This window comes from Mirounga leonina, unplaced genomic scaffold (assembly GCF_011800145.1).
Source record: "Mirounga leonina isolate KUSES-001 unplaced genomic scaffold, KU_Mleo_1.0 Mir_53, whole genome shotgun sequence".
NCBI lineage: Eukaryota > Metazoa > Chordata > Mammalia > Carnivora > Phocidae > Mirounga > Mirounga leonina.
The window spans coordinates 9766241-10025709 of record NW_023270807.1 but is presented as its reverse complement, the minus strand read 5'-3'; the positions used below and the strand labels follow the sequence as shown (position 1 = coordinate 10025709).

General features: G+C 49.6%; 8 protein-coding genes across 15 annotated transcripts in view; 3 read left to right on the top strand and 5 right to left on the bottom strand.

The window, feature by feature from the left end:
• The first annotated feature begins 40121 nt into the window (after positions 1 to 40121).
• ZNF318 (zinc finger protein 318) lies at positions 40122 to 84066 on the top strand. Of its 3 annotated transcripts, XM_034991799.1 has the most exons (10): positions 40192 to 40647; positions 43419 to 43570; positions 49237 to 49876; positions 50898 to 52340; positions 55234 to 55333; positions 57949 to 58253; positions 62124 to 62327; positions 62786 to 62885; positions 63855 to 63973; positions 64269 to 68694. In XM_034991799.1, exons 1-10 carry the CDS (start codon positions 40192 to 40194, stop codon positions 67599 to 67601), a joined length of 6852 nt encoding a protein of 2283 aa, XP_034847690.1. In that variant the 3' UTR covers positions 67602 to 68694. The 3 variants fall into 3 exon arrangements, 2 of the variants coding, with proteins under 2 accessions (XP_034847691.1, XP_034847690.1); XR_004676741.1 differs by lacking the exons at positions 62786 to 62885; positions 63855 to 63973; positions 64269 to 68694 and adding exons at positions 72882 to 73032; positions 82417 to 84066 and having other exon boundaries at positions 40122 to 40647; XM_034991800.1 differs by lacking the exons at positions 62786 to 62885; positions 63855 to 63973; positions 64269 to 68694 and adding an exon at positions 72882 to 74373 and having other exon boundaries at positions 40122 to 40647.
• A 3964-nt stretch (positions 84067 to 88030) lies between these two features.
• Positions 88031 to 92182, top strand: CRIP3 (cysteine rich protein 3). 3 transcript variants are annotated; one of them, XM_034991081.1, is made up of 8 exons: positions 88031 to 89050; positions 89307 to 89401; positions 89846 to 89903; positions 90000 to 90131; positions 90859 to 90930; positions 91055 to 91149; positions 91248 to 91305; positions 91480 to 92182. In XM_034991081.1, exons 1-8 carry the CDS (start codon positions 89008 to 89010, stop codon positions 91539 to 91541), a joined length of 615 nt encoding a protein of 204 aa, XP_034846972.1. In that variant the 5' UTR covers positions 88031 to 89007; the 3' UTR covers positions 91542 to 92182. The 3 variants fall into 3 exon arrangements, with proteins under 3 accessions (XP_034846972.1, XP_034846973.1, XP_034846974.1); XM_034991082.1 differs by lacking the exon at positions 90859 to 90930; XM_034991083.1 differs by lacking the exons at positions 88031 to 89050; positions 89307 to 89401; positions 89846 to 89903 and having other exon boundaries at positions 90059 to 90131; positions 90831 to 90930.
• Positions 92183 to 92340: 158 nt separating this feature from the next.
• On the bottom strand, positions 92341 to 99215 carry SLC22A7 (solute carrier family 22 member 7). 2 transcript variants are annotated; one of them, XM_034990464.1, is made up of 10 exons: positions 98389 to 99215; positions 97644 to 97771; positions 97354 to 97508; positions 97061 to 97229; positions 96142 to 96265; positions 95688 to 95797; positions 94967 to 95181; positions 94697 to 94805; positions 93273 to 93476; positions 92341 to 92861 (listed from the first exon to the last, which is right to left on the bottom strand). In XM_034990464.1, exons 1-10 carry the CDS (start codon positions 98779 to 98781, stop codon positions 92807 to 92809), a joined length of 1662 nt encoding a protein of 553 aa, XP_034846355.1. In that variant the 5' UTR covers positions 98782 to 99215; the 3' UTR covers positions 92341 to 92806. The 2 variants fall into 2 exon arrangements, with proteins under 2 accessions (XP_034846355.1, XP_034846356.1); XM_034990465.1 differs by having other exon boundaries at positions 97644 to 97747.
• An 11887-nt stretch (positions 99216 to 111102) lies between these two features.
• On the bottom strand, positions 111103 to 145769 carry TTBK1 (tau tubulin kinase 1). The gene is made up of 14 exons (XM_034990681.1): positions 145662 to 145769; positions 140632 to 140779; positions 140315 to 140388; positions 140002 to 140142; positions 138874 to 138978; positions 138393 to 138458; positions 137819 to 137911; positions 137608 to 137733; positions 136149 to 136303; positions 134973 to 135204; positions 134542 to 134720; positions 131357 to 131918; positions 112377 to 113971; positions 111103 to 111493 (listed from the first exon to the last, which is right to left on the bottom strand). The coding sequence occupies exons 1-14, from the start codon at positions 145767 to 145769 to the stop codon at positions 111103 to 111105; spliced, it is 3975 nt and encodes a 1324-aa protein (XP_034846572.1).
• Positions 145770 to 164573: 18804 nt separating this feature from the next.
• Positions 164574 to 168169, top strand: DNPH1 (2'-deoxynucleoside 5'-phosphate N-hydrolase 1). The gene is made up of 4 exons (XM_034991693.1): positions 164574 to 164796; positions 167405 to 167473; positions 167642 to 167752; positions 167919 to 168169. The coding sequence occupies exons 1-4, from the start codon at positions 164574 to 164576 to the stop codon at positions 168032 to 168034; spliced, it is 519 nt and encodes a 172-aa protein (XP_034847584.1). The 3' UTR covers positions 168035 to 168169.
• Positions 168170 to 168618: 449 nt separating this feature from the next.
• Positions 168619 to 206011, bottom strand: CUL9 (cullin 9). 3 transcript variants are annotated; one of them, XM_034991691.1, is made up of 41 exons: positions 205865 to 206011; positions 203402 to 204005; positions 202690 to 202844; positions 201846 to 202355; positions 201236 to 201371; positions 200895 to 201088; positions 200231 to 200636; positions 199637 to 199829; positions 196844 to 197051; positions 194833 to 195029; positions 194228 to 194445; positions 193297 to 193546; positions 193102 to 193207; positions 192336 to 192563; positions 191975 to 192065; positions 191683 to 191854; positions 189953 to 190058; positions 189572 to 189667; positions 189131 to 189306; positions 188498 to 188631; positions 187985 to 188164; positions 187714 to 187823; positions 187436 to 187618; positions 187145 to 187305; positions 186627 to 186855; positions 186343 to 186532; positions 179845 to 179990; positions 179566 to 179695; positions 179219 to 179418; positions 178506 to 178756; positions 176918 to 177263; positions 172415 to 172555; positions 172091 to 172255; positions 171712 to 171875; positions 171296 to 171389; positions 170768 to 170842; positions 170539 to 170649; positions 170272 to 170389; positions 169763 to 169896; positions 169052 to 169125; positions 168619 to 168951 (listed from the first exon to the last, which is right to left on the bottom strand). In XM_034991691.1, the coding sequence occupies exons 2-41, from the start codon at positions 203994 to 203996 to the stop codon at positions 168762 to 168764; spliced, it is 7563 nt and encodes a 2520-aa protein (XP_034847582.1). In that variant the 5' UTR covers positions 203997 to 204005; positions 205865 to 206011; the 3' UTR covers positions 168619 to 168761. The 3 variants fall into 3 exon arrangements, with proteins under 3 accessions (XP_034847582.1, XP_034847580.1, XP_034847581.1); XM_034991689.1 differs by lacking the exon at positions 205865 to 206011 and having other exon boundaries at positions 203402 to 204313; XM_034991690.1 differs by lacking the exon at positions 205865 to 206011 and having other exon boundaries at positions 193297 to 193543; positions 203402 to 204313.
• Positions 206012 to 206545: 534 nt separating this feature from the next.
• SRF (serum response factor) lies at positions 206546 to 216532 on the bottom strand. The gene is made up of 7 exons (XM_034990630.1): positions 215645 to 216532; positions 213814 to 214080; positions 211971 to 212232; positions 211283 to 211402; positions 209647 to 209838; positions 209190 to 209266; positions 206546 to 208947 (listed from the first exon to the last, which is right to left on the bottom strand). The coding sequence occupies exons 1-7, from the start codon at positions 216155 to 216157 to the stop codon at positions 208852 to 208854; spliced, it is 1527 nt and encodes a 508-aa protein (XP_034846521.1). The 5' UTR covers positions 216158 to 216532; the 3' UTR covers positions 206546 to 208851.
• A 5359-nt stretch (positions 216533 to 221891) lies between these two features.
• PTK7 (protein tyrosine kinase 7 (inactive)) overlaps positions 221892 to 259469 on the bottom strand; it is a 61002-nt gene continuing 23424 nt past the window's right edge. Inside the window, exons 2-20 of the mRNA XM_034990618.1 lie at positions 244453 to 244740; positions 243861 to 243963; positions 243308 to 243498; positions 243063 to 243213; positions 241956 to 242104; positions 241435 to 241701; positions 239594 to 239727; positions 239307 to 239442; positions 239054 to 239173; positions 237273 to 237422; positions 236998 to 237148; positions 236772 to 236899; positions 235336 to 235539; positions 234401 to 234556; positions 233553 to 233785; positions 232469 to 232549; positions 224618 to 224769; positions 223317 to 223495; positions 221892 to 222831 (exon numbers count right to left, since the gene is read on the bottom strand). Of these exons, the coding sequence (XP_034846509.1) occupies positions 222671 to 222831; positions 223317 to 223495; positions 224618 to 224769; positions 232469 to 232549; positions 233553 to 233785; positions 234401 to 234556; positions 235336 to 235539; positions 236772 to 236899; positions 236998 to 237148; positions 237273 to 237422; positions 239054 to 239173; positions 239307 to 239442; positions 239594 to 239727; positions 241435 to 241701; positions 241956 to 242104; positions 243063 to 243213; positions 243308 to 243498; positions 243861 to 243963; positions 244453 to 244740 (3134 nt within the window). The 3' untranslated portion in view covers positions 221892 to 222670. The remainder of the gene's footprint in view (positions 222832 to 223316; positions 223496 to 224617; positions 224770 to 232468; positions 232550 to 233552; positions 233786 to 234400; positions 234557 to 235335; positions 235540 to 236771; positions 236900 to 236997; positions 237149 to 237272; positions 237423 to 239053; positions 239174 to 239306; positions 239443 to 239593; positions 239728 to 241434; positions 241702 to 241955; positions 242105 to 243062; positions 243214 to 243307; positions 243499 to 243860; positions 243964 to 244452; positions 244741 to 259469) is intronic.

The following is a 259469-nucleotide window of genomic DNA, read 5'->3' as shown; positions in this document are numbered from 1 at the left end:
GACATCTTGGCTCTTTCCACAGTTTGGCTATTGTGGACATTGCTGCTATAAACATCGGGGTGCACGTACCCCTTCGGATCCCTACTTTTGTATCTTTGGGGTAAATACCCAGTAGTGCAATTGCTGGATCATATGGTAGCTCTATTTTCAACTTTTTGAGGAACCTCCATACAGTTTTCCAGAGTGGCTGCACCAGCTTGCATTCCCACCAACAGTGTAGGAGGGTTCTGGTGTCATGTTGTTTTGCCAAGTAGATGAACCAAATTACATTCCTATTAGGAGTGGTTAAGAATTTCATATATTTTCTGATACTGGGCATTATGAGACTTCTTAATTTTTTTTTTTTTAAAGATTTTAGGGGCACCTGGGTGGCTCAGTCGTTAAGCATCTGCCTTCGGCTCAGGTCATGATCCCAGGGTCCTGGGATCGAGCCCCGCATTGGGCACCCTGCTCCACGGGAAGCCTGCTTCTCTCTCTCCCACTCCCCCTGCTTGTGTTCCCTCTCTCGCTGTGTCTCTCTCTGTCAAATAAATAAATAAAATCTTAAAAAAAAAAAGATTTTATTTATTATTTGAGAGAGAATGAGAGACAGAGAGCACGAGAGGGAAGAGGGTCAGAGGGAGAAGCAGACCCCCCGCTGAGCAGGGAGCCCAATGCGGGACTCGATCCCGGGACTCCAGGATCATGACCTGAGTCGAAGGCAGTCGCTTAACCGACTGAGCCACCCAGCCGCCCCGAGACTTCTTAATTTTTAAGAAACTGGTGGCTATAGGTAGTATCTCATACAATCTTTTAAAAATCCTTTTTGTTTTCATTCATTCGGATATAATTTACATACACATATGTATGCACAGATCTCAAATAAGTTTGAATAGTTATGATGACAAATATATACTATCATCACCCTAATCAAATTCTAGAACATTTTCATCACCCCAGAAAGTTCCCTCCTACCGCTTTCTAATCAATTCCTGGCCCCCCATAGAGGCAACCAAAATTCTGGTTCGTATCACCATGGATTGATTTTGCTAGCTTCCGCACTTTATATGAATACAGCGTGGATTCTTTTGTGTCTGGCTTCTTTTCTTTAACATCCTTTTTTTTTTTTTTTTTAATGTTATGTTAGTCACCATACATTACATCATTAGTTTTTGATGTAGTGTTCCATGATTCATTGTTTGCATATAAAACCCAGTGCTCCGTTCAATACGTGCCCTCCTTAATACCCATCACCAGGCTAACCCATCCCCCCACCCCCCTCCCCTCTAAAACCCTCAGTTTGTTTCTCAGAGGTCATAATCTTTCATGGTTCATTTCTCCCTCTGATTTCCACCCCCTTCATTTTTCCCTTCTGACTATCTTCTTTTTTTTTTTTTTTAACATATAATGTATTATTTGTTTCAGAGGTACAGGTCTGTGATTCATCAGTCTTACACAATTCACAGTGCTCACCATAGCACATACCTTCCCCAATACCTATCACCTAGCCACCCCATCACTTCCACAACAATCCTCAGTTTTTTTCCTGAGATTAAGAATTTTTCATATCAGTGAGCTCATATGATACTTGTCTTTCTCTGACTGACTTATTTCGCTTAGCATAATACCCTCCAGTTCCATCCATATTGTTGCAAATGGCAAGATTTCATGTTTTTTTTTGATGGCTGCATAATATTCCATTGTGTGTGTGTGTGTGTGTGTGTGTACACACCACATCTTCTTTATCCATCTGTTGATGGACATCTTGGCTCTTTCCATAGTTTGGCTATTGTGGACATTGATGCTATAAACATTGGGGTGCACATACCCCTTTGGATCAGTACATTTGTATCTTTGGAGTAAATACCCAGTAGTGCAATTGCTGGGTCGTAGGGTAGCTCTATTTTCAACTTTTTGAGGAACCTCCATACTGTTTTCCAGAGTGGCTGCACCAGCTTGCATTCCCACCAACAGTGTAGGAGGGTTCCCCTTTCTCTGCATCCTTGCCAATACCTGTCGTTTCCTGACTTGTTAATTTTAGCCATTCTGACTGGCGTGAGATGGCATCTCATTGAGGTTTTGATTTGGATTTCCCTGATGCTGAGTGATGTTGAACACTTTTTCATGTGTCTGTTGGCCATTTGGATGTCTTCTTTGCAGAAATCTCTGTTCATGTCTTCTGCCCATTTCTTGATTGGATTATTTTTCTTTGGGTGTTGAGTTTGATAAGTTCTTTATAGATTTTGGATACTAGCCCTTTATCTGATATGTCATTTACAAATATCTTCTCCCATTCTATCAGTTGTCTTTTGGTTTTGTTGACTGTTTCCTTTGCTGTGCAAAAGCTTTTTATCTTGATGAAGTCCCAATAGTTCATTTTTGCCCTTGCTTCCCTTGCCTTTGGCGATTCAACATCCTATTTTTGAGATTAGTCCATGCTATTGTGTTTATCAGTAGTTTGTTCTTTTTATTTCTATGTAATATTTCACTGCAAAGATGTAATCCCAATTTGCTTATTCTTTCATCTGTTGATGGAAATTTAGCTTGTTTCCAGTTTTCCAGCAGGAGTTATTAATTTTAATAAAGTTCAATTTGTCTTTTCTTTTTTCTTTTATGGCTAGTGCCTTTTACATCACATCTAATCTTTAGACAAAGATTCCATCAATCTTTGTCTACCCCGAGACTGTGAAGACATCCTGTATTGTATTAGTTGGCTAGGGCTGTATGATCTTTTTTTCACTTACAATACTTCTGACATCAAATGTGAGTTTTTTTCCATACCAAGCATTTTCTGCTGACATCAACTGAGTGTCTTACAATTCAGTTAATTTTTTTTAAAGATTTTATTTATTTGTTAGAGAGAGAGAGAGTACAAGCAGGGGGAGCGGCAGGCAGAGGGAGAAGCAGGCTCCCTGCTGAGCAAGGAGCCGGACTTGGGACTCGATCCTAGGACCCTGGGATCATGACCTGAGCCAAAGGCAGATGCTTAACCGACTGAGCTACCCAGGTATCCCTCAATTCATTTTTGACACTAACTACCCAGAGTAAGTTTGGACTCCACAGGTTTAAGGGCTTAATCTCCCAAAACTGCCCTGCCTGCAAACACTCATCAAAAGTTCCAAGTTACCACCTGCACTTCTGACCAACTGGCTATAACTTGTGAGGGTTCTCACAACTCCCACCTCAGATTCAATAATTTGCTGGAATGGCTCACAGAACTGAAGAAAATCCTTTATTTACTGTTACTGGCTTATTATAAGTGGCACAACTCAGGGTTAGCCAAATGGAAGAGACACATAGGACAAGATGTGGGGTAAGGGACAAGGAGCTTCCTTTGGGCATGCTACCCTCCCAGCACTTTGATGTGGTCACCAATTTGGAAGCTCTCCCAATGCCATCATTTAGGGGTTCCATTATTTAAGCACGATTGATTAAATCATTGGCCATTGGGAATTAACTCAATCTCCAGCTCCTCTCCCCTTCCTGGAGGTGAGGAGTGGCTGATGGGACTGAAAGTTCCAACCCTCTAATGAAGCCCTGGTCTTTCGGCAACCAACCCCTCCCCCCACCCCAAGCCATTTACAGGTTCCCAGCCACTAGTCATCTCTTAGCGTATAAAGATACTCTTATCACTCAGATGATGACAAGGGTTTTAGAAATTCTGTACCAGGAACTGGGGACAAAGACCAAACATATTTCTTCCTTCCTTTTTTTGTACGATTCTGTAAGGAACCTACACGAGTTCCTTCCTTGGTGAGTCAGAAACTGCACCAGGTTGAGTTAATTTAGGGTTAGGATGAGTATTTAGATAGGGAAGCCTTGTAATGTGTAGTGGTGGCATAAGGTTGTGCATGTGCCTAAGGAAACATGCCTACACACACATTGTATGTTATGTAAATGAGGCTTGTGTTCCTCCTTGGGTGGAGATTTTAGTATTATAATGAGATAAGGGTAGTTGTCAATCATTCCATGGTCATTCCATGGTCTTTCCATGGTCCATCTGTGCAGGTGCGAGTCAGGGTTAAGTTCAAACTGGTCTGGGCCATCTGGGCTGGTTGGAGGTCTTGTCAAGGCAGTCATTATTTCTCCATGGGCAGTTTTGCTTTCCATTTCCTTGAGTTAAGAGATAAGCTGGAAAGAAGAGGTTAAAGAAAAAGTGGGACAAAGGTCGGTGAGTACAAGCAGGTGGGCAGTAAAGATAGGTCTTGGGGACTAGCTGGTGACAATGTCATTTAAATTTATTTTTGTTGGGCTCGTGAGTGGCTCAGTTGGTTAAGCATCTGTCTTCGGCTCAGGTCATGATCCCAAGGTCCTGGGATCGAGCCTTGCGTCAGCCTCCCTGCTCAGCGGAGATCCTGCTTCTCCCTCTCCCTCTGCAGCTCCCTCTGCCACTCCCCCTGCTTGTGCTCTCTCTCTCTCTGTCAAATAAATAAATAGTCTTTTTAAAAAAAGAAATCTATTCTTGTCAACAAGTTGTAAACAAAGGAAATACGGAGATAATACATAATAATTTTAGTACTTATTTTGATAAAATACATTTATGCTCTCAGGCGCCTGGGTGGCTCAGTTGGTTAAGCGACTGCCTTCAGCTCAGGTCATGATCCTGGAGTCCCAGGATCGAGTCCCGCATCGGGCTCCCTGCTCGGCAGGGAGTCTGCTTCTCCCTCTGACCCTTCTGACCCTCCTCCCTCTCATGCTCTCTGTCTCTCATTCTCTCTCTCTCAAATAAATAAATAAAAAATCTTAAAATACATTTATGCTCTCAAATATAAGTATAATTGTTCTATAAGTACATTGATTGCATTTATTTTTTTAATTGCAGCTTTATCAAGGTAGTTGAAAAAAAACTTGTAAGACATTTAAAATGTACATCATGGAAAAAAAATAAAAAATAAATAAAAAAATAAAATGTACATCATGGTGTTTTGATAAATGGATACATTGTGAAGGGAACCCCCATCTAGTTAATTAACACATCCATCACCTCACATATTTATCTTTTTTTTTTTTTGGTGATAACATTTAAGTTCTCTCAGCAAATTTCAATTATACAATATAGTGTAATCAAATGCAGTCACCATATTTTACATTAGACCCTCAGAACTTAACTTATTTTATAACTGGAAGTTTTTACCTTTTCACCAACCTCTCCCTACCTCCTGCTCCCATCCCCCACCCCCCACTTCTACCTCTGGCAAACACTTTTTTACTCTCTCTGAGTTCGATTTTCCCCCCCAACACCTAAGTGACACCATACAGTGTTTATTTTTCTCTGGTTTGTTTCACATAGCATAATGCCCTCAAGGTCTATCCATGTTGCTGCAAGTGGCAGGATTTCCTTCTTTCTCATGGCTGCATAATATTCCACGTATATATAATCACATCTTTATTCATCCATTGATGGACACTTAGCTTGTTTCTCTATCTTGGCTACTGTGAATAATGCTGCAGTGAACATGGGAATGCAGATATCTCTTTGATATCCTGTTTTCATTTCCTTTGGATTTATATCCAGAAGTGGGATTGCTGGATCATATGGTGGTTCTATTTTTAATTTTTGGAGGAAACTTCATGCTGTTTTCCATAGTGGTTGCAGCAATTTACATTCCCATCAATGGTGCACAAGGATTCCATTTTCTCCACATTCTCAACCACACTTATCTCTTTTTTTTTTTTAAGATTTTATTTATTTATTTGACAGAGAGAGAGAAAGCACAAGCAGGAGAAGCAGCAGGCAGGGGAGAAGGAGGCTCCCCACCGAGCAAGGAGCCCAATGCAGGAGTCAATCCCAGGACCCTGGCATAATGACCTGAGCTAAAGGTGTACACTTAACCGACTGAGCCACCCCAGGTGTCCCTCTTGGCTTTATTGATGATAGCCATTATAATAGGTGTGAGGTGGTATCTCATTGTGATTTTGATTTGCATTTCCCTGATGATTAGTGATGTTGAGCACCTTTTCATGTACCTGTTGGCCATTTGTATGTCTTCTTGGGAAAAATGTCTACTCAGTTTCTCTGCTCATTTTTAATTCAGATTTTTTTTTCTGCTATTAAGTTGTATGGGTCCTTTTATAATATGGATATTAATCTCTTATTGAAGCGGAGAGCTAGGTTCTTGTCTCATGGAGTTGAAGAGTGAATCTTGCAGACAAAGGAGAGTGAGCAAAGTGATAGAGTTTAATCTATCTCAGGGGTGAGAGGGATCCCGACAGGGTTGCCACTGAGGGCTTTTAGGGTTGCTCTCTTATTGAAGGCTAACCAGGGAACTTAAATCTTTTTTTTTTTTTTTTAAGATTTTATTTATTTATTTTGACAGAGAGAGAGAGACACAGTGAGAGAGGGAACACAAGCAGGGGGAGTGGGAGAGGGAGAAGCAGGCTTCCCACTGAGCAGGGAGCCCGATGTGGGGCTCGATCCCAGGACCCTGGGATCATGACCTGAGCCAAAGGCAGATGCTTAACGACTGAGCCACCCAGGCGCCCCAGAACTTAAATCTTTGTGACTTCTCTACTGGTAGCACCACTGATTAAGGACTAGTGATAACATCTTTAATGGCTTACTCCTTTTTAGGGTCTGGTTATTTTCTGTTGACCACAGGAGACTGTCATAAATAAGCCCCCCCGCTCCCCCCCCGACACCTAGGGCAGGGTGGTCTGGTGTGTTCCTTTTTCTCTGGTTTCCTTATACCTCCACATTTTTGGGATTTCTGTGAGCCTGATCACATAGCCCCCTATCTATTTCTCCCTACCTAGCCCTGCCTGTCCCTTACTCATTATCAGATAAATAATTTGTAATTATTTTCTCCCATTCTGTAGTTTGCCCTTTTCAATTTATTGTTTCCCTTGCTCTGTAGAAGCTCTTTAGTTTGATGTAGCCTCATTTGTTTATTTCAGCTTCTGATGCCTTTGATTTTGGTGTCAAATCCAAAAAATCGTTGCCAAGACCAATATCAACCAGCTTACCCCCTATGTCTTTTAAGAGTTTTATGATTTTAGGTCTTATGTTCATCTTTAATCCATTTTTTTAAAAGATTTTATTTATTTTTTAGAGAGCGAGCGAGAAACAGCATGAGAGGAGAGAGGGTCAGAGGGAGAAGCAGGCTCCCCGCTGAGCCGGGAGCCCGATGTGGGACTCGATCCCAGGATCCTGGGATCATGACCTGAGCCGAAGGCAGACGCTTAACCATCTGAGCCACCCAGGCGCCCATCTTTAATCCATTTTGAATGGATTTTTGTGTATGGTGAGAGATAGGGGTCTAGTTTCATTCTTTTGCATGTGACGATCCAGTTTTCCCAACACAATTTATTGAAAAGACTATCCTTTCCCCATTGTATGTTCCTGGCTCCTTTGTTGTAAATTAACTGACCATATATGCATGCATTTATTTGTGGGGTCTCTATTCTGTTCCATTGATCTAGGTGTCTATTTTTATGTCAGTGCCACACTGTTTTGATTACTAAGGCTTTGTAATATATTTTGTAATCTATATCTATATTTTTAAAGATTTATCCATTTATTTGAGAGAGAGAGAGTGGGGAGGGAGGGGCAGAGGGAGAGGGAGAGAGAAACTCAAGCAGACTCCTCACCAAGTGTGGAGCCCAACGTGGGGCCTGATTTCACGACCCCCAGATCATGACCTGAGCCAGCGAAACCAAGAGTGGGCCACTCAACCAACTGCACCACCCAGGTGCCCCTATTTTGTAATATATTTTGAAATCAAGAGGTGTGATGCCTCTAGCTTTGTTCTTCTTTCTCAAGATTGCTTTGGCTATTTGGGGTCTTTCATGGTTCCATACAAATTTTAGGATTTTTTGTTCTACTTCTGTGAAAAATGCCATTGGAATTTTGATAGGGATTGCATTGAATCTGTAGGTTGCTTTGGGTAGTATGGGCATTTTAACAATATCAGTTCTTCCAATCGATGAGCACAGAATATTTTCCCATTTATTTGTGTCTTCTTCAATTTCTATCATCAGTGACTTATAATTTTTAGTATACAGATCTTTCACCTCTTTGGTTAAATTTATTCATAAGTAATTTATTCTTTTTGATGCAAAAAGATATCCTAGTGGGGTCAAGTAGTATTTCATGGTTTGTTTTTTTTTAAAGATTTTTATTTATTTACTTGACAGAAAGAGACACAGCGAGAGAGGGAACAAAAGCAGGGGGAGTGAGAGACGGAGAAGGAGGCTTCCCTCTGAGCAGGGAGCCCGATGCGGGACTCGATCCCAGGACCCTGGGATCATGACCTGAGCTGAAGGCAGACGCTTAACGACTGAGCCACCCAGATGCCCCATATTTCATGGTTTTGATTTGCATTTCCTCAGTGACTAATGATGTTGAGTATCTTTTTGATGTAGTTTGAAGGTTGGGATTTGGAGCTGATGGCCAAAAAAGAATTCTTAAGTGCAAATAGGTGGTTTTATTAAAGCACGGGGACAAGACCCGTGGGCAGAAAGAGCTGCTGCCCTGGGGTTGTGAGGGGTGGCTGATTATATACTTGAGATTGGGGGGAGGTAAGGAAAAGGGAGGTTTCAAAAGGATTTTTGTATGTTAAAGAAGACTCACAGGATACCAGAGGCCTTGCCATTGTCAAGTTCAGGTTGTTTTTCCTTCTAGTAAGGCATTAACAGCAAGATAGTTGGGAGCTTCCTGGAGAGACATTACACTTTACCCACTTCAAGTGTCTGTCAATGGGCTACAGATTATAAGGACATTTCATTGTATCTACATTTCCTTCGGGAAGCTAGGCCATTGATAGAAATGCTTTGTCCTTGTAAATTGCTAAGACTTTTGTAAACTGAGGGAGACTTCTGTCCTGCAGGACTGTGATCTCTATCAGTTAACCATTTGTTTTTCCCTAGGGCAGCCAGGAGTGCCTGAGGAATGTCACACATACCACATGGGGGGAGGTGGGTGTAGGGTGTCAGCTTCTGCTTTGTTCTCAGCTAGCCTTCTGCTCGCTCATCAGAATCATGCAATATGGACTCTTGGGCCTGACTTCTTCCATTCGTCACAATGTTTTGGAGATCTATCCACATTCTCTTATATATGTCAGTGGCTCATTCCTTTTTGTTGCTGAGTAGTAATCCAGCGTCTAGATATATCACATTCAGGTAATTTTTGAGATAAGATTTCTGTATATTACAGGACAGAGAAAAAGGAGTCAATGAACAGGGGAAGAGGAGAGTCACTAACATGGAAGGTTAATATGGTAGATTTCTGCTGTATATTCCTTATTAAAGAAAATCTTTCCATCTGTTTCTTCAGTCAGTTAAATCAAGATTTAAAGGACTGTATTTTGCTTTTAATGCTAACTAATGAAATGTCAGAGCCTGGCCTTTAAAAGCAAGTCTCGGGGGGCCTGGGTAGCTCGGTCAGTTAAGTGTCTGCCTTCAGCTCGCGTCATGATCTCAGGGTCTTGGGGGGGCTCCCTGCTCAGTGGGGAGACTGCTTCTCCCTCTCTCTCTGCTTGCCACTTCCCTCTGCTTGTGCTCTCTCGCTTGTGCATGCTCTCTCAAATAAATAAATAAAATCTTTTTAAAAAATAAATAAAAGGAAGTCTCACAATTTTTTTTAAAGATTTTATTTATTTATTTGAGATAAAGAGCAAGAGCAGCGGGCAGAGGGAGAAGCAGGCCTCCTGCGGAGCAGGGAGCCCGATGTGGGGCTCAATCCCAGGACCCTGGGATCACGACCCGAGCTGAAGGCAGACACTTAACCGACTGAGCCACCCAGGCACCCCAAGACTGACATTTTTATAAACATTCTCAATTTAACTCCTTGTCAAATCAGATTCTTTGAACTACTTTGATAATGCAGAATGCTATTGCTTCCTCTGTTGCTGCAAGAAGAGGGGACATCTTCATTTCTTTCACAGACACTTTTGTTAAAAATTGTGAGACTTGGGGCACCTGGGTGGCTCAGTCAGTAAAGCATCTGCCTTCAGCTCAGGTCATGACCCCGGGGTCCTGAAACTGAGCCCCGCATCGGCCTCCCTGCTCATCAGGAAGCCTGCTTCTCCCTCTCCAGCTACCTCCTGCTTGTGTTCTCTCTCTCACTGTCAAATAAATAAATAAAATCTTTTTTAAAAAAAATGTCGGTCTTGTTTTCCATTTCCATTTGTGCCAATTGGAGACTTGGTGATGATAACTATTATCAACTTGCTATGTTCTCTCTTAATTTAAATATGTCCTTGGAAGTGTAATTTGAATAAAAGGGTCATAAAAGACTTTCGTCCTGGGAAAATCACTTACAAAATAAACCTATAGTTCTTACTAGTTTTCTTACTTGATCATATGTTTGATTTATTGCCCTAATAATATTGTGCTAATTGCTATTTTTATGTTCCTAAACACTGCAAATACTCTATAAATACTGTCTCCTCAAATCAGAAGAGGATGATTGGCATAATGCAAAACATAAAAACTCCTAACTGTGCTAGGTTTTTTTATTTTCACAAGGAGATTGAGTCTGGTCTCATGTAAATTAGTACCAAAGAATGAGAATAATTGTGAAAGAAGCGCCCTCCAGAGGCAGGAAAGCAATTAGAATCATTTACAGTTAAAATAGTACGTGGTTACAAAATTACACAATCACATGTGCTAAGAAAACATAGTTCATTTTCTGTAAGTGATCAAATCTTCACAACCCCAATACCACTAGTGGGTTGGTACCTTAAACTTGCCAATTAATAGAATCTCTGTGTCTTTCGGTTTCAACAGACTGTGGCAAAACAATTCCTTCAGGCAAATTCTACTTGAGATTGTCTCCTCCTCTTCTTCTTTCGGATATGTCTTCTGGAGTGTGCAATGGCTGTGTGACCTCCTGGTAAATGGGGAGAGAGAGTCTTAGATCTGCTCTCACAGGGTCTTTGGCACCCCTGGTTTCTGAAGTAGTTTTCCTTTTCTGCCTTTCTGATCGCCGGGGAGCCTTGTTGGCTACTGCCCTTGAAGTCCACATGCGATGAAGAGTTGGTCTAATCTCTTGGTTCAGTTATGACTCGGCGGTACGTACACCAATAACTGTCTCATACGGGCTCCTGTTGGCTCTAAGGATCTCTCTGAGTCTCACTCATGTCCTGGAACGATCCTGGTTCAAGCTGAAACACGATTCTTCTGAAACACTGTGGGGTCTCAGGATATTTCGGAGGCTGTTTCATGCCCTCTTTGCCTAGTTAGGGCACATTACCACATCTACATTTTTATGCATGGCAAGGGAGGGAGGTGAAGAGAGATGCAAGTCACCCACCTCTTAAATCTCTGAAAGTCCAAGTTCTTTGCCTTACCTTTCACTTCCCTTCTTCCCTGACTCAGGAATTTTTTTTTTTTTTAATAAAGATTTTGTTTATTTACTTGAGAGAGAGAGCATAGAGGGAGAGGGAGAAGTAGACTCCCGGATGAGCAGGAAGCCCGACGTGGGGCTCAATTCCAGGACCCCAGGATCAGGACCTGAGCCAAAGGCAGACACTCAACCAAATGAGCCACCCAGGTGCCCCTAAAATAGCAATTTTAAAATGCAAGAGTTGATTAAGACATCAAAAGATGCCATTAAGAAAGTAAGAAGGCAGAAAAAAAAAAAAAGTAAGAAGGCAAGCCACTGTATGGAAGAAACTATGTGTGATGCATATAGCTGACAAATGACCCAGCAGAATATATGAAGAATTCTTAAAAATTGATAAGTGTCAGATGCTATGAAAGCACACACACAAGTTGTATCTTTCCACAATGTCAGCTTTAGTCAATCATGAAGCAAAGTTAAATCACAACAGGGGCGCCTGGGTGGCTCAGTCGTTGGGCGTCTGCCTTCGGCTCAGGTCATGATCCCGGGGTCCTGGGATCGAGCCCTGCATTGGGCTCCCTGCTTGGCGGGGAGTCTGCTTCTCCCTCTCCCACTCCCCCTGCCTGTGTTCCCTCTCTTGCTGTGTCTCTCTCTGCCAAATAAATAAATAAAATCTTTTTTAAAAAGAAACTTTAAATCACAACTATAAAGCGGGTTCAGGATTCCAAACTCAATGACATTTCACCATGTGATTAAACTTGGCTTCCTACACAGCACACAGAGCAGGACAGAAGACAAACCAAACAACAAACAAGATAACAGAAGGGTGCAAGAAGTGAACGAACTAAACGCGAAGTCTGTCTGTGGGTGTGCAGTTGAGATAAGGCCTCGGTCTGGTCCAGTCAGCCCTTGGCCCTCACTGCTTCTGATGTTCAAGCAGGGAAGGATCTCGGTTCTGTTCGGAGATCAATCAGGCAGAGCCTTCCGTGGCAGCTGCCTTTTTTATTTTTATTTATTTTTATTTATTTATTTTAAGATTTTATTTATTTATTTGAGAGAGAGAGAGAGAACACGAGATTGGGGAGGATCAGAGGGAGAAGCAGACTCCCTGCCGAGCAGGGAGCCCGATGTGGGACTCGATCCCGGGACTCCAGGATCATGACCTGAGCCGAAGGCAGTCGCTTAACCAACTGAGCCACCCAGGCGCCCTAACCCTTATGGTACTCCTTTGTCTTTTTTTTTTTTTTTTTTTGGTACTCCTTTGTCTTATCATGTATTCTAGCTGGCCTTATCAGATAGACCTATTGATGTCTTAGTTATTTTGCCAACCAGAAGACAACATCTTGTAATATTAGAGTGCTATACTATAGAATGTTCCATGTGCTCTGCACCAGTGACCCACTATAATGGAGCTATTTTTCTCATACCCAGAATTCACAAGTGGTGCCTCTTAAAATTACACTTGCATCTGTGAGAAATCACCACAAATTTAGTGGCCCAAAGCAACACATTTATGGTCTTACAGTTCTGGAGGTCAGAAGTCTGAAATGGTTCTCACTGAGCTAAAATCAAATGACGTTATGGCTGTATGACTTGGAGGTTCTAGGGGCAAACCTGTTTCCTTGCCTTTTCTAACTTCTAGAGACTGCCCACAGTGCTAACTCTTCTAGGAAACTTAAGCTGTCTTCATGTCATGGTGACCTTGTAGCTTCCTGGCCAATCATGGCCCCCTTCCATTTTCTTTTATTTATTTATTTATTTATTTATTTATTTATTATTTTAATTCCAGTATAGTTAACATACAGTGTTATATTAGTTTTAGGTGTACAATATAGTGATTCAACAATTCCATACACCACACTGTGCTCATCACAGCAAGCACACTCCTTAATCCTCATCAACTATTTCCCCCATGCTCCCACCCACCTCCCCTCTGGTAACCATCAGTTTGTTCTCCAAAGTTAGGAGTCTGTTTCTTGGTTTGTCTCTCTCTCTCTCTTTTCTTTGCTCGTTTGTTTTGTTTCTTAAATTCCACATATAAGTGAAATCATATGGCATTTGTCTTTCTTTGATTTACTTCACTTGGCATTGTACTCTCTAGCTCCATCCATGTCATTGCAAATGGCAAAAGAGAAATAAAAGCAAAAATAAGCTATTGGGACTACATCAAAATAAAAAGCTTCTGCACAGTAAAGGAAACAACAAAACTAAAAGGCAACCTACTGAATGCAAGAAGATATTTGCAAATTATATGTCCAATAAAGGGTTAATACACAAACTATATAAAGAACTTCTACAACTCAACACCCCAGAAACAAATAATCCAATTAAAAAATGGGCAGAAGACATGAAGAGACATTTCTCCAAAGAAGACATACAGATGGCCAACAGACACATGAAAAGATGTTCAACATCATCCATCATCAGGGAAATGCAAATCAAAACCACAATGAGATATCATCTCACACCTGTCAGAATGGCTAAAATCAAAAAGACAAGAAACAACGAATGTTGGCAAGAATGTAGAGAAAAAGAACACTCTTGCACTGTTGGTGGGAAAGCAAACGGGTGCAGCCACTGTGGAAACTTTTTATGGAGTTTCCTCAAAAAGTTAAAAATAGAACTACCCTACAATCCAGCAATCACACTACTGGGTATTTACCCCCAAAATACAAAAACACTAATTCAAAGGGATACATGCACGCATATGTTTATAGCAGCATTATTTACAATAGCCAAATTATGGAAGTGACTCCCTTCCATTTTCAAAGCCGGTGATGACTGGTCAACTCTTTTTCAGGCTTCATCACTGAAATTGAAACTCCTGCCTCCCTCTTTCATTTATAAGGTAAATACTTGTGATTACATTGGGCGCCTGGATAATCTAGGACACTCTCCCCATCTCAAGGTCAACTGATTAACAGTCTTAATGCCATCTGCAGCCTTAATCCCTCATGCCATGCAACCTAACATATTCACAAGTTTTAGGGATTAAGATAAAGCCATCTTTGGGGACCATTATTCTGCCTACCACATCATCAACTCTGTGCTCTGCTAGTAGGAAAGGTTTGGTTTGACCAAGTTGGCACATTAGAGAGGGCCAGGTTGCCACTTCACCATTTTGGACTCCTCACTGCAGTGGGTCAACAGGGAAAAGGAAAGTTTCCAGCGTTGACTAGAATCATTAATCCTAATTTTCAAGGAGAAATAAGTTTGTGACTACATGATGGGGTCAAGAGGCATATGGATGGGACCCAGAGGGCCCCCAGCGATACACCAGTACACAGCCATGACCAGTACTAGAAGTTAATGAAAGACTCCTTCAACTTCTTATATAAGCAGGACCACCAAGGCCTTGGATCCCTCAGAAATGAGATTTGGGACACACCCTGGATGAAAATTAACCAGCTGAAGTTCTGCCTAAAGACATAGAGAACATGGACCAATTAGAGAGGGCAGAAGTCATAAATACCCACAGCCTTACACCATTTGTTGTGGAAATGAGAACTGTAGTCTCCACCCGTATTTCCTTCCTCTATTTTTACTAAATATATTCATCTATCTAAATAAATTTCTCTTTTCTTTGAATTCCTTTCCCACTTTAAAAAAAAGTTTATTTATTTATTTTCATAATTTCTGCACCCAACATGGGGCTCGAACTCATGACCCTGAAATCAAGAGTCACATTCTCTTCCAACTGAGCCAGCCAAGTGCCCCTATTTTCCCACTTCTTGAAAAACATAAATGCCATAATTGGTGATTGATAACTTTACAAGTTAGTTTAGAGAAATAGCAGATGAGCCTGGGCAGAACTAGGAGGGAAGTGGTCATCAGCCGACACTAGACTTGGAGCTGGATGCAGTGACTGTTGAAACCTGAGGTTGTCTTTTTGGGAGGAAAGAGTGAATGATTTCATTTGTTTAAAGAATATCTAGGGGCGCCTGGGTGGCTCAGTCAGTTAAGCATCCAACTTCAGCTCAGGTCATGATCTCAGAGTCCTGGGATTGAACCCTCAGTGGGGAGTCAGCTTGTCCCTCTGCCCCTTCCCCCCACTTGTGCTTGTATGCACACGCCCTCTCTCTCTCAAATAAAATAAAATCTTTTTTTAAAATTCTTTTTTAAGGATCTTATTTATTTATTTGTTGGAGAGCGAGAGCATGTGAGCACAAGCAGGGGAGCAGAGGGAGCGGGAGAAGCAGGCTCTCCACTGAGCGGGGAGCCTGACTTGGGGTTCCATCCCAGGACCCTGGGATGATGACCTGAGCCAAATGCAGACACTTAACTGACTGAGCCATCCAGGCGTCCCTAAAATAAAATCTTTCAAAAAAAGAGAGAGAATATCTAAAATATGTCAGATAGAATTACTTTTCGGAAGACTAAGTATAGGAGAAGAATGTATGTGGATGGGCGCCTGGGTGGCTCAGTTGGTTGAGCGACTGCCTTCGGCTCAGGTCATGATCCTGGAGTCCCTGGATCGAGTCCCGCATTGGGCTCCCTGCTCGGCAGGGAGTCTGCTTCTCCCTCTGACCCTAACCCCTCTCATGTGCTCTCTCTCATTCTCTGTCTTAAATAAATAAATAAAATCTTTAAAAAAAAAAAAAGAATGTATGTGGATAACAAGCAGCAGGAGGGATTTTTGGAGCCTTGGTCTGTATATTTCTCATCAATACTGTGAACTGCACAATTTACTTTCAATCATTTTATTTCCAGCTTAAGTTAGCCAAGAGTTGAGACTTCTTACTTATACCTAAAAACCCTGATTGACACAGCCTCCCAGACTGCTTTATCCCTCCCCCTCTCTCTTCACACCTATCAGTTTCTTCTTCCTAAAACACAGAAAGGATTAAGATCACCTTATTTCATCATGCAGAAACCTCGAGAGGCTTCTCCACTACTGACAGGGAAAATTCTAGACTCCTTAGTCTGAGATGCAAGGTTCTCACCAGGCTGATGCCAAGCTGGCTTTCCAAATGTGTCTTTGCCTGCTCCCTTCTAAAAATCCAGCATTCAAGTGAGATCGTCTCTTGGGTGCCCAACGAATCACCAAGAACATTGCAATGTAACCTTTTCTCAGGACAAAGGAGTATAGCCTTTGACCATCCCAGTCCTCAAAGAGGTCTCCATACATAGAACTCTTGTTTGTGACAATTGGACTTAATGATTCACCACCACGTATTTTTTATTGTATTTCAAGAGGATTTCAACTACCCCCATGGTGACATCAGTCTGTACTTTCTAATTGATTAAGTTCTTCTTTCCAGCTTATGTCTTAACTCAGGCAAAAGACCCTGCAGGCAAAGCAACCCCCCCCCCCCCCCCAAGCAATAAAGACTGCCCTGAGCCAGCGAGGCCCTGCGTCAGTGACTACAAGACAGCGATCCACCTGCCCTTTCCGGCCCACCTGCACGTACCCACTGACCTCTGTCCCACATTTTCCTTATATAAACCTGGAAATATTTTCGGCACTTTGGAGACAGTCTTTGAGATGCTAGTCCGTGGTCTCCCGGGTGGTGGCCTCACCAAAATACATTCCTTTCGTGATTCACCACCACTCATCTCTCCGCCTTTGGGATTTTGTTGGCAGCGAGTGGCCGAACCTGGTCTGTTTGGGACCCCCCGGAGCTGGGTGCTCTTACACCCCTGCACCCCGGCTACAATATCTTGAAGAACAAAAAAAAAAACAAACAAAAAGCAAAAAAATATCTCCAAAACCCTATGAGCTTTTCAAAGATAGGGACCATGTCTTACTCATCATTGTAGAACAAAACCTGTGTTCCTGGCAGCTATTATTATTAGAGTTTTAAACAATTCAAGAATATTTAATTTTTTTTCTTTTTGCAAGTAACAGCACCAATTTGAGCTGGTTTAAACTAAGAATGGAATCAATTAGATGGTGTGATGGTTAATTTGATGTGTCAACCTGGCTCAGCCATGGTGCCCAAATATTTAGACATACAATATTCTGGAGGTCTTTGTGCAAGTGTTTTTTGGATGAGATTTACATTTAAATTGGTGAATTTTGAGTAAAGCAGATTACTTCCATAATGTGGGTGGCCCTCATGCAATCAGTTGAAGGCCTTAGTAGAACAAAGTGATATCCCAAGCAAGAAGAAATTCTGCCAGCAGACAGCCTTCAGACTTGAGTGTGGCTCTTCCCCAGGTCTCCAGCTGCTGGCCTACCCTGCAGACTTTGGACTTGCCAAGCCGTCACAACTGCATGAGCCAATTCCTTAAAATAAATCTCTATATATATCCACATCCTGTTGGTTCTGTTTCTCTGGAGAATCCTGACTAATACAGAAGTTATTAGGTTATTGTGTGTAATATGAAATGTATTTGGCTTTTCCCCCGTTTCTAGCACAAAGTCCCTAAAACCCTTGGAATTTCCTGATAGGAGTGTCTTTGATTATTCATAAGGAGCCCCTAATGAGCACACTTGGGTTTATGATAATAAGGTGACTGAGGGTGGGACCTTAGATAGCCTTAAAATGGGGCTGGTCATCAGAAAGACCAAGTGATTAGAAAGTTGAAACTTCCAGCCCCACCTGCTGACCTCAGGGAAGGGGAAGGAGAAGAGCTGTAGATTAAATTCTATAAACTCGTTAAAGATTTTATTTATTTGGGCACCTGGGTGGCTCAGTCAGTTAAGCATGTGCCTTCTGTTCAGATCGTGATCCTGGGGCCCTGGGATCGAGTTCCGAATGGGGCTCCCTGCTCAGCGGAGAATCTCCTTCTCCCTCTGCCCCTACCCCCTGCTCATGATCTCTCTCTCTATCTCTCTCTCGGATAAATAAATAAAATCTTTTTTAAAAAGAGATTTTATTTATTTGACAGAGAGAGAGAGTAAGCGTGCGCACAAGCAGGGGAGACGGGTAGAGGGAGAAGCAGACTCCCTGCTGAGCAGGGAGTCCGATTGGAGACTCAATCCCAGGACCCTGGGATCATGACCTGAGCTGAAGGCAGATGCTTAACCAACTACAAACTGAGCCACGCAGGCACCCCTCTATAAACTCTTTAATTAGGAGATTTGATCAGCTTCCAGGTTGGTAAACATATCTACATGCTGGGAGGGTGGCACACCCCAGTTCCATGAAGACAGAACCTCTTGTGCTCAGGACCCTTCTGGACCTCACTCTTAAAGTACCCCTTCATCTGGCTGTTCATCTGTATCACCTGTAATATCCTTTATAATAAACTGGTAAATGTAAGGAAGTGTTCCCCTGAGCTTTGTGAGCCATTCTAATAAGTTATCGAATCTGAGGAGGGAGTTATAGGACCCCCTGGTTTATGGCCAATCAGAAGCCCAGGTGACAACCTGGACTTGTGAATGGCATCTGAGGTGAGGGCAGTCTTGTGGGATGGAGCCCTTAACCCATGGGATCTGACACCATCTGTAGGTGGACAGTGTCAGAATGGAGTTAAATTTGTAGGACATTCGGTTGGTGTCCATAAGAATTGGAGAATTGCTTAGTGGTGTTGGAAAAGAGTTATCCAGGATTAATTCCAGAGTTATCTCATGAAATCCAACTAAATTTTTATTTTTAAATTATTATTATTTTTATTTTAAGTAGGCTCCATGCCCAGTGTGGGGCTTGAACTCATGACCCTGAGATTGAGTCACATGCTCTACCAACTGAGCCTACTAGGTGCCCCTACTACTAAATTTTTAATAACTAGATCTTTAAAAGAAAAAGAGCCAGGATAACTTCTAGAATATAAGCATCTAGAGTTACTTAGACCATTGCCACTGATGTGACTCAGCTTGTAACAGCTCTGTTCATTGGTGTCTCTCACTGTTAAAACTCCCAGGAGAGATGAATCAGATACCTATCTATGTTTCAATCAACTCTGACCACAGAACACAAACATGGTTGGGAATGACATAACTCTTTGGGGGAGGCAGTTTCCAAAGAAGGATTAATCACTGTGAAGACCGCAACAAATTATGGTATACTATGTGAAGAATATTCTAATTTCATTTCTCAAGCTACTATTTCTTGGTCCCAACTTGACCATAAGCTCTTTGAGGACAAGAAAAGTGAGGTATAATTATTAATTCCTCAGAACTTACCCCACAACAACTAATAATCTAAAGGAGATCCAACCTATTATGTCTGCTTCTGAGATTCGTTTTAGTCATGGTTCTGATGAACCAGTGGCAAGGGCCTGATAAACTAGTCTAGCAACCATCCTTAGGAAAGAACTCATTCTAAGTGAGTAGAATGTCTGACAGATAAACTTTGACTAATGACAAAGTCTCTGTGATGATTAGTTTTATGTGTCACCTTGACTGGGCCATGAGATGCCCAGATATTTGGTCAAAAATTATTATGGCCTTGGGGCACCTGGGTGGCTCAGTCATTGGGCATCTGCCTTTGGCTCAAGTCGTGGTCCCGGGGTCCTGGGATTGAGCCCCACATCCGGCTCCCTGCTCCACGGGAAGCCTGCTTCTCCCTCTCCCACTCCCCCTGCTTGTGTTCCCTTTCTCGCTGTGTCTCTCTCTGTCAAATAAATAAATAAAATCTTAAAAAAAAAGTTATCATAGCCATATCTGTAAAGGTGTTTTTGGATGAGATAACATTTGAATCAATAGACTGAGTAAAACAGATTGCACTCCTTAATGTGAGTGGGCCTTATCTAATCAGTTGAAGGCCTGAATAGAACAAAAAGGCTGACCCTCCTGCAAGTAAGAGGAAAGTATTGCCTGACTCTTTGAGCTGGGACATCAGTTTTTTTTCCGCCTTCAGACTCAAATGAAACATTGGCCTGCTGGCTTTTGGACTAGAACTATACCATTGGCTATTCTAGATCTCCAGCTTGGGACTTCTGTGCCTCCATAACTATGTGAGCCAATTCCTTATAATCCATCTCTCTTTTCTCCCTCTCTCATTCTCTCTGTAGTCTCAGAGAGGCCACTCCCCTTGAGCTCTCTAGCAGAGTGCTAGACTTCCTACGTAGCACCTTAGGCTCCTCAAAGTAAAAGCTTTCCAAAAGGGAGGAAGTGGAAACAGCCAGTAACATTTAAAGGTCAGGAACAGAACTGGCCCCGTGTCATTTCCACCATACTCTATTGGTTAATGTGAGTCATAGACTAACCTGCATTCAGAGTTGGAAGGGACTACACAAGAGTATAATTATTAAGAGGTGTAGTTCGTTGGGGGCCATCTTTGCAAAGCTACCACAGATAGTTTAGCTGGGTATCAGGTCTAAGTTGAAACTAATTTTTCACTCAGTATTTTTGCTGCATTGTACCTACTGAGAAGCCAATACCACTCTGATCCCTAACCCTCTGTACATGGCCTTGTAGGATATTCTTTTTATTGTCAGTGTTCTGAAACTTCTGGTCATCTTTTGATGGTTTTTTTTCATTCATTGTATGTATTGGGAACTCAGAGGGCCTTCCAATTTGAAGACTCATCCTTCAGTTCTGGGAATTTTTATGTATCATTTTATTTCTTCGATAACTTCTTCCCCTCATTTATCTCCCATCTCTTTGGAATTCCTATTAGACAGATGTAAGATTCCCTGAACTGATCATCTAATCTTTTAAAGTCTTATTTTTCCCCAACGTCCCTCTCTTTGGCATTTGTTCTGGTTTCTGGGAGATTTCCTTGTCCTTAAATTCCACTCTTCAATTTAAATTGTTATTTTCCCCATTATAGTTTTTTTTTTTTGAAAGATTTATTTTATTTCTTTTTTAGAGAGACAGAGAGACAAAGAGAGCACACATGAGTGGGGAGAGGGGCAGAGGGAGAGAATCTTCAAACAGAGTCCCTGCTGAGCATGGAGCCCGGTGTGGGGATCAATCTCATTCACAATCCTGAAATTATGACCTGAGCAAAACCAAGAGTCAGAAGCTCAACCAACTGAACCACCCAGGTGCCCCGTTGCTCATTATAGTTTTAATTTCCAAACACCCTTTCTGATTTCATTTTTATAGCCTATTTCTCTTGTTTCATGGTCACAATACCATCTCATGTCTTTTTGAGGATATTATTACTTTTATTTTTTATTTTTTAAAGATTTTATTTATTTATTTGAGAGAGAGAGAGAAACAGAGCACAAGCAGGTGGAGGGGCAGAGAGAGAAGGAAGAAGCAGATCTCTGCTAAGCAGGGAGCCCAACATGGGGCTCGATCCTTGGACCCTGGGATCATGACCTGAGCCCAAGGCAGATGTTTAATGGATTGAGCCACCCAGGTGCCCCGAGGACATTATTATTTTTAGTTTTAATTTTCTTTTGGCTCTCTTTCTTTGTTCCTCTGAGTTTCTTTTTCCTTTCTTTTTTTCTTTTTTAATATTTATTTATTTAAGTAATCTCAACACCCAATGTGAGACTCAAACTCACGACCCCTGAGATCAAGAGTCTCACACTCTTCGGATTGAACCAGCTAGGTGCCCTCCCCATTTTAAAAATTTCTGATGTTCAGGTTACAGGTGGTTCTCAGTTGGTGATCCTTGGCTGTTACTTGTATTTAAGAGAGAGGCACTAAGAAGCTGAGTAGCTCTAGGTGCATGCTTTGGGTTTGTGGGCAAGTGGGCTTCATTGCAGAGTTCCCCGAATGTTGGTGTCTATAGACCATTTCTCTGGGGGTGATTCAGTTTCTTCAAGGGAGAGTCTTTCAGTCTCCTGGCTAGGAATATAGGCTTGCCTGCCTGCATTCTAGAAGCAGGTTAAAAAAAATGATTGGGGGCGCCTGGGTGGCTCAGTTGGTTAAGCGACTGCCTTCGGCTCAGGTCATGATCCTGGAGTCCCGGGATCGAGTCCCCCATCGGGCTCCCTGCTCAGCAGGGAATCTGCTTCTCCCTCTGACCCTCCCCCGTCTCATGTGCTCTCTCTCTCTCATTCTCTCTCTCAAATAAATAAATAAAATCTTTAAAAAAAAAAAAAACGATTGGAAGGTTTGCCAGACTGTTGTCCTGTTTTTCAGTATGATATCTCATCACCATGCTCTGCTGTGGAGACTGCTCTAGAAATAACCTCCCATCTGTTGGGGAAGGAATGGGGCAGTCATCTGGCTACATGGGCTAGAAGAAGAGGTCGAGGGGTCCAACTACTCCTTACACTAACTTAAAACCCAATTCTACTGTTTCAACACCACCTCCAGTCCCACCGTCAGAAGTACCTGGGATCTCTAAGCTCATCAGAATTCTGTGTATGAATCATCTGGTCTCTTTTTGGCTACCTCCCTGCATGCCTGTTTCTGCTTTGCTGAGTCAGTTAACCATTGCCATTTACTTTCTGTTTTCCTAAGTTTTGTCAGCATCTCTTGTCTGTTCTCATCATTCCCCTTATTTCCTTTGTCCTTGAATATTTGCCTTTTTAGTTCCTTGATTGTCTTTTTTTCTTTTTAAATTGAAGTAACATTCACATAACAAAAAAATTAACCACTTTATTTTATTTTTATTTATTTTTTAAAGACTTTATTCATTTAGATAGAGACAGAGCATGAGTGGGGTGGAGGGGCAGAGGGAGAGGTAGAAGCAGACTCCCCACTGAGCAGGGAGCCCAACACAGGGCTCGATCCCAGGATCCCAAGATCATGACCTGAGCCGAAAGCAGACGCTTAACCAACTGAGCCACCCAGGCGCCCCCAAATTAACCATTTTAAAGTGAACAATCTAGTGGCATTTAGGGCCTTCCTGTCTCCAAGTAAGGTCACATTCAGAGGTACTAGGGGTTAGGACTGCAACATCTTTTTCTGGGGGACACAGTTCAACCCATAAAGGGGATGTGATATTAGGTAGGAACTAGTAACATCTGCCACACTTACTTGGAAAAACAATCATTGGGTTTGGAACACCTGGGTGGCTTAGTTGGTTAAGCGTCCGACTCTTGGTTTCTGCTCAGGTCATGATCTCAGGGTCCTGGAATCGAGCCCCGTGTCTGGTTCCATGCTCAGCAGGGAGTCTACTTGAAGATTCTCTGTCTCTGCCCCTCTCCCTACTCACGTTCTCTCTCTCTCTCTAAAATAAAATAAATACATCTTAAGAAAAAGGAAAAAAAGAATCACCGGGCTTGTCGTGTGCATCAGGGTAAGGAGGTTGTCCAGGCAAGGGTAGCCTGGGATTGGCGTTAGAGCCCCTGAGGGAAAGGAGAGCTTCTATTAATGTGGTGGCCCTATGTGGGCTGTCACAGGAGGGCATTCACATTGAGGGCCTGACAGCATCAGCCTGGCACAGGGTGTCAGAGTCCAAGTAGAGTGAGAAGGGTATCTGTACAGGGGAAGGGATGGTGATGGAAGTGGGAGACTGGTTACCTCCAGAGAGGCTGATCAATAAGTAAAGTTATTAAGGATCCAAGTTTCTCAGTGTTGCAGAAGAGAGTAACAAATATAAAAAGGGAGGAAATCAGATTGAACCCTGTGGAGTTATACTGTAATTAGAGATATCTTTGTGAACTCACATTATTCAAGAAGGAGATAGATAGACAGATAGATAGATAGATAGATAGATAGATAGATAGATAGATAGATAGATAGATATAGATAGAAAGATAAGATAGGTAGATATGTAAATGTATGTATGTATAGACACATGTATATATGTGTGTATATACATACATACATTTTCTAGTTCTTGAAGATTGCACTGGGAAGGCCAGGAAGTGATGACACCCCAATCACAATGAACACACCTACGGCATAGCTCTTGGATTCTAAACATTATTTCTCCCTGAAGGCAGCCAGGACTTCTTGCAGGAGGGGCTGACTCCACCACTGGAAAGAAGGAAAGTACAAGCTAAGCTGAACATCTTGTTGTGCCCGAAAGGAAGTACTCAAAGAGGGCGCCTGGGTGGCTCAGTTGGTTAAGCGACTGCCTTCGGCTCGGGTCATGATCCTGGAGTCCTGGGATCGAGTCCTGCATCGGGCTCCCTGCTCGGCAGGGAGTCTGCTTCTCCCTCTGACCCTCCTCCCTCTCATGCTCTCTGTCTCTCATTCTCTCTCTCGCAAATAAATAAAATCTTTAAAAAAAAAAAAAAGGAAGTACTCAAAGAATAATGGAAATGTGTCAGAAGAACACAGAATGGGCTCTCACTGGCCAAACTGGAGACAATTTGAGGATCAAAATAAATAATTGTAGTAGCAGATTACTGCTCATTGAATATAATCGGAAACCACAAGTCTATAGTGGAAAAAAGAATGAGTGGATTATATGATGAACAGGACATTGATAGTTTCAAATGCTTCTCCGCAAAATACTTCCAAATTCCTAAAGAAAAAAGAAATTTCACAGTAGATGAGCCTGGCAGATAGCACCTTCATCAAGTTGATGAAAGTATAAGCTTTTCAGCACTGGGAAAGAACATCTGAAGCCTCACATCACCTAACAGGATGCAACGAGAGGAACATATCATCCCTTCTCTAGTATTCCTACCAAGGATGCATAACCTGAATCCAACCACAAGGAAATCCCAGCAAAGCCAAATTGAGGCACATAAAATAACTGGCCTATAATCTTTTAAAATGTCAAGTCATGAATATCGAGCAAAGAATGAACTGTTCCTGATGAATAAGACTAAAGAGATATAAAAATGAAATGCAGTGTATGATTATGATCTGGATCTTTTGGGGACAACCGGAGACTCTCAAACAGAGTCTGAGAATTAAGTGGTAGTTATAAATCAATGTTAATTTGTATTGTATTGGAGTTATGTAAGACAATGTCCTTATTTTAGGCAACATCTACTGAAGTACCCAGGAACAGTGGGGTAGCAATTTGCTCTCAAACCATTCAAGAACATAAAAAAGCTCTATAAATTGTATAACTTGCAACTTGTTTCCCAACCTTATGTCAGGAATGGATTACAAGTGTGTCAAGAAGTTATTCTTCTAAAAAAAAAAAAGAAGAAGAAGAAGTTATTCTTCTTGGTGTAGTCCTGGAGCAAGAATAGGTGGAGAGTTAGGTAGGTAGGTGACTGGAGTGGACAGAGCCAAAGACAATGAAAAATGTAAATATTGGGAAACACTAGATAAAGGGTTCCCTCTGCCTAGAAGGCTTTACTCTGCATTTCTTCTACCTCCTACTCACCTTCAGAACTCAACTCCAACATCACTTATTTGGGAAGCCCTCCTTAACCACTCTTGATCACGTTAGATCTCTTTACTATATGTTCTCAGACCATCCCGTGACTTTCCTTCATTGTATTTATCACAGTTGTAATTTTACGTTTATCTATGTCTCCTCAGCTGACCTTAAGTTGTATGAGAGCAGGGTCTTCATCTCTTCCTCCTCCTGCTCCTTTTTACAAACTTTTAAAATTGAAACCTAACATACAGAACAGTGCAAAATCTTAAATGTATAACTTGATGAATTGTAACAAAGTAAACACATCTTGGTCAAGAAATAGAACATTCCTAGGATTCCAGAAGACCCCCTCCTATAACCATCGAACTTCAAAGATCATAATTAATTTTGCCTGCTTTTTGAACCCAGTATAAACAGAATCAGTTTGTATTTTTTGTGCGTCTCGCTTCTTTGATGCAACATTGTATCTGTGAAATTCATATAGTTATTGCATACAGCTGTAGTCTATTTTTTGCATTGCTATATGGTATTTCGTTGTATGAATATACTTTCATTATACAGTGATATTTTGACTATTACAAATAATGCCATAAGAATGTCTTTGTGTAATTTTTTTTTTAAGATTTTATTTATTTATTTATTTGACAGAGAGAGAGACAGCGAGAGAGGGAACACAAGCCGGGGGAGTGGGAGAGGGAGAAGCAGGCTTCCCGCCGAGTAGAGAGCCCGATGTGGGGCTCGATCCCAGAACCCTGGGATCATGACCTGAGCTGAAGGCAGCCGCTTAACCGACTGAGCCACCCAGGCACCTCTTTGTGTCATTTTTATTGTGGGAAAACACACAGAATATTTAACCTTTTAGCCATTTTTAAGTGTAGGATTCAGAGGCATTAAGTATACTCACATTGTTGTGCAACTATCACCACCATCCATTTCCAGAACTTTTTCTGTACATGTCTTTTTGATGAACATATGTGCATATTTTTGACGGGCATATATCTTAGAAATGCTGGGTCATAGAGTATGTTCAACTTTAGTAATTACTGCTGAACAGTTTTCCAAAGTGGTTGTACCAATTTACATGGCCACCAGCCCTGTATAAGAGTTCTCATGGGTCTATGCCCTTGTTTACACTTGGTATTATTAATCTTTTAATGATTCTTTTTTTTCCCTTTCTCCTTCAGAGAGAGAGAGTGTGTGTGTGCATGTGAGCAGGGGTGGGGAGAGTGGGGCGTGGGGAGGAGGGGCAGAGGGAGAGGGAGAAAGAGAACCCCAAGCAGGCTCCACACCCAGTGTGGAGCCCAACTCCGGGCTCCATCTCACAAACCTGAGATCATGACCCGAGCCAAAATCAAGTCAGAAGCTCAACCCAGGCACCCTGGTCTTTTAATTATTCTGGTAAGTGTTTAGTATAGTGTACCTTTTTTCCATTTCTGTGATAGCTAAGATGGTTTAGCATACTTTTTTTTTTTTTTTAAGAGAGGGAGAGAGTGGGAGGAGCAGAGGGAGAATCTTAAGCAGGCTCCATGCCCAGTGCAGAGCCAGACATGGGCCTTGATCCCACAACCCTGAGATCATGACCTGAACCCAAATCAAGAGTCAAGCACTTAACTGACTAAGCCACCCAGGTGCCCCACACCTTTTCACATATTTAATAGCCACTGGATAGCTGCTTTTGTTAAATGACTGTTCAAGTCCTTTGCCCATTTTTAATTGGATTGCCTATATTTTTCTTACTGATGTACAAGTTTTTTGTATATTCTAGTACAAGCACTCTGTTGGTTAAATATTTTGCAAATATGATCCCTCATTCCATGACTTATGTTTTCACTCTCCTTAATGGTGTCTTCTGATCGACCAAAGTTTCTAATCTTAAAGATATATTTATTTATTTATTTATTTATTTATTTATTTATTTATTTATTTATTTATTTTAGAGAGTGGGGGAGGGGCAGGGGGAGACAGAGAGACAATCCTGAAGCAGACTCGCCACTGAGCGAGGAGCCCAGTGTGGGTCGCAATCCCAGAACCCCGAGATCATGACCTGAGCCAAAATCAAGAGTCAGCTGCTTAACCAACTGGGCCATCCAGGCACCTCCAAAGTTTCTAAAAGTTTCTTTTAATAGTCTTATTTACCAGTTGTTTCATTTACAGTTAGTGCTTTTTGTGTCCTATTTAACAAATCTTTCTTTACTTATTGAAAGTCATGAAGATTTTCTCTTATGTTAGCTTCTAGAAATTTAATTGTTTTATCTTTTTTTTTAAGATTTTATTTATTTATTTGACAGAAAGAGAGATAGCTAGAGCAGGAACACAAGCAGGGGGAGTGGGAGAGGGAGAAGCAGGCTTCTCACGGAGCAGGGAGCCCGATGCGGAGCTCGATCCCAGGACGCTGGGACCGTGACCCGAGCCGGAGGCAGGCGCCCAACGACTGAGCCACCCAGGCGCCCCTAATTGTTTTATCTTTTACAATCTAAAATTTATATGTAGATGATCAACCTGGAATTAATTTTTGTGTATGGTATTACATAAAGGTCAAGATTCATTTTTTTCCCTGTAGTTATATGCCCAGTAGACCCAGCACCATTTATTGAAAATATCTTCTGTTCCCCAGTGCACTGCAGTGCCACTTTTGTCCTAAATCAAGCATGGATTTGTTCCTGGACTCTGAATTGTACTCGTTGGTCTATTTGTCTCATTGTGCCACTATCACACAATTTTAATTTATAGCTTTCTAATAAGTCTTTCTTCCTTCCTTCCTTTCTTTCTTTCTGTCTTTCTTTTAGTAATTCTCTATTTCCAATGTGGGACTCGAACTCACAACCCCACACGCTCTAGTAACTGAGCCAGTCTGGTGCCCCTGTAGTTTCTGATAAGACTTAATATCTGGTAGCATTCTTCTTGCAGAGTGCTTTGCTATTCTTAGACTATTAGCATTTCCACATACATTTTTTTAAAGTTTTTTTTTTAAGAGTTTATTTATTTGAGAGAGAGAGCATGAGGGGGGGAGGGTCAGAGGGAGAAGCAGACCGTCCCCCCCAGCCCCCCCCCCACGCCCCCAGAGCAGGGAGCCTGATTTAGGACTCAATCCTGGGACTCCAGGATCATGACCTGAGTGGAAAGCAGTCGCTTAACTAACTGAGCCACCCAGCCGCCTCTCCATACACATTTTAGAATCAAGTTGTTGATTTCTATCAAAAAACATATTAGGATTACATTGACTCTATAGATCAATTTGGGGAGAATTGACATTTTTACAATATTGAGTCTTCCAGTCCATGAGTATGGTATATCCTTCCAGTTATTTAGATCTTCTTTAATTACTTTTATTAATGTCTTATAGTTTTCTATATAGAGATTTTATACTTCATTTATTAGATTTATTCTGAAGTATTTGGCATTTTTTGATGTTATTGTAAATGGGCCTGTTTTTCAAACTTTCTTTTCTTTTCATAGGTATATAGAAATACAGTTGATTTTTGTGTATTGACCTTGCTTTCAATGACTTTGATAAATCCAACTATGTATTAAAATAATTTATTTGTATATTCTTTTCTTTTGGATTTTTTTTTTTTTTTTGGTCCGTGAGCTTTTGCTCACCATTTTATTCCCTCAAGCTAGCACAGTGACTATAAATTGGTATTTCCCAATCCTTATTTTTTAAAAAAGATTTTATTTATTTATTTATTTATCTGAGAGAGAGACAGCATGAGTTCAGGGAAGGGGCAGAAGGAGAGGGAATGGGAGAAGCAGACTCTTTGCTGAGCAGGGAGCCTGACGGGGGCTTGATCCCAGGACCCTGAGATCATGACCTGAGCCGAAGGCAGATGCTCAACTGACTGAGCCACCCAGGCACCCCTTTCAATCCTTATGTATTTAAAGTGCACCTTCATGATTTTTCTTATAAAAATACTACCAATACTACAGTTTCCTTAACATTATTAAAAGTCTACTTTAGGGGTGCCTGGGTGGCTCAGTTGTTAAGCATCTGCCTTTGGCTCAGGTCATAGTCCTAGGGTCCTCGGATCTAGCCCCGCATCGGGCTCTCTGCTCCGTGGGAAGCCTGCTTCTCCCTCTCCCACTTCCCTGGTTGTGTTCCCTCTCTCGATGTGTCTCTCTCTGTCAGATAAATAAATAAAATCTAAATAAATAAATAAATAAATAAATAAATAAATAAATAAATAAATAAAATAAAAGTCAACTTTAGGGGCACCTGGCTGGCTCAGTTGGAAGAGCATGCAACTCTTGATCTTGGGGTTGTGTGTTTGAGGCCCAGGTTGGGTGTAGAGATTACTTAATAAAATCTTGGGGCACCTGGGTGGCTCAGTCGGTTAAGTGTCTGCCTTCAGCTCAGGTCATGATCCTGGGGTCCTGGGATTTAGCCCCATGTTGGGCTCCTGCTTCTCCCTCTCCCTCTGCCCCCACTCCGCACTCTCTCTCTTGTTATCTCTATCTCTCTCTCTCTCTCAAGTAAATAAATAAATATCTTTTAAAAAATGACTTGCATATCAAATTTATATATCTTTACACCCAACATGGGTCTCAAGTTCACAACCCCAAGATCGAGAGTTGCATGCTCTACCGACTGAGCCAGACAGGTTCCCCTGTTAATGTTAGTTTTTAAATTATTTTTTAAGGGGCGCCTGGGTGGCTCAGTCATTAAGCCTCTGCTTTCGGCTCAGGTCATGATCCCAGGGTCCTGGGATCGAGCCCCATATTGGGCTCCCTGCTCAGCGGGAAGCCTGCTTCTCCCTCTCCCACTCCCCCAGCTTGTGTTCCCTCTCTCTCTGTCAAATAAATAAATAAAATCTTTTTTAAAAAATAAAATAAATAGGGGCGCCTGGGTGGCTCAGTCGGTTGAGCGACTGCCTTAGGCTCAGGTCATGATCCTGGAGTCCCGGGATCGAGTCCCGCATCGGGCTCCCCGCTCAGCGGGGAGTCTGCTTCTCCCTCTGACCCTCCTCCCTCTCGTGCTCTCTGTCTCTCATTCTCTCTCTCACAAATAAATAAAAATAAAAAAATAAATAAAATCTTTAAAATAAAATAAAATTAAATAACAAATTATTTTATAAGCAGGGATGCCTGAGTGGCTCAGTTGGTTAAACGTCTGCCTTTAGCTCAGGTCATGATCCCGGGGTCCTGGGATCGAATCCCAAATCGGGCTCCCTGCTCAGCGGGGAGCCTGCTTCTCCCTCTGTCTGCCACTCCTGCTGCTTGTGTTCTCTCTCTCTCTTTCTCTGGCAAATAAATAAATAATATCTTTAAAAAATTATTTTATAAGCAGTGTTTTCTATTGGTCACACAGACCAACCCTGCTACCATATAGGAAGGGACTATACAAGGGTGTGAATACCAAGAGACAGAGATCATAGGGGCCATTTGGGGGGTTTGCTACCACATCTTAGGAACATAAATTGCTTGCTAGCACACAAATAATACTACCTGGACTTCAAATTTCATAGGCTACCTTTTATATTGTAAAAATTTAACACTTTTATATTGTAAAAATTTTTGTACTGTACCTAAATGTGCATAAAACATAAATGTGCAGTTTACTAAGTTTACTAAAAGCTGTTATCTGTGGACAATCACCCAAGTAAAGATATGGAACAACGCCAACACCCAGAAACCCCTCCTCATTCTCCTGAATCACAGCACCCTCCCTACCATACTTATGATGACCACCATGCTGATTTTTATGGTTTTCAGGTTGCTTTTCTTTTTAATGAGCCACCTAAGAATGCACTCCTATTCACTATAGTTTTGTTTTGCCGGTTTAAAAATGTTTTATAAATGGAATCATGCAGTATGTAGTAGTTTTGTAACTATTTTCTTTGGCTCAGTGTTATGTTCTTAAGATTTATTTATGTTATTGAATTAAGTACTTTGTTAATTTTCAACTCTGTATAGTATGCCATTCTATAAACATACCAAAATGTATCCATTTTACTGTTGAAGAATATGTGGACTGTTTGTCTATTACCAATAAAGCTTCTGTGAGCATTCTTTTTTTAAAAAAGATTAATTTATTTATTTGAGAGAGAGAGAGTGAGAGAACATGCAAACCGGGAGCAGGGGCAGAGGGAAAGGGAGAGAGAAAATCCCAAGCAGATTCCCCACTGAGCACAGAGCCCGATCCCACACCCCTGAGATCATGACCTGAGCCGAAATCTAGAGTCGGACGCTCAACTGACTGAACCACCCAGGCAACCCTTATGTGAGCATTCTTATATACATCTCCTGGTACAGTAATTCTAAGACCTGCACGTACATTTCTTAGGATATATACTTAGGAATAGAATTGTATAGTCATTTTCAACTTCAGTAGATAATGCCAAACTGTTTTCCATAGTGGCTGTGCCAACTTACACTCCCAACTGCAGTGAATGTGAATGTCCCTTGTTCCATATCCTCACCAACATCTGGAATTTTAGCCCTGTTAGTAAGTGTAAAGTGGTATTTCATCATGGTTTTACTTTGCATTCTCATGATTATTTGTGAGGTTTTGCATGTTTACTAGCCATTTGGATTTCCACTTTTGATCAGTTACTCAAGTATTTTGTCCATAATTTGATCAAAGTGTCTGTCTTTTTCTTGTACTACAACTGTTGTTTATATATTGTGGCTATGAGTCCCTTTTCTTTGCAGCATATACCTTTTCTGAATCCATTCTCTTAATGGTGTCTTTTGATAAGCAGGAGTTCTTAATTGTAATGAAGTCAAATATATTGATCTTTTCCTTGTCAGTTGTTTTAGCCTGGTTCCCCAGAAACCAGAGCGTCATTGTATTATTAGGGAGTCCAGGGAACAGGTGTGAGGGACAAGGAGAGTGATGCAGGAAAGAAAGGAGAACCAACAAGAGGATGGTTTTATCAGCTTCGGCCGCTAAATCAAAGTGATTGCTGGATCTGGGGACTGTGTCCTCAATAAACAAATTGCTTCTCAAGACCATCCTGGGAGAGGTGAGGTAATGGAAGAAGTGGAAGAAAATTATTCATTGGCTTTTGCCTTTCACTGATCAAAATTCCACCCCACCTGGCATTATGTCCTTCACACTTACAGGTTGCATGTATGAGGATACGCCTTAAAAATCAGACAAGTGAAACCCTTTACTGTCATTTTATTTTTTATTTTTTTATTTTTTTAAAATATTTTATTTATTTATTTGACAGAGAGAGACACAGCGAGAGAGGGAACACAAGCAGGGGGAGTGGGAGAGGGAGAAGCAGGCTTCCCGCTGAGCAGGAAGCCCGATGTGGGGCTTGATCCCAGGACCCTGGCATCATGACCTGAGCGGAAGGCGGACGCTTAATGACTGAGCCACCCAGGCACCCCCTTTACTGTCATTTTAGAGGAGTTTAGGGACTTAATAGTGATAATGCATGGATTGAATCCACCATGTTTAACATAAAATCATATTTTCTAATTGGTTATTGCTAGTATATAGAAACTAGTGATATCAAAGTCCTGCCATCCCATTCACTGAGCAGCAAGTGCCTAGGCTCAGTTCTCAACTAAGGACTGTCAACATTTTTGTCCTCACACCGACTTGGCACACAGCTTCTGATAAAATTATAAACCCAAGCTGAAGATTGGCAATAGTTGTGTTCAGCTTGCATGTAAGGGTGGGACTGTCCTTTGTTTCAAGCTGAAAACCTGTCCCAGATCGTCCACCTCCTGGGACGCACTTATATCTCCATACACAGGAGTGGAATCTCTAACTGCTACCCTTACTTTTAGACTTATTTCAAAGCCTAGGGGGTCTGTGAGATTTGAGCATATTCATAGGGGAGCTTTATCTGGCTTTAAAGCCTAGGTCTCTTTTCCCTTTTCAAAGGTTTAAAAATTATTTATTTATTTATTTGAGAGAGAGAGTGGGGGGAGGGGCAAAGAGAGAGGGAGAGAGAGAATCTTAAGCAGACTCCACACTGAGCACAGAGCCCCATGTGGGGCTCGATCTCACAACCTTGAGATCATGACCTGATCTCTTGGAAACCAAGAGTTGGACACTTAACTGACTGAGCCAACCAGGTGCCCCTTCCCTTTTCAAATTTTATCTGTCATTGCTATTTGTCCCCGTGTGTGTGTGTGTGTGTGTGTGTAAACCCATCTCACTATTTTCATCAGAAGTAAAGCTAGAGGGGGCACCTGGGTGGCTCAGTTGGTTAAGCACCTGACTCTTGGTCTGGCTCAATTCTTGATCTCAGGGTCATGAGTTCAAGCCCCACTTTGGGCTCCATGCTGGGCATGGAGCCTACTTAAAAACAAAAAACCAAAAAAACCCAGACATCTAGTAAGAGTTTCTTGAATTGATGACAGACAACAGTTGTGACAGGATGTTAATCAGATTCTTCCTGTTGTCTTTGGAGTTTCAGCAAAGGCCTCAAAAGCAAAAAGCAACACAATAGATCCCAGGTACCCCTGCCCCCACCACCACCTCAAAGGGAGATGAGAAGAGACTGTGACCAAGTCTGCCAGCTTTACTAATGTTCTACAGTTTGTATAAGAGAAAGAGGATTGGGCGCCTGGGTGGCTCAGTCAGTTAAGCGACTGCCTTCGGCTCAGGTCATGATCCCGGGATCCTGGGATCGAGTCCCGCATCGGGCTCCCTGCTCTGCGGGGAGCCTGCTTCTCCCTCTCCCACTCCCCCTGCTTGTGTTCCCTCTCTCGCTGTGTCTCTCTCTGTCAAATAAATAAATAAAAAATCTTAAAAAAAAAAAGAGAGAAAGAGGATTGTGTTGGAGAGTTACCTATGGGTTCTGAGTTTTCTCTTCTGCCACTCTGGGGAGGGAGAGGGGCTGTCCCCTTTGCCTAAAGCCAGGTGAATTGGAGGCTCCATTAGCACCTCTCAGAACGTTTGGCTTATATCTCCTGGTGTGGGGTATGGCAGTCCATAGGGAGTGATATCCTAACTCTCACCTGATGAAGTCCAAAAGCAAGATGCGGGCTGACTGGCTTCCCTGGGATGGCAAGTAAGGTATGTGGCATGGAGAATGAGCGGCCCTGCCCTTGCCAGCAGGGCAAGATGCATAAGTTGTCCTGTGGGCCAAGTGCACTTAGAAGGAAACCAACCTGGAATCATTTTAAAAGGATCCTGTCAGACTGGCTAAGGTCAACAACACAAGAAACAACAGGTGTTGGTGAGGATGTGGAGAAAGGGGAATCCTCTTGTACTGTTGGTGGGAATGTGAACTGGTGCAGCCACTCTGGAAAACAGTATGGAGTTTCCTCAGAAAGTAAAAAATAGAACTACCCTATGACCCAGCAATTGCACTACTAAGTATTTACCCTAAAGAATACAAAAACACTAATTCAAAGGGACACATGCACCCCAATGTTTATAGCAGCATTGTGTGTAATAGCCAAATTATGGAAACAGTCCAAATGTCCATCGACTGATGAAGGGATAAAGAAGATGTAGTGTGTGTGTGTGTGTGTGTGTGTATACACATATACATATTACTCAGCCATAAAAGAATGAAATCTTGCCATTCGCAACGAGGTGGATGGAGTTAGACAGCATTATGCTAAGCGAAATAAGTCAGAGAAAGACAAATACCATATGATCTCATTCATATGTGGAATTTAAGAAACAAAACAAACAAGCATAGGGAAAAAAAAGAGTGAGAGAAGCAAACCAAGAAACAGACTCTTGACAGACTATATAACAAACTGACGGTTACCAGAGGGGAGGTGGGTGATGTGATGGGGAAAATAGGTGATGGGGATTAAGGAGGGCACGTGTTGTGCTGAGCACCAGGTGTTGTATGTAAATGTTGAAGCACTAAATTGTACACCTGAAACTAATATTACACTGTATGTTACCTAACTGGAATTTAAACAAAAACTTAAAATCGATCAATCAATCAATGAATCCTTCCCGTGATATGTGCCAGGAGAGGAAAGAGACGCAGGAGAGAGTGAGTTTTATGTGGATGAAGCTCTACAGAGCCAGGGGCTGGGGGGAGAAAAGTAATAGGCAGTCAACCAGAGAAGAGGCATTACCTAGGTCCCAGCAGGAGAGTCAGAAAAAAGCCTACGAAGGTGACATAGGAGAGAAAGAGCCAACATTTGTGAATCCTCCATGCCCACAGGGAACGAAATTTGGAAGATGACAGTATCCTGCACCATCCAGGAAAGACTGCCCTTTCCCCCTAATCCCTTCTTTTCCTGCACCAAATGCTGGGGGAGGGCAGTTCAGAAATAGCAGCTGGCCAGCGAGAGAGGACAAATATACACTGAGGAGTAAAGGCAGGGATGTGGAGAAGCCTGGCACACCTCCCTTCAGCACAGTAAGTATCACGTCTGTAGCCGCCAAGAGCTGGGGAAGGGGAGAACCGTTAGCTTGAATGAGGTTTAGAGCTGTACTTGTTACCCTGGACAAGATATTTTCACTACTGCAGTTAAGACTACTCTTGTGACTGAAAAATACTTAACAAGTGAAGGGATCTGCAAGAGGTTTCATGCAGGGCATGGGAAAAACTATGCGGAAGGAAGATATGAAGGGGAAGCAGAAGTGTTTTCCAATTTTATCCCATGGAGGCCAAATCCCTTGATAAAAATAGTTATTCAGTATTAGAGAAGGATTAAAGAGGAGAGATTTTTTTTGTTAAGATTTTATTTATTTGACAGAGAGAGAGAGCACAAGCAAGGGAAGTGGCAGGCAGAGGGAGAGGGAGAAAGGGAGAAGCCCACAGAGTAGGGAGCCCAACCCTGGGATCATGACCCGAGCCGAAGGCAGACACTTAACCACCTGAGCCAACCAGGCACCCCGAGTATGCAACTCTTGATCTCGGGGTTGTGAGTCTGAGCCCCACATTGGATATAGAGATTACTAAAAAGATAAATAAACGTTTAAAAATTTTATTTATTTTATTTTATTATTATTTTTTAAACATTTTATTTATTTATTTGACAGAGAGAGAGACAGCGAGAGAGAGAACACAAGCAGGGGGTAGTGGGAGAGAGAGAAGTAGGCTTCCCGCCGAGCAGGGAGCCCGATGTGGGCCTCGATCCCAGGACCCTGGGATCATGACCTGAGCCGAAGGCAGACGCTTAACAACTGAGCCACCCAGGTGCCCCAACGTTTAAAAATTAAAAAATATATATATTGACTCCAAGTATCTGTAAACACCTATTAACATTTTCTTCAGCATGGGTAACCAAAATTCATATATAGGCTAATAAAGGCAGGGCATAGCCTTCTGGCAGATTTTTTATTTTTATTTTATTTTTAAAGATTTTATTTTTAAGTAATCTCTACACCCAACGTGGGACTTGAACTCATGAAGTGTGATCAAGGGTTGCACGCTCTACCTGAGTCAGCCAGGTGCCACATATTTTAAATTATTTTTTCATCAAAGTAATTTAATGGGTTTTTAAATTTTATATAAGTTATATAAATAACCCAAAAGTCAGAAAATACAAATGAGAAGAAAACAAAACCACCAAAAAACACCTTCATAATAGTCACATTCAGGAGGTTATACTGTGGTAGCAAATTATCCTTCAAAATCTCAGTGTTTTACACAACAAAGCTTTATTTCATGCTCATGGTATATGTTCAACTCAGGGTAGGGTGTGGTATTCTGCTCTACACAGTCACTCAGGGACCCAGGCTGACAGGCTGTACCATCTGGAACATGTGGCTTTTCAGTTGCCACAGCAAGGGAGGAGAGAGCATGGAAATCTTACAACTATTCTTTCCTGATTGGGCCCGGAAGTGCTTCCATTCACAGTCTATAGTGGTTAGAAATAGTAACATGGCCCCCTTTCTGAAAGAAGGAAGAGAGTATCCTTCCTTGTGCCCCAAATGAAAGGAAACACAGATATCAATGCACCCTGCTAAGGTCTGCCAGATTCCCAGATCTCCTGATGTCACAAAGCCAGAGATGACTAAAATCATCTTCTCTGGACTATCTTATTTTATTTTATTTTTTAAGATTTATTTATTTATTTGAGAGAGAGAGAGAGAGAGAGAGAGAGAGAGCAGGGGGAGGGGCCGAGGGAGAGGGAGAAAGAGTCTTAGGCAGACTCTGGGGCTCTGAGCAGAGAGCCCCAGGCTGGGCTGGATTTCACCATCCTGAGCTAAAACCCAAAAGTCAGACGCTCAACCAACTGCGCCACGCAGGCGCCCCTGGACTATTTTATATGGCAGCTCAACTTACATACACTGTCACCCTTCAGTTGTTACCTAACCAGGTTCAGTTTGCCCCATGCGCAGCAAGCCAATCACTGAGACTTGCAGATAGGTGGCAGAGAAAGGAATTTATTTGCAAGGCAGCCAAATGTGGAGATGGGAGAACAAGTCTCAAAGCTCCCTTCTTGTGAGAAGGGGTCTTGAACATTTATGCGATTTTAGGGAGAGCATGGGTGAATGGGATTGGAAGCTAGAAAGAGTGACTAAAGGTCAAGGAATTGTTGATCTATGCAGGCGCAGTCCATTGTCATGCTTTTTCCTATGTCGCCTGTTCAAAGATGGTGTATTGACATGAGCAGGGGGTGGAGATTTCAGTCTCCTCCATGTCAAAAGGTCACCTGTGGACATTTGCGCAAGCCCAGTAAGAAGGTCTTGACCCATCTGAACTGGGTAGCAGTGGGCCTCTTAGTTTCTGGAAAACAACTAAAACAAGTATCATGTGACTTGTACCTCCGGGAGCTTTCATCTATAGAAGCTGTTATCCATCCTTATGATGTGCTCCATGGGCTGCCTCTGCTTGGAAGCAGACAATTAGAAAGTTTATTGTTTAAAAAAATGGACTCTAGGTTATATTTTGAGCAGGAGTTTTCCCCATTTTCACTCTGACAGGGCTTTTATGCTATTTAGCTGGTGTAATCAAATCTCTGAGTGGAGGTCTCTGTTGCATAGGACACATTATGAAATGTTTTAAACTGTACAGAAACCTTACATATAACTCATATGTTCTGGTTAAGAGCCATCACTTTCTCAGTGATCGATATTTCCATCGATACTGGTATTTTGTTTTCTTTTCACAAAGAAATCCCATTAACAAAATCTCTTCACTGTTAAATTACACAACTAAAAGAAAACAGAAGTGGACTGAGATGTGGATGATGAGCATTTGGCAAGTTTCATTCATTCCCTCACTGTTACTTCCCACTATACAGGTAATACCAATTCATGTTTGAACAAAATTGACTATCCATCCATGAAAAGTAGTTTTAGATGTTAACTTAATAGATTGATTATATAAGGATTCACACATAAAATTCCAGATAAACTAACTTTGGAAAACAGAATCATTCCAGTGTTAAAAAAATATATGGAATATACTAATAACCTTGACATGATGAAAACCTTAAGCCGTGAAACCCAAAAGTCAGGAATCAAAAATTCAAATGCCTGGGGTGCCTGAGTGGTTCAGTTGGTTAAGTGTCTGCCTTCTGCTCAGGTCATGATCCCAGGGTCCTGGGATCAAGTCCTGCCTTGGGCTCCTTGCTCAGCAGGGAGCCTGCCTCTCTCTCTGCCTGCTGCTCCCCCTGCTTGTGCTCTCTCTCTCTGGCAAATAAATAAATAAAATATTTTTTAAAAAAATTAAAGAAAGAAATATTTTTTAAAAAAGAAATAAAGTATTTTAAAAAAGAATTTATTCTTACTGAGCTATGTTATAAGCAAATGCCATTATACAAACACGTGAAATTAGATATATTTTAAATTTAATATGGAAACAAATTAGAAAATGGGAATTTTATGGTTTAAAATTTTTTGTTCTGCCTTTGCTTTGGAATCAGAAACCTGATTTTCATACCAATTTCAGATTTTGTGTTTCTAGTTGATAGATGAAAACCGTCAAGGCATTGTTTCGTCTGGAAGAGTTTGGTTAGGGTCAACTTTTTTTTTCATGTTTTGACCACTGTTTTTCATCTTTCACGTGTTAACATTTTCTTGACTTTTGCATTTAGTTTGCAGGCTGAAACTGGGGACTACTGCAGCGAAGCGTCCCGGAAAATTCTGGTCATAGAATGGGGGTTCTGAATCGCTCACAGGAACTCTCCAGGCCTCCTGTCATGATACGGACCCTTTGGCAGTGAGTGACTTTCCCCATGACCAGAAGTATTCTGGTTGAGAGAGCAAACAGATTACTCTGATGTCTGCTTTGGGTTTGACTCTTCGTCCCCCAACCCATCCCCATTCTGCATTATCCCATCCCCAATTTCTATTGCCAGAGTTCAGGCAAAATGGAAAGTAAAACGATGGCTGTAGCTTCTGTGGGGCCCGGGGACTTGGTGGTCATTCTTGCCATACCTTCGCCATACCTAATGTTTTGGGGCTGTTTGTATTCCCATAACTTATAACCATTTATTGTCCCTACGTAAATGAACAAGTTTAGGGGACAGGGGCAGGGCTAAGATGCCCCCGCCACGTCCCCAGGCTTCGAGCATCCCCAAAAAGGCCAGTTCAGCTCCCGCTAATCCCTGCTCTTCCGCCAGGGCCTACCCGCGCGGAGCGCTCGGGGTCACGTGGCCGCCGGGGGCGGGGGAAGTGGGCGGCTCACCCGCCGCCATCTTGCCGGTTTGGGGCGGAGCGTGCGGGGCGCGGGTCGCGCGCTCCGCTGCCCCGCCCCTCGCCCTGCCTGGCTCCGGCTTCTGCGCTCCTCCCCACTTCTGGCTTCTGTGGCCGCTCCCTGAGTGGAGGAGCGGGGAGCCCCGGAGGGCGGGGGGGTGTGTCGGACGCGTGCTCGCGCGTCCAACCGCCAGCCGCGGCCGCGCGCTTGGCCGGGCCCCAGGGGCGGCGCGGGGCCGCGGGGAGGGGGCGGCTCCGGCTGCGGGGGCGGCGCGTGGCGGCCGTGGCGGCCGAGACTGCAGCTGCAGCGGCGCGCTGGGGCCCCGCGTCTAGGGCGCCGCCGGGTCGGAGCTGCAGCTGTGGCCGCTGCTGCCAGAGCCATGTACCGCAGCGGCGCCCGCTCCTCCGTCTCTTCGCACCGGCCTAAAGAGAGCGGCGGGGGCGGCCCGCGAACCGGCCGCAGCTCCGGCTCCTCCTCAGGCCCGGCTCGCCGCACCTCGCCGCCGCCCTCCGGCTCCTCCTCGTCGCGGAACCCCGCTCGCCGGCCCCGCTCGCCCTCAGGGCACCGCGGCCGCCGGGCCTCGCCGTCCTCGCCGCGGGGTCGCCGCGGCTCCCCGTCCCCGCCCCGCGGCCGCCGGGCCTCACCGTCCCCGCCGCGGGGTCGTCGCGTTTCCCCCTCCCCGCCGCGGGCCCGTCGTGGCTCCCCGTCGCCGCCGCGGGGCCGACGACTCTTCCCGCCGGGCCCGGCCGGTTTCCGAGGCAGCAGCCGAGGGGAGTCCCGCGCCGACTTCGCCCGGGACGGCCGCGGAGACCATCCAGGCGACAGCGGCAGCCGGGTAATCCCACCCCTCGACCGGGACTCCCTCTCTACCCTAGCCCCCTCACCCGGGCTTCCCGCTTCCAGAAACTCCCGCAGCACGGGCGCCCCGAGGCCTCCAGGCCAGAGTCCCAGGATCGAGGGCCCTCCACCCCCCACGGGCTCCCTCAGCGACGCCCGAATCTGGAGGTTCCCTGTCAGCCCCGGGATCCTCTTTTGCACAATAACGGACTCGGGACCCGTACGGGCGCCTGGTCGGGAGGCAGTGCACCATTTCAGGAATAGGCTGTTTCTCTCAGTCTAGGTGAGATGCGGAAAAGTTTGCCAGGGCGAGGGGAATGCCCTCCAAACCGTGTGCCTGGTACTTGTTCAGTAGTCGATGTTGCCTCAGAGTTCCGTGGTTTGGTATCCCCTTAGACCTGAGCTGCCCCTTGGATCTTAGAAAAGAAGCTGAAATGTCTTTGTGGCCAGTTAGGGTTGCCTAAACCCCATCAGCGTAGACACCTTGGGTGTAAACTGTTAGCAAATAGGAGCTGCTTCTCCGAAATGAGCTGTGCGTATCCACAGTCATTGTAATAACTGCCACCGCTTACTGAGTTATGTGGCAGGATTATGCCTGGCCCTTCACTTTACACATTCTCTTTGAACACTCACAACCTTTTGAGGAGAGGCAGTGAAAATTGTTCCTTATTGAATAGCTGAGGTATCCAGAGAGGTTTGAGCAACTTAATGTCACCTAGCTAAGAAGTGGTGTAGCTGTGATTCAGTCCATATCTACCTGGTTCCTGGCACGCGTGATTTTAACGGTTTTGTTTCCCTGCTAAAGGGACAGAACATGAAGTTAAGAAGTTTAGAGGTGCCTGGCTGGCTCAGTTGGTAGAGGGTGCGACTCTTGATCTCAGGGTTTTGAGTTCAAGCCCCAGGTTGGGTGGGGAGATTATTTAAAACGAAATCTTTCTTTCTTTCTGTGTTTCTGTGTGTCTGTCTGCCTGTCTGCCTGCCTGCCTTCCATCCTTTCTTCCTTCCTCCCTTCCATCCTCACTTCCCTCCATCCTTCCTTCCTTCCCTTTTTAGAAGTAGGCTCCATGCCCAATGTGGGGCTTGAACTCATGACCAAGATCAAGAGTCACATGCTCTACCAACTGAGCCATCCCGGTGCCCCCCCAAAATAAAATCTTTAAAAAAAAAAAAAAGTTTAGTTTAGATGTAATATTGACCTTTCACAGTAACCACCTCTGGCCTGGGGCTGGTGTTTTGGAATTGGTTTTTATTTTCAGTTCACCAATTTTTTTTCTTTAAACCCCATGACAAAGTTTCTGTTTTCTCAGGTGGGATGGGTGGGGTGGCTTTCTAAAAGTATTGGGAGTCAGAGTACTCTACGTACTCTGGTCATAGGTGAATTGACTTGTCACTATGTTGTAAGATTTTCATAGCTGAGCAGCTATAGCCTGAGGAAGCAAGCACTTCTACAGAGGAAGCAAAGAAAGTTGAATACTAGTTTCCATAACCTCCCTTTTCTCCAGTGCTCCAGGCTTTTCTGTCTCAGTAAATGACATCACCCATTGCTCAGCCAGAAACAGTGATCATCTCCCTTTTCCCAAGTCCAAGCTGTCAGTCACTTCATCCAACTTGTCAGCTCTACCTCCAGGCTACATCCCCCAAACTGTCCTCCTACCATCTCCCTAGTCTACGTCCTATTACTTCCTGTCTGTTAGGATCCTTTACACTCTTGTTACCACCCAGTTTATTCTGTACCCAGCAATCAAAATAATTTTTTTAAATCTTCATTTTATACATTTGAGAAGTATTTATTAAATATCTAGCATGTATTAGGCTCTGTTCTGGGCACTGGGGATACAACATGAACAGTCAAAAACCCCTGCCCTCGTAGAGCTTATATTCTGCGAGAGGGAGTCAGATAATAAGTAAGATAGAGAAGTAAATTATTTTGACATGTTAAATAGAATTAAGTACTAAGAACAAACAAAAACAGAGAAAGGAGTTAATACTTTTTAATAGGGTTAGCCAGGGATGGCCTGGGAAGGTGACTTTTAATAAAGACCTGAAGGAGATGAGAGTATGAGCAATGCAAGCATCTGGAGGAAGAATGTAGTCAGATCATATCACTGTTGTGCTGGAAATCTTCCTGTGGCTTCTTACTACACTAAGAATAAAATCCAAATTTCCTAACTGGCTTCTGCCTGTCTTCTGTCACTTTGCTGCAGTCACACTGGCTGCCTTTCTGTTACCCAAAACATGCTAAGCTCATTACAGAGCTTGTTCTTTTTGCCTGAAACATCCTTCCATCTGTTTGCAAGGCTGACCTCTCATCATTCAAGCGTCAGGTTAAATAGTATCACCTCAGAAAAGCCTTCTTTAACCATTCTATCTGAAGTAGCTCCTTTTCCTTAATCTCTTCCATGTTATCATGTTTTAATGATTTTATAGCACTTTCCGCTATCAGAAGTACTGAAAAAAAAAAAACATTTTTTATTGCTTGCTTGCTTCACTAGAAATGTATACATTCTGAGAACAGACTCAGTTTATTCTTCTCGTCCCATGCCCAGTACTAGGAAATGAAAGACTGAAAGGTCTCTGGTGGGGAGGGTTGGAAGTGTGGTCTTTCATCTAAGAAGATAGATGACTTTTTAAATGTGCTTTATTTTGGGGGTAGTAGCTTACCATAGCCATTTCTCTCTTTGTTGGGTGACAACTTTATAACTAAGGAGGAGTACATTTTTGGGCTGTCTCCACCCTATAGACTATTAACATTATCTTTTACTTTTGTAGAGGCGCTCTCCTGGTCTGCGTTCTGACTCTTCTTTGGAACAGAGCTTAAGGATCACTGTTGGTAATGACCATTTCTGTGTTGGCATACCAGAACGGCGGCGGCTTAGTGATCGACTGGGGTCACCAGTGGATAATCTGGAGGACGTGGACAGGTAGGCTTCATTTGAGGCAGGGCACACTATAATAGTGCTTGAAGGTAGAAAAGTTGCTCTTTTCTGAATAATGTATTTGAAAGAGTGGTGCCAGCACTGAAGTTATGCCCTCTGTCCAGTACAAGGTATAACATTGGAAAAGGCTTTCTGAGTGGGGAGAGTATATTGATATAGACTCTGTTGCTGAAAGAATTATGTAGAAGAAAAGACTTTAGAATGTCATCCTGGTCCACCTGGAAAGCTGAAGGGACATAAACAGAGTTCCCCAGATTAAAAACAGTTGAGATGATAAGGATTCTAAAATACTGGAACTAGGATCCTTTCTGCAAAGGAAAGTTCTGGACAAAATAGGAAATCTTGTTTTAGTGGTGTTATTTTTCAGCTTGGTCAGGTTGAAATAGAGGTTCAGAAAGGACTTAGATAAATTCATGTCTAATATATGTATCTATATTAAATATATAAGCATTAATAGAAAGTTAAAGCTCTTTAAAAATGTTTAATTTCAGTTACTACTTTACAATTGTTGGAGTGCTGAGGAAGGACAAATACGCTCCACAGAGTGTTAAATATAGGTCCCAGGTGTTAGGAACTTAACTATATATGGGAAGAAATCACATTAGGTGTGTCTCACCTCACCAAAGTAATTAAGAATGGGAGTACAGGGAAAGCACTCTTTCTGAGAGCTGGGATCCATGTCTGTTACGGTCTCTGCCCAGCATACTGGGAGTTTTAATAAATGATTAGCAGTAGCAACAAATCAGTGTGTTGCTCTTACAAACTGAGGCTGTCCATGCAGTGGTACACTGAGCATAGGCAGACAGGTGGGGGACAGCTGGACAGGAAGTCTGAAGACCAGTGCTACCCTTTGGTAATATTTACTTCAAAGCTGCAGTGGCAATTTGATGTGGCAAAGCAAGGCAGGACAGTTCTATGTCATACAACATAAGCTTCTGAAGATAGGCTTCAAGGTATGTGGCTATATCCCCTAATTGAGGCAAAAGCCCTTGCCCTTCTGGCTGCTTCTATTTTGGAAGATGGTTGAGTAGGTGGTGCATGGTGTGACTCTCTTCCTTCCTTGTTAAGGTTTTGCGGTAACTTAAGCATTTCCTCTTGTTATGTCTAGGCTTTCACCTCCCCTTTCCATAAGCTTCGTTATGCACATGTGCTTCAGAGAGCTAATTGTCTTTTTTTAAGTTGTAAAAATTAAAATTTTCCTTTTAGGGAGTTTGGGACAGTAGTTTTCTTTCCAGAATTAAGTGTTTCAGAGAGACAAGCTACCGGTGAGGCGCATGGCTGGTGCATTCAGTAGAGCATGCATCTCTTGATCTCAGGGTTATGAGTTTGAGCCCCATGTTGGATGTAGAGATTACTTAAGGAAGAAAAATAGAAGGAGGTACTAGTCCATTATATAGATTTTTGTTCCCTGTACTTTTACTCAATATGGTTTGTGTAGATAATTACTGTCTATTAAAATGTGGTCATAGAACCATTGGCGTTCTCAGGATGTCTCCTGATAGCGTGTCCAGTTTTCAGCTGTACCATTTCCAGGTCCAGGCCATTTTTGTCCTTTCTATGTAGGTTTTTACATTTTTTTCCTGGGCGCACCTGGCTGGCTCAGTCAGTAGGGCATTCAACTCTTATTCTTGAGGTTGTAAGTTTGAGCCCCATGTTGGGTATAGATACTACTTAAAAATAAAATCTTTAAAAATAAATAAATAAATGTTTTCCTGAGACCCTGGTGTTCTTTCTCTTCCCTTATTGAATATATTAAATTTTATATCCAGTTTGGATTACAGCCAAATTGCCAGAGTTGTCCAGGTTCTCACCTTGGCAGCTCTGTGTGTATTAATGTTAACTTATTCTGGAAAGGGAACATGAAGAGGTTGAATGAAGACAGCTTCTGAAGATTTGTGGATGTGAGGTCAATTTCCCCTATTAACAAAGTACTCTGCACATTGTATGTTTCATTCATGGAATTCTTAACTCTTCCTTGCCCTGACATAGGTTGAAAGAGCAAGATTTTTGCCCTCCAATTTGCCTTATTATATGTGCTGCCGAAGCAAGCACCCTCCGATTTGCCTTAGGGAAAAGACAGAAGCACACAGTTTTCTTCCAGCATTTTGGGGAAGCAGCAGAGGAAAAGATGGGATGTTTGGGCTCTGGAGGATCTTTTTTTCTTTTCTTTTCTTTTTTTTATCATATACTTTTTTTTTTTTTTAAGATTTTATTTATTCATTTGACAGAGAGAGACACAGCGAGAGAGGGAGCACAAGCAGGGGGAGTGGGAGAGGGAGAAGCAGGCTTCCCACGGAGCAGGGAGCCCGATGCGGGGCTCGATCCCAGGACCCTGAGATCATGACCTGAGCCGAAGGCAGACGCTTCACCAACTGAGCCACCCAGGCGCCCCTATCATATACATTTTTTAACAGCTTTATTGAGCCATAATTCATATACCATAAAATTCACCCATTTAAAGTATATAATAGGTCAGTGACTTTTAGTATATTCTCAGAGTTGTGAATCAATCCACTACTATGATCAATTTTAGAACAGTTTTATTACTTGTACTCTTAGCTATTTATTAGTTAACCCCACCACCTGCCATAGCTTATCACTAATCTACTTTCTGTCTCTAATAGATTTGCCTATTCTGGACATTCCGTATGTGACTAGCATCTTTCACTTAGCATGATGTTTTTCAGGACTCACTCATGATGTAGCATATAATAGTACTTCATTCCTTTTTACTGCCAGTAATATTTCATTGTATGTGTTTTGTTTATCCATTTATCAGTGATGAATGGATGGATAAATTTGGGTTGTTTCCACTATTTGGCTATTGTGAATAATGCTACTATGAACAATTGGTGTGTAAACTTTTATGTGGATATATATTACATATTTTTTAACTTATTTAATGCAATTCATAAATACAAAGTACAAAGAGGGAGCTCCCCTCTACTTACTTGCTAGATGAGATGCTGCCCAATTCATGAATAGCTTAATAAAGCTAATTAAATCTTAAAAAAAAAAGTAGAATAGTACAGAGAGCCCCCGTGTACTCGTCACCTACATCCAACAGTCAATTTTTTAAATAGATAGACCTTATTTTAGAGAAGAGTTGGATTTAACTAAAGCTTTCAGAGTGTGTTCCTGGACTGTTCTGAGCTACAGGGTATGGGGACCTTTTTAGGATTTACTTTTACTGCAGCCAGTTCTTTCTCTTATCTTTTGGGAGATCTGGGAAAGGAGGACATGAGTTTCTAATAAGCAACTTAATTTCTGGCTGTGTTTACATGATAGCTCATTGTTTTAACTGGTAATGTGCCTTTTTTCATTGTTTTTTTGTCTCCTTTTGCTGGAGATTACAAGTCTTGACTGAGACTCTCTTGGAGCCATTTCATTATTTCTGACTTCTTGATATTTAGGGCTGGATTAGATTTTGAGCTGGTATGTCATTTGGTGGTAATATGTAATAGTTTTAGTGTGGAACTGAACATGGAAGTTTGGATGAATTTGCCATTACCTGTGGAACCTGTGTTTTTTCCCCCCTACACTAATACAATCAGAGAGTTTTTTATGGTAGATGATGGAGCAATGGAGCAACTCATGGACATTCCTCCCTGGAAATAGGTATGTTCATGGCTGACAGACCTATAGAGTAAAATGTTTTACTCTAGTTATGTTTGATTTCAGAGATCATCTTTGCTTCAATCCCATTTTTTCCCTATTTTATACTATACTGAAACCTCAGAATTCCCCAGACTCTTGCAGAAGAGGTGAGTTATAGGAACCTGGATTCCCATGGGTGGCATTCTTTTAGCGGAGGTGATAAAGTTTATCTTTAATAAAAGTCTTTCATAAAGTTATTTATAGCTGTTACCCAGGTCTAAAACTTTGAACAAAGGCAGAACTGGTGAATAAGAATAGGCAACTCTTCGATGTTCTGCTAACTCAGTCCCAGAGAAAGCAACTAAAAAACAAACAAAATGAAAGAAAAGTGATTTCTTAGAAACTTTCAAAAAATAGAGGTAGGTACTAGAAACTGTAGCAAACACCAGTGTGAGTGGAATGTGAGTAACCTGTAAATTTTTCATTCAGATTATTTAAAAGTTGTATGCTCAAAGTTCTGTAGGATCTTTATTTCTATCTGTGATTAAATCAAAAATTTTCTTTTTGGGCAGTAGAAGCTCTGTGACCACGGTACCCAAAAAGATTAGGACTACTGTGTGTGGTATAGAGCCCTGAACTGAAAAAGGACAAGTGTCCCAGCCTATATTTTTATCTTCACGCCACAAAGGTCCAAGACCGTTTTATTTCTATGAAATGAAAATATATAGTGAGCCAAACCACCACATACTTTTTCCCACACCCAGGATTAGCAGATGCTTGTGGATATCCAAGCAAAGTAGAAGAAGGGAATTAAACAGGCTGTGGAAGGAATTTTGTGGTTTTTAATATGTGAACTAGCAAAACAAAGCATTGGAGAACCTTCTAAAACTTGTGAGAAAATACCAGTAAGGTAGCTCAGTAGTTTAAAAAAATTTCCCCCACAGTGAAACACTTCTTTTCCAAATGATATATAGAACTTTATCTCATAAACAGATAAAATTGGAGCTAGTACAGTTTTGGTGAGGTGGAAGGCCCAGAGCCATGCAGGCTCTGCTTTTTTTTCTTTTCTTTTTTTTAAGATTTTATTTATTTATTAGAGAGCATGAGCAAGGGGAGGGGAAGAGGCCAAGGGTGAGAAGCAGACTCCCCGCTGAGCGTGGATCCCAACATGGGGCTCCATCCCAAGACCCTGAGCTGAAGTCAGATGCTTAACTGACTGAGCCACCCAGGTGCTGCCAGGCTCTGCTTTCTTAGCATGTCTTTCTTTTAGGCAGCTCCTGAGCAGACTTCAGAATCTCTGTAGAACATAGCTTGAGGGCGCCTGGGTGGCTCTGTCGGTTAAGCATCTGCCTTCGGCTCAGGTCATGATCCCAGGGTCCTGGGATCAAGCCCCACGTCGGTCTCTCTCCTCAGCGGGAGCCTGCTTCTCTCTCTCCCTGATGTTCCCCCTGCTTGTCCTCTCTCTCTCTGTCAAATAAATAAAATCTTAAAAAAAAAAAAAAGAACAGCTTGAAAATCATTGATCTGGCCTGGTGTTTCTCAAATGTTAAAGTGCATACCTATCACCTGGAGATCCTGTTAAAATGCAGGTTCTGATTCAGGAGGCCTGGATAGAGGCTGAGAATCCACATTTCTAAAAAGTTCCTAGGTAATACAGATGCTGCTGATTCAGATCACACTTTTGGTAGCAAAGAGCTAGAATTTAAGCTAGTGTGGAGTTGTTCAATCCAGGGCCTTTTGTAGTCTGGTAGTGGTATTTTCACATCTCCCAAACCCTGGTGTGATATTCTGCATCTCCAAAGTCTAGTCAAAGAGATTAGCCTAAGAGCTCTGTCTAGAGAGACTAGTAATATCTCTCCTTGGTTAGAGGCTGAAGCTGCTTGTGCCCTGGAGAAAGGGAAAAGAAATGTTCCATAGGTTTGTTCTTGGACTTCATGATTGTGTTTTGTCTTAAGTATTTTGTAGCCCCTTGGCTGAATGTCAGGCTCTTAATCTTGTCTGGTCTTGCTGTTTCCAAGTCCATTGTATTCAGTGATGCTTGTCTCTTTCCTCAGGGATGACCTGACTGATGATTCTGTCTTCACTCGAAGTTCCCAATGCTCTCGAGGTCTTGAACGATATATTTCCCGGGAGGAGGGACCTCTTAGTCCGTTCTTAGGACAACTTGATGAGGACTACCGGACAAGAGAAACTTTCCTGCATCGTTCTGATTATAGTCCCCATATCAGTTGTCATGATGAGCTGTTGCGGGGAACAGAAAGGAATAGAGATAAACTCAAAGGTTCCTACTCCATACGACCCGAGGAAAGGAGTCGGGAGGCCAAACGGCCCCGTTACGATGACACAGAGAAGATACACAGCATGGGAGGTGATCACTCAGGTTTTACATCAGGGACCCGCAACTATCGACAGCGTAGACGAAGCCCAAGCCCTAGGTTTCTAGATCCTGAGTTTCGAGAGCTGGACCTTGCCAGGCGAAAACGAGAGGAAGAGGAGGAACGGAGTAGGAGCTTGAGTCAGGAGCTGGTTGGCGTTGATGGTGGTGACACTAGCTGTCCCATTCCTGGACTGTCGGGTGTCCTAACAGCATCGGAGCCAGGATATTCTTTACATCGGCCTGAGGAAGTATCTGTGATGCCCAAGAAGTCAATTCTGAAGAAACGGATTGAGGTGGACATGGAGCCTTCCATTCAGGTCTCTGCTTCATTTCTAGGATCTCTTGCTAGTCCCTCTAATATCTTGAAACTTGGTTACTTTTCTGGGGGTGTGTGTCCCTAACGGTATCTTTGTAATATATCCTGGACCAACCTTGTTATGCCTATGAGCTCTATCTTCCAGGATTCTCCAAAGGAAACTGTAGGCCTTACAGTGCAATCATACCTCGAAGCCCTTGAAGTAGAGGGCTTCTATTGTCATATATTAGGCTTTCTAAATAAACACTTTTGAGTATTTATTGTAAGTTTTTTCTCTAAATTGGGTAGCCCTGTAGGAATCTTTGAATGTGGATATCTTGGAAATTAAGCTTAAAGGGCAAAGAGAGGAGATGATCTGAATTTTTCTCATTTCTCTTTAGAGAGAAGACAAGATTCATGAGTGGTAGGTCACTAGACCAGAAATCAGGTGATTCTGATTCCGGTCCCACTGCCACCCCCTTGCTGTGCGATTTTTAGGCAAGTCACCTCACCATTCTGGGCCTTGTTATTTTTCCCTCATCTGTGAAAAGATGATCAGGCATGAGCACTAGTTTTTAGCTATTCTCTTAGGAGTCCAAGGTTTCTGAAGGAGTACCTAAGGGCACATAAAGAAGCAAAGGGAGGCTGATCAGTTAGGGTTTCACAGTTTCCTAATCCCACTTGAACCAAAGCAGCTCCACTTTTATGTCTTTTTTTCCTCCTTCGAGGGACCCATGGAAGAGCTAGAGCATCTCTAAAGTCCTTTTGAATTCATATTCCTTGGTAAGGACTACAACAAATGGGCAAAAGTGAGGATTCATGCCAGTCTGCCTTATTTCATGTTTCCCCTTGCTTCAGCAGAAGCATCTGGAGAGATGGAGACCCAAATCTTGACCCTGCCTAAGGATACTGTACCTCCCTTTCATTCATACTTATCATTCCCCTATTAATTCAAGAAGAACCAAGTATTTAAGTATTTATCTCAATTACTAGTTTTCTGAGATTCTGCATAGAGGCTAAATCACTTGTGCTTGTCTTTGCAGCTTGATAGTTTTTCCAGCAGCACCAGCTCCAGCCAGGATCACCCTGTCTACTCTGGTCACCCATCTCTTCCACTAAGTGGTGCTATTGCTGCTTTTGCCTCAGAGATTGAAAATAAGGGAACTATGGTAGAGACTACCCTGAAGGAACCTCAGGGCAGCCTCTACCAATGGGGTCCTCTCCCTGGGATGCCCAAAGACAACAGTCCTCTCAGAGAGAAGTTTGGAAGTTTTCTCTGCCACAAGGAGAAACTGAATATGAAGCCTGAGGGGCCTGAGCGACACACAGACTTCTTGCTCCCCCATGAGAGGGCTAGCCAGGATGGCAGTGGTTTTTCCCGCATTTTGAGCATGTTGGCAGACTCTACCAGTACACAGGAAAAAAGGCGCCGTAGTTTCCCTGACATTGAGGATGAGGAGAAATTTCTCTATGGGGATGAAGAAGAGGATTTAAAGGCAGAATCTCCACCAAAGCCCCTTGGGGGCTCTGCGAGTGAAGTCTTGAGACAGAAGGCAAGCTCCCTGCCCTCTTCAGCTCCAGCTGTAAAACTAGAATCAATAGAAGAGACCAATCCAGAATATGCCAAGATTCATGACTTGCTCAAGACCATAGGGCTGGATATCGGGGTAGCAGAGATTAGTAAACTGGCCGCCCGCACCCAGGAACGACTTCATGGCAAGAAACCATCACGTTCCTCTGCTGACCGCCGTTCATCAGTTGACCGGCACTTTTCAGCAGACCGCTGTTCCTCAGTTGACCACCATTTCTCAGCTGATCGGCACTCCTCAGATCCTCACAGACTGGAGAGCAGGGAGGCACACCATAGCAATACCCACTCCCCAGAGGTGTCCCATCCACATCCAGTCTCCCCTGTAGATCCTTACCTGCTCACAAAAAACAGCCCCCCATTCCTAAAGTCTGACCATTCAGTGGGTCATGTTGCAGGGTCAGAGGTAGTTGGCAGTGGTTTTCAGTCATCTGTGGCTGTCAGATGCATGTTACCGTCAGCCCCGTCTGCCCCAATTAGACTTCCACATCCTGCTTCATTATCTCAGTTTCATATGCCAAGGGCCTCTCAGTTTGCTGCAGCTCGGATACCTCCAAACTACCAGGGACCTGCCATTCCCTCTGCTTCCTTTGATGCCTACAGGCATTACATGGCATATGCAGCCTCAAGGTGGCCCATGTACCCCGCCTCTCAACCATCCAACCACTCTCTACCTGAACCACACAGGGTAATACCCGTTACCAAACAAGCTACTCGTAGCCGTCCCAATCTCCGTGTGATACCCACTGTGACTCCTGATGAGCCCAAACAGGAGGAGTCAGTGCTAAGCTCAATTCCTACTGCTCAAGTGCCTGTCCAGGTGTCCATCCCATCACTCATAAGATACAATCCGGAGAAGATCTCTGATGAGAAGAACCGTGCTTCCCAGAAGCAGAAGGTAAACACTAGCTTTGGGCATCCTGTGCCTGAGCCTTCCTATTTTAACATAAATTGGTATTTGTCTTTTAAAGGGAGTAAGGTCCTTTTACTTTTAAGTTTTTGGAGGCTGCTGTCCTCGCTCTAAGTAATGTATATACCCACTCTGTTTTTCCCATGTTTTCTCATTAGGACTAAACTAAATTCTGGCCCTAGGCCCCACTGTGAGTTCTTGACTTCTTTTTTCTTTTTAAAGTGTCTCTATCAGGGGGCGCCTGGGTGGCTCAGTCGTTAAGCGTCTGCCTTCGGCTCAGGTCATGATCCCAGGGTCCTGGGATCAAGCCCTGCATCGGGCTCCCTGCTCCATGGGAAGCCTGCTTCTCCCTCTCCCACTCCCCCTGCTTGTGCTCTCTCTCTCACTGTCTCTCTCTCTCTGTCAAAAAAATAGAATCTTTAAAAAAAATATAAAGTGTCTCTATCAGAATTACTGGGCTTAGAACACTATGGGTAGGAGTTGAGAGCCTTAAAGTTTTCAAATATGACCTCATCAGGGAATGAGGAACCAAAATGGCATTGGGTTAAGAAGAATCAGTAAACCTGTTTTCATCTTAGTGAGTTTGGGATCCTTTTCCTATAGTGATTATGAGGGTTAAAAGCTAATACCTGGTTGTTGCTTGGTAATTAAACCCAAGAAATAAGCTTTGCTTGTTCGGTTTCTTTTAGAGTCCCGGACTCTATAAAACAATACTTTTTTATGACACTTTAAAAAAAGTAGTTTTTATACTACAAAGTTCATTGTGTTCTCTGGTATAGGAAGGGAGCAGTGGCTGGGGTAAAGATGTAATGATTCTAGATGTTTTAAAACAACAGGTAAAAAATAGGGATGAGGAATACAGAATAGCAGAAATTCAGATGGAAAAATTAATGCGTTCTCTTAATTTTAAAGGTCCTTAGTAACTATAACTCACTTTGTTTAGGAACATAAAAATGTAATATATAAATTTGGTTTGCTAATACAATAATGAAAACCTGAGGAGAAAAAAAGGGAAAAAATGGAGGGCCAATCATTTTTTTTCCAATTTAAAGGAAATTTAGCTAATTCTTGAGAAGACAGAAATCATTCTTCTTAATTTTTCTTTTTTTTTTTTTAAAGATTTTATTTATTTATTTGAGACAGAGAGAATGAGAGAGAGAGAGCACATGAGAGGGGGGAGGGTCAGAGGCAGAAGCAGGCTCCCTGCCAAGCAGGGAGCCCGATGCGGGACTTGATCCAGGGACTCCAGGATCATGACCTGAGCCGAAGGCAGTCGCTTAACCAACTGAGCCACCCAGGCGCCCTCTTCTTAATTTTTCATTGTACTTAATACTCTGAACTCCAGAAAGAGGGGGATAGGTTCAATACAGACAAAACCCGAGACTGCACAGACACTGTTTGTAGACTGAATGCTTTCCCTTTACTTCTTCTTCAAGAACCTAGCACTAATACACAGGTTTTCCACACTAGTCCATTATAGACAAGCTGTATTTGTTTTTTCCATTAAGTAGTAGTAATACAGTTGAAACACTGTGGGCTTTTGGCTATATGTACCTGGATTTGATTTTACTTGATTTGAGTTGATTTATATACCTGGATTTTAAATTTAAAAAAAAAAAGATTATTTATTTATTTGAGAGAGAGAGAGAGCATGAGCGGGGAGGAGGGGCAGAGGGAGAGGGAGAAGCAGACTCCCCGCTGAGCAGGGAGCCCGCTGTAGGACTCGATCCCAGGACCCTGGGATCATGACCTGAGCTGAAGGCAGACACTTAGCTAGCTGAGCCACCCAGGTGCCCTGGATTTTAAATTTTCTTACTATATGATCTTGGGTATGTTACTTGATCTTTCGCAACTTCAGTTTTCTTACTATAAAACAGAGATAGTGTCATGAGGATTAAATAAGATGATGTATGTAATGCAACTAACACAGTGTGTCCCCTATAACACTTATTAGTTCCCTTCTTGATGGTTCCCTTTGAGCTCAGAACCACTGTCTAATAGTTGCTATCAGTAACTTTAGGTTAACATTAATAGCATAGTGCTTCCTGGGGCGGCTGGGTGGCTCAGCAGGTTGAACGTCTGACTCTTGATTTCAGGCCAGGTCATGGTCTCAGGGTAGTGGGATTGAGCCCCACGTTGGGATCCACGCTGGGTGTGGAGCCTGCTTGAGATTCTCTCCCTCTCCATCTGCCCCTGCTACCCCCCCCCCCAAGAAAAAAATAGTATAGTGCTTTCTGCATAAAAATAATACTTCTGGGGCAATGTAGCTCTGATAAGGATAATTCTATTCTGGAATTTGGGTCAGAATGAAATATCACCTTTGATATAAAGTCAGAACTTATGTGTGCAGACATTTGGATCCTTGGATTCTGATATCATCTAGCATGACAGCTTATGGAAGAGAGCAATAGAAAAGTGAGGATGTACTATGGTGAGCACTGTGAATTGTGTAAAACTGATGAATCACAGACCTGTACCTCTGAAACAAATCATACATTATATGTTAAAAAAAAAAAAAAAGATAGTAGGAAGGGAAAAATGAAGGGGGGGAATCGGAGGGGGAGACAAACCATGAGAGACCATGGACTCTGAGAAACAAACTGAGGGTTCTGAGCGGGGGGGGATGGGTTAGCTTGGTGATGGGTATTAAAGAGGACACATATTGAATGGAGCACTGGGTGTTACACACTTTATTATATATCAAAAACTAATGATGTAATGTATATATGTTTGTTATATATCAGAAACTAATGATGTATGGTGATTAACATAATAAAATTAAAAAAAAATCATTACTAGATTAAATCTTCTTTCTTAGACTTTGGAAAAAAAAAAAAGAAAAAGGAGGATGTTGGAGGCTGAAGGATGTTGTACTTTGCAGGTTATTGAAGAGAGGGAAAAGCTAAAGAGTGACCGGGAAGCTCGCCAGAAGAAGATGTACTACCTCAGGACTGAATTGGAGCGGCTTCATAAACAACAAGGTATCAGACACTCCTGTGCGTGACTGCCTTTTTGTAGTAACTTGAGTAGGAGACCTACTCAAGGAGAGCTGTGAGGACTCTCAGACGGGTTCAGTGACTTCTGAAGCCTTACTTTTTAAAAAAATTTTGACTTAATTGGACTTAGAGAAAAGTTGCAATAAAAAGTTACAGTAATAGTGTAAAGAATTCTCAGGTATTCTCTATGATTATTAGCATTTTACCATATTTGCTCTAACCTTTTTTCCCTCTCAATCTTTGTGTGTGTGTGTGGGGGGGTGTATGTGTGTGATTTTTCCTGAATTCTTTAAGAGTAAGTTTTAGATATGATCCTCCTTTACTCCTAAATACTTCATTGTGAAGATGAAGTGAACATACTCCTAACAATAAAGAATTCACTTGCATAACCATTGTATACTTATCAAAATTAAGAAATTAACCATAATGTAATACTAGTCTACTAATCTAATTTCAATTTCACTGATTGTCCTATTAATGCCCTAAAATGCAAGATAATGCATTGCATTCAGTTGTCATGTTCTTTTACTCTCCTTTTTCTGTAATAGTTCCTGAATCTTTGTTTCATGACATTGACATTTTAGAAGAAAAGTCACATATTTGTAGAATGTCCTTTAATTTTGGTTTGTGTGGTGTTTCCTTACAGTTAAATTTAGGTTATGCATTTTTGACAGGAACATCACAGAAGTGATGCTGAGTTCGTATCAGGTGTTGATTTCAGTCCCATTACTGGTGATGTCAACTTTGATCATTTGGTTAAGGTGGTGTCTTCAAGGGTTTCTTCACTGGAAAGTTATTATTTTATCCTTTATAATTAGTAGGTAACTTTATAGGAGAGATATTTATAGGAATAAATATTCAGTTACTCCTCAAATTTCCTCTGACTAGTTTTAGCATTCATTGGTGATTCTTGCCTGAATCAGTTATTGTGATGGATGTTAGTGATTTTCTAATTTCATCATTCCTTCTACTTTTATTAGTTGGCTTTCTCCTGTGATGAAGAGCTTCCTGCCCATCCCTCTTCTCCCATTCATTGATCCATGTATGTTGGTGTGAACCCATGGACTCTCCATTCAACAAGTTTTAATAATTTACTTTTGATCATTTTCATGCCCAAAGTGCCCCAGATTTCGCAGTGGGAGCCCCTTTGAGTTGACTTCTGTGTCCTTTGATATGTTCCCATCATTTTTTGAGTACTTCCTTTTGGCACAAAAAAATGTTCATGATGTCTCTTTGATTCCATCTCTTCATTTGTGCTTTTAGGAATTCACATACACGCTGAGGAAGGAACATAACAAGGCTTCTAAATATTATAGCTTGATGATAGCATGGCAGAACAGAGTGGGAAAAGATACAGTTTCTTCTGTTTGGGTTTAGACTGTTCAGGGATGAGAAATTTAGTTACTAATCCGGTGAGGATTATTTCATGAGAACCTGCAGTTTAGAATAGGAGATAACATTAGGTGAACCTGAGGCAAAACCTAACACTCAATGCAGGTACCGGTGAAGGATCTTTTTTTTTTTTTTTTTTTTGGTGAAGGGTCCTTAAATCAGATAAAGTCAAATATGTGACTGAATGGTTTTTGCCTTCTGAATAATACTTTAGTTTTCTGAAGAAGACTGCCACCGGATTCATAGCTTGGGGTTTTTTTAAAGATTTATTTATTTTAGAGAAAGTGAGAGCATGCTGGGGAGGGGCAGAGGGAGCGAGAGAAGCCTAAGCAGACTCCAAGCTAAGCACGGAGCTCAATGCAGGGCTTGATCCCAGAACCCTGAGATCATGACCTGAACCAAAACCAAGAGCCGGACGCTTATCCAACTGAGTCACCCAGATGCCCCTGGATTCATAGTTAACAACATAAGGACAAATGCATACAAACTTGTATATACCATTTTGGGGATTCATGGAGTTCTGAAGCCTGCCTGTAGATCCTTAGCTAATAACTCCTATATAAGAGATAATGTAATCAGTCATCCTTTACCTCCATAGAAACTTCGCCTAGGGGTGCCTGAGTGGTTCAGTCAGTTAAGCGTCTGCCTTTGGCTTAGGTCATGATCCTGGAGTCTTGGGATGGAACCCCGAGTCAGGCTTCCTCCTCAGAGGAGAATCTGCTTCTCCCTCTCCCTTTGCCCCTCCCCCTGCTTATGCTCATTCTCTCTTATAAATAAAAATTTAAAAAAAAAGAAGACGAAAGAAAAGAAACTTCACCTAAACTAGCCCATGTGGAAGGAGAGTCTTGCTTTTAGGAAGGAATGTTTATTTGTTTGTTTGTTTGTTTAAAGATTTTATTTATTTAATTGACAGAGACACACACAGCGAGAGATGGAACACAAGCAGGGAGAGTGGGAGAGGGAGAAGCAGGCTTCCCGCTGAGCAGGGAAACCCGATGCGGGGCTCAATCCCAGGACCCTGGGATCATGACCTGAGCCGAAGGCAGTCGCTTAACCAACTGAGCCACCCAGGCACCCCAGGAAGGAATGTTTTAAGGGAAAAGATTTTGTCACCATGACCTCTTGGGAGATTACTACTTACAATGGAAACATGACTTGTCTTAACTTACTTTCCTTGTGTTTCTTTCTTTTGACATTTAACTACTCAGGGGAAATGCTACGCAAGAAACGAAGGGAGAAAGATGGCCACAAAGACCCGCTCCTCGTGGAGGTGAGTCGGCTTCAGGATAACATTATGAAGGACATTGCAGAACTTCGACAAGAGGCAGAAGAGGCAGAAAAGAAGCAGTCTGAACTGGACAAAGTGGCTCAGATCCTGGGAATTAACATTTTGGATAAATCCCAAAAGTCTTCAAATGAGAGTAAAGAGACTCCAGAGAAGTCTGGGAAAGCAGAAAAATCTAAGAGCCCAGAAAAAGTGTCATCATCCTCAAACTCCTCTTCCAACAGCAAGGTAACAACTCAGCTTTTCTGTTTCTATTATATCTTTTATTTCCATGGACTCCTAAAGAAGCCTTTTATTAACTAAGCATTCCCTTAGTTTCCTTTTCCAACCTGTTCTTAACTCATATTAGAGTTATTTTTGTAAAGCACAGATCAGATCATGGGACTCTACTTCAGAATTTTAGTAGTTCCCATTGCCCACAGAGTAGAATCCCAGATCCTTAGCATTCAGGGCTTTCTATGTTCTTGTTCTCGCCTTTACTCCTTAACCCACTCCAGCATGGTTTTCTAATCTTCTTGTAACGTCTATATACCATTTTGTGCATTCACAGTTAGCAACTGGGTCAATGCCATGCTGCATAGCCAGTGAATACACTTCAGTTCTCAAATCAGTATTTGATACAGGGACACTGTCTCCTAAAAATGCTTTACTCCCTTGGCTTTTCTCACATTTCTTTTCCTCCTAGTATGCTGGCTGCTGCTACTTAGTCTCCTTTGCTGTGTGTTGTCTTATACCTAATCTTTAAATATTTTAGTTCTGCAGGACTCAGTCGTAGCCCAGTTCTCCAGAATTCTGCTCTCTCCCTAGGTCATTTTATCCAGGTCTATGCTGAAATTCCATGCTGACAACTTCTGGTTTTATATTCTAGCTCAAATGAGTTTGGTGAGGTCCAAATTTGAGCGTCCAACAGTTTTACTCACTATTTCCACTTCATTGTTTCATAGACACTTTAACATCAACATATCCTGGGGCGTCTGGTTGGCTCAGTCGGTTGAGCGTCTGCCTTTGGCTTGGGTTATGATCTCAGGGTCCTGGGATTGAGCCCCATGTTGGGCTCCCTGCTCAGCGGGGAGCCTGCTTCTCCCTCTCCCTCTGCAGCTCCCCTTGCTTGTGCACGCACTCTCTCTCTCTCTGTCAAATAAATAAATAAAATCTTTAAAAAAAATAAAGTCAACACATCCTAAACTAAACTAATGATGTACGCATCCTCCCTCTTTCCTGCCTTCAGTGTTCTCCATCTCAGTGGCCCCACTGTCCAACAATTTTCATGCCAGTAACCTGAAAACCTTTCTTAGTGCTTCCCTCTCCCTAACTGCTCCATACTGAATCAATGAGATTCTTTCAGTTCTCCCTCTGACGTAAATCTCGGTTTCATCCATCTCACCATCTTTATTGCCATCCAAGCCACCTACAATTCCTGCTTGTATGACTACACTCTTAATCCTTTCTCCACATATAGCCAGTGATTGCAGTACTCCCTTGCCTACCTCTTCAGCCTCATTTCATGCTTCTTTTCCCCCTTGCTCATTATAATTTCATTATTGGCCGTTTCTTCTTTCCTGCCATGATCCACAGCAGCAAAGTAGATACTTCATATTTTGCCTCCTCTGCACTTAACTCAGTGAACTCAGTTTTAAATTCAAATCTCATGTAAGTGCAAGATTGACAGATTCTCTTGGGGCCCCTGGGTGGCTCAGTTGCTTAAGCATCTGCCTTCAGCTCAGGTTGTGATCCTAGGGTCCTGGGATCGAGCTCCTGCATTGGGCTCCCTGCTCCACGGGGAGTCTACTTCTCCCGCTCCCTCTGCCGCTCCCCCTGCTTGTGCTCTTCCTCTCTCTTTCAGATAAATAAATAAAATCTTAAAAAAACAAAACTTGATTAAGATCATGTCTGTTCTCATGCCCATCTCTTCCACTAAGTAAGAACTCCCTGAGAATAAAAGAGTAGAACTCATGTATCTTTGTGTTTCCAATGGCATCCACTTTGTCTGTTATATAGTAGATACTCAGTGTTGGGGAGGTAGAAAAGAGGATATTCTGTATTCTCTATCAACCAGGCTCTGATTTTTCCATTCTTCCTGGGAGAGTTCTCTTTTTCAGTCAGGTAGGACTATACTCTTTTTATACCAGGGCATTGAGTTCAGGGCCTTTGATGGGAAAAGAGCTTGAAAGTTTTGGCCTTAGTTGACTTATACATTATTTGGGGCCCATTTGTGCAGCAGCCCCATAATGACCGATCACCTTGATTTGAATGAGACTTCATGTTCTCTGAGGCCAACATGGATATGTTACAATTCAGTATTAATTTCAGTAGTAAGGAATGTGTCTACAACCTCTTTCCTACCTGGTTGGTATTTCTTCTTTCTTTGCCTCTCTTTAAAATGCATAGTTGGTTTAAGGTTTTCTTTCTCTTTCTATTCATTTCATAAAAATAAACACACATACACACAATTCCACAATTCATCTACCTATAGGCAACTATCATTAATATCTTGGTATATATTATTCCAACTAATCTTCTGTTTATTAATTCATTAAGCAAATATTTATTGATCTCCAAGAAAGTGACAGGCACTGTTTTAGATGGGGGTGGGGGGGAAGTATAGTAGGGAACTGTATAGACAAGGTTCTAACTCTCATGAAATAGAAGATAAACAATAAATAAACAAGTACAGGTTAGGTAATGACAAGTGTCTAAAAAAAAAAGGATAAGGGATATAGAGTAGTTACAGAAAGTTATTCAGATAAGGTGACACTTGACATTCTATGCCTATTTACATATTTTTATTGATTATTCAAATGTATTTAGTTACTTGATTTTTTCAGTATATCATGAACATCTTTCCATGTTAATAGATTTCTATAATATCATTTTTAATGACCTTATTTTTTTATTGTTACAAGAATACCGACGTTTATTTAACCAGTCAAATCGCCTCCTGTTTGAAGCAATAATTTACTTCAGATAAATGTCAAGGAGTGGAATTGCTAGGTCAAAGGGTATAAAGAATTTTGAGGTGTGTAATATGTATTCCTAGATTATCTTGCAGAAAGATGGTGCCAGTTAATACTTGCCAACCGTGTATACATGTGCCCATCCCTTATCTGCTGGGTATGATTTCTTTAGTGACTTTTGAACAAGACTCTAGTAGGGAAAGATTATCTTTGAAGTTCTAATTTCCCTTTCTCCAGCCTGTCTTCCTCTTCCCACCAGCCCATGTGCCCAGTTCTCTGATCTTTTTTCCTCATTCATACTTACCCTCCCTCTGTTCCAAATTATTTGTTTTCTATGCCTCCCTCCCCAACATTACCAAAATTCTCACTTCCTAAGTACCTTGTTCCCAGCTTGCTGACACATGAATTCATATTAAAGTATTTATTGTTGATAACTCAATCTGAAGAGTTGATAATGGGTTTTTTTTGAGTTGATATGTTTTAAAAGAGGATTCATGTTAACTCAAAGGTGTTAAATTCTAATGATGGTATTTTAGGCAGTTTGAAATATTTTACCCAGATTCTCTTAAGTCATCCCACGTAGATGACTGTCTGCTTTACCTATGCGCAACACCAGCCCTGCTCTCCAGTTTTGCATACCAGGATGTGTCTATGATAAGTGGGTTCACTACTACGTGTTTTCTGCATTTGCTTAACCTGTCAGTTACCTCTTCCATGTTGTTTTTTCTTTTTTCTTAGTTGTCATTATGATTTCTAAATTTAACTAATGTATTTAATTGCATAGGGAACACATTCAACATCTACCAAAGGCTGTACAGTAAAAAGACTCCTGTCCATCCTTGTTCTCTACTTCCCCTCTCCAGAGGCAGCCAGTGTTTCCATAATCTTGAGTATTTTTCTAAATATTTTAGGATATATAAGTAAATATATTGCCATTATGATGTATTCTCCATGATCAGGTAGCACTATAGTTCTGTTTGAGCCTTGTAAACAGATTTCTCATGAGGTTTTCCCTAGTTTATATAGCTGTAGACACTGAAAATATGGTCATGTGGCCCTGTATCGATTATTGCAGTAAGCTACCTGCTTTTTCTGCGGAAGACAGATCTAGAATTCCTTCTGAGTGCAGGTGTTTTCCCTCTAGGAATCAAAGGTAAACAGTGAGAATTCCCATACTAAGAGCCCCAAGCCTGCCGAGAGCCCCCAGCCAGCTGCTAAGCAGGCTGATCAGCCTGTTGCTGCCTATGAGTATTATGATGCTGGCAATCACTGGTGCAAAGACTGCAACACCATCTGTGGAACCATGTTTGACTTCTTCACTCATATGCACAATAAGAAGCACACACAGGTAGGTATCTTGCTCGCTATTATTTCCATTCTCGCCCTCCTTCCCCTCAAACTTCTACACCCCCATCTGCATTACAAAGCTGGAAAATGAAACATTCTCATATGGGCAGGAGCCCCAATCTGAAGAGCCAAGAGATACCAACAAAGGACACACCATCCCCAGGACTCAGTCCAGGGGACCTGCCTGTAACTAAACACCATGACAAGTGTAAGTGAGGCTTTTGCCTCTTTTGATTCCTTGAGTACCTGATTATTTGTTTCATTTTATCCGTTGCTAGTACTTGCTCTAACATGTGTTTACCTTTTCCACAGGTGATTTCCGTTTAAACAGTTGGCAGAGAGGGTGGGGGTGGGTAGCTGGGGGTTTCTGGTCCCCCTGGTGTGGGGGAGAAAAAGAGAGAAAAGTGGGTCATTGAGTTTTAGTGCTGTTGTGTGAGCGCCTCTGCCTCTTGCAAATAGACACTGGATCCCTACAACAGACCTTGGGCTTCAAAGACCCAGAGTGAGGCCAAGCAAGATGCTGTAAAGCGTACTGACAAGATAACTGTTCCTGCAAAAGGTATGATCCCCCCTGCCTCCTTTGTAGTTTCCTTACATTTAGCCAAAGAAGAGTCCCCTGAACTAAGGTGCTAGGAAGTAGCATAGGGTGGGACATAACCATTTTGTTAACAAAGGTGTAAGAATGCCTTCTATGTGCAAACTAGATCCTGAAGAAATAGAGATCTATATGACAGAAATGATCTCCACCCATATGGCCAAAATTCTAACAATTGTTAAACATATACATACCCATTTTAAAATATAACTGAGGGGTGCCTGGCTGACCCAGCCGGCAGAGCATGCAACTCTTGATCTTGGGGTCATGAGTTCAAGGCCCATACTGGGCATGGAGCCTACTTAAAAAAAAAAATTTTTTAATGTATATATAACTTTTTTTGTCACTGACTTATGTACCAAAATCTTATTTATTTGAAATCCAGGTAAAAGAACAATAAAAGGTATAGTAATTTAACTACTTTTTCACCTGAGAACTATAAAATATTTTTGAATAGTTGTTATTGGGGGTAGGTTGAGAAGTAGAAAGTCTGTCTTTATACTTCTCAATTTCTTACCTTCGTTAAGTAGTCAGTGCTAATTTATAGAAGGTAGATTCTTGAGTAATTAATACCAGCATGAGAGATCCTCATACAAATGGTACTGAGCTATTTGGGAGTATAGTTTTTAAATTTCCTACAGTGGTTAGTGGTAGTTGGAGTTTGAGGAGCATCAACAACAGAACTGACTCTGGCACAGGAAACTCCTGAATTAACTAGGTAATGTTCCCAAGAGGGAGAAGGGCTAGAGGTTCTGAGTTTCAAGTTTTAAATTGGAAAGACTGTGCCATTTAGATTCATCTAAATGCTACTTCTGACTTGAAAGTGGGTAAGGTCCTGTATACCGTTGACTTTTTTATTGCAAAGGGGAGGTGGGATTTCCTTTACTGACATCCTAGGTGGAAATGACTTATTTTCTTGACTTCTTCTTTCAGGTTCTGAGTTTCTGATTCCCATCACTGGATATTACTGCCAACTCTGTGAGGAATTTTTGGGGGATCCAATTTCTGGAGAGCAACATGTGAAGGGTCACCAGCACAATGAGAAATACAAGGTTGGTCTTTGTAGTAGTTGTGGAGTTTTCCACTTTCTACAGTAATCCTTTTGACTTTGTCAAACAACTTCAGAGTCAGAAAAACTCATTAATACTTTAAATTCCATGTAATTACTAGGAAGGTCTCTTCAGTCCTATTAAGAGATGCTGACCTGGTAGAACCATCTGTATCCTTGAAGAAGATAACTCTACTTCAGGGGTTTCTACCAATTGAATTCCAACAGTAACAGGGCCAAGATTTTCTTTCTTACTGTATTTTGACCAGTTGTTGAGCCTTTATCTTTTCTCTTCCCAGAAATATGTGGTTGAAAACCCACTGTATGAGGAGCGGCGGAATCTGGACCGCCAAGCTGGCTTGGCTGTGGTCCTAGAGACAGAACGGCGACGACAGAGTGAGCTAAAGCGTAAACTTAGTGAGAAACCAAAGGAAGAAAAGAAAGAAAAAAAGGCAAAGGTCATGAAGGAAGTAAAAGAGGATGACAAAGTCTCTGAAGAACTAGAGGACCAACTCTCTGAGGGTGGGAACTCTCCTGAAAAGACTGAAAGTAAAAGGAAGGGTAACATCAAACTCCAATTAAAGGAAGAGGTAAAGAAAGAATCACCAACATCTTCCTCTTTCGGGAAATTCAGCTGGAAGAAGCCAGAGAAAGAAGAGGAAAAAAGTTCAATGGCCACAAGTATTCCCAAGGAAGAGGCTGTAGAAAACAGTAAGGACAAAGAGGATGGCAAGGCTGAGGCTGGGAAGGCAAAGCCCATCAAAATCAAGCTCTCTGGGAAAACGGTTGTTGCACATACTAGCCCGTGGATGCCTGTTGTGACAACTTCAACCCAGACTAAGATCCGACCCAACCTGCCGATCCCATCCACAGTACTCCGCAAGTCAGGTTCAGCCACAGTGAGCAAGCCAGCTCCTCTTAACACCTTTCTATCCATCAAGTCTTCTGGAACTACCGCTAAGCCTCTGCCAGTGGTTAAAGAGTCTTCAGCTGATCTCCTCTTGCCTCCTGACATCATCTCCAAAGCATTTGGAGGGGAAGAGGTGATTCTAAAAGGGTCTCCAGAGGAAAAAATGGTACTGGCTGAAAAGAATGAGCCATCCCATATACCTGAGCAAATGCTACCACCTCCTCCACCACCCCCTCCACCACCACCTCCGCCACCCCCAGTTATACCTCATCTAGCTTCCCCATCTCCTGCTCAAGCAAATGCTGTCTTGGCACCGGTCAAATCAAACCCAGCTGTATCTCACACTCTCAGCCCTGGCTTCCTGGGTCCTAACATTTTGAATCCTGTGTTGCCAGTAGCCATCATGGCCTCAGCACAGCCAGCTGCCATTCCTTCTGATGAGACGGCTCCTGGGGTGAGTGAGAGTGACAGGGACCAGACCCTTTTCTCTGTGTTAGTGCGTCCTCCACCTCCCCTCTCAAGTGTGTTCAGTGAACAAGCCAAAAAATTGGAAAAGCGAAATTCATGCTTAGCCACAGCCAATGCTAAGGACCTGTATGATATATTCTACAGTAGTGGTGGAAAGGGGGCCCCTGAGACTAAGCTGAGTGGTGGTCTATTGGCCAATGGGGAAAACAGCAATCTCTCTAGAGTCGAAAGTTCAGATACCCCTTCCACTTCTACTTTGAACAACAGTGCATCCCAAGAGGAGTTGCCTCCAGATAGAAGTTTGAACTCTGCTCCTTTAGTCAGCAACCCTGAAAAGCCCATTGCAAAAACTCTGGTGTCTCTAGGGAAATGGTCAGTTGTAGAATGCACAGACTCAAAGAGCAGAGGTGGTAGCTACGGCTTCCTACAGCCTCTGACAAGGTTGTGCCAAAGCAGGCCTTATGAAACTGTTACCCCAAAGACAGACACTTTGGCCATGTGGACTTGTAGCTCCTTCCAGAGTGATGCTAATAGGGATATATCTCCAGGTGGAAAAATTGAACTTGAGCTGGGAGAGCCAGGGCCACCAGGTGTAGAGCCAGGCCCTCAGCTGTCAGATATACACTGCCATATCATGGAATCTCAGAATTTGGTAGAAGCTCACCTTACGGAATCTGGTATCCAGGAAGAGGAAAGCCAAGAGCTCCACAAATCTAAGGGTTGTGGGGAAAGTGAGGTAGAGGCAAACGCTGAACTAAAAGAAAAGAGACCAAAGCTTTCTGAGGGGATGGTAGGAGAGGGAACAGGTATCCGTGTTGGGCCCAATAGCATAGAGGATTCTAATTTGAACCGTGGGAACAAATGTGCATGGGAGGGAGAAATAGAACAGCCCAAGTTACAAATGACTGACAAAAGGGCTGAACAGTCCAAGAAATTGATGACAGGAAGTGAATCTCAAAGTAAAATAGTGATTGACTTGAGCGCACAGGCTCTTTCTTCCACAAAAGCAAAAATAGACTCATTTCCGTCAGAAGCTAGGTCTTTACTCCAGAACCCACAAGATGTACCTGTGAAAATTTCTGCCCCAGAATTGCTTCTGCAGTCCCCAGCCAGATCAGATATGTGTTTAACAGATAGTGCACGGGAGCAAGGAGTTTCAGCTGGTAGTGAAGAGTGGCTGGAAAATTCAGCTCCAGAATCAGCTTCCAGAACTAGTTACAGAAGCCTCAAACTCAAGAGAGAAAGATCAAAAGACTTTCAAGGTAAAAGGATTTATGAACTGGCTGTTTGGAATGAGAATAAGAAGAAGTCAGAGACCTGGGAGAGCCCAGAGAAACCAGAAACAGAAGCCCTGGAGCTACGAGATGTCCATTCAGAATTAACTGTGACAGTAGAAAGCAAGGCCTTAGAAGACTTTGAAGTTACAGACTTAAAAGTAGAAGAGCTTGCTGCCCTGGGGAACCTGGGGGATATGGGTGTTGATTTCTGCAATACTCGGGTAGACCAAGCACATAGATCCCCAACTGCCCTGACTCAGAAAGTATGTGAAGAAAATTCTATGTCACCTATAGGCTGTAATCCCTCCACTCTCACTGACTTGGAACCAATCCCATCCTTTTCTGAATTTCCATTAGATTCTCCCAAAACCCTGGTGCTTAACTTTGGAGCAGCGGGTGAAAAAAACTCATCTAATCCCAGAAGTGGAAGGATCACTCCTAACATTTTAAAAACTGGACTTCCTATAGAAAATGTTGACCTTGGCTTGGGGAGCCTAGAGGGAACACACCAAGCACTTGACCTATTAGCAGGAGGAATGATGCCTGAGGAAGTAGAAGAAACTTCTCAATTAGAGAAACAAGATTCACTCCGATTGGAATCAGAAACAATTAACCCTGCAGGCCTTGGGCCGTCTCCTTGCCTTCCAGATCTTGTTGAATTTGTTACACGGACACCTGGAGTTCAAAAAGAGAAGTTATGTTCTCCTCTGTCTGAGCCAGGTGACCCTCCTGAGTGTAGTTCCCTGGAGATGGGCCCACTACAGCTAGAAATACCGAAAGTGTCCATAACACAGCTAGCAATTCCTCAAGTAGATGAGGACAGTGACCACCCTTTGAATTTGGTAATATCTCTGGCTTCAGGGTCCCCTACAAGGGAGCAAGTAGTTGGAGGCAATATGGTCCCTCAGGAAATACCTGCGCAAGAAGCTCCAGTTGCTGCCACCCAGGACCACACAGCATCCAGTGTTCATGACTAAGAATACACATCCAGAGCTACTTGTGGATGAATCAAATTGGCTTCTAGAAATCAGGTGCCCAGGTGATCCAGGACTAGTTGGCTATCTCATCTGGAACCTACACCAAGAAATGCAGTCAACATCTTACAGTAAATGTTCGTGGAAGCCAAAAAGTTTACCTCTTTTCCGTTTTTTTTTTTCTTAAGATACCAGACAAATCAATCATAACTTCTATACATATCTGTACAAAAGTATTTTCTGTTATTTTTTTTTCCAATTTACTTTCTCCTACATTGTCATTAAAATCCAATGTCTGTCTGGCTCACCACATAGTGTGCTTTGATTGTATTTTGGCTTTGACTCTACCATTTCTGGAATATGGGGGAGGAGGGAGACAGAGCTGACTTCTCCAATTGCTATGTTGTATTCCTACCCAATTTCCTGGGCAGCTGATGGATCTCTGGGAGAAACACCAGAAAGCCTGCTGAAATGGAAAACGACTAATGAAGGAAGGATTGTTCATCTCTTAGGCTTCCATTTGGATGAGCCTGCCTTAACATTGTTTGAAATGCAGCGTGAGTAGCTCTTTTGTTTACTGTTTACTTCCTTGTGCCATGTCAACCCCGTACTTCTTTATTCTGTTGCCTTTGCTTGAGATGGTCCTGCTAACTCACAAACCTGTTTGGAAATGGCCTCAATAAACATGGAAGAAAATCTAGCAGGTTCACTTTTGGAAGACGACAAATCGGTAAGGCTGATTCATGGCTGAATGCCAGGTGCAGATATGCTTTTTGGGTCACTTTTATTTTTGAAATGGCCTTTTGTTCATTGTATTGTGATCCAGTAACACTTTGTGTTAAATTGTTTAGCAGCCATTTCTGTTCTGAAGAGGTAGAAGAGCTGAAACTTGTTTTGGGATTGGACTCATTCTCTGTTCCACAATCCATATGTATTCCCTTCCTCTACCTCTCCCTTTCCCAAATTATTTCCACCATAGTGTGATGTTTTGGGTTGTACATTTTGTTCAAAAGATTAAAGAATTTATGAGTTGGCTTGGACAAGTTTAATTTTATTTTTAACGTGTTAATTACTTGGAATAAATGCATTAACCTCATGTTTCTTTCTGGATTTTTGTTTTGAAACCACACACATTTGAACTCCACAGGAAGACTAGAAAAATGAACTCCTGCTGTCTCCTCCCTCCCAGTTTCTTTTGCCCCACTTGTTGGGGCTACTTTCTTCATGTCAGATTGTGAAGTTATGTTATCTGTGCCCCAGTGCTGCCCAGATGGGTAGTGAGTAGGCGACAGTGGTCTGGTTTTGACATCTTCTTACTGTGAAGCTTTTCATACACCCTTATGTTGGCTCGCCTTGTGCTACTCTGGAAGCTGAACTCCCCCAAGAATATTCATGTTCTTGCTGAGGGCGTCCTTAGGGATCAGAGAGCTTAGTCCTCAGATTTCCTAATCTCTGTCCTGGTTTCCTTTTGACATCCTTGTTGGCAGAAATTTATAGCCTGGCTAAACAGAGGCTTCAGAGTCTTGTCTTCTCCCCACTCAAAAATAATGCAAAGTTGGTCTTTTTCCCTAAGAATTCTTTTTTCCCTGTTAATTTGGGTGCAGAGCTGCAGAATCCTATGTTGACTTTGGGGAGGCCATTTAGTTTTTCTAGAGCCTTGACTAATGTCTATTTAGAACATGTCCTGGCCTCTGTTGTTCATCATCTTGTGGAAAGAGACATACTTGGGAGAGTTCAGTCCGTGAATGTTCCTCAGCCATTTGCCTTGCTGTGATTTTGGACAAGTTACTTCACCTCACTGTGCCACAGGGATTTTTTTTTTTCCTTCTTTAAAATGAGGATCATTGTCTCCATCTCAGCCCCAAATATGTCCAGGATCATACCATCCTGAGTAGTCCTCCTAGGTCTGCTTTTTAGGCAGTTTTCTGGCCTGGAAACCATAGAGTGACTTAGAAGCTGCCCTTTAGACGAACGTAAACCCACATGAGCTTCAGAAATATATTTGTTTTTCTGGAGAGCTACTCCCTCCCTATTCTAGCAGCCTATCTACAGGAATTCAGAGAACCTACAAGTTTAAAATGCCAGTTGTTACTGATAGTTCACCTCCCTTTGGGGCGAGATGGGTGGGTTTAGAGTGGGGAGGGGTTAGTCTTCTTCAGATCTCACTTGTACCCTTATTCCTTCTCTGAGGGAGTCAGAATCTTACTCTTTAGATTAAGAGGGGGACTCTTGGGAAGGGTAGGGAAGGGAAGAGAGGCAAAATCTAGGAAGTACAGAACTAATTTAAGTAGCTGGGGCTGGAGTACTTTGTTCTATTACCTTTGTATTCTCTTGATAACTTCAGGCTTTTTCTAGAATAATGAATGCTTACTTGTAAGAAGCAATGGCATTCTGTATATCTGCCTTGAGCTAGTAGAGGGAGAGCGTTTAGTCTGGGCTGAAAGTGTGATCCCTCTTTGATCAGTGGGATCTAGCTTTCCAGAGAAGCCCTGTGAAAGGAAAGGCAGAACTGTAACCCAGTTGCCAGCACCTAAAGGTAGGACCTGTTTCTTTTTATTCAGTACTATCACAGCACTGAGTAAATGTTCACCTTTGGAGATAAAGGCAAGGAGGGGGCCCTAATCTTTACATGTCGCTTATGGTATCATCTATAACTACTTCAAAATTCTGCAAACATCAGAAAGTTTTTATTAGGCTCCCTCAACTGTGAGAATACATCATCAGCAGTTAGGTTTAAATTTGGGCAAACACCTAATTTTGCCTAAGTTGTGTAAATAACCCCCCCCCCCCCCCCCCAGAAATCCCTTTGGCTTTGTGAATGGAGACCTCTTGCTTCATAAACCATCTATCTCCTATTCACAGCTAGCTTCAGGGCATATAAGACTCTTAACCTTTCTGGTAAGTATTCCCATTGTACCTAATACAGCTCCATCTCTAAAAAAAAATGTAAAAGTCAAAAGGTTAGCTAATGGTTTGGTATCAAAGCATGCCAGGACATATGTTCATTTATCAGGCTGCCAGGTTCAAGGGCTGAAGAAGAATGGTAAGGTGTTGAGGGGCGGGGAGGGTTGGACATATAGATACAGGCATCCAACAGGGACATTAAGTGTACTTCTTAAAAAGAAAAAGGTGGAGGCAGGTTTAGAGAGGAGACAGCCCACAAAGAAAGTGAGATGGGTTTTTAAAAATATATTCCTAGGGTGCCTGGCTGGCTCAGTTGGTAGAGCATGGGACTCTCGATACCGGGGTCATGAGTTCAAGCCCCACATTGGGCCTAGAGCTTACTTAAAAATATATATTCATAAACCTTGGTTCTCACATTAACAAAACATACCTACTAAGCCTGGGGCAAGAAAGAACCTAAGCAAGGTCATTGATTAACAATTTTGTGAGAACATGGACAGATGAAAAGAGTTTGTGATTGTGAACACATTTCTTTATATAGAGTTGAATTTTATTATAATGTTTGTGTAATTTTTAACCAAAAAAAACTATGTATACACTCACAGTATTCATTGATAAGCCAAGCAGTTGAACTGATAATGAAAATCTATCATTAAAAAAAAAAAAACACTGCCATGCTGATTTGCCCATAACCCTTATACACTTTGAAAGGACCATGTATGTTTTCACTGTAACAGTGTGGTTTTAATTTTACATTTATGTGTTTATTTGATCAATATATCCCTCCCCCCACAACTAGATTATAAACTCTCGAGAGCAGGAAGTCTCTTTGCTTACTGTTTTTTCATTGTATTCCCAGTGCACAGTTGCCTGACACACACACAGTGCTCAATAAAAATTTGTTAAAAGAATCAATGTGGTAATAGTAGCTATTTTTTATTGACTGTGAATACTCAGCAATTTAGTGGGTAAAAGCTGCAAGTTGCTGATTGTATTTGTTGGATACTTAGCACTCCAGAAGCCAACTATCCTGCTTCTGTCCTGGATCTTTGTATACAAAGCACTGTCTATGGCAGGGAGTGCATATCAAGGCTGTCATTGGCCTCCATTTCAGCAGCAGTCTGAAATAGTGGTGTCAGGCCAGGAGGGGGACACATTGCCCCTGAAGCTCCTGGAAGAAAAACTGAGGTTGGGAATGGGGGTAAACTGACCTTAGAGTTAGCAATCAAAGGCTTTCGGAACTTTGATATTCAGATGGCTACCTTTCTCCTTCCAGCCAGATTTTGTAGGCTTGTTGAAATCAGTCAGTCAAACCCCAGACCTCTGATTTGGCCCAACATCCTCTTGTCACCTCATCAGAACCCTCAGTCAAGCTGCCAGTTTGATTTCCGGAAGGAAACAAAAAAAAAAAAGCAAAAACAGTTGCTGTTGGTAGAAGGAGGAAGAATGCTTTCATTTTTTTATTCTGTATTTTTTGTTTCAACATCCTGACCGTAAAATGCATTTAAAATAAAATATAAATATTTCATGCACATATAAAATATGTACACACATGTAAAATATGTAATTTTATGTCAGTAAGGGTGATCTGGTGCTGTGGAATTACAGACCAGGGTTTATTTTTTTTCCTTTTGTGTACTTTTATATATTAAAAAATAGTGTGGGTTTGTTTTTTTTTTTAAGTGTGTGTCTCCTACTCAACGCATCTGTGTCACTCCACTCATCAGTTTTCTATCATTGCAAATAGGTCCTGCTGCTTTTCCCGCAAGACTCCCTAAATTCCTCTATTCCCATCAAGGCTGGGCAACATTCATTCAATCTCCATTCTTGAAGAATATTATTCTTTTCTTTTTTTCTCTCTTCCTCTTCCCTATCTCTTGCCCCTACTTCTGTTCAACTGGTTATACATTTCCAAGTGTACAAGCATTTGGACGTGAAATTCTATAAATCAAACTGCCTGTCTTCACAGAGCTTTACCTTTAATGCAGGTACACAAAAAGATATCACAAAGTCTGTTGCATACAAGAGAGTAGAAGATAATTTGTTTCTAGATGTATAGATTAAAAGCTTTACAGGCTTTTTTTCATTCCACTTGTAGAGGATCAGGAGAGAAAATATTTTGTAGAAAGCAATGGAAATGCATGTTTAAGGGAAGTGAGTAAGCAGGGTGAAAGGAGAGGCAGAGTTACATGATAGAGGGTATAGAGAAGGATTGCAAGGAGGCAAAATCAACCATATTGAGGTATTATTTTCTTTCATCTTCTCTCTGATGCTCTGTCCCTGCTAAACTGCTACTCAGCTCTCCTATAGCCTACCTATACAAGGATGACTATGAAGACATTTACTGACTCTTGCCTACCTCTCTTCCTTTCTTTTCAGGAGCAGTTGCTAAAGTCCAGATTTCCAGAAGGAAGGACTGCAGAAGACATCTTTGCCTCAGGGAGGCAGGGATAGAAGCTACAGAGACCAAAGAAATAATGAGCACCTTGGGGTCAGTAGGCAGTCACCTCCAGGGTCTGACTTCCGGAAGGTAGGTATGGCTGCCGGGACAGGGATGGGTTGTGGAGAAGGCCCTCAGCTGCCAGCAAATGGCGAGTTGGGTGAGCAAATGTTGTGTATGTATGTCTGTATCTTTGTAGCAGTAGAAGAGGAACAAGATAAGGATAGGCATAGAGATGTATATTTTAAGCTTGCCACTCCTCGTCTCAATTTTATCTCCTAACTTCCATCTCTCATTTTGTGCCATGATACTTATGTTAAAGCTGTGGCTTTCAGATCTTCTCATCCCTCCTGGAGCCTGGGCCCCAGTGTTCCCAGCAAGTAGAACATCTACTATTTCAGTTTCATTACTGGTCCATATAAGAATCAAGGTAAAAATTGGCTATGTTCTTAGAGGAGTGGGGTATGAGTAGACAAAAGAGGTGGAAGGAAGGGGAGACAACCACAAAGGTGGTGTTTGAAAAATCCTGGGATTTCAGACTTCAGGACAACTGTCTACTACCAGTTTCCATTCAGTCTTACTATCTCTCCTATACACATTGAAACATCTGGCACACAGAAGCAGGCAAGCATCATTTCAAAGTACCAAGGAAACCCTTTCCTCTCTATCTGAAATACCAGGAGGTGCTTCATTTACTCCTTTTTGCATTTGGGGACTGTGGAGGATGAGAACAAAAATCAAATAAAATTTAGCTGACCTTTAAGTCCTTTAAACTCTGAGATTCATTTAAATCTGAGCTGCCCCTGATCCAGATTTACTGTTAAAACTGTTAGCCTACTTTTGTTCCTGATTTGTAAATCCAGGCATTTTTAGAGTCCCAGAGGTCTACCCAAATAAATCTATAGTTTGGGTAGGTTTTGGAACTACTCATAATACTACAAGTACAAAGAACTGCATGATACGCAACCAGAGCCATCAAAAGAGTAAGAAGTAAGGAGTTAAGGGTTAAGAAGTATCTCAGGGCCTCTGGCTGTTGAGGCTGAAATCAGTTAAGGACTACTCATTCCTAAGGCATCAGCCCTGTGGATGAAGCAATGGAAAGCGTTCTGGTGCCAGGGCTGCCAACACTTTGTCACCACCGCTTTTGACTTTCTCTCCCTTGCTCTAGCCCAAGGTCTGTTTCTCATCAGCTACCACATTCCTCTGCTCAGGGACAATCAGGGCTGTTGGTCACAGTTTTCATTCCCAACTGCGACTCACCTACCCCCATTCTCCAGTGGTATCTGAGGTCTACCTCCAAGATGTGCTGATCTGAGGGATGGGCAGGGGGAAAGGGAACATTTCCAGAGTAATATTTTCCCTTTGAACTTCTTTCATTTAATATGCTAGAGTTCACATATATTATAAAAGTATTTAAGATCTTTTTTATTGAGGGGCAGCTGGGTGGCTCAGTCGGTTGAATGTCTGCCTTCAGCTCGGGTCATGATTCCGGGGTCCTGGGATGGAGCCCTGCATCAGGCTCCCTGCTCGGTGGGGAGCCTGCTTCTCCCTCTCCCTCTGCCTCCCCCACTTGTAATCTCTCTCTCTCTGTGTCAAATAAATAATATCTTTAAAAAAAAATCTTTTTTATTGAAATATATTTCATATAACATTAAATTTCTTGTAACATAAGATTCACCATTTTAAAGTGTAAAATCCAGGGTACCTGGGTGGCTCAGTCAGTTAAGCGTCTGCCTTCAGCTCAGGTCATGATCCCAGGTTTCTGGGATCAAGTCCCACATGGGGCCTCCTGCTTAGCGGGGAGCCTGCTTCTCTCTCTCCCTCTGCCCCTCCCCTGCTCATGCTCTCTTTCTCTCGCTCTCTCAAATGAATAAATAAATCTTTTTTTTAAATAAGTGTAAAATCCAGTGATTTTTCATATCTTCAGGATTGTGCAGCTATCACCACTATCTAATTCCAGAACATATCTACCACCCCCCCTAAAGAAGAACATACCCATTAGCAGACACTCCCAATTATTCCCTACCCCAAAGCTGCTGGCAGTCACCAATCTGCTTTCCATCTCTGTGGATTTACCTATTCTGGGAAATTCTTATAAATGGAATCATACAATGTGTGGTCTTTTGTGTCCGGCTTCTTTCGTTTAACGTGTTTTCAAGGTTCATTCATCATGTTGTACCATGTGTCAGTACTTCACTGTATTTTATAGTTGAATAATATTCTGTATGAATATACCACATTTTGTGTCTCTACTAGTTGAGGAATTTTGAGTTATTTCCACTTTTGGGCTATCATGAACAATGCTGCTGTGAATGTGAAAATTTGTATACAAGTGTTTGTGTGGACAGAAGTTTTTCAGTCCTCTTGGGTATATCCTGGGTCATATGGTAACTCTTCCTAACTTTTTAAAAGTAAAGTTTTATTTTGAAGTACAAGGTGCATATAAAAAGCAAAAGTACACACATCACAATTGTTCAGCCCCAAGATTTTAACAGAATGACCACACCTGGGTAACCAGCACCCAAATCAAAAAATAAAATATGACCAACAACCCTGAAGCCCTTCTCGCGTCCTCTTCCAGTCACTACTTTCCCAAAATGTAATCACCTTTCTGACTGCTATCTCAGGTATTGTGGTTTTGTTTTTATTTTTGTTTTTTAAGGAGGTGAAATTCACGTAACAAAATAACCACTTTAAAATAAACAAGTGACATTTAGTATATTCACAATGTTGTGTAACCATTACCTCTGTCTAGTTCCAAAACCTTTTCATCACCCCAAAATAAAACCTTGTGTCTGTTAAGCGGTTAGTTCTCATTCCTACCTCCCTGCAGCCCCTGGCAATTACCAGTCTGCTTTCTGTCTCTATGATGTACATATTCTGGTTATTTCACATAAATGGAGTCCTAGGATATGTGACCTTTTCTGTCTGGCTTCTTTCACTTAGCATAATGTTTTTGAGGTTAATCCATGTTGTAGCATGGCTGAATAATATTCCATTGTATGTGTATGCCACAATTTGTTTATCCATTCATTCATTGATGGACATTTGGGTTATCTCGACCTTTTAGCTATTGTGAATAGTACTGCTGTGAACATTCATGAATAAGTATGTGTTTGAGTACCTGTTTTCACTTCTTTTCAGAATATAACTAGAAGTGGAATTGCTAAGTCATATGATTATTTTATGTTTAACTTTTTGAGGAACTGCCAAACTTTTCCACAGCACCTTTATCATTTTATATCCCTTTCAGCAATGTACAATGGTTCCAATTTCTCCATATTCATAACCCTTGTTAATTTCTTTTTTTATATATATTATAGCCATCCTAGTGTTTCATTGTGGTTTTGATTTACCTTTCCTTGATAACTACAAGTGTTTGTGTGGTTCCAATCCATGAGCATCTTTTCATGTGCTTTTTGGCATTTTATATATCTTTTTAGAGAAATATCTACTCAAGTCCTTTGCCCATTTTTTAATTGGGTTGTCTTTTTGTTCTACAATTGTAAGGATTCTTTATATATTCTGGATACTAGACCTTTATCAGATATCAGGTATTTTCCCCATGCTATATGTTGTCTTTTCACTTTCTTCATAATATCGATGCACAAAAGATTTTAATTTTGATTAAGTCCAATTTATCCATTTTTTCTTTTATTACTTGTGGTTCTGGCATAATATTTAAGAAACTATTGCCAAATCTAAAACCATGAAGATTTATCCCTATGTTTTCTTCTAAGAATTTTTTAGTTTTAGCTCTTATGTTTAGGTTGTTGACCTGTTTTGAGTTAATTTTTGTATATAGTGTGAGGTAGGGGTCCAACTGCATTCTTTTGTATGTGGAAGTACAGTTGTTCCAGGACATTTGTTAAAGAGACTGTTTTTTCTACATTGAATGGTCTAGGCATTCTTGTTGGAAATTGATTGGCTATAGATGTATGGATTTATTTCTGGACTCTTAGTTCTATTCCATTGGCTTATATGTCATCCTGATGCCAGTACTCTATTTTGATCATTGTAGTTTTGTAGTAAGTTTTGAAATTGAGAAGTGTGAGACTTCCAATTTTGTTCTTCTTTAAGATTGTTCTGCTGTTTAGGCCCCCTTGCATTTCATATGAATTTGAAGATTGGCTTTTCATTTCTGTAAAAAGGGTCATTGGAATTTTGATAGGGATTGTTTTAGATCTGTAGATCACTTTGGATAGCATTACCATTTTGACAATATTAGATCTTCCAATCCATGAACATAGACACCTTTTTGTTTATTAGGTCTTCTTTAATATCTTTCAGCAGTATTTTGTAGTTTTATGTATGTCTTTCACGTCCTGGCTAAATTTATTCCTGGGGCGCCTGGGTGGCTCAGCTGGCTAAGTGTCTGCCTTCAGACACTTAGGTTGTGATCCCAGGGTCCTGGGATTGAGCCCCACATCAGGCTTCCTGCTCCCCGGGAAGCCTGCTTCTCCCTCTCCCACTCCCCTGCTTGTGTTCCCTCTCTTGCTGTGTCTCTCTCTGTCAAATAAATTTAAAAAAAAAAAACTTAAAAAAAAATAAATTTATTCCTATGTGTTTTATTCTTTTGTATGCTATTGTAAATGGAATTGATTCTTAATTTCCTATTGCAGGTGTATAGAAACACAATTTACTTTAATGAGTTGATCTTATATCCTGAAACTTTGCTGAACTTGTTAATTTCTTCTAGTTTTGTGTGTGTGTGGATTCTTTATATATGTAATATATATTTTGTATATTATAAGATCATGTCATTTGAGAATAGAGATAGTTTTACCTCCCCCTTTCCAATTTGGATACCTTTTATTTCTTTTTCTTCCTTAATCGCTTTAGCTAGAACTTCCAGTACAGTGTTTAAAAGCAGTGGTAAAGAGGCGCCTGGGTGGCTCAGTGGTTAAGTGTCTGCCTTCGGCTCAGGTCATGATCCCAGGGTCCTGGGATCGAGCCTCACATCGGGCTCCCTGCTCAGCAGGAAGCCTTCTTCTCCCTCTCCCACTCCCCCTGCTTGTGTTCCCTCTCTCTCTGTCAAATGAGTAAATAAAATCTTAAAAAAAAAAAAAAAGTAGTGGTAAAAGTGACATCGTTGTCTGGTTCCTACTTAATCATACAGTTTTTCATAGTATTATAATGCTTTCTTATTTCTGTAAGGTCAGTAGTAATGTCCTTTCATTTCTGATTTTAGTTACTTGCATCTTCTTTTTTTTCTAAGTAAATTTAGCTAAAGTGTTTTTTTTTTTTTTAGCTAAAGTTTTGCCAATTTTGTCAGTTTTTCAAAGTACCAACTCTTGGTTGCATTGATTCTATTGTTCATCTCTGCTGTAATCTTTATTCTTTCTTTCCTCCTACCTACTATCTTTTAGTTTAGTTGGCTCTTTTTTTTTTCTAGTTCCTCAAGGTGTAAAGTTAGGTTATTGATTTGAGATCTTTCTTTTTTAAATGTTCATAGCTGTAATTTCCCTCTTAGCACTGTTTTCACTGCATCCCATGTGTTTTGATATGTTGTATTTTTATTTTCATCCATCTCAAAGTATTTTATCATTTTCTTGTGAGTTCTTCTTCGACCCATTGGTTATTTAAGAGTGTGTTGTTCAATTTCCACATTTTGAGAATTTTCCAGTTTTCCTTCTCTTGTTGATTTTTAGCGTGATTCTATTGTGGTTGGAGAAGATACTTTGTATGATTTCAGTCTTTTTTTTTTTTAATTTATTTATTTGACAGAGAGAGAGACAGGAGAGAGGGAACACGGGGAGTGGGAGAGGAAGAAACAGGCTTCCCGCTGAGCAGAGAGCCCGATGTGGGGCTTGATACCAGGACCCTGGGATCATGACCTGAGCCAAAGGCAGACGCTTAAGGACTGAGCCACCCAGGCGCCCCTGATTTCAGTCTTTTTAAATGTATTGAGTTTTGTTTAGTGGACTAATATATGATCTATTCTGGAGAATGTTTTATGTGCACTTGAAAAGAATGTGTATTCTGGTTTTTTTTTTCTTAAGATTTTATTTGTCAGAGAGAGAGAGTGTGCACAAGCAGGGGGAGTGGCAGGCAGAGGGAGAAGCAGGCTCCCTGCTGAGCAAGGACCTGATGTGGGACTCGATCCCAGGACCCTGGGATCATGACCTGAGCCGAAGGCAGACACTTAACCAACTGAGGCACCCAGGAGTCCAGTGTGTATTCTGTTTCTGGATGAAGTATTCTGTATATGTCTGTTAGGTCTACTTAGTTCAGTGTTGTTCAAGTCCTCTCTTTCCTTATTGAACTTCTGTCTAGATGTTCTGTTCTTTATTGAAGTGAAATATTGGAATCTCCAACTACTATTGTAGAACTCTTTCTCCCTTCATTTCAGTTCATCTCCATCCTTATGGTGTTTGTTACAATTGTGTGCTGATTAACATAGATTTTTGTGTGTGTTCTGATTAACATAGATTTACAGTTACTGTTTTATGCATTTGCCTTTTAAATCATATGGGAAACTAATGGGAAGTTACAAACCAAATATACAATAATACTGGCTTTTATATTTACCTACATGGTTACTTTTACTGGATTTCTTTCTTTATACAGTTTGAGTTATTGTCTAGTGTCCTTTCATTTCAGCCTAAAGGATTCCCTTTTGTTTTTCATGTAGGACAGGTCTACTAGTGATGAACTCCTCAGCTTTTGTTTCTCTAGAAAGGTCTTAATTTCCCTTTTGTTTGAAGGATAGTTTTGTGGATATAGAATCTTGGTTGAGAGTCTTCTTTTTTTTATTTCTCCTACTCAGAATAATTTCAATAGTCCTATCGTCAAGTTCACTCATTTTTTTCTTTTGCCAGCTTGAATCTGCTGTTGAATCCCTGTAATGAGTTTTCTGTTTCAGCTACTATACTTTTTAGCTCCAGAATTTTTATTTGGTTCTTATAATAATAAATGTATATTAATATAATAATATAAATAATATATATCTCTTTATGGATATTCTTTATTCATTTCTTCATTCTCCTAGTTTCCTTTAGATTTTTTGTCTATTTTCTTTAGCTCTTTGAACATATTTAAGACATTTGATTTAAAATATTTGCCAAATGGGGTGCCTGGCTGGCTTAGTGATTAGAACATGCAACTCTTGATCTTGGGGTTGTGAGTTTGAGCCCCATGTTGGGTGTAGCAATTACTTTAAAAAAATAAAAAAAAAATCTTAAAAAAAATATAAAATATTTGCCTTGTAAGTCCAATGTTTGGGCTTCCTTGGTGATGGTTTCTATAAACTTTTTTTTTTTCCTGTGAATGAACCATACTTTCTTTATTCTTTTTATACCTTGTGATTTTTTTTTGTTTAAAACTGAAGATTTTGAATATTACAGTATGTCCATCTGGGAATCATCCCCTTCCCAGGGTTTGTTGTTTTTGATTATTGAAGGCTGTTGTCATCCATTTGTTCATTGACTTTTCTAAACTATTTTTGCTAAGACTGCATTTCTTGTTGTGTGATCACTGAAACTCTGTTCCATTATCTCAGCAGTCAGTCAGTGTCCTGGCAGAGATTTCCTTAAATGGCTGGAGTAAAAACACCACCACCACCTCTCCAGGTTTTTGTAGGTTGGCTCTGAGCTGGGGCACTACTTCAATGCTAAGCCAATTTGCCTGAAACTCTGCCTTAGCCTTCACCTCCTGATTGCATGGAACCCAAAGATCAGCCAAAGGTGCAAACCTAGGGTCCTCTCAGGTCTTTTCTGAACATGCATCTATCCCTGGGCATGCACTTTGTATGATGGATTTCCCCAATCACACAGCCCTTTAGAGTCCTTATTCCCCTGTGTAGCTTCCTCCTCTGTCTCCTACTTGTCAGGCTTTTAGATCCATCTGCTGCTTGTTCAATTCTCTGTCTCTTGCTCTAGGCAATCACCAGCAGCTTGGAAAGCTGCTCCAGGCTGAGGGGGCAAAACAAAGGTCAGACTCAGCATGGGTCCTGAAGGGAACCACCAGACAGGGCAAAATTGACAGCTACAGTCTTTTGAGAATAGGGTGCATCTCTCCTCCCCTGGCACTAGCAAGCCACACCAGGAATGTGGACTACTATCCCACAGTCACCACTGAACTGGGGAATAGGGGGATGGTAGACAGGTAAACAAAAATGCTGCAACATTTTGTTACTGAAAATTAACAGCTTCTTTTTTCATTAAGCACACCACTGGTTGGACTCCACTCTAAGTTTTATTAGATTCCAGAGTTTTGAAAAAGTTGCTTCTATCTGTTTTTGCCAGCTTAATGATAGCTTCAGTGGAGGACTGATTCTTGTAACTCTCTACTCTGCCATTTCTGTGAAATCACAATATATTTAACTTCTTGAGGAACTGTCAAACTGTTCTCCACAGCAACTGCATCTCCTTACCCTCCTACCAGAAATGTGAGGGTTTCATTTTCTCCACATCTTTTCCAACACTTGTTATTTTCTTTTTCCTTTTTGATTACAGCCATCCTAGTGGATGTAAAAATGGTATGTCCTTATGGTTTTGATTTACACTTCTTTAATGACTAATGATGTCAAGCGTTTTTTCATGTGCTTATTGGCCATTTGTGTATCTTCTTTGGAAAACTATCCAAATTCTTTGCCTGTTATTTAATTGGATAACTTGTCTAAGATCCATTTTTTATATATCATTTTCTAGTCTTTTTTCTTACATGGTTATCCTAAAAATCATGCATTAAGAAAATATGTATATAAAGCAATTTACAGTGTCAACTTTATACAACATGATGCAATTCTTAAATACAAGAAGAAGCACAAGAGCTGTATAAAGATGCACATTACATTAATTAGGACTCTTGGTTGTAACAGAAACCTAACTCAAACAACCTTAAGAAAAAATGGATAGGGGATAATTTATTACTTGATACTGGGAAACTGGGGCAGAGTTAGATCCTGGAGGTCAGAGATGTCATTAGGACCCTCCCTTCCCCTTCCTCTCAGCTTTGCTTAGCCTCATTTTCTCTTCACTCAGGGGCAAGATAGCCCCTGCAGTCTCATGCTGCTATGGCCTTATAAGGTTTCTATCTAGAAAATGAAAGTGTATTTTGCCTAATAACACCAAAAAGTCTCATGGAAAAGTCTCAGGGAAGAGGATAAGTGTGATTTGGGCCACACTTCTATCCCTGAACAATTACTGTGGACAGGTGGATAAAGTACTCAGACCAGGCCCTGGTCAGAAGCTCACCATGGAAAGACAAGATCTACCCTACTGAACAATCTAGAATGGGGGGAGATGAGGTTCTTCAAAGGAAATCCTTCTAAGTAGAAAAGTAAGTGTCCCCTATACAGCTGCAAAGATTCAGTGCCACCTTGGTTTTATAGCCTTCCTTTTTGTGGCTTTTTATCACAAAGTTCTTTTCCCCACAAGATACTGGTAATTGCTGCCCTGTTTTTGGTGGTGGGGGTTGGTAGTAATAAATGTAGTATGAATAAAGATGTTATAGCTCTGCCTCTTCCAAAAGCTCCAGAGAAGAAGAGAAAAAGCCCAGTCATTTTGGAGCTGGGAAGAGCCTGGAACTTGACTTCTGATTCTGTGATTTTGAGTTTCATAGAGGAACTGAGAAACTCCTCTATAAAAAGGTAAGCTTTTGCATTTTTCTGAATTCTAAGATTAAACTGTTTTAGTTTCCTTAACATAGTCTTGTGACCTGAAACGACTATGCTTGTATATTATAAAAAATGAGATGAGGAAGTTGCCAATAGTTCACATCACAGAGCATTGTCACCATCTGTCAGACCTATAAGCAAGCTGACCACCAAGTTTCACTCCTGTTTTCTTCTCGGTTTCCAGCATATGGATATATTTTTCGTACTGCAAATTATTTGGATGTAGTTATTTTTATGTATTTTTAGATGAAATACACATTTCCAAATGATATTTGCGAAACCAGGCCCATCTTTGTATGGAAAACCACCATTGAAAGCTGTTGTTGATTTCTTCATGAGCATAAGTTGAAGGCAACCATGGTGAGAGATCAGAGGGTCATTTCCTGCAGCCTTGATTCTGAATTAGCCCAGCTGATGCCACTGAATCACAAAATGTAGCCCAGTCAATAACCCCAAGCAGCTAACCACAAGTAGCTATATACAGAATGCTCTCAACAGGTTCATGTAATGGCAGCAAGTGGATGCTGGAAAACAAGAAAAAAGGTCAAACAGACTTGCTAGTGTGTTTTTAAGAAAACATTTCAGTCTGGTTTTGTCTTGTGTGTATGTTTCTATTTTTATTTTATTTTTTAAGTAATGTAAATGGCAGAAAGTAAAGCTTTCTAGTTAGAGGAGAAACTCAGAAGATGGAATGAGAAAGCACACAGGTTATGTATGGGTAATAAAGGTTAAGTAACATGGTGATCAAAGGTAAGACTAATTTTTCATTAACATACCAGAACTGAGTGAAACCTTTCAAGAGTCATTGAGGAACAAAGTTTTTGATAATGCCTTAAAAGTTATAAGCGTATGCCCATATACTTGGACAAGTCTACAAAGATATGAAATAAGTGGACTTTATAGTTGTAATCAAAACTCAGTGCTAACCTGACACATTATAGCAGTCATATTTGTAAGGTGCTTTACAGTTTACATAACACTTTCCCACATTCTCTCATTTGCCATATATTTAATGATACACATAATTGTGCCACATGCTAATTAAGCTTAATTAGTAAGTTCTTGTGAATGACTGCAATTAGTGGGACTGGTTTGCTGCCAAAGCAGATTTTCAGTTCTCTTTTTATTATCTAGTATTTATAATCAGGATCAGTTTAAATCATATTCTGGTTTGCCTCATACATGCTGATCCTTATGGGTATGAAGAAACAAACTCCTAAATTCTTACTCCTAGCCACCTAAGCTTCCCTTGCCCCAGGGCTTTTGTTGTAATGAAACTCTTAACTCCTACCAGTCCCCTTCTAACTCCACATCTCTTCATTAGCCCTCATCTATTCACATTTGAGGGAGACTTGTGTATAACATTTAATATTCTTTCACCAATAAATATTTATTGAGCACTCTGTATCAGAGATTAAGCAAGGCATTGGAAGCATACACAGCGTTTGGCAAAGCATTCCTGTTCCCTGCCCTCATGGAGCTCACAGACTAACAAAGCCTAAATTCGGGGGGGGGGGGGGGGGGCAGGAAGTTGGCAAACCTATTTTATTCTCCCACTGAGCTACAGATGTAGCTTTTATTTCCTCATTTGGTTGAGCGCTCAAGTAGGGAAAACACAGGTGTTGCTGATTGTACCGCCTTGGCCCTCCAGCACAGGATGCTATGGGAGAGAATGCCTGGGGCCAATAGCCTGGTTTTGAGTAGGTGAGGGGGACCTGAAGTTAGGCAGGAATTAGTGAGATGAAGATATTGAGGAAGCAAGTTCCCAGAAGGGAGATAGCATTTGCAAAGGCCCTGAGGCAGGAAAGGATTTCACAGGTTTACGAAGCTCATTTAGTGTGGCTGGAGGGAGAAACAGGAGAAATGGCTAGAACTGGAAAGGTGAGGTCCTTAGAGCCAAGTTAAAAACTTTACCTTGAGAGCACTGAGAAGCCATGGAAAAGCTTTAGTGACATTCCCTTGTCTCTTGCAACCCATTATTTACCTGGAGAGGTCCTCTTACCTTTAGGCACAGAGGTGCTGTGCAGACAAGGTACTATTCAGACTCAAACACATGGGCAGCTTAGCAGAAACCATGCTTAGAAGCAGGGAGTGGAAAGAGTATGAGCTTGAGAGTCTTGGGTCTGTATGATTTGAAGAAATCTCTTAACTTCTCCAAGCCACTCTCCTTTATTTATTTATTTTTAAGATTTTATTTATTTATTTGACAGAGAGATAGCGAGAGCAGGAACACAAGCAGGAGGAGTGGGAGAGGGAGAAGGAGGCTTCCCACTGAGCAGGGAGCCCCATGCGGAGCTCGATCCCAGGACCCTGGGACCGTGACCTGAGCTGAAGGCAGACGCTTAACGACTGAGCCACCCAGGCGCCCCCAAGCCATTCTCCTTTTATGTACAATTGATGATGTAGCATTTTTTTTTTAATTATTTATTTAAGAGAGTGAGTGAGAGAGAGAGAGCACACAAGCAGGGGCAGACAGAGAGGGAGAAGCAGACTCCCCTGCTGAGCTGGGATCATGACCTGAGCCAAAGGCAGACACTTAACCGACTGAGCCACCCAGGCACCCCGATAATGTAGCATTTAAACCCCTCACCAGGTTCTTGTAGGATCAGAAATAACAAGTAAAGTGCCTGGGCTGGTACTCCATAGGTGGTAGCTGTCACTATTTTAACAGTGCTCTCTTGCTCACAAATTTGAAACTCCTTTTTGGTAATAGAATCACAAAATCATATGCTGCCAGTTGTGAGGAAAACTCAAATATCTGTCTGTGTATGATGCTGGCATCCCTTCTGCAACACTGGTGATCAGTTGGTTTGTTCTCCAATGTTATTTATAACATCCAGAGATAGGAAGCTCACTACTATCTGAAGCAGCCACCCCATGTTTGGGCTCTGTAAGAAGGTTCTTTTCTTGAACAGAATCCCAATCTGCTTCTTTGTGACCTCTATCCTGGGGTCTCAGTAGTGCCCCTAATGCCTCCTCCATGTGACAGCCTTCAGGTGTTTGGGGCCATTATCTTCACCACCACTCATCTTGAGTTGAAAAGCTTGTTTCTTCAGCTTCATAACAATAAAAGGGTCAATTCATCAAAAACTACCAACAGTCGGGGCGCCTGGGTGGCTCAGTCGGTTGAGCGTCTGCCTTTGGCTCAGGTCATGATCCCGGGGTCCTGGGATCGAGCCCCGCATCGGGCTCCCTGCTCCGCGGGAAGCCTGCTTCTCCCTCTCCCACTCCCCCTGCTTGTGTTCCCTCTCTCACTGTGTCTCTCTCTGTGAAATGAATAAATAAAATCTTTAAAAAAAAAAACAGACTCCACACTGACAGCTGATTAGGTAATTCCTACACTCAACTGGACTTAACCATTTGTGGTATTTGTTAAACTATCACGTTACAGGCTTTAGTCACACAAGTATTCAAAACAGCCACTGTCAGTAACTACAAGTACATTCCTACAAGAAGTGTTCATTTTCCCTGTTAGCATTCTTTACAAAGCCTCTTTTAGAGACAGAATAATAGAAGCCAGGCAAGGAAGAAGAGTGGAATACTGTGATTTGCTGTACTTGCAAATGAATGGCCAATATTTGAAAAGGAGGAGCCTCAACTAGTCTTTTCTAAGCACTGAACTAGAAGAGACAAGGCACACTGTGTTTGTCATGGCCATACAACACAAGAAGGCCGCAGAAGACGGGAGCAGTATAGCACTTGCCCCACTGACTCAGTGCAAGTTGTGTGAAGGCAGCATGGCGCTCACACTCCGACACTTGTTTCTTTGTGTGGGGCCCTGTGCTGGATGCACTGGTAAAGATGACCTCTCTAGGAGGCTGAGGTATGTGGCCAAGGTGATCCCACACAGAAAGAGCTACAGAGCCTCAGTGAAAGATTATTTGATATGCCCCAGAAATTGTAAGGATAGTTCTGTGTGCAAATGAAGCTAACCTTCCTAAAGGAGAATAAATGCAGTGTCTATGAATGACTACAATGAAGTCCTCCCAACCTCCTGAAGTAAGACCTTCTCCACGACAGCCATAGAGAACAAAAAACAGTGAACCTCAAGCCACCTTCTGTGAGAAACGAATGAGAGAGGCAGAAACACAAAAGTAAAATATCGGTGGAGACTAATATTTTTCAAGTTTGTTAAAGAAGCCCATCAAGAAACAGTTATAAAACTAAGGATCTTGAAATAGTTCCCAAAACAAGAAACAGATAATGAGAAAGTATAGAAAAGTTTGTTTCATGGTGTGCAGCCTTCCACCTTTAGAAGTCAACAAGGAGGATAAAACAAGTGTTAAAAGGAGAAAGTACTGATGGAGACAAGTGAGGCAACAGGAGTGTTGAGTGGAAATTCAGACACCAGTCCTATCCCATTACCCAGTGAGGGAACTGAAGTCCAGAGAGGGTCTCGGACTCCTGAGACACAAATAGGACTCCTTTCACCTAGCAGGGCTCACCCACTGCAGCTGAAGGCTAAGTTCAGCACACACACACACCCTTGAGCTGTTTCTGAGCTGACTTGACAAAGACACTCCAGAAAACTCTTCATTTCACCACCTAATACTTCATCAAGGGATTCTTTTCTCTGCTGGGGCACTGGCACATAGTAATCAGCTCTCTTTCCTGCCCCTCATTCCCTGAGCTACCTTTTTTAAAAAATAAGTTCTCTTCAGGCATTATCATTATTGTTGAGAAATTATTCACATATCATAAAGTTCATCCTTCTAAGATATACAATTCATTAATTTCTAGTATATTCATGAGGTTGTACAACTATCATCACTATCTAATTCCAGACCATTTTCATCTCCCCATAAAGAGACCTAATACCCCCTTAGCAGATATGCCCGAATGCCCCTCCTCCACACCCCTAGGAACCACCAATCCACTTTTCTGTCTTTATGGATTTCCCTACTCTGGACATTTCATATAAATGGAATCATACAATATGTGGTGTTATGTGTCTGGCTTCTTTCATTTAGCATGTTTTTATGGCTCATCCAGGTGGTAGTGTGCATCAGTACTTCATTCCTTTTTATGGCTGAATCCTCTTCTATCACAGATATGCCACATTGTTCATCTGTTTCATCAGTTGATGGACTTTTGGCTGTTGTGAATACCAGTACTATGAACATTCATGTACAAATTTTCGTGTGCACATAGGCGTTCATTTCTCTTGGGTATATACCCAGAATTGCAATTGCTGGATCATACAGTAACTCTCTTTAACCTTTTGAGGAGTTACCAGAATGTTTTTCAAAGGGCTGTACTGTTTTACATTCTCATCAACAGCATATGAGGAATCCAATTTTGACACATCCTAACACCTGTTATTATCTTTTTTTATTATAGCCATTCTGATAGGTCTATAATGGTATCTCATTGTGATCCTGATTTTCCTTTCCCTAATGACTAATGATGTTGAGCATTTTTTCATGTGCTTGTTAGCCATGTGTATATCTTCTTTAGAAAAATGTCTATTCAAATTCTTTGACTTTTTAAATTGGGTTGTCTTTTTATTATTGAGGTGTAAGAGCCCTTTATATAGATATTCTGTGATTACTGGATCCTTACCAGATACTATATTTGCAAATATTTTCTCCCTTTCTCTGTGGGTTTTCTTGAAGTGTCCTTTGAAGCACTCTTGGGCTACTTGTAACAAATATTAAAACACCTTAAAACTAAATTAGGATTATGTAATTGATGTCTGAATGATACATTTAAATTTAACAAGCATTGTAATTTCACAAGAAAACTATTGTATCCAGACCACATTTTGAGGCTTCCAAAGAGTCTTGAGTTCATTATGGGATCTGTCATAATGATAGCTCTCGCTTTTATAGCAGCTATGTGCCAATCACTGTTTGGGCACTTTGCACGTACTAACTTACTCAGTTTCCACAACAATCCTATGAGGTAGAGATTAATCGTCATACTCATTGTACAAATAAAATGGATGCGGAGGGAGGTTAAGTAATTTGCCTGAAGCCAGAGAGTAAGTGGCAGAGATGCGCTCCAGATTCCGACGCTCTTAACCACCTGAGACTGTCAAGGCGGAATTAAGCCATTTCAAAGAATGCCTGACCCCTCGCTTTGAGGAAATTACAGTGTTTTCACGACGTCTGTACTCTGGACAGTTTTCCCTTTGTACTAAGCCAGAAACTAGTGCCACCTTTCCAGTCGTCTTCATTGCTCTCTTCCTTTCCCGTCGGGCTTCAAGTCCCTCTCTCATCTCCACCGGTCGGAGGCTTTAGTTTTTGGAAAGACCTGCGAGGTCGCCTGCGTCTCCCAGGCGCAGTTGTTCTAAATTTCTGACGGCCAATAGGCGCCGAGGAGCTGCGGTTTCTGCCCAATGAGGCTCACAGCGGGGCCATGGGCGGAGCCAGCGAAGGGGGCGGGAACGGAGCCCCTCTCGGTGGTTACTACTGTGTGTGGCGCCGGCTGCCCTGTGCGGAGCCATGAGCTGGACCTGCCCGCGTTGCCAGCAACCCGTTTTCTTCGGTGAGGCCCGGGCTGAGGAGGGGGAGATGGGGCGAGTGTGAGCCGGGGCGTTCGAGAAGCTGACGACGGTGTGGCCTCAGACCCCCTTTCCACCTCTGGGGCGCAGGGCACTTGGGCGGGTTGGAGCTGAACCCCCCCCCCGGGGACACTCCCTATCGTCTCTAGGAAAAAGGCGGGGAGGGGGCTGAGGGGGGACAGGGGGTGCCCGCTGCGTGGCCTGGCTCTCCACAGTCCGGTTCCACCTTGTCCCCCACAGCGGAGAAGGTGAGCTCCCTGGGCAAGAACTGGCACCGCTTCTGCCTGAAATGTGAGCGCTGCCACAGTGTCCTGTCCCCAGGAGGGCATGCAGAGGTGAGGCCTGGCCAGGGCGCACAGCCCTGTGTCTGTCACTGTCCCCTAAGCACCAGCCCCCAGTTTCGGCTCAGGAGGCTCACTAAAGGCAACCTCCGCAGTCAAATACCAAGACCACTTACCCGGAGGGCCCCACACCAGCCAGGATTTGGGACACCTGAGTTGTGCTGGTGGGGGGTGGACCCCATGCCTTTTGGTGGGAGGGGAGGGAAGCAGCAATTTTCTGACCTGCTCTTGCCCTTTCTCCTGACCACAGTGGCAATTCTGACATGCCAGTTCACCCTCCACCCCTCCCAACCCCACCAGCCAAGGCCAATGGACAGACACATCTGGCAGTCTGTGTTGAGGGAAGGCCTGTGGGACACAGGAGATCTCCCCACGTTCCCCCCCCTCCCCCCCGCTTCTTTACCCCTGAGCAGCTCTCTTTCCTCTGCTTGTGTCTAGCACAATGGGAGGCCGTATTGCCACAAGCCATGCTATGGGGCTCTCTTTGGACCCAGGGGTAAGTACCAATCTAGAAGAGGCCAGGGGACAGCAGGACCCTCTTTGTGGCTGGGAGCTGGAGGTTCAAGCCTGACAGCCCCTGTTTTCTCTGCAGGGGTGAACATTGGTGGTGTGGGCTGCTACCTCTACAACCCTCCCACTCCCACCCCAGCCAGCACCACTCCCCTCAGCCCCAGCAGTTTCAGCCCCCCCAGGCCCAGGACTGGCCTCCCCCAGGGCAAGAAAAGTAAGTGAAGTTGGGCCCCAGCTACTCCTCATCCCCAGGCTGAAACAGGGTAGACCAGGTGGCAGTCTGCCACCCTAGTCCTCTGCTTCACATTCCTACAACTTTGTGGCAAAGTCTTCTCTTATTCATGGCCCTTTTTGGGGGGTTCTCTCATGTCAGCTGCTGAGTTAAGAGGTAAATTGGGAACCAAGGTGGTTTGGAGAGAGTGAGTGGCCTCGTGCAGTCACAGCAAGTCAGAGGCAAAGCTGGCCCGGGATTCAGGCCTCACCCAGGCCAAGGCCATGGAAGAACAACCTAGGAGTAAGAGGTCATTGAGACAGGGCCAGCCCCTCATATTCTTCCACTTCTCCCCTCTCCCTGTTCCTTCCTCCCATCCTCTAGAGTGGTCAGTGACACCATGCTCCCCAACACCTGACACCCATACAGGCCCGCTCCTGTATCAGCTCAGGTTTCCTAAGGATTGAGTTGCTGACAGGGTTGAGCTGGTGGGTACCTGATCCCCTAGGAGGAGAAGGAAGCAGGTGGTCCCTTCTGCAAAAAGGAATGGGGCAGGAGGTGGGGGTCATAGGAGACTCAGCTCTGCCCAGGAAAGATTCATGGCCAGCTGGGTGGGGGGCTCTGGGATGAGCATGGCTTTTGGAAGAAGCCATGTACAGGCTGGTGCTGATGGGCCCTGCTTAGGCCTGGCCCCCGCCTCAGCCCTAGCCAGGGCCTCTTCCCCTTAAAGGCCCTCCCCACATGAAGACATTCACTGGGGAGACTTCACTGTGCCCTGGCTGTGAGGAACCTGTCTATTTTGGTAAGTGACAATGGAAAGCTTGGGGAGGGGGGCAGAGGATGGGCATCAAAGTGTAGGGAGGTGGTGCAAAGCAGGTAGGTCTCCTTGCCCTGCTCCTGGAATTACCAATTCTCTCCACCATCAGCTGAGAAGGTGATGTCTTTGGGCAGAAATTGGCACCGACCCTGTCTGAGGTGCCAGCGCTGCCGGAAGACCCTGACTGCTGGGAGTCATGCTGAGGTGAACAGGGCAGGGATGGGTGCTTATGTTGGGAGGAGGGAGGCTGGAGATGGGAAGAGAGTCAAGCTGAGATGGTTCTCTTTCTCTCTATGTCCCAGCATGACGGCGTCCCCTACTGCCACATCCCCTGCTACGGCTACCTGTTTGGCCCCAAAGGTGGGCGGCCCCACCCCAGACAGTGGGCCTAAAGTATGGCATGTGGGTCTGTGGGGATGTGTGGACAAAAACTGGGGTGGTCACACACACCCCAGGTCCCTCCCAATTCCCTTCATCCCTCAGCCCAACACCTCCCAGCCCCAAGGCCCTTGGTGATGGGGCTCTCTCCCTCAGGTGTGAACATTGGTGATGTGGGCTGCTACATCTATGACCCCGTGGAGATAAAATCCAAATGAGATGCTCACAGGAGAGGTCACTCTAACTCAGGCCTCATACCATCCCCTCCATGATCCAATGAGAGCTACAGAATTCTCCAGTCCCACAGGGGGAAGATGATCTTCCAGTGGCCTGGGCCTAGGCTCCATGGTAGACCAGGGAGTCTAGACTTTGCCGATTCCTCCCTTTCCTGTTCCAATCTGGCTAGGGGACATAGGCCACCACATTTTAAAGGGTAGCCTCCTGGCCTTCCCAGTCCCTTTCCCTAGCAAATTCTTTAACTTCAAGTACTTAAAAAAATGTGTTTATTCTGGCTTCTCCAATAAAATGTTGGCTCCCATGCCTTCAGCTCTTCTTTGGGCATGAGGCCTAAACAATGGGTTGGAGGATGGGAGGTGTGGGGTGGAGGATGCATTACCCTGCAAAGTGCATGGTAGGTACAGGGCCAGCCATGGGAACAAAGAGCTCTATTCTCCTGGTACCCTGGTCCTGGGCAGCTCCCAGTACCACACAGTGGACAGCATGCCCACCAGCCTTTTGGTGCCACAAGTCATCACAGGGCAGTCCCTTCTTTAGCACAGTCTCTAGAAGAAGCACGTTAGGGTGCCTGGGTGGCTCAGGCGTTAGGCGTCTGCCTTCGGCTCGGGTCATGATCCCAGGGTCCTGGGATCGAGCCCCGCATCGGGCTCCCTGCTCAGCGGGAAGCCTGCTTCTCCCTCTGCCACTCCCCCTGCTTGTGTTCCCTCTCTTGCTGTCTCTCTCTCTGTCAAATAAATAAATAAAATCTTAAAAAAAAAAAAAAAAGAAACGTTATTCGGCATCTCGTTTGAGCATGACAACAGATCCTGTGGTGAGGTCTGCTAAGAGGCTTGATTAGCCATTTGAGAGATGAACAGACTGAAGCCTTGAGAGGGAAAGCCACATGCCTAAGGTCTCACAGCAAATCAGTGGCAAAGTTGGGATCAGATCCCAGGGTCAGACTGGCTTCCTATCCAGGGCTCATCCCACAACTCACTGCTGCCCAAACCCATGGGGCACCTTCATTTATGGAACTCCCCCAGCCATGAAAAGGGTACCAGAATTATTCAGGAGCCCACTGCATTCAGTCACCCAGTTGCTAGAGGCCAAATAGTCAAGGCTGAATGAGCACAGAGAGGGGTCACTGGTGGCAACTCCAACCCTGGGGAGGGGGCTTGATGCCCCTAGCCCCAGCCACAGGGCCTGCCCTTCTGGTCTTCCAGCCCCTGCTGCAGAACTTCTGTGGAGGGCCTGCCCCTGATACCACTCAGTCCTGGACCTGCTTCATGGGTATCTCTTCCTCCTGAAGGCTGGATGGGGCACTGGGGAGGAAGGAGTCATGAGCAGTGGTGGGATTTAGCCCCTGGGCCTCCCACCCGAGCCTGCCCCATCAGGGCTGGCCTACACCTCTCCCCAGCTGCTGGTATACAAACAAGGGTACTCCCACAGGTGACTCCCACACATGCTTATATACATCCCTGATGTGTAGGCATACCTGAGTGTGCACACATCCACCTCTTCCTGGACAATCTTCGATATCCATGTACACACACACATACGGACTCATGTATACTTTTACAAACCTCAAATCATACACCCACGCACATTTGCATAGAAGCACCAGATACACAACATGCAGACACGTCTTCTCTGAATCCTACCTAAGGCGTCAGGTACTTGAGCGCTCATTCCCACATGCATGTGCTCACACAGACACAGTTCTGTGCACACACCTCCTCTCCACATCCTGGATGGTCTCCGGCAGCTGTGCTTGCCTTGTCTCTGGTAGCAGGAGGGCAGTGCAGGCAGCCAGCAGGGCGATCCCCCCATAAGCGAGCTTGGGCAGTGACAGCCATACTCCATCCAGCAAGGCCGCCAGTGGGGCCAAAGAGCCCCCCAGCCGGCCCACCAGTGAAGTCAGCCCCATCCCTGTCTGTCTGTTCAGAGAGAGGATGGGGGGAGGGGTTGGTGTTCACACCTACTTAGGGTCATGCCTCACAAGGGCTCCCATCCTGGGCTGGCAAGTCCTGATATCCCCTTCTCCCCAAATGGCTAAGAAAGCTGAGGCTTCTTTCAGGTGGTCTTCCCACCTGTCCCCAGGCCAGGGACCCCCAAGCCAGTATTCACCAGAGAATGGGACTCCCATTCTGACAGAATCAATCTGGTACTGCTGAAGGAAAAGAAAAGTCGTCACAAAAGGGGTGGGGAAAGGGTAGTGTGGAAGGAAGAGGGTCCCAGCTCCTACAGACCCTGCCATGTTGGTAGAGGAGGAGTAAGGCTTTCTAAACATACCCAGCTGCCTACAGTCTTCTCCCCACCTGCCAATTAGCTAGCTGAAAGGGCACCAGGGGGCGCCTGGGTGGCTAAGTCGGTTGAGCATGGCCACTCTGGATTTTGGCTCAGGTCACTATCTAGGGGGTGTGGGATGAAACCCCACCTCAGCTCCGTGGGAGTCTGCTTGAGATTCTCTCCCTTTCCCTCTCCCTCCCCCTCTGCCCCTCTCCTCACTCGTGTTCTCTCTCTCTCTCTCAAATGAATAAAATCTTTTTTTTTAATTTTTATTTTTTTAAAGATTTTATTTATTTGAGAGAGAGAGAATGAGAGAGAGAGCACATGAGAGTGGGGAGGGTCAGAGGGAGAAGCAGACTCCCTGCCGAGCAGGGAGCCCGATGTGGGACTCGACCCAGGGATTCCAGGATCATGACCTGAGCCTAAGGCAGTCGCTTAACCAACTGAGCCACCCAGGCGCCCTCAAATGAATAAAATCTTTTAAAAAGTAAAAAAAGGGCCCCAGGCCTTAGGTCCAGAGACTACTCCTTAGGGCAGCTCTGCCTGGGCTGTGCTGAATGGGAAGAGAAGGGCAGGGCAGATGGCGCTTTTCGTGACTTTTGTTTTAAAGGAGGCCCAGAGAAGTGTGACCTCACTCAGGGTCACTTAGTAAAGATAAATGCTCTGCCTTCTCCCAGATTTAAGCATGCACAGATGGCTCTGATTAGCTCTGTATTCTGGGTCTGGTGTGAGGAATGGGTGGGAGGAACTAGGCTGCAGAGTGTGTGTGTTTGTGTGTGTGTGTGTGTGTGTGTGCAGGGTGTTGGTAAAAAGATGTGACTACAAGCCCTCCCCCAGGTGGGTTGCCTGGAGCCCAGGCTCCCCTCACCTGAGCACAGTAGGGTACAACTCCGACGTGAACAGGTAGGCAGTGGTGAAGGCAGCTTCAGAAAAACCTTTCCCCGTCACCGCCAGGGCGGTGCTCCAGGCCCCCATCTCTGGAAGAAAAGGGGTACAGGCAGTGAGCGGGCCTTGTGGGAGACCCAGAGCTCCCAGGATGGGAGGTTCCCCTAGTGGAGGGCTTTGAGCAGGGGCTTCCGGGAAAGGGCGGGCGTTCTTGGGCAGGAGGCGGGGCCTCCGGGGAGTGGGCGGGGCTCACCGGAGGTCACCAGCAGACTGATCCCCAAAGCAAGGGCGGTGCCCAGCAGCGCTCCTGCTTGCGTGAGACGGCGTCCCGCGTGGTGCACAAACAGGTAGACCAGCAGCTTGGACGGCAGCTCCACAGCCCCGAACAGCAGCTGTGTTTGGTACACGTTCAGCCCCAGCCCCGACACGTCCAGGCTCAGGCCGTAATAGGAGAAATTCACTCCAAACCTGAAGGGGGTCGTGATGCCACTCAGGGGCCTTCCTTTTCACCCCCCACTCCTTGTCCTCTCTTTTTAGGGAGCCTTGGCCTTTTAGAAGGACCACCTCCCCCACCTCCAGAGCCCACTGCCCACCGCCTTCCCTGTCCCCATAATCCCCCCGGGAGTGTGCGGCACCTGCCAATGGCCAAAGCGTCTTTACCTAATCTGCACAGCAAGCCTGTGAGGTAGGAACTAAAAGCGTCCTATTTTGCAGAAGGGACTCTGAGGCTGGGTGTTAAGTGACCTGTCCAAGGTCTCACAGAAAGGAAGTGGCAGAGCCTGCATTTGAGCCTTGCCTCTGATGCCTGCTCCATCTTGTGACTTTCCAGAGCTCCATGCCCCCAGAGGCAGGTCGTCCTGCCCTGCACAGTTACAGTTCACTTGTCCATCTTCCTCTCACACTCAGCACCATCCTGGAGTCTGCTGCCTTTCGGTCCACCCATCCCCACCCTGCTAGGCCCAGCCCCTCCTCACCACATCACCATGCAGCATAGTGAGATGTGTCGGAGCCGTGGGGTCCGCAACAGATCTAGGTACGAGGGTCTTTGAACCACTCGCTCCCGAGTGGCCACTTTGTTCAGGGCCTGGCAGGAGAGAAGGAGAGTTTGTGACGTCAGTTGGCTTAGGCACACGGCTTAGCTAGGCACTTGATCTCCCTGGGTCTCTCTGCCACCTCCTTCTTGGGGATGCACTTGCAAGCTGAGTAGGGTGGGACCTGAGTCAAGGATGTGGCCCACCGGAGCCAGGTAGGACATCTTGAAGAGTTTGGAACTCTCCACTGGGGGCCAGGAGCTTTCCCTGCACATACAGTGGGCCCCAGGAAGGGGGAGCTTGACGTAGGCCTCACACACTCACGTGCGCACACACACATGCACCCCCCACACACACACACGCACTTGCCTGCACTCACACACACATTCTCCCTCACCTCCCGGCTCAGGCTGTCTTCACCCATGGGACGCCCATTGAGCCTGGCACAGCGGAGCAGGTACCTGTGGGCCTCCTCCACACGGCCCTGGGTCAGAAGCCAGCGTGCAGACTCAGGCACCCACCTGGGGGACAGCAGGAGGGCCTTCAGGCAGAGTCAGCACCCACAGCCACATCTCCCTCCTGCGCATACCACAGCCTGTCAACCTCCAGGCTCTTGCTCATGCAGTCCCTCAACATGACCCAAACCCTCCTCACCTGATGAACTTTTACTCATCCTTTAAGGCCCAACTTAAAAGCCACCTCCTCCCACACTGCCTTGCCCAGGCCTAGGTCCACCGCAGCCGAGAATTCCCTTCTCTATTCAACTGGATTGCTATCATTCTGGAGACCTCAGCCCCCAGCATCAGCCACCCGCTTCTCCCACAGGTGACAGGAGGGCATAGGATGAAGGAGAGACAGACATACAGAAATCCCCAAAGGGCATCAAAAGCCAGTTCATTTTGGGGAGGTGATGAAATGCCCACCCTGCCTGGCTTCCTACCCTCCTGCTTGGGCTCCCTACCCCTGTGCTGGCCCTGTCTCTCCATCCCTGTCTCTCTTGTCCCTGCTTCAACCATCTCTATCTGTCCCTCTGAATCCGCCTTTCAGTCCTGGTCTCTGTCACTTTCTACCTCTCACTGATTCTGTCTCTCTCTCCACAGTCTCTCTATATGTCGTCCTGTGTTTCTCTGCTTCTCATATCCGGTGCCAACTTCTTTGTATTGGTTGGTCTCTCGTTCTCTCTTTTTCCGTTTCTCGGTCGCTGACGTTCTCTTTCTCTTCATCTCTCAGTCACTCTGTATTCGAATCTCGGCCTCTGATTAATTCTGTCTCTGACTTCCTCTATCACCCACTCCCGAGCTGCCCACAGTCCTCACCAGAGGCTGAGGATGCCTGGGGCACAAGGCAGAGTGACAGCCAGCAGAAGCCATCGCCAGTCCCGTATCAGGTACCCGACCAGTGCCAACAGCATCACGCCCACTGTCCAGAAGGTGCCGCTCAGGACACCTGCCACGGTGCGGTGCCCCACGTCCAGCCATTCCATTTCTGGGCCCAGGGCAGGAACCAGAGACAGGAAGAAAGTTAGCAAGAAGCAGATGGGTTCAGTCTCAGCCTTGACAACTGCCTCCCTCCAGTCTTCTAGGCCCTGCCCGTCCTTTGCCTGCCTCACCCAGTGGCATCACGATGATGGTGAAGCCAGCCAGGGCTGCGCCAGTGAGGGTGCGGGTGATGACAAACATGACGTAGCTGACTGAGGCCGCAGATGCCAGGCCTAGCACCAGGGAGCTCACATAGGCCACCAGCAGCAGACGGCGCCGCCCAAACCTGCACAGGGGTCATGCAGGGTCAGCTCCCTGTAGAGGGGAGGTCCCACGACAGAGGTAGACCAAGCCCATACCCCGACTAGTGGGAGAGGGCTCCCCCCCACTCCCTCGTTGCCCCCCCCACACTGCACCCTACCTGTCAGACAGGTATCCGAAGGCCACGGCTCCCACCAGCACACCAGCAAAGAAGAAAGTGGAAGTGGCTTTGTTCAGGCCCTTCTGTTCGCACACAAGGTCCCACTGCAGGGACAAACAGGGAGGGGCCTCCCATGGGCACAGGCCCTCTCCAGTTAGCACCGACCCTTCCTCTCCAGACTCTGGGGCCTTCTGAGGTCAGTGGTCCCATCATGGTACCTCCACGTCAGATAATAAACCCTCAACCATTTACACCCCACCTTGAGGGGTAAGAGACTTTGCCCCTCCCCAATCCTGCAGCCTCAGCTTCTTTCCATGGAGGGCCTTCACTTTGACAATAGGTCTGCTCCTCTCCAGACAGGCTGCCCCCATCTACGTTCACCTCTAGATGGATTATATAAATCCCAGACCTGGGGCCAAAAAGAAGAAGAGAAAGAAGGCCTGTGTCGTTTCTCCTCCTACACTCTCGAAACACCTTTCTCAACTCTCTCCCCCAGCTCCCTGGAGCCGTCTTAGCCCTTCCCTCCCTCAACCACCTCCCAATTGATAATAGCAGCTCCCGGGTATGAGCTCCTTACTGCAGGCCAGGAACGAAGCTCACTGCTTTAAATTCATAGACCCCATCTACAGATAGGTAAACTGAGACTCTAAGAAGTAAGGCAATGTGTCTCATGCCCACATAGTCATCACCCAAGGCAGTGGCAGGTGCATCCCACTCATGGGCCCCCAGTCTTACACTCAGGTACCTCGGTTGCGATGGTGGAGGAGAACTCAGAGCGGTCGTAGTCCCAGCCCTGAGGGCAGGGCGCTGTGGAGGGCTCATCCTCCAGCTGCCCAGGGCTCTGACCCGCTCCCCAAAACGTGGTGTTGGGGAGGGCCTGGGAGTGGGTGAAATAGAGGCAGGAGCTGAGGGTGCCATCAGGCTCCTGGGGCAGGTGGGCCTCCAGCCATGCGTCCTGGTGGCTGAAGTTGGCCGGGGCACCGGGTAGCGCACAGCGGTGGGCAGGTACAGCTGCCAGGAAGACGGGCAGGAGGAAGTGCATGGGCAGCAGCACGCGGGGCAGGGCCAGCAGGGCCACGTTCCACAGCTGGAAGGGCCCAAAGCTGCCCACCTGGTCTAGCAGCTCCTCAAATCTCATGCCGCCCACCCACCAGCGGTTCTCAGTGTGGCCTTCCTCTGTAGGGCTCAGGGCAGCACTTGGACCCTTGGACTCTGGAGGCGGGAGCAGTTAGACTGAAGAGCAGAGAGCCTGCAGGCAGTATCCAGCCCTGGGGGCTGGGCCAGGACTGGGCCCTCCCTGATCACCAGGTCTTCAGGGATCCCTGCCTGTTGGGTCCAGAGCCTGGGGGAGGGACCGCCATCCATTCAGAGGTCACTGACTCTGTGGCTCTGGGACTTACAGATCGGTGCTCAGGGACCAAGTGGGCTAGTCTCGGGTTGCCATGTTGGGGTAGCTGGGTGTGTGGGAAGGGAGCCCCTAGACTCCAAGACTTCCTAAGAGGAGGAGTCCTCTGGGGCATGGTGACAACTCTCCTGGGATGCCCTTTGTTCTATGGAAGATTTAAGTTAGCCTTACCTAATGAAGGCACAGCTTGCCTGGGCCCCCAGGATTCCAGACTGAGGGCCAGGGGGCGCCTGGGGGGGCTCAGTTGGTTAAGCATCCAACAGGTGATTTCGGCTCAGGTCATGATCTCATGGGTCATTCAGCAGGGCGTCTTCTTCTCTCCCTCTGCCCCTCCCCTCACTCACTCTCTCTCTCTCTCCATCTCAAATAAATAAATAAATCTTTTTTTAAAAAGGGTGGGGGGTGGCACCTGGCTGGCTCACTGCCTTTGGCTCGGGTTGTGATCCCAGGACCCTGGTATTGGGCCCCGGGTCTGCCTCCCGGCTCAGTGGGGAGCCTGCTTGCTTCTCCCTCTCCCTCTGCCTGCCATTCCCCCTGCTTGTGCGCTCTATCTTAAATACATGCATACATACATACATACATACTGAAGGCCAGGCCCTGACCAGGTGAAGAGTTCTTTCTGCTGAGCCACAAAGCCGCCATATACCCTTAGGCCCCCAGCTGGAGCCTTATGCCCTGGCCTGAGACACACCTGGAACTGCCTGGGCAGCCTGGTCCATCTGGGTGATCCCAGACCCATCACTCTCCCACTTCCCATACACATAGTCCCTCCTGCCTGCCCCCTGCCCCTATTTTCGGAGCTTCCCCTTGGGGGATTGAGTGGGTAGGGAAAGAGAGGGCTCGCCATGGTCCCGCTATGGGTACCTGCAATGCCGAAGACTCGGGGTTTGTCTGATCTTCTACATTCAGTTCTTATTCACGGCGTCTGCAGCAAAAGCACGGCAGAGGCCAGCGATATCAGGTTTATTCTGATCTGCTTCTCCGAACTCTGGGTTCGCAGAGCTGGGAGGACATCAGATTTTTTTCTAAGGGCTCCAGATTTCTTTTTTTTTAAGATTTTATTTATTTATTCATGAGAGACAGAGAGAGAGACAGAGGCAGAGGGAGAAGCAGGTTCCCCGCGGAGCAGGGAGCCCGACGTGGGGCTCGATCCCAGGACTCTGGGATCATGACCGGAGCCGAAGGCAGACGCTGAACCGACTGAGCCACCCAGGCATCCCAGGGCTCCAGATTTCTAAGCAAATAGACTCCCCCCAAAAAGTGTGAAAAGCCCTAGTCTAATCTAGCCCTCACTTTGAACAGCTAAGGAAATGGGGGTGGGGGGTGCTTGCTGGGTCCACACAGTGGCACAGCTGGAGAGAAGACCAGGACCCTGCCTCTGGCCCAGGCCTTTGGCCCAAGCTGCTGGGCTCCCTGAGAAAGCTCCAGAAGGGAACTAACTCAGTGAGGTCAGGGTGTGTGGTCAGGGTGGTGCTAATAGCACGAGAGCGAGGGCAGTGGCAGGAGGCGATAATAGTCAGATATCCCAAGCCTTCAGCCGAGGACCCAGATGGCTCAACACAGCCCCTGCTCTCAGGGAGCGCAGTCTAGCGGGAGGGTTCAAACCAGGTGAACAAACCTCCCGGCCTCCGGTGTCACCCCTCTCAGCCCACTCTCTACACACCTGCCACAGTGGACATTTTATTTTATTTTATTTTATAACATTTTATTTATTTATTTATTTATTTGACAGAGAGAGACACCAGTGTGAGCAGGAACACCAGCAGGGGGAGCAGGAGAGGGAGAAGCAGGCTTCCCGCTGAGCAGGGAGCCCGATGCGGGGCTCGATCCCAGGACCCTGGGATCGTGACCTGAGCTGAAGGCAGACGCTTAAGGACTGAGCCACCCAGGCGCCACCACAGTGGACAATTTAAAACCCAAAGCTGACAGGACAATGGCTTGGGGCAAAGCCCCCCCTGCTGGAGGGTGAAAGCCCAGCTCCTTCCTTTGGCCCACACGATTCTCCCAAAGCTCAGCGCCCCCCTCAGCCTCCTCCTGGCCCTTCCACGGCATCCGCACTTCCCTCCAGTTCCCCAAACGCACCAGCCTGTCGGCACCTCACACCTTGGTGCGGTCCCCTGGACAGCCTTGGCCTCTCCCTCTTGTTCACCTGATGGCTGCCCAAGCTGCCCTGGAGACCAGCTCAGGAGGGACACAACCCCTGCCCCTCTTGCTCTCACCGACGTTTGACTTCTACACTGTTGGTTCCTCCCTCATTTAATACCACATAATCATATCATTTATGTAAAAATATAAAATACCAGGGCACCTGGCTGGCTCTGTTGGTAGAGCATTCGACTCTTGATCTCAGGGTCAGGAGTTCAAGCCCCATGTTGGGCGTAGAACCTACTTAAAATACAAATAAGTAAATATAAATAAATATGAATAAACAAGTAAAATACCACATTTCTTTGCAGCTTAGAGAACTAAGTTTTGCGGACATCTTACCTCTGTGGTCCATCCAGCGACTCCATGGGGAACACTCTGAAGTTTTCACAGCCAAAGAAACCACCAATGAGGCCAAGTCTGGGCATTGGCTGTGGTGCATTTTTGGGTTTTTTTCTCTCCTACCGTAACATGAGAAAGAGCTGATAGTCAGATAGTGGTTATCTCTCCCCTTATGCATTGGCTCCTAAGAAACTCAGATCTGAATCTTAGCCCCTTTCTATAGAGAGTGATTTGGTATTAATTGTACTCCTGGCTTCATCTTACTCTCTGCCCCCACCTCATATGGCATCTCTCCTCTCTAATGTCATCAAGGAGTGGTGGTAACAGTGACCATGATGTTTGGAGGCAGATGATGGAACTAGACAGGTAAGGTTGGAAATGCCAAAGGTCTAACCAGAGGGCAGATCAGCTCTAAATCACCAGTTGAGAGCTTGTTTTTAACTATCCTCATTCCTCTCCAACCGGGGAATCCAAACCTGAGCTCAGAGGCCACGCTGGAGGAAGCATTCATTTATACCAGACTAGATGAGAAGGAGAGCCTTGTGCACTGGAAAAAAATAGTAACTCCTTAGTTGAAATTATTGCTAGAACTGTTGGAGGGTTTGGGGAAGAATAAATTCCTAGGATAAACATTTCCCTATTTGGGATTGCTTGCAATATGGACTTCGTACACTTCAGGACTTCTTATCCTTTTGTCCCTCTCCACATTGAGTGACCTCAGATGACCTCCGTGTCTTAGTTGGGGCTTCACTGACCATTAGCCATGGCTACAACCCATGTAATTATTTCCTCCAATGATGATGGTGGTAATGATGGTGGAATTCCAACTGATGGTATCGATTGCAGTGATAAGTATGGTGATGGAATGGTGTAATCATGATCGAATGGGAATACTGATGGTAAACTGATGGTGATGGGAGTGATTGGGGCAGGGGTAAGGGGTATGAGGCTAGGATAGTGGTAATAGTGATGTGGTTGGTTATAAGGCAGTGGTGGTGACAAGGATTATGTGGTAGACGATAATGATGGTGGTGGTGGTGGTCATGATGAAGATGTGTAGGCTCCTTGAGAGCAAGAATCCTATCTCTCTTGTTACTCATTATGTCATCAAGGGCTAGTAGCATTGATGGTGATGTTGGTGGTGATGGTGGTAATGGAGGCTAGTTTGGGAGAAAGTATCTGTGATTTGAGTAATGATGGTGCTGGCAATAGAGTTAGAGGTGCGTAATGGATATAGAGATAGCGATTGTGGTAAAAATTGATGGTGGTGGTAATGGGCGGGATGTTATGCCACTTTGGGTTTAATGGTATATAGATGAGAAGGAATAGAGAAGATGCCACCTAGAGTTGATGAAAATGGGCTTGTATCATGTATCTCCCTGACCCATGGCCACATTCCCATGACCATGCAGCCTCCCCTCCCCCATCACCTCATCACCATGGGCAATGACATCTGCTAAGGACTTGAAGATCATCCTGACCATCCTTCAGTCTTGGGTTGGTCTCGGCTCTTATTCTGACCTTGACTCTTGATTAGCCAGTGGGAGAATCTCAGCAGGCCCCTGTGGCTGATGATGAGAGGCACACCCTCCACACTCCCACCCTGTCCCTCTTCTCCAGGGTAATCCCCAAGAGTCTCTTTCTACTAATAAAGCCCCCTCCAATGTCCTTGATCTTATGGCCCCTCTCTAGCCCCTGACTGAGCAACCTCGATGAAGTCACTTATTTCTCTGTGCCCCTGTCCTCAGAGCACTCTGGGCCATAGGACAGAAAAGAGAAATCTCTTTCTTGGGAAGTAGGGAGAAGGTCAGCCAGGACCTGGGCAGGTCCTCACCCATGGAGCATCAGGTAGGCTCTGACAGCTGTGTTGGACCTCAGGAGGTGAGCGTGCCTGGCAGGCCTCAGGCTTAGGGAGTGAGGAGGGCACAGATTCTCTATAACCCTCTAAAGCTGTCCTCCTTGGCACAACCTACCCCTGTCTCAGGCCTGGTGCCACCGCCTTTCACTCCTCTCTCTACTCCTCGATTCACACCTGTAACCACCACACTGAACCACATGCAGCTCTTACACCTCCACACCTGGCCCACACTACTCCTGCCAGGAATGTCCTCTCCTCATCATCAGTCCAACTTCAGTTTGTCCTTCAAAATTCAGTCTAAGAATCATATCCATCTGCGGGCCTTCCTCGAAGCTCCCAGGCTGGGCCCAGAGTCTCTGCCTGAGTGCATGTAGCACATGCCAAGTAAAAGTTAATTTAAAACCACCTCCTTGGGACGCCCGGGTGGCTCAGTCGGTTGAGTGTCTGCCTTCGGCTCAGGTCATGATCGTAGGGTCCTGGGATCGAGTCTCAGATCCGGCTCCCTGCTCCGCAGGGAGCCTGCTTCTCCCTCTGCCTCTGTCTCTCTCTCCCTCTCATGAATAAATAAATAAAATCTTTAAAAAATAAATAAATAAAACCACCTCCTTGAGGGCACAGTATGCTTTGTCTCAATTCTCTGATAAAGACCCATGTCTGGCATAGTTTCTGATACATGTGGAGCTCAGCAATGGCCTGAAGAATTAGTTGAATAAATGAATGACTGAAAGAATACTAAATAATGAATGAATAATCCCTGGCATTCGTTCTCAAAAATAGAACAAGAGACCATTTTTCATCTATTTGATTATTCTGGGGATTTTTCCTAGCACTAGACTTGAAGAGGAAAGCAAAGATTGGAGCCAGGATGTTAATTCTGACACTATTTGAAATAGTAAAAAGTTGGAAAGAATCTAATGAAAAATCAACTAAGGGACTAGTTAAATAAATTATGGAACATTCATGCCATGAACTACTATGTAGCCATTAAAAAGACCACGAGGATTCTCATACATTACTGGTGGGAACGTAAAATGGCACAACCACTGTGGAAATGTTTGGTAATTCCTCAAAATGTTAAACATAAAATTACCAAATGACCCAGCAATCTACTTCTAGGTATTTACCCGAGAGAAATGAAAACATTTGTCCAAACAAACACTTGGAAAAGAATATTCATAGCAGCATTTTTCATGATAGCCAAAAGTCGATCGAGTGATGAATGGATAAAATATGGTCTGTCCGCAGAATGGAATATGATTCAGCCATGAAAAGGAATGAAATACTGATAAATACTACAATAGGGATGAATCTCGAAAACAATGCTAAGTGAAAGATGGTAGTCACAAAGAGTCATATATTGTATGAAATGTATTTCATGTATTATATGAAATGTCCAAAATAGACAAATCTAAATAGAAACAGAAAGTAGATTAGTAGCTGCCTGGGGCTGAAGGGGTTGGGGAGATATGGGAGTGAATGCTAATGGATAAGGAGTTTCTTTTGGTGGTGATAGAAATGTTCTAAAATTGACTGTGGTGATGACTGCACAACTCTATGAATATACTACAAACTATATTTTAAGACATATCGTTGGGGGTGCGTGGGTGGCTCAGTTGGTTGGGCGACTGCGTTCGGCTCAGGTCATGATCCTGGAGTCCCGGGATCGAGTCCCGCATCGGGTTCCCTGCTCGGCAGGGAGTCTGCTTCTCCCTCTGACTCTCCCCCCTCTCATGTGCTCTCTCTCATTCTCTCTCTCTCAAATAAATAAATAAAATCTTTAAAAAAAAAAAAAGACATATCGTTGGGCATCAAAATTCGGTTTCAGAATAACAAGTATAACATGTTCTTCTATTTATGGGGGGGACAGGGAAGGAGGGAGGGAGAGAACTATTTTTTTTTTTTTAAAGATTGTATTTATTTATCTGACAGAGAGAGAGAGCACGCACAAGCAGGGGGAGCAGGCAGAGGGAAGGGGAGAAGCAGGCTCCCCACTGAGCAGGGAGCCGGACGCAAGACTCGATCCCAGGACTCTGGAATCATGACCTGAGCCGAAGACAAACGCATAACTGACTGAGCCACCCAGGCGTCCTGGGAGAGAGCTATTATTATAAACATAAAAATGGCGCGCCTGGGTGGCTCAGTCAGTTATGCATCTGCCTTCGGCTCAGGTCATGATCTCCAGGTCCTGGGATGGAGCCCCACATCAGGCTCCCTGCTCAGCAGGGAGTCTGCTTCTCCCTCTCCCTCTGCCTCTCCCCACTGCTCCTGCTCTCTCACTCTGTATCTCTGTCTGAAATGAATTTAAAGAAAAAAAAAATTAAACATAAAAAAGAAGTTATTGGGGAGCCTGGCTGGCTCAGTCAGTAGAGCATGTGACTCGATCTCAGGGTTGTGAGTTTGAGCCCCACGTTGGGTATAGAGATTACTTAAAATAAAATCTTTAAGGGAAGCCTAGGTGCTTCAGTCAGTTGGGCATCTGACTCTTGATTTCGGCCCAGGTCATGATCTCATTGGTGGTGGGATCAAGCCCCATGTTGAGTCCCCTGTTTGGGAATCCATGCTCAGCAGGGAGTCTGCTTAAGGATTCTCTCCCTCTGCCCCTCCTCCCTCCTCTTGCACGCACACTCGAGCGCTCTCTCTCTCTCTCTCTCTCTCTAAAATAAATAAATAAATCTTAAAATAAAACAAAATCTTAAAAAAAAAAAAGAAACCATTCGCAGGAGTTACCTCTAAATGATCAGATTCATGGACGGGGGGCGGTTCCTGTTTTATTTTATATGCTGTTTACATTTGTCTTTATACTACAAATATGATCTGTTTTTAACTTTTTTTTTTTTTTTTTTTTAGATTTTATTCATTTATTTGAGAGAGAGAGAGCACAGGCAGGGGGAGCGGCAGGCAGAGGGAGAGGGAGAAGCAGGATCCCCGCTGAGCAGGGAGCCCGATGTGGGACTCGATCCCAGGACCCGGGATCATGACCTGAGCTGAAAGCAGATGCTTAACCACTTAATGACTGAGCCACCCAGGCGCCCCTTGACTTTTTTTTTTTTTTTTTAAGATTTATTTATTTACTTGAGAGAAAGAGACAGCACACGCATGTGGGGGGGGTAGGAGGGGTAGAGGGAGAGAGAGAGAGTCTTAAGTAGACTCCCCGCTGAGCATAGAGTCGGATTTGGGGCTTGATCTCAAGACCCTGAGATCAGGGCCCTGAGATCACCACCCGCATGGAAACCAAGAGTCAGTCGCTTAATTGATGAAGCCACCCAAGAGCCTCTGCTTTTGACACTTTTTTTTTTTTAAGATTTTATTTATTTATTTGAGAGAGAGCGAAAGTGAGAGAGATCACAGAGGGAGAGGGAGAAGCAGACTCCCCGCCAAGCAGAGAGCCAGTCCCGGGACCTGATCCCAGGATCCCGGGATCACGACTCGAGCCGAAGGCAGACGCCTAACTGACTCAGCCACCCAGGCGCCCCATGCTTTTGACATTTCTAAACAAGAAGGAAGCTGAAAGCATGTGGAAGCCCCACTGATGTCTTGTAAATTAGGACCTAGAGCCCCCTGGCACGCATGTTGGAAGCAAGGGGATCCCAGGAGGAGGCAAGGGCAGGAACAGGAGACGGTTACACAGCTTCTGGAACGTCCGAGCTGCACCTTCGTGGTTTTCTCAGAGGGAAAGCAGAACTTCAGACCTAGGGCCCTTTTACCTCTGATCCCAGGCACAGCCAGGAGCGTGTCCTGGGACAGAAATTGTCTAGGTATTGCCTAGGTGAAAATGTTACACCCGCTGAATGTAGGGTCCAAAAGGCAAAAGGTACAGCAAGTACCCTGCAGAAAAGCCTCCCTTCCCCCTCAGCCTTCCTCCCTGAAGCAACCAGACACCCCTCACTCATCTAAATAGCTGCACATTATACACACGGCTCTCTCATGTGTTCTTAGTCTTGGACACCAGTCCTTAAGTGTATACAAAGCGTATACACCCCCTTCACCGTAGAGCCTCACAGGACTCTGTGATGGGGTCCCCGTCGTGCGGGAGGCCATGCTGTACTAATCAATCCCAATTAGCGGACACTTAGACGCTTCTGCACTTTTTTAAAAGAAGTCTCCACGCCCAACATGGGGCCAGAACCCGCGACCCCGAGATCAAGATACCAGATGAGTTTGTGCCAGTCTAACAAAAAAGCTCCCATTTCCAGACGTCTTGAGTGTGAGATCGCGGCTGAGGCTCTGAGGCTTTGTGGAGTTCCGTGCAGAATACTGCAGTGAGTAACTTTGGACACATGGAGTTTTGCAAGTCTACGCGGCCATGATAGGATACGTTTCTAGAAGTGAAGATGCTAGGTCATAGGCTACATTCATTTATAATTTCCATAGATGTTGCTAGAATAATGGCCATTGTTTCTCTTTGCCTGTGAGCTGCTTAGCTTTATGATTTTCCAAACACTCACTTGTGTCTGTTAACTTCAGGGCCATGAAAATTCTTCCTTCCTCCCTCCCTCTCAGCTGGCACCAAGCCAGGGGACTCAGTCTCTGGCCCTTGGAGAGACAGCTGGGGAGCTGAGAGCTTGCAGGCTTTGCCGTCAGAAACAGAGGGCAGCCCTCTTCATCCGGTGTGACCCTGTATCTGTCTTGTCCTCAGCTTCTGTTTCCATCTCTGTAGAGACAACCTGCCTCCATGACAGTCCCTCCCAACTTGCCCACCAACCAGCACTCTTCCCTGCTGCCCACCTCCAGCCCCAGGACCTGGGCTTTGCCCTCTTCCCCAAAGGAAGAAGAGTCCAGGCCAACTGAACGAAAGGTCCACAGGCTTTTTAATGGTGTGATGGCTACTTCCCTTCCAAGACCCGATCTAATCATGACAGCGGCTTCCAGGGTGTCGGGGTGGGGGTGGGCAGGTGCAGGGTATGGTCAGAGGCCATGCAGTGACTGGGAAGAGGTGGGGGAGGGTGTTACATTCTGTTTGGCGTGTAAACATTCTTCAGTGGCTTCCCTGGGGGAGGGGGAGGGCATCTCCCTGCCCCCCACTCCATGCCCGCCAGGGCTGATCCCCGGAGCTGAGAAGACTGAGCCAGGCCCCAGTGAGGGGCTGGGAAAGGGGGAGCCCACGTGCCTGGGGCACGACCCTTCTCCTGCACCCGCTTCGTGCACAGTGTGGCTTGGGAGGGGAGGCATGTTCTGGGGGTGAGCAGACCTGCCTCTGAGCCAATGACACAGGCTGTGGCGATGAGAAAGTTATAGAGGGGTGAGGTGGTGGTGGACGTGGTGGTGTGACACTCTTTTACAGGGAACGGGTTCAGGACCAGGAGGCCTTGGTGGAAGGGATGAGTGCTCGAGGGGGAAGAGGCTGCAGCTGGGGGTGGGGACACTGGGAGGTGTGGTTTCCTCTGCCTTGGATCCTTCCTGGGGAGAGGAGCAGAGTCAGTCCCCTGGTCCCCTCCCACACTCGTCCCTTCCCTTCCTCCCCCACCTCGGTGACATTCAATGACGCAGAGGCCTGAGGTCAGATGGGAGCCCTAGGGAGGTCTGGAATCCCAAGAGCAGACAGGGTTTTGCGTCTCTGCCCAGCTCCAGTGCTGTATGAAGCTGGGGGTGGGATAGGCCTGGGGATCTCTCAGGCGGCCCCCTTTTCATCCCAACACCAAACCAGGGTGTTGTTGGTCCTGGGGCAGGGGTGAAGCTGGGGGCCCTACATTCACGGTTCGGTTGGTGGCAAGGAGCAGGCCCAGGACCTGGGCACCGGGGGTCATGCCCTGGTCCCCACCTGGCAGGAGCTGATTGTCATTCGGAGAAGCTCTAGGTGGGAGGGAGTGGCCCCTCTTCCACCCCCTCTGCTGGACCCAGAGGGCAGTAGAGGCCTTGGGAGGGTCTCGGGTTGACAAAGAGGGCTCTGTCCGGAGAGGTTTCCTGAGTGTTCTGGGAGCTTCTGCGTCAGCATGAGATGGACCTCGAAGGCCGTCCACCCTGGAGTCCTCCCCTGGGCTGGATTGCAGAGGAGCCACCACCTCGGTGTGGAAACAGCTGCCCAAGCCTGCTGACTCTCCAAGAGGGGCTTCAGCTGGCACCACCAGGCTGCTTCCAGAGCCAACTTCCTCACCGGCGTCCTTCTAAGCGATGGTGGCTGGATGCTGCCAGGCCACTGGGGCATGTCGGGGCCTTTCCTCCTCTTCCTCTGGTTGCCTTGCCTTGCTCTCTGGGAACCAGAGAACAGAGGGGCCAGGCCAGAGGACAGAGGCTGAGGGTGCTGAGGATGGAGGAGGCCTGCAGGGGACCTGTCCCAGATAGACAGAGTTGGCTGTCCCTTCCGCAGCCAGTGTGCCGCTTGGCCCAGACAGAGGCGGTTGAGGCTCGTGATGAGGTGGGATGAGCCATGCAGGAGCCAGACCCAGGAGGAAGCCCCATTTCCATTCATGGAGCAGCACAGCCCTCACCCTCTGCAGGGACAACTCAGCTGCATGGGTTGGGGTTAGTACAAGAGGGGACAGGCTGAAGGCTTAGCTGGGGGAGAAGGGGACTTGGGCCGGACCCATCACACAAGCACACAATCTGGAAGTTAGAAGGGCCTTTCTGCCTTGAGTCCAGGGGCCAGCTCTCTGTCTGCCTGTTTCTGCTCTCTCTGCCCACTGGGGGGGATAACGGTCTGATCCAGCCCCCTCCCCACCCCCAGGAGGACAGAAAAGGTGCCCCGGCCTGAACTGAGTCCCTGAATCTCTAAACAGCCAGTGCAGAGAAGATGAAAACCAGCCATTCTCCACCTCCACTGAACTCAGGAGAGAGGGAAGTCGGCTGAAACTGCAGCAGGCAGGATTGAGGTTAGATGGCAAGAAGGAATTCCTGATGGTGAGGGGTCCTGAGCACTAGATCAGGAGGCCAAGGGAGGGGGTGAAACCTTTTTTAAAGCCCCCCTCCAACTTCCCATTGGGAAACACGTGCCCAGAAAGGCAGCCCACACACACTCTATGGTTCCCACTGAGGACCCACCCAAATTTGGGGGGAGGAGGACTTTGCACCCCAGGGGTGCAGGACAGCAGCCCCCCAATCACCTGCCCACTGCTTCCGACAGGGGTGTCCAGGATGGAGCTGACTTTGGGGCTGGTCAGACCTGCCCCCTCACACCTGAGTAGACCAATGGCCCCTAGGTCCCAGCTCCCCAACCCCAGCCTGGCAGCTGAGAAGAGGCTTTTTGGCCCCTGGGGGGGAGGGGGCAGTGGGGAGGGTAGGCTGGAGCTTCCACTTCCGGAATTTGAGGCTGCCTTTCTGAAAACGGGAGTGGGTGGGCTTGGGCTGGGAGAAGGCCAGGAGGAGGGAAAGGCGCCGCAGGAGGTGTAAGCAGAGGTCCCTGGGGGGAGCACGGAGAGCAGCAGCGGCCTGGCGGGTGGGGGCGGGGGACGTCCCCATGAGTGGAGTCCTCGGTGAAAAAGTGGCTGAGCCTTCCCCGGGGCGGAGGGTGAGCCTGCCCCACCCGAAGGGCGGCAGGGGGAGGGCAGGGGTCACGGAGAGGGGGCGGAGGACCGGGAGGCGGGCCCTCCCCCCGCAGCGCGGCGGCCCCCTCGGGGCCAGGCCGGCGCGCGTCCTCGCGGGTGCAGGCGGGAAGCTGGGGCCGCGGGTGGCGCGCGTCAGGCGCGTAAGGCTGTGCTGGGAGCTGTTTCAGTGTGGCCGGCTGCGGGTGGGGGGCCGGGGTGAGGGTGGGGGGCCGCGGAGAGCCGCGCGCGTCATTATCTGGCCCCGGCCCGGCCCTCCGCGACCCCCGCCCGGCCTTTGGTTGCTGCGCGCTGAGTCTGGAGTTTCCCTCTGGGTCCTTTCTTGGGGCCCCCCGGGGAGGGGGTGCCATCAGGCTGGGCCCGCGCCTGCGGGGCGCCCCGGGGCGGGGGCCCCGCGGGCCGGGCCTGGTGCGAGGGGGAGGAGCTCTCCTTGCGGGACAGGGACTGGCTCCGGGGGGACGCGTTGGGGTGGCGCGGCGCGGCGGAGGCGGAGGGGCCTGGACTGCGCGGGGCGGGGGGCCTGGCGCCGGCTGGGGCTCTCCCGGGCCCCGGGCCCCGGCCGGGGGGCTGTTTGGGGCGGAGGTCAGCAGCCACGGCCGACCCTGGAGGCTTCTGCAGCTGGAGCCTGCGGGACGGAGGCGGGGGGCGGGCGGAAGGCAAGAGAAAAGAGGAGGGCAAAGAAACAAAAAAGGAGAGACAGTTTCAGAATCGCTGAGCACTGAGCCCTGGAGCCCTGCGTCTTCGGAGCTGGGTGAGGCTGTGGAGACCAGGGCACAGGTGGATAAACTAGGACTGGTGCTCCATCCTCCAGGGCAGGACCTCTAGGGGCCACACACTCCCGGGCTGCTACCTGAGAGCCTGCTGCAGGCTTTCTTGGACCTGTTTCATCTTTAAAATTCTCATGGAGGGGCGCCTGGGTGGCTGAGTTGGTTAAGCAACTGCCTTCGGCTCAGGTCATGATCCTGGAGTCCCGGGATCGAGTCCCGCATCGGGCTCCCAGCTCGGCAGGGAGTCTGCTTCTCCCTCGGACCCTCTCATGCTCTATCTCATCCTCTGTCTCAAATAAATAAATAAATAAAATCTTTAAAAATAATAAAATAAAATAAAATTCTCATGGATTTTACATTCTACTCTATCACATACCCGTTTACATATGAAGAACGTTTTCTCGCAACGACTCTGGTCTTTATCCTTTGGCCTCAAATGCCTCCCGGCACACCAGAGGCTGTGTGTGAGTCTCACTGGCCCCCATTAACCTTTCCCAAGCTTGGCCTCCCTGGCGACCCCTCTAGACATGTGCACTGTAGCCACTCCCTTGAGCCCAGTGACAGGGCTGGAACCTGAGTCAGAAGAGGCGCTTGGTTGGGGACGTGGTGAACAGGAGGGGTGGCCGAGGGTCCCTCCTGCATCCTCACTAGGCCCTAACCTTGGCTCCGGGGAAGCTCCTGCCGGGGGAGGCCTTCTGTGGTCACCCTCCGCCCACCCTAGGGCTGGCAGCCGTTTCTCACCTGCTGGTGATGGCTGTGTCGGAGGCGGGGGCAGCGCCATGGGGGCTGCCCGCGGACTGCTGCTGGGCCGCGGCGGGCGTGGGCATGCGGATGCTGATGGGGCGGGGAATCCGGCTCCGGGTGGCGGCGGCGCCCCCGGCCTTCCTGGGGGCAGCGGGCTCCGAGGCAGGCGTGTCCTCCTCGGAGCCCGTGCCCGAGAGCGTCTCCGAGGCCCGGCGCTGCTCCTCACTGGAGGAGGACGAGGCCCCAGAGGCCAGCCGCAACAGCAGGCGGCCCTGCCTCTTCTCCATCACCAGCCTCGCCAGGTCCTGCTGTGGCCGGGCCCTCTTGCCCCACCGCTCTCTGGCGGACAGGGAGCCGGAGGGCTCCGAGCCCGTGTCCTCCTCCGACAGCAGGACAGGGATCCGGCTCCTGGGGCGGGGGCCTGCCGTGGCATGGCGGCTGGGGGAGACGGTGGCCAGTTTCTCGGGGCCTGGCTCCAGCGGGGACGCTGGGGCCGGCCCGTTGGCAAGGGCTGGGCCATTGGGCAGTGAGTCTGTGGCCGCCTCCACGGGGGTGTCCCCGGGGGGGCCAGTCGGAGCACAGCTCTCCAGCCCTGCCTGGGCGATGCCGTTCTCCAGGGGCACGGAGGCCCCCTCCTCCACAGCCCTCCCATCAGAGGGTGCCTCCAGGCCCAGCTCACCCCCAGGGCCCAGCTCCTCAGGCCGGGAGGCTTGTCCACCGGAAGACATGACATTGAGGTGGGTTTTCTCCGCAATGTGCACAAAGGTCCTCTCAACTTTGGTGAAGGGTGAGGAGGTGACTGCCACTCCTCCTGCCCCTGCGGTCACTGCCCCGGCCCCTGGCCCTGTCCCGGGTCCAGGGGGCTTGGGCTCAGACTTGAGGACAGAGGACAGGGTGCCCGGCTCAGACACGTCCAGCTGGCTGCCGGTGGGCTGGGGCCGCTCTTGCTGAGGAGTGAGGGCAGCCAGAGTGCCCAGGTCAGGGTCGGGGGCCAGGTCGGCGGCGACGGGCGACTTCTTCATGTCGCCAGGGGAGACGAGCACCAGCGTTTTGGAGCCCTCCTCAGGCTCCAGGTCCCCGTCGGCCATGGAGGCCCGGCCCCTGGACTCCTTCTGGTCGTCAGCCAGCAGCGTGGATGGGGCACCCTCCTGACTGCGGTCCGTGCTCCTTTCACTGCCATCACTGCTGCAGCCGCTGCGAGGCCCCAGCACCTCCCCTGGAGCCACTGCCTCCTCCCCCTCCTCCCCTTCCTCCTCCTCCTCGCCCTCCTCCTCCTCCTCCTCCTCGTCTTCCTCTTCCTCCTCCTCCTCCTCGACTTCCTCCTCCTCCTCTTCCTCCTCTTCCTCCTCTTCCTCCTCTTCTTCCTCCTCTTCCTCTTCCTCCTTCCCATTAGCTTGGGGCTGAACTGTTGCCAGTGGGACCTGGGGGGTGGTGAGCAGCATGTGGGAGAAGCCCACCCTCCGGACCCTGTTGAGCAACCGAGCCCGTTCTCGGTAATCAGAGAGATCTTTCTTGAAGTCCTGGTAGGGCAGGCTCAGAGGCACAGCTCGCGGGAGACCATTGACCTCAAACGGGGGCGCCACGGAGAACACCTGCAAGGGGCACACACAGGGACTCGCTGATGTCACCCGCCCTGCAGGGCCCAGCGGCTCGGGGACTGCACCCACAAGCCGGGAGGCCCATGTGCCTAGGCGCATGCACCAGAGCGTGTGTTCCGTGAGGATGGGCACTGGGTCTGTTTTGTCCATTGCTCTATCCCCCAAGGCCTAGAAGGGTCCCTGGCACGTAGTGAGTGCTCAGGAAATCTCTGAGGAAGGAGTGTGTGCATGCTCCATTTCCCCTGAGGTTTCTCTGTCTCCCGTCTCCCATCTCCCTCCCATCCCCCTCCCTCTCTTCCCCAGAGCCAGCTCTAGTTCAGTCAACAGAAGACAATGACACCTGCAAGGCGTCAGAGCCACCATGTAGATCAACTCTCCCTTTGACAGAGGAGGAAACCAGGTCCAAAGAGGAGCGGCAAGCGTCCAGGTCCGGACACGGTTTCTCTGCAGCCAGGGAGCTGGCCGCCAGGGCCATCAGAGCCTATGCAGGACCAGGTCCAAGTTCGCCTGCTCTCCACACCCCCAAATGCAGGCTGGGCGCCCCTGGAGCTCCGCCCCCCCCTTCCCTCCTGCCCCTTCCCAGCCTGTCGGTCAGGAATTGTCCAGCCCTCTCTGGGTGTGTGTTAAGTGCACACCTCATCCGGGAATCCGCAGCCAGCTTGTGAAGGGCAGTTTCTGTCCACTTATTAAGTTTTCCCCTTTTGAAGCTTTGGGCTGAGCCCTTGGCAATGGGATGGCCTGTTCTCGGCTTTCTGGACTCCTGCCACGTCTCCCCTTAGCCTCCTTCCTTCCAGACTAGAAAAGCCTGATCACCCTGTCAGGACCTCAGCGCTTGCATCTCCTCCAGCTCTGCCCTAGTCCGCACACGCGCGCACACGCACAACTCCCAGCACCCCCAGGGCACCAGGCCTCATCGGGGCTGACACCGCTTTGTTTCAGGTGGGGAGGGTGCTGACGGCGTCCAGTGCTTTGTCGGCCTTTCTGAACATGCTGGACCTTGTCTTCCTAAACACAGCCCATCCAGATCGGGAGCCCCAGAGATCTGACACCTCCAACACCTGCAGGTGCCATCCAGACTTGCAGGGAGTCCTGCTGAGTATTCTTCAACATCTGAGTCTGCTGCCTCAGCTCCAGGGGCACAGCCCTATCCTGCCTGGGGCTTCCCCAGCCACTGGCCTGTCTTCTCCTGCCCACATTGCCCATCTATCCTTCCTACAGCTGCTAGAGTGATCTTCCCGAAACTTAAAGCTGATCCTATCTCTCTGCTTCAAACATGCAGCAGCCTACAGTAGCCCCCACGGTCCTCAGAGGACAGTTCCAATTCTTGGTTTGGCACGTGGCAATGCTGCCCCGCCCTTGTGGTCTGGCTCCTCCCTTCTTCTCTGACCTCACTTCTAGCAGCGCCCTGGGATCCCTGCCCTGGGCGCTTGCCATGCTGATGCCCCCAGCAGTTCCCTAAGTGCTCGACACTTCTCACACCGCTGTCTATCCCTCTGACTGGGGTCCCTGTCACTCCCTCTATTCACATGACAAATACCTGTCCTTCCTCCAGGACTGAGCTCAACCAGCCTTCCAGAAAACCTTCCTGTCCACCTGCCGAGCAGGCATCATCACCCTCCTTTCTACTTGTTTTCCCACATCCTTCCACTAGAGGCTTCACTGAACCCCTTGAGGGCCTGGCCTTGCCTTTTCTATCTATCTTTCTTTCTAGAAGAAGTCCTGGAATGTCTACCGTCCTGGCCACCGTGGTAGAGGCTGTGAATCTGTGGATCACGTATCGAACAAGACAGATGTGGTCCTTGTTTTCACAGAGTGTAGCAGTCTCTCTATTAGGAAATGAAATGGGTTTGCAACGACGTGGATGGAACTAGAGAGTATTATGCTAAGCGGAATAAGTCAATCAGAGAAAGACAATTATCATATGATCTCACTCATATGTGGAATTTAAGAAACAAAACAGAATATCATAGGGGAAAGGAGGGGAAAATAAAATAAGACGAAACCAGAGAGGGAGACAAAACAACCATAAGAGACTCAGTCATAGGAAACAAACTGAGGGTTGCTGGGGAGGGGGGGGCAATGGAATGATGGGCATTAAGGAGGGCACGTGATGTAATGAGCACCTGGCGTTATGTGAGACTGATGAATCACTGACCTCTACCTCTGAAATCGATAATACACTGTATGTTAACTAATTGAATTTAAATGAAAAAAAAAAACCCACTACATTTGACCAAAAAAAGGGGGGGGGGATGAAATTGGGATAATGCGCACTCCACAGAGGTTGTGATCATAAATGAGGTCAGATAAGCAATGGGTCTGGCATATAGCAGTTGCTCAATAAATGTCAGCTCCCTCCCACCCTGCCTCCCGCCCATTTGCCCTGCTCCTCTGCTTTGGAGATCACTGCTTCCCCCTCCAGCCCCAGCAATGCCTGGATGCCACACCCATGGCAGAGAGGGTGGTGAGAAAAGGAGGGGCTCTCTCAGCTGAGGTCTCTGTGCAAACAGCCCAAAGGTGGGTGGAGGGGAAGGCAGGAGTCCCCAAAGCTGAGGATCTGCCCAAGGCTGTGACTTCTCCCTTCCTCAACTGCCATGATCTTTCTCATGATCAGACCATCCAGGAGGACGTGATAAGGGGGGGGGGTGCAAGATGGGGTAGCATCAGACCCCAGACAGGACCCTTGCCCACCCTGTCTGAGCCAAGCAGGGGACTTCCTTAGAGCTTTGTCTTCTTCACATCCAGGCCAGAATTCCCCAGTAATCGTTCTCTTTTTCTACACCCTTCATTCTTCATTCATTCATTCATTCAGCAAACATTAAGCCCTGGTTCTGTGCCAGGCTGTGTGCTGGGGCGCTCTGCCATGTTTAGTTACCAACAGTAAGGCTCAAGATGACTAGCAGAGGTGGAGGGGGTGCTGTGAGATCCTGGGTGAGTCGTGACCGTGGCGTATGTGCTACAGACACGGAGCTCTGATCATGTCTCCCTCCCTGTCCAGCTCAGAAATCACCCACCCAACACCAGATGCGTCCCACCCAGCACCTCTGCCTATTTTCCCTGTCCCACCTCTGACACTTGGAGCATCCCTGGCAGAACTACCTTTTTCTCTGGCCAGGCCCCGGATCTCTTTAGAAAAGCCCCATCCATAGGACGGACCCTCCGCTTACAGTGTCCTTGTTACATGATCATAGCTGGAACCCTCTGAAAGCCCTCCCCTTCTGTTACACGGGAGGGGGAATGAGGACTGAAATCAGGCAGCAGTGACAAGGTTAGATTAGGACACAGCCTGGAGAGAGGCATGCCCTCTCTCTCTGGCACGCCCACTTCACAAAGCACATCAACCAAGGTGGCTCGGAACCCCAAACTCTTTCCATCGCCTCATTGGCCTCCCACCTTCCCATGCAGGGAACCTGGGACCCTGTGCCCTTTAGCAGGAAGAGCCATGAACCTCAGAGTGGGGACAGCTTTGCCCTAAGTATCACTGACAAGCCCACGAGCATCTGGACCTGCTGGGTTTTCCATTTCAGAATCCCTCCACCCGGGCGCCTGGGTGGCTCAGTTGGTTAAGCGACTGCCTTCGGCTCGGGTCATGATCCTGGAGTCCCGGGATCGAGTCCCACATCGGGCTCCCTGCTCGGCAGGGAGTCTGCTTCTCCCTCTGACCCTCCTCCCTCTCATGCTCTCTGTCTCTCATTCTCTCTGTCTCAAATAAATAAAATCTTTAAAAAAAAAAAAAAAAAAAGAATCCCTCCACCCCTCCCCATCTGGCTCCTTGTTGGGGAGGGCAGGCCTGGGCTCAAGGTCCTCCCTCCTCAGAGAGTGGGAAGTCCTCCTTCACCCTCTCCCAACCTCTCCTGAATGCCCGTGCCCAGCAAATATTCAATCATTCACCCACACCATCCTGTGCTCTTTCATTCAGCCAGTGATCCTTAGATGGCCTCTGTGTGCTTGGTCCAGTAGGCTTGCAAACACCACGGGAGGGGGACACCAGTGACCCCCTCCCATTCCAGCTCAGAGGGCAGCAAGTGTACTGGGTGTCAGCAAGGGGAAATCAGGGCCTGGGGGAACTCACACCTTCCTACTCCCTTCCCAGAGCAGCGACCCTTTATGATTCCAATTTGCTTATTGTGGTTCTGCAGCTTGGCTTGGCGCAGCATTATCTGGGGGTGCTTTTAAACCTACAGAGCCCTGAGTCCTACTCCCCCTGCCCCCAGATTCTGTAGGTCCAAGATGAGGCGCAGAAATCTCTCTGTTTTACAGCTCCCTGGTGATTCTGATGGGGTTTGGCCAAAGGCGGATGCGGTAGGGGTCAATCATAGAGGAGGGGAGGCAGGCCACTGGAGCTGAGACCCTCAGAGAGAAGGAAAGCCCTAGCCGTCCCCTTGCCTCCGCTGAGCCCAGACCCAAAGGCTGTGGCCTCACCAACTTCAGAGCCCCGCCAAGTCCATGTTTACTCCAGTCAGCAGGGAAAGCGGAGGGAGGTGGATGGACCAGACTCTGATCTTTCGATGCCACCACAACCCGGCTCTCCTCAGCCTTGACTTGTCTGACACCAGGGGCGGGTTAGTCTGCACATCCCCGTTCCCCAGACAGAGTACAGAGAGCGGCTCTCCTGCTTGGACCCTGGCCAAGCCCAGACACTGCACACTGCACTTAGGCCCACAGTCCCAAGGTCAAAGAAGGGAGGCTGCTGAGTGACCAAAGCTGGAGGATGGGCCCTGACCCCTTCCCCCTCCCCAGCAAGCCTCTCACAGCAGTGCGCCCCTTCCTCCTCCCTCAGCAGCCACCCCAGGCACCCTTCCCATCTCTCCTCCTCCCCAGGGGAGCCCCCGATTGCCATCATTGCCCCACAGGAAAACAGAAGAAGTCGGCAGCGCAGCCCCCTCTGCCCACCACCACCTTTCCCAGATTTCTCACCTGTCTGTCTGTCTGGGTCTGCACTCTCAAACTACATCTGCCAAGCCAGGAGCCCTCCCTCTGCTCCTCCACCCCACACCTAGGAGTGCCACTCACCCTGGTGCACTGGCCATTGACAGTCATCTGGGTGGAAAGACTAAGATGACCAGAGAAGGCGGCTGTCGCGGCCCTAGGTCTTTACAGATCTTCGCACACCTGACTCCCAGATCTCAGTGTCCCCAACCCATCCTCACCTGTCCTGGGCAAGGAGCTGACAGCATGGGAACATTCTAAATGCTCCAGGGGTCAAGAAATGCAGCTGTAGCTTGCCCTTCTTCTGCCCCCACACTTGCTTTAGGCCCCAAGGAGTAAAGTGTGGCCTGGTGACAGCACCCCAACCCCACCCCCAGGCTCTGCACAATCCGCTCTCTCGCTGATCCCCCTGGATAGACCATTCTCCCCCAGGCCAGAGCTATCTCCGATCCCCCATCAGAGCAGAGGGGCAGGGAAAGGCTCGCAGGGTCCCTTCACAGGGCTCTCTGGCTTCCTCCTTCCCACCACACACACACACACACACACACACACACACACACACACACACACACACACACACGGCTTCAATAGACTGATCCACAGAGAACAGATCTAGGTGCCCACCTCCCTACTTCCCATCCCTCCTCCAGCAAGTTGGCAATTTGGAGTCGGGGCCCCAGAGACCAGGGTCCCTGCCCTCCGCCCATCCAGTGGTGGGTTAGGAAGAAGGATGAAAAGAAAGCAGGCGAGGCGCAGGTTCCTGGAAGGCGTTTTTAATCAGGATTTGGTAGTACACAAGCTCTCCGGATTGTCTGCATTAACATACAGGGACTTAAAAAGGCACAAGATCCCTCGCACAGCGACGCGTGACGGCGGGGCGCCCCCACCCCCGCCCGTGCGCGGCCGTGTGCGTGTGGGTGCGTGTCCGTGTCCCACCCCCGTGGCGGCGCCGCGCGTGTGCGTGTCGGTTTCAAGTGTTGGATTTGTACAGTACTTGCAGTCTAGGGGCGGGGGCTCAGTGCATGCTTCTCCACCCGGGCCCAGGGCCCCCCGACGCCGCTATGTACGCTGAGGACGCACCCCGGAGAGAAAGAGGAAGAGGAAAAAAAGCGTCCCGTCTTTTTGTGTGTGTGTGTGTGTGTGTAGTTTTGAGTTTTTCGTGCATGCTTACGCTGGCCGGGGTCGGGGAATAGTGCAAGCTTATAATACAGTATTATTGCAGTACAAAAAGGGGAGGGGTATGATGGGATGTTTAGGAATAAACTGGCTGGAATTCGGGACTTCCGGAAGGGTCCTCTCCCCAACCCCCTTCCCATCCCTCTCTCCCCTCCCCACCACGATTAGGAAGCGTCTCCCCACGCTGGGAGGGGATCCTCGGGTCCCTGGAAGGAAGGAGCTCAGCTGGGCCCCGGCTGAGCTTCCCCCCTCCCACCCGTCCCACCTCTTAGGGGGCAGGGGCCAGCCCTCTCCTTGCTAAATACTGTCAAACATTAGGGCCCCCAACCCCGCCTGCTCCCCAACGGAAGCCCCTCCAATGAGGGGAGGAGGGGTCGACGGAGCAAGTGCAAAGGAAGCAGATGTTGGTCCCTGAGTTTTATTTTCGGGGGTGGGGAGGGAGAAGAGCTGGAAGTGGGGGCGTGTTTGGGGACCCCCAGGGCCCTCAGTCGTGGAGTGGGGTGGGGCAGGAGACACGGACGTAAAGGAGAGGGCAAAAAGGGGGTGTTGGGTCGCTCTGAGAGACCTAGCTAGGCTCAAAGCTTTGCTCCCCCTCAACTCTGGGCTCTTTGGCATCCAACTGCAAGGCCAATTATGGGGGCGGGGGGAGGCTGTGGGCGGTGAGGTAACAGGCATCGGGGGTGGGGCGACGGGGGCCCTTCGAGCCGGGAGAACCGGCCAGCTTCCCTCCCAGCCCCTCGTCTGCACCCCGGCCCTGGAAGCACTGAGGGGCGAGCCCCAGGCCGCGAGGCCGAGGAGGGGAAAGCAAACACAAAGTTGGCGCGAGGGCGGGGCGGCAGGGGGGCTACCCGGGAGCGGGGGGTGGGGGGTGGGGGGTGGGGAGGGACACTTTAGCAGCAGGCAGCTCGGCGGGGGCGCGCGCGGAGGCGGGGCTGGGGGCGGGGGCGGGGCTCGGAGGCCGGCCGGTACCCTGGTCGCGCGCGTAGCAGCGAGTTAAAAGGACGGACGGTACATTCGTGGCGCGCGGGCCGCGGGGGCGGGCGTGTGGGGGCGGGTCCCGGGGGCGGGAACGGAGTGGAAGTGGTGGTTGGGGTCCTGTTACAGTAGAGTTAGAAACCTGCGGGGCGCCTGGGTGGCTCAGTCGGTTGAGCGACTGCCTTCGGCTCAGGTCATGATCCCAGGGTCCTAGGATCGAGTCCCACATCGGGCTCCCTGCTCTGCGGGGAGCCTGCTTCTCCCTCTCCCTCTCCCCCTGCTTGTGTTCCCTCTCTCGCTGTGTCTCTCTCTGTCAAATAAATAAATAAAATCTTTAAAAAAAAAAAAAAAAAAAAGAAACCTGCGAGAGGTGCCCGGAAACGCGATCTTTGTGCTCTCCTAGCTGGGGGGCTGCTAGTTTGTTGTCCGGAGAGTGGATGAAATGTGCGCGCAGCTATGGAGTGTGCGTGTGCGTGTGTGTGAGGGCCAGTTAGTCGTGGCAAGGTGAACCCCACCCCCCGCACCCGCAAAGCCTGTGCAGGTAGAAGGGAGGGTAAGTGGTGGGACTGACGGCGGAGCCAAGTGCTAGGAGAGATCCAGGAAGGTTCCCATAGTCCTTTGGGCTTCGTTGCCCCTCCTCCCCCACTGCTTCTCAACTCTTTACTTGGGGGAAGGGGCCCACTTCGGCTCCGGGGCGCCCTGGGCTGGGAAGCCCTGGGCTGGGAAGCCGACTGGGTGGTATGGAGAACCGCTGGGGATATTTGAGGAATGTGGTCCTCAGGCTGGGGGCCTCTCCCTTAGGGAGAAGGATGCTTTAAAAATTTCAGAGGCTGACCCGCTAGTCCCAGGGGACACTTCTGTCCCTAATGGGAATAATGCAAACTTTGGGGACACGCCCCCCAACTTAAGGAGAGTGATTTGCCACTCCTTGTTACCAAGGTGCTGGCTACTGTATGGGGTGGGCTGATTCCTGCCCTTTGGGTTGGAATCTCAGTGGAGTTTGGGGTAGGGTGGGGTGATGTTCAGGCCCTCCTTAGGGGTCTGTGCTTCCATCCTCAGGTACCAAAGCAACCCAAAGACAGCAGAGGATATTCCATCCTCACACAGCCAGGGGTCCCTACACACTCTTAAGCATGGTCTCCCCTGCCCACTCAATATAGACACATTTGCCACAGCTCCTCTACCATCCAGTGGCCCAAGCTCCCCCCACCACTGCCTGGACACACAGCACCACCCCTCCCCAGAAAAAGGGACCTAGGCAGGGCAGAGGAGAGAAAAGGAGGGTCCTGGGACCCTCTACAGAGAGGAGGACCCCTACCTTTTCCTGTGATTGAAGGGGTCTGGCCCACCTCTCTTGGCTGGGGAAGCAAGCGTTAATGTACCAGCATGGCTCAAAGGTGCCATCATTCCCCCACGTGCTGGGCAAGGCTGTGCCCATTTTCCCCAAAACTGGAAATGCAGAGGGAGATTGATGGGTTCAGGATGCTAGTGGTTGGGATGAGTGTTGAGTGGTTATTGCTGTGACCCAAGCTGCCTTGAGTGCGTGGGGGTGTCTACTGATTACTGAGAATTCACTAGAGCATTTTTCACTCGCCCAGGGTCCTATGCCGTCAGAGAAAATACTGGTCCTGCCAGGAGGACCCCACTTACCACAAACAAGTCCACTGGCCCAGATACATATTCAGGCACACAAACCATGAGGTCACCGACAAGTACACAAAGCACACACCACACATCCCCACTGGCTGTGAGCTGCCGCCTCTAAGAAGCCCACCTGATTTGAGTTCCCAGGAAGAACACCATCCCCCTTGAAGTGCCGCAGCCTTGGACAGGAGAAGGGGGTGGGGAGTCCTCAGGCTCACAGAGGTTGCAAACTGAGTTCAGGGTCTCTGCCCTTAAGCCAGTTTTGTTTGGCTCAGAGTGATATTTCTTTAAAAAGTTTTTTAAAATTTCATGCCAATAATTAAAAATTGCGAGATTTCACATAAAAATTGGAAGATAGTGACAGCAGTTGGCTGAGCTGAGGATGGGGGGAGTGCGTCTCCCACTGACCACAGCCCCCAAACCTGGCCACTCTTTGACATGGCTTGGCCCCTGCTGTGGTGTGAGTTGGTGACACTGGGCTCAAATCCCCATGGCCAGTGCTCACCAATGCCAGTACCTGCCCCATCTGTGAGCCCGAAGCCCAGGACCCCCCCCCCCCCCCCCCCAATACCTTGAGTTCATGGTTCTGAGCGCCTGCCTTCTCACTGTAGCTCTTCCTCCACCTACTGAATCTCCAGAGCTGTTCTGGGATGCTTGGGATGGAGAGGTGGGGTTTCTGGAGAGATAGGGTGGGCCACTTCAACCAACCCTGGTACTCTGGAGTGACTTCCCCCCACCCCACACCATCCCACACCGAGGTGGAAATGGAGAAGGAAGGAGAGTCTGGCTCCGAGACAACTCCTTCCTTTCAGTTAGAGTGAGGAGGGGCCAAGCAGAAAGGACAGGAACTAGATCACTACACAGACTAAAAGGTTCTAAAACTCCTATCAAACAAGACTTCAGTTATTCGGCATTGGCAGGCGTTTTTATATTTTTGTAAATGAAATATTCTGATTAATCCATTAAATGCAGATAATACTGGAATCGACCTCATAGGCTATTATGAGGGTTAAATGAGTTAATTTTGTAAAGTGCTTAGATCACTGCCTGGCACATAATAAGCACTGTGTGCCAGTGACCGTTTAATAAAATAATAAAGTAATAATTGGAAGCCACCACTATATGCAGGGTGTGACTATAAAGTACAAAAACACCATTTTCAAAGTACAGCAAAGAGCGCTGCCTCTTTTCAAAGCTGACCCTGGGGAGGCTGTGCGCTTTCCCCCAGCAGGGAATCATTTCTTGAAACATTCTGACCTCCTCTTTGGGAAACCCTTCGGAGAAGGAGCCTGACGACACTGTGGACTCACAACTGCCTTACCCAACCTGGGACCTAGAGACAAGGAACTTACTCCGGACCATTCACGGCTCTGCCGAGCTGCACGTGAACTTGACCCAACACATATGGCTTCACATGGCCTTCGCTATTCCACCCTCAAAAGGTAATCATGTTACCAAGATCCCCTCCTGTTGGCTCAGAGCTTTATGGCTTACAAGATGCTCTCCCCGCCACCACAGAGGGTACGCAAAAGGATGTCCCTCAAAGGACAAAATATCTGAATCATGATCTTAATTTAAAGGACACCCCCTCTCCCACCGGTATCAGTTTTGGGGGGGGGGGTGTCTGCATGCGTGTGAAAATTCAGCCAGTTTTGGCATGCTTAACAGGATTCCCCCCAAAGGCTTTGGAAATAGAAATATGTATTTAATGCTAAAACAAGGCTGAAGCTAGTGCCGTCATCTTTGATAAGTCACAAGGCACTTTGGGATCTTAGAGTACCTCAGGGCTCTGGTCATTGAGTGGGAGCCGTGCTCAGGTAGTGGAACCCTCTGGAAGGGAATGCCGGATAACCGAGTGCTTGGTTTCATCTAACCCCAGATAGCATGGGCCCTGCCCCCACCCCGCGGCTGCTGACTTTTGGAGCTGCTGGTGGACAGACTCCCCTTCACTTCATCCCCTGCCACTCGCTGGGGAGGATGGGAAGAGGGCCAGAGGGGAGGGGGGAGACAAGGGGGGCAGTGCCGGAATGCAGTAGGCGGGAGTGGGGCTACTGTTCTTCCCACCCCCTAACCTTTGTGCTTTGTGTTTTCTGTCCTTTCTTATCAAAGTGTCTACCCTGACCCCTCCTCTACCCTCTGCCAGGGCAGGATGCAGAGCCACCCAGAACAGACTGGAGGCAACAGAGGCTTGACCTTGGGGATGCTCAAAAGTGAGCAGCTAGGATGAGGTGGGAGTGGGGCACAAGTATTAGGGTACGAATCTGGCTTTCATTCCTAGATAAGGAAGGTGCTCTTGGCCCAGACATTCTCCAAAAAGAACAGATTTTGAAGAAAAGAATGTAGTGAGTGTAGGCATAGCTCAGGTGAGTGAGCTATACACAGTGCCAGCCATCCATGAGGACATTTCAGCCGAATAGCACTGCCCACCCACTTATGACCTCCCCAAGCTGGGGCAAGGACCCTGAGGCCTCTACTCCAACCAGAGATAGCTGGGGAGTTGAAGGGAGTTGAGTTGGGAAGGAAGAAGGGTCAAAGGGAAAAGGCAGTAGAGAGAGGAGCCAAGATGAGAGTAGGTACATAGGAAACTACCAAGGACTGCACAAATATTTTTCTGACTCCCTGACACACACAAGTACGCCCTCACACACACCCACACACATAGGACTGCAACACTGCAAATTCAGTGCTGTCATTCACACTGGGGTCAATGTAAATTGTCCTCCCCGGAATTGTGCAGTGCACAGCCTGAGCATCTATCCATGGCAGCCCTGCCACATGCACAAATGTTCATATATAAGCATACTCATACTCACAAGCGTACATGCATGCACACAAGCATATACACAGATACAGTCTCACTGCAATAAATATTTTGCAAGCCTTCAGGTCTCATCCCTTCTTTCCCTTTCTGTATAGGCACCACCCTTCCTGGCACCCTCTTCACCACTACTCCACTGCCCAGGGAAATGGAGGTGCTGGCTGACAGGAGCAGGAATGAGGAGAGGGAACCTTGGAGGTCCCTGCAGTGACAGGTTGGGGGCTGAGAAATAAGCAGAAAGGACATTGCGATCTGGCATCCTGACCCCTCACCCATCTCCATATCCCCGGCCGATCTGCCTACCCTGTTCTCTGTCTTCACCATGGCCCCTGGGGGCCAACTGGCTTGGCTGAGCACCTACAGGAAGGAGTCACCCTCTAAGAGGGGCCCTGGTGGGGCTGCTGCTGTCTGGGATTTGTCCTGAGCTCACAGGTGCTACCTCATCCTTAATAACCTACCCTCTCTGCTACAGCTTCTAGACTGGGTTCCCTCACCCCTAGGCTCCAGCTTCCTCTGAGGGGCAAATGCCAGGCCCCGTTCATCCATCCTCAGTTCCTAAGGAGCTGGGCCAGGCCACCAGACCCAGCAGGGGGTGATGGCATATATGCCTTGGGTGAAGGGCAGCCTAGTAGACTGAGCTCCAGGCCTCCTGGGTCAGACGTGGGAGGCGGGAGCTCTGTCCTCTGTGACAGTGGCCTGCGGTAGGCTCACTGGGTCACAGGACTGCTCCCGCCCCGCCCCCCACATCACTGAGTATGGAGGCACTCCCTACCAAACCCCAAACCTGGCTGACCAGGCCCACATCTCGGACACAGGGGCACATGCCTCGCCCCATGCAGATAGACAGACACACCCCAGGAGGGTCTCCGTCTTCTGCCACCCATCCTCAGGGGTGAACCAGGCCCCGCCATGCCAAGAAATCACAGATTAAACAGAATCAACTCCATGCCAGACTGACTCTGACCCAGCATGCCTTGTCTCCCTGACACCTTGCTTTCCACTGGACTCTGGACCCACGGTGGCTCCAGCCGGGAGTCTCTGTCCTGTCCCTGAAGCGGCACCGACAGCCCCACCCATCCCCCTGCACCATTTGGCTGGCACCAAGCAAAGGGAGACGTGGGGGTGGGGATGGGCATTACAGTACCTTGGGCCAACGTTATAGGGGGCTGTATTGCATGATGGGGTGGGATGGGGTGTGTGAGTGTGTGATTATTGCGTCCTGGGAAGGAACCATGGTCCCTGCCTGCTCCCCACCCCCCCCACCTGCCCCCTCCAGGAGGGGGGGGAGCCCAGCCTAGGTCTTGTGGGTGAAGCGGGCCCACACCTGCTGCAGCTGGGACCGCGAGATGCGGAGCACCGAGGGCACGAGTCTGTGGTTGCCGGCGGCGAGGGGCGCGTGGCGCCGGTGGGGCGCCCGCACGGGGCTGCTCTCCGCCGAGCGGCTGCGCTGAATGAGGGAACCGGAGGAGCCGCCGCCGCCAGGGTGAGGGTAATGCTCGGTCTCCAGCGTGGAGGAGGAGAACACGGAGGACGCCAGTCGTCGCAGAGGGCTGTACCGCGGGAGGGAGTGCCCCGAGAGTCTGTCCTCCTCCAACTGAAAGAGACCAAGAGAGTGGAGGGAAAAGAGGCGTCAGGCACAGACTCGACAGCTCCGTCTCGGGGGCCACCCACCGCTCACAGCCCCTGCGGCGCTGGCGTCCCGGGCAGGGGGGCAGGGTCCGGCAGGTGGAGGGGTGAGCGCCGCCCCGTCCTGCCTCAGAACCCAGGCTCCGGCCGCCAGCTCCCTTCCCAGTCCTCCTCCTGTCTGGCACTCCTCACACCATGGTCTCCTTGCGGAGACCTTGGTCGCTCACCTCCCTGGGCAGCCTTCCTGCCTGAGCCCTTCCCAGCTCAGAGTTCCCTCTGGGCTGAGGAATCCTCCCCCGCGGGAAGGCCCTTCTGCAACTGCTACCTGCCATCTGCCTCCCCAGCTGTTCTCCCGACTCCTCGTTGGGGGGGGGGGGGGGGGGAGTACATTCCCTGCACACCCTCTGCCCCCATCACAGCGGGGTGGCAAGTGCTCCGCAGAAGGGTAGGACTCTGGAGTCCAACTACTCATGTTTGCATCCCAACTCCACCGCTTACTACCCGGGTGACCTCAAGCAAGTCACTTCTCATGCCTCAGCTTCCTCACCTGTAAAATGGGGGCAGCAGCGTTTCCCAGCTCCTAGGGTTGTTATAAGGATTAGATGTTATGATAGGCACAGCACTTAGGACTGCCATGGAGTAAATGCTCTGTCATGTGAGCTGTCTGATTATCCTTTAAGTCACTCTTGAGAGTGAGGAGAGGGATAGAGGAGTGGGAGGGGGAGGGGCAGACTGAAACCATTTCTCCAAAGTGACTTCTTCCTTGTCCTCTCCCAGCCCAGCCACAAGGCAGCCGCTGGGAGGGGCTTGGCCGCATCAGAGACATCAGGAAGAATCCCGTCTGTGCCCTCCTGCCCTCGTACCCTCAGAGGGAAAAGGGAAAGTGGGCCTGTGTGTTCCAGGCCTGTGGGGATGGAAATGGTGCCCTCTGTCCAAGAAACAGGCGAACCAACAGCCGCCCACAGCTCCTCCCACGACACATGTGCGTGGCTTGAGTTTTAACACCCCAGCCAGAGTTTGGTCAGCTTCTGGGGGGACTTAATCCCAGCACGCTCCTGCCCCTTCACTTGCCTCCCATGCCCAGCTGAAGTACCACCTTTGCGAGACCACCCAGCTTCACAGGCAGCCTCCCTATTCTAGCAAAGAAGGGTTCTCTGTTATCTACCTTACGGCCCTTGACGATAAACATCCATGTCCACGCCTTGGCATCCCCACCCCACCTCTATGAGCTCCAAAAGGGCAGCACTGCGAAGCCTTGTTCATCTTTGTGCCCCTGCCCCCAGCACACTGCCTGGCACGTGGCAGAGAAATGTTCTAGTGGCTGCCAAGCAAATGTCCACGGACTCGGAGAATGCTGACCTGCTGAGTTACCAGCCAGAGACAACCAGCAAAGGATGGCAAACATCCCTCCCCCAAATCACGCCTTCTGTCGGCTGCCTTCCCCTCTGCCTTAGCTCTCCAGCCACTTCCAATTTGCACCTTCAGTTCCTTGGGGAAGAAAGTGAGGTGTGTGTAAAGAAAAAGTTTAAAGTATCACGGCATTCACACCAAAGAACAATAGATGCTCTAAAATTGTGCCTGGTTCCACATTATCCTTGTCCCTGCTCCCCATGGGGGTGGGGGGGTGCAGATGACAGCGTTTCGAGGGCTCATATCTTTAAGGATCACGGTTATGAGGAAGTTCACACATCAGGCGCTGAGCAGAGCAAGCGAGATCTAGGAGGGGATTCCCTGCAGAAAGGTGGCAGGGTGGGGAGTCCGAAAACGGTGATGCCAAGCAGTGGCCAGGTTTGTGAGCCCCCACATCGGCCCTGATCAGGATTCCCTCCAGACCAAAGAAAGAAGGAACAAATGCACCAGTCCCTTTCTTCATCTTCCTCTGCCCTTGACAAGGAAGGTCTCCGCTGCATCTGTACTGTGCTATAACGAAAAGCTCGGTACTGTCACTCCCCGTGTGCTCACACTCGCACACGCACACACAGGCCGCCGTGCCCACTGCTGTGCCCAAGTCACACCTGCTGACATGGCCCAGCCAGGGGTGCACACACACGTGTGCATGCCCCCCCCCCCCATGCACTGGGGCTCCCTCTGGCCTGTGTTTGCTCCTCTCCTAAACACACAGGCCTCAGGCAGCGCTCACCCAGCTCTACCTCTGGCCCGCTGGCGACCCTGGGCTCAAGGCTTAGCTCCTCCCAACCTCAGTTTCCTTACTTTTTTGGGGCGTGGGGGGGGTTGCCTTATTCAAGTTACTGTGGTAAGGAAGACACACGTGACATGTGGAGGTGCTGAGAGAGTACAGCTCTGGTCGCTATCCCTGGAATTACGGCTCTGATCCTTCGCAGCCCTCCAGCTTTGTCATCCCCATCCCCGCCTCCAAGGTTCTCTGCGCTCCCACAGACCGGCTGCACGCTGCGTAGACACGCCGCTCTGTGCGCACACCCACACCCGTGTGCACTCCTGAGCTACGCGGACACGGAAACGCAAGCACACAACTTCGCTGCTATGTGCTCTGGGGAAACCAAGGCCCACCAACACCTAACACGCCCTCCAGACACATGCAACTCACCACCTGCCCACAGCGCAAGCAGGACCTGAGCCCAAGACTGAGACTGTACAAGACGCCCGTGCCCACTTGCCTGACTCTCTCTCCTTCCCCCCTTGGCTGCAAGTCCCCCCTGTAAGGACATTTCCCAGGACCCGGGAGGAATCTGAAGGTGAGGAAAACCTCCCAGATAGCTCAGCTCCGTCTCTGAGACCCAGCTGGCCTGCAGTCGCCAGCAGGGGACCAGCAGATGGCCCAGGTCCAGAGTCTCGGCCGCCTGACTTGGATTCTGGGCTGTCTCTCTACCCTACACCACCCCTGTCAGTCCCCCTCCTAGACTCTGCACTTGCTGTGGGTGCACATGACCTCTGATGCCTCTGGCACCCGGCATAGGCTAGACGCTCAGCAAGTGTGGAAGGACTAGGCACCGAACAGATGAATGAATGCAGGAAAACATGAGAGAGGAGCGAAACAGATCTTGTTCTCTCTCCAGTGCTGGCCCTGGTGGGAACAAGGACCCCAACCCAGTCATGCCGGCCCAACCCTACCCTGGCTGAGCCTCCAACTCAGGTTGGCTAGGACCTCTCTGGGTGCCATATTTCCAGAGTTCCCACTTTCTGAGCCCCCAGTTTTCCAGAATCCGTGGCACGGCTAGGATGCACACCCCTGAGGATCTCAGCTCAGAGGCCCCTCTTTTCTAGACAAGAGGATGGGGCCTAAACAGCCCTGCCTGGGGCTGCCCTTCTCCCAGGCACCCGTGGGCTCCCAGGCCAGGCCTCCCAATCTGCTCATGCAGCGGATTGATCTGACCTTGGCCCTGAACCAGAGCCACCTGGCACATGCCCCTGACGTGGGGTGATTGAGTGGGACGCGGCACAGCCCCAGAGCCCTCCAGTGTCACCTCCTTGGCTCTCCCCGGCCCATCTGAGGGTCCATGCTCCCTTCAAAACCACTCAGCGATGTCACCACTGTCCACCCAGAACTCTCAGCATCGGCCGAGAACCCCCTGTTCACAGCCCCTCAGGCCTCTTCCCCACACCTCTTGGTTCCGCCCACCCTGCCCCACATCCAGAGCCCCCGGCCTGGTCCAAGCCACCAAGGTGTTCTCCTGCTGGCGCCTGCCGTGGGGCCTTCCTGCTTATAGTTCTGGGCCCTTCCTTCCGTTTTCACCCAGCAGCCAGAGGGATCATTCAAGAGCACCGATGGGATCATGGCACACCCCTGTTTAAAAGCCTTGGGTGGCTCACCGAGCCTTCAGAATCAAACCCTAACCCTTTAGCTTCTCCCCGAGGCCCTCCGGGATAGGGCCGGGGACCTGCCTCGCAGCTTCATCTGCTCTGCAACATGCCATCAGGGCAGCGCTTTCTCACTATCGCCCCCGGGCCTTTGCACACACGGTCCCCTTGGCCCCAGAGGCCTTTCTCCTGCTTTGTCACCTGGCTGACGCTGTTCATCGTGCAAGACTCAACTCAGAACTTGGAGGACGCTTCCTCTGGGAAGCTCCGACCGTCCCCCAAGCATGGTTTTGGACCTTGAAACCTGTCTACCTTCATCACAGCCTGCAACTGTTGGGTGCTAGTCAGCAGCCCCCATGGAGCCCACGGGGAGCACTCCAGGCAAAAACTATGGGCATCCAGGGGTGGGGAGTGGGGTGCAAGCCCAGCCTTACCTGTCTCTGCGGGCCTGTGGGATCCGACTCTCTCCGTCGAGGGCGGGGTCCCGAGTGCAGGGGCGAGTGGGAAGGGCTGCCGGGCGTGGGGGGCTGTGACGTCTCTGACCGGCCTTCGGCCTGGCTCAGCGGGGGTGGTAGGGGCTGGAATGGAGTCTGCCGAGGGTCCTCCTCGGCCAGAGTCTGCATGCCTCGGCCCCGGGGCCTGACGCTAGGCTCTGTCCCCGGCCGCCGCCGCTCCTCGCCCTCCTCAGGCAGTGGCCGCAGCTCCTCAGGCTCCTCGTCCGTGGTGCCCGATGTGCTGGGCTCGGCCCCCGGGGGGAAGTCCTTGAGCTCTGTCTCCTTGTCAATGATGACCCACTCCTTGCTGTCAAAGTCCTCCTCCTCAGCCAGCGGCACGGAGCGGAAGGCGTTGCTGAGGGCCTCCTGTTCCACGGAGGCCGACACGTCCATGCGGCCGCTGGCCTGCCGGTCGGGGTGGCCCGTGTCCACTGAGAGCATCTGGGCCGGCTGCGAGGAGCAGGCCTGGCGCGAGGGGGAGCCGGGCAGATCCATTCGTGACCTGCAAAGCCACCCCGAGTGAGGTTCAGTGCCTGGCCTCTCCAAATCTCTAAGGAACTCAAGCCGGTGGCCAGGTGGGACGTGCCGCCTGGAACCCGCTGACCAGAGCATCTCTGCCACCCGGGGCCAGACCTGGTCACCTCCTGGCTTACCACCCCCTCCCCCCACCTCACTCCCCGTGGAGATCCCATCCATCCATCCATCCATCCATCCATCCATCCATCCATCCATCCATTCATTCACTCAACACACGGATTTGGATGCTTACTGCGTTCCTGGAATACAAACAGGCAGAAAATAAAACCTCGTTCCTGTGCCCAAGGAGCACTCTCTTCTGGACCACCAGGGAAACCTAATCTCCCAAAAGCCAACTCTATGCTCCCGGTCTGGTGCTCACACCCTATCAGAGGCTCCCTCCTGCTGCCGTCAGGGCAAACGCACACACCTGGGCCTTGAGTGCGCAGATGGTTTTTCTAGCTTCTTCTACCACCACCCTCCAGGCCTGCCTGGCTGGTTTCACCACCCCCACAAACTCCAGTGGCTCCCAGCCTTGAGGACAAAGTCCATATTCCTTCATTTGGCACTTAGTTTGGCACTCAAGTGGCCAGGCCAAGGCCCAGCTTCACCATTCTTCTAGCCAGACCCATCTCCGATTCACTAGCTTTTCCCCAAACTGCCCATGTGCTCGTACTTTGGTGCCATTTCACCTGTCACTGTCCACACACCCTTTGCTGTCCCACCTGGCATGGATGTCACCACCTGCGGGGAGCCTTTCCATCCTGCTGGGGGGTGGGAGTGCTAGCTTGCCCTCCCAGCCGTCCCAGGCAGGGACTGGGCCCCACCTGACTGTTCACGCTGGGTCAGTGATCCTACCTTGGGACATCTCTTCCACTGTTACCTTCCCCCTTCTCAACCTGGGAGGGGGCTGGGTACCAGCGCAGAGGTAAAGGTTTTGCTGGTTGTAGGAAGGGCACCCCCCACTGAGAACCGTGGAGGCTTAGCTCCCTCGGGTTGGGCACACCCTCACGCTCGGGGCTGTGGGCAAGGGGCTGACTTTTATTCTCCCCAGGCCTCGAGCCTGTGAGAGAAAAGGGTGCAGCTCAGAGCCACTATGGGGCTTTCTCAACATCCTCCCGCCCTGGTCTGTGGGACTTACCTCCTCCCTCTCCACAAGATTTTTACTGACTTAATAAGGCTTAAAATACATACATCCCTGAGGGAGGCCATCCAGGGTCTCCCATGTAAATGGCTGTTGAGGCTTCCTTTCCTGAGTGCATGGTTTGTTTTGGTGGACAGAAAAGAGAGAGGGCGCCAAAGGAGGAGAGGGGCTGAAGGTCGGGAAAGGGGGTGAAGGAAGGGGGGGGGAGATGGGCAATCCAATCCCATCTGCTTCATACCTTTTCCTGCTCCTAAGAGCCCCAGAACCCACACAAACCCTCTGCCCTGCCCTACAAGATCCTGACCCTTCCCTTCCAGAAAATCTCTCCTCAGCTGTCTCCTCTTCCCATTAGCCCCGAAACAAGGGCTCACTCCGAGTCAAGCCCGTCTGCTCTCCAGGACTGTCTGTTTGGGGCATCCCCACCTCTCTTCGCTACTGATACCCCTTCCACACTACTGTTCCTCGGCTCTCCTCTCCTCAACCCTCTGGGCTGCTGTGGATGCAAGCGTGGTCTTCAGTCCCAGGGAGGCCGACCTGCGTGACTGTGAGGGCTGTCGGCAACCTGGGCACAGGGCCCGTGTCCCTCTGTCCTGGGGTTGCCTCGGGGACTGGCATAGGCCTCTCCTGTCTTGAGCGTTGCCACATTCCAAAGACGCTGCGTCCCATCCCAGAGGCAGGGCGCAGTTTGGGGCAGAATCCGGAGGAGGGGCCATGGGTAGGGTGGGGATGAGGAGTCACACTGCGTGGTTGGGAAGAAGCACCCCATCCACCTGAGCTGGGCCTTGAGAAAAGGCCCCTTTCCTGGTGCAGAGAAGACTGCAGCCCTGCTGTGTGGTGAAGCCCCACCCAGAGCCACTTGAGGGTGGGGACGTCTCTTAGAGGCCTCAGGTGGGGGGTTCTGACTCTGGTCCCTGATGGCCATGGGCCACCCTCACATCCCCCCATCCTGAAGGCTCATTTTGGCTCTAAACTCTCCGTCCCACCAGTCAGGTCCCCCCCATGATATTCAGATCTCTGAGGCCCTGACCCCCAAATCTTGATCCGCCTCCTTTTGTTGCTGAGCGCTCCCTGGGCTCTCCTCCCAGGCCCCTCCCCCAAAGCTGATGGGAGCTTAGTCAGCTGCTCTGAGGCATCTGTAATTAGTTTCTAGGGAGAGGTTCTGGAAGCACACCCACCTACCGGCTCACCCCTCGCCTCCTCCTGGGCCTGGGGACCCGGCCTACCCTTCCTACAGCCCACCTCCACCCCACATCCCTTCGTGGCATGAGCTAGGACCTCTGGGCCCCCCACCCCTCTCCAGGCCCTGTCACTGACTAACCAAGTCCGACCCCAGGCCCAAGGGTAGCCCCTCAACACTCCCAGGGCCCCGCCCACTTCCACCTTGCATCTGATCTCTCCTGCAGAGAAGCCGCGTGAAGGCTGAAGGGACCAGGGGTCCTTGGCCGGCCCCCGGCCCCAGACCTACCTCCTCTCGTGCAGTTCCACCCGTCCATCCGCTGTGGAAAGCCTCTCAGACTCAGGGCTGTTGACCCTCCGGTAGCGAAGAGAACGCACTGGGGTTGTCGGTGAGTCTGGAGGGGCCCGCACCGGGGAGCTAGGGACCCCCACACCTCGGCTCTGCTCCTCTTCCACCACACAAGGGGTCTGCAGGAGAGGGGAGTCCCATGAACGGGGGCCAACAGGGTGGCTGTGGGTCAAGTGCTTTTCCCAGGGTGAAGGAGATAGAGGGAGGTCGGCGCTGGTGATCCTGACATGGGGCGAGGCCTCGGAGGCAGGGCCAGCGGGCGTGTGGCCGGGGAGAGGGCACACAGGAGGAGAGGGAAGGGGGCCGTGGGCTGGGAACCAGGGTGGGAGCGGGGGAAGGCCACCCACGTCCTTCTCTCTGGCTGCAGTTACTTTGCCGATGTTGATCCGGAGTTTGTTCCGGTTGACATCCGTCTCCTCCCAGACTTCAGCCTCAGGACCCCCAGGGTGGGGGGCCAGGTGGGGGCTGGGACCCAGCCCCTCAGGGGGCCGCCCAGGCAAGATTGGGGGTGCGTTCTCCTGGTCACTCAGGTGCTCGCCCTGCAGCACGTCCTCGGTGTTCTCCCGGAGCAGGTCCCCGGGCACTGGCGTCACGTTGACCACCCTGGAGAGGCCGGGAGGGGCCGTGGGCAAGGCTGGCAGGGGTGCTCTCTCCTCCCAGCACAGGCCCTGCGGATCACTGCCACCCCTGGGGAGCGGGCACAGGGGAGGCCTCGGCAGGGGTCGGGGAGTCCCTGGGCCCATCACCATCCCCGGCTTACCAAGCCGGCAAGCGGGCCGTCCTCAGGCCGGCACAGGGCGGCAAGGACATGTGGCTGCCCAGCATGGGGGCCACGTCACCCTATCAGTTTAGGAGACCCATTACCTTCCCGGCCCTGCCAGATTTCCATTGCAGTTCACTGGCTGGCCTCCTTTAGACCAGGAATGGGTCTAAAGAGAAGAATCACTTAGGAGCTCCTTGAGTGGTATCTTTGCCAAACGGGGGCACCACGATGTGCCATCAGGCCCTGAGGAGTCTCTTTCCTGGCGCCCCTGCCCATGTCTCTCCCTGGCTCCTCCCCGGGGCAGGGTGCGGTGCCCCTCCTCACTCTGGCCCCTCCCTGGGTGCCTCTGTCTTTGTGCTGGTCACCCGGTTCTGATATCGCGGACACGTCCGTGACAAACACCCCAGACCCGAGATTACTCTGAGGGCAGGGGCTGCAAGTTTTTTCTCTGAGCCCCAAAGGCCCTGGACACAGGCTCAAGACATGTTCGCTAAAGGAATGTGCGTGAGCAACAGAAACAAACTGTGGGGCTCGGGTAATTTCACTCGGAGTTCCCCACTCCCCAGGAAGGTCAAAAACTCCAAATGAGGACGCCCACTCTGTCCCCACGTTGAAGGTGGAGATGTGGCAGAACTGCTTGGGGTTCGAGAACCCCACTGTTGAGCACCAAGAATAGGAAAGACAGCCAGGTGTGTCCAGGTAGGAAGAGGAGGAGAGGGCTTTCTGGGTGGCAGTTGTGGGTCACCTGGCCCCCCACTGGCCCATCGTCCCTCCCGAGACTCACCCAAACATGGCTGCCGTCTGCCGGGTGTTCTGCTGGGGTGGAGTGGAGGTGCTCGTGGACAGGAGGGCATCAGTGCCCGCCTTCTCCCAGTCAAAGGCCTCATTCTCAGCGATGCCCCGCTCCTTCATGCTGTTCTCAAACACCGACATGATCAACTGCAGGGGTGGGGGTGGCGGGAGGACACAGAGGTGACCCTGGGGCTAGCCAGGAGGAGGGGGCAGTTGCCAGGATTGCAGGGGGAAGAGAGGGACCTTCCAGGACAAGGATGGGCCGAGAGGGGGCACTGGAAGGAGAAGGGCACATTGATTTTAAATGAAAACATGCACATGATATGTAAATCAGCATGCAAATTACCGTCTTGGTTTGAGCCCCACTGGCTGGGCACCAGCCCTCTGAGATCTGTCCCCTGCTTACCCCCCAGCCTGCTCTGCCATCCCCACCATCTCGGGAAGCCTCAGCAGCCAGGGAGCTCCGGTAGTTTCCCAAAGCCACCACGTGGGGTCACGCTCCGCACAGGCAGCTGCTTCCAGCGGCACCGCCTAACCCACCAGTCCTCTCCTCTGCGAAGCCTTCCCGGATTCCCCCACCCCACGCACTCCCCGATCTGCCGCTCTGCGTTCCTAGCAGCCAGCACACTGTGTGCTTGCTTGCTTGCAGCTGTCTGGTCTGGGGAACACCAGGAGGAGAACTGGGGGGCAGGGCCTTCTATTGCCCAAGCGAGGCATCTCTGCCAACCATCAGGGCTCTAGGCTCAGGACATGGTGGGCACCTGTAGACCATCGGAGGCCCCCAGACCATTCCACTTCTGACTTAGCTCTCTCCAGAATGCAGGGCAGGGTCTCTCTGCTGGCAGGACCCGCTTTACTGACGCTCCCTGCGTGCCTGTTGCTGTGCTCCCTGGGGTGTGTAGACTTGTGCCTGGCACATAGTGGGTCCTGGGCAGAACACTGCTGGTGTATCCCCCACTCCTGTCAGGGTCTAAGTGAGTCCCCTACGTGTGTGATGGTGGCACCTTGGAAAAAGCACTGGACTTGGGAGTCAGAAGATGTGCCTGAGCCCAGCCCTGCTCCCAGCCCTGCTGTCAGGCCTTAGTTTCCTCATCTGTGAAATGGGGACAATGCAGAGTTCTGGTGTAAAGTACTTGAAAGCACTTGGCTTCATTAATTGTTAAGTGTTAGAATAATCACATAAGGAACACACATTCTCACCAAAGGCTTGTTTTGAATTTTAAATGAGTTAATGCATGAAAAGCACCGAGAAGAGGGTAAGCTGTTGGTAACTCTTAGCCATGAATACCGTTTACAAGAGCACAAAACAGCGTCATGCAGTTGGAAGACTGGGGGAGATGCAGAGGGCTCAGCCGACAGGGGCGCGGGCTCTCAGCAGTATGGGTGCTGCTGGGGATGGTCACCCCCACAGAGATGTCCAGGGGTGCGGGGGCCAGGTGGCAGGCTCCCACCTGGTAATCGGGCTTGGTGAAGTAGTCGAGGCTGGCGATGTGGTCCAGGAAGAGGTGGAACTCAGAAGGCATGTGCTTCAGCAGCATCCGGTGCTCATACTTTTCCTTGATCATCCCTACCTGCTCCTGGAGGCAAGAGGGCACGGGGTGATGGGGCCCCCGTGCCCCCACGCCCCCTCCACCTCCTCAGACCTAGCTGCACGGGGCTCACCTTATCCTTGATCTTCCTCCAGGGCAGCTGGCCCACTGCAAACTCCACCAGCATGTAGAAGAGCGACCACAGGTCATCATGGCGGCCCATCTCCTGAGGGGAGGGGGGTGCGGCGGCGAGGGGAGTCACCCACAGCTCTCAGGTCTTTCCCTGGGACTGGGGGGGCTGACCCTTCTTGAGGGGGATATCTCAGAGAGGCCTGACACCCAAATCCCCGTGGGCGGAGCTGAGGTCTCCCTGAAACCACGGCTCTATCCCTGACCCTCCAAAACGCATAGAATCCCAGTGTCAAAACTTCTGTCCATGCTTCTGCACCCCACACAGACTAATAGTGTGACCAGAGAGGAGGGAATCCCCCAAAACAAGGACGACGGTGAAGTCATGGGGAGATGGCAACAGAGCCTTCTTCCAGCCACGGTCTCTGGCGTGGCAGCTCCCAGCCCCTGCCCCGTACTTGTCTCCCCACCTCGACGGCTGCCCGCCCTACCCTCTTCCTCAGCTGCACACTCTGCCCCTGCCCCTGGCCCTACTGCCGCCCCCGCTCCTCACACTCAGGCGCGGCTCTGCCACTCACCCGGTTCTTGTGGGCATTGACTGATGCATAACGAACAGTCCCTCGAAACCCGGCCACATTCCGGGGCTGCAAAAGGGAGAACACAGCAGGACCCTCACCCAACGCGCCTGGCTTCGGCCACATCTCCACCCGGCTTCCGGAGCCTAACTCCGCCTACTTTACCCCTGACTCCCTCCCCCTCCCCAAGCCTGCCACACCAGCCCCAGTCCTGCCCCTGCCTCCTGACCCTGATCACTGCCCCTGTGTCCATCCCTAACCCGGGTGGGCAGCCAGGTCACAGGGTGTGGATCACAGGGTGAGGCTATGGCATCTGCCCAGAGCCCCAGGAGCCGGGGGATGGGCTGAGGGTAGACCGGGCTGGGTGCGGTTATGCTGAACCCAGGCCGGGCCTGCTTAGGCAGCTGCAGGAAAACTGATGAAGGGTCCCCAGGTCGGGCAGGCAGCAGGGCGGCCAGGGACCCCTGCGCGTGGCGGTACTCACGGGCCGAACGTCCCCCGTGGTGTTGGTATACTGCCGGGCCAGCCCGAAGTCCAACATGTAGCACTTTCTGTAGGTGGAGGGCAGCCTGCCCATGGCGAAGTTGGACTGCGGAAGACGGGAGCTATGACCTTGGGGCTCCAACCCCACCCGGCCCACCTCAAGGGCCACCTTAAGTGTAAACACCACCGTGGACCGCAGGTTGTCGTATCCCATCTGAGAAGTAGGGGGGATCACCCTCATCTTAGAGATGAGGATACCGAAGGTCAAAGAGCTGATGTGGCTTCTCCAAGACCACACAGCAGGGGATGACCCAGCTGGGGGTTGAACTGAGGTGTGTGTCCAGCCCTCAATCCTTGGGACGCCCCGGTAGGGCCATGTGGCTTAGTGACACTATCCTGCTCTGAGGCAGCAGAAGACCCGTGTTGTTCTTGCTGTGTGACCTTGGGCCATTCAGCCAGTCTTTCTGGACCTCAGTTGTCAGCCCTTATTTAAAATGGAGGTCTTTAGGGCGCCTGGGTGGCTCAGTTGGTTGGGCGACTGCCTTCGGCTCAGGTCAGGATCCTGGAGTCCCGGGATCAGTCCCGCATCAGGCTCCCTGCTCGGCAGGGAGTCTGCTTCTCCCTCTGACCCTCCCCCCCTCATGTACTCTCATTCTCACTCTCTCAAATAAATAAATAAAATCTTAAAATAAAATAAAATAAAATAAAATAAAATAAAATAAAATGGAGGTCTTTACAACACCGGATCCAAGATGCCACACCATCAGCTACTTGGAATTCCTTACCAAGCCCAGCCCCTCCGTCCCTTTCTCTAGAGATTCCTCTGTGTTTCCCCAACCCCTGCACCTTCCGAAGTTCAAGGACTAATCAGGGCAGGGGTGAGGGAGAAGAGAAGAACAGAGGAGAGATGTGGGCCAGGGGCAGGCTGGGGTGTGTGCTCTTGGCAGGCAGGGGAGAGGAGGAGAAGGGGCTTGGGGCCGAGAGCAGGAGGAAGGAGCAGGTAGAAGAGGCTTTTCCTGCCCCAACCACTGCTCTGGAGGAGAAACCATGGGACCCAGAGAGGGAGAGGTGGCGGGGGGAGGGGGGGGGGATGTGCTTTGGAGGAGGGGCCAGGTAGGGCAGCCCTCACCGGCTTGATGTCACGATGCAGGAAGCCCACAGAGTGGATGGCCTCAATGGACTCCAGGATCTGCTTGCCCAGCCGCAGCGTGGTGCTCAGCGTGAAGGTGCCTCGCGGCTGGCTGCGGCGCAGGTCGGCCAGGTTCCGGCCCTGGGGGTGGAGGTGGGGGCTGGCTAGGCTCGGCTGCCCTGCCCCCCTCCCCGCTGCACCACTGTGACACTCTGCCCAGCCTCATCCCCAAAGGTTTGTGCCCACTCCCCACTCCAGCGGTCACAACCCAAGCTTCTGGGGGAGAGTGGAGGGAGGACCCCATGGGACTCACCTGGAGCTGCATCACCACGTAATTAAACTTCTCATTCCGGCCACAGCCAATGAACCTGCACACGTGGCTTTTCCCTGTGGGGCACAGACAGGGGTCTCCCAGCTCCCACTCCTTCTTCCTCACTTCCCAATCCTCAGGTGTCTCCAGTGCACTCTTGATTCCCGGTCCCATGACTCCTCACCCCACCTCCCCCTGCCCCTCTCCCCATCACCACCCTTTAGACTCTGGCCCCATCTCACCATGCCCATCAGCCCTCCCTTGGCCCCAGACTCCAGCTGGCACCTCTCCGCTCCCCTCCTCCTGCCCTTGACCAGCACCTTGAAGCTTTTTGAGCACAGCCACCTCCATCTTGAGGACCTGCTTGGGCTGCTGGGCTGACTCCACCTTGAGGGCCACGTTCTCCCTGGTCAGCAGGTCCATGGCCTCGTAGATCTCACCAAAGCCCCCGCCCCCGATCTTTTTCAGCTACGGAGATGGAAGAAGGGGATAGGAAACACGGGGATCAGGCTCAGCAGCTCCTCATCCCATCCGTTGCCGGCTCATCCCCTTTATTGGTGGCAGTAGGGCTAGCCTTGAAGGGGAGGACCCTGTGTCTGCCTCCCTTGCCCCACCCGCCATTGCCCCTTCCTCCTCTCCTAGTGCTGGAGACAGCTCAGCCCATGGATGTGCGCGCACGCGCGCTCACACACACACACACACACACACACACACACACACACACACACGGCTAGATGTCAGAGTGGGAGGTGGGAGAGGGTATGAGACCTCTGACTCCACATAGACATGGAGAAGAGCCTGTGTAGGGTTCTGAAGAGATCATGGGCCATCGTGAAACTTTTCTTCTCTGGAAGGACAAGAAATATCACCCTTCCCCTACCCTGCAACTAGATGGAACAACCACCATCCAGAAGGAAAACTATTTCCAGAACCTCCCTGCTTCAGGGTGGATCCTCCAGAGAAGCAGGCCCTTCCTCAGGTGGGCAGTCTCCTGACAGGTGTCATTAAAGGGAGAGAGTAATGGGGCGGGCGGGGGAGAGGGGAGTATTTGGGGAGGAGACTCAGCAAAGGAAGGGTATGCATTGTCCATGCCCATTGCTGAAGCTCACGGCACTCCCTAGACCCCTGGTCAGATGCCCCGAACCAGGGTGAGCCTCCTCTGGGGGCAGGGGGCGCGCGGGACCCTGGTGGGAATGCAGGTTCGGAGAGTCCGGCTATTCCCGCCCCCCCCCCAGGGGGCGAGGCAGTACAGACCTGACCCTCTAGGCCCTCCTCCTCCAGCATCCCATGGCAGGCAGTGAGAAAAGGCAGAGGGGAGAACTGAGTTGGAGGAAGGGTCAGCCAGGGGAGATGAGCAAAGCTGAGTGATGGGGAAGGATTAAAATCATTTCAAGTCAGAGGCACCGGGGTTCCTGGAGAGCCAATGTGCTGCTGGCAATGATGAGGGACAAGGGGAAGGTGCTGAGTTCTAAGCTGGGACTCAGTTGGTTAAAAAAAATGTAGAGCTCACCTCACGGGTGGCCTGCCTTCGCTGAACATCTTCCAGAACACTCACTTGCCTCCTGTTGGCCTGTTAACTCACCAGCAGAGCTGGGCTTGCTAGGGATTGGGCGGAGGCTGCTCAGATCAGCCGGCCTGTAAACTGACTCTGAGCGTCATGCATCTCCAAGCCCTCCCCTTAGCATTTATTCAGCACTCAGGTCCCATTAGTAGTTTAATGGTGGCTGAAGCACGGGGATGGAGCGGGGAAGGGGGCAGGGCAGAGCCCAGGACTGGGAGTTCCCAGCGGGTTGCCGTTGAAACCATTCCAAGAAAAGACAGAAGGATAAAGGGAAGATTTAGAAGAGGAGTGGACGTCTGGCTGCATCCCGAAGGCTCTTTTGCCCAGGAAGGAGACAAGGGAAAGAGAAAGGAGGAAGGATGGTGTGAAACCAGAGTCTCTCAGTACTTGAGACAAAAGTTAAGTCAGACTCCTAGAAGAATTTCATTTTTTAAAAAATGTTTTAAAGACTTATTTATTTATTTGACCGAGAAAGAGGGAGAGAGCACAAGTAGGGGGAGCAGGAGAGGGAGAAGCAGGCCCCCCGCTGAGCAGGGAGCCCGCTCCGATCCCAGGACCCTGGGATCATGACCTGAGCTGAAGGCAGACGCTTAACCGCTTAACTGACTGAGCCATGCAGGCGCCCCTCCTGGAAGAATTTCAGAATCAGGAGGGGATAGACACAGACTCAAGGAAAGCAGCGGCATGTCTCCCTCTGGAGAACTTTAAACTCAGGAGAGATTCTAGTATCTTCTAGAATCCGTTATGGTTTGTTGTGTGCGAGCATAGGAGAAAGGGGGGAGGGGGAGGGAACAAGAACCACATCTTGGGTTATGTGCTCCAGGCTCTCAGCCATCATCTGAGCTCATCCCCTATGGTTCCTGACAACACAGGTGCAGAAGGTCATAAAAGTCACCATTTTGCACAGAAGGAAAACTAAGGCGCAGGGAATGAAGTAGTCACAGGTCACACTTACTAGTAAGCAGCAACGCCAGGTTTCATTTAAACCCAGGCGCTTAACTGCCATATCACAGCAACTGGTGACTGCACAGAGCTTAAAGCTGTGAGTGCTGAGATTCAAGCCTGAATCAGCCAGGCCCCCAAATCCTCACCCGAGGTGGTAAGGAGGGCTCGGGGCAGCCAAGACATTTCCCATACCCACTGCCCAATTTCCAAGGGTGGTCAATGGTATGTCTTTGCCCTCTTCACTTCCAAACAGACGCTGTTTCTCCTCCCTTAACCCCCACCTGTTCCACCCCCCCCACCCATTGCCAAACCTCCCTGGGACAGCAAGTTGGGGTGTGCACCCACCCACTCACCTAACACCCCTCCTCCCCAGGCCCTACAGACCCCACTTATCCATCGGGCATAGCAGGCACTGTGGCCCATAATACTTTCAGGGCGCCATAAAAATGTTTCAATATTTTTAATTCAGAAGGAAAACAAATGATCTCTTAGGTTAAAACATTTTAATATATAATGTTAATTCATTCCTCTTTATACCAATGCAGTCATAAAATACAATTTTTAGTACTTTATTATAGAGAAAGGGGTCCATGAAAACAAAAGTGCCCAGGGCCCATGAAAGTCATAATGCAGCCCTGTCCACGCCAGGTAACCAGAATGTTCTCTCAATCTCCTTTTGCCCGACCCTATTCCTCCCCTCCTAATTTTTTTCAGGATGCCCTCCCCTGTCAAAGGAGGGCTACTGGAGGGCTAATATGACACAATAGGACAAGCATTCACTTAGGAGAAGGGAAACCTAGTTTCTTGGCCCAGCTCTGGGTCACCTGGAGTGAGTTTCCTAAATTCTGTGCCTCCACTTTTCCTCCTCTGTCAAATGAAAGAGTTGCTCTAGAACTGGTCACAAAGACTCCTTCGTCTCTGTGCTCCTGATTCTTGGGTGGGCCAATTCTTGGGAAGCAGTACGGCTTAGTGACCGGCCCCCCAGCAGTCAGACAGACCTGGTTCCACCTGGCCATCATGAGAACGTGGCAGGTGAACCAGTCTCTGTACCTGTTTCCACACCTGTGAAAAGGGGGTAATAACATCTATTCCACTGTTTGCTGAGATAATGCATGTAAGACATTTTGCACAGTGTCCGGCAACACTAAGTGCTCAAAACTGAATGCTGTTTTTATTAGCAGTGGTATTGTTTGCTATTCTGATTCTGAGAAGCACTCCTCAAGAAGAGTCAAATGTTCTTATTTGTAAATACTCCACCTAGTGCCACCGCCCCTCCCTTTCTCCAGGCTGGCTCATTTTCTCTTTGGACAGCGTGTTCTTGGTTCCTGAGCTCTGCCTCATGTCTCTGTCCCCCGCCCCTCACGGGGAGTTGGCTGAGGGGAGGCATCTGGCACCCCACCCTTCCTGCTTCTCCAGGAGCCAGGGAGGGAGTGACGGTAAAGAGAGGTCAGCCTGGCAAAGATTGCACACTTGCCCCTTCCCCCAACACCCCCCCACCATGTCTCTCCCTACTCATCTCCCACCACCTCCCTCAAAAAGCAGCAGAAAGTTCTAACCCAAACTCAGTATGGTGTGAACACCATCTTTTTCTCACCTCTTCAGGGCAAAATTCTGCCTCCAATCTGTCAGAAACTAAGCTCTCGTGTCAGGGGACCCAGAGGGGTTTTGGAGGAACACTCCTCATTTTGCCAGACCCTCATTCCTTTGATTACCGCCCTGGCTCCTCTTCCCCCCATTTCTGTCCTGTCACTCTCCCTCTCAGGAAGTCCCCTCCGGGACCTAGATGGCCCCTCCCCTTAGCTCTCTGGCCCTCCGGTGCCACCACCTCTCCCAGTCCCAGAGACATCTCAGACAACGCTACCACCTTTGCCCCTGTCCCTGGGCCTTTAGGGAACCTGCCAGAAGGGTAGTTGTTGCCGTGGAGACCAGCTGGCACCAAGGCCCCACTCTCCCCTTAACCCTGCAGCCCAGGTGAGCTGAGCCCCGCCTCCACCTCCCCCACACCTCCACACAGAGGCTCAGTGTAGGCCTGTGTTGTTCTCCCTCCTCTCCTCCAGGCTCTCCACTCAGCCGTGCAGACCCACAAGCTCACACGCCATCATCCAGCAATCCACCCGACACCATCCTGCCCCCACAATAAGAGGACACCAGAGAGCTCTTAAGCGACGGAAGGAAAAGGGGGGGGGGATGGACAGGGATTGATTTACGATAGGTCCCGCTCCCCAGACACTGCCTTTCCCCCAACCCCTCACATGGTCCCCCTCCCATGCAGGCCCAAACCCCGAGGAGCCTCGGACTACAACTCCCAGCAGGCGGAACAGCCCGAAGTCCTGGGCTGGAGGAGCAAGGCACGCTGGGACATGGAGTCTCGGCGTCTTGCACCTGCCGCAGGAACCAGTGAGGGGAGGAGGGTGGAAGAAGATGGAGTGCGGCTGGGGTGGGAGCGCCCGCAAGGCCTCTTTCCCCGAAGCCAGGCCTTTCTGTCCTCTGCGGAAGCGGAGGGACACGTGCTCGCTCCCTGCCCTTCTCCAAGGTCCGGCAACGAAAGAGCCCCCGCCCCCACCCCGCCCGCCTCCCCCACAGAGCTCTGCAGCCCCTGCTCAGGCTGGGCCCGAGCAACGTGCCCTGGCCGGGAAAGGGGTGAGCCACGGCGCTGGGAGAAAGCGATTGTCCACAAGTGAACGCCGGAACAGTGACGGCAAGCAGAACGCAGATGACCTCGGGGGCACCTCCCTCTTAGGGGAGAGGAGTTGGGGGCAACTGTTTTAACAGGTCTCCGGTCCTCTCCTCCCCTCCCCTCCCCTCCTCTCCCCGCCCCTCCCTTGGCCCCGCCGGGTCACTCACCACCTTCCAGCGGTCCTTGACCACGTAGTTGGCCGGCAGTATGTCGGCCTGCTCCCCTCCCCCACTCATGTTGGTTTCGTCCTTAAGAGCGGCCGCTAGGCACTGCATCCGCCAGCCGGAGGGAGGGGTGTCCGCAGGGCCTGCCCTGGGGGGGCCATCTACCTGGGGGAGTGGGGAGGGGCTGTGAGTGGGGCAGGCCACGCACCCGGGACCGGCTCGCAGATACGGAGGAGGGGAGCGCCATTCTCCTGGCAGGCATCCTTCCCGGGCCCGCTGGGCAGATGCTCCAGGGGTTACTGGGGGAAGCACTGTGTAAACACCCAGGTGGAGGTCAGAAGAGAAGACAGAAATACTACCCACGGGAAGGGAGACACAGACTACAAACTGGGGATGTGAAACCCAACAACAGGACGCACATGTTGAAAAAAGGAGAGGAAAATGCCAAGCGAACAGGCTATGGGGACAGCATTTCCCAAAGAGAGAGATGCTAATGTGGAGGAGACTTGCTAACTGCCCCCAGGGAGGGGCATACAAATCTAGGACCCATGCTTGTGTAGGGGACACCTGGGCCAAGAAGGACCCGTCTGAGTGACTTGATCCGAGGCTCCCCCAACACCCACACATTCCTATGCAGAGGTGCCACCAAATGCCAATGGAGCTGTGCATCTGAAGCTTACTAAAAGGGGAGACCTGCCGACCAAGGGGTGACCCATGGGAGACCCACTCCAGAGTGATGCTAATCAACCGCGGGACTCGGGATAATCAAGAAAATGAGATACACAGCAGCCCCTGGGGGTGGTGCTAAGTGAGGATGATGCAGTGTGTGAGGGACACACCATTCTCAGGGGTGAGCCCAACTCACTGACAGCCGTGGGGTTCAGAAGCAAGGATGTGAGCCATGGGGTGAACATAAGGTGATGGCTCAGCACATGGATTTTAGAGGGACCGCAAACCTGCGGCCACTCCAAGGGAGAGAGACAGGCTGAACTGGGTGGTGGTTTGGGGGGGCGCGTCTTGGGGACAACAAGGAGTGGGATGGGTCTAACAGGAGGCAGGAGGAAGGTCGGGGTGGGCGTGTGCTGAGAGAGCTCCGACCACACCTTCTGTCTGCTCCAGAACAAGGAGAATGGCACTGGCATAGAGGTAGAAGTTGAATATCAAAGAGAGTGTCCTGAGCGTGGGGCTTGGGAAAGCCCGCCAGTGTTATCCAGGGAAATAAATGTGTGTGCACGTGGATGCGTCTGCGTGCGTACCCGCACGTGTGGCCTTCCGCGAGAATGTATATATGTCTTTGTGTGTCTTTGTGTGTGTGTCTGTGCCTGTCCATCCGTCTGCGTGTGCTTGTGCGTGTTATTGTGTCTGTCTGTGATGGGCATGTGTGTAGGCAGGGGGCTGTTTTTTGAGATTTCTGTCAAACCCATACAGGATTGGAACCAGGATCTTCTCTTCTCTTCTTTCCCCCTACACTTTGGATAAGAACACTGCTCTGCCCTCACAGGGACCCTGGACAGTCACAGCTGGAAGGCAGTTAGTTACTCCAGCTGGGGACGAGATGGGGTGGAAGGGAGGTGGGGAGGAGGAAAGTGACTAAGGTATCTATGGATGGGGCCGAAACTCCATAAACCTGTTTTTCCTTGGGATGGGGATATTTCCCCCAGGCTCCTGTGTCTAGTCATCCTGATACAGGGGGCAGTGTGGGATAGTAAAGGCATAGAAACAACCTTTAACAGGTCATGGTGCGCCATGAGGGTCATGTGGAGAACAGGTCTTCATGCAGAGGGACACTGTCACTCTTGTCCTGTCTTTCTTCAAGTGACTCAGCTGACTCATTCCTCCAACCCACCCAACTTCAGAGCATCAGAACTGTGGGGATGCCGAATAGGCCGCTGCCCACCTTCTGTCAAAGTGCCATGTGGGGCATCAGGAATTCAGAGGGCAGTGAGAGCAATGGCAGGATAAAGGGAGAGGTAGGGGGTGGGGGATTCTGGAATAAAGGTGGAAACAAGTTGAGGACAAGACCGAAGAAGCCATTGAACCAGTAGGGAGAGAGCTTTGTGCAGTTGGTGACCTCTGGTGGGCTTTCCAGCCCTGTGATAGGGGATTCTATAGGTTGATGAGAAAAATGGGGATGCAGCAACCAGTTTCAAGATGGGCAAGCCTAGAAGGAACAGGTGGGGTGGGAAAAGGGAGAGTGGCAGCAGGAGGCTAAATGGGGGTTCCCTGCCTCTTCCTGTCCACCATCCTCACTCTCTGCCTCTGAGGACTGCACTCAGCTTAGACTAGGTTGGATGACAGGCCACAAGAAACTTGGCTGCCCCATTACTGCCCCCTCAGGACCCTTTGGGTATGTGGAGGCATGGGTGTGTCCTGTGAGGGGGCTTGTGGAAGAGGTTTTCATGAATATCTGTCAGACAGTGTAGGGCCAAGTGTGTGGGGGGGGGTGGGCAGGGAGACAGGGAGGGAGACACAGCAAGGGAGGGACCTCATCATGGTGTGTGAGTTGAGGTGTTGATGTGTAACTATGCAAGGTGTGAGCCAGGTGTCTGTGGGAATCTGGGAGTGCAGATAAGGGGAGGTGAAGGAGCCCAGTGAGGGATAGTGGGAACAGGTGAAAAGAGATGTGGAAGGAGGCAGAGGGGAAGGGAAGGGATGGGGGGGTGACAGATCTGAGGAGGGGGTTGGGTAAGACAGAAGCAGGTGATGAGCGATCCTGATGGCAGGTGAGGAAGCGGCAGGTCCCCGGGAGGGGCTTCTGGGCACTGCTGAAGGGCTGAGGAAGTAGGTAAGGCAGCTAGCCGGCGGGACGGAGGGGGTGAGGACGACGGAGAGAGGTTATGGAGGCAGCTGGGAAGGACTTGTCAGGGTGACAGCAGGGTGAAGCCGTGGGCATGGGGGGGGTGGGCAGAGGCCGTGGGGGGCCGGTTGGCGAGGGCGGGTGTGGGGGGGGGGGGGGCAGGGAGCCGTTCCAGGCCTCGGGATGCGGCCCAGGCTGTGTAGGCCAGCGGCGGGCGTCCCGGCTCGGGCGGACACGGCCCAGGGAGGGGGAGCTGGGGAAGGCTGCGCTGGGAGGCGAGCCGGGCCCGAGGCCCGCGGAGCCCGCAGGGGAGCCCCCGCCCCGACCCCGCCGGCCCGCCGCCGGCCCCGCCCCGCCTCACCTGCTCTGTGCCCGCTGCGGCTGCGGCTGCGGCGGCGGAGGCAGCGGCTCGGGGCGGCGCATCCCCCGGGGCCGGGGCGGGGCGGGGGCGGCTCAGTGCGGCGCGGAGCGGCCCGCTCCCTCCGACGGCGGCGGCGGCGGCGGCGGCGGCAGCGGCGGCCTCCCGCCCGGGATCATCCCCGCCCGGCCCGGCCCGGCCCCGATCCTCCTCGGGCGACGGCGGAGGCAGCGGCGGAACGAGGAGCTGCCCACAATGCACTGCGCCGCCAGCATCAGCACCAGCCCTGACATCACCGCCCCACCGCCCGGCTCTTACATCACCGCCCTTTCTCTGACATCACATTCCACTCCGCTCCTCTCTCCACACCTGCAGCCTAGGTTCTCCTCCAGATGGCCCCGCTCCAGCTCTTCGTTTCTCCTCGCTGGTTTCTGCCATTCACTTGACCGCCACCCCCCACCCCGGCGGGGCCCCATCCCTCCTTACCTGTCCCCACAGACCTCATCTGTCTGGATCATCCCTTATCTTCTCTCCTCCCAGCACGTCCCTGTCACTCCTTGCCTGTCCCTATCAGCCTCAGATGATTGCCCCACTGCACCTTCCATGTGTTCATACTTTCTTCTAAACTCCTTTCCCCTCACCTGTACCATCCTTCCATAGTCCTGGTCCCCCATTTCTTCTCACACATCCCTCGCCAAGAACTCACCTCCCCACACGTATGACTTACCTCCTGGCTCAACCCGTTCCTCTCTGTCTTTGGTCCCTCCTCCCATCTGTTGGCAAATTCTGTCATTCTGCTTACAAATAAGATGCACTCTTTTTATTTTTTTTTTTTTTGAGATTTTATTTATTTGACAGAGAGAGAGACAGCAAGAGAGGAAACACAAGCAGGGGGAGTGGGAGAGGGAGAAGTAGACTCCCCGCTGAGCAGGGAGCCCGATGAGGGGCTCGATCCCAGGACCCTGGGATCATGACCTGAGCTGAAGGCAGACACTTAAAGACTGAGCCACCCAGGTGCCCCTATTTTTATTTTTATTTTTAAAGATTTTATTTATTTATTTGAGAGAGAGAGAGCACAGGAGCAGGGGGAGGGGCAGAGGGACAGGCAGACTCCCCACTGAGCAGGGAGCCAGGACATGGGGCTTGATCCTAGGACCTGGAGATCAGACCTGAGCCAAAGGTAGACACCTAACCAAGTGAGCTGCCCAGGCGCCCCAAGATGCACTCTTTTTAAAAAAGATTTTATTTATATATTTGAGAGAGCATGAGAGAGAGCAGAGAGCACAAGCGGGGGTGGGGATGGGGAGGACGGGCGGAGGGAGAGGGGGATGCAGACTCCCCGCTAAGCAGGGAGCCCTATGCGGAGCTCCATCCCAGGACCCTGGGATCATGACCTCAGCTGAAGGCAGACGCTTAACCGACTGAGCTACCGAAATGCACCAAGATGCACACTCTTTACTGATTTTATTTATTTGACAGAGAGAGACACAGCGAGAGATGGAACACAAGCCGGGGGAGTGGGAGAGGGAGAGGGAGAAGCAGGCTTCCCTGCCGAGCAGGGAGCCCGATGCGGGGCTTGATCCCAAGACCCTGAGATCATGACCTGAGCCTAAGGCAGACACTTAACCCACTGAGCCACCCAGGCGCCCCAAGATGCACACTCTTTACTGTGACATTAAAAATTCTTCCCAACATGGTAATAATACCATATAGAGGCTATTACCACCCTTTTGACAAATTTGATTACTCAACATTCTCTGAACATACTTTGCACTTTGTCTCTCTCATCCTTTGTGCCTTCAACAAATGCATACTGAGGCCTCCATTAACAACGACAAGCAGCAACCATTTACTCTTGCCAGACACTGTTCTAACTTTACACATATTAACTCATTTAATCCTCATAACAACCCAGTACTAATGTTACACCCATTTTATAGAGGAGGAAACGGAGATACAGAGAAGTTGAGTAATTTGCCTTAGGTTACACAGCTAGCAAGTGGCACAGCTGGGATTCAAACCCTGGCTTCAGAGTCCATGCTCCTAACCATGATGCTGGGAGGAAGGACCATTGAGTCAGCAAGACCACTCAGAGGAGGTGCAGTCCACTGGAATTTGAAGGATTAGGAGTTTTGCAACAGACAAGTGGGGCCAGGGCAGAGGGTGGGAGAGACTTCCAAACTGAGAAGAGGGCATGAGGTGAGCTGGGGGTGGGCATGCACAAGATCATGTAGGGCCCTGTGCGCCATGCTAAGAAGATTGGATCTTCTCCACTTAGTTTTTGGGAGCGTAGTGGATAGTGTCATGAGCCAACCAGATTCCCCTCCAGAATCTAGGTACTCATTCCTTCGGCTGCCTGGGGTGCTGAAGTCTGAGTGCTCTCAGCTGACTCCCTCTCTGGAAATTGCCCCTGGCCAAGGATGCTGCCTCACTCAAAATCATGCACCCATTCTGGTGCAACCCATATCCAACTGATGATCAGCCTGTGAGGACAAAGGCCTAGCCCCCTCACCCCAACTCAGGACATTTCTGAAGGGACATCCATTTTCTTTTTTCTTTTTTTCCAAAGATTTTATTTATTTTTTAGAGAGCGAGCGAGAGAGAAACAGCATGAGAGGGGAGAGGGTCAGAGGGAGAAGCAGGCTCCCCGCTGAGCCGGGAGCCCGATGTGGGACTCGATCCCAGGACCCTGGGGTCATGACCTGAGCCGAAGGCAGACGCTTAACCATCTGAGCCACCCAGGTGCCCGGGACATACATTTTCAAAACTCCTGATACGGTCAGCTGAGGCTTCTGTTGAGGCTGCATTAAAGCTCTGCCCAATCCTGCTTGCTTCACTCCTTCACAGATGTTGATCTTCAGACTACTTCCCGATCAACTTCTTGCATGATCCTCTCCATCTCAGAGTCAATGTCAGGGGAACTGGAACTTCAGACAGGAAATCACTGAAGAACACAGCCTGATCTGAGTATTGAGTTAGGATTCTAGGTTGACAATTTTGTCCCCAGTACTATAAAAATGTAGGTCTAGCTTACAATTGTTTCTGATGAGAAAGTGGCGATTATCCTTATCTTTGTTTCTCTGTATGTAATATCTGTTACTCCTGTGGCTACTTTTAAGATTTTCTCTTTATCACGGTTTTAAAGCTATTTGGTTATGATGTGACTTGACATAGTTTTTTTCATGTTTCCTGTGCTTGGGGTTTGTTGAGCTCTTGTATCTGTGAGTTTATAGTTGTCATCAAGATTGGAAAAATCTCAGCCATTATTTTCTCAAATATTTTTTCTGCCTTCCCTTTCCTTCAGAGACTCCAATTACCCACTTGAAGTTTTCCACAGCTCACCGATGCTTTGTTCCTTTTTCCCCCAGTCTTTTTTATTCTCACTGTGTTTTGTTTTGCATAGTTTCTACTGCTAAGTATTCAAGTTCATTAATTTTATCTTTTGCAGCATCTGAGCTGGTATTAATCCCATCCGATGTATTTTTCATTCTAGTTTACATCTCTAGAAATTTAATCTGGGTCTTTCTTTTTTCTTTTTTCTTTTTCTTTTTATTTTTTTTTTAAAGATTTTATTTATTTATTTGAGAGAGAATGAGAGAGAGAGCACATGAGAGGGGGGAGGATCAGAGGGAGGAGCAGACTCCCTGCAGAGCAGGGAGCCCGATGCGGGACTCGATCCCGGGACTCCAGGATCATGACCTGAGCCGAAGGCAGTCGCTTAACCAACTGAGCCACCCAGGCGCCCTTATTTTTTATTTTTAAGTTTTATTTATTTTTGAGAGAGAGAGAGTGTGTGTGTCTGGCATGAGCCAGGGGAGAGGCAGGGGACGAAAGGGAGAGTCACAAGCAGACTCCACACTGAGCACAGAGCCTGACGTGGGGCTTGATCTCACCTGAGCCAAAACCAAGAGTCAGATGCTTAACCAACTGTGCCACCCATGCGCCCCACAATCAGGGTCTTTCAAAAATCTTTCATGTTCGATTTTTCTTCTAACTTCTTAAGCATATGTAATACTTATAGTAACTATGTTAATGTACTTGCCTACAAATTTTATTATCTGAATAATTTCCGCTTTCAATTGATCTTTCTTCTCACTCTGGGTCATATTTTTCTGCTTCTTTCCATACCATAATTTTTTTATTGGATGCAAAATAGTGTGAATTTTACTTTGTTGGGTTTGTGTTTTTGTTTATATACAATATTTTTATATTTTAGCAAATATTCTTTTTTTTTTTTTAAGATTTTATTTATTTATTTGACAGAGAGAGACACAGCAAGAGAGGGAATACAAGCAGGGGGAGTGGGAGAGGGAGAAGCAGGCTTCCTGCCGAGCAGGGAGCCCGATGCAGGGCTCGATCCCAGGACCTGGAATCATGACCTGAGCCAAAGGCAGACGCTTAACGACTGAGCCACCCAGGCGCCCTATATTTTAGCAAATATTCTTAAGCTTTGTTCTAGAATGCAACTAATTTACTCAGAAACAGTTTGATCCATTAAGGCTTATTTGTTAAGCTTTATTAGGTGGGACCTAAGTAGCTTCTAGTCAAAGGATCATTATCCCCACCTCAGAGGCAAAAGGCTTCAGCATAATTTACCTCATGCCCCATGAATTATGAGGTTTTCCACATCGGCTGGAGGGAACAGGCACTTTTTCCATTGCTCCGTGAGCTCTGGAGATTGTTCACTTTGCTGCTTTCAGGTGGTTCTTTTCCTGCCTCAGCGAGTTTCCTCACACACATGTGCTGATCGGTCTGAAACCGACTGTCGCAGAGATCAGTCTGAAGGTTCCAAAGCTTTCTCTTCTGTCCTGTGCTCTGTTCCACACACCAGCTGCTTTGGCCTCCGTGGACTCACCACTCTGTCTCCTCAGCTCCAGGAGATGGCTGGGCTCAGCCTGGGTTCCTCCTGCTAGAAGCCCACAAAACCTGCAGGCAATATGCTGGGGCAAACAAAAGCTCACCTGGCTGTTTTCGGTGTTTTGGGGATCGCTGTCTGGCACTGCCTGATGGCCAATGTTCAAACATCATTGTTTCATATATTCTGCCCAGTTTTTTGCTTGTTAAACATGGGAGGCTCGACAGCAAAGGAAACCATCAGTAAAATGAGAAGGCAATTTATGGAATGGGAGAAAATGCTTGCAAATCATAGATCTGATAAAGGGTTAATATCTGAAATATATCAAGAACCCATCCAATTCAATAGGAAAAAAAGAGAACAGTCCACATTAAAAATGGGCAGAGGATCTAAATAGACATTTTTCCAGAAAAGACTTACAAATGGCCAATAGGTACAAGAAAATGTACCATACTCCCCAAAGCCATCTATAGACTCAGTGAAATCCCTATCAAGATTCCAATGACATTTTTTACAGAAGTAGAAAAAACAATCCTAAAATGTATATAGAACCACAAAGACCCTGAATAACTAAAGCAATCCTGAGAAAGAAGAATAAAGTGGGAAGCATCACACCTTCTGATTTCAAGGAATGTTATAAAGCTAGAGTATCAAAACAGTATGGTGCTGGCATAAAAACAGACATATAACAAATGGAACAGAATCAAGAGTGCAAAAATAAATCCATGCATATATGGCCAACTGATATTTGACAAGGGAGCCAGGAATACTCAGTGAAGAAAAGACAATTTCTTCCATACAGATGGCCAATAGACATATGAAAAGATACTTAAGATCACTAATTATCAGGGAAATGCAAATCAAAACCACAATGAGATATCACCTTATACCTCAGAAATGGCTCGTATCAAAAAGACAAAAAATAACAAGTGTTGGCGAGGATGTGGAGAAAAGGGAACCCTCATGCACTATTGGTGGGAATGTAAATTGGTGCAACCACTTTGGAAAACAGTATGGAGGTTCTTCCAAAAACTAAAAATAGGGGCACTTGGCTGGTTCAGCTGGTAGAGCATGTAGACTCTTGATCTCAGGATTGTAAATTTGAGCCCCATGTTGGGTGTAGAGGTTACTCAAAAATAAAATGTTTAAGGGCACCTGGGTGGCTCAGTCGTTAAGCATCTGCCTTCGGCTCAGGTCATGATCCCAGGGTCCTGGGATCGAGCCCCGCATCGGGCTCCCTGCTCCGCGGGAAGCCTGCTTCTCCCTCTCCCACTCCCCCTGCTTGTATTCCCTCTCTCGCTGTGTCTCTCTCTGTCAAATAAATAAATAAAATCTTTAAAAAAAATGTTTAAAAAGAATGAAACCTTGCCATTTGCAACAATGTGGATGGAGCTAGAGAGTACTATACTAAGAGAAATAAGTCAGTCAGGGGAGTCTGGGTAGCTCAGTCAGTTAAGTGTCTGACTCTTGGTTTCAGCTCAGGTTGTGATCTCTGGGTCATGAAATCAAGCCCCACGTCTGGCTCCATGCTAAGCTCGGAGTCAGCTTGAGATTCTTTCTCCCTCCCACTCCCTTCCCCTTTGCTCCTTCCTCTGCTTGTGCAACCCCCCCTCTCTAAAATAAATAAACAAAATCTTAAAAAAACACAAACCCTAAAAAAATAGAAGTACCATATGACCCAGTAATTCCACTTCTGGGTATTTACCTGAAGACAATGAAAACACTAATTTAAAAAGATATAAGCACCCCTGTAGTTCATTGCAGTATTATTCACAAGAGCCATGATATAGAAGCAACCTAAGTGTCCACTGATACATGAATGGACAAAGAAGATGTGGGGCACCTGGGTGGCTCAGTTGGTTGGGCGTCTGCCTTCGGCTCAGGTCAGGATTCCAGGGTCCTAGGACCAAGCCCCACATCAGGCTCCCTGCTCAGCAGGGAGTCTGCTTCTCCCTCTGCCTGCCCCTCCCCCTGCTTGTGCTCTCTCTCTCTGTGTCAAATAAATAAATAAAATTTTTAAACAAACAAACAAACAAAAAGAAGATGTGGTATATAGAGACAGTGGAATATTACTCAGCCATAAAAAAGAATGAGATCTTGCCAGCCACTTGTGACAACATGGATGGACCTAGAGGGCATTATGCTAAGTGGAATAAGTCAGACAGAGAAAGACAGATACTGTATGATCTGATTTATATGTGGAATCTAAAACAAACAAATTTAAAAAACCCAACTAAAAGAGAAACAGACTCCTAAATATAGAGAACAAACATGGTTGCTGAGAGGGGAAGGTGGTAGGAGAATGGACAAACTGGGGGAAGGGGAGTGGGAGATACAGGCTTCTAGTTATGGAATAAGTCATGGGGATGAAAGGAAGAGCACAGGTAATATAGTCAATGGTACTGTAATGGCATTTTATGGTGACAGAGGGGAGCTATGTTTGTGGTGAATATACATCTAGACTTGTCCAGTCACTATGTGGTACACCAGAAACTAATGTAACATTGTGTGTCAACTATACTTCAATTAAAAAAATTTTGAGGGCGCCTGGGTGGCTCAGTTGGTTAAGCGACTGCCTTCGGCTCAGGTCATGATCCTGGAGTCCCGGGATTGAGTCCCGCATCGGGCTCCCTGCTTGGCAGGGAGTCTGCTTCTCCCTCTGACCCGCCTCCCTCTCATGCTCTCTGCCCCTCATTCTCTCTCTCTCTCAAATAAATAAAATCTTAAAAAAAAATTTTTTTTTTGAAAAGACAGTCTCTTCAATAAATGGTACTGGGAAAACTGGATATTCACATATAAAAAAAGCGAAAGTAAATCCCTATTTTATACCACTCACAAAAATTAACTCGGATTAAACTTTTTTAAAATTTCTTTCTTTGTTTTTGTTTTTTTTTTAAGATTTTATTTATTTGTCAGAATGAGAGAGAGCACAAGCAGGGGGAGTGGCAGGCAGGAGAAGCAGGCTCCCCGCTGAGCAAGGAGACTGGACCCTGGGATCATGACCTGAACTGAAGGCAGACGCTTAACAGACTGACCACCCAGGTGTCCCTCTTTTTCTTTTCTTTTATTTTTTTAAGATTTATTTATTTGAGAGGGAGAGAGAGAGAGAGAGAGAGCACGAAAGCAGGGGGAGGGGCAGAGGGAGAGAGAGAGAATCTCAAGCAGACTCTGAGCTGCGCACGAAGCCTAACATGGGGCTTGATCCCGCGACCCTGACATCAGGACCTGAGCCAAAACCAAGAGTCAGATGCTTAACTGACTGGGCCACCCATGTGCCCCTCTAATTGTATTAAAGACTTAAATGTCAGACCTGAAACCATAAAACTCCTAGAAGAAAACATAGGGAAAAAGCTCCTTTGCATAGTTATTGGCAATGATTTTTTTAAAGATTTTTTATTTATTTATTTGAGAGAGAGAGATAGAGATAGTGAGAGAGAGCACGAGTGGGGAGGAGAGGGAGGAGGAGTGGGAGAAGGAGACTCCCTACTGAGCAGGAAGCCCAATGCAGGGCTTGATCCCAGGACCCTGGGATTATGACCTGAGCCGAAGGCAGATGCTCAACTGACTGAGCCACCCAGGTGCCCCGGCAATGATTTTTTTAATATGACATGTGAAGTACAGTCAACAACAAGAATAAATAAACAAGTGGGACTACAACAAACTAAAAAGCTTCTGCACAGCAAAAAAAAAAACCCCAACCCCCACCCCCCAAATCAGAAAAATGAAAAGACAACCTATGGAATGGGGAAAAAATACGTGTAAATCATATATCTGATAAGGGGTTAATATCCAAAATATACAAAGAACTCATATAACTCAATAGCATAAAAAAACCAAATAATCCAATTAAAAATAGGCAAAGGACCTGAACAGATATTTTTCCAAAGAAGACATACAAATGGCCAATAGGAACATGAAAAGGTACTCAATATCACTAATCATTAGGGAAATGCAAATCAAAACCACAATGATAGGGGTGCCTGGCTGGCTCAGTCGGTAGAGCATGTAACTCTTGATCTTGGGGTTATAAGTTTGAGCCACACATTGGGTGTAGAGATTACTTAAAAATAAAATCTTTGGGGTGCCTGGGTGTCAGTCGGTAGAGTGTGCAACTCTTGATCTCGGGGTTGTAGGTTCGAGCCCCATGCTGGGTGTAGAGATTACTTTTTTAAAAATCTTTTTTAAAACCCACAATGATATGTCACCTCGTGCTTGTTAGAATGGCTATGTGCAATCTTAAGAAAAAACAACAAAAACAAACTCAAAGATACAGAGAACAGATTGGGGGTTATCAGAGTCAAGGGAGGAGGAACAATGAGCAAAGTAGAAGAAGGTGGTCAAGAGGTACAAACTTCCAGTTATAAGATAAATAAGTCCTGGGGATGTAAGGTAGAACATGGTGACTATAGTTAATAATACTGCATTGTATATTTGAAAGATGCTAAGAGAGTAGATCGTAAAAGTTCTCATTGCAAGAAAAAAATATTTGTAATTACGTGGTGATAAATGTTAACTAAACTTATTGTGGTGATCATTTCACAGTACATACTTATATCAAGTCATTATGTTGTACACCTAACATTAATGCAATGCCAAAGAAAATTTTCTTTAAATCACAGGGGAAAAAAAGCATGACAAACAACAGAAAGAGCAAGGAAAAGCATGGCAAATATAAAGCACAAAAGAGGATAATAGAAAAATATCCAAATATGTTAGTAATCACAATAAATATAAATGGAAGAAATTCATTGATAGAGCATCAGGTTTGTAAAAATGCAGGTATAAGCTGCTTAAGAGAGACAAAAAGGTTAAAACTGAAGATGTAAAAACATGTAAGTCCAAAAGAATTTATTGGGGGAAAAGTGGGTCACATCATGAGGACAAAAAGTATACCACCAAGAACATATAAAAATTCTAAACTTGTACTCACCTAATAATAGTCTCAGAATACAAAGTAAAAATAGGTAAAATTACAAGGAAAGAAATTTAAATCCACTGTCAAAGGGAGATTTCAAAAAAATTACCTCAGTAATTGATAAATGGGAAAAAAGTGAAGATATAGAAGATTTGAAAAATACAAATATAACCATGTGTGTATAGACGATTACATATAAATAATCTATTATATCTATTTAGATATGATATCTGTTGGATACATAGATATTTATTATAAATAGATTTTATATACATACATATCTATTATAAAAATAACAGATAATATTTATAATAGATATTTAATATATATAATGTATATAGATCTGAAATAGATATAACAAAATTTTAAGATTTGATAACTCTGAGTAGCGGACACAAGGATATATGATATACCCTTCTCCAAACTTTACTCATACTTGATATATTTTGTAATAAGTTTTATTATTTATTTATTTATTTATTTATTTTATTTGAGACAGAGAGAATGAGAGAGAGAGAGCACATGAGAGGGGGAGGGTCAGAGGGAGAAGCAGGCTCCTTGCTGAGCAGGGAGCCCGATGCGGGACTCGATCCAGGGACTCCAGGATCACGACCTGAGCTGAAGGCAGTCGCTTAACCAACTGAGCCACCCAGGCGCCCTGTAATAAGTTTTTAAATTAATAATTATTCACAAAAAAATCTAAACTTGAGCACTAAGGCTAAACTCCCCATTTTGGCCTCTACAGATGCCTGACATTGAAGAGCAGACGAAGAGTCCAGATGCTCCCTCCTTGCACAAAACCCCCATCATAAGAAAACATCCTAGCAACTGGGATGGTGAGGAAATAAGAGTCAGAGGGCACCTGGCTGGCTCAGTCGGCAGAGCATGTGACTCTTAATCTCAAGGTCGTAAGTTCAAGCCCCACATTGGGCAGAGAGCTTTTGGGAAGGAAGGAAGGAAGGAAGGAAGGAAAGGAGGGAGGGAGGGAGGAGACTCGGAATGTACTCAGGTAAGGCGGGTACAGTACATATTAGGGCAGAGATCCTCAACCCTCCTTTCTCCACAACAAATCTAAGAAAGCAGTATCACATTTGAAAAACAAATGAACACAAAACATGGGAGGGTAAATCTGGTTCCTGCTCCTCCCTGTCGCTGAAGAAGCAGGTGTTTGTTTGCTCTGGGTGTTAACTGGCAGGAGTGTGAGGATAAACTGGAAGGGATGCTCCACATGCTTGATTTCTGCTTTCTTTGAATTGCTCAACACTTTGTACCTTGCTGCTTGGCATTAAATTGACCTCTATTCTTGAGCCAAGGCTGGCCCTTCCCCAGACCAGAGTCTAAAGTCTCAGTCCTTACTCCTTTGTGTAGTTCCTCTAGTGCCCACTGAGTGTCCCGCACAAAACAAATGCTTCAAAAAAATGTACCCTTGAAGCTGGAGATTAAAAGAGACTTTAAAAACATATAAAAAATGAATCGGTTAAAACTGCATGACTAGGAATGCACACTTGGGTGATAAGACCATAAAGAAACATAAAGAAGTTTATTTATGCCCATTTTTTGTCCTTACCATAAAAGTAAGGGTTGGGGCGCCTGGGTGGCTCAGTTGTTAAGTGTCTGCCTTCCACTCAGGTCATGATCGCAGGGTCCAGCCCCATGTCAGGCTCCCCGCTCGGTGGAAGCCTGCTTCTCCCTCTCCCACTCCCCCCGCTTGTGTTCCCGCTCTGGCTGTCTTCTCTCTCTGTCAAATAAATAAAATCTTTAAAAAAAATAAAAAAGTAAGGACAGTGTTTACTTTTGGAGGGAAGAAGGAGGCTGTGACTGGGATGGGGCACATGGAAACTGCTGGGTGGCTAAAGACCTATTTCTTGACATGGGTGGTGGTTACAAGAGTGTCTTATAATAATTAATTTGCTTTAAGGTGGCTTGCTGCAAGTGGATTTTATTTTATAATAAAAACATTTTTATTGGTATGTTCCATGAATGAATGAATGAGTGAATGAATCAGGTGGGGCACTGAGCATCAGTGGTCGTTAGCATCAAAAGAGAGACATCCAGACAGCATACGCCCCAGGATGGGAGTACACACCACCACCTGTGAAATAGTCTGGCCCAAAATGGAATCTGAATCTGATCAAGTCTCTAGATCCAACTCCAATTTACAGGACAGAAGAACACTTTTTTTTTTTTAAGATTTTATTTATTTATTTATTTATTTATTTGAGAGAGAGAGAGAGTGAGTGAGTGAGTAGGGGGAGGGACAAGCAGACTCCCTGCTGAGTGCAGAGCCTGACATGGGGCTTGATCCCAGGACCTGGAGATGACCTGAGCCGAAGGCAGATGCTTAACCGACTGAGCCACCCAGGCGCCCCGGAAGAACCCTTTAAATGAAACTACAGGTATATAATCAGTAAAGTCCAGACTATAGGAAACTCAGCAGAACAAATAAGGGGGCTGGGGGGAGACAATATGCAGTAGCAACATGTTGATTAAAATAGTCTCAAAAGGGACGCCTGGGTAGCTCAGGTTAAGTGTCTGTCTTCAGCCCAGGTCATGATCCCGGGGTCCTGGGATTGAGCCCTGAATCGGGCTCCTTGCTCAGCAGGGAGGCTGCTTCTTCCTCTGCCTGCCACTCTGCCTGATTGTGTTCTCTCTCTGTCTCACAAATAAAATCTTAAAAAAATAAATAAAATACTCTCAAAGACATATGAACCAATCACAACATGTGGACTTTATGTGGCTTCCACTTTTATTTTTTTAGTTATTTTTATTTCTTTAAAAGGTATATTTATTTATTTGAGAGAGAGGGGGGAGTGCACACACATGAGGGGGGGAGCAGAGGGAGAAGAAGAGAAGCAGACTCCCCACTGATCAGGGAGCCCAACGTGGGGCTTGATCTCAAGACCTGGGATCATGACCTTAGCGGAAGACAGACACTTAACCGACTGAGCCCCCAGGCGTCCCATGGCTTCTGCTCTTAAACAAATAAACTGTAAACAAACATTTATAACACTTCTAAGACAACTGGAGATTTGAACCATGGTAGAATACTTGATGATCTTAAAAAATCTTGTTAAGTATTTTAGTTGGGATAATGGTATTTTGGTTACATTTTTTTTTTAAGTATCTTGGGGCGCCTGGATGGCTCAGTTGGTTAAGTGTCCCAATTCTTGATTTTGGCTCAGGTCATGATCTCAGGGTCGTGAGACTGAGCCCCGTGTCAGGCCCTCTGCTGGGCGTGGAACCCTGCTTAAGATTCTCTCTCTCCAAACCATAAGAGACTCTTAATCTTAGGAAGCAAACTGAGGGTTGCTGGAGGGGAGGAAGGGAGGGAGGTGGGGGGATGGGGTAACAGGGTGATGGACACTGGGGGGGGTACGTGATGTAATGAGCACTGGGTGTTATATAAGACTGATGCATCACAGACCTGTATCCCTTAAACAACACATTATATGTTAATTGAATTTAAATTTAAAAATAAAAATAAAAGATTCTCTCTCTTGGGCGCCTGGGTGGCTCAGATGGTTAAGCGTCTGCCTTCAGCTCAGGTCATGATCTCAGGGTCCTGGGATCGAGTCCCGCATCGGGCTCCCTGCTTGGCAGGGAGCCTGCTTCTCCCTCTCCCTCTACTGTTCCCCCTGCTTGTGCTCTCTCGCTCTCTCTGTCAAATAAATAAATAAAATCTTAAAAAAAAAAAATTAAAAAAAAAAAAAAGATTCTCTCTTCCTCTACCCCTCCCCCCACTCAAGAGTGCTATGTAAAAAAATTCTTAATGGAATTACGCACCATGTGTGTAAGTTTGACACTGTAACGTGAAAAGTTCCATGGAACTGAACAATGACGGCATTTGTAGAGTACCTTGGGTTCTGTAAAGTGCTCTCACATACTTCATCAGAACCGCACCGTACTCAAACTGCGCAAGTGAGGCAGGAGAACATCTCTTACTCAGAGATGAGGAAACTGAGGCTCGGAGGCTTTAAGGGACCTGCTCAAGATCACAGAGCTAGCAAGTAGTAACTTGTCTGACAAGTAGTTAATGGAATTAGGATTCCATACCGCCCCCCATCAGGCTGCCTCACTAGACTGTGCACCTGCCTCGTTTCCCCCATCCCACCCCTTAGTGCCCCATCCTTCCACCTTGGGCCTCTCTCCATGGAGCTGGAGGATCGCAGCTGCAAGCCACGGCTGGCTCTGCATCCTCCCCCACCTGACAGGGACATAGAACCAATTTCAGGGTCTTGTTTGCCAGTCCTTCTACTCTTTCTCCTTCAGCCTGAGGTGGAAGGGGGATGACAGCCACATCACCAGTGTGAGCCCTAAGGATATAGAGGCTGGTTTATTTTCTTTAAGACACAGAGGCAGAAATAGGATGCTCTGTGTGTACATGTGTATGTGGGTTCCTCTCTGTGGGAAGAATGGAGGGAAGGCGTGAGCAAAGATAAGGAGGGTAGAGGAAGTTGCCGGTGAAGTCATATGGCACACGAAGCTTCTTTCTGAAACGTGCCTAAAGGTGTGTGTGTTTGTGTGTGTGTGTGTGTGCGAGGGGGTCTGGAGCCCTAGCGGACGGCTCTGCATGTATGTTTGCCCCATGGTCTGGGTACCTGTGGCTGGGCCCACCAGAGGACAGAGATATCCTAAAATCTCTTTGCCTTCTCTTTGTGTCTTTGCATTTTTTTTTAAGGTTTATTTATTTAAGTAATCTCTACACCCAACGCTCGAACTCACAACCCCGAGATCAAGAGTGGCATGCTCTTCCAACTGAGCGTGCCAGGCCGCCCTGTGCCTTTGCATTTTTATTTATTTATTTTTAATTTTTTAAAGATTTATTTATTTATTTGAGAGAGAGAGTGTGCAAGCGAGGCCTGATCCCACGACCCTGAGATCATGACCTGAGCCAAAATGAAGAGTCAGTCCCTCAACCGACTGAGCCACCCAGGCACCCTGTCTTTGTGTTTTTAAAAATTATTGTTGTCAGCCCTGTAACCCCATACCTTGGTATTTTATAGTTTTCATTCAGGAAGAATTCAGAAGGAAGCATGACAGAGCTTTCCTCTAGGGAATGGGATTGGGGTCTCAGGACTCACTTTCCACTAAGTACTCTCTTGTTCCATCTGATTTTTTTTTTGGTCCTGTGTTTGTATATTTCCATCACATAATGAGGGGGAAATCATTGTTATTACCAGGGAACAACAGTGTGTTTGCCAGCCTCCCTGAAGATCCTGCTTCTATCAGCCTACTATAGGGCTGAGCAGATTACAAAGTGCTGGCAAATATAATTTCTCATCTGAATCCACTCATTCACTCAACAAATATTTGTTAAATAGTTCCTATGTGTCCAGCACAGTTCTAGAAGCTAGGGATATAGCAGTTAACAAAACAGAGAAAAGTTCCTGCCTTCCTGGGGACTTACGTTCTACTGGGTATAAAAGACAAACAACAAAATTCATCAACATGCTAGGGAGAAGGCTAAAAGGTAAGGCAGGGGAGGGCAATAGGGAGGACTGAGAGCAGGAGGCTGCCATGTTGAATAGGATGGTCAAGGAAGGTGACCTGTGAAGACTTGTAAGAGGTGAGGGAGTGCTCCGGGGAGCTGCCTGGGAGTAGAGGGTTCCAGGCTACAGCGAATGCAAAGGGCATGGCCAGCATGCTTGAGGAAAGCCAGCGCTGCTGCGCAGAGTGAGAGTAGTAGGAGGTGGGCTTAGGCGGTGGCGTCACCAGAGGATGCACCCGCGTCTAGCTGAGACGGGGAAGGCCCGGGCCCGAGGGGCGCAGGAGCGGGTGCGGTATGGGCGACCAGCTGCGGCGACGAGGTCGGGGAAGCGGTGGGTTTCCCGCCGCGCGGTCGTCAGCGTCCGGAGGCTAATGCCGCGCTCGCAGCTCGCCCCGCCCACTCGCAGGCGCGGCCTCCCGGGGTTGGTCGAGTCACGTGACCGCGAGCGCGCGCCCCCTGGCGGCGGGAGGGGCGTGGCGGCGGCGGCGGCGGCGGCGGCGGGATGGCGGCGGCGGCGGTGGCCGGAGCGCGGGAAAGCGGGGAGCCGGGCCAGCCGGGCCAGCCGGGCCAGCCGGGCCAGCCGGGCCGCCGGGCCCTGTACTTCTGCGGGAGTGTCCGCGGCGGGCGCGAGGACCGGGCGCTGTACGGGCGGATCGTGTCGCGGCTGCGGCGCTTCGGGGCGGTGCTCACGGAGCACGTGGCGGCCGCCGAGCTGGGCGCGCGCGGTGAGGCGGGCGGCGGGGCGCGGTGAGGCGGGCGGGTCCTGCCCGGCTACCGAGATTGCACTCCCCCCTCCCCCCGCCCCCGGCGGCGGCCGTGCGACAGCCGGCCGCGCGTCCCTCCGGCCCGGAGCCCGTCCCCTCCTGCCCAGCCGGGAAAGGGAGCCGGGGCTCGGACAGCGGGGGTCCCAGTGAGCTTGCGGCGGGAGCCCGGTCTCCGCATTCAGTTGTTCTCTGGACCTTGATTCTTTCCTGGAGAACTTTCTTCCCCTCTTTCCAGGGACGGAGCAGGGAGGAGCAGAATGGGAATGAATGGGGCAGCTGCAGTTCCCGCCTCACCCGCAGGCATCTGCTCCCCCACCTAAGACAGAGCTTATCCTCCTGCTTCCCCCTTGGCGGTCAAGGTATCCACCCTCTCTTGGACCCCGAGGACCCCAGTTTTCACCACCACCATCTCTCTCATGCCCTCTCATCAGGCTGTTACTTCCTGACTGCTGGGTCTTTCTAAAGCGCCGCTTTGATTAGTTTTCGTCTGGAATCTCCGCGCGTCTTCTAGTCTGAAAGTTGTGCTTGAACTCTTGTACTTCTGCTCAGAAAACCTTTAAGTGCTTTCCCCTCGCCAGCCCCAGGAGCGGATCCAGGATTTGTGGGACCTAATGCAGTTTTGGAGACCTCTTTAAAAAGGTGTGATGTAGGGCGCCTGGGTGGCTCAGTTGGTTAAGCGACTGCCTTCGGCTCAGGTCATGATCCTGGAGTCCCGGGATCGAGTCCCACATCGGGCTCCCTGCTCAGTGGGGGGTCTGCTGCTCCCTCTGACCCTCTTCCCTCTCGTGCTGTCTCTCATTCTATCTCTCTCTCAAATAAATAAATAAAATCTTAAAAAAAAAAAGTGATAAAAAGGTGTGATGTAGTTTTTGGAATGTTGGTGAGGTTGGAGTCCAGAGCCTGCTGCCAAGAAGGAGTTCTTGAAATGTCTTTGGTGCAGAAAGGTGATTTTATTAAGGTGCGGGGACAGGAGCTGGTGGGCAGAAAGAGCTGCTACCTTGGGGTTTTGAGGAATGGCTGATTATATACTTGAGAATGGGGGGAGGTAAGGAGAAAGGAAGGTGTCCAAGAGGACTTTCATATGCTGAAGAAGATACTGGAGGCCTTGCCCTTGTCAAGCTAAGGTGGTTTCCCCTTTAGCAAAGCATTAAGACTGTTGGGAGCTTCCTGGAGGAATGTTATACCCTGCCTGCAAGTATTTGTCAATGGGCTGCAGGTTAAGGACATTTAATTTTTACCTGCATTTCCTTTACCTTTGTGTCCCACAGAACTGTGGAGGGGAGGGTGATGCTAGGGCTCCGGAAAATGGAGTGATGGGTCTCTGGAAGTTAGGTTATTGATACGAATGCTTTTTTCTTGTAAATTACTAAGACATTGGTAAACTCAGGGAAGGCTCCTGTCCTGCAGGACTGTGATCTCTGTTAGTTCACCCATTGTGTTTCCCTTCCCCTGGCTCTAGGGCAGCCGGGAGTGCCTGAGGAAGGTCACATGGATCCCTCCGGGGAGTGGGGCGGGGGTTGCCCTGTGTCAGCTTGTGCTTTGTCCTCAGCTTGCCTTCTGCTCCCTCATCAGGTGAAATCACAAAGCAAAATTGCTAGGGCGCTGGAAAGGGCCTCTCCAAGTGCAGGGCCCTGAAGCTTAAGGTTCGTTGGTTTCAGGGCATGTCCTGTCCACGCCCCCCACCCAGTGGTACTGGAACTTTAGTGTGCTCGAATGTCGTCTGAGGGAACTTGTTTAAAATGCAGGCTCACATAGCAGTCTGGGGTGAAGGCTTAGGATGTATTTCTTTTTTTTTTTTTTTTAGATTTTATTTATTTGAGAGAGAGAGAGACAGAGATAGTGAGACAGAGAGCACAAGGGGGGGGAGAGGGAGAAGCAGGCTCCCCACAGAGCAGGGAGCCCAATGCGGGACTCGATCCCGGGACCCTGGGATCATGACCTGAGCCGAAGGCAGACGCTTAACCGACTGAGCCACCCAGGCGCCCGGATGTATTTTTAACAAGCTCTCCGGGGATTCTGCTCTGATGTGGGCAGTAACATTTCATCAAGCCAGAACTGAGAGCCTTAATCCTCTGACCCCAGGAAGAGCCTCTCCTCTACCTTACTTCCCACCGCCTCCTACTGGTCGTGCATTGTATTCCCGCACTGGTGCTCGAAGTCTGGTGGGGCTCCCAATCGCCTGGAGAGCCCTTGGGGCAGCCGGGTGTCCTGTCAAGCGTTCAGCTGATGCAGCACCCACCAAACCTTGCGAGCCGCTCAGCTAGACTCTGGTTGTTCATCTCCTCTCCATCTCTGATCCCTGACCCACAGTGAGGGAACAGTCCTTCCCGTAGTCTCCTCTGTGCCCCTCATCTGGCCCTAATCACGCCCCCCCTGGAAGTTTTCTTGTGGCTATATTCCGTTTCATCCCTTGCCTGGAGCCTCAGTGTTGGGTGGGTCCTCGGAGGTCATCTAGCATGCCTTCCCCCCTCGCTGAGCAGGACAGAGGGGTGGTGAGGGCACAGGAGAGGTACTGAGTGCTGAGGACCAGGCAGGGGCTTGGCCTTGACCAGCTTTTCTTCCTCCACAGGGGAAGAGGCTGCTGGGGGTGACAGGCTCATCCATGAGCGGGACCTGGCCTGGCTGCAGGAGGCAGATGGTGAGTGGTCCCCCCTCCTACCCACAAACTCCTCTGAGATGTTAGATCCCCTGGACACGCCTGTCATCCACACCAGGGAGGGAGTTCCCTTCTCACCATGCCCCGACTCTGTCATCTGTCCCTTAACAAGCCCCAGATATTGAGCCACGGTCTCTTATTTCTTCCCAGTGGTGGTGGCAGAAGTGACCCAGCCATCGTTGGGTGTGGGATATGAGCTGGGCCGGGCCGTGGCCCTCAATAAGCGGATCCTGTGCCTCTTCCGTCCGCAGTCTGGCCGAGGTGAGCGCTCCAAGCCCTGGGTTGCCCCTCCTCCCGCCCCAGCCTTCTGCAGACCCAGCCCTGGGGGGCTCTGAGGACAGTGCCTATCCCCAAAATGGGACAGGGCAGGGAGCGGAGAGGGGGAACGTGGATGGAAGGAACCTTCACCTCCCTCCACCCTTCTCAGTGCTTTCAGCCATGATCCGGGGAGCAGCAGACGGCTCGAGGTTCCAGGTGTTGGACTACGAGGAGGGCCAGGTGGAGGCCATGCTGGATCGATACTTTGAGGGTGACCCTTCCTAGCAGATGGCTGCCTCCCCTGACCCAACTGCTTGATTTAACCCCACTTTGTTAATTCTTCTAATCCCAGACTCTGCTCTAGTACCCTTCCTACCTCTTAGCCCCACTACCAGATTAAAAGGTATGTTTAAAATTCTACCTATGTCGTCTATATGAGTGATGGGGCAGAATAGGTCCTCAGGAATATCATTTTCTTTCCTGCTTCACTTCAAGATGTAGAGAGACCCGTTAACATTCTGTAGGCCCCCAAGACAGAGTACTTCCTAATGCCCTCAGACTCATGCCAGGAACGTTCAAGAGTTTGAGGAAGGCTGGCCCAGAGGGTGGCCGTTTCTCGGTCTCCTCTGATGCTGGGTGGGGTTCTGGGACAAATGGGCAGGCCTGCACCTGGCCCTGGACCATGCGGACCTTCATTTCCCTTTGTCCAGCTTAGGTCAAATGGGTCTGCTTTGGGCCTTCTCGGAGAACACAAGCGTCTACAGGTCTAAAAAAAAAGTGAAGAATGAGGGTTGGGGGTATACAGAGGGAGTGGGGAGCTGACGCTAGCCTTTGGGGACGCAGCTGTGCAGGCTGCTTCCAGAGAGGGATGTGGAAAAAAGTTTATTCAGTAAACAGAAGGTACTGCAGACACTGGGAATCGCCTTCCCCAACAATGGCAGGAAGGGGCGACCTCCCCTCCTCAGCCCCCAGGACTCTGGGGTGGCTCCACGTGTTCCCTGTGTCCTGCCCCTCAGTCGTAGGCCTCATCATCCTCCTCATCACCGAAGAAGAAAGTGTCTCGGTCCAGGTTCTCGGACTCCTCGTCATAGGAAAAACTGTCGTTGTCCAGCTCCTCATCAAACTCGTCCTGCTGCCACTCGGGCACATCATCCTCCTCATCCTCCTCCTCATCCACCTCCAGCCCAGAGGAGCCCTGGGGCCTAGGGAGGGAGGGAGCCACTTTCAGCCTGAGGCGAAGCCACGCATCTCCCACACCCCTGCCTCCCACACCCCTGCGGCGGCTCTGCCCACCCTACTCACTGACTGCCAGGCACGTTGGATCCTTTCGCCTCTCGGGTCTCTAACGATGGGCTCTGCAGACCAACCCTGAAGTCCTGGCGAGGAGCCGAGGAGATGTGGGAAGTCGGAGAGTAGAGGAGTACCTGGGCCTCTGCCCAGCATTCCTTCACCCACCGTTCTCTGCCGGCCTCCTAGGGGCGCTCCCCGCCCCCCCACAGAGATTCTCCCAGCTCCTTTCCCTCCCTCATCCTGGGACTCCACAGTCCCAAGCCTGCGCGTCACGGAACTCCGGGGGACATGGGTCGTGCCGGCGAGGCACCCCGCCCTTGTGCTTCAGGAGCTAACAGTGTATGTTCCTGTCCTATCTACCCAAGTTATTTACTCCTCTGTAAGCTCCCTGAGGGCAGGACTCCTTGTTCAGACACAACATCAGTGTATTAGAGCTGGGAAGGACCTCAGTGGATCCCCATCCCAACGTTCCCACTTGGGAAGTATGGAAAAGTTCCCCGAGTGATTCTGATGAGCAAGCATCTGGGCAAATACCCTTGATGTGGGCTGACTCTATTTTGTAGCACTTGCCAGGCGGTTACGTGGCAGAGCCCAGCCACATCCAGCAGGCCGGCCCAGGAGCTGGGGTGCACGCCCAGGTCTCCAAACAGCCACCCTTCCTTTTGCATCCCCCCAGGGCAGGGGCTGTGCTGGGCCCAGGAGGCCCCGGGTTGGGCCGCATACCTGGGTAGAATGCTGCAGGATAGCCAGCAGCCTCTCCTGGATCCTCCGGAGCAGCTCCAGGCCGGTGCTGAGGCAGTCGGCACGCAGGAGGCGCAGGGACAAGGCCAGGTCTCCGCACCGCAGCAGCGTCTCCTCTGCAGAGGGGGCAGGGCACAGGGGCTCCCTTGCTCCTTCCGTTCCTCCCTTCAAACACCTACTGAACATCTACCAAGTCCTACCCACACCTACCAGGCAGGGCTCTAGGCTAGACATTCCATGGGGCCTCCATCCCAGTGGACAGGGGCAGATGGTAATCGAACAGGTCAGGTGAAGGCCTGTGCCCTGAGGCACCTACAGCAAGTACCACATCCCTTCATCCCTGAATTTTAAAAGGCTGGTCGCATAAGGCTGTGAAGGAGGAGGAGGAGGACTGGAGTGGGGGTGCCACTTTGCCCACTCTGCTGGGAGGGGATGCTGTGGGGGTGGACAGGCCGGGGAAAGGAGTGTGCGAGCGGGGACCCAGGCCGCACCGAGGAGTATCTGCAGGGCGTTGGTATGCAGCTCCAGGTTCTCGGTCTGCTGCTCCACCACGTCCATGTACTCTGTGCCCTGATTGTAGAAGCTGTACACGCAGGCGTAGGCCAGCACCTGCGGGAGCCCGAGTCGGCCTTTCCTTGCTGAGCCTCGGCACCGCCCCGCTCCCCGCTGCCTCATTCCGTCCGTCCCCGGGGGTTAGAGGCCAGTGGCCGGGCCCGCCCGAACCCCTTGGTACATCCCCCCGCCCCCGCCCCCACCACCTTGCGGGCCTGCTCCAGTCCCCGGCAGGCGTCACTGAGGAAGGTGAAGGATCTGGGGGGCGGCACCTCGTGGATGGCAGACACGCGGTTCCGCAGGCTCACGGCAAACTCCTGTGCGGGGCGAGGCGGATCAGCGCCACCCACCCGATTCAGATCTGGGGCCCCTGCCCTGCCGTCCACCCCAGCCTTCTGACCTCCTCACCCACACAACCGTTTCCTCCCAGCTCACCCGGGCCTGGTGATGGAAAGTACATCTCTCGTTATAGTCCTGAAACCGCTTCTCCTGGCGAGCTGCTCTGCTTACCTGGTAAGGACAGGTGGAGAGGGAGGGCTCTTGGGTGCTTTCCTGGGCAGGACAGGGCGGACACACAAGGCACCCCGCATGCAGGCCTTCGGACTCTTCACCCAGACCTTTTCATTTAATCCTAACTCCGTGAAGTAGGTCACATTACTCTCCCCCTCTGCAGGGGAGGATGCCGAGGCGTGGGCAAGGAAACTGGCCCAAAGCCACCTACTAAGCAGGGGTGCCAGGCTCTGACGCGAGGGACAAGCTCTGCTCTGCTCTGGCTTGGTGCCTTGGAGAATGCACACACCTCCCAGGACAGAACTCCCAGCACCTGTAGGCCCAGGTGGCTTCTGTCTTCACATGGAGCCTCCGTCCCAATAGCTCAGGACACAGAACCCTCTCTGCCCAGGCCTGCAGCCACATCCCATCCTGGCTGCCCTTGGGCCCCCTGGCCCTGGCCCTGCCCCTTACCATGGCAGAGCAGTTGTAGTAGTCTTTGTGATTTGGCTTCCAGGACTTGAGGCAGCGCCAGCAAAATCCGTGGTTGCATTTGGCACAGGTCATACTATGGAGGAAGCTGGCTGGTCAGAGGGCTGCAGGTCCCACCGAACCTGCCCTGGCCCCTCCGGGCCCTGACAGTCTCTTTAACCTTACTAACCTCTAGTGAACACACCCTCGCTTCCGAGCCCCATGTGGTGCAGACTTTAAAGCAGGGCAAGGAGCGTTAAGGTGCAGGCGTCACCGGAGGGCGCCACGCTGGGGGTGGTGAGTGACTGCCCTCCTTCGCTCAGCCCTCTGGGAAGCCCCACGGGCCCTCCGCACCACCAGGCCTCCCACCCTCTGCCGTGCCCTCTGACCCCACCAATGCCCGCAGTAACCCCTCTTACTGCAGACACCCCTCGTTCTTCTCAATGGGAGCCTGGCAGCTGGGACAGCGCTTGGAGATGAGCTTGGCCAGGTGCTTGCTCTGGGCCTCCACGCTCATGCCGTCGTAGTAGCCGCCGTCGTCGACCCACTGGGACATGTGGCCACAGCTGGCAGGGTAGTGCGCCTAGAGAGGGGGCGGGGAGGTCACGGCTGAGCCCTGAGCCCTGGCCAAGGGTGGCGCCGTGGGTGTGCAAGGCAGGGAGGTCGCATGTGGAGGACTGCAGGGGGAGGAACAGAGCTCGACCCGGTGGCAGAGGGGAGGACAAGGCAGAGTGTGTGAGTGGGGGGGGGGGGCGCGGAGAGGGGTGCTGGCAGGGGCAGGGCTGGGCAGGCACCCACCTCAGGGAAACTACAGTTGAAGCAGGAGGCCCAGCCACACTTGGAGCAGGTGGTCCCACAGCCCAGGCCCTGGCGGCACAGGATGCGGTCGCAGCCCTGGGGGTTGGTGCACCAGGTCAGGTTGGAGCAGCTCTCCACATAGCCACGCAGAAGGGCCTTCTCGTACTGTGGGGACATAGGCGCCACCAGGTGAGGGCACGGCTCTCCAGGACGCCACACCTCTGTAACCACCACCCCTCCCCACCCACCCTCTGCACGCCAGTCCACTCCCTGGGGCCTGTCCCTCTGGCTGCACGTGGCAGCCTCCCGCAGAAGAGGGGCTACCTTGGAAATGACGTCTGGTGAGGAGACAATGGCCCGGATAAAGGCTCCCGTGGGCTGCGCAGGGCAGTCAGCAATGGGGCAGGTGCAATTCAACACAAGGTTCTGCTCAATCCGAGTTGTCAGATACTCATTCCAGCAAGACTGGGCGGGGGGAAGGGAAGGAGAGGCTGCTCAGGGACAGCAGGGATGCAGTACAGGACGCCGGTGTCCTGGTAACTCACCTCGCACCCATCCCCGACAATATGGAAGGCCAGAAACAAGCCTGCTCTGGAGCCATCTCAAAACGGACCCTAACCTTTCTGGCTTCTATGGGTTTTCCTGGGATTGGCCCAAATCACAGTTGCCTTCGAGAATGTGTGTGTCGGGATGGTGGCCTCATTTTAATTATTGCTGGGATGGACATGGAGAGGATGGGTAAGAGAATCAAGAAAAAGATGATTCAAGTGTTAAGAAAGATCTGGAGAAAGCAAGAAGGTCAGAGAGGGAGGCCTAGGGCAGTAGGGCGCCTTTTCCCCCACCCGGTGGCTGGCCTTGGACGCCGTGAACACTTCTGTGGCCTCTCCTCCCAGCTCCATCTGCTCACCTGGTTCCTGGGTGCTCCCATCTCCCCAGACTCAGCCTCTTCTCCACAAAACAGCCTTGCCCACTGCATTCCCCCAATCCCAGTCACCAGTGTTGGAAGCCTCACATCTCTCGATCCTTTTCTAGCTCCCACGTCACTGCGCCACCCTAAACCAGGCCCTTATCCCCTCACCCCTAAATTGCGGCAGGAGCTTGTCCCCATAAATGGTCTTCCTACCGCGATCCCTCCTCCATGCAATCCACTTGGTTCAGGCGTGATCAGCAGCCTGAGCCTCCTAAAATACCCCATTAATGACTCCCTTCCTTCACACTGCCGACTGCAGAGCTTTCCAAGATGATGCATCTAGACCCCGGGAGACTGCATGAATCCGTATCAGTGGAACCAAAGCTCCAGGGTAAATGAAAAGTGCCTTACCAGACTATGTGTACTCAAAGCAAAGTACTAAACAGAACAAGACCCTTTTTATAGTGAAACAAGCTCAGGTAAACTGGGAAGTTGAATGCAGAATTCCTGCATTTTTGAGATAAGACAGGAAAACGCTCCAAATTCAGACCGCACACTTGCAGGCACCCGGGGTCCCTTAGAGCCTAGAGGCCAAGGCTGGCTTCTCAGCTTGGAGCCCATCCCACTTCCCTAAGGAGCCCCTCTGCCGTGGGCTTGTTCTAGCTTCTGCTGTCCTCCCTGTCTGGCCCGCCTGGAATGCAGTCTCCAGCCTGTATCCCCCTCCTGCCCCTGCCAACCCTGCCTGTCACTCAAGGTCACACGCAAAAGCCTCCTGGGACAGCCCCAAGCCCCAGGATTCCCCTTCTCTGAGTTCTCTTGCATTTCGCTGTGCTGCTCAGCTGTGACTTATTCACAGGCTCCTCCTTGGCTGGGACTTGTCCAGTGAGCCTGTTTTCCCCAGGCTCCCTGTCTCTACAACTCTGCAGGGGTGTCTGTGCAGCTCGGCACCCTGGGCCTGCTTCTCTTGCCCTGCAGGACACTAGCCAGGCCTCTCCACTTAATTCCAAATTCCCCCGTCTAGTCCCAGACAGGTATCCAACAAGAAGCTCAAACTTCACATGGCCAGAACAGACTGAATTCCCCTTCGAAAACCTGCCCTCCACACTGAGCCCCAGCCGCCATCTTGCTCAACTCAGTGGATGACACATCTCATCCACCCAGATGCTCAGGTTAGAAATCCAAGAAGCACCTTTGATTCCCCTGTCCTAAGTCCCCATGTTGGCTCCACCGAGCCCTGTCAGCTCTGCCTCCTGATACTATACCCCAACCCGTCCACTTCTCTCTTCACTGCTGACCCTGGGCCAAACTCCCACCACCTCCTGGCTCTTGGTACAACAGTCTCCCGATGGGTGCCCCAGCTTCCACACTTGATCCGCCCAAGCCCTTCTTCCACATGCAGTGATCTTTTCAAAAATATAAATCAGATCCTTCCTATCACTCCCCTGCTTAACCCCACCATGGCTTTCCGTAAAGTTAAGCCCACCGTCTGTCAATCCCAACCCAAATGGGCCCCTGTGTCCCTCCCAAATCTCTCCCTCAGCTGTCCCACCACGTCACTGCTTTAGCCACCAGGCTCAGCTTCTTCGCACTCACTGTCCCCTCTGTCTGCCACACTCTTCCCCTAGATCGTCACCTCCTCAGGATGGCCCTCCCTGACCTCCCCAATCTCAAGTCCCTGACAGGCCCCTCCCCCAGTCCTCACCTCAGTCACTTCCTATGACGTGACCCTGTTGTATTTCCTTCCTGCACTTGTCATGAGAGTGTGAGGGAGGGCCCTGGGGCAAGACCGCCCAAGTCCAAATCCTGGCCTTGGGCAGGTGACTTCTCCGGGCGCCTCCATCTGTCTCCAGCAAAATGGCGACAGTAAAAATACCTACCTCACACAACTACCACGGAAATTAAGCAAGGTAACGCATGTATCGCAGCGGAATGGCCCAGAACGCATCCCCCGTAAGTATGAGCTGCTGGTATTATTAGCTCTTGGGTTATTTCTTGCTTGGATTTCCCCACCTCCTCCTACAGCAGCATCCAGTGCTGTGCACACAGTGAGTTTGTGACAAATATTAGTTGAATGATAAAGTGAAAGTGGAAAGGAAATAATTAAGAACCTGGAAAAAGGGAGCACAGGCAACAGTGTGAGAAGAGTAAGCTGAAGCCGAGAAAAAGGGAGGAAGAAAAAGTACCCGTATACATGCATGTCAGTGCTCATGTCCCAGATCACCCACCCCTGCGGAGACGCTGTTGGCAGAGGTGGCTAGATTCATGGCAACAAGCGTGCTTGTCCTGTTAGGTTGAGGTATTTGGGCCTGGCACCAGTTCTAAGAACTGTGAGGCAGGGAATATGCGACACTCAGCACCCCGGTTCCCTGCACCTCGGCCCCTCTCCGCCGTCACTGAGGACCGCTCACTCCCCCATCTACAGCCTGCTCTGCTCCGCTTCATGGTGGCAACACCTGGCTTCCCATAATTCCCTCTACTTCTGTGCTATTCTCTGGTTTACACCATTTCTTTTCATTTTTATATTCAGTGAGAATATATGGTAAGTGCTGATGTTCTGAGATAGACTTGGTGATAAGAAAACCATAAACCTATTGTCATCAGCAATTTAATAACATTTCTCATTTATAAAGTGCCTTGATGTATGGTTTACATGTGTGCATTATCTATCTACCTATCTGTTGTTCTCAAACTTGTCTGAACACTGGAATCACCTGAGTTTTTAAAACTCCAGATGCCTAGGGCACCTGGGTGGCTCAGTCAGTTAAGCGTCCTACTCTTGGTTTTGGCTCAGGTCATGATCTCAGGGTCATGGGATCAGCCCCGCATGGAACTCTGTGCTCAGCGTGGAATCTGCTTGAGATTCTCTCTCGACCTGTCCCTCTGCCCCTTCCCCTGCTTGCACTCTAAATAAATAAATAAATAAATAAAATCTTAAAAAAAGAAAAATAGGGGCACCTGGGTGGCTCAGTTGGTTAAGCGTCTGATTCTTGATTTTGGCTCAGGTCATGACCTCAGGGTCATGGGATTGAGCCCTGCATCGGGTTCTGTGCTCAGCATGGAGTCTGTTTGTCCCTCTCCCCCGCCTCTTCTCTCTCTTTCTCAAATAAATAAATAAATAAATACAATCGTAAAAAATAATAAAATAGGGGCACCTGGGTGGTTCAGCCGTTAAGCGGCTGCCTTTGGCTCAGGTCATGATCCCAGGGTCCTGGGATTGAGCCCCGCATCAGGATTGAGCTCCCTGCTCCGCGAGAAGCCCTGATTCTCCCTCTCCCACTCCCCCTGCTTGTGTTCCCTCTCTCAGTGTGTCTCTCTCTGTCAAATAAATAAGATCTTAAAAATAAATAAATAAATAAAATAAAATAAAAAATTTAAAAACGTAAAAAAAATTAAACTCCAGATGCCTGGATTTCACCTCGAGATTCTGATTTAATTGGTCTGGGTTACAGTTTGAGCATGAGGATTCTTTTTTTTTTTTTTTTTTTTTAAGGGTGGGGGAAAGGGCAGAGAGAGAATCCCAAGCAGGCTCCATGCCCAGCATGGAGCCCAATGCGGGGCTCCATCTCACAACCCTGAGATCATGACCTGAGCCAAAATCAAGAGTTGGATGCTCAACCGACTGAGGCACCCAGGCACCCCGAGCATGAGGATTTTTTAAAAGCTCCCAGTGATTATAATATACAGCAAAGTTTTACAGCCACTGATACATTATTGCTGGATCCTGGCAACCACTCCCCAGATTGCTGAGGCTGGTGGCACCACTTACAGATGACAAAACCAGTTTGAGAGTGACTAAGCTGTCTGTCCAACATTGCCCCGGCTAGGAAATGGCAGTGCTGGGGCAGAACCCCAGAACTGCCAGGGAACCGTGTTGAAGGTGGAAAGCCAGTGGCAGGCGAGAAGCAGGCGGGCCTCACCTTACAGCAGTAGTGCATGCAGCAGAGGGAGGGCAAGTCGTCGTCGGGCTCCAGTGGGCTGACACACACAGGGCAGTGGTCGGGGCGGGAAGGGGCGGCCCGGGCCTGGGGGACGCACAGCCCAGCCGCCAACAACAGGGGCTCGGGGTTATCGCTGTAGCTCTGCAGCAGCTGTTCAGCACCCCAGTGGGAATGAGCCAAAAGGTGCTGAGCCACATCTGGCTCTAGGTTCAGCGTCTCCTGCACCTGCCGTACCGTCTGCTCCATCAACCCTTCGACCTCCTGGGGGCTCATGGTGCGGCCTGCAGGCAGCTGGAGAGATGCCAGGGCAACTACAGCTTCTGGGCTTGAGGGGAGAGAAGAGGCAGCAATCAGTCTCCCTGCCCTGCTTATCTACTAAACAAACCCCACCCCGGCCCTCAGCTCCCCATTTGTGCACCCCTGCTTATGTGTGCTCAACCAGCCTCAGGATGACCACCCAAACCCACTGTCAGAGCGCGGCTCTCCAAAGAAGCATCTGTAAGTGAGGGCTGGGGCTGGCTGTCACTGTGATTTCGGGCACTCCAGGAATCTGGTGGGCAGGGATCAGGATGCTAAGTGTGCACAGGATCCCCACAGTGGATGGGATAATCCCACTGTAAACCCCACCCCAAACACCAACAGTCCGTCTGGTGAGAAACCGGAGTCTGCAGCCTTACTACTCAAAGTATGGGCTTGGGGCGCCTGAGTGGCTCAGTTGGTTAAGCGACTGCTTTCGGCTCAGGTCATGATCCTGGAGTCCCGGGATCGAGTCCCGCATCGGGCTCCCTGCTCAGCAGGGAGTCTGCTTCTCCCTCTGACCCTCCTCCTTCTCTCTGTCTCTCATTCTCTCTCTCTCAAATAAATAAAATTTAAAAATCTTTAAAAAAAAAAAAAAACAAAAAACAAAGTATGGGCCAAGGACCAGCAGCCTGAGTACCACAGGGAGCTCTCCTGACTCAGGATCTGCCTTTTAATGAGAACCCCCCCCCCACCCCATGATGTGTATGCAAATGATTCCTCTAGAGAACTCACTTTACACACGGTGCCAAAACATACTTCTCGTGAACTGGATGTGACGGGGCAAGCTTTAGGGTGCCAGCTAATTAGGGGGATCCTATGGCAAATTCCTCTGTGGAACACGCTTCTTGAAAACTAGAGTTTGTACGTTTCACGGAACAAAGTGCATCATCAGCACTCAGTACATATCTGTATGATATTTCATTTTTGCTTAGAACGAGAGGCATCTACACAGGAGCTTATGTGTCTGGGTCCCTTGTATAAGGACTGGCTCTCAGGGGATGGGGACAGCAAGGCCCCCAGTTAGGAAGGCAGAGAAAGGGGTGCCAGTGCTGACAAGGGAATGAGGACTAGCAAAGTGGGAGAAATAACAGAGGCAGGGAAAACAGGGTAAGACAAAGAGAAAAATGAGGCATCTTTCCACAAAAGAGCCTAACTTTGGCACTAAACCTCCTCCTGTGTCACTGCAGGGCCATCTGTCCTGGGGAGCCCAACCCTCCCTACTGGCTTGGAGCCCCTGCAGCTGGGGAACGGGACCGAGGATGGCTACCTAGGCTTGGAGGTCTTGGTGGTCTGGCTGCCACAGAAGGGGATCTCTGCCTGACCCCGGCAAGGCCCCGTAGGCTCTGGGGTGGCATACATCAGGATCTGGGGCCGATCGTCGCGCCGCTCCACGTAGCCCTGGCCCAGGAGGTGGAGGATGCAAGAAAGGACATCTGTACTGGTACAGACCACGCCTCCTGCAACAGTGCGGCCCAGGCTTCCGGGGGGATTTGGACCCTTCTGCCAGGCCTCCAGCACCTGGATGGGAGAAGAGGAAACAGGCAGGCCACTTTTACCTAAAGGAGCTAGCCTGCCTGGGTTCAATGCTCAGCTCTTCCACTTACTAGCTGTGTGACTATGGGTGCGTTACTAACTCTCATGCCTCACTTTTCTTCTCTGTCAAACGAGAGTAACAGTAAATAATAATAATAATAATAGTAATACCACCACCCTCACTTATCCCCTAAGACTGTTGTGCAGATTAAATGACTTAATCATGCAAACTCTTGGAATAGGGCCTGGCACATGGTGAACACTCATGTCTCATCTCTACTTTCTAACTAAGCGCCCTGTCAGGGAGAGAAAACCCAGATGCAGATGTCACCCTACGAGGTCTTGTACTGAGAATGTTTACCTTCTCTTGTGACGCTCCCTGGCCCTAAGCCCCAACCCTGAGCCTGACTCTCTCCCTCCCTTACCTCCACGGTCCCCTCGGCCTACCAGACAAACCAGCTGATCGATATGGAGGCCCTTTTCCCCATGGGCTTTGAGAATACGGACAAGAAGACAGCTCAAGAGGTTCCTCTTCTGTTCCAGAGTTCGGCCCTCATCCTTCTCGACGTTCAGGTGCGTCTGGGGAGGTATCAGCCACAGGGCCTCCCCAGAGCGCCGGGACCCAGGCGTCCGAGGCCGCAGCATACCTGGAACTCACTCCCAGTCAGCACCCGAGGAGGGGAAGGGAGAGGTGGGTGGCGGCAAAGGGGAGCCCATTCATTCCCTACCACGCGCCCACCATGAGCACCCCACCCTGTGGGAGCAGTGGCCCAGCCCAGCCCCCGCTGACCTACCCCTGTGTGGAAAGCCCTGACCCTCATGCAGGATCAAAGGGCCATTGTCTGAGGTGAGGGGCAGAAGTGCCTGGAGCAGTAGTTCTGGGGTGAGGTCAGAATTCTTCAACAGAGTCTCTACAGACATCTCCTGGTGAGGGGAAACAGGGCCAGTCAGGAGTAGATAGTCAGGGGAAAGGAAAATAAGAGGGGGGAAGGATGGAAGAAGGGGCAGAGTTTAGGAGAACAGTGACGGACAGGGGGAAGAGAACAGAGAGAGAGGCTGAGGAGCTGAGGCACCTCTGTCTGATTGAAATGCAACAGCAACCACATCTGCACGGTGGACACATGCAGGGTCTGGTCCCCAAACTGCAGCTCAGCCCGGCCCAGCCACGTCCACTGCAGCCGCCGATGGGGTCCCATGTCCAGGACTGGATGATTCTGACCTGGGAGAGCAGGGAAGAGAAGAGGAGAGACAAAGAGCAGGGGAAGCGAGGGGGTTAGAGGCTGTGGCCAGGGTGTACTATTAGTTCAGCTCTGTTCCTGCTGATCTCTGTGGGGAGGAGGGTCCCCACTGAAGTGACTTGTCAAGCTTCCAGAGCTCAGCCTCCTCTGTTTCTGCCTCCCTGCTGAGCCACAGGTATCTGGGAGCCCACCCTGTGCCTCGCCCCACACCAGGCAGGTTCCACGAAAGAAACACCAGAGAGGAGAGACCTGGGTTTTGCCCTCAAGGAGCTGACGGTTTTTAAAGACCCACTAGAGGCTGCGTCTCTTCCTCCTCCTGTGTCACAACTCAGGCAAGATGAGCCTGGATGTTCACTCATACTAGAAAGCAAGGATGCTGTCAAAGGCAGAGAATATCAAAAGGAGACAATCTGAGAGGTGCTCTCTGGCCAAAGATGGGACAGTTTGAACATCAAGAAGATAACATCTGCGCTGGATTGAAACACATGAAATATTTTAAAATTCATGAGTTCATAATGACATATTTTTTTTAAAAAAGACCACATTGGTTATCTCTTTGGAGGATGCTGGAGGAACGAACACATTATTTTGAAAACTGGTTAAAAATAAGGGGGAGGAGGAGAGAATCAAGCCTTTCCAGTATCAACCGTACTTCAGGGTAACCAAAAAGTTGCCGAGAGGAAGTTTCTCTTCATAGAGAAAACGTTCCAGCTGATATGTGAAGAAGGTATGACAAAACTAGAATGGCGCAATCTGTCCGCCCTAATGAAATGACAGAGCTAAGCAACGGTAACGAGTGACCGCCTCGTGAACAGCTGACAGGAAACTATTATATAATGTACAGATCAGACTTGCAACACTGAAATCCACTGACCCATCTTACAACATCCCAGAGACAGGTGGAAGTACACACTACCACCTATGAAGTGCTCTTGCCCCAGAAATCACACCCAAATTGGAATCAACTTCCACATCTAAGTATCTGTTTTCCAGAAATGAGAGACAGAGGAACAGGCCAGAGGACACCATGTGGATATGGTCAGCAAAATCCGGCCTGTGCACAATTCTGTGTGGCGAACAATCCAGTTTCCTCCACAGACAATTGTTAAGGGGGCAAAAACGGAAAGCAGGACCTATAGATTAATGGAGACGGAAGACAGAGCTCAATCAAATGCAAGGTGTGGGCTTTGTGTGGATCCCCAATAAGCAAAAAACTAATTTTGAAAACTTGAGAAAATGGGGGAAATATGGACACTTTGCTGTTTGATATTAGGAACTGTTATTAATTTCTCAAAGTTTGATCACTGTAGTGTCCTTGCTTTTAAAAATAAAATCCTTAATCCTTTAAATTGGAGAACTGGGTAAAGTGGGTGGGGGTACAGAAGAAATGAGATTGGCCATGAACTGACCCATGTTGGTACACTGGAGTTTATTCTGTCTACTTTTTTTTTTTTTTTTTTAAGATTTATTTATTTAGAGAGGGAGAGAGAGCGCACACAGAAGGAAAGGGAGAAGCAGACTCCCCGCTGAGCAGGGAGTCCAATGCGGGGCTCGATCCCAGGACCCTGGGATCATGACCTGAGCTGAAGGCAGATGCTCAATTGACTGAGCTGCCCAGGCGCCCCACATTCTATCGACTTTTGTGTACATCTGAAATTTATCATAATAAAAAATTTTTAAATGAGAGTGAAGGTAAGCCATTCTCAAAAACTGATAAAGTTTCCACCAATACTCCCTCAATGAAGAGACTTCTAAAGGATATACTTAAGGAGACTGAACTCAGAAAGAAGGATCAAGATGCAAAAGGATTAGTGACGGAAGCAACTAGTATGTTAGCAAATCTAAACATCAACTGAATAAGACAATAATAATAATGGCTCTTTAGAAAGTAGGAAAAAAAAGATAATCCTAAAGTATCAAACAACAATAACAATTAAGATGGGAGTGAGAACTGCAGTTAAGATTTTCTATGGTCCTGGGACATCCGGGTGGCTCAGTCAGTTAAGTGTCTGCCTTTGGCTCAGGTCATGATCCCAGGGTCCTAGGATTGAGTCCCTCATCTGGCTCTCGGCTCAGTGGGGAGCCTGCTTCTCCCTCTCACTCTCCGTCTTCTCCCACTCTCTCTCTCTCAAATAAATAAATAAAATCTTTAAAAAAAAAGATTTTCGGGGCGCCTGGGTGGCTCAGTTGGTTAAGCGACTGCCTTCGGCTCAGGTCATGATCCTGGAGTCCCGGGATCGAGTCCCGCATCGGGCTCTCTGCTCGGCAGGGAGTCTGCTTCTCCCTCTGACCCTCCTCCCTCTCATGCTCTCTGTCTCTCATTCTGTCTCAAATAAATAAATAAAATCTTTAAAAAAAAAAAAAAAAAAGATTTTCTATGGTCCTTTTATTGCTCAGGAAGGTGGGAGAGTGATATTAACAAGTCAAACATACAGGTTACAAACATTAGGGTAATCAACTACAAAAACAGAATGTGTGACTTCCCAAACCGGTAGGGACAAAGAAAAGAATTAAAAAAGATCAATCCAAAAGAAGAGAAAAAAATGCACAAAAATCCAAGGTAGAAACATATCTACAAAGGTGTTTAATTTATTATTCTTCTTTTAACTGTACATGTGTTTTATATATTCTTTTGTGTATATGAAATAACTAAAATTTAAAATTATAAGAAAGGTAAACTAAAATGTAAGAGTTTAGCAATAAAAGCCAAATATATCATTTACTCATACTAATTATAAACAGGCTAAGATTGACAACTCAAAAGGAGAGATCGTTAGGTTGAATAAGAAACAAATTCTAGGTATTTATAAGACACCTGCCTAAAATAAGAGTAAGGCAAAGACAAAGTAAATGATACTGGGGGAAATTCTGATGAGAGCAGAATATAGGCACCGTTTGGAAGTATCTCCCCAACAGACTGCTTATTAATAGTGGCAAAGGGAAAATATTAACTATATAGTAGGAAATCAAACTACCTCTTGATCAGGTTGTCAAAAATCACATCACAAAAGAGGAGCAGATGGAAATTGTGTACTTCCAAATGAAACACACAGAGGACATAGTGTCACTTACTTAGGATTCTGGCCCAGAATGTATCACCTGAATCTAATTATGAGGAAATGTACAAATAAAAAATGAAAAACGTTTAGAAAATTTTATGGCTATTTTCTCCAAGGGTGTCAATGTTGTAAAACACAAAAAAGGCTAAGGAATTCTTCCACATTAAGGAGACTAAAGACATGACAACTAAATATAATAGATGATCCTAGCCTGGATGCTGTCCTAGACTAAAAAATAACAGACATTATGGAGTCACTTGACAAAATCAGAACGTGAAAAATAGATTTAAAGTATTACACCAATGTTAAATTTTTGAAACTGATAAATGAACTATTATTATGTAAGAGAGCACCCATGATTCTTAGGAAATATATATCCAAGTATTTAGAGGCAACAGGCCAGCATATATACAATTTACTCTCAGTGGTTCAAGGGGAAAAAATGTGTGTGTGTGTATGTGTGTGTATGCACACACACAAATACACATTTTATAAATGTATATATACACAAAGAGCAAATGATAAAAGGAAACAGGGCAAAATGTTAACAAAAGGTAAACTTGTATAAAGAGTATGTGAGGGTTCCTGGGGCACCTGGGTGGCTCAGTCAGTTAAGTGTCTGCCTTTGGCTCAGGTCATGATCTCCGCTGCTCAGCCGGGCGTCTGCTTCTCCCTCTGCCTCCCTCTGCACCTCACCCATCTTGTGCTCTCTCTCTCTCTCAAATAAAGTCTTTTAAAAAAAAGAGTATATGAGTGTTCTTTGTATTATTCTTACCATTTTTCTGTAAATTTGAAATTATTTCCAAATAAAAAAAATTTTAAGTAAAAGGATAACTGAATTGTCCACCTAAAATGGTTAAAATGGAGGAGCACCTGGCTGGCTCAGTCAGTGGAGCATATGACTCTTGAACTCAGGGTTGTAAGTCGAGCCCCACGTTGGGTGTAGAGTTTACTTAAAAATAAAATCTTAAAAAATGGTTAAATGGCAAATTTTATATTCATCTTTCACCACAATAAAAGAAACCCAAAAGAATTATCATTCTCCCCTGACAAGGTAAAAGGATAGAAAGATATTCTGGAAAAACCCTAGCCAAAGAAAACTGGTATATTATTAACACCAGATAAAAATAGACTTTGAGAGAAAAAGCTTTACTAGAAAGAAAGAAGGTCATTTCATAATAATAAAGTTTAATTAAGATTTTAAACCTGCATAGTCCATTATGGTAGCCACATGTGGGTATTTAAACTGGTTAAAGTAAATAAAATTAAACACTCAATTCCTCAGTCAAACTAGTCACATTTCAGTAGCCACAAATGACCATCATACTGAAGAGTGCAGAAAATAACTTTTCCATCACTGCAGAAAGTTCTACTGGACAACACTGTCAAATGATTTGAAACTTTTATCTAAACTTTATTTTATTTTTTAAGAGATTTTATTTATTTACTTGAGAGAGAGAGAGAGTGGTGTGTTGGTGGGGAGGAGCAGAGGGAGAGGGACAAGCAGACTCGCCCCTGAGCATGAAGCCCAACACAGGGATTGATCCCATGACCCCAAGATCATGACTTAAGCCAAAACCAAGAGTTGGATGCCTAACTGACTGAGCCATCCAGGCGCCTCTATCTAAACTAATTTTGAGAGAGAGAGAGAGAGTGCGAGCTCGTGGGGGTGGGGCAGAGAGAGAGAGAGAATCTTAAGCAGACTCCATGCCCAGCGTGGAGCCCAAAGAGTGGCTCAGTCTCACAACCCTGAGATCATGACTTAAGTCAAAATCAAGAGTTCGGATGCTTAACCAACTGAGCCACCCACCAGGTACCCCTAAACTTTTATCTAACAACATAGTCAAAAAATATATAAAGCAATGCTGACCTGATGAAAAGTTTAAAAATTCACTATCGGGGTGCCTGGGTGGCTCAGTCGGTTAAGCGGCTGCCTTCAGCTTAGGTTATGATCCCAGGGTCCTGGGATCGAGCCCCAACTCGGGCTCCCTGCTCAGCAGGGAGTCTGCTTCTCCCTCTGCCCCTCCCCCTAGGTCGTACTTGCGCGCTCTCTCTCTCTAATCTTTTTAAAAATTCACTATCATAATGATAGATATTAATACACCTCTCTCAGTAATAGATCAAGCAGACAAAAATGAGTAAGGTTACAGAAAATTTGAAGAATACAATGAACAAAGTCAATTTAGTGGAATGTGTGTAAAAGCCTTTAAACAGCAGCTGAAGAATACACATTCTTCTTAATCACACATGGAACACTTACAAAATCTGACCATCCACTAGGCCATAAAGGAAGTCTCAAGACATTGCAAAGATTTAGAATCAAAGAAACCACGTTCTTTAGCCACAATGGAATGAGGTCTGAAATCTAAAACAAAAAGACAACTAAATGAAGAAAAACTGGCTTGGGAATTTTAAAACAGACTCATAAAAAAGTAACAGATCAAAACAGAAATAATAATGGAAATTAGAATATTCTCAGAACTAAAAAAATACTAAATACACACAGCATAATAAAAATTTAGGCAACATCCCAAATGTCCATCAACAGCAGAAAGGGTAAAGATACTCATACAATGGGAAGGAATCCACAATACAAATAACAAAGTAATGATACAACTGACAACCTGGATAGCCCTTGCAGACATTACACCCACTGAAAGAAACTGAACACAGCAGAGTATATACCCTATTATTCCGTTTATATGATGTTCAAATACAGACAAGAATCTATGGTGATAAAAGGAAGAACAATGGTTTCTCTTGGAAAAACACACTAACTAGAAAGGGACATGAAGCAAGAAGTCTGGGGTGCTGGAAATGCTCTGGGGGTGGTTATGGGAGGATATGTGTATATAAAATTCATTAAGTCATAATTAAGACTTGCGTACTTGACTGGAAACTGTACCACAAGAAAAACAAATCTAAAAAACAAAAACACCCGAAACTGAATGCAGCTAAAGTAATGTTGAGAGGAAAATGAATAGCCTTAAACATTTTTACTTGGAAAGAAGCCTAAAAAGGGTAAAAATTAAGTAAGCATGCAACTTGAAGTTAGAAAAAGAAAAATGGAACAAATTCATACAAAAGTGAAGGCAATGATGAGAGACATTAAGAAAGATCTAACCCACCTTTTCCCCCTTCCCTAGGAGACTGCTGTCCCTAGAGACCATTTTTCTTCCTATCTACGCATTCCTGTCCACAGGTCCTCTCCTCTTCCTCTCCTGCCACCCCAAATCTCACCCCAATCTCCAATTGCCTGTCCCTATCTCCTCACTCTGGCTGTAGAAATTGGAGAAGCGGTCAAGGGCATCACAGAATTCAGTGGGAAGGCACTTTCTGGGATGGTACAGGTAGCAGAGTGGGGAGACCGGCCAGCAGCGTGGTGACAGGACCAGTATGGAAACTGTTGGACTTGAATCTTCGATAAATAGTTCTTTCTCAGCCTCCTCTTCCTCTGCTTCCTCCTGAGAGACAGAAGGATTTCAAGGGCTCTTGGGCTCCCTTCTTTGGTCTAGTCTTTTGCTCTCCTATTCACCCACTCATTTCCCTTGCTCTTACCTCCTCTTCTTCCAGGCCCTGTTCCTCCTCATTCTCCTGCTCCAAGAGCAGCTTGTCGAGCTGCTGGAGCTGGTAGACGTGAAACTGGCGTTGCAGCTCCTCAGAGGTGCTCAGGCTGAGCAGCATCTGCTGGGGGAGGCGGTTGGGGAAGCAGAGGCCGATCTGCTCCAGCACAGCCCCCTCCAGCCAGCTCGAGCCCAAGCTCAGGAGACGGTCTGCCATGTAGTGCCTGCAGCACACGCAGAGCAGGGCCGAGCCTCAGTGCGGCGGCAGCTCGGCCCGGCCCAGCCGCCCTGCCTGCCCCTCCAGAATGTAGGTTCCTCTGTCACGGCAGGCTTGGGTCACAGGCCCTGCCTCCCTTCTCCCTCCCTACTCCCTTTCCACCAGTGCCTCGGCCATCTTTGTATCTTAATCTCTCCTCTCCACTGCCTCCTCCCCCCGCTCCCCACCAAGACTCAACCCTTCACCCTCTCTAGACTCCAGGCCTCCCCTCCCCTACCTCTCAGACCTGCACTCACCGGTAGAAGTGCTCAAAAGTAGTGGCCAGCTCCAGGCCAGAAAGGACCATGATGGGCTCCAGGTGCCGCTGAAGCCGCCCCAGCATTTCCACTCCAGGGGCTCCGCCAACCAGGCCACCCTGGATCTGCTGGTCGATGTGCCTGGCAAACTGCTCACTTATCTGGGGGCAATGGAAAGGGCACCGGCCAAGCATGAAGAGGGCGTGGAGCAGGAGAGTGGGGGGTGCGAGGAGGTGAGAGGCGAGCTTGCACTGGGTGACCAGGTGACCGGGAGGTGACCGTGGTACTCACGTGGGCAGCGGTGAGGAAGGACTGCTGGAGCAAGGCGCCCGAAAAGCCACTGCGCAGAGCCAGCGTGAAGGCTGCCCGAGGCCCAAAGAGCTCTGAGCCTGCTCTCTGCAAATGCTCATAGAGTTTACAGTATCGAGGCACAAAGTTGGGGGCCCTCCAGGCTGCAGCCAGGAACCTGCTGACCTGAGAAGGGAGAAGGAACAGCAGATTCAGGAGGTTGGCCGCCCCGCACCCACACCCGCCACCCCCCCGCCCGACTGCAGCTTCCTTGCTCTCACCTGCTCCTGCACCACGCTCAGCCAGCACTGCGTTATGTTCCTCAGGCTGCTGCTTGGAAGGGCTGCTGAGGGCCCGGGGCTCCGATCCCGGCCCTTACTGTTCTTGCTGACTGTGGAGACAAAGGGCAAGGGAAGTGACTTGGTCTCAGCCTTGGAGTGGACCCAGGGGTCTTGGGTACTGACCCCTGGAAAGGCCCAGAGTGAAGCAGTCAGAGAGAGTAAGATCCAAGACGGGGAGAAGCCAGCTCAACAGGCCGTTGCTGGGACTTACTGGGCCGAGTGGATGGCTCAGGAGAAGGCCCAGGTGGGGGCTCCACATGCACCAGCAAGTGACAAAGGCGACGAACTCGAGAGGCAAAGGATGCTGCTCGACTCAGTGGGTTCTGAGAGCTCTCCCTTTGCTCTAAGTACTGATCCAGCAGCCATCCCAGGGAGCTCACACCCTCCTCATCTAAAAGAAGACAGGTCAGAAACAGGTGATGGGAAATAGGGGGACAGAGAGCCCAGGAAGAGGAGCGAGAAGGCCCAATTACACAAAAAGGTCTGGGGGGCAGCCGGGCCGAGGCTTACTTCAGCTGGAGTCTGGGTGGGGGTGGGGTGGAGGAGAGGATTCAAATACCAGAGTCTCAGGGAGCAGTCTCTGGGGCAGGAAGGAGAGAAACACTGAGGCGACAGGCCTTCAGGGATAAAGACGGACCAAGAGAACCAAGAGGTGATCACCCAGGTGATCCCTGGGAATCATTACGAGGGGCTGGTTAGTGCGGCCAGGGGTCGGGATGGTTACCAGGGGAGGTGATGTTCTGCACCAGGGGGCTGACCAGGGCCTCCCAGCAGGTCTTGCCCAGCGCTTGGGCGGCCTCGTCATCAGGGAGGAAGCGATCAGCAAAATTCTGCTCGTGGCGCAGAACCCTGGTGAGTCTGGGAATAAGGAATGTGTGGTCAAGGGTCAAAGACACAAGTTGCCCTGCGGCCTCCACTCAAGTGCGGTCAGCTCCCACCCTCACTGTGCTTGGTCCCACACCCAGCCTGCTGCCATCAGCGCACACTTGCCCCCGTGCCCCCTTCGCCTCGTGTCCTAGCTGCTGCCTCACCTTTCAGACTCCTGCAGAAGTCTCCCACCACCTACTTTTTTTTTTTTTTTTTTAAGATTTTATTTATTTATTTGAGAGAGAGAAACAGTGAGTGGGAGAGAGAGGGAGAAAGAATCTGAAGCAGACTCCATGCTGAGCACAGAGCCCAACGCGGGGCTCGGTCCCAGGACTGTGAGATCATGACCTGAGCCAAAACCAAGAGTCCAATGCCCAGCCACCTGAGCCACCGAGGCGCCCCTCCCACCACCTACTGCTGAACAATGTCCTCCTGCTGTGTTAACCTCCCCTCCCTCTCTTCAACCCGGCCCGCTGCCTGCTCCACCCACCGGGGACAGAGCTGGAGGAGGCGCCTGCGGTCCTCCGCTATGTCCTGGCTCCAGGCTTGTGCCCGAATGGTATAGAAGAGACATGTCCGGCGACACAGCTGCTCCCGGAACAGTGGCCAGAAAGTGGGCTTGGGGCCCAGGACCTCCACGCCTCGAACCCGGGTGTCGATGCCGCCCTGTAACACGCACAGACTTGTCTACCACCTAAGCCACCCAGCCACCAAGCACTACCAAAAAAAAAAAAAAAAGCCAGGCCTCAGGTCCTGAGTTCCCCGGAGGCTTGTGAGACATTCCCACATCTCTGGAACTCAACAGACTCCTGGGCCATCCCCCCAGCAGATGCATGGCCTGGGCCTGGCCCCCACATGCTGGCGGAGACAATCACTATGAAGACCCTGTGCCACCCCGTGATCCCCAGCTCAGCCTCTTCCCTCACCCTACCTGCTGGCAGCGCTTTATGCGGATCTGGATGATGGGCCAGAAGCGGTTCAGGTTCTCCAGGAGGACCACCCGGCTGGCGGAGGGCATCACATTCACCTGACAGCGTAGGGGAGAAGGAGAGAGGACTGTCACCTCCGGCAGTGGGGGTGGAGGGACTACTGTCAGCAACCGCATCCTGTGATGGTGTGCGCGCTTCACTTCTGCACTGAGCCCACAGACCCGTGCAAATGTGCATGCCAAACTCTGCTCTCACTGCTTAGGAGGCAAAGCCTGCCTGGGGAAGGAACGTGGGAATCCTCCAGGGACTGAGTCCTTTAAAGGAGGTCCTGGGACAGAAGGAAGGGGAGTGAGGTCAAGGTGGGGGGGCACCAGGGTCCCCACCGTGTTGAGCTCAGTGCTGATGCAGCTGGCGCTGTCGCCCCCAAACACCACCACCCTGGCCGGCATGTAGCTTGAGTCCTCACTGGCCACGAGCAAAGTCAGCTGCCTGGGAGAGGAGAAAACAATCAGTTAGAACTGGGGCCCTGGTCTTTGTTCAAAATGACTTCAAGCCATCACTTCCTCCTCAGCCTGCTGTCCCTCTGCTGCCTCCTTAAGTGTCAGTCTTCCCCTGAGCCTCTGCTTTCCTCTTACCTTCCCCCAAAGTGACTTTATTTAAAACCATAGTTTTAATCAAAAACTAATACCCTAATGACTCTAAATCCACATCTCTACCCTAGACGGCTCCTCTCAGCTTTCATGCTGTGTACCAGACATTTCCATGTCACACCCCACAGGCACCTCAAAGTCAGCATGCCCAAATGGAAGTATCATCCATCCACAGAAGTCTGCTCCTCTTTCTACATCCCTCTTGGGAAGAAAACTGCCATCTCCCTAGAGTGCTCTGTCACTGTGACTTCTGCTCACCGCTTCCCTCATGTCAACGGCGCATCCTGGAGATTCTGGTCCTTGAGATGTGTCAGTCCGCCACCCCTTCACTATTCCCATTCCCTCTGCCTAACTGAACACATTCGTTTCTCAATGAGACCACTGCATAAACCTTCCAACTCTCTGGCCTCCAACCCAAACTCCCATAATCGCCAGGGTGACTTTTCTTTTTTCTTTTTTTTTTTTTTAAGATTTTATTTATTTATTTGATAAAGAGAGACAGCACAAGCAGGGGGAGAGGCAGAGGGAGAAGCAGACTCCCCACTGAGGAGGGAGCCCAACATGGGGCTCAATCCCAGGATCCTGGGATCATGACCTGAGCCGAAGGCAGATGCTTAACCAATTGAGCCACCCAGGTGTTCCAAGAGTGACTTTTCTAAATAAAAATAAAAAAATCTAGTTTTGTCTCTTCTCTTCTTAAAAATCCTTCAGTGGCTCCCCCAGTTTTGGAATAAAGCTCAAACTTCTTAGTTCACAAAACTCTCTGTGGCCTGGCTCTGCCTAGTTTTCTGGCTTTGTCTCCTGCCATTTCACGACACACACCCTACATTCCAGCCAAACACAGTTACTTAAACTTCCCCCAAACACATCGTTGTGTTTCTTATTCCCATTTTGCACATATGCTGTCCCTCTAGCCACTGCCCTCTCTTTATGTAGCTAATTTCAAAGCTCAGCTCATTTAACCCCTCCTTCTGGAAGCCTTCTCTAGCCTCTCACTCAGCCTCAGGGTCCGTGTCACCTCTTCTTACTCTTACTGATTTTCCAGGCTAGCTCCCCAACAAGACCACAGGTTCCCCGAAGACGGGTACCATATCTTATTGTCCTTATAGCCCCAGACCCTGGCCCAGTGCCTGGCACAGAGTATACATTAAACAAGCACCCATGGGAAGAGTGAATGAGGAAGTTCTCAATCTCCCTCAACACAATGCACAGGGCAGTGACTTCTGTCCCTGGTGGGAGGAGCATGTCACCAGGCTCAGGGAACGAGGATGTCTACACTGCACAAGGAATGCGGATCAATGTGTCCATCTGTTCACTGCACAAAATGGGTTTGAGTGTGTCCCTCACGCATCGGGTTTACAGAGTTGCGTATGTGGGTGCTTGGAGAATGTATACTGGGGTATGTGGAAATATTCGCGCACGCGTGTGTGTGCACGCATATGCGCGCGTGGGCATGTTCCTACCTGACAAGAACACCACGGTGCATGTGCAAGGTGATGTAGTGGGAGCCGGTGCTGCCGTTGGACTCCCAGTAGGTTTTGGGGTTGCGGTCCGTCAGCTTGCTGGCCCGGTGTGGGTTGGAGGACACCTCCACCTTCTCCCAGCACTTGTCCTCCTTCACTTCCACACTGGAGCCTGGGGGCAGAGGGGAGGGGTGGCCGTCACGGCCTGGTTAGGTGACAGAGAAGAAAGGCAAGGGACAGGGAGAACAAATACTGGGGTGCGAGCCAGGAGAAAGCAGATGGGGGCACAAACCCTGGCAGAGATGCCTGAGGAATACGTCAAAGAAGGGGATGTTGATGGGTTGGTGGGTCCGTCTGTGGTCTTCGATCTGGCCCAGCACCATCTGCAGCCGGAACATCAGAGAGAAGGGGCGCGGGGAGGAAGGCAGAATATGAAGAACATAGAGAAACATGTATGGAGAACAAGCCAAGGGCAACAAAACACTCAAACCCTTTCTTCACACATTTTGGGAGAACAGGACCACGTGGGGGAACGGTTGGGAAACAAGTGCCCCAGATTTGCTACTCGTGCCAAACAGGGACCCACACTGAATCCCCGTCCCCTGCTTCTGGCTTTTGTTCTCCCTCAGCTCTGGCTCCCCAAGTCTCTTCACCTGAATGCAACCAGCCAGGATGCTGGAGGTGAGGTTACTGTAGAGCTGGGCATGTTTCTCACACTCTGTCACGAGGTCCCGAAGCTCACAGGCCAGCAGCAGCTGAGCCGAGTGCTTGTCCAGGACTTTGGAGAGGGCGTCTTTGGCTCCCAGGCAGCAGAGAACGACAGCATAGTCCTTATGCATTGAGGCCAGCCGATGCAGAAAGCAGAGCAGCTCCTGAACAATCTGAGCCCAGAGCCACAGAGATTAATGTATGGGAAACAAAGGGTGGGCCCCAGAAGGGATGAGGGGTGGGTTTAGAAAAGCAAATGTGGTGGGATGAGATTTTTGGAGAACCTGGAAAGCGCAGGAGAGTACCAAAGAAGGTTGGGACAGAGCAGTAGGGTGCTGGGACTCCCAAGCCGGCAGAGCCTGGGCACAGCTTCCGATGCTTCTTCCTGCCAGGGCGAAGCTCTCTCAACAGCCCACCTTGGTGCCTGAGCCTTGGTCCACAACGCACAAACCCGGAAGGGTGGAGAGTCAGGAATGTTTGGCCTGGTGAGTGTGGGCTTCTAAACCCAGAATCTAAAATCCAACTGCAGCCCAAAGATTTATACTTCAAAGGCCCCAGTTCTGAGGACTCTTAGATAACATTCCTTTCTCTCCACCCCTCTCATTGTTCAGACCCACCCAGAAAGGCCATTTTGCCCTGCAGAGCCTCACAAGGTAGCTGGTGCCCCAGATGCAGCCTTTCCCTCCCCCACGCTCACCAGGGTTCTGATACCTCAGAGTCGCTGCTAGGGCCACTGAGACAGTTGAGGCAGGGCTCCAAGACCTCGTGCCAGGGGAGGGCCATCGCCTCAGGGTGATCCAGCAGCCGGGTCATGATCCTGGTAAGGGGATGGAAATGAGCGAAGTCCCTGCGGTCTGCGGGCCCCCCCTCACCTCTGATGCATGGGTGCCCCAAGAGGCCCCTCACCTCAGTGCGGTCAGCAGCAGAGTTTTGTTGGGCCCCGGGGCATCCAGAGTCCTCAACAACAGGAGGAAGGGCTGGGTCTCCTGCTGGAGGCGCTTGAGGAGGGGCCTCACAGCACCCCCTGGGCTGCCCTCACGGCACAGCACCCGCTCCAAGCCCAGAAGGAGCTCTGCAGACGGGCCCCCCACCAGGGATCGGATCAGGCGCTCAGGGGACCCATCCTGGCCCTGGGCACCAGGGGTTTCCAGTGCTGCTGCCCGGACACATGGGAGGAAAAAAACGAGTATGAAGAGGAGTCATGCAAGTTGGTCAAACCAAGAACTGGGCAGGTCCAGAAAATCACCCCCAAATTCTCCTCCTGTTTGGAGGATGTCTGTAGTTTGTATCAAACTGTGGGGGATTTTCTTCTCTGGCCCCAAATATATAGCTAGCTGCATCTGGAAAAAAGTTTAGTATGGCAGACACTGTCATGTTCAACACAGACATTTTTAATCTCATACAGTCTTACAATTACTTATTATTATTAAATGGTAGCTATGCTATTACATCAGCCAATAACTATAAGCTATTATAATTACATCCCCCTACTACCTAGCATGGCGGCTTTAAAGATTTGATTTGTAAGTAATCTCTACACCCAACGTGGGGCTGGAGCTTACAACCCCAAGATCAAGAGTCGCACGCTCTGTCTGCACCAGCCAGGCGCCCCGCATGTTGGCTCTAGATATGTAATTTTCCTTAGCTATTCTAGAGTCTCCTCCTTTTGGTCACGAAGTTCTACTTAAGACGTAACTTCAATGCCAAAACCCTTACTCATTTCCTGAAGGTTCATCGTGTCTTTCCAGGAAGGTGCTAGTACGTAAGCCTTAGCCCTCCCAGCCACAGGCTGGCACTGCCTGGTTCCTCAGAAGAACCGCCCCTTCCACGACGGTACCTGTGTGCTCAGGACTGCCCGGTGGCTCTGAGTAGCGATTGAGGAGCATCATGAGGATGGTGCGTGTGGTAGGCATGGGCTCTGTCCCCGGTGCTATCCCAGAGTGCCTGAACAAGGTGTCCCTCAGCTCTCGGGTTATAATCTGGTCCCCCAGAGTGTGGTGGTTGCACAGAAGCAGGTTGAGCAGGAGCAGACCGTTTCTCACTGCGGAGGAGCACCTGGGAGGAGGGAGGTATCCCAGGAAGAAATGGAAAGGGAGTGAACGCAATGGAAGCAGAAAGCAAGTGCAGAGGGGAGGGGGATTGCGGCTGGGGAAGGAGGAAAGGGCTCCAGGGCTCCCTCTGAGGCCAGGACATCCAGCTCCCTGACCTCAGGTCACTCCTCCCAACCCCAGGAAGGAAGGTCAGGGTGCCCCTTCTCTCTCTGGGGATCTCCCTCCCCCCAATCACTTGGCCCCTCTACCAACAACAGTCAGAGAGGGCCACCACCATTTCATCCAGAGGTAACAACCTCTGTGAAGGGAATTTCTGTGAAGCCCATGAGATGTGGGTGGGGCGACAGTGGGGCTTGGGGCTTAGCGGGAGTTTGGAGGGTCATGCCCTGACCCCTCTGTGTTCAGCATCAGGATCACGGCTGCAGGGACAGTAAGGAGAAGGCTCTCAGAGCCTGGCTGGGTAGCTGAGTCGATGCTGGCGAAGATCTCTCTGGTCATCTGGGCATCAAACAAAGGGTGGAGAGGGTCTCGGCCAGTAACAAAAGTGGGGATCTCCGTGGAGTTGGCAATGGCCAGCATCTTCAGTGCCTGCAACGGGGATGTGGAAGCAGTTAGTTGTGGGCAGCGTCACCATGCAGAGAAAGAGGAGAGCCAGGTCCTCATTCTCGACTCCAAACTTTGGGGCAGCTGAGCTGTTTGCAAATAGGTCAAGTAGGAGACGGAAGAGGTCGTGATGGGCTATCAACCGCTACGAACAAAAAGAGAGAGAAGGAAAGAAAGCAGAGGAAAAAATGAGGCTCAATAGTAAAATCAGCCCGCCCCTTCACTTGCAGGCACCGAGGCCGAATGGCATGGCCACCCTCTCCCGCAGCTTCCTCCGGGTGGGGGAGACCTGTCACAGCATCTAGTTGTCTTCATAGGCTTTCCATGACATTGTCTTCCATCTCCCTGGACCACCCCTCCCCTTGCAAAACCTCCCTTCTCTCAAGTTCCAAGACTCCATAGCCTCCTGGTTGGCCTGCCTCTCTCGAGTTCTTCTGCTTAATCCTTCAACATGGAAGTTCCTGTCCCCTTCTTACTCTGCACCCTCTCCCTGGGCAACCTCATCTGCTCCCACAGCTTCAATTACCACCAATAGGCTGACACTCCCAAACTATGTCCCTTGGCCTCCAAAGCCAGTAGCCAACTCTCCTCAACAAGACTACGTGGGTTGTCTCATAGGAAAAGCGGTTGGAATTATAGGAAAAAATACTTGGAATCCGTGAACTTGTTCTCTGGTACTAGAAAGAATATTCAATTAAGATGACTGCCATACCATTAGAGTGGAGGCTACCGTCCCTGGGGAAAGGGTTGACACTTGAGAAGAAACCTGCCAGGGATGGAGATTAGAACCAATTCTCAGGACACTCTCCCTTATAAGGCCTGAACCCTCCATGCATATGCTAATAAGCCTCATAATGAGGCTTTCTCCCTTTTGTTAACCCCCCCCCAATTAGCTGAATTCTATAAACCTGAAGTTATAAACAAGACGATGCAATTCTGCTATGGGGCAAGAGTTTAAATTTAGGGGCAAATGTTGTATTTTGGCCATGCAATCTGAAAGGGTTAGGGCATTCTTTGAGCAAACATGGCCTAGACATGAGTGCCTGGCTGCTCTTAGGAGCAGCACCTAGCTGGCCCCTTACAGGAAAGAGCCTCCCAGCCTGGCCCTGGAACAGCCAGCTCTAAGGGGACCTGTGTTCCTGTCCATGCTGTTGCCATTATAGTGTTGGAATCCAGTCTCAGAACTGATCTGGATGAGGCCTACCCGCCCCCCTCAGGGACCCCAGGCTATACAGAGCACACCCTGCCCACACCTCCTACCAGCCAGCACTGTCTGGAGTAGTCAGGAAGCCCCTGAACGGGGCCCCCTTTCCCCATCCTGTAGGCGGCAAGGCACCCACAGCTGGCGAGGGGGTATTTTCTACATAAGGGCACCACTCAGATCAAAGGGTAAAAAATTACTTTGTCACATGCAGAAAGTTAGTCTCTAACCAAACACTTAACTGTAACTCAAAAGACACGGGAAATTCAACAAACCTAAAAACTCAACTCCGGATCTTCTCCCTCTCCCTCTTCCTCCTCCCCCATTCCCCTACTGAGTAAATGGCCTCCACACCCCCTCTGCTGCTCGGTTTTAAACCTGGGAGTCATTCTTAAAAACATCCTTCTCCCTTTCTCCAAACAGGCACTCAATCTCCAAGACTGTCCAGCTGGAACCTTCAAGCCCTGTGCATCTTTCTGTCCCAAGGTCTCTTCCCTGGTCTAAATCTCCTCCTCAGATTAGCACCTCCTCAAGATCAGCAGCCCTCAGCCTGCCCCTCTTGCCCATCGCTCTCCCCCGCCAGGCCCAGTCCACTCACCGCCAGCCCCGCCTGCTGCACCAGGACGGAAGTCTTATATTCTTGCATGCAAACCAGCACAGCGTAGATGCCGCCCTCCCTGGCAAAGAGGGGGCGCCACTCATGCTTGGTCATGAGCAGGTAGAGGAGGCGCAGGGCCAGCACCACCACCATCTTCTCTCCCACCTGGTTGGTCAGCAGCTCCACCAGCGTCTTCACTAGCTTCTCTCTTAGAGAGAAGAGACATTGGAGTTCCCCATCCCAAAAGTCACGCCTAACTCCCTGCCCAACCCTCTCCACCAAGACCCATCCTCCCCACCCCTCTCCAACGTGCTCTTCTCCTCAGCCCCTCTCCCCGGCAGGCTGACTGCCTCTGGCCCCTAGCCATGTGAAGGAGGCCATAGGGCGAAATGGTTACAAACTCTGGCTCACCTTTGCACATAAATCTAAAAATTCAATGTAATTCTAATCACAATGCCTAAAAGGTTTTTTACTAAACACAGGACAGGTAGATTCAGGCACGGGATGAGAAAATATGTAAGAACAGTCAAGAAATGTTTAGAAAGTGGGGCGCCTGGGTGGCTCAGTTGGTTAAGCGACTGCCTTCGGCTTAGGTCATGATCCTGGAGTCCCGGGATCGAGTCCCACATCGGGCTCCCTGCTCAGCAGGGGGTCTGCTTCTCCCTCTGACCCGCTTCCCTCTCGTGCTCTCTGTCTCTCATTCTCTCTCTCAAATAAATAAATAAAATCTTTAAAAAAAAGAGAAATGTTTAGAAAGAAAGAGTGGTAGACTTGCGTGTTATCAAAATATAAACTCGTGAAAATTAAAACTCTAAGAAATGACACAGGGCAGATATGGGTCACTAGATAAGGGAGGCATCCCAGCCAGTGAGAACAGCAAGGGCCATGCAACCCATGAGGTAGAAACACCTGAAACAGTTATAGCTAGGACTCTGCCTCCGTCCATCAGCATAAGGACATTGCAAACAGATTTTAAAATATTTAGAAAATAAAGGGAAATATTTTTTATAATCCTAGAATAGGACAGACCTACTCAAAACCTAGAAGCCATTAAAGTTTAAAAATACTCTAACCTAAAATTCTAAAACTTTAGCACAATGAAAGACGCTGCCTACAAAGTTGAGAGAGAAGCAATGTGAGGGAAGAAGAGAGAGTCCTACAGAAATGCTGATCTGAGGGACACCTGGGTGGCTCAGATGGTTAAGCGTCTGCCTTCGGCTCAGGTCATGATCCCAGGGTCCTGGGATCGAGCCCCACATTGGGCTCTGTGCTCAGCAGGGAGCCTGCTTCTCCCTCTCCCTTTGCCTGCCTGTCTGCCTACTTGTGATCTCTCTCTCTCTGTCAAATAAATAAATAAAATCTTTAAAAAAAAAAAAAAAGAAATGCTGATTTGAAGGGAAGGAAGAAGTGCTCCAGAGTCCCTAGATCACACTGAGCACCGTAAGAAGGAAAAAACTGGAATTATCTTTCTCCACAGTGAGAGAGATGCATCTTGAGGAGGTGGCCTGGGAAAGTTCTTTGTCTTTTCTCATGAGCTTTATGATGACAACAACATGAATCAAATGTGCTTCAGATATAAATCCCTTTCTGTAGCCGCAATTTATTATAAACAAGTTAATACCACATAAATCATATATATGAATGGATATAGAAATATAAGTAAGGATGTTTACCAAAATGTTAACAGTGACTCTCTCTGCAAAGGGTTTTCAGATTATTTTTAACTTCATAGTTTTCTAATTTTTTTATAGGAGGCATATATTATTTCATATTCAGGAAAGAGTTAATATGATTTTGAAAAAAAAAAAAACCAGCAAGATATATGAAACACAAGTAACAGATTAATATCCAGATTGCCCACAGATCAGTAAGAAAAAAACCAAAGACCCAGTAAGAAAATGGGCAAAGGATAAGAACAGATTATTTATACAAGAAGAAACACAACAAATACATGCAAATATGCTTAACTTACCAGCGCTAAGAAATTAAAACAAAGATACCAATCGTTTAAAATTCTGCCAATCTGATAGAGTAAAAAAAAAAAAAAATTATAATATCCAGTGTTGGCAGACGTGAGGAAAACAGATCCAGTAGAACACTGTACTTAAACTTGGAGATAATCCTATTGCAAAGTCCTATGCAGCAGTGAGAGTGATGAGGCAGCTCTATGTGGATGGACATGGAGAGCCCTCTCAGACATACTGAGTGTGGGGGGAAAGTTGTAGAAACATGTAGCGTGATTACACAGATTTAAACACAAACTCAGAAAATGTTCAATTTTCAAACACGTTGACAAATGTAAAGCTGTGGAAGGTCTGAAGAATCCACAGCAGACTGACAACAGTGGCAAAAGGGACTCTGCCTTTTCCTTCTGTGCTCTTTTACATTCTTCAGATCTTTTAAAATGAGAATGTATTTGTGTATTATTTGTATAATTTAAAAGTGGCTTAAAAAAAAAACCGGGAGTTCAATTTTCTACAGTTCCGTTTCCTCACCCATACAATGGCATAAGCACGTAGCATCAACTCTTCCTCAGGAAGGAAGACAGAGAGGAGGATTTAATGAGAGAACGCATGTAAAACTTTAAGCACAGAGCCTGGCACAGAGTAAGTCCTCCAAGAATATTATAATATTCTGTTATAATACGGCATCCTTCTGCTCAGCTGCTCCTCAGGCTGACCCTTCTTTCACCCTCAGCCTTTCAATTCCTGATATAGCTCCTTCCCACCTTACGTCCTCCCCCGATGGCAGCTTAAACCAAACCCCCCCTCCCTCCCCACCATTCTAACTAACCTCAGGGATCTGTCGGGACGGACCAGAGGGTGGTCCCGATCAGTGACCTCCTCCACGGCCTGAGAGAGGGCATAGAGCCCTGAAAGCTGCAGGTTTGTGTCCAAGCTGGATATCTGCACGGTGGCCACGACCGCTGCCACATGCTGATCCAGGGAGCTGCGCGAACCAGGACCCCGCAAGCCTCTAGCCATTTCTGAAATCGGTGAGGGAAAGGTAGTGGCTTAAAAAAAATTGAGGCTCCTCCAAGTTGGAAGTCTTTAAAGGTCAAGCCCAGCTATCCTACTGATATTCTAATACATTATTCATTCCTGTAGCTTTGCATTCAGAGCTTTTCCAATTCTGCGTGAGAGATTTAATAGCCAAACACTGAAGATGAAGATATTCTGGAAAGCGGAGCCTCCTTTTCCAGGGATACTGAAGGGAGCAGCGACTGGTTAGATACACTCAAGGTCAAAGGAAGGAAGATGGATGCATGCTTCCAGAGCATTTTCCCATGCAACAGCAACCTTAGTCCACAGCTCTCCTCTACCCTATTTCTTGGAGGCCAGGACTTGCTCCAACTTCTTTGCCCTCCCCTCCCAGCACCTGACTCACCACTGGCTGCCTCCTTCATCTCAGGGGGCAGAGCAATCCCCTCCATCACCAGAAGCTGGTTAAACAGCTGTGAATCACTCTGTGCCACAGGGGGCTCAGTTTTTCCCTTGGCAGGTTCTGAATCTGCCTTCGGGGGCTCAGCTTTTGCTTTGGGGGATTCGGTCTCTTCTTCTGAGAAGTTGGCCTCTGACTTGGACTCCTCTTCTGGATCTGGGGTACAGGAGTGACTTCGTAAAGAGGACGAGATGCTTAGTTCATCGGGCAGCAGCCCATACTTGGTGTAGATTTGGGAGGTGAGCAGGTCGCTGAGGGTGCTGCCCTCAAACCGAGCGCTGAGCACCTGCAGCAGACCCTCCGCGAGCTCTACAGGCACGGAGAGGTCACCCAGGGCCTTGTCACCCAGGGTCTGTCAAAAGAAGAGGGTACGCATTTCAGGGATAAGGAGATGCGAAGGTCTTGCGGACACGAATAGAGAGGGTGGCCGCCTCCCACCATGCCTTGCATACCCGACCTCACAGCACTTGTCTCCTTCCCCAGCAGGCCCCCCTCATACTCTCTAATCTCCAGCTCCAGCCTCCCTCTAAGCACCCCCTTATCTAGAACTCCCTTAGAGAATCCCACCTCCAAACCCACTCCAAACCCAAGTATCTCAGGCCTACGATACCTCATCCAGGTTCTCCCGAAGATTCTGGAAAATTGGCTGCTGCTCACAGATGTCCAGCTTCTTGATGAAGAAGAGCAGCTCCCACCACTCGGCCTGGGTCAGGTATCCCAAATGCTCATTCTTCTGGGGCTCGGGCTGGAGGTATGGCAAAGAGTAGAGCCCATCCACAGGTTTCCAGTCCCAGGAAGGAAGCACTAAGGATACAGGAACAGGGGTGCCATCATCCAATGGGAACAGAGGGCATTTCGGAATCTCTGGGGCAGCTCCTACTCAGGAGTGGCTGCGTCCCAGTCCTACTCCTCTGTTCAGAGATATGCTGTCCATTGCCCTCCAAGGCCCACCTGTGCCCAGCAGAGGAGCCTCCGCCCCCTTCTCCACAGCTCCTGAAGCCGAATCCTCGGCAGCCTCCTCAGGGCCCAGGATCTCCAGCATGTGCCAGTGCACCCAGTAGGTGCGGCCCGTCGACTGCCAGAAGACCTGTATGGAGGGAGGAAGAAAGAGGCAAAGAATAGGCTTCTGAGCCCTGGGTGGTGCAGGCTCGAGAGGACAAGGCTGGGCCCAGAGCCGGGGCACACGGTCCTCAGATGCACAGCGGGCTAGGCTTGGGAAAGCCTCCACAGAGCAAAAGGCTACCTTCCCCTATGGGGTGGGCCCTGCCACTCATTTGCTCCTAACCCTGATGGACTCTGCTCTGACACTCCCTCCTAGCCAACTCCACGGGTGCAGGCGCAGGGAGTGACTCCATGCAACAGCTCTGCTTCCTGGGTGTGGGTCTCTGCTTGACCTCACAGCCCATCCCATTTTCTCAGTCCTCCAAATTTTCCCAAGCCCTTCTCACCTGCTGACCCCCTTTAACCACTGCAATCCCCACGGGGTTTTTCTCCCAGGGTGGCCTGCCAGAGCCCCCTGCATAGAAGCCCCAGTTATGCTCCCCCACGCGCCCTCGCTCACCTGCACGGGGGGCACGCCATTGTTGCTCTGACGGAACTCGCCCTCGTCCCCAGCGCTGACCTCCTCATAGTCCTCCAGCATGCGCACTCGCATCCCGGCCTGCAGCGTCTCTCGCACATACTCACCATAGCCACAGCGGCTTGAGAATTCAGAGCGTTGGCGGAAGGCCCGCTCTTGCCTTCTGGGGGCGGCAACCATGGTGGGGAGCAAAAGGCTAGGGCCTGAAACGCAGGGCTGAAAGATGGAGCGGGCAGGCCGCAGTGGCAATGTGCTCTGTTCACTGAGGTTCCGGGCCCAGCCCATGCTCCGCACCAGCTCGGAGATGAGGTTGCCCACAGCCATACTGAATTCCAGCTCCCGCTGCCCCCGGCTTTTCTCCCGGCCGAACTCCCTTGAGGACAGGGAGCCTCGGTCTCCAGCCCCTGGCTCTGGGCTATTATTCAGCTGATCCAGCAGGGAGGTGACACATAGGTAGCGTTTCACCAGGGAGAAGAGCAGCTTTCCTGGGATCTGTAGGACACAGTCTGTGGTGTAGGTTCATCTTCTCCCAGCTTCAGCCCCTCTCCTTTCCCCATAATATCATCCTCTACAGAGAAACATGAACGCCTAGCCCCACACTTTGAGAAGGTCTCAAACTGTGATTTATAGAACACACAAGGAGTGTCTTAAAAGAGAGATTCCTGGGTTCTAATCTCAGAAATTCTGAGTGGGGGAGCAAGCGTGACCCTTCATTTTAGCAAGCTCCCCAAGTGGCTCTGGTGCTGATGCATAATCCTGAACCACGCTTTCAGAAGTGATGCCCTCGGCCTTGTACACGGCATTTCCCCCATAGCTGCCAGAGTACCTGAGGCAGATGAATGCCCTCAAAGGCCATGCAGTGTTCCTCAGAGGAGGTGGTCTCTGCAAACAGCTCCAGCAAAGTATAGCGGCTGTCAAAATCCATGTGCTGCTCGATGCCATCTTGCTGGCTCAGTGACAGAAGGACGTGAGCCCGACTCCCTGTAATCCACACCCAATCTGTATCTTCTCCTCAATGCCCAAGACTTTCCCCTGCCTCTCCTAGACTATCTATCCCCTACCCTAGAGGTTTTCAAACTTCTTTGTGACTGAGGTTCACAATAAGGTATACATTTTACATGGTAACCTGATACAAACATACCCACGTATAACTGAAACATATATTTAATGCTACAAAACTTACCTTATGCTACCTGCTAGTTATTTTACATTAAAAAAATGTTGGTTGTAACCCACCAAACTGATTTCACAATCAACGAATAAATCTCAACCTACCGTTTAAAAATATAAACCTATCCTATTCTCTTCTCTGCCACTGCACTGAAAATGGACAGATGAACTGGGTACTATTATTTTATTCTGTTTATATACCTGTCATAGTTTATTAATCTGTACATTTTGGGGGGGGGGGCAATAAATTGGTATTCACCAAACGCTAGGTGTTCTTCCAGAGTTGGGAAATCCCTCCTCTTTCTGTTCTTACTCCTTGTGGCCCCATTCTCTCCAGTGCTTTCCTTCTTCCCCTGGCTGTCTCTTACCAGCATCGTGGGCTGCCAGAGCCTGTAGCATCTTGCCCGCACTCCGACGGATCTGAGGCTCAGGGTTGCATAACATGTGCATGAGCAGGTCCAGGGCTCCCGTCTCCCTGAAGACCCCAGTGAGGGGCCCGATGCTGGCATAGGCACTGAGCACATGGATGGTGTGGAGCACAGCAGCTGTGAGGCTCGAGGTCCCACCTTCTGCCAGCTGCCTGGCAGCCCTGCGCACCAGCGCCCGCACATCAGCCTCCATCTCTCCCACTGCTGTGTCATCCAGACCTCCTGGATCTCGGGGAAAGCTTCCTGAACCCCCAGCTGGTTCATGCTGAGGTCCCTTAGATAGTGCCCGCTCACCTAACAGCATGGGGCAGTTGGCGTAGACTTCGGGGGCTGACAGCCACATGAGGATGTGCTCTGTCTTGCCCTCTTCCACACCCACTCTGCCCCCTTCCCCACACTTCAGAACACTCCATCGGATCAGGTATTCAGGATGCCCATCATGCCCAGGCCGCTGTCGAATAAGCTCTTCAGGATATGCTTGCAGCCGGGGCCCCAAGGGCACCATGAGGTCCCTGGTGCGCCGTTCCCCCACCATCCTGACCTCCTGGGACACACAAGGAGAAAGATAAAGGCAATGAGGGCAAGGGAAAAGACTACATGGAGGGGATGGAACCTTGAGACACAGATCAGGTGCAGGGTGACTGGTAGGCTGCATGATGGAATTTACAGACCAAAGAGAAAAAGCCAACGAGACAGAATACATAACTTGAATATATTTGGGGATTTAGAAGGAAGGAGAATGCAGTGGAAATGGCAAGAGGATGAAGTGAAGGGGGTTAAGAAATGGAAGAGGTTGGGCGCCTGGGTGGCTCAGTTGGTTAAGCGACTGCCTTCGGCTCAGGTCATGATCCCGGAGTCCTGGGATCGAGTCCCACATCGGGCTCCCTGCTCAGCGGGAAGCCTGCTTCTCCCTCAGACCCTCTCCCCTCTCATGCTGTTTCTCTCTCTCTCTTTCTCTCAAATAAATAAATAAAATCTTAAAAAAAAAAAAAAGAAATGGAAGAGGTTATGAAAGAGGATAAGAACAAGAAGGTCACAAAAAGAGTGACAGCTAGGTAGGACAGAAGAGCAGGATGGCCGAGGGATACAGATCAAGACTTAGAAGGTAAGAGGGGTGAGCAGGCAGGACAGCAGCATGGGGGACAGTGTAGCCAGAACAAATGAGGAAAGTCAGGGTGGAGGAGAGGCAGGACAGGGAGTAAAAATGATAGCGTAAAGCTGGAATGTGGGCCACTGCAGATAGAATGGAGGAAAGAAGGTTGGGCGGTGGGCCCCCACATCCGGATGGCTGGATGGGGAAAGTGTACGAGGGTATTGTGAGCAGGAGAGGGGCTGAGGGGGCCAGATAAAATTATAGGAAAAAAGACCAGGTTCCACCTGGCACATAAGTTGTATGTCTGGTGAGGGTCTAAGTCAGGCAGATATATAGGGAGGTGTTAATCATGCAGCTGAAGGGTAGGAAATGAGGTCAGGAGATGGTGAAGCTGTTAGAAAGGCAATATATAGCACAGGTGAGACTCAGGTGTGACTCTGAATTCTGGCTCTTTGACTTACTCTGAGAGTACTTTTGGACAACTTACTTCACCACTGAGCCTCAGTTCCCTCCTCTGCAACATGGGGATAGTATTGTAAAGTTGTAAAAACCTGAGTAAGATCATGTATGTAGACCACCTAAAACAGCCGCTAGCACACGGTGAGAGCTCCCTAAACACAATCTAATATTATTCTTAGCTGGAGAAGGGAGGGGCAGTCCTCAGATAAACTGAGTTATTAAGCTGGAAAATGGTAAATGGGAATAGGAAGACGGCTATGCTGGCGATCAGGAAAAGGTATGTGTGGTATGTAGCAATATGGGGGTAACTGGGGAGCGGTGAGAGTAGGAATGGGGGGGATAAAAGATGACAGAAGAAAGGTGTGAAGGGGAGGGGAAACATGGGATGTGGACCTCGATGGGGGCAGGGGTCCGGGTAGCATGGGGAGCGGGGCAAGACCGGGAGGTAATCGGTGATGTGGCAGTGGACAACCAATGACCAGGGTGAAATAAAACAACTGATAAGCCTAAATGGGGGTCGGGGGGAGAGGGGGAACTATCATGGGCCTGGAATAGGAGCGGTAAACTGAGGTGTAGAGGTGAGGTCTGGAGCTGGGGATGAGACAGCAGGTAGAAGCAAGTAGCAAGGTCAGACCCAAGCCTGCAGACCATCAGGGGTGCCGGGGGAGGCCACAGGGCAGCGGAACGGCTTTCGGGGCGGGGTGGGGGGGGGTGCGGTCCGAGGAGGCTGACAGGACCGGGCGCATCTCGGAGAAAAGACCTGGCTCCCGTCATCAGCCCCACGGAGAGCGGGTCAGGGAGCGGGAAGGGGACGCGGCAGGGACCGGGTCGCCGCAGGACTCTCCTCTCACCTCCCACCGCCCGGCTTGGCCCTCGCTGGGAGCCAGCGGCCGGTCCCGCCGTCCTGGCCCCGCCTCCTCAGCAGCTCCCTTCCGGGTCACACGGCCAGGGCGGGCGCGGCCCGGCTTCTACGGGGGCCCCGGCGGCCCAGAGCCGAGCGTGGCGGAAGGGCGCGCGAGTGGAGCATGCGTAGTGGCCGCGCCGTTGCGCGCGAGGCGCGCTGCAGGCGGAGCCCGCGCTCACGGTCGCGGTGCTCCTCGCCGAAGTACGCCGCACTTTCCCTCCTTCCCCTCGGAGCCACCTCTCGCGTTTCCTAGGTCGGCCTTCCCCATGCCCCTGAAGCCTGCACTCCCAAGCCTGGAGCTGTCTGTGCTGAGTTTTCACTGGATCACGTGGCCATAAGTTTCCCAAGCACTTCCCCTCGGCAGTGCTTTGGATTGGTTGAGTCACTTTGCCTATTAATTAAAATTGCTCATCTCTGTGTTGGCCTAAAAACCTAACAAAGCCACGCACAGAGACAAAGGCTCCAACTCCCCGAAATGTTCCTTCAGTTAAGTCGCAGAGTTCCACAGCCCAAGGCACCCCTTAGTTTTGCCGTTGTTATCAGGCAGCCAGGCTTGCTTCTCAGAGCAGTTTGGGGTTTGATACTTCCCTCCCTCCCTATGCAGAAAAACGGAGGCAAAGACCCCACAGTCTGTGCACAAAAATGATACATTTATTGAAAGAGTATTTTTTTTAATACAAAAGAAAGCTCTGTACATAGGACTGTGACCATGTCCACTATTCCTGGGTCAGCATCCCAGGGGAAGTAGAAACCACTGACATACTCCACATTCACACACACACACTCAGGCACACACACGCGCGCACACACACATGCACGCACACACACCCCAGAGCCACCAAGGAAGGGAAACACCAAGGGTTGCTGCACATATAAATGCCACCTCATCCCTGACGCACACATGTTCTCCCAAGGCCACGCTCACACAACACACATTATAAGCACTTTGCCTGATTCACTCACTGGGTCTGTCTCTTGTGGGAAGGAGAGGAGGAATTCATCAGTCTCCTCCCCTGGGCGGGGGAGTGGGGAGTGAGTGAGTGATCGTGGAGTGAAACAAGAGCAGAGAAAGGGGGCTGGGCAGTTACAGACCTGAGTCCCAAGCTCCCCCACTCTCTGGCCCCTGATTTGCCATGCACCAGCCTTGTAAGCCACCCATAAGCCCCAGCTATCTCCAGGAGAAAGCCCAGAATGGTGACTTCCATCTTGGCACCCCAAACCGGGGCAAGACAGCAATGGGGGTTAGAGGTTACGGGGGTTCTCAAACACGCCGGCAAATCATCCCCTTGATAACTAGGCTGTGCACCAAAACTTCCCCCACCCCTTCACCTAATTACAGAAGCAGGACTGTTCCTCCTGAAGGCAGTCACGGGGGTTAATAAAACTCCACCCCAACTGCTGCCCTGTTCTGAAAAAGCTCCCTTTCTGGATAAAGGGGGTGAAGGTAGGCTCTGACACAGGGTAAAAGACCCTCCCCCTATGCTGGCCCATCCTCAAGGTCTACCCCAAAGGGGGCAGAGTGGGGTAGGGCACTGCCCCTGTACAAATTACATAAATACTGAGGTTACACTTAGAAAAATAAAGTCATTTTCTTCAAGGCTTTTTGTCTTAATTTAAAAAAGTTACAGTAGCTGCTCACTCCCTGGGAGAGCTGCCCATTTCTGGCTCCCCTATCTCTATACTCAGCCCAAGAGCTGCTCCCATTTCTTCTGACCCCCATTCCTGCCTCTCACCCCCTCCCAGACCCCACCCTGCTCACTGCAACTTGGGCCCCAGGCAGCTGCAGGCCTGGGGGAGCACAAGGCTGCAATGCCCATGCGTGTGGCACAAATGAAGTCAGTTGCCTCTACCTGACACCCTCCCACCCCCACCCCCACATTTGGTCTCCCTCTTCCCTCTCCCTTGCAACAGCCCTAAAGGGCAAAAAGAGACCCAGGGTTATGGGTCACCCTCCCCACCCCGTTGGGGCATGGCCTGAGGGCCCCTCCCCCGGTTTTCTCCTGGAAACAACCCAGGACCGGCAATCCCAGAATCTCCCCTACACACTGACGGGCCCCGAGCTCATGGGGTGGCTCTGTCCCCAGAGGCCCAGCCAGTTCCGGGGAGCCCCAGGGCTCCCCAGGGAAGGGGAGTTTGGGCAGGGAGGGGGACGAGAAAAACGCCATAAAAAAAAGTTTAAATATTTTAAAAATATATATTTATAGATTTCACTTCGTCTCCTCAAATAAAAAGTTCAAAATCAACTTTAAGTAAAGCAGCTGGGGGGAGGGGTAGACAGGGTGAGAGGGAACCCTGATGGTTCCCTCCAACCCAGGAGTCCCTGGAGTCCCGAGGGGATCGGCAAGGCAGGGCAGCGGGCCCTGGGAACCTGCTCTGTGCACAGGCCCAGCTCTCAGGAGCTGCAGGGACAACAGGGCGGCGGCGTGAGGGAAGAAGCCCCATCTCCCCAGGTGGCTCCCTTAGGGGCAGGGGTAGGGCTCTTTTTACCCAGCCTGTGACAGACACAGGGCTGACTTGGGGTCAGCAAGGAGGCTGGGAGAGGACCCCAACTGCTTCCTCAGGGGGAACACGGTGCCTAGTCCCACAGGGGCCTGTGTGTGGGAAGGTGGGGCACGGTCCCATTGGATAAGCTAATACTCATGGCAAACATGGCGCCAAGCTGGCGAGGGGAGTCTGAGGAGGGAGGATGGCCCCACCATCAACAGAAAACGGGAGGTGGAGCTAGAAGGAGGGGAGGGGGAGGGAGGGGAGGGTGGAGGGCAGGCTGGCCCATTTCTTTGGCTGGAGTGAGAGGGCTCGGTCCTGCGGCTGCCCGCTCCTCCTCCCTGCCTCCCTCCTGCGGCCCGTCAACGTGTGTGTAAAGAAAACGTGAAAAGGCAACAATAAATAAGTGGTGCCATCCCTCGGGCCATCTGTCCAGGGTGGCAGGGCGGATCAGTCACTCTTGGTGCTGTGAGCGGCGTCCAGGTTCACCACCTGTAACTCGGTGAGGTTGCTGCTGCTCCCAGCCTGCTGCCCGATCACAGCCATCTGGAGGGAAGGGGGTGTGTGAGGAAGAGGGGGCAGGGGCTGGCCAGGCAGTTCAAGCCCCCGCCCCGCTTGCCTGCCTGTCCACCACGGGCCTGACCGGGAAAACAGACAGGCCTCCCGCCTAGGGATCTTGGCTTTGACCAATGGGTAAATGGAATCCCCAGGGTCAAGATGAAGAAATGGCTGGCTGGCGGGCTGGCTGGGGTGAGGTGAAGGGTGCCCCCCCCCACACACACACCTACCTGGTGAAGCTGAACTGCAGAAACAGGGATCTGCACTGTCCCAGACGGCGCTGTCAGGAACACCTGAGGAACGCCACCTGCATGGGGAAACCACAGGAGATACTCAAATTGCTTGCTCAAGAGAAACTTCCAGATACTGCAGAAGTGGTGATAAATGCACAAGTGACCCGGTAAGTCTCAGATGCAAGTGCCCAAGGGCGAGCGTCCAAATGTGTCCATGTGTGCACGCGGACGTGAGTTTTCAAGTGTGCATGAGTACCCTAGTGGACAGCCATGGGTGTTGGAATATGTGTGCAAGCATCCGTGTGTGCGTGTGTAGGGCTATGTGTGGGCAGCCTAGTTTGTGTATGTGGTGTGCGAGTGTGGACATCTAGGTGTGTATGTGGGGGCCCATTTGAACATTGGGTGTATAAGGGAGGAAATGGTCCTCCTTCCTCAGCCGCACCCCACAACTCACCTTGCTCCTGGACCTGGCTGTGGGACACCTGCATGGTGGATGGCGCCTGGGGGAAGGCATTGAGCACGGTGAGGCTGCCATCAGCCAAGCCCGAGGTGGGTGCATACATCACTGCATGGGGGCTAGGGTACATCATGTGGCCGCCCACAGTTGTGGGCACAGATGACGTCATGATGGTGGCAGGCAATGTCACTGGCAAACACAGACACACATTAAGGAGGTTGGCCCTGGTCCCTACTGATATCCCCAATCCCACCTCCAGGAACTCCAGGGCTCTGGAGCCCTCATGCTATTGCCCAGGTCAGAAGCTTGACAAGACTCATTCCTCTGCTCCCTGTGTCATTGACTAAGAAAAGCCTTATTTTTTCTTTTTCTTTTCTTTTTTTTTATTTATTTGATAGAGAGATAGCACAAGTAGGCAGAGCGGCAGGCAGAGGGAAAGGGAGAAGCAGGCTCTCTGCTGAGCAGGGAGCCCGATGCGGGGCTCGATCCCAGGACCCTGGGATCATGACCTGAGCCGAAGGCAGCCGCTTAACTGACTGAGACACCCAGGCGCCCCAAGCCTTATTTTTTCTTGAACACAGGAGCACCGACCTTTAATTGTATCCTATCACGTTATACAATTCAATTTTCTATCTGCTGAATTCTTCATTCCAAGACCATAAGGCCCTGGGAGAAACAAGGATTGCAATGACTGACCCACTCTTAGGGAAACTCAGATGCTCCCCTTTCACTTTATTTTTTTTTTAAATACTCCCCTTTTAGGGGGCGCCATCATCCCATTTTTTAATTTGTTCTCACTTTTCCTCCCTCTTCCTAAACGCGTGGCTAACAAACTCATCTTTTAAACATCCAGGGTTAATGTGCATAAGGTCAACTGGGATCTTGTTAAAATGCAGATCTGGGGTAAGGCTTAAGAGTCTGCATTTCTATCAAGGGCGCCTGGGTGGCTCAGTTGGTTAAGCGACTGCCTTCGGCTCAGGTCATGATCCTGGAGTCCCGGGATCGAGTCCCGCATCGGGCTCCCTGCTCGGCGGGGAGTCTGCTTCTCCCTCTGACCCTCCCCCCTCTCAAGTACTCCCTCTCTCTCATTCTCTCTCTCTCAAATAAAAATAAATAAAATCTTTAAAAAAAAAAAGAGTCTGCATTTCTATCAAGCTCCCAGGTGATGCTGGTCCTCTGTCCATAGACCACATCTTGTGTAACAAGGCTGTCAAGAGCAAGAACTTAAAAGTAATTTTATTTTGGAAGTGTTTCATCGTTTCTGAAATGACTAGAATTATAGCTACTCAAAACTTAGGATGCCCTCCCACAAGGAGACAACTGCTCTATAAATCTTTCCCGGTAATTAAGCAAACAGGTGTCCTTGGGTAAGGAAATTCTCCTTTCTGGGCCCATAGCTTCTCACCTGAATGAGGAGAACGGTGGCTCCAATGGTCCCTAATTTCCTCCTGAAATCCAAAGCCCTACCGCAGGACGGGATTCCAAACCCAGCCACCCTCACCCGACTGTCCCATAAGGATTAAGATAAGGGTTAAGCCAAAAGCCTCCATCTCCGCATTAGGGAATTCTCTGACCTTGGTTACAGGAGGGGTACTGCAGGGTGGGGCAGGGAGGGGAGCGCTTCGGGCCATACCTGTCCCACTGGAGGAGGTCTGCGTGAGGTCTGTGCTGCTGTCACGAGAGGGAGACGCTTGCTGTGGGGCCTGGTGCACCTGAATGGCCTGCACTGGGACCTGCTGGGCCACTGCCCCACCTAGGAGACACAGAGACTTACTCATGGTCTGTCCTACCCGGCCACCATCTGCACCAAGCACCCCCAAACACCCCCAGGCCCAGGGTCTGGCACGCTGCTCCCCAGCTCCCATAGCTATCTTTCCTAGGGGCTAATGAGGCCTTTCATGGCCTGAATCTTGTCTCCAGGGGTTTCTGCGCTCTGCTCCTGCCCCTCCCCCCTCCTCCCACCCCAGGCCTTGCCTCTGCCTCCTTGGGTGACCTAGGAGCTGGCACTGAACCAACACGAACATGCCCCATCCCTCACTCAAGGTAGGGAGGTGGTGCAATGTCTACTGTCCCTGTGGCAGAGGGGGCACAGGGCTGGGCTGCTAGAAAAGGCCACAGGGTATGGTTGAAACTTATTGACAAGGATAGCAGGGGTCCCGGGGAGTGGGGAGGAAGGGCATGCCTGCCAGTGGGACTTTAAGAGGCTTCTTTCCGGCTCTGGCTGGCCCGTGTCCACCGTCCTTCTGAGCAAGGAAAGAGGTTCTCCTGGTACCAGCCCTCAATCCACTCGTGGCGTGCTCAGTTCGCCCCTTGTGACTCACCAGGCATGAGGGTGAAGCTGGTAGGCAGCTGCATGAGGCCCCCAGAGGAGACGGGGCCACTGCCCGCACTCTTCAGCACAGTCCCGTTGGCACTGCTGACAGCGCTGGGGCTGACGCTAGCAGACACTGGGGCCAGGTAGTTCGTGATGGGAAAGGAGGGGCCGCTGCTGACTTGCATGGTGGTAGAGGTGCTGGGTGCTGTTTGGATGGTGGAGGTGGTACCCGGCAGGTTGGTGACCGTGAACGCCTGTTTCAGTGTGTCCTACACCCAGAATAAAGACGCAGCAGTGAGCCTCTACCAGACCCTGCCCCTGCAGAAGCTTTGTATGGAGTGACAGCCCAGACTGGAACCGGTGGGCTTGGGTTCAAACCCCAGCTCTGCCATTTACCTGCTGTCTGACCCCTGCACAAGTTACTGAGCTGCTGAACTTCAGTTTCCTGTCCATAAAAGGAGAAGACTTAGCCCACAGGTGTTGTGAAGATTAATAGGTGAACATAAATAAAGTGCCTGACACCTAAAAGGAGCAGTAAGCTTTTGCTGCTCTTATGATGATGATGATGTCATCTTGATAAGTCCCTGAATTCTCTGCCCCAGTGGACTATGGTAATCACCCTGGCTGGGGAATCAAGCACCGGGGTCTATTCCCAGCTCTGGCAATGACCATCTGTGTGATCCCGGGGAAATCACCTTCCTCTTTCTGAGCCTCAGTTTTCCTGGTCTATAAACATGAGGGGGCTGAGCTACTATGTCCTCTTTAAAAACGTCTTTTCCGGCTCTGATTTGCCAGGCTTCTGAGATAGGGACGAAGAGTTTTTCAGGGAACTTAGGGTTTCAGAGAGATCTTGGGTGTTTGGCAACTAAGTACTCATGCCAAATACTTAAGATTTAAACTACCAAAGGAATGATTCCTCCAGCAAAATTCCCTGGGAATAAATGAGCCCTACTGCTTAAAAGAGTTTGCAACTACATAGGATATGCCGGCAAGGTGGGGGGGCGGCACCTGGAGCACTGACTCTCCCCTCGGGGAGCCTTTGTTCTTTACAAGGGGAAGGAGGAAGCCATGAGCTGAGAACCAAGCCCAGAGAACTGAGGGGGTTCAAATACTGGGGGTGGGTCACCGCGGGATGTTTGCTAGGCAGCCGAGCTTGAGGCCCCTGATTGGCGAAGGCGTTGCCAAGGCAAACCGTGCCGCTTCTTCTGACTGGCCAGTTAGTGAAGGACCACCCGGAAGGTGGAGCTCCCCAGAGAAGCAACGGAGGAAGCCCCGCCCCCTCTCCTTACCGGGAAAAGGAAGGGGGAGGCGTAACTAGGGCCGGCATCCCTAGCAGCCGCAAATACACTCCCTAAACGTGCCCAGGCCCGGACATCCTGAAGAGGTAGGCGGCTGGCTGGTTAGGTAGTCTCCAGCCCAGTCAACCAGCCCGCCTGCCGACAGTGCTGGGTTCCCAGGACCCTGGAGCCCACGAGTGCTTCCTACTCCCTGGCAACCCAGCCTGCCGCGAGGGCAGGGCTAAGCTACGCCCCCGCCCCCAGCAGGGAGACAGCTGGCGGGAGGAATGCAAGGGCCCTGCCAGGCGGGCGGGCTGCAGGCGGGAGGCCGGCCTGGAGCCGGAGCCGGCCTTATAAGGGCACGGAGGCCGCCCGCTTATCTAGGGGGCCGGCCTCCTGTCAGGATGGCGAGGATGGACACCTGTCCCCTAGGATGAGGGGCACTAAGCCGGCTCCGTTCCACATCAGTGGGCACCTATCCTGAGTGAGCGAGAGAGAGGCACCCACCCCCTCCCCTCTCTGCTGGTGAAGTCCCTCCCCTTCCTTCCCCTCAGATAGGCGACCCAAACACACCTTGGTCTCCCCACTGCTGTCGGACTCCGACACCTGGTAGGTGAGGTCTGTTTCTTCAAAGCCCGTGGCACTCATTCTCTGGTCTGTGGTGGGGTCTGAGCGAGGTGGAGAGTCTGGCGAGTTGAGGCAGGTCTGAATCAGTGCCTTGCCAGTCTCACTGGTGATCATGGGCTGCAGTTTGCGGGTGGCAAAGGTATACACATGGCCTGTTTCACTGGCCACCAGCAACAGCACCTGTGTCCCTGTCAGCGTGGACAGCTCATAGGCCTGGGGGTAGGGGGGGGAGGAGATGGGTAGGTCAGCCAAACTTTTTCTCTCTACCTTCCTAGGGAAGTAGGGAAGAGAGGAAACACAGCGATCTCAAGCCCCTGCCGCACCCCTCCCCCCCATCAAAATATCTGAAGAAGAGCTGGAGAGCAGAAAAACTACCCATGCTCCTCCTTTGAGGAGCAGCCACTGACCTGCAGATAGCCCAAGCAAACAGTCACAGCCCCCTAGTGACAGAATGTATAACCTCAGGGGATACGGAGGTGCCAGGAGCCTCAGAGAGAGGGCTCCCACCCACCCACTCTTCACTGTCATAGGAACCAGACAGAATAAAGTTGCTATCTCACTGGAAGTCCCATAAGACATTAAGGTTAAGGGGGTCACGTAAGTTCTAAACTGTCCCATGTTTCTTCCCAGAAACTGCACAGGTCCTAACCTGTTGCCATTTTGTCCTTATGCCCTATAACACTGTGCTACCAGCTTTTTCCTTTCTTTGTCTTGATGCAAAAGGGTCTGGAGTGATGGGAGATGGGGGCTAGAGTAGCAGCTACTACCCTGCCATGACCCCAGGGAGGGGACCTTCAAGGGTGGCCTCACAGATGGCCTCCTTACTCCCAAAGAAGTTCCACAACCCACCTCGGAAGCAGCTCTGGTTTTTATATGGGACAGAAATAAACACCAGCCCATGTCCCCAGGGTTTTAGCTTCTTGTTCATCTGCTTCCATCCCTTCCTATATCTTCTACACCTCATGACGGCCCCTTTCCTCACCCCTTTTCACTGGATAGCTGGCTCGAAGAGGAAGAATTTCTAGGTACCTCTACAAACCTCCCTGCCTTCCCCCAAACTCCATGCACAGATTCTCTCTGGGGCTGGAAATCCCACTTGTCCCAAAGGCAGATGGTCCTGAAGGTTGTCCTGCAGGGAGTGCACCAGTTTCCAGTGGATGCAAGGGAAGACACATGGCCATCGTGGGACTCAGTCCCTGCTGCTCAGGGCAGCATCAGTTCTCCTGCCCTGCTCCCTTACCTGGGGCTCTTGAGCCCCCATTCGGCCATCAGCCCTGCCTGTCCTTCCAGCCAGCACTACTCTTGTGGTGCCCACCTTCCTCCCACACATGCTGGCTCATTGTTGTTATAGAGCTCTAGCCTCTTCACCTCCATACCTTCCCTTCGACTCGTGCTTTTCCGGCACCTTCCCCGGGACACCAGAAGGCACTGGATCTAGTGACCCCCGCGTCTCATTAACCACCTCCCGAGCAGCCTCCCATTACCACTCTTCACCCCTTCACTCCGACAAGGGCCCTGTTCCTCTCTCGCGCCCGTCACTCCCACCTCGGCGCCTTTCCCCTCTTCTCTGGACGTCCCCGGCATCTCCCCTCTCCCCACATTTCCCCGGCGGCCCCTCCCCTTTCGCCCTCCCGGGGTAACAGCCATCCCCTCCCACACACCTCCTGCGGACTCGCCGCCTCTCACCTCCGCCTCGGCTCTGTCTTCCTCCCGGGCTCCCCTTGCGTGTCCCCACCCTCCCGGTCCCCCGTGGCCGGCCAGCCTCCGGGCCCGGTACCTTCTTCATGATGCCCGTCTTCCTCTTGCTGAAGGTCGTGTAGCGCCGCAGTTTGTTGTCGATGAACTCCATCTTGATCTTCACGCGGCCCCGAGTCTTCTTACCCGGCTTGGCCCCGCTTACCGCGCCACTCACCGGCCCATAGCCTCCGGTGGCCGCCGCCGCCGCCTCGGGCCCACCGACGAGCTCCATCTCGCTCAGGCTCCGCTTCAGGCCGCGCCGCTCGGCGCCCAGCTCCTCCTCTTCGCCCGACTCCGAGTCGCCCTCGCTGCCGCTGTAGACTAGGGCCCCCGCGGTGGGCGCCGGGGTGGTTGTCGCTGCTGCTGCAGCCTCCCGCTCGAGGCGGCCCGGCCCGAGCCCCGCGCCGTTCCCGGGAACCCGGCCCCCGTTAGCCCCGCGAGTCCCGCCGCCGCCGCCACCTCCCGGCCGCCCCGTCGGGGTCCGGTTCAGGCTGCCCCCCAGGGCCGAGCCCCGGCCCAGCGCCGCCGCGGCCCCAGCTTGGCTCGGTAACATGGCGCTCAGTGCAGGAGGGCGGACGGGCAGTCAGCGAGGAATCGGAGCCGCCGCCGCCGCCGCCATCGGCTTCCCGGCTCAACCCGGCACTCCCGCTGCTGCTAGAGCCGCTATCGCTGCCGCCGCCGCTGCGAACCCGGGGCCCCTGCACGCCCGGGCCGACCTGGGCCCTCACTTTCTTGCCCCTGTGGCCCGGGTTGCCCCAGGCCGCGCGGAGCGCCCCCTGTCCGTATGCTAGGGCGGCGCGCCCGGCGGCCGTCAGCGTCCCCCGGGGGGCAGGGGCTGCTGGCCGCGGCCGAGACGGCGGGTGGAGGGGGCCGGGACCACGCGCTGGCAGCGGAGGGATCCCCCGACCCTTCCCCCCATATAAAGAGATACAATGTTTCCTTTTATGGCGAGGCCGCTCCTTATATGGTGAGCCCCTGCGCCCCCGCCGCATTGGTCCGCGGTTCCGGCACCTCCGCTTCCCATTGGCCCACAGGGAGCTCTTATTTGCATAGACATACCGAACTCGCTGCTGTCATCCCGCGTCAGACGGCGACTCCGAAAGGGGAGGAGCCGAGGCCTCTTAAAGGAACAGGAGAGGAGGTACGACTCCGCCCCCCTGACCAGAGAATGGTGGAGTTGGGAGGGACCTGAGGAGAGGAAGCCTGGGAGTGGACCCGAACGCGGTCCTGCGGCGGAATGGAAGCAGCACTGGGAACCCGGCTCTGGAAGGGCTGGAAGCAAACGCTAGAGCAGTCCCTGAGTGGATTGTGCGGGTTGCAGTAAATGATATAATACAGCCCAAATTCCAAGGGGGTGCAGGGATTGGAGCACTTCCCCACGCCTTCTTGAGGGAGGCAGATTTACTGGCTGCACAGAAGAGGCTTGGGTCCCCGGTGTCCAGACTCGTCGCTTCCCCGCCGCTCGGCTCCAACCCTTCCCCTCCCCCCGACTTCCTTTCCCTTTCCCTCTCTTTTCAAGGCGACGACACTTTCCCACCAGGCCGGCTCCCCGGTCCTCATTCATCATCCTCTAAACTGCAGGGATCTTTGGCAGACGGACATCTGGAAAAGACCGAGGGAGACAGTCGGCCTCCCGGTCCCCGAAGGGGGCAGGGAGACGAGATGAAGATCAGTGAAGACTTCCAGCTGCGGGCTCGGCTGGAGGAGGGGGTGGTCCCGAGGATAAAGCCCACCCCACCGCCTGTGCAAAAGCCTGGGAAAAAGTAGAACCAGGCAGAAAGTTTCAGCAAGTAAGCAAGCCAGCCAGCGCAGCGCGTACACACACACACACACACACACACACACACACACACACACACCCCACTTCTGTGGATAACCCACGGTCGGGGCGGGGGGCTGGGGAGGAGTTAGAACTGGAGCGGGGTAAAGCCCAGGTTCAATGTGTGGGTGGCGGTTTCAGCTCCAAAGCCGTGAAAATAGCCTGGGCTTTGCTGTTACAGAAATTTTTCAAATCTGGAATCAGCCTTTTTCTAGCCCTGTGCCAGGAAACAAGTATTCGACCTCTCCAAATCCCATCATATTCCTCATTGTTGGTACCCATCCCATGTTGCGATCTTAATGCAGATGAAAGGAGATAACGGCTAAAGCACAGAGTAAGTGGTCAGTGAATAGTTAATAGAAGCTACTGGGGTAATAACCTCATCCCTGGGATAAACATCGGGTTGCCTTTAAGGGGATGGGAGAATGATGATTCCTGCCTTAAAAGTTTTTGTGAAGGGGCGCCTGGGTGGCTCAGTTGGTTAAGCGACTGCCTTCGGCTCAGGTCATGATCCTGGAGTCTCGGGATCGAGTCCCGCATCGGGCTCCTTGCTCAGCAGGGAGTCTGCTTCTCCCTCTGACCCTCCCCCCTCTCACGTGCTTGCTCTCTCTCATTCTCTCTCTCTCAAATAAATAAATAAAATCTTTAAAAAAAAAAGTTTTTGTGAAGATTAAAGCAGTTGGTTGTGACCCATTAGTGGTAGTGGTAATGAAATGAATTTAGTGTACTGCAATGAGCATTTAAAATAATAAATTAATGAGTATTACAAAACACAAGGGCAAATATTTTTGCATAAAACTTTTGTTTGCATATGTTTAGGTTTAATCATATAAAATGGCCATTTTATAGGTCAAGAGGGTAGCATATTGTCGATTTTGTATGGCTCAATGTGCATACCGGATAACAATGTGAATTGCATTTCCTACTGAGTCATAGTCCAAGGACTTTGAGAAATACGGAAACAAGGTATGTTCAAGTGATTTGTGAGAACTAATGTGTGTATATATAGGCTCATCAAACCCCTAACTACAGGAATTAAGAGCCCTACTCTTCCCCATTTCCCAGTAGTGTCAGAGGGTTTTTTTCCTTTTCCTAATTTACATAACAGGTAGTTTAACATATGGAATGTGTTAGCTCAAGAGGAAGAACAGGTCAAATACATAAATAGGTTCCAGAAGAGCTTTAGGGGCCACAAATGGTGCTTGGGACTGTGATCTGTCTGAGCAGTGCAGTCTTAACAACCACAGCCCTGGGCTGATTCCTGCTTAACTTCTAAAGACTTTTGAGACCCCTAATTTAGACACATGCAGGGTTGACAAGCCTTAGCAGGGGCACTCCAGAGGACAACTACTGTCTACCACATGCACTGGACATGGTGTGTGGAATGAACACAGTTCTCAGTTCCCTTCAAATAGATCGATCTCTCCCATTTCACCCAATCCCTGGGCCACTGCACACCAGCATTAGTGCCCCAGCTCCTTTGCCTGCTTGGGATGGCTTCATTTTCACAATCCTTTGCCACCACGGGGAGAGGGGGGAGACACACTACAGCCACATCAGACTGGATTTACTGCAGGCTCAGGAGCCAAAACTGTCCATATGAATAAAGGCAAAATCAAAAACTGGCTCACAGATGTGTTTTATTCGAGCCATACAGTATTTTGAAATCAGAAGATTTTACATAAAAGTCTGGATTCTCTTGACACGTTAAGAGTTTTTAGCAACTCTGGGTCTTGTACCCACAAGAGCACTGTAGCCTGGAGCTGAACTGAGGCTTCTGCTCTCAGGTTCACTATAGGCTCCACACAGCTCACTGAGCTCAGATAAGTGCCCGGCCTGGCCTCTCTGGAATGTGAGTTTGCTGCTTCTCAGATAAGGCCTGTCTCACAGTAGCCCCCTGGAAGATGGGAGCTCATGTCCACCCCAGACCATGAAGGACCTCCAGAGGGGCATCAGAATTCCAGCCAGATGCCCCAGATACCACACCATTCCCACCTTGACCTTTCTTTCTTTCTCTGGATTTTTATCACCCAAGTTATACCAGAACAAAAATTAAGGATTGCTTTAAAAAATGACCATCACAAAAAAAAAAAAAAAAGAAAACCAAAAACTACCACTCTAAAAAGTATTTGCATTTGGAATTAACCTTTACACAAGGACTCTTTGTGGAGAAGAGATCTCAACGGTGATGGCAGCATTAGAGAGAATAGAAAAGAGGTCGTTGAGTCAGTGTGCCCAGGAAAAGTCTGGAAAGCCACACTCCAGACACTACTAGTGCTTCCCACTGGAGAGTAAAGTTGGAGAGAGAGGAGTGGGTTTTTTTGCTTTATACAAGTGTGTACCATTTGACTTCTTCCATGATCATTACTATTTTTTATGTATTTTTTTCTCTTAAAATTAAGCAAGGATAGAAACAGGGTAGAGGTAGAATAAATGGATCTTAATGACGGACGGCACAGGGAAGGGGGTTCACAGAGAGGAGGGCTCACGATGGATGGAGTAAGGGTGACTATCACCCCCAAATCGGTACCACTGATAGAAAAAGAGGACCTGGCTGGAGAAGCAGGGCTGTGAGAGAGAGTTCAGTGAGGACCCCGGGAAGCAGGCAGTGGGAAATGTCCTGTAGGAAATGGGGAGTGCGTGTCTGCAGCTTGAGGCAGAAGCTAGAATCGGAGCTAATGCTCTGGGGAACTATACACACCGAAGGGCCAATTAAAGTCACATGAGGCGAGATGAGATTGCTGAGGGTGAGCACATGGGGAGAGCAAATCCAAGGAGAGGATCCAGAACAGCTGGCTCTGGGGCAGGCAGGCAGAAGGTGGAGATGGTGTACCATCACCAAAGGCAAGAGAGGAGAGTCTGAAAAGGCAGATGTGACGAGCAGTGTAGCCTTGGCCTAGTGGTTAAGGAAGACCAGGAGTGGGAGGAGGGTTACTGCTTGACCCTCTAGAGTAGCACCTTCCTAGTACTTCTGAGCACAACCCACAGTAGGAACTCATTTTACATCACAGCTTATGGTGAATTCGATCGCTGCCCCCAATTCTTCACACCCTGTGGGTGGAATTAGACTTCCAAATCCTTTGCCACGTGACTCTGCAGTGCCTCCTACTGGTGTTGATGTTGGGTTTCAACATGTGACCTGCTTTGGATGAGAAAACATTAACAGACTCATGGTTATATATGTCCATGTGGGATCTGGCGTGACCCCTTCTGTTACTGCCCCTGCAGGAGAGCGTGCTCTGGGGCCTGCAGAGTAGACCCAGACTAGACCTATAGCCCGGAGCCAAACCCAGCTCAACTCTGCCAGGTCCGGCCACCATCAGCTGAACCTCACCAACCTGCAGATCCACGAATGACAAAACTAAATTGTTTCAAGAACTTAGATTTGGGGCTTATTATGCAGGGCTCGATCCCAGGACCCCAGGAACATGACCTGAGCTGAAGGCAGACGCTTAACCAACTGAGCCACCCAGGCGCCCCTGTTTCATTCTTTTTTGAATACTGGCTGCAACCCACACTCTGAAAAGCAATGTTCTAGAAAAATTGTTCTTGGGTTTTTTTTCACCCCAACACATCTGAGGGATAGAACACACTGTGTATCAACAAGTAAGTGGCTCGCTTACTAGCTGTGCGACCTTGGGGACACTACCTGACCACCCTGAGCTTCAGTTTCCTTATCAGAGAAATGGGAACAAGAATATCTGGCTTTAGAGTAGTTACAGAGATTAAATGAGATAATGCATGTTAAGTGCTGAGCAAAGTCATTGGCATAAAGCACGTATCCAATAATTATTAGCTGTTATTTCCATTACTGAGAAGTGTGGTGAGTAACAGAAGGAACCGGAGCAATTTCAGAGTTAAGACTGAGTTATGGATTACTCTTTCTTGGATGGGAAACCAGGCTGACGCTCCTGGAATAAGGCAGAGTGTGACTGATGACAGCAGGTCTAACTAAGAAAGGGCTGAGAATCAAACCAGTTGACTGCCCCCAACAAGGGCATCGGTGGGGCATCGCGTACCACCTCTCTGCTTGGTTCTACCTGCTCTATCTCCCTGCGAGAGTCCTACAGGGATTCAGACACCCGAATCCGTCATTAACTTCTTCTCCAATCCTACTCTAACTTGCCCCCCTCCCTGCCTTCTACCTCCCCGCCCCCCCAGCATGAGGATTAAGCCAGCCAGCAAAGAATAAGTAGTTGACAGTCAGAGAGCAACACAGGGTCACACAGACAAGAGGTGGTCTTGCGTCCTCTGAGCCCATATTCTCAACTGCTCCCCGAACTGGAGAGAAAGGCCAGTGTCTACTTGTTATTCCCATCCAAACACTGCTAGATTTCATGATGGCACATGGACACTTCTGATAAGTGAGGGATGAAGGGACACTATGCATGGACAAGGGGAGGGAATGAGCATCAGAAAGCAGGTTGTAAAAAAGGCTTCTTTATTGAGAGCAGCGAGTGTTAAAAAAAAACAAAACAAAACAAACGAACAAACAACAACAATAAAGGTGTGAGGCAGGGGTGGCCCACCCTCCCCACCTTCTCCAGGGTCCACCCCTCCCTCCCATGCCCCCCACCCCACGCTGCAAGTACATACAAAAGCCGCCCATGGTGCATACAAAAAGGGCGGGTTATATAGTGTCAAAAGCTCCTGAAAACTCCTTCATCTGCCAGGCACTTAGGATGAGGAAAGGAGAGAAGGGTGGGGAGGAGGCATGGGTCTGGGTCAGCGTGCACAAGTCCATGGGGTGAGGATTCACTGGCGCATCCTCCGTAATCCTGGTGCAGACCCCAAGGTGGGCCCAGGGACCAGAACTATCCAGGAACTTGAGTATTATTAAGGAACTCCCCTCAGACCCAGCTCATCTCCAGCTTAGCCCTCCCTAGGCCAACTTGGCAAGTGAGTGGCAGAACTGGACCTGGTCAATGGGAGGAGACCCAGGTCAGATATTGGGGTTACCTGAGGCACCCACACTGTCCCTGATGGGGGAAGGGGTGGCAGAGAATGCTGCCCAGCTCAAGGCCCTAGTCACTTAGTCTGAGTCTGAATCAGCCTGCCCAAGGGCTGAGGATGGGGAAGAGGAGGAAAGCCCAGGCCCTGCCCAGACCTAAATAGTGCCTGTGTTCCCAGGGCAGGGCCCCTAGGGCCAAGGAGGAAAGGGATCTTGCCCATCATGCTATGGGCGCCCCTGAAGAAGTCCTCCCCTGCCCACGCCATCCTGAGGCACAGCCTGCCTGGGCTCCTTCCTCACGGCTTGCTGTCTGCGGGGTTGTCTCCCAAGGTATTGGCGATCTCGCTGAAGGAAGGCCGGTCCTTGGGGCTGAGGGCCCAGCAGCGTTGCATCAGCCGGTACAGCTTGGAAGGGCAGCCCTCAGGCTGTGGGAGTCTAGCCTTCCCAGCCTGCAAATCTGCAGGAAAGATGGTGGATGGAGCGTTAGTCAAAACATTTCACCACCTGTCCAACTCTGTAGTTCCCCAAGCAGCCACGGGAGGGCGATTCGGGGTGAGGGGCGAGGGCCAGTGAGTGGTGGGAGGGCACCGACTCAAGGGGCATATGGGAAGTATCCTGCAATCACAGGATGACTCCCATGACCCTGGCCCCAGCTCTCTTTGGCTGGTGAGGGCAGGGTCCACAGGAGGCAGCCAATGCATGAGGACCGAAGCGGGATCAATGGGTAGGCATCAGAGTGGCTGGACTGGGCATTGGGGTCAAGGACTATTTACCAACCAGTATAAAAGTATTAATTAGTATTTCAGCTGGAGTAGCCATATCTGTACATCTGCTAACAGCAGCCCTGGGAAGTGAGGCGGGCTTCGTGGGGCCCAGGACCCTGAGCAGACCCTGCACCTGGAGAACATCTAGAACCGTCCTTTGGAAACACAAAGTGCCTACCTGCCAGCACTTCATCATCTGCCTGTCCACCATGGGGCATCTCTCCGTGGGTGAACACTTCCCACATCAGCACACCAAAGGCCCAAACGTCAGACTTGGTGGAGAAATCGCCCTCCAGGATGGCCTCGGGGGACATCCAGCGCAGCGGTACCCAGGCCTGGCGGAAGTGGTAGTACTCACTGCAGGAGAGAAGCACACACAGGCATGGGGCGGGGCCTCCATGCCTCACAGGGTGCAATGGGGTACATGGCCTGGGATCCCCTACCTCAACCCAGGTCTGGCTCTCATACCCAGGCTAGAACCCAACTTTTCTCCATCAAGGCACTCAGAGAAAACTGGTAGCATTTATGCTGAGCACGGGGGTACGTTGGATGAAAATCTGGAGACATCCATGTGGGGTCTGATGGTTAAAAATTCCATTAAGAATCAAAATTTATTTGGGTGGCTCAGTCGGTTAAGCGTCTGCCTTCGGCTCAGGTCATGATCCCAGGGTCCTGGGATTGAGCCCCGCGTCGGGCTCCCTGCTCAGCGGGCAGCCTGCTTCTCTCCCCCTCTGCCTGGGTGTTCTCCCCCTCTCTCAAGTAAATAAATAAAATCTTTTTTCTTTTTATGATTTTATTTATTTATTTGACAGAGAGGGACACAGCGAGAGAGGGAACACAAGCAGGGCCCCAGGCGCCCCTGAATAAATAAAATCTTAAAAAAAAGAATCAAAATTTGGCTCAATGTTAGTAGATTTAAAAGCTAACAATCATATATATTTTTCTGTTTAAAACAAAATGTAAAAAACGAGAACACATTAAGTGGAAAGAAAACTTAAAGAGCTTGACTGGCGATAAACCGATTACGACTAAAGCAACAGCCAGACAAGAGCTGTGGTGACTCAGAGCCGGGGTGACTCGCAGGGAAGTCCCCGGGAGGCCGTGTGGTGTGTGCAGGCGTTCCAGAGCGATCTCTGGCCATGGCTGCTGAGCTTGAAGTCTTGGGCTTCAAGACGGCGATTACCGAATTCAGCAAGTTGCGGAGGGAACCATATGAATAGTTAAATTACACATAAACTGTTATAAAGTTTGACTAGTTATTTTTAAAAAAAGGTTAATGTTCTGCCCCCAGAGAAAATTTATAAGCGTCAGGGCCCACTGGCTAGGAAGGCTGCTGCCCCTATGGAGGAAGGGTGGGGAGGCTCTCTCCCCTCCAAGCCCTCCAGCTTTGGGCCAAGCAGACTCGAAGCCCTTCCCCACACACCCCCGAGCTCCATCCGCCTTCTACCCCCTCGCCACACCCGACCGACGCCCTTCTACCTGTTGTACACGTCCTTGCTGAGCCCCAGGGCCGACACCTTCACCTGTCTCTGGGCGCTGACCAGGCAGTTTCGAGTGGCCAGGTCCTTGTGCACAAAGCGGTTGTTGGACAGGTGCTCCATACCCAGGGCCACCTGGGTGCACAGTGCCACCTGCAGCGAGAAAGGGGCCTGTCAGAGCAGCCCAGGACTAGAGATCAAGACGACCGTCCTCGCACAACCCTCGGTGAGGTCTCGGTGCCATCAGTGGGATGCACAGGAAACCCCAAAGCAAAGACACAACAGCCTCGCTTTCCTACTCTGTAAAATGCAGATACTAACAGCACCTGTCTCGCTGGCTTGTTAGAAGAACGGAGGTAAAATGAAATTAAGCTCTTGGAACCCCTCTGACACGCAGCAGGTGTTAGATTAGGTAAATGGCACGGGGGCAGGGAGAACACATAGTAACCCCTTGTTGGGTGAAAAATAACTGGGCAGGGGGCGCCTGGGGGGTTCAGTTGGTCAAGCGACTGACTCTTGGTTTCGGCTCAGGTCATGATCTCAGAGCTCCATGTCCAGCCCTGCTTTGGGCTCAGCTCAAAAGGGAGTCTGCTTGAAATTCTCTCTCTCCCTCTCCCTCTGCCTCTCTCCTCAATGCTCACACACACACTCTCTCTCTAAAATAAATAAATCTTTTTTAAAAAGAGAGAAAAGAAAAAAAGAAAAATAACTGGGCAGTAATCATAGCTTACATGTTTATTGGTTGTTCCTTTTTTACATCAAAATTATGAATTTTCTTCTAGTTGTGTTTAAAAAAAACAACAAAACGTGTGTGTGTGTGTGCGCGCATGTGTGCGTGTGTGGGAATGTACAAACACACGTGACTGGCTGCCTCCAAGCAGAGGAACTGGGGACTACAGAGTAGAAAAGTAGGGAAACAGGATGCCCGGGTGGCTCAGTTGCTTAAGCGACTGCCTTCGGCTCAGGTCATGATCCTGGAGTCCCTGGATCGAGTCCCACATCGGGCTCCCTGCTCGGCGGAGAGTCTGCTTCTCCCTCTGACCCTAACCCCTCTCATGTGCTCTCTCTCTCTTTCTGTCTCAAATAAATAAATAAAATCTTTAAAAAAAAAAATGTTGAGCCATGTGTATGATGTCACCTATAATACATTACGTAACACGTTAGATGGAATTACGATTAAGTTATATTAACATTTTCAAAGTATGTATCAATGCACTGAACAAATATTGAGCATCTAATGCACACTGTATACCACTGGATGCCGGTGGAATATAGCAGGCATGGTAGGACAGGGTTCTCAGCAAGAGGGTAGTCTAGAGGGGGGATGAGAACCATATCCGCAGAGGGTTGCCACCAGCAGGGAGAAGATGGCCCACGCCACACAGGGAAAAGCAGAAGGCCACAAGAGTGGTTGTAAAAATCCATGGCCCCTCTGTCGCCTTATAGACAAACCTTGGGAACAACCACTGGGGATGTGTGTGATCTGAAGCATTTCCTTGTATATAAAAACAAAGCAAACAAATGAAAACAGGTCCCTAGAGAAGATTATTTAACAAGTCACTGGCCAGCTGTGTGTTTCTCCTGGCATACAGGATCACTCTCAGGATCCATAAGGGAGAAGTCACCTCCCACCTAATGAAATCATGGAGAGGTGAAGATGAGAATGTGGCCAGTAACCGATGTCAGCAAGGAAATAATAATCAAGGCCCCGTGATATCATTTTACATATATCCGATTGTGAGGGGCGCCTGGGTGGCTCAGTTGGTTAAGCGACTGCCTTCGGCTCAGGTCATGATCCTGGAGTCCCGGGATCGAGTCCCGCATCGGGCTCCCTGCTCGGCGGGGAGTCTGCTTCTCCCTCTGACCCTCCTCCCTCTCATGCTCTCTGTCTCTCATTCTCTCTGTCTCAAATTAAAAAAAAAAAAAAAAAATCTTTACATATATCCGATTGTGAAAGGTCTAAAGGCTGCTGCCAATTTATCTCAGGTGGTTCAGGAAAAAAAATGCATGAAACTAATATCCATGTATCAATGGAGAGAAAATGATAAAGTCAATGGGGCAAAATGCAAACAATTGAATCTCTTAATAAATGGTTTGTAGGAATTCCTTGAACTATTCTTAAACTCTTTTAAGCTTGAAACATCAAAATAAAACTTAACCAAACACACACCCACACTCACACACACCCACAAATGGCCAATAAACACATTAAAAAATAACACTAAGTAAAAGTCCATGTGTGGACCAATAATGACAGTAGCTCATAGGTTAACCAAAGATTATGGTCCCGGCGCCTGGGTGGCTCAGTCAGTTGAGCGTCTGCCTTTGGCTCCAGTCACGATCTCAGGGTCCTGGGATCGAACCTCGAGTCAGGCTCCCTGTTCAGTGGGGAGTCTGCTTCTCTCTCTCTCTCTCTCTCCCCCTCCACCCCGCTCGTTTTTTCTCTCTCCCAAATAAATGAAAATCTTAAAAACAAAAAAGAGCTACAAAGATTATGGTCAATCTTTTTTTTTTTTTTAAGATTTTATTTGTTTATTTGAGAGTGAGCACAGAAGCAGGGGGAGTGGTAGGCAGAGGGAGAAGCAGGCTCCCCGCTGAGCAGGGAGCCCAATGTGGGACTCGATCCCAGGACCCTGGGATCATGACCTGAGCCGAAGGCAGATGCTTAAACGACTGAGCCACCCAGGCGTCCTGGTCAATCTGCTTCTATGCTCCTGAAGTTAAAAAACGCAAACAAGTGGATGGGAGTGGTAGGGGGGCTGATGCAAGACCACCCTATCAGAGAGAAGAGCACAGGAACGTGTTGAGTATCTGCTGTGTGCCGAGCCCTGAGCAAGGCTGGCTGCCTCGCCTGCTTGCACTCTGTAGGGTGGGGGCCATCCTCAGCTTTACCCACAGTCCCATGCAAGGCTCTGTACCCCCCAATGCCAGAGCCTAGCTCTTTCCTCAATGCAGCAGCTACCCCTCCTGGGTCATATCGCGTGATGTGGGCACAGGAAGGGCTGTCTGCTCATCAGCAAGCCCGGGGGTGGGGTGCTAGCTACAGACGGACCCTTTAGCATCCCTGGCTGGCTCTGAGCCGCTTCACTGGCCTAGCTCCCAGGGTCACGGAAAGGCCGGCAGAGGAGCCAAGCCCGCACACCAAGGTGGGGGTCACTCCAAAGAGAGATCTCAATCTGTGTGCACTGGCCAGTGACATCCCTGTGGACGCCCCTGCCTCCACTGGTGGTTTGCTAACTGTGGTCACAACCTATTAGTATGTCATGAAACCAATTCAGTCATCTTAGCTAGCAATAAAAACTCTTACATGGAATAGAAAATATCAGAGTACATAATACTTAGTAAGGGCAAATATCATTCATAAAACTGTTTTCATTAAAATATATATATATTTCATTGAAAAAATACATATATATACACGCATGTGATGGCTTTTGATACAAAATGTTTTTTTGCAACTGGGTCTCAGTCAAGAAAAGTTTTTAAAATAATGGGCTACATCCAGATGGCCAATAGACACATGAGAAGATGCTCAACATCACGGACCATCAAGGAAATGCAAATCAAAACCACAGTGAGATATCAGCTCATACCAGTCAGAATGGCTCATATCAAAAAGACAAGAAATAACAAATGTTGGCAAGAGCATGGAGAAAAAGGAACTCTCGTGCACTGGTGGTGGGAATGTAAACTGGTGCAGCCATTCTGGAAAACAGTATGGAGGTTCCTCAAAAACCTGAAAATAGGGGCGCCTGGCTGGCTCAGCTGGTAGAGCGTGAGACTCTTGATCTCGGGCTCATGAGTTTGAGTCCTGCATTGGGTGTAGAGATTACTTAAATAAGTTTTTAAAAATTTCCTTTTTAGGGCGCCTGGGTGGCTCAGATGGTTAAGCGTCTGCCTTCGGCTCAGGTGATGATCCCAGGGTCCTGGGATCGAGTCCCACATCGGGCTCCCGGCTCAGCGGGGAGCCTGCTTCTCCCTCTGACCCGCTCCCCTCTCATGCTGTTTCTCGCTCGCTCTCTAAAAAATAAATTTAAAAATCTTTAAAAAAAAAAAAATTTCCTTTTTAATTTAAAAATTTTAAAAGTCATACATAAGAAATGGTTTGGGGAAAAAGCAAATTGAATGCAGAACATGTTAAAAAGTTACATTAAAACTCTACTTTAACATCAGAAAAAAAATTAAACAATGGTCTAAACCCATGTTGTTCAAAACAGTAGCCCCTCGCCCTGCGTGACTCCTTAAGTGAATTAAAACTTAATAAAATTAAAAATTCAGTTCCTCAGTAGCTCTAGCCACATTCTAAATGCTCAGCAGCCACATGAGGCTAGTGACTACCACCCTGGACAGCAGCAGCTATAAAATATTTCCATCGTGGCCAGAAATTCTCTAGAACCGCTGATCCAAGCCACCACCACACAGGACCTATCTACATACCCAACATCTTGGCTGACACTGCATATGCCGAGGTGCCAAACAAAGGACACCATCGGGAATTGGGAAAGGATCTCATCTTCTTGGTGTATTTTCCTTATCTTAAGTGAAGACACAAAATCTCCAGACAGCTTCCAACCAAACATGTAAAATCAGCGATGAGGGTTTAAGAAGAGGTCAGGTGAACAGGTCCACCAGGATGACGGATTCCCCCTGGGTACAGAACCCACCGCCTCCCCCCCCGCCCCCCGCCGCCACCGTGTCTCCACGGAAAAGTAGAGGCCACCACACTCCCCAAATCGCCCACAGACTGCCATCCTCAGAATGCCCCACATGCCAATGGTGGTCAAAGGGCCAGATGACCACGGAAGTGGTCATATCATGAACAGATGGACTCTACTTCAGGCTTCAAAACTGCAGGGCACTGTCCAGCCTTGGCAGGTTATCTGTAAGGGACAAAGCCTTCTGCAATGTGCCCTCACTGGACTTGCCATTCCCCTCAGCCTGCTCTCTCTGTTCTGGCTCATTAGCTCAACAGTCCGCTGCTAGTCAAGGGAAACAGAAGAGAGTGGACTTGGCATAGTGACTAACTTGCTATCTTTCCAGAGGAGCAGTGCTTCTGGAAACACAGGCTAAGTGCAGACAGTAAAAGGGAATTGTTAGACCCTGGCCAATTACTGCTGGGTAAGATGCCATCAGACGGCCACAGGATTCATTTTCACATACCATCGTAAGGGCCTGCTCTTTGGGAAAGCCAGACCCACCCCATCCCTTCCACCATGCCAGTCTCAGGGCTTGCCCACGTTCTGGCTAACCTGTGTGACACCGTTGCTATTCTCACCCTACGGCATCTGACCACACACACCACTGTCCTTGAGGCGTGCAAAGCTGACCCTGCTCCTTGTCCTGTCCTTAGCTTGCCGGGACCCACAGACAAGTCACAGGTTACAGCTACCGGACTTCAAAATCTCCATCATCTCATCAGCTACTCAAACACGCATTACCTCTAATTATGCCAACACCCAGGGCCCGTGTCTGATTTCTGCCACTATCCCGCTGCTGTCCTGAAATTCTCCCGGGACTTCCCACGGCCCACCCATAGCAGCTAGGCACTCTCGTTCCAATTCTACTCGACCAGGGGGCACCCCTCCTACCATCCCACCTCCCCTCACAAACTAACTCTTCCTCCTTCCATCCCCCTAGAATCCTAGGAATATAAAGTGATATAACAGCTCACTATTAATACAAGAAAATATCTATGATTTTAGTGTATCTTTCCTACTAAGTTTCATTTTCATGGAATCCCCAAAAAGCAGTATATTTCAAGTTACTGATCAAGACCCACATGTGTCTCAAAATCAATTTAGTGAGTTAAAAAAAATAAGCTAGAAAACATCAAGTGCATCAAATACAGTATTTTGAAAGTGTAACTTTAGGGGTGCCTGGGTGGCTCAGTCAGCTAAGCATCTGACTTCAGCTCGGGTCATGATCCCAGGGTCCTGGGATTGAGCCCCACATCAGGTCCCTGCTCAACGGGGAGCCTGCTTCTCCCTCTCCCTCTGCTTGCTCCCCCTGCTTGTGTTTTCTCGCTCTCTCTCTCAAATAAATTAATTAATTAATTTAAAAAAATCAGCTGGAGAGCCTGTTTGAAAAATGCAGGTCCTCAGACTCCATCCTTAGATATTCCAATTCCCTCTAGAAACCTGCATTTTTTTATTTTACACAAACCCCACTTCCATCTGATGCAGAGTATTGTCCTAAGAGTGTGCAGAACCCAACTTACTAAAGCTCCCCCATCAGATTTAAGATGCTAGGGGAGAAAAATGGGGGACAGACCTTTAGCACAGGTAGTAATGACTTTCAGCCAAAACAAGTCCTTCAGGTCATGTGACAGAGGTAAATGACTTCCTGTCTGCCTGCCTACGTCCTGGTCCCAAAGAAACCTACCTGACTCCCCTCTTTCCTGAAGCCATCCCCTTCCTGCCATTCAACTACTTCCTCTCCTTGAGAACTGAACTCAAATTGCTTTTTCGACCAGGCAACCTTCTTTGTTAACCACACCGTCTGTCCACCTAAAGGACATGGAGGTCTTCGATGTCTCCTAATTTCTGTCTCTCACTCACTTTCCGTGTCATCCCTGAAGTGTGCAAGGTACATGCCATAGTCACTGTCCCAAGCTCCCCCACTAGATCCTGAATGCCCCAAGGATGCCTGGCAGTTTCCACTTTGCAACTGCAAGGGCCCTTACAGCCATGACCGGCTCAGTAGATTCACGGGCTCCTTGCATGTCCTGATTTGTAAACTCTGGGGTCCTGACATCCTACTTAGGGACAGGAACACATCCTGTCCTTCCATCCACAGCCACTGCAGACAGTTGCTGCAGCTTCATGGGGATGGAGGCAGGGGCCTGGCGTCAGGAGGCCAGCTGTGGGCAATGTGGGGCCAGGTCACTTGTCCTGTGTGGGCTACAGTAAATTCACCTATAATTATGAGAAAGTCAGCCTGAGGGGCACAGAGCGACTTCCCCAGAGAGACCAGGGGTGACCAGGGTCCCACTCGCCTGACTTATCAACCAGCCATGCCTTTCTGGCCTACCCCCAGAATCTGTGACCTGGGTCGGCCTACAAGGCGCAAGCAAAGATTCAGGTAGTCGCTGCCTACCTGCCCTGAGCTGTGACTGGTCTCTGAGGTGACTCTGCTGTCAGCTTGGTAGTAGGACGCCCAATCCCAGAGAAGGAGGCAGACCCATTTCAGAGGGGAGGGAAGGAGGCTGTGGGCAGGAAGAACTGGGCCACAAAAGTATCGTCTGAGGTGGGCAGAGGGTAGTAGGCAAGCTTTCCCTTCCTCGCTGTTTCAAGCCAGGTCTGCTCCACCGTGGGGCCCCAGCCAGGGATCTGTGCCCAGAAGGCGGGAGGAGAACTGGAAGGAAAGGCTGGGCAGCCCAAAGCCCAAGTGAGACGGAGAGTGTGAAAACCACAGTGGGTCAAACATGAGCAGCCCTTTCAAAGCAGAGTCTTCCAGCTCAGAGGCTGGTGAAACACTCTCAGAGCCACATCCTGCCCTGCCCGTCCCTCGACACCTGGGCTGCCCCAGCCCAGCGCTCACTGCAGGGGGCAGACGTCCTGCTCCAGCAGCAAGGGCGAAGAGCAGCCCTTCCAAATGGAGGCACTGCAGCAACACAAAGGCATTAGGGGGCTACGTGCTCTGGGACAAGTCCCTTAACCTCTCTAGACCTCAGTTTCTTTATCTGCAAAATGGGGCTAATGACATCTGTTTCGGAGGACTATCGTGATGGTTGAGATAACGTACGTAAAGTCCTGCCTGGTCCTCAGGGAACATTCCATCCGCTGTACCTCTAACATTATGACTGCCCTTGATCTTGGCCCACCCTTGAGGACCTCTCCCGCCCTGTCCTCACCTTCTGCTTGGTGCTGAGGGGCTGTGACTTCAATTTTTCATCCTTGCTCTGGGAAATCCTCAGGAACTGTTTGAGGTCTCCCTAAGGGAAAAGCCAAGCATCTCTGTCAGGTCAAATTATCTCCATTATCTCCAAAGCATCAAACCAAGCAGGGGCTCCCAGAGCACCTACCTGGGCAGGTGAGAACCCCTGGCCCTCCACCCCCCCCCCCAGCCAGCCCCCCTACCTTGGTGGGAAGTCCAGTGGGAATTTAAAAAAACATATAGGAGATGGCTTCTAGAAGCTCCCTCGGTCAGAAAGACAGGACTGCCATTCCTACTCTCAGCAGAGCCCCAGACAGGCAGGTGACAAGGCTCTTGCCCTCAGGGAACCAAGAGGAAAACACAGATCCCAACCCTCACAGACCCCTGGGAGGAAACCCCTGTCCTCAGGGGGTTTATCATCTAAGAAATATACTGAGGGAGCAGCAAACAACATACATAAAGTAGTCATAAACTCTTGCCAATGGCAAGAAGGATTGCTCCCCCTCCTTCCTGCCGAGCTGGGGGATGTGACAAGCAGCGGCTTGAGGAGCAAGGGAGTAAGGCCTAGATGGATTGAGGAATTCAGAGTAAGGGGCAGCTCAGGGCATGAGAGCTGAGATGGAAAGAGAAAGCTGGTGCCGGGGCTAACACTGGGGCCCCAGATGGGACGGGATGCCAGGAAGGATTTCGAGGAAGGAAAGCCGGGTCTGCTAAGTTTATTCTCAAGGGATGATGAGCCCTGCAGGGAAGGAAAAATGACAAACCAAAGAAAACCCGAGGCAAGGAAGAAGACCTGGGATGCATCCGTGTGGTGCGCAGAGTGAGAAGCTGGGAAGAACGGGGGACTGGCCCCCAGACACGGGGCTGGCAGACAGGAAGGCAGGAGCACCGGTCAAGGAACAACAGGTGTCAGAGAGCGAGCGGGGGCAGGAAGCTGAGCGTCTCCAGGCGGCAAGAGCAGGCAGGCTGAGACCACGGGAGATGGGGCTCCAAGGGTGCCCCCCCCCCACCTGCCGGCAGGGCACTGCCCTGCCCGAGACTCCCAGGTACCCCCAGCATACCAGGTCCACGTACTCCAGCACCATGTAGTGGGGCTCGGCTTCCCGGCACAGTCCCAGGAGCCGCACCACGTTGGCATGGTTCAGCTTCCCGAACATCTCGAACTCCCTCCGGAAGTCCAGCTGCTGTTGCTCGTCTCGGCTCTGGAGGCTCTTCACAAGCACCAGGGTCTCCGCCGCCCCCTCCTCCAAGCCCTGCGCCTTCGCCAGGAACACCTCCCCAAACTCACTCTTCCCTGTGGGTACAGGTCGGGGTCAGCCAGCTACCCTCACCCCAACAGGGACACTCCTGACTCGGGAGGGTACCTTGCCTCTCTGTGTCACACAGAGGGGAGTCTTCGCTGCACCCCACCCACCTGCTGGGTGACCCTGAGCAGACCACTCCCCACCCCACCCTGGGCTTCACAGTCTCCAACAGTAAAACGAAAGGCTGGAATTAATATCCAGCATTTTCCAAAGGATGGCTTCTATGAGAACTTTAGGTGGCTCTTGATAAACACGTTAATAGTTACATGTATTAATTTAACTTATATGCAGAAAAAATGTAACTACCACAAATCGATAATTTCTCACATTTTTTCCTAGAACAACACTAACTTGCGTTAATTTTGTTTTGTTTTTAAAGGCAGCCAATCTGAAGGAAATGCCAAGTAAATACTGCTCACGAATGACCAAAGCTGGGGCGGTGAGTCGTATACAGGTGCTGGGGACACAGCGGACTTATCTCCCCTCTGCTTCCCGCCCCCGGCTCCCAGGTGCTGGGTTTGAGGGACGTCAGAGCCACCAGCCCTAACCTAGTCTCCAGACAGGCCTATCATGAAACTATGACAGTTGTGGCCAAGGCAGCATACCCAGGGTGGTGATGGGCTGCAGGCTGGTCCTCGGGAAGTGCATCTTATCAGTCGAGCTGTGGCGTTTGTTGGTGGCCGCAGGGCCGGAGCCCAAGCTGGTCAGGGCCACTTCCTCTTGGATCTCTGCGGAGGGCTGCCCATTCTGCAAAGGCCCGCCTGGGAAGAAGGGGCATGGTGGTGGGGGAGGTAGCCACACGAGATCAGACACTCTGGCCACCACGGGGACCTCACTTCTCTCCCCCAAACCTCTACTTCCGTCAAGTGGGTCCAATCATGGTGTTCCACACAAAAAGGCCAGTCCAACTGGTGAACTGATGGAGTAGGGGGTACAGGCGTCCCTTAGAGTACAACCACTGATTGATGCAGCTGATTACCACCTCCGAAATGGAACCAGGTGCCCAAGTCTCATCTGGTCCGCCGGCCCCTGGACACTACATCAATATAAGGGGCTCTGCTTTCATGGGGCCTCCTCTGTGCAAAGCCCTAATAGGGCACAAAGGTGAATCGTAGTGAGGGAGACCCAGGCTCTGCTCCTGAATGCCTAAACGGAGAGGGGCAGCCCAGCAATGCCTCTGAGCAGAAGGGTAGGAGCAGGGAAACCGACCGAATGCCCCTGGGGGAACTCAAAGACGAATGGGGGGAGACAGATGTGCCACAGAAACATGAATGTGAGTACTAATTGTACTTGTGGTTGAGCGGTACAGGGAGGAGCCAGCCAGGCAACGTAGAAGCTGGCCCCGAGGCTCCAATGAGGAAGTCTCGAGCCGGATTGCTCAGCCCCCACGGCCTGGGAATGGGCCAACTCCAGGCTTCCAGCTAGGGGTGGGGCAGCTCTGCTAGAGCCCCGGCTCCCCAGCGCAACAGCTCTCTCTGTGGCCACCAGGGGGCGCTCAGCGCCTGCACACCGGCCCCACCTCCACACCACTGCCTCTCACCATTGAGACACTCCATCTCTGGCTCCTCGCCCTCAGGCTGCTTCTGCAGGCGCTTGGCCTTGCAACGCTTCTTGCAGTAGAACATAAGGCCCAGCACAGCAATGATGTAGGCCACAGCAGCACCCACGGACAGCCCGATGGTCTGGATCATCTTGTAGGGGGGAGGGCTGCCCGGGCCCTCGGACTCCTCCAGCACCGGCTTGTCTGAGAGACACACAGAAGGGTCTGGGCCAGGGGCCAGTGAAGCAAACCCAGCCCTCCTTCGCTACCACCCCTTTCCATCCTACACCGAAGACCACCTGCCAGACACTCGATGGCCTGACCAAACCAGAGAACCAGGGAGGGTCACCACTGTCACTGGCTTTAACAAGGGGTGGGTCCTTGGGCCCCACCAAGGTCACAGAGAGTTCTGAAGGACATGAGGCCAGTGATTCCCAAGCTGGAGTGCATCTGAATTTGAGGCTAGGGACACACATAAAAAAACACACCTGTCAGGATGCTAACAAAAACCCACACTATCATTAACAAGCTTCCTAAGTGACTTGGTATCATGAACCAGGCCCCGAAGAGCAGCATTTGGGAATTCCTGATTCAGGACCCCAGACACTGCCTGACACCGAGCAAGTTCTTCAAGAAACATTGTTGCCGAAGCGTTGGTGGTATAGTGGTTAGCATAGCTGCCTTCCAAGAAACATTGTTTGTGGAAAGGATCTTCTAGTCTAGGGGCTCTCGATGGCCTAGGGTCTCATGGTGAAAGAGGAGCCAGGAATCATTAGGGAAACTGAGGGAGAGAGGCCCGTGGGAGAGACCATCCAGGATCCCCGAACTCTCGCCCACACCTAATGCTTCAACCAAGGGGCCTTACCACTTCGCTATTATCCATTCAAAGTTCCACAGAATATTCTGTCTAGAAAAACAGTTCTGCTGCTAAACCACAAATTTGAGGACTTCTCATTGAAACCACTCTCATCTTACAGATGCAGAACCAAGCCCCTGGAGAGGAAATAACACCTCCAAGGGCCACACCTGAACCCCAAACCCATGACTCTCGGCAGAGCCTTTTACCTGATGCATCATCCTCTCTGGGCCTCCAGGGCAAAGGAACCCTTCCCTGCTGCACCCTGGCCTGCTCCCCTCCCTGCCCACCCAGAGATATGTGCAGCTGCCGCAGGAGACCCGGGAAGAAACATTTTAGGACAAGAGCACCACCCCCAGGCCCCCCCAACACGCACACACACATGCACACCAGCTGTAGAATGTTAAATCAGCAACAGCCCGGCAAGGAACCTGACACTATGCCACGCAAGGTGAATCCCAGCCCCCAACACAAAAATGATTTCAGTGTCTTCCGTATACAGGGAGCCGATGAAGACAAAGATAAGAAAGAAGTCTGGCCCCAGCACTTCCTGCGCAGGACACCGCTCCCCAGCACATACCCACAACATAGAGGGGTGCCTCCGTGTGCTTGATGTTACAGCTATTGCCCGCGATGCAGGTGTAGCGGCCTGAGTCCTCGGGGGCCACGTCATGGATCACCAGGGAGCCATTCTGGAAGATGTGCATTCTGCCAAGAGGGAAACCACAGCGCTGCCCACCTCACCAGCTCCTGGGAAGACCGGCTGTAGGAGAGGTGCGGTGGGCCAGGGAAGCAGATGGCCCTACCTAGGTCCCAGCTTGGTGGGGTCCAAGATGCGGTCTTTGCCCTTCCACTGAATGAGCGGCTTGGGGTCTCCCTGGGCCTCACACCGCAGCAGGGCTGTGTGGCCCTGGTACACGGTCGTGCGCTCTGGTTCCACCTTGAAGGTGATGAAAACTGGATGGGAAGAGCCCAACAAGGGGCGGGGAGCAGTGAGCCATGGGGCTGGCAGGCTGTGGGCTGCCCCCACCCCCGCCCTGGGGCCCACCAGCCCAGCCCCAGGGCCCTGCCACGGTCGCACCTGCCACGGTAAGCTGGACATGGGCACGGATCTGGCCCTGCAGCCCATTGGAGGCGATGCAAGTGTAGTTGCCGGCGTCATCACGGGTCACCCTGGAGAAGTGCAGGGTCCCGGCATTGTCCGTCACCCACTCTGGGAGGCTGCTCCCATCTGTGGGGGTGACAGAGGAAAATTATAAGCTCGACCCGAGTCACAGGGGTGGCCGGCAGAGCGCTCAGTCACCTGCCTCTACTCAAAAACGTGTTGTTCGTTGCTCCTGACGACCCACAAAGTCCCAACTCCTGAACCAGGCACTGGGAACTCCCCATTACTTGCTCCCATTCCAATTGTTCAGTCTCGCCTCCTTCCGCTGCCCTATACAACATCTCACTCCTGCAAAACCGGACTTCCGAATGGGCCCCGACTTTGCCTCGTTCTCATCCTCACTGCCTGTCACTTCTCACTCCTAGAATCCTTTCCTGCTCTTAGCCATCCAGGCTTCAGATCCATTTGGAGCTCGAGCTCCAACAGAAAGCTGCCCCCGGCCACCCGAGCGGAGAGAGCCCACTTCCTCCATGAAACCTGCAGTCCTACTCTCTCGCTTGTACTGCTCACGGAAGTGTAAAAACTGGTCCAGACCCTTGACAGACAACTTGGCAATTTACAGCAAGGGTTGCAAAAGCATGCATACCCTTTCATACGTAATTATTCCACTTCTGGGCATCTCTCCCAAAAGAAATAAACCCAAATCCAGAAAAAACTTTGGCTTAAAGATGTTTATTGCAGCAATAAAACGAGAGAGCGAGAAAGGCAGAGAGGGAGAGAGGGAGGATGATTAACAACCCAAATCTCCAACCTTTAGGGAATATTTAAGTAAATTACAGTGAATCCAATCATTAGAGTATTATTACAATCATCAAAACCAAAGTTCATGTGGAAATGCTTGATAACGTTAAGAAAAAAAGGATGTAAAATTACATAATTAACTGTATCTTCTTTTTCTATAGTAAGCATGACTTACTCATGTAAGTTTAATAAGTGAAAATTGTATGTTCAATAAAATTGCTACGTGCAAACAGAAAGATAACACATAGAAAAAGAAGGGGGCACACACCCAAAGATGATGGATAGTGGGATTATGCATTTCCCCCCCAAATTTCTTTTTATTTTTTTAAAATTGTCTTTTTTTTTCCTTCTTTTTTTTTTTAGAGAGAGAAAGAATGTGCATGCAGGTGGGGGATGAGGGGGAGAGGGAGAGAGAGAATCCCAAGCAGGCTCCACACCCAGCTCAGAGCCCGATCGCAAGACCCCAAGATCATCACACGAGGCAAAACCAAGAGTTGGACGTCCAACCAACTGAGCCACCCGGTGCCCCTAAAGATTTGATTTTTAAGTCAACTCTACCCCCAATGTAGGGCTCAAACTCACAACCCCGAGATCAAGAGTCGCGTGCTCTACCGCCTAAGCCCACCAGGTGCCCCCACCAATTTTCTAAAGGAACCCATGTTACCTTTCTGTCCCCGATGACTATTTTGAAGGGAGAGGGAAGACTTCACAGCACCATCCGGGCCAAGCCAATCACTTGCTGCCTCAGTCATCGCCCATGATGTCTAGTGCCATAACCTGACCTCCTTGGTGTCTGGCTCCTTTCTTCCTACCGGGACTATAAATCGGCCCCACATTTCTTGCCTTTCCCACAGTTCCTGGCATGGTGCCAGGTCCTCGGCTGGTCCTCAGACACGCACACATCTGACCAGTGGACTGTCCGACCTGCCCCCACTCCATGCCCTCATGGTACCCACCTGCCCGAATCCACTTAATAGTGGGCTTTTCTCGGCCCGTGGCTGAGCAGGGCACTGTGGCCTCCTTGTCAAACTCCATGCATTGCTGCGGCCGGGGTGGTGGTGTGAACTTGAGCTTTTCTGTTTCAGCAGAGGGAGGGTGGGTGAGTGGCAAGAGGAGGAACCGCGGTGGCTCGATAGGCCGGGGCGGGCCTGAAGGTCTGGGCCCCCTGCTGCTCCTTCCCCTTTGCACTCCCCACGCTCGGGCACTCACCCAGCACCTGGACACGGGCTTGGGCCTCGATGCTGCCAGCTGGGGTGCTGCTCACACAGCGGTACCATGTGCCATCATACACCTCCACGTTGTTGATACGCAAGGTGCCGTTCGTGGAGACTTCGAACCGCGAGTCCTGTGGCACACGTTACGGGACTGTGGGAGGTCTCGGCCCCACAAGCGTCTTCAGGGGAGCTTCGGGGGAAGGAGTGCTAGGGAGCTGATCCCAGAGAGAGCCCTGGAAGGGGATTCTGCCCCCTTCCGCCAGGAGCAAGCCTCATTCTCACCTCCGAGATGAGCATCTGGTTTCTGTACCAGATGACTGTGGGTTCTGGCGTGGCCTGGGTCAGGCAATGCAAGTAGCCTGGCTTGCCCTCCTCCAGCTGGCTGTCCTGGGGCTTCTTCAGCCACGTGGGCACAGCTAGAGGGACAGGAAGGGAAAAGAAGACCGAGGAACATGTCTGCAAACCCAAAGAATCCAACTCCTCAAAACTCTAATCCCACATGCGACCCCGAGTTCAGAAGCCCATCTGCTCCAGTAAAAGTGCAACAATGGCCCCTTGGTGAGGACAACCTTTGGAACATGATCCCCATACATATGTATTCCTATACCCATTTTACAGTGGAGAAGACAGAGGTTTAAAGTAGTAATGGTGATGTGCTAATACCTGATAGACAGGATTCAAATCCCTGGTCCACGTGCCTCCAAAACCCTTGCTCTTTTTATTACACTGAAACGCTCCAAGGCTTGGTCCTCAGATCCCTGTTTGGGGTCAGCCATCCTCGTTCCCTGAATGATCTCAGCCCATCCGTGGCCTTCAATGCCATAGAAGTGCATGATTCCCAAACCTATACCCTGACTCCTGACCTCTCCCCTTTCACAAGCTTGAGACCTGCAAACCCAGCTGCCTACCAGCATCTCCGACTGGAGATCCAACAGGCATCTTGAGCTTTATATGTACAAAAGAGAACAAGTGAGTTCCCCTGGAACCAGCTCATCCCGGTTTTTCCAGTCTCAGTAAATACTGCCCCTATGCAGCCAACAGCAGAAGCCAAAACCTAGCCTTGACTTCCCTCTCCCTGTCACATCCATTCTACACCAACCCCATTTACTTGAGCTCCCCCCAAATCCTGACTTTGACCACCTCTCTCACCTCCACTGCTACCGCTCTGTTCCAGGCCCTCCCACACCTCCCCTGGGCGATTACAGTCATCTACTAACTGGACTCCCTGTTTTGACTCCCGCCCCTAACATTCGGTCTTCTCAGAACAGCGGAGAATGATCTTTTGAGACTGTCACTCTCCGACTCAAAACCCTACAAGGACTTCTTGTCTGACGTGGGGTGGCAGATTGTTTGCAAAGATGGTCATAAATGGTTCTCCCATCCCTTGTTTCTTTGCATTGTGTTGCTGCCACTTTCCCCATCAGGAGGCAGTCTACTTCTCTCCTGCCTAGAGTCTGGGTGGCCCATGACTGGCCTGGCCCAACACAGAACCCAGTGGAAGTCAGGCCGGGCAACTGCTGAGTGGATGGCTTGAGAAGGCTTGTGGCTTCCACTACTGTGTGAAGAGGCCTGAGCTGGCCTGCTGCAGCAGCCGTGGGGGAGACACCTGAGGCACCCCGACAGGGCCATCCTCCGTTAACCTCGAGACATGCGAATGAGGCCACCAGGGAATGGCCAGCCACCAGTCGACCTCCCAGCTGACTGCAAGCACATTTGATCTTTCTGACTATCTTGTAGGGTAGGTAGTAGGTTATTAGCTCCATTTTATGGATGAGGAAACTGAGCCCTGGCAAAGCAGGTGGCTTGCTACATATCGTTACTCCATGTACTAGGGAAAGAGTGGGACCTGGGTCTCTAGAATCCCAGTCCCTTGCCCTTGCTCTGCAGCTAAAGGGCTGTTTTTCTGTGTGGGCTGTCACCCCAACTTCTGTGCGTGGCTCTTCACAGTCTCCCCCAATATCACCTCCCAGCAGCTGACTGAGTCCCAAGCGTGCACAACCCAGAGCTGAGAGGGCCTCAGCTGAGCACCAAGCCTCTGCACATCGCACCCAGAGACCAAGGCCTCGCCGTGGGCCCCGGGCTCCCCTCCACCTCGCCTCGCCCCTCGGGGCACAGGTGCTCACTGGCCACAGTGATGTTGACATCCTGTCGCCGCTGACCAGCCAGGTTGGCTGCGTGGCAGGTGTAGACACCAGCATCACTCTCGGCGGTACCAGCAAACACCAGCTCGTGGCCCTGCTGGAAGACTCTGCCGTGGGTGGGCAGCCGGACTCCCGCACGCTCCCACCACACACGGGGCTCCGGCAGACCCTGTGGGGGCAAGCAGGCCACACGCTCCTCGCGGCCGGCTGTGAACACCCGTGGCTCAAGTGGTAGCATGTCTTCAATCTCTGCAGGGAGGGGAGCAGAAGGCAACCACCCGATTACTGTGGGTCTCAGGGTTCCTCATGCTCTCCCACAGCAAGCTTTGGACCTTTGTAGCACAAACCCCGAGAACACTGTCTCTCCTCTTCCTGCCCTCAGCATGCTCTTCCTCTCTCTGCCTGCCAAGCTGCTTTCTGAGTGGAATCAGGAGCCTAACTCTCTACGTGCCCACAATGTTGAAGGCGGCCCCCACGTCAGCGCCCGAGACCCAGGGACCCACCTGCCAGGTGAAGCGTGGCCTCAAGGACGACGGGCGGGCCCCTCTGCCCATGGCCTATGCAGCGGTAGACCCCTGCGTTGCGCGGCCGGACCTGGGTCAGCAGCAGGGACCCGTTGGCAAACACGGTGGCTCTGCGGAGGTGCGGGGGACTGCGAAGAAGAGAGAGTGCTATGTGGAAGAAGTGGCCGACAGGCCTCCTTCTGGAAGGGAATGAGATGGAACCCCACGCTGCAAAGGGCAGAGGTGTAGGAAGGAATCCGCCAGGAACGGGACAGAGCGAAGGAAGCCCCCGTCCCACGTCGGGGTGTGTGGGTGTGTGTGTCCATGTGCGTGCGTGTACACATTCGCGAGTGTGCACAGGTGTGTTCCACCCGCAGGAGACTCAGCTTTTGGGGCAGTGAGGTGAGCCACAGAGTCAGCGGGAGGCAGCGAGTCACCAACAGTGTGCAAATGTGGAGACGGAGAGCCACCTCCCTGCAGGGTTAACACCAGCCTGCCAGTAAGGCCCCCAGTCCCAGCAGCCAGAAGCTCCTCGGCTACACCAGATGAACTACTGATGATATCTTCAGGGCTGAAGCCAGGTGGGATCCCCTCGTCTAGGGAGCCACACCCCCACGGACCAAGGCCATGCTTGGCACCACAAAGGTGCTCTCTGCTCTCAAACGGGGAAGGACAGAAGTCCAGATAAAGGAGCTGGCACCACCCAGAACCTTCTGGAAGTGCTTGCTTCCTCCAAAAAGTGTGTGTGTGTATGCATGTGTGTAAGGTAACCTTACCATCCAGACTACGGTCACCAGGTCCCCTGTGTCCCTCCAAACTGAATCTCTACTCCCCATCCCAGGAGACCCATACAGGCAGGAGGGGAGTGGGGAGAGAAGAGAGCACCACTAGCTCATCCGGTGCCGTTGTGTGAACTGGAAAAAGATGCCCCTCCTGGAGGCTTCCCTTTGTGGAACTCATTTTGCAACAGCAAGACATTCTACTGCCATCTGCTGGACACTTCAAGTAATACATGTAGAGATCCAGCATGTCTGCAGTCCTAATCCCATCCTCTTAGAGAATGCACCCGAACCACCGTACTCGAAGGCCCCTTGCCAGATGCCTTACCGGCTGCGGTTAGTGATGGGAGTCTCATCTTCAAAGACCCACTGCAGGCTCGGGGGTGGCTGGGCTGAGAACTGACAGTGGAACATGGCCTCCTCGTTCCTTGCCACTACGATGTCCTGAGGGGCCAGCACTACCCTGGCAAAGCTCTCGTCTTGGGGTGGGAGGAGCACAGGTATGTGAGCAGGCTGAGTGGGGAGGCCCCTCCCATCCCTGCTGCACCTTCTCCATCCCCACCCCGGCCTCACCGGCAATGCTCAAGGTGAAGTTCTGGCTGCTGCAGGTCTGGCCAAAGGCGTTTTGGGCACAGCAGGAGTAGAGGCCACTGTGCTCTGGGCTGGCCGGCCGGAGGGTCAGGTTTCGCTCCTTGCTGCTGACCGTGTGATTGCTCTGGCCATCGGAGAGGGGGCTCCCGTCTCGGAACCACTGGTAGGTAGGCCTGCAGGGCCGAGGGGATCAGCAGCAGGGAGGCAGGGGGTACTCAGGTGGCCGGTGGACAAGATACAGAATCAAAGGGTCAGGGCTACACCCCTCACTTTACAAATGGGGAAACTGAAGCTTGGGAGGGGAAGCATCCTGCACAAAGGCACACAACAATTCCGGGGCAGAATCAGGTTGAGTTTCTACAACTCTCTGCTCCCAGAATGCAGGATCATGCCGCAACGCTGCTCCTCCTCGGGTCACTAGGGGTGGTTATGGAATGAAGCGAGGTGCCTCTGAATAGAGTCCGGGTTTCGGTGAGATACCCCTACCGGTCTAGAATAACCGTCTCCATTCCCGCCCTCAAAGTTAGCTCCTTACCGAGGATGCCCGTCAATGTGACAGCGCAGTGTGACCTGGGTCTGTGGCTGGATCTCAGCTTCTGAGGCTGGATGCTTCAGGACCACAGGACCAGTCTCAATCCCTACAGCAGAGGCCATGGTTGCAGAGTGAGGGGCGGGGCAGAGCAGAGCAAGGGGGTGGGGAGGGCAGAGGGGAAGGAAGAAAATTAGAAAAGGACGCGGGCCTGCAGGCTCTGGAGCCAAGAGACAGCGCAGCGAAGCCCCGCAGAGCTGAGGCCAGGGCTGCACACAGGGCGTGGGGTGGGGGGCCAGAAACAGAGCGTCCACCCAGTCTGCAGCGGGTCAACCCTGACGCTTGGCCACGCTGCCTCGCTGCCCTTGCCATCTGCAAAAGCATCCAGCAGGTCAAGGGTCCTCGACTTGAAGGGGGAAAAAAATCTTTTGGAAAAAATAAAACTTCTCTTCTCCATACACACAGAAAGAACGGACCGCAACTGCCTTCTGCCTGCCCCATTCAACTGGAAATGGGAGAAGCTGAGGGAAAGGAGGGATCCCACGGGGCTCAGTAACGGCGGAACTAGCAGGGAGCGAGCGCAGACCCCGGTTCTCACATTTGATGTTGAAGGAGGCGTTGGCACTGCGGGTCTCCTCTCCAGTGGCGTTGTCCCGAGCCACGCACTGGAAGGCTCCAGAGTCCTGCAGCCGGTCCACAGCGGCAAAGCTCAGGCTGCTGCCCTGCGCGAAACGCCGCTCAGTGTCCCGGACAGGGGCCCCATCCAGCAGCCAGTACACATGTACCGGGCCTGGAGCCTCGGCCTCACAGCGGAGCAGTGCCCGGCGCCCCTGCAGTGCATCCTGGGAGGACGGCTCCTTGATGAAGACAACGGCTGCCTGGGCACCTGCAGATGGGGACACGGGAGCAGCACTGTCAGGAGGAGCTACAGCCACCGTCCTCACACAGGTCACTCATCACCCTGTGCACAGGAGAAGGAAAGGGGCTCTGCACAATAGGGGGGTGTCCAGGAAGCGCAGGAGAGAAGGATCATGAGACCACAACTGCCAAGTGTCCACTGAGAAACTCTTAAGCTGCACTGGGTGCTCTGCAGGATACAAAGACGCAGCGCAACCAGTTGGTAGGGGGCACAGGGCAACTACGCAGAACACAGCAAGGCTCGGGCCCAGTGAACGGTGCAGGCAGCCAGGAAAGAGAGGGAGTTCCAAGGGCTGGGGTGAGGGGTAGGGACACCAGGGAGGCTCCCTACAAGAAGCTTCAAACCTACGGGTTCTGATGCTGGGCTGAGGAGCAGGGGACATTAGCAGGCAGCCCTCCCCGTCAATCTTCAGAAACCAGGATGTTGAGCAGAGTTAAGTCAAGATCTGCAGAGAATCTTGGAAGGATTACTCACACTCACAGCCCCACTGAGGGTCCAGCATCAGAGGTGGCTTTGAATTCCACCCACAGATGCTCTGCAGCCCAGCGTCCCCCAGGGTCTTCTCTGGGAAAACCCACCCCATCACAGGAGAAACCAATATTCTCTAGATCTGGGGCTACTGCCAAAGGCACGCCAGCGCCACCCCCACGTCCTACCCTCTATCGCTAAGAATATGTCTGGCCGAGACTGGCTTTTCTGGGCGAAGTTGAGAGGTGAGCCCAGTGGTTCCAGGTTTTCACCTGAATCCATTCCCCCTCCTGCACTGCAACAGTTCAGCTCCGCTGGGGCCGCAGGGGCACCCACAGAGAAGGGGGGTCCTGCAACCAAGGGTGGAACCAGAGCCAGTGGGAACAAAGGGAAAGTCAGAAACCTGTACTGAGCAGCAGATGGGTTGAGGAGGTGGAGGGCAGGGCTGGGCAGGTGGCATGGTGACAGCAGGAATAACACACCGGGCTTTGTTCCTGGCCCACGTGGGCGCCCTGCAGAGGCCCTGAGCTGCGGGGCCAAGAACACCGGCCCACCTGCCAGGGGTGGGTGACGACACAGAAGAGGATGTGCAGCCCCTCCGGGAAGAAGAAATAGGCCTCCTGGGGCTGCTACATGAAGAAGCAGGCTCTGCCTCTGACCAAACTGGGCCTGGTAAGGGCAAGAGGAGGCTAATGGGGTCCTGCCATCCCCAGCCAAACCAATGGAGGCTAATCGCGGCCCAAAGAGTGCTGTTCCAAGCCCCTGATGGTCGAGTTTGGTTCTTGAGGACCTAAGCGCCAGTCTCCTCATAAAGTCAGCATCTAGACAAGTCCCGGACCTCTCAGAGTGAGGCCCAGATGAGGGGCAACCCTTAGTGTTGGTCCATCTCCCAACATTGTCAGAGATGCCAGCCCACAAGACAGTCATGGAGCCACAAGGGGCCCAGAGCCACCTCCATTACTTCTCAGCGGCGCCCTGCTGGCTCTCCAGGTGGGACCATTGCCTTCGATGCTGGGCTATCCCACCCACTATGCAAGTTAAGAAATCTGTCCTCAGGGCGCTGCCAAGCACACTCCCGGTCACCCTGACATCCCAAACCCCCACTCACTTCCAGTCACTACACAGGAATGTGGCCCTGCCCCCACGGGGCAACTCGCTACAACCTCTTTGTAGACCTGATAGGTAAACTGAGGTCCTGGGAAATTAAGGGATTTGCCCCAAATCAACCAGCTCATTTGACCATGACCCAAGGAAGCCAACTCCTAGCCCCATGCTCTTCCCAGCTCCACCCACGAACTCAAAACCAACCTGGAAGTGGCTGATCCCACAATGGGGCTCAGTTCCCGTGGCCACGGAGAGAGATAGACACACCTCCTGCAGACGCTGCAGACACACAAAGGCACTCAGCTAACTGGCTGACTGAGGTAACCTTGAGGAAGTGTGGGGCAAGAGCTGGTGAAGGCGGCGGCGTCTGGAACACTTCCCGACCACCTCTCATGAGGCAGAGGGGCAGACTCAGGCTGAGCACCCAGTGGGCCTCTGCAAATGTGACTCACCGAATTCTTGAGGCCCTCGACCCTGAACTCCAGGATGCTTGTGAAAGGCCAAAGAGAGAGAACCTGCCGTCAAAGTGTAGGTGAACCACCCCACTTCCCATTCAGCTTCTCCAGACCCAGGGAGCCAGGAGTCTCGCCCATGCACCTTAGCTAAGGGTGTGGAATCAGACAGGTGGGGCTCAACTCCTGCCCCTCATGCTTGGTGTTTGACCTTGGGCAAGGAATGCAGATGGTCTCTGCCTCGGCTCCCTCTGCCTCTCTCATGGGGTTGTCATGAGTCACAAACGCAGAAACTCATGTGAAGAGACTCGGACAGAGCTAACCAACCCAGGGAACGGTAGCTACTGTTCCGATCTCCACTGTCACCCGTCCTGCCCAAGGACTCTCATGTTAAGAACATTAGGAAACTCCCCCTCCAGAGGCCCAGGACGACTCCCAGACCCTGGACAGGCAGGAGCCTCCGCAACAGATAAGTTTGAAGGGAATGATCAGGTGGGGGTGGGATGGAGGGAAAGGGGCCACAGGCTTGCAGGAACCACAGACCACTGGCCACAGAAATCTGAGCTGGGGAAGAAGAGATGGCATGACTCAGAGGGACCCCAGCTCAGCCTCTGGCATCCCCTCCTGGGGTGAGAGCTGCTCTGTCGCTGTGGTGAGAGATGCTGCATTCCCAGACCGCCACTCAGAGCCTCCTGCGCCCCCACGACAGGGCCTGGGAAACATCAAAGCTGGCCCTGAGGGGCCCTCTGTCCTGACGTCAGCTCACAGCAGGTCCTGGTTAGTGCTTGGCTGGGGCAGACTTTAGATGTTATAAAAGGCAGGGAGTACAGCCACCGGGCCTTCTCCAAGCCCCCCGCCCCTGCTCCGAGCCGCTGTTGGGAGGCTGGCCCAGGGCCGTGGCACCCACATTTGCTGAGAAGGTGACCAGAGGCGTGCCCAGAGTGCATGGCTTGCAAGAGAGCTCGGTCTGTTGTGTTGCTTAGGGGGGAAAATGGGCAGAAGGCTCAGGGGCAGATTCAGGAGTCCCCTGGCAGAAATGCCAGACTCCAGGAAAGGAGGGGCTGGGCAGTGAGGAACTCTTCAGAAACTTCTGCTGGTCCCAACAAGACGTGGAGGACAGCAATGACAGGCTGTCCTCCTGACAGGAGGAAGGCTTTTGGGCACTGAGGTGGTACCTGCCCCAAGGTGGTGCAGTCATCAGCACATACCTGTCCCTGTACCACCACTGACTTGAGGATGCCCCCAGGGCTGTGGTCTGGGGAAGGCCTTCTCCGGTGGCACACTGGTCGGGGCCTCCCAAAGCTGCCCCCTCATTCACGTTCCAACCACACCGTGCATCGTGCCTCCTACACGTAGGCCCCCGAGAACACAAGGCTGGTGTGGCACCTGAGGCAGCCCGCACCGTGCAGCCACTTCCGAGCTGCCCACCGGTGCTGCCCCTGGCCTCCCAGCCATGCCACCCTAGCCTGGCCTCCTCGCACCCTTGCACTCACGGAGCAATGGGGACCCCGCCCCTACCCCTGAGGCCGTGTGAGACTAAGTGGGTTCGCATACACAGAGCCCGCAGCGCAGCACGGGGATGCGGAGGGTACGGGGCTAAGGCCTCAAGCAGCCTCCCTGCAACGACAGGCAGGCAGAACCATCTGCCCACACCAGGTGTCAACCCCAACAAAGCTGGAGCTGCAAATACCCAATAAGGACATTTTCCAAGCCATTTCCTCGGCTCCCCCAACAGCCATCTCTACACAGACATTGTGCCTGCGCCTTGGCCCCAGCCCCCGGAGGAAGGCTGTGTGGGCAGCGACCGACTCCGCTCCCCGCCCTCCTGGCTGCTGCTCTCTGGGCTCCAGGCCCAGCAGACCCATGTGTGTCTACGTATGCATGTGTGCACACACATATGTGTAAACATGACTTTATGGAGAGCAGAGAGCAGCAGGAAGTTTTTCTGCTCTGAAGTAATTTCAGCTACTTTGGTCCAAGCATCCATCTGGGCCACTTAACTACCTATCTCAAAGGGGGGCTGGTCCTCCTGCTCGAGGAAGAACACCCCAGGACCTGTGCAGGCCCCAGAACCTGCCAAACCTGACCAGCTGATTCTATGTTCTCTCCCTTTTACTAAAGAAAATGCCACCTTTCAGACACATGCCTCAGGACCAGGCTGAGCTACCAAGACGCTGGTTGGCCCTGACATGGGCATTTTGCACAGTAATGTGTGACCATATGAGAAGTGGCCGGCTCCTCCACACCTAAGACTCAGTCTCTGGCTCCAGAGCCTGGGTCCCTGTGGGGGACCATCCTTACTCCCATGTGGCCCCCAGAGCCCAGACTGAGGCGGCTCCTCTTAAAGCACACAAACCCCCAAGGAACAGGTTTGCCAACACCCTGTGCCCTGTCTGGGCAACGGCCTCAGGACACAGGCCAAGAGAGGCAGCCCTCAACCTAAGAGGCACAAATGGTCCGGGAAACACAGCAGCCTCAGGCCCCCTCACCCACGAGGACAGCCCTCCTCACAAGTCTCCTCCATCCAAGAAACTCTAAGGGCGCCAACAAGAGGCCCCAGGGGTACCAGGATCCCTGCATCAACGTCCTGCATCACGTCCTGCATCACACTGCAGACCCTTGGCCTTCCTGGATTTAACTGGCCTAACTTTCTCCTGCCCTTGAACCACTCCAAAGGTCCATGGCTCATACACATTTGTCATTTTGTTGAAGAACAAATGTCAACTGCTGCATGAATAAGTCAAATGGATGAACAGCAAGCTCAGCTACCCCACCTCTCACCTATTCACCCAGGTCAGCAGAAACACAAATGCCACAGAGGTATTTGTGAATTTGGGGTTCTGGAATGTCCCTCTCTACCACCAGTATATACCAGCAAGATATTGTATGTGGTTTTAGCACCAGCAACCCAGACTGATGATAAGCCCAGAACATAAGGATTCAGGGAGTCACTGAAAATCGACCACAGCAAACTGTGAGACCCAGAGGCAGACCACAAAATTTCTACCCTCTTCTGTCTTTTCAGGGTCTACAAAAGGCCCCAGGTTAATGGATGGGAGCCCCGCAGGAGGAGCAAAGCCAGGGACCCAGCCTGGGATTTAACTGTAAATATCTGGAGAGGCTCCCACATTCAGATTAGAGGAACAGAACAAAATCACCAGAGATTAGGGCAGAAACAACCTAGCGGCCAACTCTTCTACCTTAGATGAAAACCGCAACTCAAACCTGTCCTGCCCGCTCCTGGGAGGTCCCTCTGATGGCAGGAGCAGGTCCCTGGGTCCAGCATCATGTGGCATCCAAGCCAGAGGGACAAATATGCCCACAAATGAGGTTTACAATGCTCCCCAGCCAGTGGCCACACCTTTGGTCCCGGAACCAGCCTGTATTCTGCTGGGACTGGGAGGGCCTTACTTGGGACGCATCTCTCACCCTTGGTAACCCTTAAATGGCTGTGATGTCTTCAAGGAAGCAGCAATGAATTAAACACCCAGCCCCGTGAGGTAGTGTGATCAGGCCGAAGGAACACGGCAGGGGTGAAACCCGGGTTCTAGTCTCCACACAACTGCTAACAAGCAGAGTGACCCGAGCCAATCACTAATCCTTCCCAGGCAGATTTATTACCTATAAAATTAAATACACAAGAGGATGTAACGGGACAGTCCCCAAGACCTAGCACTGGATTAGCTGCAAAGAGCCTCAAAAGCAGCTACAGAAACAAAGGGCTCAGTCCCCTCCTCCACCCCAGCCGCCAGCCCCCAGCCCCCAGCGCTGGAAGGTAAAGGCAGGGCAGGGCCCAGGAGGATTAAGGGCGATGCTGTAAATGGCAGGTGTGCAGGTTGGAGGCAGCTGGGGGTTGCAAGCAGAGACCCAGCACCACTTTCTGACAAACTGCTCCCATTCCAACGGCTGAGCTTACATCCTCCCTCACCAGGAGATCCGGCCTCTGCCTTGGCCACACACTTGCACTAAGAGCTCACTGCCTGTGACACCCCTGAGAGTCCCATCTGTGCCGTGACTGAGAGCTGCAGCCCAAGCTAGGCTGTAAGCCTGAGGACAGTGCAGACACTGGGGCCCAAGAGGGTACAGCTGTGGCCCTCGCGGCGCCTGGGCACCATAAACACCCCACTAGCATTTATGGGGGAATGAAGAGCTGTCTGACCTGAAATCTTGTCCTAGGGCTACCTTTATCCAATCTTGGCCAACCTAATTTTCTTCTCTAGGTCTCAGTTTCTTCTCCTGGACAATGGCAGCCTTGGAACCAATTTTAGTGATTCTTTTTTGGATTCCTAGGACAGTCAACAATATTCAAAATGAAATACACATTACGTATAGACGCACAAAAGTCTGCATACTTTTCAGGGAAGTAAAAAAACCCTAGAAGGGCTAGGGAACCAGGGACCCCAGATGAAAATGTCCTTGGAGGGGCACCTGGGTGGCTCAGTCGTTAAGCATCTGCTTTCGGCTCAGGTCATGATCCCAGGGTCCTGCCTGCTCCGCGGGGAGCCTGCTTCTGTCTCTCCCGCTCCCCCTGCTTGTGTTCCCTCTCTAGCTGTGTCTCTGTCAAATAAATAATAAATCTTTTTAAAAAAATAAATAAAAAATAAAATGTCCTTGGATAAGGTGATGCCTGGGGAGTCCAAAGGCTTGGTGAATGGGACGAAGGGTGGGGGGGGTTGCTGGAACAGACCTGCCAGGGAGCACCAGGAGTTCTCTCCACCCTCCCTGCCTGGGGAAATATCCATTCTCTGCCCCAAGGAGAGAGGACAGACAGCAACCAGCTGTCCCCTAAAGACCCCGGTCAGAGGCCTGCGGAAATCACACTTTGGGCAAAGCGACAGAGCTGCTGGACTTGGGGCACTGAGAAAGGAGCCCGGGCTCAGTCCCAGGAAAACCTCAGGGGTGCTCAGTCAGGGCACTCAGGGCTCCAGAGGGGACCGAGAGCCCAGCCTCTGGCTGCAGGCTCCACAACCACTCATTAGACTCCCAGGTGCAGTGGTAAGAGCTCCAGCACAGTGAGAACAGCACCAGGTGAGCCTGGGGAGCATCCTGTGGTCTTTCCTGCGGAGGGGAACAGACTAAATGACGGCCTGGAGACTACCACCTTGCAACTGGAGAGGCCTGGCCTTAGTTTATTAATTTTCAAGGCAGGCTCAGAAAACTCTGGGAGACTCTGCTCTCTGAGCTCTTTTTACCCATCTCTGCCTCCTCCCTGGGAGGCTAATAAGGCAGTGAGCACAGATCTCAGACCCAACCAGAGCGGCCAGAGCAGTTCACCCCAAATTCCCTGTGGAAGGGAGGACACGATTCCCTGCCCTTTAGGTGGAGCAGCCTCTACTTCAGTGAAAAAATCCTGGGGCACCTGGGGTGACTCAGTTAAGCGTCTGCCTTTGGCTCAGGTCATGATCCCGGGGTCCTGGGATCGAGCCCTGCATCAGGCTCCCTGCTCCACGGGGAATCTGCTTCTCCCTCTCCCTCTGCAGCTCCTCCGGCTTGTGCTCTCTCTCTCAAATAAATAAATAATAAAATCTTTTAAAAAAAAAAAAAAAGAAAAGAAAAGAAAAGAAAATCCTCCCTGACCCGTAAAGATGTTGAACTATCCCTTAGGCCTGCTCTGTCCAATATGGTAGCCACTAGCCACGTGGGGCTCCTGAAATGTAACTTAATTAAAACGAAATAAAATTGAAAGTTAATCTCCTCCATATCGATCGGCTCATTTCAAGTGCTCAGGGGCTACACCTAGCTTGAGACCACCATATTGGACAGTGCAGACATAAAACCATTCCGTCCCCACAGAAAGCTCCATTAGATGGCACTGCCTTCGTTCCTCTAACTGCCGGCTTCTTGCCGGCCCCAAGCACGGGCACATTATTTCTAACCTAAAGAACCCCCCACCCGGGTCAGCCTCATCTTCCCGAGGAGCAAAGTGGAGTCAAGGCTATTCCAGTAAACGGCAGGGTCTGGACGTACCCCCTGGATCTGTCCTGCCCCTGGGTCTGCCCGTCTGCGTCCGCCTACGTTCTTTCCACGATGCCACGCTGGCTGCTTCTCTCCTTTCACTCATTCCCTTTGATCCACACCCTCCCCCAACCCTTCTATCGTGTTTAATGTAAATGCTTTTCACTGCATGTGCTCTGGGAAAATGTGATCGGTTCCAGGGCGGGTACTTTTAACTTCTGTAAGTGGTCTTGCATTATCCCTCACTCTGCTCCTTACTTTGTTCCATTTGGCGCTGTGTTTTGAAGATCCTTCCCTGTGGCCATCTCTACCTCCTGCTGTTCTCCCAGTAGATGAACAGGCTGTTAGGTTTGGGGACGGAAGACGCAAGTGGATTTTTTTTTTTAAACAAGTAAGTGGCCAAACATAGCTGTCCACAGTTTGAAGATGGGTCTTTAAGCCTGCACCCTCCTCCCGGTGTGCCCCCAGCACCCCGGCCTCTATCACCGCACCTGGTCCCACTCTGCCCGCTGGGTGTCCTTGGAGCCTGATGGAACACACACAGACCCCTGCTTCTCCTGCCTCCCTCCCTTCTCCCCCGTAAACCCAGAAAGTCCCTGAAGAGGCTGGACTTCAGCTGGTTTCAAAGGGATAAGAGGAAGAGTCGGTCTCAGACTTTTATATTTAGAAGCGCTCTGCAAACCACTTCCCGGAGCAGACAAGAGTGGGGAATGTGAGGAAATCGCTTTGCTATGTGTGATGTGGAAAGCACGAGCCATCAGGGCCTGCGGCAGCGGGCTACACTTGCCACAAAGCCAGTGACACGCAGCGATGCCTAACACATGTGCAGGAATGCATGTGCCCCTGGGCGGCCTGCGGGAGACCCCGCTGGACAACACACACTGCGGCCTGGCTGTCCTCTCGGGGCCAGGGCACAAGGCAGGGCCCAGGAGTCAGAAGCAGACACCATCCACAAAGTGCCCCTCCCCCAGCCTTCTCTTCTTTCCTTTCCTTCTCCACCTGTCTGACCAACAGCTGCTTCTGGAAACCAACCCATCTCTCCAGGGAGGGACAAGTCTGAGAAAGGGATGCTGAAGGCTTTAGGCCTCAACCTGGGACACAAAAGATCCAGACTGAGGGAGGAGGCTTGGAAGAACCACTGGCTTGAGGAGACAAGGGTGCCCTCCTGGGCTTTAGGCTGCTGGGGACAGGTGTGGGGGCAGGGCTGCCCACGGTGCCCACTGCCTCCTTGTGAAGACAGATCTGCTCCCACCATCAAAAGTTCTCTTAGCCACTTATGCTAGATGCGTGGCTGGAAAAAACGATGGAGGGGAAGACTGTTTTGTAGTGGGGACCAAATCCTGCAGCCATGAACACACTGCTCAAATATTACTCAGATGTGACGGGATCTGGCCTCATGTTACAAGGTGAGGGGGAGCCATGGACAGAGGGGAAGTGGAAGGCAGGCCAGTTTAAAAGCTGCTGAGTTAAAATCAAACCATAGATACTTCCTAGACTCCTTATAAACCTCATTTTCCTGCTTAAAATATAAACTTTCCTTAAAGATTTTATTTATTTGAGAGTGAGAGAGAGCATGAGAGGGGAGAGGATCAGAGGGAGAAGCAAACTCCCTGCCAAGCAGGGAGCCGGATGTGGGACTCGATCCCGGGACTCTGAGATCATGACCTGAGCTGAAGTCCATCACTTAACCCCTGAGCCACCCAGGTGCCCCAATTTTAGTCTTTTATTTAATCTCTTAACTGCAAATCACTACTAGTGACTTGCTCCTTTATTTTTTAAGGAAAATAACCAAAAAAGTCATTTTTTTTAATCAGCTGTTTAAAGAAAGCATTCTGGCTAAAGATGGCAAAATGAATATTTCAATCCTCAAATCAATAACAACAGATGAAAAAAACACAAACTGATGAATAATAGAAACAATCCCTTGTAAGTTATTTTTAAAAGCAGCAAAAACGTGCAACTCATCACCAGATGCTTCAAGCCTAGGGATAACCGACTTTGGGGAGAAAACATTATAAAACATAAAGCACACACAAATAGCTGAAGGGGGAAAAAAAAGCCCCTAAGAGTGGCTGATGCAATAACTGAATTGAATAGCCAAAAAAATGACAAAAGACCTAAAAGTTTATTTCATGCCTACTCTGTCAATCTTTGAGTCAGGGTCTGGAAGGCACCAGGATCTGGCTTCACTTAAGTCTGGAACTGGCTGTCCCTCCATTCCAGGAGGTGCTTCTTACAGACCTCTAAAGTCACGGAGGGAGAGAGAGGGGAGCAGGAGTGGGGGAAAAAGAGGAAGAGAGGGAGGCGAGGCGGGGGGAGGGAGAGAAGGAAGGGGGGCGAGTAGACACTGATGGAGAGAGACAGGGAGATGAGATGAAGGGAGCTGGAGGGAGACTGACAGAGACAGAAAAAGAGAGGAGACAGAGACAGACAGACAGACAGAGACTAACAACTGACAGAGAGACAGCGGGAAATGGCTGACTTAGAGAGGAAGAGACACGGGCAGAGAGAATAGAGAGAAACCCAGACCCTGACAGAGGAGAAGGAAGAGGTGAACACGCAGAGATACATGGGCAGAGACACAAGGAGAGACAGAGTCACAGAGAGTCATGGAGACGCAGAGAAAGGGACAAGAAAAACAAAGACCCAGAGCAGATGACTGCACACACATGGAGGCATGCATGGGGTCCTCACGCCTGTAGAGCAGGGCCCGGCCCCACATTTACCCCATGTTCCCCTGGCAGGTCTGTCCCTGTGTCTCTAGTAGGGAGGTCCTCCTCACCCCTCCCAGCAGCCTCAGGGACTCCAAACTCAGACAGTCCCTGGCTTGGGCCCCAGGGCTACTCACTCTTTGACTAGATGTGAAAAGTTACAGCTTGCCTGTGCGCGGGAGACCTGGGGAAGGTAGCGAAGGGGGAGGAGCTCTCTATATACCAGATTCAGGCCATTTATAATGGAGACCCCTGAAATTAGAGGGCTCCTGGTAAATAATTCACCAGGAAAAGTACAGTACCTTCCCTGGGCTCATCCATTATTCAGCAAGATAAATGTACCATATTGTTATACTTCCTGACATCTAAAAATGGTCTGAGCCATTAGGCCAGGAGTAAGAAGACAGCGGGGCAATTTCCACCCCACCTTTCCAGAACCTCTGACCCAGCAGTCCTGGTGCTTCTGGAACTCAGTGTGTGACTCCTCACACAAGGGCAAAGCATTCGACTTCCACAAGGGGCCAGGCCTGGGTTCGGACCACAAGATCTCAAGAGAAGGCCCCCACACAGCCCTCAAGAGCCTGCTGCCAGGTCAGAGGGATGCCCAGAAAGAGCCTTGAGTAAAACTCCCATGTTCACCAGACCCGGAAGGTTTTGGCCCCCCTGAAAGGGAAAAGGCTATCCCTTTGCTTGCATCTAAGGGTAATTCTGTTCCTAGAAGTTCAAAGGGTTGGACTTTGGTGCCAGATGAGTGTCAGTTACCAAATGCACAAAACCCTGCATCCTAGACTTGGCTCTGAGCAAGTCACTCTGTTCTACAGGCCTTCGCCTCCCCATTCGTGAAATCAGCTGGCTGCTCTTTACCATGCAAGGCCTTTAGCAGGATGCAGTGCCCTCCGGGAAGGTTGAAGAGCTACACAACTTTAAGGCCCTGGCCTCTGAAGTACAGGCAGGATGGAGACGTGGCAAGAGCCCAGAGTCTGGAGTCAGGCTGCCCGCACTCCATTTCTACCCTCCCACTCACCAAGTGTTATGTCCTCGGGCAAGCTGTCTACCCATGCGGTGCCTCTACTTTTGTATAAAATGTATAAAATAACATTATCTGCCTCACAGGCTTGTGAGAAGTAAATTCACATGTTAATAAATGTAGCACGTTTGGAACCGTGCCTCGCACGTATTAAGTTAAGGGCTATGTGAGCCCTTTATTGTCCTTATTATGTTCGAGATGTTTTTTATCTTTTAGGAACTACATGCCATCACAAACATCCCTCACCTGGTGTAGGCCTTTGCGGGCATCTCTCTCATGCAGACCACTGGCAGTGGCAAAGTGCCCTGTCTGATCTGTCAGTCGCCCAATCGCTGCATCTGAGCGCAGCGGTTCTCTCTGAACAGACCCTGAGAGCCCCCTCATCACAGGACACAAACCTGTGGGGCTCCACGGTTCGAGAGGGGTTGCCCTGCATGGGGAAGCCCCACAGCGTAGCTGCCAATTGCTGGGAACCTGGCATTCAGTTGCCCGCTGCCCTAGGGGCCCGCAGGCTGTGCAGATGAGCAGCTGCTCAGAGTGTCCTTCACTCCCCTCCCAAAGATGCTCAAGTAAGAGGCACCTTGGACATGAACAAGAATCGGGAGACGCGGCGCGCCTGGGTGGCTCAGTCGTTAAGCGTCTGCCTTCGGGTCAGGTCATGGTCCCGGGGTCCTGGGATTGAGCCTCGCATCGGGCTCCCTGCTTCTCCCTCTCCCACTCCCCCTGCTTGTGTTCCCTCTCTCGCTGTGTCTCTGTCAAATAAATAAAATCTTAAAAAAAAAGAATCAGAGCAAGCCTGTCGGGTGAGAAAGGATCCTGACCCTCGTGGTACAAGGCAGGTCTCTGGCCTCAAGGAACACAGCTACAGTCAGGTAAGGGGAGCACAGTGTTTGTGTGCCGACTAATACCTGGTGATCAGCACTAGGCTGCAGCTTTCTGGTCCCGTAAGGCCCTCACAAGAGAGGCCTGGAAAATTCTATGCTTTGTAAAGGAAAAGACTACATAAAATAGGAGCTGTAAACAACTCTCAATGGCAAACAATACATTAGGAAAATTATTTCCAGCAATTGGCAGGAGAGGGACTGCTAGTCTTGATATATAGTTACAAATCAATCATAATAACTACTAAAATTCTAAAAGTAACATGGTCAAAACATATGAAGAGTTCTCAAAGCAAAAATTAATATAAGAAAACATTCTAAAGGCACCTGGGTGGCTTAGTCGGTTAAGGGTCTAATTTCAGCTTGGGTCATGATCTCAGGGTCCTGGGATGGAGCCCTGTGTCCTCCTCGGGCTCCCTGCTCAGCAGGGAGTCTGCTTCTCCCTCTCCCTTGCAACCCCCCCCACCCCCATCCAGCTCATGCTCTCTGTCACTCTCTCAAATAAATTATTAAAAACAAAACAAAACATTCCAAAGCACTAGGAATCTAAGAAATGCAAATTAGAATAAGTTACTCTGCCCATCAAATGAACACCAAGATTTTTTAAATAGCACTCAACATTGGTGAGTATATGGAGAAAATGGTCTTCATGCTTTGCTGATGGGAGTATAAATTATAATTCCCTCCTGCAAAGTGGTTCGGAAATTGGACCAATTATTTTAAAAAATTCATGCCCTTCCTCATTGGAGAAGTGCCTGATTCCAGGTCTGGGGCAGGAAATGCACAAGACAAGCCTGAAACATCATCACATACAAGGGAACGTGCAAAGAGCAGTAAAGTCACATCAAACAGTTCAGGACCAGCTTGAAGAGGATCCCACAGGCCAAAGACGGGACTAAGCATCCATAAGGGTAAGAACCACATGGACTTACACACACCAACTAAGTTAAAATCCATGACTTTTTTTTTTTTTTAAGATTTTATTTATTTGACAGAGAGAGACACAGGGAGAGAGGGAACACAAGCAGGGGGAGTGGGAGAGGGAGAAGCAGGCTTCCTGCTGAGCAGGGAGCCCGATGCGGGGCTCGATCCCAGGACCCTGGGATCATGACCTGAGCCGAAGGCAGACGCTGAACAACTGAGCCACCCAGGCACCCCAAAATCCATGACTTCATAATGATGTTTTTAAAAAGCCCAAAACGGGGCACCTGGCTAGCTCAGTCGGTAGAGTGTACAACTCTTGATCTCAGGGTTGTAAGTTCGAGCCCCACGTTGGGTGTAGAGATTATTTAAAAATAAAAAAAAAACCAGGGGCGCCTGGGTGGCTCAGTCGTTGGGCGTCTGCCTTCGGCTCAGGTCATGATCCCGGGGTCCTGGGATCGAGCCCCGCATCGGGCTCCCTGCTCGGCGGGAAGCCTGCTTGTCCCTCTCCCAATTCCCCTGCTTGTGTTCCCTCTCTCGCTGTGTCTCTCTCTGTCAAATAAATAAATAAATAAAAATTAAAAAAATAAAAAAAACTGAAAAGCCTTAACGCCTTCCATTGGTCACCTCTGAATGATGTTAGAAAAACAACTTATTATTTTAAAAACTGGTTAAGCATCAAGCTTTATATTCCCTTTCTGAATAGCTACACCTCAGGAAAACCAGTCAACGAGGGGAGGTTTGTCTTTACAGGAGTATCCAGATGATAAATACCATATCACCATTTTACAACCCCTAATGAAATAATGGATCCAGCAATGATTATTGATGGTTGCTAATTCCAGAGAGACAACCAGATGTTACGTGTCTGCTGAGGGAAGTATACATGAAAAAAAAAATCGAATTGAGTCTGGTGAAGCCTCTAGACTTAAGTTTCCTTATTAAAAAGTTTAAGAAAATTTCTAGAATGAACTTGGAAAACAAGGAAGAAGTTAGGTAACAACATACCACCAGCTGAAATAAAAACCATGAATGTACCTCCTGTGTCTTCTATTGCTCTCACAAATGGTTATTAAAACCTCCTATTGTTAACAAAACATTTCCTATGCTCACCACCTGTCCTCCCCACTAGATTCTAAGCTCCCTGAGCACAAGGGCTGGCCTCACACTCATCCTT

Coding starts and splice junctions, on each gene's coding strand:
- ZNF318 (XM_034991799.1), top strand. CDS start 40,192: ATGTACCGCAGCGGCGCCCGCTCCTCCGTCTCTTCGCACCGGCCTAAA. Junction 40,648..43,418: donor CAGGCGACAGCGGCAGCCGG/GTAATCCCACCC, acceptor TTACTTTTGTAG/AGGCGCTCTCCTGGTCTGCG. Junction 49,877..50,897: donor ACATGGAGCCTTCCATTCAG/GTCTCTGCTTCA, acceptor TTGTCTTTGCAG/CTTGATAGTTTTTCCAGCAG.
- CRIP3 (XM_034991081.1), top strand. CDS start 89,008: ATGAGCTGGACCTGCCCGCGTTGCCAGCAACCCGTTTTCTTCG. Junction 89,904..89,999: donor GGCTCTCTTTGGACCCAGGG/GTAAGTACCAAT, acceptor TTTTCTCTGCAG/GGGTGAACATTGGTGGTGTG. Junction 90,931..91,054: donor TGAGGAACCTGTCTATTTTG/GTAAGTGACAAT, acceptor CTCCACCATCAG/CTGAGAAGGTGATGTCTTTG.
- SLC22A7 (XM_034990464.1), bottom strand. CDS start 98,781: ATGAGATTTGAGGAGCTGCTAGACCAGGTGGGCAGCTTTGGGCCCTTC. Junction 97,509..97,643: donor TTCGGATACCTGTCTGACAG/GTAGGGTGCAGT, acceptor ACCCCTGTGCAG/GTTTGGGCGGCGCCGTCTGC. Junction 95,182..95,687: donor CTATGCTGCATGGTGATGTG/GTGAGGAGGGGC, acceptor GACCCCCTTCAG/GTTTGGAGTGAATTTCTCCT.
- TTBK1 (XM_034990681.1), bottom strand. CDS start 145,769: ATGCAGTGCCTAGCGGCCGCTCTTAAGGACGAAACCAACATGAGTGGG. Junction 140,389..140,631: donor TGTGCTCAAAAAGCTTCAAG/GTGCTGGTCAAG, acceptor TGTGCCCCACAG/GGAAAAGCCACGTGTGCAGG. Junction 131,919..134,541: donor GTGGAACTGCACGAGAGGAG/GTAGGTCTGGGG, acceptor GTGGCTTTGCAG/GTCACGAATGGATCTGCCCG.
- DNPH1 (XM_034991693.1), top strand. CDS start 164,574: ATGGCGGCGGCGGCGGTGGCCGGAGCGCGGGAAAGCGGGGAGCCGGGC. Junction 164,797..167,404: donor CGCCGAGCTGGGCGCGCGCG/GTGAGGCGGGCG, acceptor CTTCCTCCACAG/GGGAAGAGGCTGCTGGGGGT. Junction 167,474..167,641: donor CTGGCTGCAGGAGGCAGATG/GTGAGTGGTCCC, acceptor ATTTCTTCCCAG/TGGTGGTGGCAGAAGTGACC.
- CUL9 (XM_034991689.1), bottom strand. CDS start 204,164: ATGTATTCTGTCTCGTTGGCTTTTTCTCTTTGGTCTGTAAATTCCATC. Junction 201,372..201,845: donor ATGGCGTGCCCCCCGTGCAG/GTGAGCGAGGGC, acceptor CCCTCCATACAG/GTCTTCTGGCAGTCGACGGG. Junction 189,668..189,952: donor TCAGCACTGAGCTCAACACG/GTGGGGACCCTG, acceptor CTACGCTGTCAG/GTGAATGTGATGCCCTCCGC.
- SRF (XM_034990630.1), bottom strand. CDS start 216,157: ATGTTACCGAGCCAAGCTGGGGCCGCGGCGGCGCTGGGCCGGGGCTCG. Junction 214,081..215,644: donor AGACGGGCATCATGAAGAAG/GTACCGGGCCCG, acceptor CCCTACCCCCAG/GCCTATGAGCTGTCCACGCT. Junction 212,233..213,813: donor ACAGCAGTGGGGAGACCAAG/GTGTGTTTGGGT, acceptor TTCTGGGTGTAG/GACACACTGAAACAGGCGTT.